This window comes from Numenius arquata, chromosome 12 (genome assembly GCF_964106895.1).
Source record: "Numenius arquata chromosome 12, bNumArq3.hap1.1, whole genome shotgun sequence".
NCBI classification, from domain to species: Eukaryota; Metazoa; Chordata; class Aves; order Charadriiformes; family Scolopacidae; genus Numenius; species Numenius arquata.
Genome location: NC_133587.1, coordinates 38,104,438 through 38,379,404, shown reverse-complemented (window position 1 = coordinate 38,379,404; position 274,967 = coordinate 38,104,438). Strand labels below are relative to the sequence as shown.

General features: G+C 42.8%; 3 protein-coding genes across 6 annotated transcripts; all 3 read right to left on the bottom strand.

The window, feature by feature from the left end:
- Positions 1-12,224: 12,224 nt before the first annotated feature.
- CRYGN (crystallin gamma N) lies at positions 12,225-20,235 on the bottom strand. The gene is made up of 4 exons (XM_074157445.1): positions 20,215-20,235; positions 19,495-19,743; positions 17,757-17,902; positions 12,225-12,360 (listed from the first exon to the last, which is right to left on the bottom strand). The coding sequence occupies exons 1-4, from the start codon at positions 20,233-20,235 to the stop codon at positions 12,225-12,227; spliced, it is 552 nt and encodes a 183-aa protein (XP_074013546.1).
- Positions 20,236-28,511: 8,276 nt separating this feature from the next.
- On the bottom strand, positions 28,512-69,581 carry RHEB (Ras homolog, mTORC1 binding). Its single transcript, XM_074157211.1, has 8 exons — positions 69,200-69,581; positions 50,807-50,878; positions 43,963-44,030; positions 40,742-40,824; positions 36,381-36,437; positions 36,233-36,280; positions 35,623-35,704; positions 28,512-29,420 (listed from the first exon to the last, which is right to left on the bottom strand). Exons 1-8 carry the CDS (start codon positions 69,249-69,251, stop codon positions 29,328-29,330), a joined length of 555 nt encoding a protein of 184 aa, XP_074013312.1. The 5' UTR covers positions 69,252-69,581; the 3' UTR covers positions 28,512-29,327.
- A 5,705-nt stretch (positions 69,582-75,286) lies between these two features.
- Positions 75,287-247,029, bottom strand: PRKAG2 (protein kinase AMP-activated non-catalytic subunit gamma 2). 4 transcript variants are annotated; one of them, XM_074157321.1, is made up of 17 exons: positions 246,949-247,029; positions 246,766-246,822; positions 233,270-233,341; positions 221,414-221,693; positions 149,892-150,106; positions 128,785-128,872; positions 107,711-107,820; positions 91,437-91,518; positions 89,851-89,909; positions 87,195-87,240; positions 86,345-86,399; positions 85,512-85,638; positions 84,602-84,767; positions 84,220-84,257; positions 81,287-81,433; positions 78,795-78,888; positions 75,287-76,421 (listed from the first exon to the last, which is right to left on the bottom strand). In XM_074157321.1, exons 1-17 carry the CDS (start codon positions 247,027-247,029, stop codon positions 76,390-76,392), a joined length of 1,749 nt encoding a protein of 582 aa, XP_074013422.1. In that variant the 3' UTR covers positions 75,287-76,389. The 4 variants fall into 4 exon arrangements, with proteins under 4 accessions (XP_074013422.1, XP_074013423.1, XP_074013424.1 ...); XM_074157322.1 differs by lacking the exons at positions 221,414-221,693; positions 233,270-233,341; positions 246,766-246,822; positions 246,949-247,029 and adding an exon at positions 193,042-193,741; XM_074157323.1 differs by lacking the exons at positions 128,785-128,872; positions 149,892-150,106; positions 221,414-221,693; ... (1 more) ...; positions 246,766-246,822; positions 246,949-247,029 and adding an exon at positions 193,042-193,135 and having other exon boundaries at positions 75,663-76,421.
- Positions 247,030-274,967: the final 27,938 nt, after the last annotated feature.

Sequence of the window (274,967 nt, the reverse complement as noted above, 5' to 3'; positions counted from 1 at the left end):
CTGTAACAAGCATAACCGTCCACAAACCCCACGTGCATCTCTGCTGTCCACTGCTGCTTTACCTAGCCGAATGGACTGCTCCTAATCGGTGTCAGGAGTCTGAAAGCCTGGGATCTGGAAAAATCAAATGGTGTTCAATGACCTAATGATGGTTAGGTGGTGGTAACGTTGGTGGTCAATACAAATGGGGTCTTAGTACTGAACCCCAACGTCAGTCCCTGGTGGCAATGGGAGTTTAGCCATGAACTCGGAGAGGGTGGAGGAGGGATTGCATTATCTTTTTGTTGTGATGAACCTATGGCTTAAAAACCACTGCCGTGAAGGCATCTTATCTCTCTGGCTAAGAAAGCAGATGCAATTTCCTAGAAATTTTTAAGAAGCTACATGCCAGGAAGTGTAAGATCTCATGGCAGCTGTTTCAAAGATTACTGTAAACAGCTTCCCCCTCCAATAGTCTGTAGATGGCAAGTCCCTTCCAGCATGTCACTCTATAGTGGGAACCCTACTGCATAATTCAAAATTACAAATATTTACAAAATTACAAAATAATAGTCAAAAGCTCATTTTACCCTGTTCCCTGCTTCGATGGGAGCCCTGCTGTTTCTTCCAGACGGTAAGTTGGCCTCTTGCCCAGACCATATATCTCTTATGACAGGCTCCTTAAGGACCAAATCTAAATGGAAGCCAAAAGAAATATGTCTTACTAAGTGACACAACGGTAACTTTCTGAGTCTGATTGTGAGCCCACTTTAACCGATTTTGCACTGATACAACTCTGCTGGCTTTAACTGCATTAATCCAGATTTGTACTGATGCAAGCAGAGAGCCCCAGTGCCTTTGACATTGGTACAAAAACAAATTTCTAAAAATGCTGAAGTTGCAGCCGGTGACCTAGGCAGTATTTTAACAATTGCATTCACATCTGGCCTCTGGAAGGTTTCTCGGTTGTTTGTCTGCCTCGTTAGCAGAGCCAAATTGCTGTGCTACCTTAGGTAAGAGGGGGAATGTTCACGATCTCCTACAGCTCGTTGCTGCTAAGAGTTATACGAACAACTGATAAAAAAACCCGCTGACCGAAACAGAAGAATCTTCTTCAGCCTTGACTGAGCTTTGTACCAGGCTTTCAGGGCCGGACTGTCCCTGCTCCTGGCACAGGTACCTCAGGAATTGCAAAGCAGTTCCACGAGGTCTCAGAAGGGCAGGGAAAGGCTTAGGTGGGTGTTGCTGGTGGTAGGAGCAAAATCTACCATCCCAAGGGACGTCAAAGCTTCTGCCCTCTTCTGTGCCTCTGCCAGAGCTTGTTTAGAGCCAATGCTGTTCTTCATAATTTTCTCCACCAAATACCCCAGTGATTGCTGGTAAAGAGGAGACACCAGGGTAAACATTCAGCCTACCATGAGGATTACAAGCACCTCTGAAGCCTGAGCTGCTCAAATGCAGCATCCCAGGTTGGATTCATAGAGAAAATATTCACATGATGCACCTATTCTTTTCTCTTTTTTCAGTACTTTGTTATTTTAAAGGTGCGTTTCTCACGCACCTCACAAGATATGTGGCTTTGCCTTCTCAAATACGCTCACCCTTAGGACTGAATTTTACTTCTGCCTGACCTAACGTAGGTTTCCTCAGGGAAACTGGGCGCTGTAACAACCTCTACTTCTGTTTGCATGAGTCTGGGCTCACCAGTGGCCACCGTTTGTCTCTCTTTCGTGTTTCTGTTGGGCTGAGTAGGGCTGGAATGTGCTGCAGCAGCCTCGTCAGGCCCACAGTGCCATTGCCAAGCAAAATCCTACTGAAATTAGTGTCGCAATGAAAGTGTGAAAGACCCGGTGGTGACTAATGTTCTATTGGGGAGGCACAAAATGGCCAGCTGCGGAGTAGTGTGAGGAAGCCTGACGCCGTGCTCTGCTTCCAGCATTGCAGATAAGGTAAGGGGATGTCGGTCTGCTTTCACTTCCCAAGCATACCCTGCAGCTCGTTTGGTGAATACGTCTTTCCTCATATCCGTTCTCCTTTTTCCCTCCCCCACCAAGTTTGCAGTAGAGTTCATCCCATTCTTGCCTGAGGAAGGCACCCTGACTGGAGTCCTTTTCTGTTGGGAGGAGAGAGTGTAATTTAGCTGGTCTGTAACTGTCTGTTTCCATTCATTCCTGAGGTTTTCCAGCTGCCCACGAAAACAATGCACTGATACACTCTGTGCGGACTTGAGCCACGTCCAGAGCAAAGGGTTAGGTGGGGCCGGGAGACTCGGGGAGTGTTCTTCATCCTGGAGAACGGAGCAGATACCCGCACGACACGGACAGAAGGACGATGGCAGAGGAGCAGTATGCTGATTCCCCAGCCCACACACGGTCCACATGCCAGACTTTGGGGTCAAACATCTAGCTCCTCGCCGGGCAAATGTCAGGAGTACCAAACTCGAGCATCGAAGTGCTGGGAGGAAAAACAAACTGAATTCCAAGGGGGGCTGATACTGTGCTTTTGTGGATATAAAGTAGACAGATTTCATCAGAAAGGATGCAATATTTAGTTAGCAGTTCTGTTAAACTCTCTCTCACTTCTTTTATCTTCCTTCTTTTTCACGGAGAGGCATAAAGTGAGTAATAAAAAATGCTAACAGCACAACTTCTTGATTTATACCACCAGCAGATCCCAGGCAGAACTCCCCGTTGAGTTTGAGGGAACAGCCTGATTAAAAATTGATGCCACAATATGGTCTGTCTTAGCAACAACACTCGCAAGTGAAATTCATCTAGGATATAAATCGTGACATTTAAAATGCCTGTTGGGTGAAACTTGACCAAAAAAAAAAAAGTAATTGGTGTGCACAGCTCTGGGGAATAAAGGCAATTGCCGTGCCACTTTATGGAATATCATGTGTGAATCACTGAAGCTATTAAGTCTTCTGCTGCCTTCTTTCTGGCCTCAAGAGGTTAACTTCTTCCCAGAGCCATTCACTGGGGTGGGAAATAAGAAGCGAGTGCATGTGCCACAGAGCTGTGTCTGGTCTGGGTACGCGGGTGATCTGGATTTCGTGCTGTTTGCCTGGGAGACCCGCTGGAGAGAATAATGAGGGGGTTCAAAAGAAGAGTATTCTTTCTGCCAGAAGTGGTCTTTTAACCAGGCCTTTGCTTATTTGTTGGGGGAGATTACTCACAGGGTCACCTGGCAAAAATGACTGGAAGTTATGAAAGAAAGGGCCTCCTGCCAACTATTTAAGAGAAAGAGGGAGAGAAGTGGAGAAGAAACGGGAGAAAGAGCAATGAGTTGGCTGCAGGGAAAGGGACATTTTGTGATTCAGAGGAGAAGCCAAGAACCAAGGCTGTAAAGGGAGGGAGAGGACCCTGGGCTCCTTGGAAGGCTCGGTGCTATATTCTGGTGGCACTGAAGCATATATTGAAAGCTGAAGCAAAGAAAAAAGGCACAGGCACGCACACACGCCTTGTGGAGCCCTTACGGCAGAGGTGGAGCTCTAGGAAGGGGTGAGCGTAAAGCACCAGAGTGACCTGAGGCTTGGCACTGCTTCTGGGGGTGTAGGGCAGCTGGTCTTCCCCATCTCACTTCCAAAGAGGGGCAAAAAGAGCCCCCTGTGCTACAAAACCAAGACCAGGAGGCTTAGCCGAGTTGCCCACTGGTTGTTAGTTGTTCACTGCACCCAAAGAGGTGCTCTGAGACTGATGAAAGGCAGGGTGCTTCTGAGATACCCCCATAAATCTCAGCCTGGGCTGTTGTCACACCAGCAGGGACCTTCTGGGGCCAAGGCAGGGCGGGCTCCCAGAGAATTTGGCCTTGAGCACGCCAACAGGGAAAGCTGTCGCAAGGCAGCAGCGATGCACCCACTGAGATCCAAGGACAATGAAAATATACAGACCCAGCACAGTTCCTTGCAGCTTACGCCACTTTGACAAAACATCTGCTCACCCAGAAAAAAAAAAAAATCCCTCCCCTATTCGAAGCAGATACAGTTCCCCCTGAAATAGCAAGAGGAGCTGCTGCATCTGCTCACACCGTGGCCAGGCTTCAGCCCCAGGAGGATGAGGCCTTGGCTAAATCAGGCTGAGCTGCCTGCTTTATCTTACACTCTCCTGTGAATAACTTTTCTTATTACACCTCTTTACACCAGCGCCAAACCCCAAGCGGGCAGGAAAGCCGTCCAAAATGCAGAAGAATTATGACAGAGGCTCGAACATCACGGGGTTTTGGAAAGGTTACTCATTTAGTAAAAAAAAAAGGCAAGTGTGCAAATCAAACTCTCTGGCAGCATTTGTGTGATGATAATCATGCTGATTAAGTGTTCGAGCCTCAGGATATGCTGGGAACGGCACTAGGACCTAGAAAATAACCACCCCGTGCTTTTGGAAGACAGCTGCAGGCTCTTCCTGTTCTGCTCTGTAAGTGATCCATCTCCTCTCACAGATCTGTTCATTTTGGATGCAATTGCTCAAAATATGCATTACTTATGGTCATACAGATAAATACAAAGGGGTCTAGCAGTTGTGCTGTTAACCCTTCAGACCCGCATTAGGCCCAGCCATGCAATGAGGAAAGATCAAGATCAAAAGATTCAGATCCCAGTCTTACCTACAACTGACTCTGATAAAGCCAAATCAGTTACATTAGCTAAGGTTATTAACCTTAGGGAATATACTTTTCCTCTCCTCTCTAATTTTGGCTATAGTCCATTTGCTAATGAGAAAGGTGCTCGTTGTCCTGATTTCTGTGTTGGTGAAGGAAAGCAGAAGCTGATCAAACCAACGGCTTTGAGTCACTTCCAGCCTTAAATTTGATAAACCATTTTCATCTAATCGGCACTCTACGACGGTGTTAGTGAATATCTGATATTTAAAGCACAAAGATGGATTCCCAGGGAGTTACAACGGCACAGAAGTGACAGGAGGAAAGAATCAGGACAGAGAAGATGCTATTTACCTTGGTCGGCTGCTTTGGGACTTTCCTCCCCTCTTCCTCAAGCATGAATTTCACAACTAAACCACTGAAATGATAAAAACAATAGCTACTTTGCAGAGACGCTACTGAAATATGCACTCTTGGAGCCCTCCAACAGGAACAGAAATGTGAAGAATGACTTTTAACCATCCAGGAACATATACGTGCTGTGGGCCAGCTATTTGGCTGCAGTAAATTGGTGCAGTCGGGCTAAACAAACTTAATTGGACTACCTGGGTTGCTTGATGAGCTAGTTCTGCACCAGGCTCCTAAGCCAGCCCGTGTCCCTCTGGGACAGGCCGCAGTAGCCAACACAAAGCTCTGGGCCTGCCCTAATTTACGCTAATTGGCACTGCCTGCCTTCGATGCTGGGTAATCACACTTTGCAGCTGGGAAATCAGAGCTTCCCTGTCATTGCTGCACCCAGCAGAAGTCAAGAACAGCAAAGGAACTGAGACTGACATCTCCTGACACAGTTTTGGGTCTTTTCCATACAAGCTGAAGTGCTCTGCTGCTTCTTTCAACTGACGATTTTTACCCAAATGGAAAAAATCACTGATTTTTCTTATTGTTGTTATTACTATTATTCTTACTATTGTTATTCTGTCCCCCTAGGGAGAAGCTGGGGAAGGAATACCTTCTGAATAAGTCAGTGCAAGCTTTGAGAATCCGGGGTAACTTATGCCCTCCTCTGGAGCTTAAGTCATCTTGACGGCAAGTTTGTGCTAGAGTCCAATGCCAATTTAAAAGAAAAAAAGGAAAAAAAAAATATCCCAAGAAGTGGAACAAGGGAAACTCTGTCTGGTACTTCTTTCCAGCCAAAGAACTCTTTAATAGCAAACTATTAGACAAATCCCAGGCCTGGGGGGTTGTTACAGAGGTTTTGGATTCCTACCAGATTTTTTTTTGTGTCTCCAAATCTGTGTTGTCTGAATGCAGCTGAAAAGAAGAATCGTTCAGTGCCATCTGAAGTTTCTCCAGTATTGTGGAAGTCCCTGTTTCTGGTGGGAGGTGTGATCCTTAATTGTAAAAGGACCTGACTGTTAAATATCATTTATTAATTAGTTGTAAGAAGAGAAGCCTGAAACCTTTGAAATGCAGATTGTCAGTTCTCTGGTTGCACCTGAACTAAAATGATAAATTCCAGAAGTCAAAATGGTGTTTGCCTGCTTTTTTTCCTCTCTCTTTTTAAAAGGTAGATGACAAATGAATCTGGCCCCAACCGCCAGTGAAAAAAAAAAAGCAGCTCTATTATTTTCAGAAAAATAATTTCAAAGGGCAAGTCAATAATAGCAGGATACACACAAAATAAAACCTTTGGAATCCTGTTATTATTATTATTATTATTGTAGGTTCAGATGACTCAAATGTTATTATTTTCTTCTTGCATTACCAGCCAAGAAAACCAACGACAACCGCATAAGGCTCTGCAAATCTCAGCAGTTTTGATTCCCACTCACATTACTGGAGCAGCTGTTGCACTCGCGTAGTTCAGCAGGTCAGCGCTGCATGTGGACTGGCCCACACTGTGCTTTGACTTCTTGAAAACTTTAGCTTGATTTAAGAGCAGGATTCATGTACAGCCTACCCTGCAGAACCAAACTAAACTTATGATATTAGGCTCAGTTATGTGCTAGTACCTTACAGCGTGTACAACACATAGGACTGCCTCAGGTACAGGTAAGAGACTTGCTTTGGTGGTGGCTACCTTCAGTAAGGCATGCAGGGAAGAGGTCTGTTCCACAGACACTCATTTGCTCTTGCTCTCTCTAAGTTGTTGGTTTCCAACAGCATAAAAAAACGCAAGGCGAAAGTCAGCTGAAACCACAGAGTCTTGCCCATCTGTGAGTCAGGATCATTAACCCACCTTCCCACCACCATGATCATGGGGAAGCAACGTCAAAGCTTAAAAGCACCTCTTCCAAAACATGAATAAACCTGTGCTGACCATGAGTGGGTTGTCTTGCCTGGTGTGGTGTCTTGTGGGAAAAGAGTTGCGCTGCTCTCTTACCCCATCACAGATGATGAGCAATGCTGGTGACCAACAAGAACCATTCACATGAGAAAACAGCTATCTTAGTTTACATCAGACTAAACAAACCGAGTGGAGGCATCCCAAAACTGCTGCAACGAGCTAAACAAAATTTTTAAAAATGCTTTTTTTCCATGGAGTAGCAGGGAGTGATCCTTCACCATCCCAGACATTGGAATATCCTGGCAGGAGCACATGAAACCGCTCTGACTGAGAGGAAGCGGTCGGTGCATTTTGGACTGTGTGAGTGCAGGTGTGAATGCCTACACAAAGTGCGGATTGACCGCAATCCACTAGAGATCATCATATTTAAAGAAGGAATTTGCATTAACAATTTCAATATGATTTAATGTTTGCTTCACGCACAATTTGACTGAATACACTGGTACATTCCTCCATATGTTAACATGCTTAACCCGGGACAGCTTGACTTGATTACGAACTGACTTATGCCGAACCACATAAAGATGGTCAGCTGTCCATGGAAAATATGGTGCAGCCCTTTGCTCTTTCTTCAGTGTTTCTGCTGCTCCATGGAAAATTCATACACATTTTACTTCTGTCCTTTTCCACTTTCTTCCGTGTGTGTTTTGTTTCCTTCATAGCCACCAGTAAATATGGGAACAGCTCAAATTGTGTGAGGTGGTGTTGCACCTCCTCTGCTGATTGAAACTCTTGGAACAAGAGGACAACAGGCTACATGAGTCCCACACACTGGAGGATGATTTAACCTCTGCAATAAACCAGATGATTTAAAATTTAAAATCCAAACAAATCACCATTCGCAATGCTGAAGTTGCTGATTGCATCAGGCAGATACCATCTGATTCAAGGACTTGTTAGCTATATCGGATTTACTCCTGGACAAGAGTTTTACTATCTCATGGATAGTAAAAATTTCAAAGCCAATTCTGTTTTCACCCAAGTGAACTTCTCCTTGACTTCAATACAACAGGGAAAAGAAAACTAAAAACAAACCAGATGAAGCATAGGAGCCAGGATATTTGTCAGTGCTCCCAGAGTACTAAGACGTGCTCCCTCTACATTTTTACCCTGTCACTGGCTTTAACAGTGACCACGGATCTCCTCCTGGTGCCAACGGTCGGAGATGTCCTTTGAAGCTGTTCATTTCCTTCCTGCAATCAAAGAGGTCACTGTTGGGCAAGACTTTCTACTTAAAGAACTAATAAAACAGCTCTAGCAGACACCAAGGAGTGAATTCATTTTCACCAGGTCCAGAGAGGTGTCTCCGGAGGAGGAGAGAAGAAAGCACAGGAAGGTGTGAGCCTTGGGCATCCTCCATAGCGGGATAACGCCTCTTGAATTCCCCGGGGCAGGGAGGTGGCTGGGCAGCCCTTTCACCTGTGTAAGCAGTTAGTGGAGATTCATCTGAGCTATGGCAACAGCAAACATGCCAACAGTGGATCAGGAGGCAGTTTCCTCCTTACTATCATTATACCTACCTATAGGGGGTAATATAGCAATGCAAAAGTACTGCAGTTGCACAGGTATCTTCCAAGGATTCATTTGGCAGAGACAGTCCATCAAATTCCCACATTATCCAGCTACAGAGAAAGGACGTTCATGTGTGCAGGCATTCTGGCAGGAGCTGTTTGCTTTGGGGCCAGACGTAATTCAAAGTTATTCTGAATATTACACTGCAGCAGCCTGGCCAAGCCCAGTAATGCTGATTATTAGGGCTTTCCTGGTTTTCCAGATGGAGCTGATTTCATTTAGTTCTCTCTCTCTTGTAATTAATAACTTGTCCCTTTTGTTCATTTTGGAATCTTTGTTTTATCTCTAGCATTTTGTAGAATAGTTTCCAATTTACTTAATCCATTGCTTGCCTCCTTGGTGCACGTAGCAGAACTCATTCAGCCATACAGTTTAATGACGTACAGCTCAAATCTCTGCTGCACAATCTCACATCCACTTCACATCAAGCTGGCGTTTTTGCCATTTATATTACATATGCTATAAACTCACAAATCGTACCGGTTCATACTAGAGCAATGTCAATAATCTTTAAAAAAAAAATACCCTAACCACTAGCAAACATATGGGATCTGTACGTTCTGTCCTTTAAACAAGTGCAGATTTAGCAAGGAGGGGGAGGGAAAAGGAAGGGGAGAGCCACATCCCCCCACTGCCAACGCAATGCGTGTTCCTGCAGCATCAGTGCTTGGATTAGGCCCATGGCCACCCCACTTAGGTTTCAAATCAAGAAAAAAATAGATGGAACTCCATTCCCCGCTGCCAGTTTTTAGCAATATTAGGCTTCTGCATAGAGAAGATATTTTTTAAATAGTGTTCACATGAGGCTAGCCGTTTGCGTTGAGAGTGTGTTCATAAGTGGGATATCAGATGTTAACAGATGACGAGTATTTAGTCTGTAGGCATATTACAGACCTGCGTAAAATGTGCTGTATGTGGCTAAATGCTAGCTGGTTACACACAGAGTTCCATGCAACAGCAGGGATGAACCAGGCTGCCTTTTTTGTGCTTTAACTCCTAGCATGCAGCAGGGTTCTTCTGTCCAGGACTGGGGCTCCTAAACACTTCCACAATTTAAATAACAAATATTAATATACTAGAACTTATAAACAAACGATGCGTCCGAAGCGTATAGATGACGTGGGCTTGCACACAGTAGCTGCATGTTGGAGTCAGGCTGTACATCTGTGTGTGTACGTGCACAGTCCCGCGTATCCCCTTAGGGACGGGGAGGGGTGTCCCTGGGTCCCTCCAAGGGCTGGTCTGCAGCGAGGGAGGTTGAACCACTGGACGCTGGAAGCCGTACAGCACAGTATCTGCCGTATCGCAGGGCTGACCCCAACTTCCGTGGGACAGTCACCTCCCCCGGCTGAGTGCAGCAAGTGTCGAGAAACCCAGGTGTGGGGATTTCTGGGCTTAGGCTGTCGTTCTCAGGGGAATGTGGGTGGATGGTTGTTCTTTATTTTCTTTTCTTTTGTCCTCCCAACTGCTTAGAGCATCTGGGATTTCAGTTAGTGTATATTTTAAAGCCTTTGTTTCTTTATCCTTCATGCTGCACCGTGACGTTGAACGTGCTTCAAATGAATGAAAACCCTCCTTTAAAGCTACTTACAATTCAATGCCTGTCTGTCTTTGGGACCACATTTGGGGGGTTTTAGCAGATTAATGGCCAGAAGGTCACAACGGAACGCAATGCATATGACTGAATATTAACTTTTAATAGAGTGCATTGAGCTCAGGAGCTGATTAGAGCCTTCATGAAGCAAGAGCAACGCTAATCCTGGAAGGACTCCTAAAATCTTTCGTAAGCTGCATTTAATTAAAAGAAAATGAAATACGCAAGAGTTGATGCACGAGTTGTACATTTGTGCATCCCACTCAATGAATGAATCATTTCCCTGCCTTCTTCTCCGACACAGAAATACCTTGCAATCCATTAAAGATGCTTAAATATTTTTACAGCCCCAATGGACCACATGTCACCACAGGCCACTCGGGGCACGGCCATCAAAGTCCAGAGCTGATCTGGTGTAACTATAGAGCTTCTGCAATGGTTTGAGTAGAGGATGACATCCAGACCAGGCTGTCCACAAGAGGACATAATTGCTGGTATCACCGCTAAGGGAATCATTAACCAAACTATTGTTAAATTCACAAAGTAGTTTGGGGTTTTTTTTGTATTTCTATACCCTTCCTGTAAGACATATATGGCATATGTGCATCCGGGGCAAATCTCAATTGACGTGACTCTACCAACGGCACCACTTCATCATGGGAACAGCACGTGTCCTTCTCACACAGGCCCAGGCCCAGTTGTTACCCATTGCCCCAGTCCTTTTACTGGTAGAGAGCCAGAGGGAGCCAAGAAGCTCTCACTGGAAAGATGAACTACAAGGCAGATGAGTGTGAATTGATCGAATGGCAGCCGGATCCAGTGTCCAACCGGGATGCGTTGTGGGACCAGCCAGCCCCCTGCCCCAGCACAGAGCATGGACTCCTCCCGGTGGCTCTGCGAAGGGCAGGATCCCATTGCAGTCCCGCAAAGCAAAGCAGCCCTGAAGGCACACACATACCTCATGCTCCAGTGTGCTGGGGACCTGTCAGCCTCGCTCACGTCCCTTCAAAGGGCTGGGGACAGTCGCTGGATCAGCAGCCTTCCCACTGGATTAACACAGAGCTTTGCAGCTCTGCCGGCACCATGCCCATGCTTGTCAGGATCCATCAGACAGCCCAGCCTTAACAGCTAATAGAATAACTGAGTGAAAAGAATAAAATTATCCCTTTCTGAAACAGCCAGAAAGACTCTTAGCTGATACTGAACACAGTTAGGGTTTCACAGAAAGGAGGCGGTCTGCCTTTTGGGCGCTGAATGCAAAGGGAAGCAGCCAGTCTGTGGTGGATGGTCCATAGCTGAATGTGCAGAGCTGTTTCCCATCCCGGCTGCCAAGCGCTGAATGGGGATTGGGGGCACCAAAATGACTGGGATGGACTGGGAGCACCAAAGGGGCAGAAAGATGGGAATAGGGTTGTGCAGAAAGTGACAGTGTCGTGGCTGTTTTTTCTTTGCCGTCACCCCCTCAAAATGTCATCATCGTAAGCTGAAGGGCTTATGAATCACGGAGCTGATTGAAAATTGCTGAGGTTTTGTGCCTTCAGGGATTATTTTTTTTTAATATATTTTTTAATGTGTGCTGAGCTAAGGTCAAAGTAAATCAGGATGAATGATTTCCATCACATTCGCATCAGGACCAGCATGTCGTGCTCAGATAGGCCCTGCAAGTTGGTCAGATCCTGACATGATCCTCACTTGTGTCCTCACATGCCACGAGCAGAACCTCCGACGGTTGTGCACATGCACTCCAAATGCACATGTGCAGCAATGTGACCCCCTCCAGGCATCAGGAGTCAGCTGGGTCCATCGCGTGGTGGCTCTGGATGGGCCAGAGTGAACACGTGTCACACCACAACCACACCGGGTAGCACGTTCCTCGGTCTGCTTGTCACCACCAGTTCTCGACCATCACTCCCCTGTCCTCCTTACAAATCACTGCAGAATAAAAGCAAATTCATAGCACCTAAATGAAGCTTAGAAAGGTTGCAGGTCCGTTCCCTCTTGAGCTCATGCAAGTGATGGGAAAAAAGTACTTAGAGCCAAAAGCTGGTGTTTAACAATTTATTCCACAGGTCAGTGAGTGAGAAGGAGGGTGATGCCCAGTCTCAGCAGGCCATTGTTGGTAGGGTGAAAGCTCAGCTAGAAGTAGTTGATGACTCTTCTGATGGACTGGACATTTGCGCTGCGTGCCTGCCATGCATTGAAGTTGCTGAACTCACCCCGCTCCACCACGTACATACGGCCTCGGTAGTTGGGCTCCTCGTACAGCACCCACCTGAGTAGAAAGGGAGGGTTACTTGGGCTCCAACAATGTGTTCACGCAAGGTGGCCTCATGCCCGGGTTGAGTGGCTGCATTTAGGCACTGCAGTACTGCAAACTATTGCAGCCTGATGGTCCCTCTGCAGTCCTGGTCCCGTCCTGCGCACAGAAGTGTCCCCAAAGGAGTTAACTGCTGGGCTTCCCCCCATTTCCAGAGTAGCCTGGCAATTATCCACAGCCAGACTGGACCTTGCCTTTAGAAGAAGCTGTTTTGGGTTACACCAGGGATGAAGCCTGGGACCAGGGGCTCCCTGCTTCACATTGCTGTAGGAATGGATCTCTCTGAGCTTCACAAGGGCAACAAAAACAATTTGGTAGCATTTGATAGCGCTAAAGAAGGATATGAGTCCCCTCGGCCCCTGGATAAACCCATTTTGGACTGTAAGAAATGTGCAATGCTTGAAGGATGTTTTAACTCTTTGAACTGACTCATTAGCTGTGATGGGAACCATATCTAATATTTTCTCTCTTTGCTAGTAATTCTCAATTTGATGAGCAATTCTAATGGTCGAGGGACAAATTTTGCTGCACTTCTTTCCTTTCATCCCTTTAGTACCCGCTGTGTCATGATCTTAATGTAGCCACGTGTGTCACCTCTTTCCTCTATTTAAATTTCCCTTGCTTTTTAACCAAGCTTTGCCCTTGCTCTGATAGTTTTACAGTCGGGTTTCCACCCCATCATTGCTGAACTGCTCATCTCTAGCTCATTCTTCTCCTCCTAACTTTTTAAAGGCTTTTATAAGGATCTCTGCTTCTTGTCCCATCCTTTCACTCAGCAATGACAACAGATCACAGATGCAACCTTCCAAGTCATTTGGTTTCTGTGGTCTGACTCTTGCCAGGAATTCAGCTGTGGCATCGGGGTTGGGACCTACTTCACGTGGGATTTCCAGGGAGAAACTCCTTTAAGTACTGGATGGCTCAAAGACTGCTGGGCCTCCAGGGTCAGGCAACAGCTGGTGAACTCAGATCAGTCTGACCCAGAGCAAAAAGCTGGAGACTTCGGAAAAAAGTTGTTTGTAAAACCACCCACCCACAGGCATTATTTAAAAAAATAAAATAAAAAGCCAAAGGTTAGGGTATTTAGTTGAGCCACCTTATAGATTCTGTGACATGTTTGGATTTATTTTGTGTTTCTGAAAGGACACCAGGCAGGACTGTGGTGGGCCCCCATCTCCCATCTGCCTGTGTGCTGGTCCCACCGGTATGTGGAGCAGACGCCTGCCCGGTGCCCCTCTGCACCCAGCTGCCTGCCCTTGCACAACCCTTTTCTGCAGCACCGCTGCAAGCTGCTCAGCCAAGATGTTTGGATCCCGAGCGTTTCCTCCAAACAAACAAGTTCATTCTTTGGCGCTTTTTGCAGCCAGTTTGTATCCGAACCGGAATTACAAAGCCATCCTCAGACTTTTCCTTTGAAGCTCGCTGTGCAGCACGGGGCGAAGTCTGCCCGCTGCTCGTGTGAGTGCAATGGCAGGGTGCCCCAAAGCCATGTCCCCCCCCTCACATATTCACTGTCGGAGAGAGTGCTCAGCTCTTCAGCTTAATTAAGAACAGTATATAAAATTATCATCCTCCTCTAGATACACTCCAGGCTTGTTCATAAGGCATGCATGGCTTTTTTCCTTTTCTACCCCATCCCCTCATCTTATACGCACCTTTCCATATTTTTGGATGATCATGGGCCTCTTTCTCCATCAGCTCCCCATCCCTCCCTCAAGCGCTCCTGAAAAGAGCTCCCAATCCTGTTTTCAGCACCTTCCAATCACTCCCTCCTGCTGGGAGTACCTAGCATCATTGAAAATCCTGCATGGTGGTGGGACAGGGATGTTCAAAGGGCATGGGTGGCCCACCACGACATGGTGGTTCTTCCAGCTCTGCTCTGGGGTATCTTTCAACAACTGCTGGACGCTGGGGAATAATGCAGGGGGTAGAGCAGCCCCTCATAGTCACTGTCCTTCCCTAGACCTCTGCATTTCCCTCCACGCTGTTGATGTGTCTGCAGAGTCACGTGGAGGGGATGGGACAGGCCCTGGGGTAGATGGAAGCAGACTGTGTGACCTGGTGTGGTGATAAGAACCCACCGGCTTGTCCCTCTGCTTAGGATAAGGCTGCAAAAAAGAGGAATAAAAGGAACAGCAGTGAAGTGTATTGGCAGTGCAAGGTGATGAGTGAAGGCTTGTATGGCTTACTTAGCTGTTCCTTTATTGCCTAAAATTTACGTTCTCCGAGGCCATCAGCGAGAGAGGAAATCAAGTCAGTCAAGGAGCCCAGAAAACAAAAAACCAGACGATCCTGTCCTCAAGCCCAGCACGGGAGAGCTGATCCCGGCACATAGCACGCAGCCCTCAAACATCTCGGTGCTGTGTTTCATTAGCGCATAAACCCAGAGGACAAGGGAATAAAACTCGCATGGAAGCAGCACGAGCCCTGTAAGCCAAAACTGGCTGCTCGCACTGAAAAAACTAGCGGAGGATTGCTGCAGCTTCAGCCTGAACCAAGCGGGATGCTTCCAGCGGGGTTTGAGGCCACTCATCCTCCACGTAGGACTCGAGCATTGCCATGAGCAGCTATCGCCTCCGCCGAGAAAAAGGTAACGTTTATTGAGCAGCAACCTTTGGGGACCTGTTCTGGTTGATATTTCACAGCCTGACTGCAGAACATCAACCCAACGCTCATAAATGCTTCAGCAGAATAAATGGTTGGTCTCATTCCTTCAAGTTACATCACTGTAACATAGAAAAGCCCTTTTTTTTGGATATTCTCTCCCGGACTGTAAAACAAACTCAGATTTTTGAAGTTGTTATTTCTAAGCAATCCTCTGTGGAGCAGCCGAGGCACAAAGGAGGACAAGAAGCGCACGTCTTCGTCTAACACCAGATGATACCATATGTGATCCTGGAGCTGGCTCTGCTCGTGGGACGGGCAAAGCCGATCGCCGTGCAAACCGCAACAGCTTCCGAGGAGGCGGTAACATCTCGAAACTGCTCCGAAATAGCAATCCCATTTCCAGCATGGTTTCAACAGCTTTACCGTCAGCCTTTCAGCCTGGGGGCGTAGCAGTGGCCAGCCCCAAAAGGACAGCGGGGAAGGTGCAGGACACCCTCAGCCCCACCATGCACCACGCCAAAGACAGATGTTTCTCTCCGTTCCCATGTTTCCAGCTGATCCATCATCACTTCCCGCAGGCACGGCCACCCCCACAAGTGCAGGCTGCAGCTTTTTAACAGCACGTGACATCGTCCACGGATTTTGAAGGGGAAAGCAAATATTTTGGTATCCAACTGATGTCGCGTTGCAGGAATTAAGGGGTAAAAATTGCAGAGCAAGACTTCAGTGGGCAGGGAGCTCAGGAGAACCCTGCTTTACACTTGCTTTCAGCACACATAAGGTAAAACAGACCCACTTTCAGGCTGGGAATGTGCTGGAGAAAACCTGTGGCTGAAACCCCCCTCATCTTCGGTGACCCCATCTCCTCTGCTCCCCAGATGATGGGTCCTTGGAGGGCTTTGCGAGGTTAAGCCCAGCACCAGCTACACCTGCAGCATCTCTGGAGTCACCTGGCCTTATATGGTCCATCTAAAGGAGAAAAGCAGTGCCATAGGGTCCCTTTCTCCTCCCTGGAATCACCTCTCTGCTGCAGCATCTCCTCCTTCCCTCCCTCCTCCTGCAGCCCGGAGCCAGCAGGTCCCTCTGCACCATCCTGCTTTTTAATGGCCTTTACAGATTCTTCCACACACTTGTAACAACCATCTTCCCAGGGTCTGGACGGAATGCTACAAACCTCAGTGAGTTTCTGCACTATGCTCCTCTCAGTATTTTATTTTTTTAATCGCTCCTCGAAGCCTTTGAGAAGTCATGCAATGTTAACATAAACAGTCCAGGCTCCCATGCGAGGGAAAGCAAGCTCTGTGCCCCTTATATATTTTGCAGGGGAGGGGGGAAAAAAAATCAATCTAAAAAATTTAAGTGCTTGAAAGTTTCTGGGCAGCTTCCCAAGTTCTCAAGCTCCAGGCTTTGCTACGGGGACACGTGTGGTAAATAATTGTCCCTAAAGCTCTTGCCAGAGTACTCATAGGCTCTCTCTTGGCTTCACAGTGTTGGTACTCAAATGCCTTTTCCTTCAAATGCTCAACACTAATGGACTCCCTGGTGGGCTCCAGCCATTTCTTCCCATCAGGAGCTGGTAGCTCTGCTCCTTAGTTTTAATGAACTGCCACTGCCTGATTATAAGCCAGCTTTTTTGGAAGAGGAGAGGTCTCGGTTGAATCAGAAAGGGTTCTGCAGGACACTCGCTGTCAGGATGTCTCGAGCTTGGATGGTGACAACCTTTTCCTTATTCTAGGGAAAAATTGCTGTTGAACAGAAGGGTCCAACACCCTGTGCTGGGTGCAGGTGAGATGCACAATGTCCAGTCCAGGACAGGCAGAGAAGAGCCCTTTTGTGCTTCCTCCTCTGCGGGGGCTCCCCTCGCTCCAGCCACCCTCTGCCCAATTAAGGGAGGATGTTATGGCATTCCCCCGCTCCCAGCACACTTGCAGTGAAAGGGGAGACAGTGAGATAACAACCCAGCTCAAAACAAGAGGAAAAAAAAAAAAAAAGGACTGACAGTGTCGAGAAAATGCAGATGGCCACCCAACAGCAAGAAAAAGGCAAAGCTACCGTCCTGCCAAGGCTTGAGGAGCATCTGCACGGGCAGGAGGATGGGGCTGAGCATCAGCAATGCATCCTCAAAGAGGGTTCACGAGGCACCAAGGGTGACCAGAAACCCCCATCAGTGTGTCTATGCCCCTGTCTTTCAGAGGCAGGATTTAATTTTGAGGTGAGATGCTGCTGCCTCATTTTTGCTGTCCAAGGAGGAGGTCTCTGGTGTTGCAGCAAGTCTTGGTGAAGCCATTTGCAAAGCAAAAACCCCGACCTGCGTCACCCAGAGCCATCCATCCATCCATCCATCCATCCATCCATCCATCCATGCTCCCTCAAAGCCTTTGCATGGATTTTAAAGAGGCGTTTGCAATCACGCACAGAAATGTTTAAAAGAAAGCAACAAAGAAAGAAAAAAGCTGGGTTTAGGTTACTTGTTTCATACACCTTAAAAAAGGTGTCTCAGCGCTCTTGTATCTTGTGCTGAGCTGCCACGCTCCAAAAATCATGCCCCTTTGAAGCATTTCTCAATGGGCAGGCACCAAAGTTTACCTATAAACCATAGGCTTAACTCACATTTCCAGGCTTTCTCCAAGTCCCCCCGGCATCAACAGGTTTTTCCATGAGGGGGGTAGTCTCTGCAGGTGCCTCTCCCCCCCTGCGGTGCGGGGTACAAGGGGCGCAGGGCAGGGACGCGTGCGGTTACTTACGCGCCATCGCCGTACACTTTGAGGGCGTTGATGCAGGTCTTGTCCCAGCCTTGTCCCTGCAGGAAGGAGCAATCTTCCGTCAGCTCCAGGCTGGGACCTCTAAAATGGCTCCCCTCAAATATTTCAATCCTGTAATGCTCGCCGTGCTGGGGACAAAGGGATTCGAGTCAACCAAAAAAAAAAAAAAAATCCAGCAAATTATTTCCCTGGCTTTTGGAAGATAGGGAGGAAGATGAAAGGGTGCTTTGGAAGGGGAATGTGAACAATAGGCCAAGACCACCGGTGCCAGCACGCACAGAGCACACACAAACTCATGCCACCTCCCAGCACACCACCCCACCAGAAAAGCAGCCACAAACCCCTCCTCTCTGCGCCTTCCTACAGCTGCTGTCCACGTGGAAACACACCGCCCGTGGGATGCGTTGAGCTCAGGCACACGTAGCCCCTCGCCCACCCGCAGATCCTCCCCACAGGCCCAAATACAGCATCAGCTGCAGCCCCGGCTCCCCCTGCACTCAACAAAAAAAGAGCTATATCCGGAGTGTACAAAGATGTTAGACAATTTCCCTAAAGTAATCTGTATTGCCTCCAGTTCCATGCGTAGGTGCAGGTCCTGATGGGACCTGTTGTGCCTTTCTTTAAGGAAAAAAAATTGAGAGAAAAGAAAAAAAAACCTTCCCAGCATCGCCTTTGCTGAGTGAGCCCTTGAGGGTGACGCGACATAAATCCCTCCAGGGAGATTTCTGCAGCCTGCGGCATAGGTATGCGGGAGAGAGCGAGCTGAAAGGATATTTTTAAGCCAAATTCAAGGAATACCTAAATGCATTTTTCAAATAAACCACGTCAACGCACAAGAAGGCCGGGCTGCGATGCCAAACCCCACGGCAGGCGGCCGCCGGCAGCAGCCGAGCGGATACCGAGCCTGAGCAAACATTCCTCCGGGAATCTGTGCTGCAAAAATGCCTCGAAGCACTCACTGGCATCTCACAGGGAGAATCGTGGGCCAGGGAAGGAGGAGCACGTCCTCACACCGGCCAGGCTCCAGGGCTTTGGGCAGAGCATCCCTCCATGTACGGACCCCGAAAGTGCTTTGGGAAGGACGTTGCAGACCTGAGACAAACCCATTGCCCTGCCAAAAAGCAGCTTCGAGGGCAGCGAGAAACCCCACCACCTACAACTGGGTTCATCGTTGCCCCAGGGGTCACGAGTGATAGAAGAGTCTAAATGGAAAGACCTAACCCAGATTAATTTTTCTTTGCTACTTTTTAATCTTCCCCATTAAACCTTCATCTGGGTGGTGCTTTTAAAAGCTTCGTAAAGGGAGGGCTATCTAGTATGGGGAAAAAAATGCGTTCAGTTTAGGATTACTGGGTTGTGGGGTTTTTTTTAGAATTTGGCTAAAATTTGCTAGGAGCAGCCCACCTGCCCCACGGGGCTGGTTCGGAAAGCCCTGGGGCTGCCCAGGGAGACTGGGCGCCCGTGGCTTAAACTTGCCTTGGGCAACAACCCTCCTTCCTAATTGCCCCGTGAGCAATTTCACAGCAACTCACATTAAAAAGCAAAAACATGTGACACCAGCAGGACCTTGCCACCTCATCTGAAAAACCACAGGAAAATCTCAATGGGAAGCATTACTTCTAAAGAGCATAGATTTTTATGACACTTTTTCATGGAGTTCCTATGACCAGGAGAAACAAAGCCCAATGGCAACTCCGTCCCACCAGTGGCATCCACTCACCATCCCGATGGGCCGGCAGGAGCCCAGGTGGTCACTGCGGCCGTTCCAGCGGTAGAAATTGGGGTACTCGCCGTGCTCCAGGATGTACTGCTGCCCTCGGAAGTCGGGGTGATCGAAGCAGACCCAAGCCCCGCTCTGGACGCAGATGGAGTTGACCCGGTTGAGGAAACCTCGGTCCTGGAAGCTGCTGCAGCTGCCACAGACCTCCAGCTTTCTGCCCGTGAAGCATTTGCCTTCGTAAAACGTGATCTGGGAGAAGGGAGGAGAACGGGCCCATGGTGAGGAGCAGGGGCACAGCCGGACTCCTGTTTGGAGCAGATGGGAATCTCTTGCAGATGCTTCATTTTAGGATGGTTTGGTTTGGGTTGGTTTTTTTTTAGCTGCTTTCCAGAAAGAGGAGCACGGCATCACTGGCATTTTTTCCTAAAAACCATATTTGTTTTTCTGGGAACGCAGCGCATCCCGCACTTACGACACTTCTCGCTGCCTCGTGCTCGCTCACACATATTTCCAGCAGGAATGTTTAAACAGGAAACTCCGCTCCCGAAACGCAGCTCCTTCTGCTGCAACCTCCCTGTCCCCTGCTACCGAGTTTACTCCCGGTATCATCACTCACGTCGCATCCTCCGGGATATTATCCTGACCTACTCCTTCAACCCGGAGGATGCTCGGCCTCTCCGGCCCCAGGCTGAAAGGGAAGCGGTTGGGTTCGTTACTTACTTTTCCTGAGTACTGAGACATTTTCTGCTGGCTGCTCTCCAAGACCGAAAGCGGGAGCCAAACCAAAACCGCGAGGGACAGCAAGGTTGGACACCCCGCTTTATAGCAGCTGGTGGCGGGGGGAGATGGGGCTGGTGTGGCGAGGGCTTTTTAACAAAGCAGCGGGAACGGGGGGCTTTGCGCTTTCCTGCTTCGTAGGCAGAACCACCGGTAACGGGGCCTGCTGAGTCCGGGGTTTTGATTTTGGGCAGATGATCTGACAAAAGATTTGCTTGGCAGGGCTTTGGTCGATTAGCCATGCACATTGACTACTCCTTTTTGAAGGACTCCTCTTTTTTTTCCCCTTTATTTTTTTCCTTTTTTCACCCCCTTTTTCCCTTCCCTTCTTTTTTCCCCCGTTTTTCCCTTTTTTCCCCTTCTCTTTTTTTCCCCTTTTTAATCCTCTTTTTTTTTTTTGATCAGACAAGACGTAAGGAAACAGCAGCATCTCTAAGCATGGCACACAGCTTCTCTGTATTGCGTTCCTTTCTTTTTACTGTTTTTTCCCAGCTTCTCGCCCATTGCAGTGTGGCAGCCAAAAGCGACCGTCCTCAGAAGACTCCTCACCAACAGCACATTGTGCTCCGTCCCTCAAAGTAACGTTCCCTTAGGGCAACGAAGCTGGTGAAGGGCCTGGAGAATAAATCGTACGAAGAACGATTGAGGGAGCTGGGACTGTTTAGTTTGAGGAAGAGAAGACTGAGGGGAGACCTCATCACTCTCTATAACTACTTGAAAGGACACTGTAGAGAGGGTGGTGCTGGTCTCTTCTCACAAGCAAATAGCGATAGAACAAGAGGGAATGGCTTCAAGTTGCAACAGGGTAGGTTTAGACTGGACATTAGGAAGAAGTTCTTCACAGTAAGAGTGGTCAGACACTGGAACAGGCTGCCCAGGGAGGTGGTTGAGTCACCATCCTTGGATGAGTTTAAGAGTCGCTTAGATGTGGTGTTGGGGGATATGGTATAGGGAAGAACTTTGTAGAGTAGGGTAGATGGTTGGACTCGATGACCCCAAGGGTCTTTTCCAACCTAGATGATTCTATGAAAGCAACGGTTTCTTCTTTAATCTTCAAACCTCTTTAAATGGCATCTCCAAAAGCCAAGGACCTAATCCCCTCCAAAGTGCAACGGTTGGGCTCGCATCGATGTTATTCACGAGTGTCATTTTTATGAATGGTTTGATTTTTCAGCATCGAAACACCAAGACTCAGATATAAATCAGGATTAGAGGGATTTTTAAGCCATACCATTGACCATAAAGTAGTATTTCCCACATAGCTGCAATTATGGCTTCAGAGTCTGGCATCTCAAATGCCAGCGCAAGGAAAAGCTGCTTCATATTCCCCTCTTCTGTGTTAAAAGAACATCCAGAGGTTTTAACTGTCCTATTCTCAGGACAAACAGCAAAGGAAAGGCCCAGCTGATAAACCCCGGCAGTTTATAATTAACAAACCAGATTAGGAAGAGGCAAAGGCAAATGCAGGGGGTGGCCAATGGGCCAGTGCACAGAGACGTACCAGGGCACCACGTTAAATGACGATTTGTCTTTTATCCTATTTAATAGCTCTGGAAGAAACCTCACACCCAGCTCCTACTCATCAAATCCTCCTCTTCATCACCTGTGGACTGTCAGGCACACGCTTTGGATCCAAACCCTAAAAACTCATTTCTTGGCAGGTGGCTCCCGTCCGCACGCGTGCCAGCAGCCTCCCTCGGCAACCCCGCTCTGCTGCCTTTGTTCACCGCTGCGTTTCAAGATTAAAGACCGTTTGGGAAGACAGGATGTCATTATGAAGGCTTAAACGTACGCCGCCCTTTCAATTAAGATGTAAAAGTTAATAAGCACGTGTGCGCACACACGTAGGCTGAGCTGGAAGACGTCGCATTGATTGGGATGCGCTGGAGAAGGAAGGAGGGAGGTGGCACATTGCGTTTGGAGAAGAAACGCATCCTTCAGCTGATGCAAGGTAAACCTGCCCCGGCATCGCAGAAACACTGTTTACATTTACATGTTGTGATGGGAGGGACAAAATAATGAAGAAAAGCCATCTGAATTAAAAAAAAAACCTACCCAAACCCTCATTGACATGCTGGTGTTATTTTCTAGGTGCTAAATTAGTCACCAGATGGTGTCAGAAAAGTAACAGCACATGGAAAAGTCCCACTTGGAAGAGCAGCAGCCGGAGTGGGGGGCATTAACAGCATCTCCAAAACCAGTCATTCCCCATGGCCTTGCACTTGGTGCTCTGGGAGGGAAGGAGGAGACATGTCCCTCTCCTGAGTCACGGCTGGGAGCACCAAGGTGGCATTGTTGTTGGTGTTGGGACCCACCACCCCCAGCCACCGGGGTCATAATAGTCCACAAGCTCCATGAGTGCCTGAAGAGGAAGACCTACAGCATCCACGACAAACTGGCCCAAAGTACCCAGTAAAGCAGATGTTACCGCAGGAGGAGATTTTTATGGAACCACAAAAGCCTCGTTTCCTCCAGCTCTGTCTCATGATAGGGTTTACCTGTTTCTCCTAAGCTGTGAGCTTTAATTAAATCTGCAGGAACCTGAAGTATCTGAGACTTGTGCTTGGCTGTTAGATTTGTTAAAAGTCATCCAGCACGTTCAAAAGCTATGTTAGGAGAGATGGAAAGAGGGTGTGATAACTTTACCCTCCTTTCTTCAAGAAACCACATTAAAGATATGAAATGACAAAGGGCCCATCTCTAGAAAAAAGGAAGATGATGGGGAAAAAAAGAATACTGAAGAACTGCAAACCTTAATTCCTGGAAAAAAAAAAACCCACCTTCATTCCTTGCAAAGGATGGAATGGCTGCCCATGGAGGAGGTAAAAGAGCAGCCTGTGGCTACTGTCAACCTTTCAGGCACATGATACTGGGGCAAACCTCAGTGCAGGTTTGCCTCCGACCGTGGTGCCCCAAACCAACAGGCTCGTGGGCAGCCCTCCTTCGCTGCGGCTGTTTAAAGGATGAAGCGTTGGAGACGTGAACTTACAAGTTTGAGTGTTTGGCTTTAACAGAGAAAACCCAAAAGTCTGAGATTTTTTTTGCACATCTTGGTTTAAAGGGAGCGAGAATCAGGCTTGACATCCACACTGGTGGCTCCGGGCTGTGGTGGGTGCTACAGGGCCAAGGAGCAAGGCAGTTGGAGCCATTTTGCTTGAGGTCCAGGCCAGAACCGGGGTGAGAAAACCAAAGACCTCAGCCATGCAAGATGGCCAAGGTTGATTTCAGGTCCATTGTAACCCTGCAGTTACATCCCCAACAACACCAGGTCGGGAAGGACCCAACGCTTCAGGACACTGCTGGTGCCAACACCAATCACAGAGATAGACCCAGCTATGCTAGAAACCAGAACTCACCCATCCAGGACCAAAACACCCTGCCTGGATGAACGTGGTGGCTCCATCCCGCTCTCCTCCCCCCATCCCACCTACGCGCAGGATACAGGCACAGCTCTTGCCCTCTTACAAAGCAATTTCCATTATATGCCAAGGGGGTGCAAGCAAGGTTATGTCAGCATAAATAAGCCCAGCCTGGGTGGCCTTCAAAACACAGCCATGAGATGCCACCACCACTTGTCACAGGGTGTTACACAGGATTTATGGGGGTGATTTTTCCATACGGCTCAGCAGACACTGGCCATCGCACGTATCCAGCACAGTAATTTGCCTCGCAATAATCTGCGGAGGTGGGTGGTGCTGGCAGAAGGATGCTGCCGAACTACCCGAGCTACGGTAGGAAGATGTCAAACTTGCTCCTTCTCTGACGCAGATCTCCTCAAGAGAGCGGGGCGTGACTCCTGGAGGTGAATCTTTGGGAGTGACTTCACTAATGCCAACAGGAATATTTCTTAGCAGAGGCTGAGCAGGATTCACATTCTGCTCGGAGGTACCTGCTGCGGCCAGCACAACCTGCCTGTAATAATTGAGTGAGCAACAGCCAAGGAGTTGCACCGCATCTTCTGGAAGGGCCACGCTCCAGCTTCTGGAGGAGCTTCTGGTATTTGCAAAGCAGCCTAAGAGCCAGCACAGGAACCATCCATCTCTCAGGGCTTTGAAAATGCCACCTTGCTTAAAAAAAAGTCAGATTTCTTCACGTATCACGTATGAGACACTTCTAGCTGGTTAGCTATGGAACAACCATGGGGCTAGCCCCTTCCCATGGAAAATTTTTCAGCTGGCTGCTGAATAGGATGAGCACATCTTGTGGGCCACTTCAGAGAGTGAGAAACCATCCTAAACAATCAAGGGAAAGTTTCTATATTAAATCCACTTTGCTCAATTAAGACCTAGCCCACCTCACACCAGTTGCCAAAGCACTAATTTCCGCTGGTGATTAACTCATTCCCAGTGCCTGGTTACACCACGTGCTGCCTCTGGGGAGGCTGGTGACACTAACTGCAGGACATCTCTGCAAACCATTCAAGCAGAGAAAGGATCTTCCAACCCACACCCTCACTGGAAGAATATATCACCTGTTGCTGAAAATGGGAATCAGCTGCCAGGAGACGGATGGGCTTGGGCTCAACGCATTGTCTTCATCTCAGATGCACCAAGTCTACACAACATCACTACCAAGGGTGGCCATCCCACATCCTGACCCACCACCCGTCCCCTGCCACGCAACACCTTGCATGGCCCCATGTGGAGTACAGACTCCAAAAACACCTTCTCGTGCCTGAGCAAACCCTGCCACAGAATGACGGGTCAGACCTGGCCAGGTTCCTGCTTGGAAAAAGAGCTCCTCACCTTGGAGTTGGGACCTGCTGGTTAGGTTTAGCCAGATATTTATTTGCAGCATTGCAGAGATGGATATTGAAAAAATCTGCAAAAGCTTGCTTTCAGTAATACTGTCCAGGGATCAGTATTAGTGTGGCTCCTCACACAGCATCTGACAGAGATGGGGCTTGGATTTCTCATTTTGGAAAACATCGGAAAGCCCAGGGTTTTGGGTGAAATCCTCTCAGTTTTCATCTTATTTCAAAAAGGAAAGGTTCCAGTAGAGAAACCTAAGAACGCCTAAGAAGAAGCTGGATGCTGAGGACACCTCTCAGACCCAGTTCAGCCACGTTTCTGCCCTGCCTGTAAGGAATTGGAGGCATCTGTGCAAAGGTTCTCACTCCCCCACCCCAGCTGTCAAAGGGGAGTAATTTTGACCTTATTAGATGAGGCTGTGAAGATTAGTCAGTATTAGCGAAACGCTCTGAAGATGAGCAGTACTGATTACAGAGGGACTAATTAGAACCTGTTGATTTCTCCTTCTCGAGAGGCTACAGCAACAGCAGCGCTAATTAGGAGGATAAGCCCAGCACGCCCGGCTGCATCCCCACCGCCTGCACGGCAGCCTGTGACATCTGCACCCAGCAGCACCACACATTCTGTAGCAATGAAGGTGTAAGATGGTATGTATCTTTTAAAGATGGTGAAAACACAAAATACGCACCATGACATAGGCTTCCCTGTTCATTTCGGAAGTGCAAGAGGGGCAGCAGCCCAAGGGAACTGCCGAGAGCTGGGACGGACCCAGCTGGGTGCTTTCCTGTGCCAGAAACAAGGGGAACTGCAAGAGCTCTCCTTGATCCCCTCCAGGGTGCAAGCCCGGATGCAGAAACTTCTCTGTTGAAAGAAGCCAGACAATGGGAAGGCCCACATCTTCACCACTGCCTCCAACGCTGCGAGAACTTCCTCACCGAAGTCCAGTTTCAGCCCACACTTCTCTGCCCTTGGTTGATGAACACCACACGGCTACCCAGTCCAGACATTACCATACAGCTACTGTAGACACAAGGGAGCAGTAAAAACACTTCTCCAGCTTTTTTTTTTTTTCCTTCTCCGGTGTGCATTCACCATCCCTTCGCAGAAGCTGGGAAAAAACGTTAGACAGAAGACTCCACAGACCCAGAGCAGACTGCCTTCAAGGCTTCCCCGATGCGGAGCTCTTCAAGCAGGGATGAACTTTGCTATGCACAGAAACAAGAACAAGAATGATAAGGATCACGCATCCGCTTTCTGCCCGGGGTCCATCCTCCGCTTGGGAGCCGCACCTGCCCCACCGGCCCTCCTGGTCCTCAGCCCTTCCATGCCCAGCAGGTGGGAGAGGAGCTCGATCTCCAGCTCAGGATGCCGAGAGGTTTCTCAGTATTCACACAGCAAAGCCCGGAGCGGGACAGGCGGCACAAGGCAGGAGCCACTTCCAGAAGAGCACATTTTAAATCCACGCAAGTCAATGGGAGTTTAACCTGAGTTACGGTGGTTAAATATCGCTCATTTCCTCAACAGGAAAAGGATCTTCGCACTTTCACTTTGCCAACGATCATCCCTCAAGAATAAGGCTGAGCCCCATTAAGTTCGTATCAAACCTTTTCCAGCCTGGGCCAGAGAACTTATTTCCTTCGTGACTTACCTTTTAATCCGTGCACCATTTATCACAATCCTCCAGAAGCCTCCGAAGGATCAGGGCAGCCGCCAGACAAGGCTGTATAAACTCATCAATTCCAGGCAAGCAGCAGCTTGCAATTTCTTGCTTCTGTACATAATATAGGGCTTCCGAGATCGCCCACCACCCCATTTTAGGGCTCTCGCGGTGAAGAGCCTAAACCTTAAACTCGGTGTAAGGGAGCACGAGGCTGCTCCAGCCTCCACTGGCCTCCAGCTGCCGGGAAGTGCCGTCCCCAGAAGGCAACTAAAATCTCTGGACGGCAAAGGACACGTCGTTCACTGACCACGCTTGACTACACCTCTCATTAAAACTGCAAGACTATCGCACATGGCTGGTCTCTAGATTTCATGAGCAGAGAAAGGCTTGGACGAGTGGAATAATTTGCATTTCTTAACTGTATGAGCCAGTGACAGGAGAAAGGAAACACCACACGGTGAGGAATTCAATGCTTTAGCTATTACAGAAACTGCAAGAGCAGTACACGCTTCCCAGAGCTGGGCACATCAAGTCTTAGAAGTCGGCTTTGCAAATCACCCAGAGAACCCCCGCTTGCCTTTCAGCCCCCCTCCGGGGAAGGCCGGGCCTTGATTATCCCAGGACTATCGAGTTGCACCTTTTCTCATCCGTCCCCTCTGTAAAGCCTTCGCAGCTGGCACACGGAAGCACCAACACAGCAGCTTTACCCCAATCGCCAATACGTGAGGCCACTATTTTACAAGAAAACTGAGTAAATGAGGAGGTTTTTGAGGTTGCTGGTATTCCACAACTTCTAACCTTTTGTGTAGACCAGACGACACTGTGTCCAGGATGCGATGCCAGAGACTCTGGCCACGCACCACCACCTACCACCTCACGATTAGGCAGTGAGGGACACTACCAAACAGATGGGCATTGCCCCAACTTCCACAGATCATTTTCTGAATCATCAGCAATTTCACTATCAGCCAAACCACCCACGTTCCAGGGTTGCAGGTTCTTGTGGAGGAAACCTACTGCACAGCCCGAGGTCAGGCTGGTTCCCAAAGGAAACCATGTGCTGGTTTCCCAGAAGGAGCGCTCCGACTGCGCTGACCTTCAGGGATCTACCCTGTACAACAATCATCCAGCTACTGAAGCTGTATTTGGCACAGGGAACGAAAACTCAAGTAATAGAAATGAGCTTTCAGAAACTTTGGGAAATATCCTAAATGGAAGAAAAGAAGCAACTTTTTTTGCCAAGGCAGCAGTTAATCCCATGGTGACCAAAGGAAATATTTTTTCTACACACATTATTTAAGCCCCTCAATTAACAATCTTCTACATAATATGGGGGAACCACTGTACAAGAAATGCAGAGATGAGAGACGCTCAATTTCTATCTTTTATCACAGCCCAAAACACAAGAGCAAATTCTGGTTGCAAAAACACTGCAAGTTTCCCTTCCATTTTACTCCTGCCAGAAATTAACTTTTCAAATAGACACAAAAACGCATGAGAAACATTTCATTTAATTAACTGTTCCCCAAATCAGCCTCATTTGTTTTCGTCGTTGTTTTGGGTTTGGCTTTTAAATACAAAGTAGGTCAACCACACATTTTTTTAAAATATATAGCTGAAGTAGTTTGTTTCCAGACTTAAGAGATTAAGGCTCCTTAAGCCTTTAGGCCAAAAGCCAAGTAAAAACTCCCAAGTGGCATGGGGAAGGTGCCCAGAGCTGCACTGGGCCCTTGTGAACGGCCAGGTGCCAGGAGACCACTCACCTCCACCAGTGCCGTCCAGATGCAAAACCACAGACCCGCACGATAAACAATCCACAGCAATTTGTTCAGGATGTGCAATTTATTTTAAGTGACATTTTTGTTTTCTTAGCAAGTCTGCGCTTGTGACCTGGATAAATCCACTCCGTCCCGACAGCGTTCCTAGCTACGAGCCCAGGTGAACAGTCCGTAGCGCCGGCCCCTTGCATGGGACAGCTCTGCTTGCCCTTGAGGTGTCACCTGTGCCTTCTTTCCATGAGCTGGCACAAGACACAGTTGAGCTACTCGGAGTTCTACTATCAAAATCAGTTCAGCTCACTCACAAACAACTTCCCAAGCAACAGCCAAACAATCCACTGCCTCCAAAGTTCTCTCGCCTCTTCTGAAGGTCAGCAGGTGAACATTTTTCATCCAAAAAAAAAAAAAAAGGTGATATGGGGCAATCAACAAAAAATTATGAACAGAACACTTAAGGTTTGCAGCTATTTTATTTACAAGTATACATTTAACACAAAGAAACACTGATATCCAAGCCTAGTTAATAGTAGTGTAACAATATGCATCATTTTGATGATTATTCTAACCAACAAACTACACTGAAAAATTAATGCCAGTAAAATTCTTGGTCATAATATTAAGAAATACAATATATAAATTGAAAATATGATTGCTTAAAATTTGAAAATGGAAGTGAAGCCATTTGCACAGGAGTCAGAGTTTAACATAATCTGAAGGGAAAGGCTCCAAACCAACTGTTTATCTTTCAGGTTAACAGAAGAAAAAAAAAATAAAAAAAAAGAAGCATAGTTTATCCTTAAAGATAATGGGCAGTTTTGCTTCTTCAGGTAGAATGTATTCCCAGTGTTTTCAGGTTTTGCAGTGGAATTACATTACTGAGCATGAAGACTTCCCTTGTGAAGCTGCCCCATCGATTTTTTCTGCCTCCAAAATTATCCTCTTAAAAACATCAACGGCAGTCTGCAAAGAGAGCGCACAGTTAGTAGGTAAGAAGAATCTGCCTGCTTATTGGGGAAAAAAAAAAAAGTTAGCAGTTTTACTGGCTACACCAACAGATAAATGCACATCCAACACTTATTCCAAAAATCAAAGAAGGAAAATATGGTAATTTCAGTTTTAAATGCAGCCTTTTGGAAGAAAAGTGTAACCCCCTTCTCCACAGCAATCCTCAACCATTTTCCCTGTCACTGCAGGGGGGGCAAGTTTAAACTGAGCCATACTCACAACAGAGCCAATAACTGTAATTTGGCTTTATTTTAAATAGTAAGCTTGTGCAGAGTGACTGACAGCGCTGAAGATTTTGATGCTGTGCTGCTCCAGAGAATAAACCAATTCACTTCCTCTAAGTAATCTTTAAGATTCTAAGTAATTCCAGAAGGCAGCAGATTGTTCAGCTCTAAACACTGACTTTGCACTGCCCAGTGTGAGGGTTACTTTAACATTCCTGATTTTCTCATCTTACCTATAGGTAAGACCAGTTATTAGAGATGGTACAAGAAAGAACATGTGGGGAAAACACGAGCAAAATGAGCCACTGTCTAATATTAAGCAGTATCCTTTGATAAAGCCCTTCTGAGAGAAAGGGGGTTTGTATTTTAAATAGCTTCAACTACAGGACAGCCATTGCTATCCCGGTGAGGCTCACACAAACATCCTGACCTACTGTAGGGAACATATGGAATTATACAGAGCTCCTCTGCAAAATCATGAGCCACACAAGCACCATGGATCCTTTCACCCCTTCAGAGGAAACGCAGTTAAGTACTCTCAGAGCACTCGAGTGATTCAGCAGATTTTATGGAAGAATTCAATTACACGTAGCTAGGTTTTCGGTGGGGTTTTGTTTGATTTTAGGATACTGAAAGATGGGGAGAGTAAGGTGTCTGGGACATCATCATCAACGCTACTTGTAGTAAATACCTTACACTGTTAATCCGGTTATTTTCAGGATTCGCTCAGTTTTAAGGGTTTCAAAACTGTACACTACCCTCCATCAGAATCTGCAGAAACTACAACACACAGCATCTGAGATTGCCTAGAAATAACTTAAGAATAAACCCATCCATACTACAGTCAAGGACAATTCTAAAGTACTCTTCTTCTCTACAGTATTTTCAAGTTGAAGAGTCACTATATGATCAGTAGTCCAGCATGTTGAATCTTCAACTTGGAAATGGTCTCCTGATCATCTCAGACATGCCATTTTAAGTTTATCTAACTCTAGCCATCCATTTCATGAATTCCAAGCATATGCTCCTGAAGGAGGAAAGTATATTCATTACATAAAAGCAGGCACATTATGAGAGCGGGTATGTTGGTTTTAGTCAGTAGGCTTAAGAGCACCCTGTGATTTATGACCGTGTTCTGACCTAACAGATATTTTTCCATCTCCATGAGGTATAATTCTTCTTAATTGGATCACTTCCAAATTAATCCCATTGACTAAAGTAGTCCTAACAAACTTAAAGCAGTCTTAACAAGATTAGACCAAACGTTAAAATTTCCCATATTTATACCATTTGTGCACAGTACTATCTCTGGAACTATTTAAAATACTTCACCAGCTGGAAATGGAATATTCCTCCACATAATGAAGTTTCCCTGCAATCCCAACCGACTCTGACAGAAGTGGCTCATCTGTCCAGTACTATACAACACATTTCCTGGGCAAATTAGACTCTAGAACCATGATCAGGACTGCAACTGCTATCAAACTGGTGCCACTAATAAAGAGTTTCCCTTAATCAAAACTTGGCGATATACTGATTTACACATAGACTGCACCAATGCTTCCCTACGTAAGAGTTGACATTTTCAATGGTTTCAATTTAATGCAGAAATTCTTTATTCCCCTGCTTCAAAGCATCTATTTAAAAAAAACCTTCACAACTTATTCTGTCAACCAAGCAGCTGTACATTCCGTCAAAGACATGCTGTTTGAAACACCAAGCTGTAGGAGTTCACAGGGCTTGTTAATTCATTTCACAGAAAATATGTATTCACTGCGAAGGTTTAAGGACTGTACTACAGTTAACGCTTAGGAATTTGTAATTCAGGCCAAATACGCTGAAGAATTTTAGAATGAGCTTTTAAACAACGCGGAAAGTTGTGTTTTGTGACAAGGAATAAAGAACGCAGCCAGACTTTCGACGCATCTGTCTCCATATGGTCCCATTACAGAATGTGGGTCACACCTAGCCTACAGAAAGCCATCTGGCTTTCTTCTACCTTTTTTCCCCCGAGGAAACAAAATAGACGTCAGCCTGGGCAACGCAGGCTGCTGAGAGAGCTCAGCACCGTGCGAGAGACACCAGAGGCTCAGCTGCTCCTGCAGAGGTGTCCCTTGGTGCCAGCGGGACCGACAGCTCGGGAGCTGCAGTTCTCCCTGCACGAGCTGGGAGTCGGGGACACGCTGCCGGGAGCCAGCGCAGGAAGGTGCCAACCCCCAAACTCAGCCCACAGCCGCTGGAGTCATCCTTTGGTACAGTGTATTTTCCAACTATGCAGCTGTTTTATTATTTCAAAGAGAAAACTCTCAACTGCTTATACTACTATGGTTTATCTTGGCACGGATCTGGGCAAAGGAACTTGAACAACAGTCAGGTAAAGGAAGAGAGGTTTTTCCCTCCATCCTTTGCCAGTCCAAACACACTCTCCCAGGTAAACACATCAGACCCCTGGAGAGGGGCTGACATCCCCACAACACTCGGAAACCTTTACTGAGCACCGCATCTTCTGAGCTTGACGACGAAGTTGCTCTTGCAAAGGAAGCAATGCCCAAGCAATTGCTTTTCAAGAGAGCTCTGTTTTGGCAAGAAGTAGATTTTTTGCTACCACCTTGCCCCTTCTAAAACAAGTTTATCTGATGAGTTTTGCATAACTAGATGAACACAATTGGGCTGCTCATTACTACCTGAATCCTTCAAGTAAAAGTTGGCTCCCAGCTTCAACTGGGTTTAAGACCAATTTGGATCCTGCTTGTATTTCAAACAGTTACCAATTTATTGTACTGGGATTAAGATGAAGCACTATACTATGGCTTAGGTGAAACAAAGTAGGGAATTCCACAAGAAAGGCTCAAAGCTCCTGAAGGCAGCCAAAGCAGTTCAACGTACTTGGTAATAATTAAGCAGCTTGAGAAGGTATGACAATAATAGCTCAGCAGCAATCTAAAAAAGGTCTTTTCCATTAAGCCTCAGAATTGCCTTCTCAAAGTTCAAAGATTTCCCTAGATGACTGATGTGCTGCTGATATGCAGGCTCCTCCAAAAGTCCTACCGGGTCACCCTGGTCTGGAGGAGCTGCTACAGAGCCTCAAATATATTTGACCTTGAGAACTCTTGCCAGCCACTACCATTTATCGTCACCGCAGCTTTGATCTTTGCCTCTCTCCCTTTCCATCTATTCAAAGTCATGCCAGTTCTGGAATGCGGTACCTTTTGATAACTCCTGGCAGAATAGGTCTAGTTTGCTCAAGATAATCTATAGAACTATTTTAGTTGCCCAATATAGTAGGACTATGCTCCTAGGACTCTCACAGACGCTCCAAAAAGGATGAGACCTGCTCTCCTCCCTGCTGCAAAGAACATCACGTTCCAAACCAATTTCAGGAGAGCGTACTAGAAATTGTCATACTTTTGCTCCACATCCACCAAATACAGACAGTCAGGTTTCAGAGAGAAAGGATTAACAGACTTCACCACAGTCAGGAAGGTTTGAACTCTCCGCTGAAGTTCTTAAGCTCTAAATTCCCAATCCAGGCCAGCTCATCCCTTTAAGTATCAAATTAGCTTTCTGTAAAGCAAACAGAATCTGAAAACAGTTTTAGGAGGAGTTTAGACTTAATCTTGATAGGCGAGTTACATTTGCTGTACCAAGCCGGTACAGGTGGTGATTTGGATGAACCTCCAAGCAAGAAGTGCCGACAGACTTCATTTTCCAGTAACGTTGACTTATATAAGGTGAACATTCAGTACCAGGAGAATGACAACACACCTTGTTACTAAGCTCAAAATAAACCTTTTCCCCTACCTCAAAACCAGAGAGAGTTTCAGAGTATGAGAAGATATCCATTCTTGATAGAGGTCTATATATCAGCTGTTTTGATCCTGTAAAATTAGGATTTAGAGGAAAAAAACCCACACATGAGTTCACAAGTGCTCCTGGTCTAACTCATAGGAAGGGATGGATGCTACAATGCCTGGTGTCTCCTGTTCTCCATAGCGCCTCAGCTCCACACTCCACACTTTGCTCCCAAAGCTCAATCTTGAGGTAATCGTTCCTCTGCAACCGTCCGCAAGAAGGCTAAGGCCAGTTTTGGGCTCCTTCACACTTCCATACATCCCAAGCCTCCAAAGGAAGCATGCCAGAGAGCCTGCAAGATGGTCACATGCTGTGGGCGCCCATCTCAGAAGTGACATATGATCTTCCAAACTTCTGAAGCCAGACAAATTTAAAGTGTATAATGTAAGAGGCATGAAGGGGGAATTGTGTTCAAGCACCTGTTTCTAACCACCTGCATCTAAATCCAGAGGGACAGAATTTACAGTGACCTGTGATCGCTATTCTGAAGGATCCTGCTGAAAGGAAGACTTGGTAAGAACACCTTTGACAGCAAGAATGAACACAACTTCTGATTATTCTATGGGATTTGTACAGGACTGTACAGAATTTTGAATATCTGACATACAATTACCATTCTGATTTCCCTGGAGGCTACGAAGTCTGCTATATGAATTTCAGCTGACAGCACAACTTAATACAAACCGTTTGCGACTAAGGAAAAGACACAAATACATGGCAGTCAATGGGACTTTGTTAGTGCAGCAATTTAATATGCAAGACATGCCAAGCATCATATAAAGCTTGTAGCTTCTTTGCATAAATATACCCAGCTTTTTTTTTTTTTGTCTTGAACCAAGAACAATATAAACTTCAGAAAAGTTACCAGTAAGATATTCTGCTAGATATGAATTGCTACGTTGTTACACATTGTGAACATATGCCAAAAGAAAAAGAGTAGGGGCAATAGCTCTGCCTAATCTAGAAGTATTAAGTCATTTAAAATAAAGGAGGGGGGAATCAGGTGCTTTTAACTGGTTTATTCTTTACACTGTTAATTTAGTTTCCTTGGGTATGCATTCGAAGCTCTCCAGCAGTAAAGAGAAGACATTGAGAAATTTCAGGCTTTCATCATGCCCAATTTTGACAAGGTTAATTCAAATCTTAGCCAGAAACAGAAATACTGATAAACTAACTCCAAGTGTTCCACATCTGGAGGGGAAAAAAAAAAAAAAAAGTTTTTCTTCAAGGGAAAATCCAGCTTTACTCAAGTAACTTGTAGAATTGTTGACAACAGACATCGGACAAAAGCTATTTGGAATGCGGGAAAGGGGAAGAAAGGCTGCTTAAACAGGTCTTGTCCTAGCTATAGGATTGCCCTTTTGATTGTGCTGATGTTATCAAGGAGGCCAAGGATGTGATATGCTGGGTTAAATACGAGACAACGTAAGCGTTTCTTCTGCATAAGGACTCATTTGTTTAAAATTAGCCTGACAATGTCCTTTTGACCTTATCATATGTCTATATTTTCAAAAAGCTAAAGCTTTGACATTGTTGAGACCTACAGGGAAAAAAAAAATAGAAAGGGGAGGAAAGACGACAAAAAGACACCTCCCCCCAGACTGCAGCAGCCTCTGCTGTATCGGAACACTTTTCTGTTTGCCTCCCCCTCATATGGGTCCAGAAAACGATTATTCCCCACATTTGAGAAACCAAGCCTTGCCTGGCTCCTTAAAAACATGAGGTTCATCCCCTTATACCCTCGCTCCTCTGCCACCGCAATGACCTCCTATTTAAGGTAACGGCAGCAGATCACAGGCACTGTTCCACCCACCACGTGGATTTGGGTTTTAGTTTGTCACTAAGTGTTCTGTTATGTTCAGTGAAGCTTAACGTTCAGTTCTTCACTTCCTCCTTCCATTTACAGTTGGATGGAAAAACCTGTATACATAAACCTGAATGCAGACAGCCACTTTGTTTCTAACCATCTACACAAAATATCTGTAGAGTACAAGGGAATATTTTAGCCGCTTTTGTGAAGTGAAACTATGAGTCATTTCACTACGTTGCTATTCGAATAAAGTGAATCTTAAATCCGTTACCTGATTTTCTTTAGCAGAAGATTCCAAGAACGCTGCATTCCAGGATTCTGCTAAAGCTTTCCCTTCTTCATAGCTGATCACCCTGACCAAAGGAAAAAAAAAAAGTATGCTTCTTTATAACTTGTAAGAGAATTGGAATTTGAGATGTCAGGAAAGACCCAAGTACTGAAGCACATAAATGCACGTAATAGGAATGTTTTGTGAAGTTTGAGCCAGAGCATTTGCTTTTGGCTGCTGTGAAATACACTACTGGGCCAGGTAAAACTGCTACACGACCCAGAAGAGCAGTTGTCCCAAAGTATTGCTTTGTTTTCATAATCTGTAATATCATCTGGTATTTTACAGTTGAGAAATTACACTTCTGTTACTTGTTTTGACAAAAAACCCAAAGCGTTAAATGACTGTCCCTGGAACCTTATAGCAAAAGTCAACATTACAACAGAAGTTCATGGCTCCTAGTTCACATTCTGGACACAATTCCTTTGCCAGTACCTTATTTTAACCTACAATTTGATTTTAGTTAGGGAAAGCCAAGAACAAAACCAGCGCGTTGCAGCCACAGGAATGCCGGCTGCTGTCCTGCATTTCACACATACTGGAGTTCACATACCGTTCCATATGCAGGTCTTTTTTATTTCCAACCAGCATAATGGGTATTCTGTGAAAGAAAGTTCAGAACTTCAGAAAAGTTACAGTATACTGAACAAAGCACTAGTAACATGCCTGCAATGAAATGAGATGAAAGTGTCACTACTTACTGGACTTTTCCCACCATATCCAATAACTTGCCATGGATAACTTTTATCACTTCAAAACTGCAAAATAAAGGGATGAAGTCACACATGCACTCCGATGTTTATCCTTAATACCCAATACACAAGCAATTAAATGCATATGTAGGTTGCTGTGTTTAAAACTTACTCTATGTATAGTGGTAGAACTACAGAGATGCTGGAAGTCTTACCGATTTGCGTACAACAGACAAAATGGTCCCAGAAGCAGCAAAGACTGGTCTATGCCTACCATTATAGCCTCCCCAGTTACGGTATTTGCAGAAATAAATTACATTACCCAGGACCGATGCATCTAACAGAATCACTTAAAAGCCCCTCCCCACCTCTCATCTGGTCTGTATCTGCAGTAAGAAATTTATCTGCTTGAGTTCAACAATCCTGGATGAGCATGTCAAATTAAAGCAGTTTCAAAGAAAAAGTATTTAGTTAAGCACATCTTGAAAGAATACATTATTTTTTAGGAACACTTAGTTCATGTAGAATCATTTGGTTTTAACGTGAAAACCAGAAGCAGCCTAAATTCTAATTTTCTATGGAAAGTGAGTAAACTGATCTGCAAGATGGTATCAAAACAGTGGTTATTCAAACGCTTGTTGTCTGTTCACCTACCGTGTACGTGAAGTTTGGGTGATGGGAGATAAGAAGCAGTGCTGTGAAATACCAAGAAGCCAAAAACCTCACTAAGAAAATCCACTGCATTTGACATTTAGGACTTTTGAGAACAAGCTATAAATGGGGTTGAAGAGCAGATGTTGTGCTCCCCTAATCATGTTATGGAAAAAATGCTGGTACATGAAGTGCACAATTCAGATTTGTTTTAAGAGAGAGGGACAGGCTCACAGATGAGACACACAACTAAACAACAAAAAAGTGACCGAAACTTTTCCAACTCCCAAGGTTGTTAGCTACAGGCAGTGTCTTGACTTGCACTGCATTTCAATTAGAATTGAAGCTTAGAAACAGAGCAGCACTCAAACACACTTCCAACTCAGAGCTCTCAAATAGCTGCTGCCCAAAGACCCTATTCAAGCTCTTTGAATCATTAAAACTTCTCACTTCTGGAACAATAAATGCTACCATATTTAAGAAGGATTTTCCATCAAGTAGGTCAATTTGTCTGACTTCAGCAATAATTTTTGGGCCTGAGTAGAACACAATACTTCTCTGTGTTTAGCTAATAGTTTTAATATAGTTTTAATATATCCTACCAAGAAAATCAGTTCTTTGCAATCAAAAGCACAACTTAGTCTGGCGCAACTTACTGTTAGTAACTCAAGTATGATACTACAGATTACATAAAAATGTGGCATCAACGAGAGGACTTTAGGGTTACAAAGAAGTTATGCTGAAAAGGTATTAGTCAAATTCTGGTCTTGAGAACGTCTTTGACTTTCATTCTTATAATTATTTCAAAAATGAGTGTTATACAGAGCTTGGTTGTGACAAAGCTGAGAGGCATTGCTACACACGGAACTCGGTGACCCTGCAAACTGAAAGAATAAAAATACTACAAAAAAACCCCCTCTGCTACAACCACAAAGCTGTTTCTCAGTCTGAAGCGACAGGAAAGATCTAGCGTACTAGCCACAGGATAACTGAATCACTAACATGGTACAATCACTGTTTCCTTGCCACTATCAGGCACATTGTTTCCAGTATAGCCAGAAGAATGCCATGCCACGGAACAAGAACCTGGTGAGTCCTCACCTGAGGTTCCAGTGCACAATGCCACAAAGTGTTCTTATTTGACTTGGGCTCTTCATTTCCCAGTTCTGTGTACCTATCTGCTTGCCTAGGACAGTTCACACACTCCTTTTTTAGTAAAAATACTACAAATATAAACAACTGATCTTTGTTAACAGATCAAGGTGGAAACCAAAAGAAAAGTGCTGTTTAAACTCAAAGACAATTCTGACACAGAAACAAGTTGCTAAGAACTGTCAGGAATTAAATTGGCTTGACCAGATCAATTTAATGTTCTAGAAAGCTTTCCAAATTAATAAGAAGGAGCAGAGACATACTTTAAGACTGATTGACCAATCCAAAAAGAGCATCATCACATGAAGCTGAAAATCAGCAAGAGATTTGGGGAACAGTAAGAGGTCCTTTCCAGTTCTGTCAAGCAAATAGGGTTACAGCAAACAGCTCAATGTGTGAAATACAAAAAAAAAAACCACCAAAAAACTAGCTGTCAGATAAACATGTTACACAAAATCATGGGACCTAGCAAGATACAAAATTGGAATTTAATTAAACTCAATTAGAGCAAAAGCCTTCCAGTAACCTTGCTGCTGAGAGCCTGGGAATATGAAAAATGTAGGGCATTAGCTTTTACTCAAGTCCCATTTAAACTTCCCACTGGAGGCTATCAGGGAAGGTGATAATTTTAAAAGATCATTTCTATTAAGTTTGCTGTCAAACCCCTCACCCCTGCTGGATCAATACTCGGATCAATATACACACTTCAACAGAAGTCATGACAGATGGTACTATAATTTGATTGCCTGGGCAAGTCATCCAAGTATTGTGCAAGATCCTTCCTATTGCCTAAACACTGTCTTGATACAGAACATATGGAATTGAACAAGACAGGATCGACACTTTGAAATTTAAAGGAAGAACCAAAAACCTTGGCATAAACGAATCAAGACTAAAACACTAATGAAAAGACTCCCTACCTACAGTCTTAACGTAAGTTGTTCTGTTAGTATTTTCACCATAATTTGGTTTCTGTTTTAACTGACTGAATGCTACCACAGAAAACAGATTTTTATTTCTTCATCTGTGCTGCTAAGCTCAAGATCTCATGAGGCAACAACTGGAGTAGCTGAAAAAGAACATGTCCTTTAGCTGCCAAGCAGGGAACAGCACGAGCTGCAGAAGCCTCCAAGCGATCTGTGTTGATTTTAGTCAAAGGCATTGTTGTCCTTGCAGTACCACTTACCAACGAACATTTTTCTCTTCACTTCAGGAGTGGAGGATTGCCTAATTAAGGCTGAGAATACTAATTCCTATTTCATACAAGTCACTTAGCACCGACACTGAATGTCTCATTCAAAAAGGAAAAAAAAAGAAAAAAAAAAAAACAAAAAACAAAAGAGGAGTTAGGTAATCTCTAGTCACACATGAAAGGCTAACATCTGTTGCACTTCCTCCAGATCACATGTGCTTGCCCTTCACTACTTCAGAACTAAAGATGGAAATCCAGAATGAAGGACTGCAAAAATCTGTTCAACATCAAGGATGTTGCAAGCAATGGAAGTTTATAACCTGACCAAGCAGCATAGAAAAGCCAACAGGCAAGTTGTTTTACCCGTATTTTATGATGGTCTACTAAAGAGCACTTGAGATGAACAGCTTGCTTTGATTCAGAAGAAAAGAGGTGCAACACTTCAACACTGGTAAAAAGCCAATCAGCTTCCTTGCAAGTAGAAGGGAAGCATCAATTTCTCTTCTACTTGATCAGAGTGAACAGCCCGAGTTCTTAATCATTTGACTCAAAAATTTAAGAAAATAGCATTATTTTGGCTGTCATAACAAAGATGCCGTACAATACTAGAAAATTAAGATGTATTAAAAGCAAGATATATATGTATATTTGTATATACAAAGCAAGATGACCGGAGAAAGGGACAAAATAAGAGAAGATGACAAAGCCTTACAAAGGCTGAGATGCATCTTGCAAGTAAATGACTCCAGCTATGATGGACTCTGTCCTCATGTCAAAATAGACAACTAACAGCAAGGCCAAAATAGATACTCTGGGAAAATTTTCAAATAAGATTATTTGCTGCAGCAGGCCAAGAGTGAGTCTACAGGCCAGAAGTCATATATTGCTATTTATATGAAAATTTCCAATGGCTAACCGGAACAACCCAAGACAAGGAGTCAGAGACATCTCAGTACTGTAACAAGCCACAAGGCTGAGGGACCGATCTAGCAACTAATGGGGTACTTCACATAAACATACAGTGCCCTTTAGGTTCATATTTAAGTCCGCCTTCGTCCCTGATGCTAGAGCAACAAACTCTGAAATGATTTCAGGCATAAGTAATGTACTTTTACTCACACCTCAGAATAATGTAGCTCAGCCCTGTCTCGTTTCTTACATGGTACCTTGCATTTAGTGTGCAATGTGTCTGTGACATTTGGATCTGAGGGGAAATTTCTGAAAAAACATTCATTTTAACTTCCATTATACTTCTAAGGGAAAGATAGATTAAATTAATTAAACACATGTAAAGAAAACATAGCAGAAGCAAGAGCTGAACCCAGAATATATCTGGTTAATATCTGAACTGGAAGAACACAACAGATTTTATTACCTTTTTATTGACGTGACTGAATAAACAAGAATGTAGCCATTGATGTCTATGGAGTACGTCTGAGGAAATATGGAGTATTCATCCTGTAGAAGGAACATTTAAAATTACTTACTGCCACAGTTCAGAACTTGATGCTAGCAGATCACCATCAGATAAGTTGGTCATAGTTGAGGTGCAGGGCCATTTTGTGTAGGTAGTACTTTCAGAATTAAGTTTTTTCATCACGATGACAGATGTGGAATCGTTATTGAGTTAATAGAGTCAGTCTGTATACTCTAAAATTTAATCTACAGCTTTTTTGGTTTATTCCCTTTAAGACTATGGATCAGCTAAAGCTACTCCCCAATCCTCTTATCCCGCTTAATTATCAGTTTGTATTAGTACAAAACATCCACTCTGTCCTACTACTAATTAGCAATTACGCCTCTTATCTTGCTGGTGATACATTTCAAATTCCTAATTCCAACAGCTGACGACAGGATCTAGCAGTTCATAATTTCAAGTGGTGCTGATCACATCTAAATTACCTAAGGGATCTGTTAGGAAGTGAATAACTGTGGCTTACTAACTAACTAATGCTCATCAACTACAGATGCAAGAAATATAGTTATTAGTTGCTTTATGACTAGAAGCTTACATTATAGAAGTGTTTAATTTAAAAACAAACAAAAACCAAAAAAATCCACCAAACAGAACACCAGAAACTTAATCACTGAATTTATGACCCCTGTAGAAAAGGAACTGATCAGGTAGGTAAATGAAACAAACTGACAGATTGCAGGTAATGCAACACAAATACTATGAATCCCACGTTAAAAATTTAAATTGCTCTAATAGATATTTCCAGGAAACATTTCCATTTTGACTAGAGCCATACTTCTTAACATATGAGTTCTCAAACTTTTAAACCTGTGCTTCTTATGATGTTAATTTTAGCTTAAGATCACATAACCTCTCCATATATTGTCATGACTGAACAGATGGAGCAGTGCAATTACGCAGCTTAAATCTAGAGAGCCAAAAGGAATCAAACCTCCTTAACTGGCAAACGAGGAAAAACCCTTTATAAATCAACTTCACAGATTCAGCCAAAAAAGTTTGAAAGAATAACACTTGACAAAAGATGCCCTTATTTGCCTTTTTTGCTACACACTGAGGGCAGCCCTCCCCCATCTTCACTGAAATGCCAAACTGCCACTTCAGTTGGCCCTGTAATCCCAAAGTCAACACAGAAGGGATCTGAGCTAGTTTGCATGTAAAACAGGTGAAAGTGCAACTCTGTGGTTCTTTGACTTTACTCAGAATTTCTCAGGATCGTCCCAGCTGGAATTTGGTGTTAGGTAAGGTTTCCTTTAGTACTCCTCTGATCCTGTTCCAAGACTCCTGTTTAACTGAACTACGCAAATCTGAATAGATAACTGTGAGAGGTAAAGAGGCACGGGACAGAAGAGGAGTACCGAGAAAAATAAATGCTATAACCTCAACTGTTTCTAATTCATTACTTAATTTTTAGCTTGTTAGGAGAAGGAAGAAAAGCTGCAATACTTCCTGGAACTTGTAGGTCAAATTAAGAATTTTGCCAAGTGATTAAACAATGTAGCTATGACTTTTCAAGTCATAGCCAAGTTTTCAAGTATGTAACAAATCTACAATATAGTCCTTGCTATGCTGTATAACACATGAGGACTCCCTACAGATCATTAAGCAAGATAGACTTAAGACAGAAATCTGTCCAAGCCACACCTTCCGTAACCCAACATCATCTCTCCCCTCTAACCCTGTGAGCCAGAACTCAAAGTTCAGGTCATTCATAGGAAAAATCAAATCTGAAAATAACCACAGGCTGGGAAGGAAGTTATTTTGGTTTTATAATACTGTACAACATTAAATCAACCCTAAGATAAACCTCAGCAATAAAGGTATGTTACCAGTGAAGCTACCTGGCCTTTCTACAAGGCTGTTCCTTCCTCAAAGACAAGTTTTACTTTTGTCACTATGGTATAATTGGAGATGTAAGGCAAACACACAAAGCAAAACCTATGGAACTTGCTTCACTGCTCACACTTCTCAGCCTGCCCGTCTCTCAGCTTTCCTCTCTTCTGCAGAATATTCCCATCAAACAATCTTGCCCCAGAACGTGTCACCAGTATTGTGTTTCTGATCACTCCAGACACCTCTGACAGATTATAAGCAGGTATAGTGTTGCTGATTAGCACCACAAGCTAATACCACACAAATTCAGCATGGTTATTCTTGAGTCACTTCAAAGAAAGCGATTAAACATACCTAGAAGGTTACAACCCTTCTGAATAGTCTCCCAGGAATGAGCAGGCGTCCTGTAGCTTTCAAGTCTTAAGTGCTGGCAGTGTATTTTACAACACTAACATTGTTAAACAGTACTCACAGTTTGGAAAAACCCAAAGGTATAGTATCAAAAATCACAGAAGGTAAGAAGATCTAAGCAATAAAAAGTTTAGGATAAAAATATAGGGGTTTAACAGTCCCTATTCTGTTTTATTCCTAATATACAGTCTTTCAAAAGGCAGAGCACTCCTGTGCGTGGAACGTGCAGTGCGAGTTCAGCCAAGCAGCACTATATAATGAACACCTGTACCTCATGGAGCTACTGACCACGCTACAGGACACGCAGTCAGTGTCTCCTGTGCTCCCTGTCATTACGCGAAAGCTCAGGAGCACGCATGAACCATCACCTAAAAATGTCAACAAACTGCAGTAGTTTATTGGTAGCCTGGCAAGGATGACCTATATATGCATTTCTGTCTATTCCCCATGACTATTTCATAGATACAAGTCATGGTGGTGTAGCTGGAGCACACAAATAGGAAAAAGTCATTAAAAATTTTCCCATGGTTTATCGAAGTGATGTTTTCCATCTAAAGCAAGACCGCTTGCTTAGTCTGTAAATGTCAAGCAAGCTACTTAGGAACTTTTGGTACATCAGAGTTAAAGCAGTTCCTTCTTCACTTTTTTAGGCATACATTCAATAGACAGGCAAAAAACCCAACAAACAAAAAATAAAACAAAGCCTTTACATAAACACTACAGAAACATTGCTCCTTAGCGACTAAAGGACAAGGTAGAATCATTTAAGTTAATCTTCACCTTTGAAGATACGGTCGCTACCAACTTAGCTCTACAGGAGGATGAATACTTGTTGTCTTAACTCTGGTGAAAGACTCAAAGAAAGAAAGATGACTTACTTGGCCAGCAGTGTCAACCAGCTGAAGATGATATTCTTGGCCGTTTACTGTGATCAGTTTTGTAAAAGCTAGAACAAACAAATACATAAACATGTCAGAATCATACACAAGGAAGGGATCCGAAGTCACTCATCTATGCCATCATCAGCTGAGACACTAAGAAAAAGAACTTCAGTTATAGGCTTATAAGTAGCAGTAAAAGGCTAGATCAGATGGCTGTACCTTTAATTAGTGTATTGCAGATAATGAAACTCAGAAATCTACTTCAAGATTTCAAATTTCAGAAGATTCTCACATGGGATGCAGTAGCTTCTCCTTTACTTACTTAAAAGGGAAGAGTAAAAAGGGTTCTTACATGTATTTCTAAGAGACTTCCAGGCAAGTGTAATTTGTGGTAACACAAGACACAATTAGCATCAAAGCTAAATTTGAACTTATTATAGGATATTTCCCCAATTTCCAAGCAGTTTAGCATATCAATTTCCTAAATGTAAACACCATGGGGTAAATGATCTGCATCAAAAATAAATAAAAATCTTAAAAGACTAAAACACACAGAGCCTAAATAATACGAATTTAGCTAGAAATTCGCCATGTTGCTCTCGCATTTGCTGTAGCTGCCAGCCCATCTATTCCTCACTCAGGAAGTACATTCAGTCCCTAGAAGCGATGAGAATGGCTTCTCTTCCTCGGATTCATGAAATGCCAACGCACTGTGAGCTGAGGAATCTTACTCAGTGTTTCTATTATGCAACTGCAAAAGCAAACAGTGTCCCGACTCCTGTAGGAATAATGTCCTACTGAGCACTACATACACCAACCAGAGCACTCAAGCCCCACCTTCAGAGCTTCACTCTGACCTTCGTGTTGCACTCAAGACACAATTACTGGACAGCACGGATAAATTGAGTAAAGTTCGTGTTGTCCTCTGGTTGAGGTGGTTTTCTCAAATACTAACAGTCCTATGAAGGTTCATCTTTCCTTGCAGTGATGAGCAGGGAAATAGCTAACACTGCAGTGACCTGTTCAACATACTCTTTAAGTTGTCCTACAGCTTCCTGAAGCTGCCAACTTGAATGTTCTCAGTCCTGTCGTGCAGAATCCTGCCTGCACCTTCCAGGTTTTGTACAGGGTCTCCCAGAAGCTGAAGTTCTCCAACTCTCCTCCTCCCTGCCAATGCTTGTTTCCCTCTGAAGTCTCCACAATGTGAGTATTCTCTTGAGTAAGTGGGCTGAAATATCTGAAACTGGAGGTTTCAACCCACCTAGTAAATCAAAGCACCCTTTTTAAAAAAGGGAACAATTCAAACAGCAAAGCCAAACTAACACAGAGCGTCTAAGTAAAAGCATACCTACAGTAAAAGCCATTGCAATACTGAACAAGTGCAATCCGAAATGGAGCCTCAAAGAGAGATCTCCTACCTTACTCTCTCTATCCCCTAAGAGACCTGCTTTAGCACACGTGCATATGAGCTGCTCTCAAGTCACTGCGGGGACGCTGTTGTCATCGCTGCACAAAATTTCAGGGTTATAAAGCAAGAATCCACAACAGCTCTTTGCCCTGGATGTATATAGTGTGGTGGGGAGAGAAGCAACCGTTTGTTTGAACAGATGTTAACATGCAGCGTTGCTACACACAGTATCACTGCCTCCAGTCAGAGGGAAAACAGACTCATCTGCAGACATACTGCATTAACAGGTATATTAAAAATAACAGTCTCTAGTCTCTTGACACTTCACATACACATCAAAGCACTCTGCAATCAAAGTAGCTTCAAGAGCCTCATGAAGTTAATATTTAAAAAGGGACAGGGACAGATGGCAGCTTTTTCAGACTATTCTAGAAGCCTAGAATAGACCCAGCAAAGACATCATCATCATCGGTACAGGAAGCAGAGTGTGACAGAGCCAGGGGAAGGGAAACAGTGGAGGAGTCACCACAGACTGGGTGAGGAGAACTGTTAGATCAGTGCAGTAGCACTAGCGTCAGCCCACCGCATGAACACAAATCTGCTTTGATGCAGTCATAATTAACGACTCCTGTTTCTTCGCTGAAGCTTTTTAAAAATATTCCTGGTAAGAATTTCATCTTGGGCAAAAACCCGCAGCTGTATTAAACGCAATTAGTGAACCACAGTTCCCCTTGATCCAGAGGAAGCTTTCACTTCCAATTCCATCACCTGCCATCCTGGGACTTACTGCCTTCTGCTGTGCCCACGAGCAAGACAAACAAGCGATAATACCATCACGGCACAGTATGGCTCTTCCTGTACGCCAAGGAGAGATTTCAGCAGACTCGAACAATCTCTGCAGTCCCAGTCATAATGCGAGTATCTGCGAAACGCTGCTCATCAGCCTTAGCATGGGGGAAGCCTGTTTCAGCTCCATGAAGCAGACGGATCTCAGAACAGCACACGATTACACCTTGCAACATGTATCTCGAGTGGCAGCTATATGAAGAAAGCTGCAATCCTCACCTTCACCTACAATTGTTCCTAGTTCTGATGCACTGCTAAAACTTGGAGAATTCAGTACTGTAACGACTAGCACAGCACCAGATATACGCATACAGTTCAGGGTGCAGCAGTCATCAGCTGTGTTGCCACAGAACTAAAGCCACTTTGCCATCAGAAAAGGTTCTGGTAAAATTACATGCAGAGCACAGCCCCGAACGCTGCTACAGCTCAGCAGAAGCGTAACTTTATGCGGCAATTCCATGAGCTGCTGATCATCACTACCCCAAAATCAAGTATATTTCAATTAGAATAACATGAATGAAGTGATTTGCATATGCAACTCAAGTGACAGCTGCTATGAAAACAAGACATTATGATAAAAAAAAAAAATCAGTACCAGGCACATGAGTGCAGGCTTTGAGATCAGTAGTGCTACTGAGTAAAGGTATGAGAGTGGTGTAACATTATTCCCATAGAGCTACGCGGCTGGTACCTAAATACAGCCACCTCGTAAGGGCTCCTCGGTTACTACCTTCTACACCCCTTTCCACTTGTCTTCACTCCAAAGTCAATGCCTGTCACTAATCTGCCAGGGCGTCTTTTACAACACTGAGACGTGTAATGCAACAAAGCTATTTTTCATTTTTCTCAGAAGCCTCATTTCCACCCTTTGAGAAGGCTTCTCATCAGCAACTCCTGGGAAAAAGCATACTTCACCCTTCCAGTACAGCTGCCGTGACATGCATGGAAGAAGTTTAGCCTTAAAGATGCTATCTAAACCTACAGATATCCCCTCCAAAACTAGGGTGCCTCCAGCTCACTCCCCATTTCTAATACGCTTCTACTCACAATTGTATTAAAAAACTTGGATGGTAGGAAGCCCTTGGGGGAAAACTGTTCCTTTCCTCAGGGAGCTACTGAGCCTGTTTAGGGAAGAAAGGAAGACCACAGAGCTGCGGCACAGTGCTAGAAGCCTCTCAGAAAATGCAAAGAAAAGCAGAAAGCAGCCAGACAGGCCTCAGAGGAGCTGGAGAAAACATTTTTTTTGAGACGTGGGCAGTCAAGTCAGCTTTCCTGCAACGCAAAGTCACTGAATTAATGATAACCAAAGACATCCCTGTGAAGATGGGGGTGGGGAGAGTTACATGCACATCTTCATTATCTATTCCTTCTGACCTATTTGCTTTGAGTTCCAATTTAAGATTCTAGTTTTTATTCCAGTACAATTTTAGTTTTGTCTTGTTCTGGTCTTAGCTCATTTGAGCTAACCTGCCTTCAGAGCCCCATCCAGCTCATTCTGCGCACAGATTCCCCCCAGGGATCTTCCTTCTCTTCCCAACACTCCCACAAGCAATCCTTCCATTAGTTTCTCAACCTGGCGCTCTCAAGAATAGCCACCCATGGTTGTGTCACTCTTGTTGGAACATTCAAAAAGGGAAAAATCTATTTTGCTAAGCAATTAACTCTCACCTCCTCTGCAGCCACAAAACACTACAAGTTACTCTTCCTGATACACAAGTTTAGTAGAAGCAACTGAATTAAACATGCTCGTTAACTTAAATAAACTAACTTTTCTGGTTCTCATGTAATATAAGCAAAGGAAAATGCAACAGTGAAGCAGTGCTGACTTTAACAAACATTAAGTGAAACCTGATGCAGCTTATTTTCCCTTTACCACTTCCAAAGAATGTGGGGATTTTCACACTGAAAAAATTAAACTACTAGAATATTAGGTCTTATTCCTATTGTTCAAAGCTTATATGCTATGCGAGTTGTTCCTGTATGAGCTTAATCATAGCTTGCCTTCTATACAATTTAGCTTTACACTCAATTTTTTGTGCAAGTTTTATTATGTGAAGACAAAAATTATAGAGATTAAGCTACCAGCAGTAAGGCAGCTTTCTACCCTTTCATCAGTGCCAGTAGAATACTGCAATGAATTATCAGTAACAGTTTTCTGAAGACAAAACAGAAATCACACAGGCCAGACTATTCTTTAGCCTGTATTTTTTTCATTTCCAAGTTTTCTGACACTAAAGTAGACCCAATGACTGGATGAAACTGAAAAGGTTTTATAACCTGCTATAAAGCACTGGAAAAATACAACCTTCTCCAGCACCACCCCTAGCATAAGAACCCCGACTTCTCAACCCCTTTTGGCAGCACGGTCAACCAGGTTTGAAATTACAAGCTAGGAGAACAATAAAAGACTTGATTACATACTTTGTGTCTTATGACCCTGCACAGAATCAGAAACATAGAGCTGGGAGTGTCAAAAGACTGATTAAAGACTTTAGAAAAAGCGTTTTAAAAAGATGCAGAACCTAAGTCAAAACAGTGATTTTTATACTAATCCCATCAAACTAGTTTCACATATTTATCTTAAGGAAAAGATACCTTCAATATATTATAAATTTTAGTGGTAAATTTAAAAGTGTTATCTCTTCCATTCCACCCAGAAGCATATTTAAAACATTCTGTCAGGCCTTACAGGGCTGAAGGATGGGACAGACCTCCTACTGTTCCGAACTTCAGTGCACATCTTCTACATGTTCAACCCTTACTTTCCCAGCAACATGTTCTGATGCAAGAATGGCCCTTCAATCCTCTACCTTTCAGAAAGGAAGTTCCTCCAGCCATGCTGCAGATCACAAGACTTTCACCAAATGAATAATGCTGTTTGTTTTCCAAACAAATAAGAAATCGAGTGAAAGCTAAGCCTTTTCAAGATGCCCCCTCCCAACAAAGTTTCGTGTCCATTGTCAATGTTTAGAGTTCAGACCAAGCAAGCAGCACAGACTACAAGAGTCAAATAAGCACAGAATTAATCCAGAGTGTATTTTCATACAATTAAGAAATGCTACCAGAGCGAGACATACAACGTACTAACAGCAGTTACAGACAATAGGTTTCTGTGGACGACAAGAGCTTGTAAAGGATGAAACAAGCCAACCTTGTATCAAGGTGGGAAAATTCTAAAGGAAGACACTCAGTATTTTGGAGAGACTCTGACCCCTTGTCTCTCAGGCTTTATTCATTCCCACATACCTGCATAAAACTAAAAGATTACTTGAAATATTTTGCATTTATATAACACAGGCAGTGAAAAACAACCTGTCTCACCCGATATTAAGATTTAAAATACAGAAACTTAATTCCAAATGTTTAGTTAACAACTTTAATTCAAAACAAACCCTGTTTATAATTCTAACAAAGTGAAAAGGGATGACAGAAAGTGTTAATGACATCTGTATAAGGACTAACAGATCATTCAGGTCAAGGGGCAAATTATCCACCCTGAGTCACTAAAGCAAATTTAGAGCTTCTTCAGAAAGTAGCATTTGATTTTTAGTTCTAAGCAATAAAATAATCCTGAGTAAACTATCCTGATAGCTACTGATTTGTAATTATTACCATATATACCCAAAAGAAACCTTATTCAGGTGATTATTTCATTCAAACTTCCAAAGTATCACATAGGCTTAACATCCTACTGCATGAGTTCAAAAGAGCAAAAACGTGCTACCACTGCACTTTACAAGTCACTAAAATACAAAGCCTCCAGGGTTACGATCATGAAATCAAAGTTTTATTTGCCACCTGATTAAAGTGAGCCAATATGATCAAGTTACTCAGCCTAGCACCACAGCTGCTCGAGTACTTTGTGGCCACCACTAGCTCAGACAGAGGTGGTTGGATTGTAACGAACACCGGGTTTAACTCGCTTCTGAAGTGACTTGTTGCCCTTGGCAGCTTTTTTAGTATTAGTATCTTTACTCACCTGCTACGCTAGCTATTCACAAAGGCACTAATATTAAAAAAACTGCCAAGAGAAAAAAAGACACTTGAGAAGTCAGTTACCCAGTATTTGCAGCAAGCTGATAGTTATCAAGCAACTGGAAATAAGTAATTTAAAAGATTATACTTTTATCACGGCCACAGCAAGTCTACCTTCTACGGTAGTCATTTACTGCTGACTGGTATTGCTGGCTTTGTGTTTATCTGGATATACTGATCAAACAAGACATCTGAAACTTTGCAATACTTGTACCTAGTAGCACATTCTCATATAGGTATGATGACATACTTAATTTGAAGTGCCCTTCAAGGCAAGCAGATGTCCAGCAACATAATACAAGAAGATGATGCATTTTAGCCAAATCTATTAGGTTTTCCTTCATTTAGTGTTAAAAGAGAAATATGTGATTTCCATGCTGCAACACTGTAAGCTGGGTAAGCACTGGTTTAAAAGAATAATAAAACTTAACAGTTAATAATGAGCTTTGATGTTAATATGTAAATGCCCACGTAAATAATACATATAATCACAACAGCCTCTGATAAAAGTTAGTTAGGTACAGAAGTGCAGCTTGGCAGTTGTTTACTTACTGTTCTCTATGGTTGGATCATATGAATCAACAAACTGTCCTTCCACAAACTGAATCGTCAGTGAAGATTTTCCTGTAAAGTAAGGAAAAAATAATCTGTATTGAAACAAGTTTTCAGGCTGTTACCACTTTACACTTACTAGTAGATACACTAATGTCTTTATAAGAGCCAATATGAGCTTTGTATGGTTCATTTAAGCTATCTATACATGACAACTGACCTATTTTTAACTTAAGGGCCTATTCCTGATAACTGGGTCTCCTGAATATATCAAAAATAGTGCAAAAGCTACTGGGCATGCGTTCTGCTTTTGTTTTAGCATAGCATAATTTAAGCCCCTCCTCCAGTTTAAAACAAATCTAAAAGTAGCAGTGTCCAATCCTCATAAAATTAAATCTTAACAAACTGCTATATTTCAAAACTTTTTCTGTTGAGAAACAAGGAAAAATAGAAATAATTTTCAGTCACTGCACGGAAAACTAGGAATTTGGTCAGAATTAGCCAAATTTGGTTTGATTAGGAGATTGGACATATTTCCCATGACAAAAGATTGATATACCCTCCTATTAATCCTTTTAGGATTATAACAGACAACAAACTACAACAGACTGGTGGACACTGCATTTTAAGCACAGTGACTGAGGGGACATCATTGGATTTTTTTCTTTTGAAAGTAATTTAACCACTGTCTTTGCAGACAACTTAATGTTCCCAATTTCAGTTATGCTGATCTGATTGTACACCCCCCAATAAAGAATAATGCAAAATGTTTCACTCAGTAGCAGACTGAAAAAATGATAACAAATTTAGACTTGAAAGATTTTACAAGATGGTAAAAGCGCATCGTATTCATTTACTGTATAAAGCACCTTTAAAGCTCTGCAACTCAAGACTTTTCAAAGCATTACTGAAGTCTTAACACAATTTCTATTACAGCTTCTGCATTTGGGAATCTACTAGATCCTATTACATTATGTTTACTGGACAAATACACTCTTACAAAGATTGCCAAGTGCATTAGCTGCTTTTGCACATGAGCATATTCTTCATGTTCCTTTACACTCTTCTCATCGGCAACAAGCATAAACAAAATATGACCTCAAGTTAAAATTTAGACTCCACATCATCCTACTGAGTGGAAGCCTTTCAATGACTTGTAGGTAACCAACATTCCGGTTGAACTATATAGTAAAACTGTTTTCAAGAATTAGTTGCTTTGGATAAAGATTGCCCACTTGCAGTAGTCAGACCATGCTATGTTTATACATTGCTGCGAAAAAAGTTCTTTGCTAAGCATTCCTTCAGAAGACACTGAAAAACAGTTTTCAACTTCAAACACCACCACCCCCCCCCCCGTTGCTTCATCATACACAGCTCCTGACCTGTTCACATTTGACTTTATTATTAACAGCATACTTAGCAAGTCATTTTGTTAAAGACATTCTAAAAAACTGCAAGTCAGACAAAGTACAAGGATCAAAGTGATGCAAAGGAAGTTTGGCTTAATATTTATATTACATGCACAGTCTATTCCTTCATCAACTGCAACACTTCCAGGACTTCTCCACAAGGAAGGAAGAAAATGTTACAGAAGGATCATCATTTGGGGATTTTCCAACAGCCACAAGCTTCACCAACTGACTGCTTCATTTATTTTGACATCATCGCCCAGCTCTGCCACGCTTATCCCTTTGCTGTCTCGGATCAGTCGTGCCAGTTTATTCAAGATACAATGCTAAAAAAAAAACAAACAGACAAACTCCCAAAAGACCAACCACCACAAAACCTTTTAAGAGTTGCTTTTTCTCAAATTGAGCTCTTGGATATCATTTTCTGATACATCTAACAGTGGAACTAAAGGTGTTATTCTCACTGTTCTTAAGTTTATAGAGAACACTGCACTTTAAACTCTTGCTCCAGCAAGGGGCCGGGGGGGAAGCAACCACACACATCTGAAGTCATCCTAATAAGGACAGACTTAGAAATCAGACTATGCATCCCAGCAGCTTTCTGAAACTGTGTATTTTGGACACCACTTGAGAGTGAAATGAACTTTCAAGCTATTTATTCTTCAGAAATAAGCTTAAGAAGTTGCTACCCAGAGTTCATGCTTCCAGGTTCTTTGCCAATACCAGCACATTAAGCACCCCATTTTAAAACGAAGTTAATTTTTCCTGTATTAGGCTGCTATATATCTTCAAGATAAGAAGAGCTAAGTTAAGCACAGATCATCACTGAACATTTTTCCTCCTAAGAAGGATCCTAAACTAACTGTAAGACTTGACTGCTACCGTCTGTCTGCGCTAAGTCTGGAAACGGAATACTAAAAAGAAGTCGGAGCCAACAGAAAATGCTGCATTTAACATCCAGCTGTATTAATCACTGCTTTCCTCCTAACAGTGAAAGAGGAGGAAATAAAACCAGACAAAACCCGTGTTCCAACAATCTCTTCTTGAATTCCTCCAAGCTTTGTACCAAGTCTTCCAGTAATGACGTGTTTGTGATCACGAGAGGATGCCTGCTTTCCTAGATGAGCCACAGGGAAGCTCTCCAGCCTTGGATTCAGCCTCGTACCCTCTCGGGATAAGTGCATGAAACAGTATCCCACTAAACCAAAGGGGACGCAGGAAATTTAAAACTGAAGTCATTAACACCCCACGGCCTCGTCTCAGCCCATGCCCAAGAATCATGAGGACCATGTAAACAACAAGCCCAGCTTGAACTTTGTCCCACAGGTTTTATTCCAGGCCTTTGACCTACGCTCATGGACAGAGAGGAAAATTAAGTTGACAATTTAGCTCCTATCTCCTCTTTCCCCGGAAAGATCAGGCAACATTTTCAGAGAGAATTACAACATAAACATAGTATCTGTGAGGCAGGGGCCAAGGAACTGTACACAACTGTGTTTGCTGGCTCCATCTCGGAGCCCGTCAGGGAGGAGGAGGATGCGGGGAGACAGTGCCGTGGAGATGTGCATACACCACCAGAGCACGCTTCTGCCTAAAAGCACGAGAGCACCCGACACCAGCAGCAAAGACTTAATTGATTACTCAAGGGTGCATACCTCCAAAAAGGCTCTGCTCTAGTATGCCCTCATTTGGAACAAACACCAAATGTTGGGTTTTTTTTTTAGTTTGCTAAATTGTGTCTCGTAGCATCTTCCACGCTGGTACTTTTAGCGTATCCACTATCCTCAAGTTTTAGGAAAATAAACATCTGTTGAGGCCAAAAGGAGAAGCGCCATGAGCACAAGCAAGACAAAGTCTGCTGGAAGTGGCTCACTAAACTGATGGCGACTTGTGACTTTAAGATGAAAAACCATTTGCAAAATCTTACTAGAGAAGATTATGGCTTCCCCTTTTCACTCTGTTCACAATCAGAGAGCTCAAAATGACTACGGAGAAATAAATGAATCAAGTAAGGGCAACAGGGCGACTCTCCCAGCTGTACTTGCTATGGCAACTTAAAAGCACCAGATACTCCGCAGCAGAGGAGTTGTAAGCAAAATACTCCAAGTTTACTAACTCTCCCTCTCCCCGGAGGAAAAGAACAGAAGGTAAAGGCTGGGAGGAATGGGTTTTACAAATGTTTAGAATACAAGTCCAAGGAGGCCTAAACTTAAGTTGTCCAGAACTACCCAAAGGGTATTTGCATACACAATTTGTTATTTATGACACGACGCGGGAGTGGTAAAGAAAAGTTTTTCACTGTCAAAACAGAAAAGGAACAGGTTTTCGGGCAGAAAGCCGTTTCAAAAAATAAAGCTGTAGTATTCCTGCTCATACAATAGACCGCTCACTATGTAAAGCGGAACATCCCATAAACACTCCACGTAGTGCAGTCATAGCACATCAGTTTCAAACGCCATCGCAATTGTCAAGGCAAAACAATTGCCAAATTGAGTTTTTACTCATCCTTTTACTGCTTGGACAAGAGCTGCGGTATTTAATTTAGCCTTAAAATTCAAGCTTTACAACACTAGGCAGTTCACCAAGAAGATGAGTAACGGAGCATGGGTGGGCTCCTGGACAGCTGGCCTCCCGGGGGAGACCATGCCCTCCCGTCGGTGCACCACCACCTGCACACTGTCCCTGTCCCACATCCTCATTCTCCTTGCAACAGGGAAAAGCCCAGATGAAAATTCCCATCTGCAGCCAACTTCCCCCCAAACCCAGGAGATAGAAATGATGCAAGTGGCCAGCGAGCAAGTCAAACAACAGCTCCACAAGCAAGGCATTGTGCAAGCTGGGTTCTGCAGCTGCCCTCGGACGTGGCATCCCCCCGCTGAGAGCCACTGGCAGCACAGAGCACGTTATCTCAACAGGAAGAATTTCTCAATACCCGAAATCATCTGCACAAACTATCAGTAAACAGTCTGATTGGGTCAAGAGCAACAACTTCTGAAGAATTACAGTTCTCCATTCTGTTAGAATTTCAGATGCATACTTTCTTTAACCCATCTTTTTTCATTAAAACATCTGCTTATGTACTTTCCTTAATTATTAAACACTTAACACCTGGCAGCATCTAATCCACTCCTACCACAAGCCTAGCACCTTACCCAAGTTAGTCTCTACGTAGATCTACTTAGTCTTACCTACAGAATAAACTAGTTTAGGTTTTGTCACAAAAGGGTTCAAGAAATTTCATAATGAAATGGTGTCAGTCCTATCAAATTAGATAAGATTTCCTGCGTACCCAACTTCCAATATCTCACACACAGCTATACTCAGCTTACTACGCTTCACAAAAATGAAGTTTTCATACTGAAAGTTAGACTCAATTTAACTTGAACATTGGGATCTTTATCTGCTTTAATTCAGAATACCAAGAGGCACAAAAAGGAGAAAGCAGCATTTCCACGGTGCAGATCAGCTGTTCCATCCTCGGAGCACAGAAAGGGGCAGAACAACTTCTTGGAGCAGAGGGAGGTTTAATTGGGTAGGCAAAGGGAATTATAGCATCACTCTTTGTCAAAAAACTTTTCACAAGATAGCAGATGATCTCAGAACCCATCTCTAGCTCATCATTCATCTCAGGCTTCATCATTAGCAACTTTCTATGGTTAATTAAGATTTCCTCCCCCCCAGGTACTAATTATGGCTACGTAGTTGCTGTTTTGCTGTCCACTGCTATGTGGTTCGGTGAATCGCTCGACTAGAAACAATACATCTGGGTCAATAAAGAATTCTGCTTCCAAACCTCTGGAGACAGTGATACAAAGAGTAATTTGTGTTTTACTCAGACACAACTTAATTCTACCATTAGACTTTTAATCACGAGGAATTATCACTTATAAACATCTACTCAGAGCTGCAGTTTTACCCATTTTGTAGTGATTTCCTTACAACATAAACATTATGATACCGGGATTAAAAAAGGATTTTCTGATGCTTACAGAGAAAAGTCTTGCTGACACCCGGAGCTCAACTGGTGCACTTGCTCATATGATACTCATGCTCGATTTGCAACACAAAGAGTGGAGGCACTCCTCTCTCAACTGAGCTTCCTGAAGGACAGATTAAAGGATCTGCCTTTATAATCCTGTAAAAGTCTGAGGACCTCAATGAGGCATCTTCTGGTAGTGAGGGACCTCCAGAGCAGAGGAGACCTTCACGACAAACCAAACAGCAGATCAGCAATTCAGGACAACACTAGCTCTTTTTCAACTTCTGTGGCACTCTATCCCATTGTTACAACTGTTCCCTGCCTTATCCTGATCTATATTAGGATATAATGAAATGTATTTGACAGTCTAAGGCAAGGTACGGTAGCAAGAACCACTCCTGCAGTAGAAAAGGAGGTACAGATGATGGTCTGTAACACCAAAAACACAAGCCTGCAGGGAGAAAAGGATGCATGCTGGTTTCCCTTCCTTCTGCATTGCACAACCTTCTTGAGGTTTATCAAAGGTATTCCTCTGCAAGCCAGAAGAAATCCGAGAGGCAGTCATTTAGAAAGGAAGTCAGATGGCTTCCTTTATTTTCTTCAGATTTCAAAACAGTCGGTCGAGCTCACAAACACATTTGCAGGCCCCTGCAAGGTTGGCAGCAATCAGCCTTCAAAACACAAACCAAAAAGTCCTAATGATGTTCTCTAGATCATATTTTCTGTAAGGAAAGCAAGAAGAGAGCATGTGCTTTATTCCCTGATACGTACCAGCAAGCTTGCTGCATCCTGCTGCAGTGCTCACCCCTCAATGCTCACTTGTGCTTAGTTGTAACGTATGAGACGTCCAGGCAAGTATGCACAGAAAAATTCTACTGTTTGCTGCAACAGCTTAGTTGCCACTTCCAGGTGTCCATTTTGTCTCCATTTAAGTCAGCAAACTCAGCAAAGGATTGTCAGATGAAATGTTTGAGTTATTTTAGTGCACAGTCCACTCACCACTGCTTGTTACCCTTCCTGGCAGAAAACTGCACGCCGCAGTTTGCCTGGTATTTCCCTTTTAATGAAGTAAACAAATTTTAATTCCATGCGTTTACTACCAGTTGTCTAAGACGGAAAAAGCTGTTACAACGCTTAAAGAAATCCAGAAAAGCTGTTGCATGCACCTCACCTGGCCATGGTATACATGCCTAGGTGGCTGCACCCAGGATGCTTTAAACAGGTCAGGGAAACTGCATCCTGGGCTCTCCTAACTACGAAGGAAATTCAGAGGCAACTTCACTTATCAGGCACATCTGCTGGCCTAATTAGCAAATATATTCCTAAACTAAAAGTCAGGCAGTACTACTTGATATACTGGACTTCTAAAGGGAACCTTATTAAGCTTAAAGATCAGAACCTAATGGTTCGGTTTATGACACACTTAGAGGGAAAGAGCCTGAACTTTGTACTAATTTTCCCCCGAAGAGGCAAAATTCAAGTTGTACTGCTGGGTAATAGCCAAGTCCTCTCTCCCTGTGCACACACTTCAAGCAGCTAATTAGGCATCTGAATAAACTTGACCTTCCTTTGGACCATCGGGTATGTACAACATGAAGTGTCTTTGAAAGATACTTTTAGTAACTATCATTGTTCCATCATTAAATCAGTTTTAAAATGCTATGTCATTAGAAATAAAAATGTGTGTCTCTTGCTTTAATGCATTCCATGCATTCTCCTTTTCCATCTTTAAGGTTTCGGTTTCAACCCAAGGGAATGAACTCCCAACTTCCAGTCAGTTCTTTCTTAACGCTAAAGATCACTGGCGTGTACAACTTTACCTTTCTGCGAGCCAGAAATACCATGACTAGCAGGTTTTAAGCACTTCAAGAAGTGGATCTTTCCAGCTGCAGTTATCAGCACCAGTCCTCCATCCGCTGCACTTGCAGCACAGCTGGATTTAACGGCAGCAGCTGACGAACTCCACTCTATGCACTGCACGTGGGATAAAGCAGCCGGGCAGGTTTACCGGAGTTTACCGGAGTTTTGCAGCCATCATTTTCAGGTTTTTTTTTTTCTACACAACTGGCTGAAGTTAACACCAGCCACATTAAGTTACATGCTACTATCAACCACCTGGTAAAGCAGCGTGCCACTGAACAAGCCAGAGTGCACAGGTCCAAAGTAGAATTTTCAACTTAATATTTCTATAAGAAAACAGGATAAACTCTTCTCTCCTACCCCTTTAGAAGGATCTTTATGAGAACTGGAGCCATAGCATTCACTGTTGCCCACGCTGTGGCCACCATACCTCATTGCTGCTTATAACCACCACAAAGCAGAAGGCTAAGTCTCTAAGAACATCAGTGAAATTTTCCTGACATCACTTTAAAAACGCAAGTCTAGGAGCTTGACCCCGAGCATATTGTAATGCCAAGTAAACTGTCAGAAATGCAGCTGAAAAGGTGAGGAACAGACCCTCTCGGCAGCACTACCGAAATGCATATCATCCAGGGCCTCAAGAATCTTCTTGGAATTGCAAGAACAATGCTAAGAGATGTATTTCTCTCTTGTAGGATGACAGGAGGCAAGTACCTGACAAAATCCTGACAAGACAGTAATGGTAATATCCCCTCTCTTTGTAACATCACCCAAGGAAATAATGCGATATATACCCACCAACTATAGCTAAGAAATTTCAGCCTTATTCTGAGGGGAGGCCCACAGAGCTCTTTGCCAACCTGTAGCAAAACCTGATGATATTACTGATTTGTCCCAACAAAGGCAGGCTACTTTTACAAGATATATATATAAATCTAACTGCATAATAACCACTAGAAGATCTTAGCAACAAAAGGCAGCTTCAGCCTGCAGCAGCATGCACGACTATGAAGTAGGCAGTCAATGTTACAGGCTCTTCATGTCTCCGTTAATGGTCCAAAGTCTGATGAATCCAGTGTCAACAAATGTCAGTAATACACGTGGCAGCCAAAACCTGACTTTCATGGAAAGTGTGGAGCTACTGGCACTCCAGTGCCAGCACCCAGCACTACTTACCTGCTATGACCTACACTGGTGGAAGTTCCCAAAGCTCCATGAAGCATCAGGAACTGAGGTACCAACCCTGACAACACTAACATCTCTTGGCACAAAACAGAGAAAGCAATCTTTAGGGATACTGACAAAGATTAGTACTGACTCCCTCTTCCACCAGTGGAGCAGGACACGTGCAACTCCATCACACCAGATGCATAGGTAGACACTGAGACAGTCTTGATTAATGATCATACAGTTGAGCCTTGAGCACTTGAATTCTCCTGTGCTAGCACAAGGCTGCTGTGGATCTATACATAACCATGCCAACATAAAAACCAGTATGACTGAACTGTACCTTCCTCTACAAAAACTACCTCCATCAGATTCAGATCAACTTTTGATGGGTTGAAGAAAGTCACAATCTGTCAAATGCCATCTTCATACCATGCTTTATACAGCTGGAGTTAGTCATTTAACCCCTCCCCACTAACTCTGATTACAAGTCTTCTTCATTTACACACTTACCCCATCAACATAACAGAACAGCCTCTGAATACAGAGGACAATCTGATAACAGTAAGGAAGGTTCAAAGTAATAACATACCAAAATCACAGCATGACAGACATGGGTAAGACACCAGGAAAAAAGGACTCCAGGGTAATGATAACACCATGCAAAGTACCAGAAGAATCATTAGAGCCCCCAGCCTTGGGAAATTTCAAGAGAATTTAAGCCAAAGATCTGTCAGATATGACATGACATAGTTGATTTTGCCATAGGGCAGAGAAGATAGAATAGGTAACCCTTGTTTGCTATAGCATACTATAAAGTTCTTACCTGTCATGACAGCCAGCTGGCATTCTTACCTTCCTAGCCAGTATGTATCCATCTGCTGGATCACAAGGTACTTCAAATTAAGGGTTTTCGAGTAGGAATCATACTTTTCTGTTTTCAGTTTTTATACTATCTAGTTCAATAGGTCACAATACAGAACTCTGATCTTTGCAAGAACAACAAAAACACAGAACAAATTGGATACCATCACCCTCATCTCCACCCTCCCCAACCACTTGAAAATAGCCAAGGGAGACAACTGAGGATAACACTTGCAACCAGACATTAAGCTATTTTTCCATTTAGACTGTCTTTCACAAGTGAAACCTCTTCCAACCAATCCAGCTCCAGCATCTGAAGAAGCACTTGCCAACAGGAGCCGGATTCTTCCCTTCCCAGCACCCCACTAGCACAACCACACAACTTGGACAAGGAGTTGAGTATCAAGCTACAGTTTAAGGCAACTTAAGTTCAGGCCGACCTTCAAGAGTCGGAACATAAGTGCATTGTACCTGTTCACTATACAAGTCTTTGCATATCAACACAAATTCAATTCTTAAAGTGCAATAATGATTATTATTACTCTTATTAACCAGTTGAATCATAAATTAATCCAGCTAATCTTAAATTCAAGTCTATTTTAAACTGTATCTAAGGAATTAAGCACATCACATCCATTTGGCAGAAATGGATAAAGTGTTAACTATACAGGCAAATAAGTCAAGGGCCAAGATTTTCTATAGAAAGGTACAGCAAAGCCCTTCAGAAGTTGCTTACTTCCTTAGCCTGGCTATTTGGGAAATAATCCATGCTGTCATTTTTGGTTTCCACACTTCCATGCTTTAAGAACCAGAGAGGCATGGCCCAACTTTCCTCACAATAAGCTGCCCTTAAAACTTGGGTCCATACACACCTTCTCATACTGTCCCTTTTTCTCCTTACCAACCTCCACTTCAAACCCTTTCAACCTTTGTGATATACAGCCCATGCCCACGTAAGGAGCTGAAGGCCAAATTAACGGGATGTTCATATGACCATCTTCAGAAAAACTTGAACTACCTTACATTTAAACAGTTTTTAGACTTACGTTTAGCAATCACAAAAGGTTTATTAGTAATTCTGACAATCTTTTTCTCCAAATATGAAAAAGTTAAAACAGCACAACTACAACTAAAACCCTTCTTTTGAATTTATTCAGTGTCAAACCATACAGACGAAGCAGAGCATCTATTAGAAACAGACATTTCCAAGACAGCCATGCAGAAGAAGGTACTGCAAACTAAGAAACATGGTGCTTGTTTATATACACGTTTCAAAGCAAAAAACTTCCAGTTCTAATTAAAAATTCTAATTTTGAAACAGATTTTAGAACACCAAAAATTTGTGATAAATGGAGGACCAAGCCTTAAAGCAAAACACACTTTACTGCATTAATGTCAAATGCTCGATTGTTTTGACAGTTTGTAGGACAGATTTAATGGAGTTTTCCTACACATTATGCACCCCAGCTCTTTGGCATATAGCAAGAGTACCTCTAAAGGAGGTCGTACATATTGAATGAAGTTTTGGCAATACAATCTGACAAGTTGTTGAAGCTAGACAGATGTATCCCACTAGCTCAGGAGACAATGTTGTCAAGAGACACTTTTATATCATAATTTTGTATTACACTTGCACATGTTCACACCCACACACTGAAGACCACTTATTTATTCCCTCTTTTTCCAAATAAAAATTCATTTAACTCAATACTCCACAGAATACAAATAACTAGCTAAGATTTGTCACACATGCTGTTCTGGTTCCTGTAATCTAAATACCTAAGAGTACTGGTAACCATTCCAGAAGTATTAACTCCTCATTCTTTAAGACTTCAGTGTAATACTAAAAGAGAGAGCTGAAAGGAAACTTGATTTCATCCACATTGATCTGCAGTAAATTTCCTCCTCATGTTCTAATTATAAGTTCTCCAATTCACATAATAAGTCCCATCAGAAATTCCAAGTAGCCTTCCCTTTCGTAGGAGCCCCCAAGGCTCACAAGCTATTCTTTGCTTGTCCTATCTTCGTCTTTACTGGTACATCATGCTTGATAACCCAAAATCTGCACTTTGAGAACTTGTACCATCTGTTTGTACCACTACCTTTTTCACCATCTTCTCATCCTGCATCCTTCAAACAACTAGACTTAAAATTTGCATGTACAGTGAATAAAGTGCATGTCGTAAACTGAGGAAGAACCAGTGCATCTAAACAGATTAAGTAGTTGTGAGTCATCTCTGTGCTGCAACCGTGTTGATAAATACTGACAAGTAAAGGAGGAGTCAATCAGTATTTACAGGCAACAGGTATTCTGTAGGACCTCTTAGCAAACATCGCAGATTACTCTGAAAAGCAACAGAGCCTTTAGATTTGTTTCCACTGGTTGTTAAAGTAGGGAGGCAATTAGTGATTCTGAATGCCTTGCACATTGTAGTCTGGACCTTTGGCTTTGCTCCACTGCAGCATCTTTACTACTACTAAGCGTTTCCAGAAACTTCCAGCAGGTCACATCACATGAAGCATCATCTGAATTTGAAGACTTCAGAAAAAGGTTTAGATTTACTGCAGGTCAAACATCTTTCTTTTCCTTGATTCTGCACCAAAGGATTAGATTTGACTACAGGAGGTTATTTAAACAACAATCTTGAAAAACTTGATTTCCTCACGGTTCCCTAATGCACAGTGCACCACCTTTACAAGGCTATCTTTTTCCGCCGAGAGAAAGTTCAAAAGGCCCGCTGCTGAAAGTTTATAAAAAAGCATTCACGCTTATCTGGAGCGGTGGAGGAAAATACTTACAGATGTGGTTTCATAAGAGGTCTGACTGAACCAAAGTCTGCACTGCCACAAAGAGCCTACTCCACCCTCCCCAAACAGCTCACGCTCCGGTTCCTCGGTCAGGGTTGTACTTGCAGAGCCGACCAGCTGAGCGATATGAAAAACTTTTCCTTCTGGTTGCTGCTGCACTTTTGCAAGAAATTCGTTCCCCAAGCTGGTGACCAGGCTCCCAGCGTGGCAGTGCCAGCTCCCGGGTGGAGGCAGGAAGGTACAGCTTCCAGCCGCCGCATGGGATCAGCTCAACTTGTGCCAAGGGAAGCCCCACCCTACACAGTTCATTTGCATCTGCCTTCATTACATGGCAATTAAAAAAGAAAGTGGCAGGGACATCCCCTGAGAAAAGCTGCACCTGAAAGCCTGTTTCAAAAATCTGCCTCAGTTTACCTACTCGTTACAAGTTCAATACAAGCATCTTCCCCCCGCCAAAAAACCAGTTCAGCATCCACCGTACTTCGCGTTTCTCAAGAAGGAAATGAAATCTTTAATGGCCCACATTGATATGTTTTTGGTGAACTTAAATCTGGTTAAGAGGTCTGATAGGCCACACATAACATGGACTTTTTCCACATTCTTCCCTTTCCCTTCCATCCCATATACCCTCATTTGCAGGGTATTTGCCATCAGTGTGCAAGAACCATCCAGGAAAGCAAACTTGCTGACCAGGACTGGAAGAGAGAAATTTTAAGCAACAACCACCCCCCCAATCTCAGGAAGCACATTTTAGTTTCTCACGTTATCAAATTCACAACAAGTTTGCCATTCACCCTCAGATATAGGCTTTGGAAAGTAAAAGGAGACCTATCGAGTCCTTAAGGAGACAGACCCATGACCGACAAGGGCAGCTTCGTGTTTTTCCATGCTGTGCTTCAAGGCTGCAGCTTCCGATTGAGCGTAATTTGGGTTGACACCAAGCAATTTTGACTCACGCAGGATTCGCAGAGCTCGAGTGCATTATGAACATCCCACAGAGAAGCCGTTTCAATTTTGGATTGAACACACAATTAAGTGGAGCAGTTTTTACAATACGCCCTTGAATGTCACCTTCAGGAGAGCGACAGGAAGTTAATCATAATCGGTAGTTTATCACATTTTAGCCTGCTCTTCTAATCCCAAACGCGTGGTTATGCTACGTTTCCGCAGCAGTGTGCACCACAGAGGTGGCTGGTTTACCCAGAACCTACACTTAAGGCAGTGCTGTGTATCTAAATGAAGAGCTTCGACTTTATATAGCTTATAAATTACAGGATCTACATTTCATTTGGTTTCTCCCATGGATGTTAACTCTAAATTGAGTAATCAAATACCAAATCACTCAAATACACGAGCAAAATCTGCAAGCGTTACCATTAAAAGACATAGGAGTAGGCATTTTAAGAGTTAATCCTGGAACAATGTCCTCAAATAACCCTACTGTGGCTTGATATTACAGCTGAACACGCTGCCTCTAGTGCTTCCAGCTACTGCTATCAAATGCGCTGTAGCAACTTTCACTGCTGAACGGCGTAGTCAGCCACACCGAAACGCAATTAAAGCTGGCATTTCCAGCCTCAATTCAGTCCCCCGGTAGCTGCAACCTCCCCCTTTCGCAGCGCTGCTGCACCCCAGCAGAGCCAATGCAGTCCTAACCAGGGAAGCACTATGAAAATAATCTTGATGCTTATTAGGGACTCGGCAAAATTTTAACCTTAGGTATCAGCTGGATCCTGAACCGCTCAATTTTCCTGTTAAATCTCAGGCTTTCCAACACTGCGGACACAATCAATTCTGTAAACCAAATTACAGCTCACAACAACAGTAATTTCTCCGCTCCTTCTCTCTTGACATTTACACGGGCAATTTATTGCCAGCTAAAATTACCACTTCCCTCCGTCCAGTATCAAAGGGATACCTCCTCAGGGCAATATACTACTGCGCGAACAGATGCCATCTTTCAGAAGCAAAAAGCAAAGCCTCGACTCAACTTCATTTTACAATACAAACCTCCTAACAGTCAAATAACTCATGTTTTCAAAACCAGTAACTACGTTTTGTCCTAAGAATTATTCTTACTATTTACAGGGATGTATTAAAGGTACTGCTTTTTCTGCCTTTCTTGCTTTCAGGCAAGGTGGAGGAGGGAGAAGCAATTTTTAGCTTAATACAATCACCTGGAAGCCTTTCCGTATAAATCTAGTCTTGACAGATAATTTTGTTCCATCATAGTTTTGGGGTTTTTTTGCTACCTGCATGCCGCAGTCACAGACCGTGACTACTCCTGCCTGCAGTATGGACTGCTCTCCACCTACGCAAAAAAAGTTGATTGATTTAGCTGGGGAAGAAAATAGGTAAGTCACCACTAACTTAACTGGATTTCCCCCAGGAGAGCGTTTTCAGATCCCCTGCCCAATACGTGTAAAATTCAGAAATAGAATTCCAGCTCCTGCAAGCATATCTGTAAATACCAGAGTTACACAAACAGCAAAAACCAAGTAAGGCTGAGACAGTGACCTACGACTGAAGCAGCTGATCCAACACCACCTCCCTGCTTATCTTAAATCCATCAGTTCAATATAAAACCGAGAACCCCAGTAATAAGCTACTTTACAACATGATCTAAGAAACCTCTTTGTTGATACAGGCACTTGTGGTCTGAATTTACATATCTCTTCTATAAACAAAAAAAGAATCGAACAGCACAAAGCACTTTGGACAACTATAAGCTGCTTTTTAGAGTGGCTGTTACGCTGAAGAGATTCAAAAAAATCTTAGTCTTGCTTGATTTATCTCCATGTAAATCCATTATTTCTAATTATATTTGGGACATATTAAATTGTGACCAAAATACAAGTATGAAGGTTCTTTTTAGCAAAGGCAGTATTTTTTTTAAATTTTATGCTTCATCATGCATAAGACGGATTTTTTCCAGAATCAAATCTCAAGTAGCTGATCCACTCTGGTCATTTATCAAACACCAGTAAACAAAGTCAAGTTCCTCCTGTTGTGAAACTCAGATTTTTGGGACGAAATCCATCTGATTTCTACTCAGAACCTCACCGAGACAAGCACATTTATATAATGGAATCTAACTTTCTTCGACTGATCTAAGCCTGAGCAAAACCCAAAGGAGACATTCTTGTGTGATTTTGTCTAGCATCATGCCACAACCTGTATTCTATATCCACACATAATTGGCCTTCCTCACCAAAAAACAAGTCCCAAAGTTCCTGGCAAATACTCTGTCTGCATCTCAGAAAGTACGTCTGCCTTCACGAGGCTTCCACTGCCATCTCTCCCATCAGCACGGAATACTCACTTCCCATGTGAAAGGGTTGATGGTGGTGTTGAAAGATTGAGGGAGTGTATTCAAACAAGCAGACTCCTGAATTTTCTATTCCGAGAACTATTAGATCAGAAAACCACTCCCAACCTCTCGTCTATCTGACAGCAGCACTGGGATAAGAATAAAATTTAACGTAAGTAAAAGAAACAAGGGCTTAGCGCAGAGCCAGCAGAAGATTCAGACTCCGTTTCACAAATCCCCGTGGAGGATGTGCTTGTCCATTACTATACATGCTCATAACCGGAAAGATCCACAAAATTGTTGAATCATCAGCTGTAGGGAACGGCTCACTGCTTGAAATATGTCATCAAAACCTGGTTATTTCAACACGTAAGTGAAAAAGAGGGGAAAAAATGCTCACCGTTTTCTGATTAGCTTCATCTCAAACACCACACAAATTCCAAGGAGAGCAGGCAACTTGGCAGAGCAGGCCATCTAAGCATTTATGCTAACCTATAAAACTAAACATTTTACAACTTACCAGAGTTACCCTCCCTCATTCCAGGGTCAAGATTATTGTCAATGGCAAAGCAATGTAGCTCCCTGACTATAAACAGAAATTTAGAAAACGTTTCCTTCCAGTGCTTCAGATTTTGGAATTATTCCCCACCTTAAATGAACATTACCTCTATTCAAATATCGCATTTTCCACAGAAGAAAAGCACTTCATTTTCTACCATCCTAAAGCTTGTCCTAAGAAGAGATCAGATCCTTTCTCACCCAGGGTTCAAGTAATATTCACAGAATCACAGAATCTTAGTGGTTGGAAGGGACCTTTGAGATCATCGAGACCAACCACATTAAAAAAAAAAACACAACACACAAAAACAAATCAAGACTTACTCAAAAGCTTCTCTGAAGCCAAACTAAGTCGCTATCCTCCTAGACTTTAGGAGGCATACTTGGATCAGCAGAGGACCCAACCGAAATCTCACAGTTTAGCTTTCTTATTTTTCTAACAGCTTTACAAGATGAAGACAGACCTCAATGACCTGTTTCTACTGCGTGAACTTTTACAGAAGTATTTGCCTAGAAATATAATGCTGCCATATTTAAGAAGAGTAACTTTGCAGTTTTAACGTGGCAAGAATTTTACTTCAGAGGTAACACAGAATTGTCAGGGACAATGAAAGGAGAACTACAGTAAACCAGATTTTCCCCCGCCTTAGTTCTACGTTCATACAACTTGTAGCTGTCCTAATAGAACTGATACTGTCCCATCAACCTCATACCACACTAGTCTTAGGAAATTTTAGTTGAGGTCTCACTAGGCATTAGATAACTTTTTGCCCATCCTTGCCATATGAGTACTATTGCTCCAGATTAACAACACTACACTATTTCTTCTGCTTTTCCTGAACTGAGTATACACCCTACTACCACCTGATTTTTTTGACTGCTGCTTGTCATTGTCAACAGATGAAAACCCACAGCTCAAGAGTGCACCCAGTTCCCATCGCAGACTTCTAAAGGACAGAATGTCTAGCATTCTTCCTTCCCACTTATACTGCCCATCGCTTGTTTTCACCAGTGCTCAAAGAAAACAGAGAAAAGAAAACATAACACACAAGACAGACAATGAAATGGACTGCAACAAGTGATGTCAAATAGACTGTGCAAACTGATCAATCTAATACTCGCCATTCTTTTTAAGGACTAGACAAATTCAGCATCCTTTTTATGTCACTCCATCTCAAAGTCTGGCTGCAGTTACAAAACAATTAAGAAAGGCTCATTTAGCAATTTTTTGATTGGGGGAAAAAAAAAGCTTTGTTTTAAGGGTTCTTTCTGCTGAGTGCATAACAAAAGATAAGATTACTGACTTAGCCACTACTTCAGTGCAAAAACCCCTTTTAGAGCAGCGTAGTATCTCTCCATAGCATTTTTCCTTTTCTTTCCAACTGCACATTATCTTCAACATTGATCTACGCTTTAAAGCTTGATGGATTAGGATAGCTGTACTACGGCTCACTCCCCTCTGCTGTAAGAGCCTGAACGCTGAAACAACCGAAACCGTTTTCCACCGAAGATGGTGAAGGTAGGAGGAAAAAGGGTACAGGTGAGAGCAGCTACAGAACGAGACCCCCATCAGCCTCTGTGGACTTGTGCTGGATGCTTCCAGGCAGTTCCTCCAGGCAGATGAGCCTGTGCTGGCCGGTGCCCGCAGCACCCCGTGAGAGCAACACGGGGGGACACACCAACGGAGCCAACACAACCCCCACAGCCTTAAGGGGCACAACCGGCTTCGCTGCGTTGCTGATACGAAGGGAAGGGAATAAATAAATAAATAAATAAGCCAGAAGTGGGAACAGACCAACCTGGTTTCCCTTCGCTATTTTAAAATCGGGCTGTAAATCCTACGGGGGGGGTGGAGAGGAGAGGGGGGGGGCGTTAGGAGAATCAGGGCGGAGCTCCCCCGAGCCCGGCGGGGCCGCAGCGGCTACCGCTGCCCACCCCGTCCTCCCCGCTCCCTGCCAGCGGCGGCCGCCGGAAGGGGGGGGGTCTGCGGCACCCCGACAGCCCCCGGTGGGGCCGGCACCCCCTCACCCACCCCCGCCCCGCCTTCCCCGGCTCCGCGGGGCCGTTCGGGCGGGGAGCGCGGCGGTGGCGAAGGGGGGACGTGCGTGTGTGAAACTTCCTATTAAGGGCACGGCGGCCCCGCAGCCCCGGGCCCCGCAGCGCTCTGCGGCGCCGCCATGGCGGGGCCCGCCCGCCCGCCGCGGCTGCGCGCTGCCGGCGGCGGGAAGCGGGGCGGCCCTCCCTCCCCTCCCCTGCACCTGCTGCCGCGGGGGAGGGCGATGCGGCGGGGGCCGCCGGGACGGGCCGCGCTTCCCCCCCCCACCCCCCGGCAGTGAGGGCGCTGCGGAGCCCGGGCCGACCCGCCCGCCCCGGGGGAAGGCCCGCCACCCCCCTTTCCCCCCACCTCCCCTCCCCTCCCGGCAGCGCCCCGCGCTCACCCACGCTCCGGTAGCCCAGGATCGCGATCTTGCGGGACTTGGACGGCGGCATCTTCTCCCCCGCCCGGTCCCGAACCACATCAAGGGCGGCGGCGGAGGCAGCGGCAGAGGCGGCGGCGGTGTGTGGGCTGAGGGGGAGCGGGCCGCGCCGCCAGCCGCATGCGGCGGCGGGGGGGGTGTGGGTGGGTTGGGTGGCTGGGGTGGGGGGGGCGCGGCGGAACGGCGAGTCCGAGCGCGCGGGAGCCGCGGCGCCTGGCAGCAGCGGCGGCGCCCGCCCCACGTGACCGCCGGGCTCGCCAGCCCCTCACGTACCTGTGCGTCACCGCGTCACAGGCCGGAGCGGGCGACCTCGCCGCCGCCGCGAGCCGGCGCCAGGCGCCGCGAGGAGGAAGGGGGCGGGGAGGGGGGGGGGGAAAACTCGCTGCGTCATGGCTTCCCCCCCGCACGCCGATTGGGCGGTGCCGCGGCAAGGGCGGGCGGCGATTGGCCGAACGAGCAGCGGCTGCGGTAACGGACGGCGCTCGAAGGAAGGGGCGGGGCCGACCGGCAAGGGCGAGCGGGGACGCGGATTGGGCGGAGGGCGCCCGGCGGCCGCGCGCGCGCGGGGCGGTTGGTGCCGTCCAACGGCCGCCGCGCGCCTGAGGGGATCCTGCGCCGCCCCGGGGGCTCCTCGCCGGGAAAACGGCTGCGCCACGGGCCCGGGAGTCGGATCCGGCGCTGCCCCTCTGTGTGGGGAGCGTCGCTCGGTGAGGCGGAGCGCTGCAGGCGGTTGGCGGCGGGGAGCTGGCGGGCCCCGGGCCGTGCTGGCAGTCGGTAGAGCCGGAGGTTCCAAGGACAGAGCCTGCCGGGCCGGCTGTCCCGAAAAGGGTCGCTCCGCCGGGCCGCGACGCTTATTGAAAACCCTCTCGGTGCCTCTTCAGAGCGTTCCCTGTGCAGGCTGATAAATGTGGTTGCGCTGGGGACACGTTGGGTCTGAACCTCTGTGAGGTGCTGGCGAGGGCACGGCAAGGGAAGGGTGAGGGGTGGAAGAACTGTGTCAGCGATGGGATCCGGGCGGTGGTGAGGTTCAGACTTCGGAAAAAGTGAGGGCTAATGGTGACTTCAGCACCTAATGGGTGCAGAGTTTGAGGAAGGCAGGAAGAACAGGAAACTTACCTTTTTCTGCATTTACTGCTACTTATTTTGCACACATTTTTGGTAACATTTACCCGTTCCACATTTTATTGAAAGATGAACATTATTTAGAAGTAAAAATCGTTTTCTGTGTGTATCTTGTCTTTTTTGTGGGTACACTCATATCTAACATGCAGTTATGCTAGGGTACAATTGACTGTTACAACTATACCAGCCTAAGAGCTTTATGATTTTAAGGGAAACGGGTTTTCTTCTCCCCGGTCTCAACCATTCATTCCCATCTATGAGCATTCATCTAACCTGGTAAGAGGGCAGGGAACTAAAACAAAAGAAAGCTTTTTCTACACCAAAAATGACTTGCTTCTGAAGACGAAGACAAGCTTTAAGCAGGCATCTGCATTGTTTGGCATAATCTGATTGTACCTTTCGTTTTCTGGATGATAGGATCTTGAAGGCTAAGCACTGGTAACTGAAACAGCAGGTACATGCCCTTAGTGAATTGGTACATAGTGAAAAGACAGTTATTTCCTGAGAAAACAGGGGGGGGTTATGTGCTTTGTCAGTGATGGCTGCAGCGGATGTCATTTTGCATGTGCCTTCTCCATGTCCAGCCTCTCTTTTTTCCACTCACTACAGTACAGATTCCCTGTCACAGCTCTAGAGTGCCACACTGCAGGGATTGGTATGATCCTACAACACGGATGGATTTAGGGGGGCTGCAGGGAAGAGCAGCATGTGGAAATCCTGCCTTTGTGAACAGTGATGTTGCTCAAAGCTCTTTAAGAGGTGTGGAGGGACAGTCCTGCCTGATGTAGATCACAGTATTCCTTTTTGCCTTGCATGCTTTAAAAGACTTTAAAAGACACGAGGATTGCACTAGGCGTAATCCTGCAGGACCATCCCTTGAGTAGCTCTACAGCTGTGCTGTCATCTTTGCATCTGCTGCCTCTGGAGCCATGCCGTGGTCCAAAATTTGGGCCGTTTACCAAGCCAGAGGACTGAACTGAGATAGGAGTTACCTGCCAATGACATAGAGGGATTTTGAAACACAGGTGAGGTTGGGAGTTGGACTAGATGATCTATATGGTCCCTTCCAACTCTAAAAAAATTCAGTGAAATTCAGTTTGTGGTAGTTACACTTCCAACTTCCATATCCTTTCAGCTTTTATTACTTGCCTGTCATATTTAGGCACTGTGCTTTTCACTTTGCTGAAACCTAATTTCCATTTTCAGAAAATATATTCATACCCTTCCATGTGCTCACAATGGTAAGCGTCAGTATTTTTTTCATTTGTGAGAGATTCTGTGTTGCTCCCTCCTTGACTCTCCATTTCTCTTGATTAGATCTTCTCCCTTACCCGCTTTTTCTTATCCCACTCACCTTTTGCACCCTTGTCTATTTATCTTGTTTCTGTTAACGTGCACTTGTTCGCTCTCTACTCGTTTAGGAGAGCTCACTAACCGCAGGGTTTGTGTCCCCCCCTTTCAGCTGCTTTATTTATTGCCTCTAATTGCAGTAAGAGTTGTCCCACCTCAGGACACCCTCCACACTTGCTGAGCCTGCGTTGCAGCAGGAAGCCAGAACTCATCCCTCCTGGGCACAGGTGTGTTTTAAACTTGCAGAAAAAGATATGACTTTCTTTTCTTCCACTGGTTCTTTGGAAAGAATTGGCCAACAATCCTTATTCCATCAGGATCACCAAAGTGCTTCGTTCTGTCTTGTCTGGGACACTCAAAATACAGGCAAATAAAGAGCTTTCAGGGAACTCTCGCGTTTCTCCACACTCCAGGACTTGGTGATAGCGCTGGGTGGCCTTTGGGCACACTCTGGGACACCGCTACTCAAGTGGTGGCAGCTTAAGCAGAGAGGAACTAGCTGGATGGTTAATTACGTTAATTTTATTGTAAATGAGTTAACAGCAGACCTGATCAATGAATGCAACACAGTAGGTATGGCCTCGGTTCTGAAAATACCAAAGGGAGAACATAGCGATCATATTTTCCAATATTCAGTTAGAAACACTGGCAAGATGTTAGTAGAAAAGTGTTTAAGGAACTAATTCAAGTTCACAGGGGTATTGCCGTCACCGGCTCCTGCCAGGCAGGGGCTGGTACACAGCTGGCTGGTACACAGCTGGCTGGGACGTGCTCTGTAGATAATTTTTTCCTAAAGGAAGGAGTTTGATGTACGAGTACAGATCACCTCCTGCTCCATCCACTGGAGCGGGAACAGGTCTGACTGCAATCATCATGAAACACACAGCGACTCCGGAAGCGACTTTCAAAACCACATTTAAATTAACACCTGAAGTTAAGAGTAAAGGACAGCGTCTGCAGAACACTCTTTTTGCATAAATGCATTATGTGGGTACAAGGGTAGTATTAAATCATTCGGAATGACATTTTCCTCTGGAAATTACCCCTAATAAGTGTTCAATATGGGAGCAGAAGAGGTGAAAGTTCATAGAAACCTCCGAAGTAAACCGGTTACTTCTGAAACTGACTGGAGAGCTCAGTACGACCAGTTAAACGGCTCAGCGCTGCGTGACAGCACGAAGCACGGGCGGTTTCACTGCTGGTCGGACCCAAACCGAAATACTCCAACTTACCCTCCGCTCTCCAAAGCTGGCAGGGAGCGTTGGCAAAGCAACGCCCAGCCTTGGAACCGCTGCAGGGAGAGTCCTCCCATCTCCCGAGGATGAGAGCTCAGGCTTCGGGAAGTGAGGCGGGTTCTTTCTGCGTTACCCAAACATTCCCAGCACAATAATATTCCGTAGTAAAAGATGATGAATAGGCCTCAGATTCGCAACAATCGCAGTTTAGTTCCTAGTAAACAGCAAAGACTGTCTGGGGGGGCCTCAAGATCTCAGACCTTTTAACTGAAAGGATTCCAGAGGTAAAACAGGAAAATGCTTTTATCAGTCAAGTGTGATTTTCCTAAGTTAGTTCAGTATCTCTAGAGGGCTGAAGTCTACTAAGAAACATTTTCTTACACCTAAACAACTAAAAATATCCAGAGTAGGAAAAACCAAACTCTGCTCCCAACACCAAGGAACCCTTTGGAATAACCATCTTTCACGGACATCTCTTGCTGGTCAAGGAAATGCACAGGAATCAATCACATTTTACAGTCCTGACGGTTAAAACAATCCATTTCCACAGCATCCCACGTCCTCAGGAGGGACCACGGGCTGTGCTGGTGAACAGGCTCTCGGCAGAGTCCCTGGGGACTCCCTGGAGCCTCCTGCCAGCTCCATCTGCAGCACGGTCCTGTCTGAGGAAAGAAAGGGACTCCTGGAGTGGTCTCAGACCTTCAGGTGCTGCTTGCTGCCTGTCCACAGGAAGCAAGTGTGCAAGAACTCCAGTTTAATGACATTTTATTCATTCTTTTCCACGGCTGAGGCCTCTCGGAAGCCACATGAAGAGCCCAAGACCAAAGCTTTAGTTGCACCATCACCTTAATCTGCTACACGCGGCGCTGCTGCCGTCACCCCTCCTTTCTCTACCCTCCTTTTCTTATTCCTGTCCCTCCCTTATGCCGGAAGAAGCATTTCTCTAGCTTTGTAGTAAACTCACCTGTATTAAAAGTGACACGATTTCTTTACTTTTGTTTACCGCATCAGCGCTGGTGCTTGTGCCAGTACAAGCAGAGTGCCTTTTTGACAGCACTGCTCTTTAGTCATGCTCCTGGAGTCACGCTGCCGTTCTGCTTCTCACAAACCCAAAATTCAGAACTGTACTGCAGAAAGCGAGGCTGGAAATTCTCTAAATACAGTTTTGCATCACTGAGAAAGCTGCTTTCCGTAGTTTTGCTAGTCCTGTGTCCACAACACGTCAACAGCACTTGTAATGATGTTAAAATAGGAAACCTGGGCATGGTTGTTCAAAAACTGCAAATTCATTCTGGCTTTCTGCAAACTAATTTATGCAGACAGGCCCGAAGCTGTCTGCATGGACATAAAAATAAAGTGTGTGTATATATATATATATATATTTAAAAAGAAACCCAAAATTGGTTCAACTCTTCATCATCTTCAGAAATACCCCGAATGCAGGGCTGAAGAACATGCTCATGGAGACTGGTGATAGGTACGGAGAGACCTAGCGCTGCATTTCGGCAGCTCCCTGGCATCCCACCTCCCAGCGGAGCTCACCCTGCAGGTGCTGGAGCAACAGCTGGGCTTCCATCAAGCTGCATCTACGGGGCCCGGGTGGCATCAGCAGGTAGCGCTGCTGATCACCCATCCCTAAAACAAAGTTCTCATCTACTACAAATTACCCCCCTCCACAAAGAACGAGAACCACTATTTTTCGTTTCTGTCACTCCATCGCCCCAACAAAGATAAAAAAGAGCTGTGATGACGTCACCTCCGATGGCAGCGACCAGCACCAGACCCCAAGGTCGCTGCCGTTAGGCCACAAGAGCTATTTCGGTTCAATACCATCCGGAATTGCAGGGAACAGTCGATATTCACCTAGTCAGAAGAAGTCCTGGAGAAGACTTGACGACGTTTTTCACAAGAGTAGGAAAGTGAGGTAAAGTTTAAGAGAAAAGTTTCCATTACGTACTAGAGGAACATTTTTATACATGAAAATGCCAGTAAGATGAAAATTTTCACATTTAGTTCAACATTTAAATTCTTTTCAGAACTTTTCCACTTTGTAAAAGTTCCGAAGAAAGGGCTTTTCATTACTACGACAAAATCTCACCTTTTATAGGCAAACAGAAAACTGTTAACCTTTTACTTCAATGTTTATAAATGGAAAAATAACGGATCAATTTACTGCCGTTATTCCAGTTCAGTATTCAGGCTGGAAACACAGGAAGAAGAACCGCCTGCATTATCCCACTGCCTAAGCCGTGTTTAAAGTCAATGCTTCTATACCTGGTTTGCAGTAATCAGAACGCACGTACCTTTATACATGCAAAAGAACTTGGCAAGAACCGCTAAAAACAACTGATGTTGTAGGGTTTAATTTCTTCCATCTACAAGAATCTACAATTATAAAAGTCTCATCTTCAAACTTTACAGTACATTTACATAAGCGAATACCCCACAGCTTCCCTCACTCCTCCAACTGCTGTACAAATCATACACAATAAAAAGGTTCAGTTTTGTTGTACAAACATCATTTTACACTTTAATACAGACGAAAATACCGTTCTCCTCCGGCACCTCATTTCCTCCGTGGTGCCTGTGTGTTACAGTACAGAGCACTTTCCATCCCAGCTTCTGGAACCTTCAGCTCAAGTAATAAGGACCGATCAACAGGCCACAGCTACTGCAGCTCCAAAGGTTTAAATAATGAGAAAATCTGCCACTTTTTTGTATAACAATCAACAGTTTATTAATGGATATGGTGAAATTTTAGCTATCCACCAAAGATGTGTAAAAAATTGTCATGAAAGTAAAAATAAATAAAGCTGTTTTTAAAATCAGTCTTGTTTTACATCTCAGTTCAGAATGCAACATTTAACACAAAACTGTCATTAAAGTTTTAAAGAAGTCTACTGATATTCAAATTACAGCTTTTATGACAAATCTAATGAGAACTGAAACTGATTTGGTTTTAGGTTTAAAGACTTTCACATTCAAATACAGTGTCTCGTTTAGCACAATACTTCCTTTGACAGTGATGGGCAACAGTGATGACATATTGCTGTATTTTGACATAAGGCACTATGATATGAATATGCCATACACTTGCCTTATGTCACATATATCCATTGCTGACCAGTGACTTCTGTCAAATACAAAATGAAGAAGTTTCCGAATACAGTGCATTGTAATGAAGGACATCGTGTGAAGTCTTCCAGCAAATGTTTTGAAGACGTTTTGAAATACAAGCCTACATTTTAACATAAGCTTTTTGTCATGCTGCTTTTTTTTTTTGCGACATCACTGGGGGGAATAGACTCGTCATCCATCACTTAAGTCCCAAAACACATTCTCAACCATCCTGCTCCGTTTCTATTGCAGTCACTGTTCTTGAGACAAACTTGACCCAGAAACTTTGTTCAAGTTCTCCTACAAACGCGTGTACATTCACAGCAGTCATTCACTTTCGTTCTCCTTTTGTTTGGCACCTGTTAACAGGAGAGGAAAGCAAAAGTGTGATTTCCTTACGCGGAGGGCACTTGGCTCCTGGAAGAGCGCGGCTCATTCTGATCGCTGCAACTTTGTCTGACCACGTTTTCAAAGCCCTCGGCACTGGATACCGTTTGTAAAGGAGACGCTGCAGGACTGATAAATGCTAACATGAGCAGCGCGAGGAAGGCCCTGAGACCATTATTGCTTCTAACTTCATTGGCAAAGCAGTCCAAGTAACTCTTCTGGAAAGTGACTAAAAGTGGCTTTGAAGATTCTCCCCAGCACAAAAATTTATTTTAAAAAACACCAACCAAAAAGCCACACCCCAAACCTGTCCATCGGCTTAGAAGCCAAGTGTAATCATCCTAATAGCCTCAAAAAATGAAGTCCTGCTTGAGAACAAACGATATTAGAATGCAGTTTAACTACACCGTGTGGATGGACCCATTTTTCCTGGCTCAGAGGCAGATTTTGCTCACAGTAGGGATCGGAGAGACCTGTTCAGCAGGACTGTAGAGCATCGTGCCTCTTCTCCAAGTACTCGGACGAGCCACATGCTGGGCAACGACTGAACCCTGTGGTGAGTCTGGCTTCAGCATCCAACTCCAGACAGCAAGAATCTCTTGCCAGCAACCTGGAGTTAGTATTTGTAATGTATAACCAAACACTGAAAGATTCATTAAATACATCCAGTTTTCACATCACAACTGACACTTTTTTCCCCTAACATAGGCTGGTCTTAATTCACAGAGTTTTGAATTCTGCTAGTCAATACATTTTCCTTTCTAGTCTGTGAGAAGAAATGGACACTTTTAGGGCATGATTTATCTGGTCATTCTTATGCATCCACTTTAAGAGGTAAATCACACTCCAGACTCTACAAACTAGATCTACATTGCAGACACCCCTCACTTCATGAGACAAATCCCAATCTAAAATGGGGCAGTTACCTGTGGAACTGTGATCTAACGTTTAACTGCTCCTAAAAAACGCCTCCCCTCATCTCATCTCATTTCTTCCAGTGGCATAATCCTGCCCCCTCTCTTGCTCTAACTCCTGTACTCAGTACTAGACTCCCATGAGCCAGTTTCATGTGCCAAACTGGCAAAACTCTGCAGCTTTATCGCTGGCTCAGTCTCCTGTTAGATCAATGAGTTAGAGCAGCTCGGAGGGATCTCATGAGTCTGGGTGCTGCCACACGCTCAACACCAGAAGCACATGGCCCAGAGTACGGGAGCAGGAAATGCCCTTTTTATTACAGAGCACTGTTATTTCATCTCACAGAGTTACAACTTAAGTGTCCATGTAATTCCAGTATAACAAAGCTCTTGGTTTGTCAGTATCCAGATTCATCTTTTCTGTCTAGACTTTGCTTCATTAATAATAAGATCTACCCTCCCTGGATCCTTCTACCCTCCAGTCGTGAGGGAAACTATCTCCTCTGTCTTTACATCTCCCTCTTCAGAGGGACACACCCCTCCATTCTCATTCTAGGACATGAGCCTGTTTGACCCAGGCCTTTGGGCCGATTCCTCATGCTCATCCGCACCTTTCGCAGAAAGCCGGGTTACTTGCTCTTCTGGGTCATTGAAAGGAACTAGATGCACTGACATGATACTTCCGGCAGTATCACTGGTTACTTCTACTCAGAGGAGAAATCTTACTATTTTAAAGAAGCTACATAAACTTTTTTTTCTTAAAAAACCTACAGAAGATAAAGACTTTTACATTATGATGTCATCTACCAGTGCAAGTAAGAGATCCCAGTTAAGCTCTCATTTAGGATTTCTTTTTTGAAGGAGGTATCCAGCTCCGTTTGCTCAGTCTGATATTTTTCTGAGGCAAAATTGTAATCCTCAAGACAATTTATGTCTTCCTCACAAAGCCAAAAGAGGGCTTTGCTTTAGTTGTTGTGACAATGAAGTCATTTATGTGATCAAAGTGAAGTTACAATTAAGAACATAAAGCAGGTTGGTAACTTGGATAAACATTAAAAAAAAAAACCCAAAAAACCAACTCAACCCTCCATTCCCTCCAAACCAGCATAAAAGTAGCAGAAATAACCCTATTGTTGGATACTCTTGTTAAAAAGAACCGGATCACGTGTAGCAATACACTACTGATTTCTCCTGGGATAATTCTGGTGGTCTGGGGTGACGTCTCTGACACAGTTGTGCCAACCAAAACTGACAGTTAATATTTCGCCAGCTTTTTCCTCAAGAGAAAAGAAAAGTGTGTTCAAGAACTATGATCAAACAGTTACGAAAGTTGAAAAATCTAAAGTTTGTCATTGTCAAATAAATGAAACCCAGCAGGGTGTACGTTCTACCAAAGGGCTTATGGCAAAGCTCCGAAGGCCACGTCCATACCTGCTGGCGTGAGTACCAAAGCTTGTAGAATGTCAGAAAGGGAGATGATACCCACGATGCTATCTGCTTCATTCACTACCACCAAACGATGAACCTGCAGGCAGGGAAAACATTTTGAGATATTTGCCTGATTTAAAATAAAAGTTAAAGCACAGAAAAACAAAACCATCTTCAAGTAATGAAGTATGAAGACAAGGAGAGAAAAAAAAAAAAAAAAGAATGGTTCAAAGCGTTACCAATTACCAATCTCACACAGCAGCACAAACACACTTACCCTACTGAAATGAAAACTAGTGCATGTTTAAAAAGCACACAGCTATCTGACATGGCAACAACATCAGATCTGAAGTGACAGCTAAGCCAAGACCTAGGTCTTTAAGATACTTCTGCTCTCAAAAAGTGGCACTCGCATCAAACACTTTTCCCCAACCTACAGCTCTGCCCAACTCAGCCTGTGATCTCAAATAGTAAGATATAGTAAAACGAAGCTTCCTTCTGAAAAATACTTTCTCAACAGAGAGGAACACTAAAACTTGTGCTATCTTGACACGTCCAAGTTGGTTTTAACCTCATTTTTCTCGTAGGGGTATACAATTGAAACTGAGTGCCAGACTGGTGTTTGCATGAAGACAGAAAGAAAGAAAGATTCAACTCATTTGTGCAAACTCACTGTAGAGTTAATAAACATGACACAACTTGGAAGAAAGGTTTATCAACAGTAAGAACGTATTTTTAAATAATGATTTTATCATTACAAATCTATTCTAGGAAACTTATACTACAAAACCTTTGTCCTAACCGTGGATGCTCCCACATCCCGAGGCCCCCTGGCCCGAGCAGGCTCCAGCAGTGCAGGACCACTGCAGAACCAGGAGAGCGCCCTCCTGTCCCTCCTGGCACCAGGCTCCACCGCAAGCGGGCACAGAGTTGTATTACCCAAACATCGCAGCTGAACCAGCTCACAAGTAAGCCATCCTAAAAAAGGGTGTTTGTCGAAAGCTGAGAGCCTGCTACGTGTTTGCATTTTACCTAAGTGAATCCCCTCTCTTCACCATTTGAAGTTCAAATAATCAGATATAAAATGGTGAAGAAAGTGCAAAGAACTTTTCTCATCTTCTCACAGAGGTGATAGCAAAAAAGCCGCATCAGTCTTGATTTAATAGATATGTTAATAAGGTTGAGGTCAACCGCTTCGTTGCTAATCAGATACAACAAAAGAAGAGCTCTAAATTATTTGAGCAGTCATACCCACCTGACGCAGGGAGGAAAGAAAAAGAGGGGGGGAAGGGAGAAAAAACATTGTTGCATTTCCTTTTTGATGAAGCTATGTTGGTGATAATTTAGATGGGGTTATTAGTTTTTGTACATGCACATATTTAATCAACTTATTCTTCTCTCAGTGTAATGCATTCAAGAAAAATGGACAACTCAATTGTTTCATTTCCAGTAAGATCAAGCACTCTTCTGGCAGCTATAAATAGCTTATAGTTTTGACTGACTCATTTTTACATATAATCTCACTATGTTTAGACTGAACCAAAGGGTAGGAGTTGTTCTTAAAACACAAATGTCTAAAGCTTCTTAAGATAGTAATAAAATTATTCAAATTTGAAATGTGTGTATCAGCAATGCTAAAATTATTCAATCCCAGGAAGAAGCTCAAGCAGATGCAGAAAGTTACAAGTAAAAACTGCCTAATGGAGGTTCTAAGGGGATATTAACAAAGTGGCAGTTTTGCTTCTATCAAGTATATGTACAGTTACAGCCCTGAAGATGGAAAAAAAAAAATCTTGTAATTGAAGAAGTTAAACCATCTAAACGGAGCTGATTGCACCTCAGACAACTGAAACTGGTAATACAGGTTTCCTTCTGCGGAGAGGAACAACAGGGGAGGAAGACCTACATACTCGATCATCTCCATGTATGAGAAAAGTTCCCAGTACTAATAAACAAGATAAACAGCACTGAAATAATGGAAAGCTGACAGAGAAGTCATTTACAACAGCAGTTTAGTGAAGCCTTATTCACAAGAATTTATTTTCTGCCCCTGTTTCACAGTATTTGGATGAGAGCAGAGCAGGACTCCATATGCATTAACTAGTTGTACCCGTTAAATTTCCTGAACGATAGGCCAATCAACCTAGCTATAAGTTAGAGTTTAAAGAATTATTTGTCTGCAAAACTTATGGCAGGCTTGAAAGAAACTCGATTCTTTCGAAAAAGCTTTGCATTCAGTTCAGTTAATGTCATAAAACAAATAGAAAAAACTGAATGTTACTACAGATGTACTGTACAGTATTTTGCACATCCCTATAAGCATCTATAAGACAAGTCTATAAAGCAAGCTGATACCTAACACATGCTGTTAAGGAAAAAAAAAAAAATACTTTCAGCAAGTAAACAAAACTGAGAAAGGATAAATTTGAATTATTTCTTAGTTTGGTAATAGAATTTTAACTTACAGTGAAAGGAAAACCAAAAAGGGAACTCACCTCAGCCTTCACTATTCTATCCACAATGGTCTCCAGTGTTTCCAGCATACTACACTTTACAACACCTTCAAAATACTGAGAACGGTGCTGTAGGGCTTGCGTCACCGTGATATCTAGGTTATTATATGTTTTTTCAGCAGCAAGATTCTGAAGGGAAAAAAAAAAAAAAGCCCCAAGGCACATAACACATCTCAGTACTTCCTAATAAAGTCCTCTTTGGCATCAAGTAGCCACACATTTCTGGTGTAAATTGAGTCTGTTCTAAGTCACATCTGAAACAAAGCGGATGCTCTTCAGCTTTTGGGAACAGTCAAGCACGCAATTACGTTAAACACCATATGACAGACTGGGTTAATTGATAAAACTGCTTTGTGATATGCATTAGGCCAATGAAAACCTCCTTCCTTTGCTAGCTGATATTTGGCTTGATGTCACTCATCCTGCTTTTGCTATGAGTAGGAAACGTTAAGATGAAGTTCTACAGACTTTAGAATATACAGAATACACTTCAGGAATATACAGTTTTTTGTTGTTTGTTTTTCATAGGATAAGGGAGGACACCAACTGCTCTGAACACAAGTCATGAAGTAGGTCTTAGTGGAGATAAATAAGTAGAGAGCAAATTAAAGGATTTCTTCACCTTTCTTATTCGTGGGCTGAAACTCCCTCTCCTGGACTGTGCTGGCACTGCCATTTGACAACAAATTTTGTGTGTGTGTCTATATATTTTAATAAGTACTATAAAAACAATATTTAATTAAAAACCATCGCCACCACTAAAAGTAAGAAGATTAAAAGAGTTTGAAAGCTGACATTCTCAACATTCTTTTTAAGAACAGGACCACGCAAGAGGACTTTGTCCTGACCAGCAAAAGCTTGATTTTTAGGTGAGACCATAGCGGTATTTGGAGAGTTGGCACATCCTGGCTGACTGATTTTGTGTACTGAAGCACTGAAGGAAGAATAAAAACAGGCCTTTAAAATGAAAACACTGGACCAAGCAATAAAATGCAATTAAGTTTTGGCTAGAATATACTGTGATTCATCAAGTTTTTGGACTGAATTACACTGAACGTGACAAGAGAGGTTTGAGATGATCATGAAGATACGAGCAGTTTTAGTTAACTCATTTCACTAATTCCTAGTGTAGGACATTAGGAAAATATAAAAAGCCTCTGCAAACTGAAGTCACCTTGCACACAAATAACTAGTGCAATACGAAGCTATTTCTATACCATCACACCATTCCCAGGTTTCTCCCATCAAGAACCTGAAAATGAATTCAGAACTCTATTAAAATGAAAGAAATCTATCAATTTGCCAGCTGTATATACAGGCATAGATTAAAACACTGATTTAACTAAGCATATTAACCACATGGTTTAAAGTTAAAAATCACCAGTTGCATCTTGCAAATTCTGTTTATTGGAAGATCGGATTATACATTTCAGATTCTTTTTTTCCTCTTCTTTTAAAGCTTGAAGATCAGGCTGAAGGAGACTGATTAAAACTGGAAGCCTCAGAGAATAGAATCTTTTTTTTCCCCCGTTTAATAAGCAAACTAGTATATATGAGGAAAATCTCAAACAATTGATAGATGCCCTAACTCTTTCCCATGTTACTAGCTGGAAGCAAACAATTATATCCTAAGGCCTTTGTGGTGGTTTATTTTTCCTGATCCCAATACATCATTTTTCCAAAGAAATCATCCAGCAGCTCTTAAAATCCTGTAACTGTTATTGCTTCATCACTTAAAATGAGAAGAGATGTGAAAAACACATAAGGAACCCTTTTCTTTTTGGTGTCTTTCTGAAAAAGAATGGGAAACAAAGGAAACACGTCCTGCCTCAAACTCTGATGCACTTCCAAAATAAATCGAAACACTGAACACACCGGCTGTGAAATTTCATTGTCTTTGCTGTATTAGATCACTCTTGCTATAGCTACTACCTTCCTTGCCCAGCTTTTATGGCAGAACAGGATCTCACAGAGTAGAGAATCCCAAAGAACAGAAACAAATGCCTAGAAAAGACAGGCAAGAACACTGACATCACAAAATTTTCAGTATTAAGAGCGCTGTTTGCTGCCAGAGATATTTATAAGCTCAAAGTATTTCCATTTGGGACTCTTCTCCATGTCTGAAAGCATTCTATGCAATGTTTCAGACATCTGGATTCTTCATTAGCACTAGCAGGCTGGTGCAATAAGCAACTTGGGCACTTAAATATCTAAAAAATAATATAGCTATCAGAAGTTCCAATTAGAAGGCAGGTGCATACAGCTGGGAGGGGACAGGGCTAAAAACCTCTAAGTAAAGTTTTTCAAGTTTCTGAAGACCACAAGAACAGAACAGCCCTTGCTCTCTCATGAATCTGACTACGCTTTTGCACTCCTGAGACAAAAACCAGAAACAGTGGCCTGAATTAGATCTAAACCAAAAGGAACACAGATGCAATGTTCCGGAGTCAGAGGCTCACACAAAAGAACAGGCCAAGTAGTTTCAATTCACTGAGAAGGTCAAGTCATATAAAGCACTCAGAATGCATGGAGAAATCTGCATTCCCTTTGAAAACAAACTGTGGAATGGCAGCAGCTGGAAAAATAAAATCCTATCTCAAAAATAGAAACAAACATAAAAAGCCTATGCTCTCTTTTTTTTTTTTAAGAGTACAGCCAGATCCAATTTTGGGTAACATCCAGAGCAGTAGATGCCTGTGTACAAGTAGTATTACTAAGGAGAGCTTAAATAAGAAGTTAATAATAATAATAATAAAAAAAAAAAAAATGCTATGCGGGCTGAATTGAATCTGCTTTATTCAGTTTGTTAACTAAAGCCTAAGGAACAAAATACCCCAAATTGACATATTAACAAATGAATTTGCAAATGCTTACTGAATATGAAATATTTAATAGAATTTAAGAGATATACTTACTATTACATCAAATTTGGAATAAATATCTACAACTTTTCCTAAAAAGAAAAACAAAAGTTAATAGACCGCATGAAATACAAAATTTGATTTCTTGCTTCTTGCTTTCATTTGTTATAATTACACAGAAAGAAAACAGACAGGTCAAGAAGGAAATGTGGAAAAAAACAACAACCATCCAACCTACCAAACCACAAAGTTCTTCCAAGCCTATCAACCTACATCTTGCATAAATATGTCTTTATATTCCCTTTCTCCCCCTCCACTTTTTTTTTTTTTTTTTATTCTTTCCCCTCTCCTCCCTCACTCCCCCCCCCCCAATCAATCCAGGGTTCAGCACCATTTTTCTTACCACGCTTTTGTACAGAGAAGAGCCAACACGCACCTGACTCATCCACAACAGGTAATGCCGATATCCTTCTCTCTACAAATATATTCAAGGCTTTAATGATAGGAGTGTCTGGATGTATGAAGGCAATGTTGTGGTAAGTTCCTATTCCAAGTTCATCCAGATTCTTCTTCATAAAGGCAGGCTTTGGCATCTCTGACATCTAGGAAAGGCAGAATGAATGTATTTACAGTGCTGTTTTCTACACCTGCCACGTTTCTATACGACTGGTATATACATTAGGAAATCTGTGTTCACTCATCCATCTACAGACTCCAAACGATTGTTACAGAATCTGCTACTAGATCAATCTTAATCCAAAACAAGCTCAGATCTGGAGGCATTGCTTCTGTCCAAAGAAACTCTAAATTAAGACTATATAACTAAGTTTTTTGCTCTTTTGTTTATCTTTGTAGTAACCCATCACTAAAAGCTTTTGATCCTAACTTAGGTCATTCCCACTGAAACTGGAGAGAGAAGGCAGCAAAACATACTATACTCTGAATGCTTATTTTGTACTCCTGCTGCTTTGTTTGGCCTCCTGTCGCTTCCTGTGACTACATGAACTACAGTGAGTAATGACAATCTCCTCTCTGGGAGACAATTAATTTTCCTATTCATGTAAACAAACTTCTGAAGCTGAGCAGATCTTCCAGGCAGGACAGCAAACTACTTTAAATACCCAGGGCAAGTCCTTGATGTTCAGATTTCTTTAAATGGCTGAAATAAAGTAAAGGTAGTGCACAGGGCCTACATCAAGCTTTAATTTCTCTGTTGTCACAAAAAGATACGCACAGACATAATGAACACGGAAGTTCATCAAGAAGGTCCTGTACTAAGTCTTAAAGATGTCTACTGGGGAAAGAAAAAAACAAAAGTTAAGCAAAGCATAACTTTAAATACTTACAAAAAGCTGGAGGAACTTGAGGATTCTTTTATGGGTAAGTATATAAAGTGCATTTCCACTGACAGGATCAATAACTGGCAATCTGTGGATTTTGTTTTTGATCAATGAATATACAGCATCAAAAAGGCTGAGGAGAAAAACATTTATTTTTTATTTAAAATGAATTCTAACTGACAACGCGTAAAGTCAAGTGATATATACATGTATTTACAAACCCCCATCAAGTACATATCGTGAGTAATTATTTGTAGTATCTTTAATGTTATAAAAAACAGAAGATATTTCAAATAAACTTTCGCAGCTGGTAAAACAGAGGTACAACGATATGATCATGAACATCTAAAACCAGCAAGAAAACGTTATGGAAAGTGACTTTTTGTGGTAGAAAGAACAGCAGCATATTTCTGCACAAGTGTGAATTGTTTTTCCAGCGAGTGCTGTGCTCACAGTTCCCTGCACTCAGAATGGAGATTGCTGTTCAGAGACAAACAGTGGAAAATAGAGTGTTCTTGCCCTTAGTGCATCTCAATCCCAAACTTCTATAGCTTTTTCTAGGAAGAACATTTTTTATGGCTAAGTGCATATATGCAATTAAGTTAAAACAATTATCTTAATTGAATTATCATTGGGGGTCGGCAAAAAGTTATTCTCAGGAGATCTGAAACATTACTACAGACACTACAGACTACAACTTAGCAATGCTCCAACCTACGCAAGTCTGCTCTTCTTGCAAGTAACATTTTTTTTTCTGATTATATACAGAAATCTGAAGTTCAGCGTTGAGATGGACTTAGCTTATTTCAAGTTAAGCAGAATGAAAAGAAAAATCCTACCTTGCATCTGGGGAGATGTTCACTAAAGGTTTAAATGTCTCTTGTAAATAAAGCTCTGTGTATAGAAAATGAATAGACTATTACCAATTTATATGAAAACTTTAGCTGTTTTATGAAAGCATTTTATGAATTCATTTGTACAAAATTAAGTGGAAGAAAGAGAGCAATATATACAGTTGCTTTAGATAGTCTACCACTTATGCACATTCCTCTATACTGACATTAAAGAGACTCAAGTTTTAAAAGCAGGACTAAACTGATTTCCACCAGGGGTCACTGCAGCAACAGCAAATAATTATCAGTTCCTTTTCTGAGATTGTCTAGTGCTTAGAGAACTTTTTATATTCTTTCATGGCATATAGTGTATTTTTGACGTAAAGCTTCCTCCCCACATTCAGCACTTCTGTTCACACCCAGCAAGCTCTATGAATTTCTAGGTGCATCACGCAATCACTCAGGCATGGCTTGGTGCTCATCCATCAGTTCACTCAACATGTAGGGTCATCAATTCATTCTGCATCCTGGCTCAGATACGTTTCCATTCCACATGTACCCATCAACTCCACAGCCATACATACGCCAGTTTCTTTTCTTCTTTCTTAAAGAGCAAGATGGTACTAATTATGAACAAGTGGTGAAGCCCAGATATAGCCCAGATCACTCCAGTCCATGTACTGTTTCAGGTAGAAACATAAGCAGCAGGAGCCAAAAGACATGCTTTTACTATTTCTGCTTTCATTAAAAAAGTATATGGACAGAGAAAAGCTAAATCTATGATTAATTAAAAATCCACTATACTGAAAAACATTAGAATATTTTAAGTTATCAACCAAATAGTAAATATTCTTACCCCTCCAGGTTTCTATCTTGTGCTCCTCCAATTCATAAATCTGAACCTACAATGGGTAGATGGAAAGTTTAGCTTGAAGCATTCATTTTAAACCCAACATCATTAACAGTATTACAAGTATCTGAATAACTTGCTTACGTTTCATTGCAGGCAATCTAACAGAGTAAGAATAGTCCAGAATAACATTTCTTGGCAATAACAAGAAGAAAGGGTGCGATCCTGCTCAGTGCAGAGTACCATACTGGACCTAGCATTTCAGGGGACAGGAAAGATCTTTTACCTGCCAAGGTTTGTAGTCAACATCTCTTATGAGCTCAAAGGCATCTCCTCAGTAATTTATCTCACCTTAAAACAATCATGCCAGAGTAGACCCTCTGATGATTCCTCACACCCCCAAACCAGTAACAAGCTTTACCACCCTGATCACTTCACTTCTTAATGCTAACAGATGAATTTTACTTGATTACAAACAAGTAAGAGCACTTGGGTTTGTGCTCAGTTCAATCAGACAAACTAACACTGCATTTCCCCCTGCCCTCAAGTTTAATCTTTTACTGATATTACGTTCTTCAAATGTTTTCGGACACTGCATCTAAGCCATGCATGCTCTCAGCATTTCTCCTGTGCCAGCAACGTTGCTCATCTGACCAGAGTTCAGCTGGTCCCAGGAACCAAACAGGCAAAAAAAGTTAGAAATTTGTTCTTAATTTTCTGCTGGTTTGGCTTCCTTAACTGGCTCGCAAAAAGTACGGGCAAATGATACTGGACAAAAGATGTGGCAAGTCTGCACCTTCTGGTGGCAGCTTATCAGATCAGCAGTAACATCAAACCACCCTCAAGAGGCCAGTCTTTGAAGTTTAAAACACACCAAAACCAAAAAGACACAGTCTTATCACCAACTTCCTGCTGTTCAGCAGCTATTTCATCAAGTCCATTGTCAAAGGATTGTAAAACCTCCCTACAGTAGCTCCTTCCACCCTGCTGATCTAAAGATGTTTCAGATGTGAAAGCCACCTTCCCCTAAAGGTACCAGGTACTTATAACAGCAATTGCACTCATTATAGCCCAGGCCAAAGGTGCTCATCACCCTCTTCTCTGTCAGGGACCTCTGCAAACACCACTGAAGCTGAAGAGTTTCCAGGTGAAGGGTAGAAGTCTCCACAAAACCTACTGCATTTATCTTTGAGCTTAAGGAGACTACACTTAGATGACTCTCCGGAAGTAGCATCCTTTGAAGAGTATAAGGGATTGTTAAATTTATATACTATAATTGGACTACTAAAATATACCATTATCCAAATATAATAGAAAATGTAAACAAGAGTGACAGCAGTCAGATCTTACGTAAAGTTACATAGAAAACTTGGCAGTATTGAGGTCGAGGGTCATTACAATATGGAAACCATTTTAAGGAAGTTACCAGGGTGCAGTTACTTTTCATTTGCTTCTGCCTCTACCCCTTGTAAATCCCCAGAGGGAAAAAAAAAATTTTAACAAGAAGAAAGGACACCACACCATTGGCATCTCACAAGAATTTCACTATAAGCTTACAAAAAAAAAAAAATAACATGAGCTTTGAGAAGCCTAATACATCAAATGTCTGCTACATCCCACTGTTCTTGATTTTTTAGCTGGTAAAACATAGTACGCGTGTTTTAAATGGTAGACGGGGAATTGTGACTCGACAGGAACAAGAAAGGGATGTAAATGTTTGTATGAACATGCAAGCTAGAGAGTTTCATCAACTGACTGCCAATGGGAATTTTAAATTACAGTTAATTGAAGTCAACAGATCTGCAACTGATTGTGCGACTCAGCCATGTAACTAGAATATTTGCATATATTTAACTAGTTCAAATTGTTTATTCCACACCATCACTCCAAGAACAGAGTAACCTTTTAATGCATCCAAGCTTCTGTAAGCGTTCTGCTTAACTCTGCTCACTCCTTTTGGAATAGCTCTATCACAGTTAGGAGACAAAGGTGATAATATAAACATGTGAACCACACATAGCTACAGACTTGATTTTTAAATACAATGAACTTTTTCATGTAACAAAGACATCCTCCCTAAATGCTTTTTGGTTGATATTCGCCATTCATATAGAGCTGTGATTACTATTGAAGTGTGTGCTTTGAAACAACCTGAACACAAATAAATACAGTGATCACCAATTAAGTGCTTTCCTTCATACTTTTTATATCACATCTAGTTTTTAGTATGTATGTTAAACCAAGTCCTTTATCCCAAACGCATTAGTCACTAGTTGCAACACTAAGTGGAGCCTTGTACCCAGAACGAAGGCTATCGTTATGGTAAGCACCACACAAAACATAATAGATGGTAGTACTCATTAAGGAAATTCCTCATGTTTATACATGTATAACTGAAGCAGCCATATGAGGTTACCTGCCCAAGCTCATATCATCTTCACGGCTGAAGCTGGGAACTGAACCCTGGTATCCACTCCACTACCTTGCTCACAAAGCCATCTTTTCTTTCAAAAAAAACCTCCTGCAGTGAGTATACCCATGACATATCTAAGCTTCCAAAGACTTATATAATAATAAGATTCATCATCAATCTTTCAGTTTGCTATTTCAGTCTCTGTACTGTATGGCAAATGATAGAAGTATAGCAGAACATGATACTTACCATTGGAGACTTATAGTATCTATGCAGTATGTTAATGAAATCTGTAATTGTTAACATTCCTGTAACAAGTGACATATAAAAAAAAAGTTCTTCAGATATATACTTAACGTATGGAACTTCCAGCTATTTTGTCTATTTATATTCACAACATGTAATTTAATAAACGTTAAATCCATGTAACATACTATTTGTACTGGACAGATAACAGTGGCATTCCAAACTATGTATATTCACTTTCACATTGGTACAAGACTTCAGAATAAAAACACACACCTGAATTAATATTCAAAATGATAACCTACGTGTTTCTTCTCTCCTTTCAATCTGACTCAAATAAAACCTTGAACCCAGACTGCATCCACCCCCCTAAAGCATGGAAAGATGTTTAGAACATCTTTAAAGGTTGGGGATCTATCCTTGCCTTTCATTTTCTTTTCAAATAAGACACACTCTCATTATGTACTTGCCAACTCATGTAGACTCTAACTCAAGTGAAGGAACAGTATACTCAATTTTCTTGAATATTACTTATTAAAGAACTTAATTCAATAATTTTTGCAGTAACCCTCAATGCCTTTATTGAAATGCAATTTATTTTTTTAAAAAAGAGACAGCATATCCATAGTACACACATTTTAACCACCAACACCAAAATATGTAATATAATATTGATGATTATTTTAGTTACCTGAAAACATTAACCTTTTTTTGAGCTTTCAAGTTCTAAGTTTGAGAAGATGTAATTGCTCCCACTGTTTACTACTCTTACATCTAAACTAAAGAAACTAACAAACGGGAAGGGACAAATTAATCCAGAGGTCAGCTTTAAATCTCTACAGCTTAGTTACAGACAGAAAATGAAATTGAATATAAAAAGACACACAGCATTCTCATGATGTATTGCGTGAAACTATTGACACCACCCTCCTACCCCCCCGGATTTAAAATATTTTAACAAATGCTTTATAAAGTTTCTAGGTCCAAGAACTAGAACTTGTGACTTCCAGATCACAAGAAGTATATATAATAATATTTTTAACTGCCACTGTAACCCTGTTTTCTAACTGCAACAGAGATCTAATTTTGGAAGATTATTGTTGTGGCAATTAATTACACCACTTCTAAAAAAGCAATAAATAGATCTAATGTTTTTCTCCCAATATGGGACATATCCGTAGCATTCAACATTAGTTCTAGTATTTAAAGATTTCTCAGTGCACCTTACCGAGAATGTGCAGAGAAAGACATGCTTGGATCACATGTATATTAGGATACTGTAACATTAAGTTCTTTTTATAGTTCCTATTTTCAAATTTTCTTTTTTTGACCATTACCTTTATTTATAAATACACAGTGAAATGCCCATATTAGAGACTAAATGTCAGAAGGTCGGGATTTAAAAGAACCATCATGATTGTCAAAGCAGAGTAAAAAGCTGGCAAGATTTTACTCCTCATAAGGAGGAAAAAGAAACCCTCTTTGCCAGAACCTCTCTCAGATGTCAGACCATGGCCCCAGACCACCTTCTGCAACAGTAAAGCTCCCTGGAAATTCAAGTAATCCTGAATAATGTTAGAACTGCTTACCTACAAAACTCTGTTTTTTACTCTCCCACAGCGGAGCTGCTCTCACACCATTTGCCACCAAGGCAAAAAAGGCTTTCTTTACCTGCAAAAAGAATGAACAACTTAACAAATCTTTGCTCTCAATTTAGCATACCAGACACCAACAGAGGGGTTTCCCCAGTTACTAGGAAAAAATGCGGTATAAACAGGTAGCTGGTATTCAAAGCAGAACAAAACCCACACACAGCAATCAAAACCCTTAAGCCTTTTTACTTCTCAATGGTTAAATGGTTTACTTATAATGGTTAAAAAGCTTAGAAAAAAGCTTGGCAAAACCTGATCTGTTTTTGTTTTGTTATGTGAATATTTTATGTGAAAGCCTCTGATGAAGAAGTAAGCTGATAGAGCTGAAAAGGTATGGTTGCCAACCTCAAGTTTATTCCTGTTTTATATTATCCATAAAAGCTACACCCTCCCAAATCATGACATTGAATAAATCTGTAATGAACATAATTATCACAAATGTCCAGTTTATGGATATAGCTTAACATTTGAAGCTTGTGTTAATATTCACTAGAGCAACAGTTGTATCAAAAAAAAAAGACTGAAACAATAAAAGTCTCTTTTCCTCTCCAGCTTTTAGACTCATGATTTATACAAATTAAAAGGGACTGTTTGATTATTTTAAATAGGACTGAAAGTTAAAAGACTAGCCAGCCTGTTTTGCTGCTAAAGAAATGTAACCAAATCCTTTCATTTTTTAATGACTTAGCCCTCCCCAATCTCTGAATCAGAGGTTATACAGTTAGAGTGTCATTCTCAAAAGAAGAGAAAAGAAAAACTTCTTTGTGAACACTAGTTCTGTGAAGCATGAATCGGTCAGGCTCCGGTGCACCTCAAAACCCTGATCTCTCAGCGATATGCTTGAGCGTGTTATCGTTTCTGTCCTGCCCACACCCCTAAATCGCCTTCACATGGAAAACACAGTACAGAAGTGATGGTTCTTGTCCAGGTCTTGACCTGGTACAAAGCTCGGACACAGCCAAGCTGTATCTCTACATCCACAAAACTGGTCCAGGGTCCAAGTAACCCAGAAGTAGCAATTGTTTGATGATTGCAATCTGAACAGACTGCGATTAGGCGGTGGTACCTTACGGGTCTACTTTAAATTGTGTGCCAAGGGGCTCCTCTCCACAACAAGTCAGGAATAAAAGGGCTTCACAGTCAATGGAATCAGCATCCAAAAAAAATAGGGACAAACAAAAATAAAGGTAGAAAAAAAAATTTAAGTCTGCCATTGTTAGCTAAAATCTTCTTGGCAAAGTTTGCAAAGCCATCCATATGACAGCCAGTGTCCTACCATATTTGACAGAAGCTCCATTTAGACTTTACTTAGTGTTATAATATAGCAGTTTAAATTTCTAGAAGTTTGTAAGCCTTCTCCTCTGCAGCAGAACACATCATCTCTGTCTACACTTTCGCGATTCCCAATGAGTGTTTCAGATACCTGGTCTCACCCTACTGTATGTAAATTCCATTCTTTAAAATTAGATTTCTGAAAGCAAATCTGTGCTACTTGTGACCTCTCTGCAGCCCGACTGCTTTCTCTCTGACCATCAGAATCTACTCTCCTGACCTCAGCAGATGACAACTCTCAAAGCTGCCTCCTGACTTCACAGATGCTCCTGCCATATCATCAATGAACAGGAATAATCATAGAATGGTTTGGGTTGGAAGGGACCTTAAAGATCATCTGGTTCCAACTGCCCTGCTGTGGGCAGGGACACCTCCCACTAGACCAGGTTGCTCAAAGCCCCATCCAGCCTGGCTTTGAACACCTCCAGGGATGGGGCATCCACAGCTTCTCTGATCTGCTTAACAATCACCACCCCTAAACTGCGCTAAAACTGAAGCGGCCATACGGGGGAAAAAAAATACCCAGGACCACAAATAAGGCTGTAAGATACAGACCATGTAGTATTTATCTAGAAAATGGTTAAACAGAAAGGTCCCAGAGGTATTCAGCCACTTCACTGACACAGGGAGGAGTCGGGCAAAACAAACATTACCAAATCCACCACAGGGGCACACTAATTCATAAGGAAAACTAAAACTGCAAAGAAACCCTCCAGGCAGACACATGAAGTCTTCCCACATAACAGCATCACACTTAAGGCTAATGCAGCAAAAGCCAACGGCAGGGAGCTATTCGGGGAGCAGATATGAAACAGAAGTGAGTTCACACAGACTAACTCCACCTTGGGGGCAAAGGAAGTAAGTTCTAACCATTCTTCATCAAAATAGAGGAAAGTACAGTCAAATCGCCCAAAACCAAGAGCTTTCAGCTTTGATATCTTTCTGAGAACAGCTATCACAGGAATTAATGGTCGCTGTCAACTTATTCCACAGCAAGTCTTCCACAAGCGTAAGGTGTTCAAGCTGTATCAGAGCACTGAGGTAACAGCTAATCTACTAAAACCAGGGGGAAAATAGCTTTCTTCCAGATAATGATCATGCAACAAAACTCCTCAAGCAAGTTTATAAACCCTATAATTGATAATCTGGAGAAGAAGCGTGTCCACAACAGAAAAGATAGAGAGCCAACTATAGGACTTCAGGCAACCTCCAAATTCTTGCTACTCCTTTCTTAGACACAGTAGCAGCAAAGAACACCGACTAGCACGACGTTCATATGGGCGAGAGGCTAAAATACAGGCATTATTTTAGATTCAGACATGATACTTCATGAAAGACAATTCCAAAGATATACTAGGCAAGAAGCTGAGCTTGTAGACAATCCAGAAGCAAAAGTTTTCTTAAAGAATCAGTTCTTGCCCTGATTCCATTTGATTTATTTGCAAGTTATTTGTCTCCAAGAATCTCAAGAATCTTCAGTTAGATGCCATCTTGTCTAGCTTTAGAAGACAGATTTTGGAAAAAACTGAGGGCTGCTGAACAGATGCAGCTACTGAGATAGCTCAGAGTTAAATCCTCTATAAAAGACAATGAGTTCAGCTTGGGTATTAGGATATTAAACTTGTGATGTAATAAATCACCAGAATTTAGTAAAGAAATACTTAAACTCATCCCTCTGGGCTGTCCTCCTAGACCACAGCTTAAGTGACATTCCTACTGTTTTCTTCAGTTTTATAGTAAAGAGTGTTATACACTTACCTTTTAAATAAAGTAACAATGCCATCTGTTCTTAATGTTAATAATTTTGTCTCTTATTTAAGTAAGGTAATTACAAAGCAAAAAACTAACTTCATTCTTATTTGCTGAAACTGCTTGCAAGCACAAACATACACTCATCCACTCACACCTTCCTTTAGTTTCTGTGGTTTACCAATTTCAGTTGCCCAAAGTACTGCTTGGTGGCCGGCCAAAGCACTGGGGTGTGGAACTGGGCTTCCATCCAGCACATTTAGATGCTTCAGTGATGTTCATGCAGAAAATACCCACAAGGACCTTCCTTTCAGATTATATATAGTTTGTAGCCTTTGAAGATTTCTACCATGTCCCATCTTTGGACCTCCAACAGCGCTGTTAATTCTCAACCCCACCAGCGTTGCTCTTTCTCTGATCTTGAGTGTTGGACTGGCCTGACCTTCACAAAACCATTGTTCCTCAGCCAGATCCCATAGATTGTTGCTGTTCAACACCATGTACAAACATTCTTTAAACAAAGCAGTTCTTATTAACCACGTAGTGGTCCTAACAAACACAATGAACCATTAAGAATGGGATTTATCTACCTAAATTTAGAGGTGGTTCTGACATATATGCTGACTTTGCATATTCACGGCGTCTCTTCAGAGCCACCCAGGGGAAACAGTCATTTCTGTGGCATGACTCACCAGCCTTAGACGGAGATTGAGCTGTATCCCACAGATGCCATTTCCCCTCTCACTGACTATAAGACGTCTAGACATCTACAATTAGATGAGGAATCCTACTTTACGTGACTCCTTGTCTTCCCAACCATTCTGCACCTTAAGTAGGAGGGTCAGATTATAGCAAAGGAACACATTGACTGAAATCCTGGATGCATCATAGATCACCTCAACAATAGATGCTGTTATACCACAGTGAGCAGAACAGGAACAAGCTTTTTGTACTGCAAGAACGCATTACACCAACTGTGAATATGCTGAATAAGAGAACAGACTAATTTAGGTTAGACAGGACTTCTGGAGGTCATCATTTCTGCAGACCATCCAAATACTTCCACTGTAAGTCTTAAGGAGGAAGTAGCCTCTTCCAATGTAACACCCATTACCAAGAAAGGCTGAGTTAGACCCATACACAGGAAGTCCTGTTTATCAGGTAGTAGAATATTTGGAAAACCTTGTCCTTTACAGTTAGTGAGCTCCAAAATAGCTTGACTGCCAGGCAGCGACACCAGAAATGGTGACAGCAGACAGAAAATTTTACCAGATTACAGAAAAAGCTTTTCTTCACTGATGGAAAATGCTGAAAGGGACACTCATAATGATATACCAGACCAGTGATCTCACAAGCCCTTGTGGAAATGCTTTCTCAAGTAAACATCTGTGAATGAGGGAAGCATCTGAAAGGAAAACTGAGGATGAGCTTGTTTCCAAAAATTCACACGCTTTTACCTTGTTTTACCTAACACTATGCTATAAAAACTAACTACATACATAAATGACCAGTGGGTTTCAAACTTGTCTTCCAGGAGTGTCTCACAAGGTAAAGGAGGGCGACTGCTGCTGCTGCAGTCACAGTTCCTGGTGCTCAAGGGTCAGTGCTGAGCAGAGAATGCTGCTGTGCTCGAAGACACACAACTCAGCACTAGTGTCTCAAGGCCAAAGCTAACTTGGAAAAACTGGAGGACAACAGAACTAAGAAACAGTTATGGAACACCTTCAGACGTGCCGGTACCAAGCAAGGGGATGAGGCAAAAGATGAGTAGCGTGGACAGTGTTAAAGGATCTGCCAGAACTTCTGGTGTCATGGCTGCCATCCAAGGGCAAGATGCTAAATGTGTGTCTCTCTTGCCTCATCTTTCACTGTATAAACCAACACCAGGGCATTAGCTTTTACTTGCCTGAAAAGCCCCTAATGTAACCCCAACAAATGTCTATTTTATCAGATCAGAATATAAAGGAAGAAGCACCTTCTTTTACTTTTTGGCACAGAGCTCCCATAAAAGCACTATCAGACCCAGCTGATTGTTGACACTTTTATCAGCTCTGATTCCTGATGGACGGATGCTTAAAGGTGAACATTCATCATCGTTTTCACTGGGTAAGTTGATAAATCCCCAGTCTTGTCTCATGATGATTTTTAAGGGCTACAAAATGTAGAGGAACACATGCCTCAGAAAACTCACATGTGGACCGCAGTATCAAACCCAATTCTTCCAGGCAATCTCTGAGAAACAATAACCCTTCCTAGCATACCAAAATACAAAGTTTGAGACGTAGCTGAAAGAAACTTGCAGGAGGAAGGCATTCAGTCTTAGCAAACTGGGTAAGAACAGCTGAAGAAGTACTGTAGAAGGTTAAACTCATATTCTCACATGCTCTAAGTACGAAACAGCAAGGCATGGAGTGCCTTCTCAATGGGTCCCCTTGTAATTGGGAAAAAGTTTTCCATTTTCAGGGGAAAACAGCATATATATCTTCACAACATGAGCAAGTATGACAAAGTCACTCTAAAATACAGTTTTTGTTCTCACTGTTAGAGTAAGAAGGCACAAGAAAAGTTTACCTCAAGACTTCTCTCTCAGAGGTTAAACACTTGCATTTCAACAGTTCTTACCAAGTAAGAAGACCAAGAGTAGTACAACCGGTCTTTGTTGTAACAGGAAAACCATCAGGCCTCTGCTGTGACCTTTGTACTGCGTGAAAACCGGGCAACCTACACTTTACACCCTTGCTCTAATGCGTTTATAAGCTGACTGATTGTCAAATGCTTTTGATGTGAAAATGTGAGGAACGGGGCAACAGCTTCCAGCCCAACATAAACGGGACTATATTTCTTTAAAATAGCATGGCAAGTTCTCTGGCTGCCCAAACCTTGGCAGATGTCCAAGAGAGGGGAAAAAAAAAAAAATAATAAAAAACGAAGAGTCTCAACTACTGAGTATGAGGGAGAGGCAAGCCTGACAGTCTAGCTGCAGTTAGACAGGTTTATAACATGTCTCCTCTGCTAGTCCCTCACATCACTAGGATTTCAGGTGGTGCTTCTTCTGTATCTGAGGCTGTCAGGCAAGTCTCATACAAGGAATTCATCACTGGGTTTGTGCACTTGCTTGATAACCCAGCCAGTGAAGAGGCAAAACAAGGTAACAAACTACTTAAGTCATACTAACACAGTGCCAAATAGGGTGCAAGCCCACTCTTGGGTCCAGCAAGTTATAATCTCTTCTTATCTGCAAAATACTCCAGCAATGAGTATGGAGGAGGTGCTCACATTGTTCTTCTCCACCCCCCACCCTTATTCACTCTCAGCTTCTACTGAAAGTCCTCAGATCCCAGGTAATGCAATATGGTCCACTGGAGAAGGCTAACCTAAGTTGAAAATACAACTTCACCACAGAAAGCTCTTTGGGCAATCCTCCTCTTCCACACAGTCAGCATGATCTTCAAAGGATTTATTTCTACGACCTGAAGATTTTCGTTAACTAAATTGAAATCAAGGACTCCAGCATTCATCCCCGGATTCCATGATCATCACCTTGGTAATACAAAAGCAGTACAAGCTAAATATTCTCCTAATACGTCACGCAATTCACAGCCAGATGGCAAGGACATTTAAACACCTTCAACTGAGGAGAAGGTAATTCTTCCCAAACGCAAGATCTGAAGTAAAGAAATTTCATGGAAGTGGGCCAATTTTCCAGAGAACCTCCACACCAGCTTGCCAAGCAGTCAAGAGGAAACTGAAAAACACTTCTAACTTGTAATCTAGGGATGACACCTACTACCAAAGATCAGTTAAAGTTCTCATGGGAATTTCTGTCTTTTTTAAGGGATCATCAATTGCTTTGTCCTTACATTTCCCAAAGAGTGTCCAACAAAACACTGGGAAGGATATTAAACATTAACTTGCCATTCCATTTTTTTTTTCCTTCAAATAAAGCTGTAATGTCCAATCCAGACAACTTTTTAAGTTATAAAAAACTACAGTCCTGCAAAGCAGCTATTTTGAAAAGTTAAAAACCTCTTTTGTAGTACATATATACAGCTGAGTGTTTTTATAAATTGGCTTGTCTGGAGGGACTAAACCAGCATGCAAGACCACAACAAATCATCTCAGTGTGATGACTGTTGCATTCACATTTCTTTTCCAATTATTTTCTTCTTTGGCCCATGAATTTGGAATTCGGTAGAAGCATTTCCACCTTGAAGGACCTTCAGGAAAAAAAAAAAAAAAAAAAAGGCTGCTTAAGGACTTAACAATAATGACTTTTGCCTAGGGCAAGGGCCAAGCAAGTCTTGAAGAATTTCCTCCTTTACCTTATCACACCCTCAAGTAAATTACAGAAAAATTGGACAAACCTGTTATTAACTGAGAAGTTACATTTGCTTTAACATCTGAAAAAACACCAACCAACAATCATCCACAAGCAGCTTCCCTAGCTCATGTTGAATTTTGGAAAACTCACATGAAACCAGATCAAAATTCAGTTCTCTTCTCCATTCACAGGAGATGGAAAGGGAATGCTCCTGGTAGATGATGTACTACTAATGGCCATAGAGTACTTCATCAAATTTAAGAGCTGATGGAGTAATGCCCTTCAGATCCAAGACAAACCCCAGGAATAACAGGCAGTATCTTAAGTTTAAGTATGCAGGCACATGTTCTAGATTTCTCCCCAGAGAGCAGGTACTGCGTCCAAATGCAGAAGTCTTCCCCACAGCACATCCACATGAAAAGGTCCCAATCCAACTGAAGACACCAAATTGAGACCTTAACTGATACTCTACATCAATATGCCCATATTGTAGCTGGCAATTAAGGGCTCTCCTTCTAACATCACACGTGCTGATTTAATCAGTACCTCTTCTAGAGAGCTGCTGGTCCACGATTACCATCAACTCTATTATTCCATCTCAATAAGGTACTCTGCTGATACTTACTTTCACCTGCTGTTTGAGGGGAGCCTAAGCATTCTAGAAAAACAAAAACCACAAAACCAAACAAAAACGCACAGGTCTGGGGAAAAAATAAAATAAAAATAAAATAAAAATAAAAATAAAACCCTTCAAGCCAGAATTTCTGCTGCTAGATCTCATGCCGCAACGGGCTACAAGGAAGACATTAGGTAAGCCTCACAGGCAGAGCCACTGGGACCAGCTGCATTGGGAAGGGTACAGAAATTCTTTCACAGATTAAGATCTTAGCAAAAAAGCGGTGGTGGGGCGGGGAAGGCAAGAAGAATGATGCGTGACTTTCACTCAGCCAAGCACAAATACCTTACCTACACCCTGTGTAGACCAAAAAAATTTCTGCTTAATTGGTACAATGAACTGATATTATCTTTCTCCAAAACCCAGGAATTAATGCTTTATATTGGTTTTGAGAGCTGCAGGAATTAGCCTCCTGTGCTTGTTGCGTACAAGCAACAGGAGCAGCTCTGAAAAAACACAAGAGTCTTCCCGTATGATGCTACTGATTCCAGCCTGATCTCAATGAAGGGAGCTTTTATGTGGCCTACTCAAGTGCCTCAGCCCACATGCCAGTTAGAAGCTAAATTACATTATTCTCTCACAGTTCTGTGGGACGGGTAAGCAAGGAGGGGTGTTCACACTCCTCAGAAACGCAGACAGTACATTAGTTTAAATTTAGCAACTTCGAGGAGGAAAAACCTCAAAGCCAATTAAGGAACAGACAGTCAATCCTTTTGTAAAGCTGTGAGAACTCTGTTGCGACAGCAGACCCAGAGTCTGCTGTGTCTTTCTGGAAGCAAAGGATTCTAGAGAATTCTTCCTGGAAGCCCAGTCTATCTCATTACCTTGGAGAGAGGCAACACCCCTGTCAAGAATGACCTGGAGGGAACAAGAATAATAAATCCATTTACTGAATAGAGTCAGCACAAGGAAGAGAAATACAAATCCTCTTCCACTCTTCTAATGTGGAATCCACTGCATGCTCTGCAGAAGTTACATTTTCTTCCAGCTTGTTAAACCACTAAAGAAGTTTCCAGAATATTGTTCCAAATATTTTTTTAGCTATATGGTAGAAAAATAAGTATTTGAGCTCTTACTAGCATATGACAGTTACTGACAAAAGCCTACATTAGTGATAACAACATCTGGTTCATTGCCAATTCAGATATTTCATTAAATAGAAAGGTTAAATAACCTAACCTTCAAGCCCCGCAATTGTCCAAGATTTCTTCAGGATATAAGTCTTTAAGATTCTGAAAGCTTATTTTCACGACTGTTTCCACATAAACATGATTTTTATTAGTTTATGGAGTAGTGCTGGACAAATACTTTAAAAACAGCTTCAAAGCCATGGTGAGGAAATTTAGCCAAAGGTTAGGTAGAGCTTTTCACTCCAGAAGAGCTTATACAAACTTCACAAGACACAGCCACTACATTTGCTAACGTCCCGTTCTCGGGACTGCTGCTTGATAGGGAGCAATGAAGTCTCTGCCTTACACACTTACCTTTTACATTCCTCTTGGAAGGTTAATTGCTCTGTGCTACAAAATAAGCTAATCCTTCTCATCTTTACGTAGGCTGGGCAAAGTCAAAACAAATTAAGTAATAAATTTGTTTGAAGGCCAGACAAAAATCTGGCCTTAAGTAAGCTTACAGAGCTAAGCTTCAGAGACTGCTGTAAGCCAGGTAAGAGCCATTTCCTTTAAAAATTCAAAGAGTTCAGGATGAGAGCTGAGGGGGGGGGGGGGGGGGGGAGGGAATCCATTGGTCTCTAAAGAAAACATCAAAGTCAAACGTATGCAGTAACAAGGACATAAGTGAAATCACATTAGTAGATGGTGTTAGTTAGATAAAAGTAATTCAACTGACAGAATGTGAACAAAGTGCTGTGTTTTGTTGACATTTGAATTTAATACAGGAATTGCCAAAATTTCTATTGTCCTTCAAAGCGTTAATACCAGCTTCAAAGGAAAAGATCAGATACCTGTGTCGCTGTGTGTACCTGCTATAACTTAAACCCAACAAACAGAAAATGAAGGCAGAACTGGATGTCACCTTATTTCCCCAGATCATTGCCACATTAAATGCATTAGCACTTGTAGAGTACCCAAATACTACGCTTAATACACAAACCAGTATCCAGTAAATCCGTATTCAGCTCAGTGTCTTCCTGGAGTCTACTACAAAGATAATCCAGATCAATTTATTAAATAATTAGAATGAGGAAGAACAGTAAGTGAATGCTTGTTCACAAAGTAGCCCTGCAGGGGACAACCCTCCTAACCCCCTCAAAGGGGCTGTGAAGTGCTCATTCTCCTGTTTGCAGCTTGGGAGATGTGCAAGAGATGAGAAAGTCAGTTTCTCCACTGGGAGCTGCACACTGTTGCAACTTGCCCAGTTTCCCCACCATCCACAGAGTCAAATTTCTAAAGTTCACAGGGTAGCTCATAACGTCTAATTGTCTCTTGACTCCCTTCCTGGTTAGATCCGACTTTTAAAGGTTTCTTTAATGCGCGTCAAGCATAGATAGCATCTTCTCTAAGAAAAGCAAAAGGCTGAAGCTTGTCACGAACAAGGAACACTCATGGGTTAGAGGCAAAAAAAAGCTACAGCACTGAAATGGACTTCAATATGATTGTATAAATATTTATGAGAAGAAAATACTTACAGGCTACATCTGTATTAGTAAATTAAAAGGGTGAAAGAACAGTCCACTGTCAGTTTAAATCAAGAGAACCGTGCCAGGTAGCACTCTCCCAGGCAATATCTGTCACTTCTCAGGGTTCAGTACAGGCGAAGGACCATTTCAGGTAGGCAGATGCTCTGTTTTGGGGGAAATATAAGCTAAGCTATGCTATGGCAAACTGAGCTGTGCCAGTTGGCCTCAGGCAGGCAAAGAGACCTTGGCTCGGCATATTTTATTTATTTAGTATAGATGTTGCTCAAGTCTGTGCCAAGTGACATGCTCTCTGGCTGAAGCGCAGCACAGCTCTCCCTTACCGTATGATCTGACGCCTACCGGAAGCCCCTGACATCTACCACTGCTTTCACAGTAGCCAAGTGTAGGTGCCAGTTGCACAGGTGTATCAGACTGGTGTGCTAGCACCACCAGCACGATGTTTGTAGCTGCTGGAATCGAGAGGCCCCCATCTCTTCTGACTGACAAACACACAGGAGACCGAAGAGAGTGTCAGCCCATTCCTGCTCTTTATTACCTGCTATTTCTGCTATTTAAGGCCTTCTTCCTGTTTCCAGTGTAATAACACCTTACAGCCTCCTCTCTTATTCAGGGTTAAAACAAGATTGCTTACAAATCTTTACACTAAATCCCTCAAAGATTTTGAGACTAAACATTTACTTTTATTAACAGATGTTGCTTCAGCGGTATGACTTGTGCCACATTATAGAAGTGAACATCTCCAGTTTTCCCACAGCTAACAACGGTTTTCGAATACTTTCCACAGTATCTCATGAATACTTTTCCAGGGTACAAACATGTCATGTGTGCTGTGACTGCTGACCAGTAGAGGGAGACAGGATACTGTCGTCAAATAAAAATCCAACGGCAGAATCTTTCAAAGGATGCCACTACAACATAATGCAGCTCCGTTTCTTCTTCCATTGGTTGCTACTAATTTATACTAAGGGAGGCAAAAAGCGAGCCCTTAGATATTCTGGTTTAGCTTTAGCATTATTAAAAACTTGAATTCAAATCTTTGCAAAACTTTTTCAAGGAACCGGGCTTTTTGTTCTGTTCTGAATTTGGAAAAACACTGATGTGGGTAGGGGTGAAACATCCACAAAAGACAGGTATCTGCAAAATCCTCTCATTTCAAGAGGATTCATGGACAGTGAATATTTTAAAGCTGTGTACTACCTTTTAAACATAAGAACTGATAGAAATCCCTGAAGTAATTTATATATTAAAATACAAAGAACATCGGTAACAGTCAACATGGCTTCACTAAAGGCAAATCATGTCTGACAAATTTGGTGGCCTTCTACAACGCTCTAACAGCATTAGTAGATAAGGGAGGAGCAACTGACATCATCTGCCTGGACTTGGGCACAGCATTTGACACTGTCCCGCACGACATCCTGGTGTCTAAATTGGAGACATGGATTCGATGGATGGACCACTCGGTGGATAAGGAACTGGCTGGACTCAAAAGGTTGCGGTCAATAGCTTGATGTCTAAGTGGAGACCAGTGATGAGTGCTGTTCCTCAGGGGTCATTACTGGGACCAGTGCTGTTTAACATCTTTGGATGAAGGCCAACAAGGCCAAGTGCAAGGTCCTGCACCTGGGTCACAGTAATCCCAAACACAACTACAGGCTGGGTGGAGAATGGATTGAGAACAGCCCTAAGAAGAACTTGGAGATGTTGGTTGATGAGAAGCTTAACATGAGACATCAATGCATGCTTGCAGCCCAGAAAGCCAACTGCATCCTGGGCTGCATCAAAAGCAGCATGGCCGTCAGGTTGAGGGAGGTGATTCTACCCCTCTACTCCGCGCTGCGGAGACCCAACCTGGAGTACTACATTCAGCTGTGGGACCCCCCAATATAAGACAGACATGGACCTGTTGGAACGAGTCCAGCAGAAGGGCATGAAGATGCTCTGAGGGCTGGAGCACCTCTCCTATGAAGACAGAGAGATGGGATTGTTCAGCCTGGAGAAGAGAAGGCTCCGGGGAGACCTAATAGCAGCCCTCCAGTACCTTAGGGGCTTACAGGAGAGATGGGGAGGGACTCTTTATCAGGGAGTCTAGCAACAGGACAAGGGGTAATGGTTTTAAGCTGAAAGTGGGTAGGTTTAGACTAGATATTAGGTAGAAACTCTTTCCTGTGAGGGTGGTGAGACACTGGAACAGGTTGCCCAGAGAAGATCTGGATGCCCCATCCCTGGAGGTGTTCAAGACCAGGCTGGATGGGGTCTGAGCAACCAAGTCTAGTGGGAGGTGTCCCTGCCCATGGCAGAGGGGTTGGAACTAGATGATCTGAAAGGTCCCTTCCAATCTAGACAATTCTATGATTCCACCATGTACTTACTCTGCTGTTTTAAAAAAAAAAAAAAAAAAACAAAAAACACCAAAACACTAATCTATTTCTATATTCCAGACATACATGTCCATGAGACACACTGATCAACCTGAAGAAGTACATTGTGTTTTGAAGATACTGAAGGTGGAACATTAATACAAGGTGCTAGGTAAAGAACTACAAAGGGAAATACTGAAGAGAAGTATTTAGAAGACCTCCTAGCAGTATAGCCCGGGATGAGCATATTTCATGTTTTCTTAAATAACCCCTTAATTTACTAGTTTTGAGAAACCTGCGAAGTTGGAAGACAGTGTCAATGCTGGAAGAGGACTACTGCTTTACAATAATATTATGACTTTATAAATTAAGACTAATGCAACTGGGATTAAATGTAATGGTGCAAAGTCAGAAAAACTGCAGTTTGGTGGAATAAGAAAATAAAAATAAAGAAAAAAAAAAAATCAACCTCCTCACTAGAAATCCAGGTTCAAGATATGGTCTACATTTCTCATATATCAGAGTCTGTATGAATAACTACAGGCTCCCCTTCCACCACCACTGCTTTCAAATACCCAGAGAAGCAGACTGAGAATATGACCCCATGATCACAGGGCAAGGCATGCCTTGCTCTTCCCTAGTTGGGATCACTAATGATGGTCATCGATTACAAGAAAGACAGGGATCTTGGTGGTGTTGGTGAAAGTTTTTCCATCACCATTAAGTCATCTGTTTTCCTTTATGGTGAATGTTCACAAGGTTCATTCACTCACACTCTGCTTCTCCAAGTGTTACCTCACACAGGCTCACCAGCTGGAGATGAAACTCTAACTTCTTTATGTTAATAGCATTATCTCAAACCAGTTTTCATTGCTGGAGCTGTGATCTGGCATGATTTTATGTAATACATTAAGAGATCTGGGGAATCCAAAAAGAATGGGTGACCTGCCCCAAAGTCTCCAAGATTAACTGGTTCATGGAATAAAGAAAATTCATCTTTCCAATTGCAAAAGTGACTGAGCTCAAGCCTTTGACCCAGGTGGCCACTGACAACTCAATAGGTTGTGTGTCATGCCAACAAGCTGCAGGTACCAACTCCCAACAGATTATCTCACAGTATGAGAACAAATATCCCCTGAAAGCTAATAGTCTTTGAGAAGATTGACAGTAAACACTACCATCCCAAATTTGACCTTTCTGGTCAAAGGAGTCTAAAGCCTTTAGTCCAGAGCTGACAGTCATTCTCTCTTTTGGGCAGAAGAAAGGAAACACTGCAGAACTTTCTCCCTCTGAGCTGGTGAAGAAGTCAAGACAATCAACTTCCCAAAGAAAGAGAGACAGAGAAAGAAACCTCTGCAAAGGCATGTGGCAAAAAGTATTTATTAGTGTTATATCTGTGTGTAACATACTCTTCACTAGAGCTTACGGTGCTTGCACAATCAGAGTACATGTAAATGGTGAAATGCAAGAGCAGATGCAGTTCAAAAAATTTCAAAACAGTTAAGTGGAATATACAAAGAAAATCAACAATGTGAACATTTAAACTCTGAAGGACTAATGTCTGTGTGCTTGAAAGCTCTTCCTCTAAGACTATAGGCTGCCTTTTTCCACCTCTAATCACAGATCAGGTGCCTTTTCACTACAAAATCCAGTGTCCAGTAAAGCACATGGAAGAACTCAAGGGAAATAAAAGTGACTGTTCCATTGATACCAAGGTGCTTCAGGTTAGGAAGTTTACAGTAGAAGTCTGGCCTTCTGGGTGAAGGAGGAAATAATCTGACACGAGACACTGGTGACCAACTGTTACATTCAGTGTTTCCTTCTAACCAGATCAGTTAGCAGCAGGAGGTCCTTTAGCACACAGGCAAAATCTTAACCACAGCCCTGCTCAAGTTTTAACATAATACTAGTACTCGACAGGGTACTTACCTTTAAAGACTCAGCCAAGGTATCAGAGGCAACACATTGAAGCCTCAGTGTGCTCAGAAATTAAATAGAGTCAAGATATGAAAGAAACTCCCTCACTGGGGAGATGCCTAGATAATCAAAAAAGTCGAGTGCTGAAGTTAGAAAGTTGATTTTTTTTTGGTACTGAGCAGTAACTGAAGCTTCAGTGCTTTTAGCTGTGCTGCAGAACCCAAGAAGGACGCTGTTGGTCATTATACGAATAGACTACTATGTGTGGAGTGGTTTTGATCCACGCCATTCCTTTGCCTTGTTGTGCAATGGAGGCTTTCCACCTTTTAGATCACAGCACTCAATCTAGCATTATATACAATTATCTGATACGCGAGACGGTCCTGTGAACATTTTGGGACTACGTATCTATTACATGGTTGCCTCTGACTGTGGAAGCTGAAGTCTAATTGAGCAGTACATTCCAGACCAAAATTACTTAATGGGCTTAGATAAGCCAGAATTGGAGCATCTTTAAAAGGAAAAACACATAGAAACCAACAAAAAACAAAGCAAGCCAAAAAACACCAATTGCAAAATCCAGGGAACAAAAAAGAAAGCCACAGCTTTCTACCACACTGCAGAACAGATTAGTCTGTCTCTACAGCAGGCAGCTAATGCCTTCTTTTGGCAAACGAACTCTTCAGACAGAGCCAAGAGTCTAGCAGATGATTTACTGATTAAAAGCAAAATGAGAAACTGAAAACAAAAATTTTCTGGAGAATGTAATAATTTGCACAGTTAAGCCATCCATTTTAGTCCTAAATTGTCTTGGCAATATAGCGGGAACTGGCTCAAAACACCTGGATACTGTTTGGCTATTGCACAGGGATCTTTACATAAAGGGTCTTTATATAGATTCTGATAGCCAAGAAGAAGCCAATATAAGTTTGGGCTCATCTGAGAGTTTTTTAGATAGTGATTCCAACTGCAAAACAAATTATATCCACTCTTTCTGTTCTGTTAGGAAGTCTTCCCCCAGCTCACCCTCTAGTGTAACATGAAAGATACAGTTGAAACAATATGGTTTTGTACAAAGCACAGCATTATGGGAGAACTTCCCTTCAAGAGATCAAATTTCATTTAACACTCAGGAAACATTCATAAAAAAAAAAAAAAGAATCACAAGCAAAGACAGACTGAAAGGAGAATACTCACTTGTAGCGTAGTGTCGAAAACAACAAGCTTAGAGCTTGTTGGAACAATGTCGTAACACTTGTGTGACCTCATGAATCGCACATAAATGTCACTTTCCGATTCTTCAAGTGCTGTAAGTAAAAACATTATGTTGTTTTATTTAAGTAAACTTAAAAAAAAAAAAAGAAGCAAAAAACATGCCAAATCAACTGAACACCACTGCAGAAGGACAACCCTAAAGGAGAACTCAAATTCACACTTTCCGATCTGGACAGACAGTCACAGTTTTGCACTTTGCATTTCAGACTCATCTTTCCTTTCAAATTAAATGGAACAAAGACAAAACACACTGTTCTTCCTTGATGAGAAAGGACTTCCGTACTGAAGAGTTGTATTTAAAAAAAAAAAAAATCTTTTTTTAACAGCAAACTATTGGAATATGCATCTGAACTCTAGTTACGTACAGAGGAAGCCAGATTGAAACCTGAGTAGTGTCAGGCTTGACTAACTCAAGCTCCTTAAATTAATATTTCTCCAATCTCATCTCTGTCCAGTCCACTTCTCACACAGTAATTCTGTATTTTCTAAAGAGGCAGCATGCAAGTTAGATAATCAGTTCCATTTTCTTCAGGCTACTTCACACACAGCATCATGAACCCAACATTTTATAAATAAAATCAAGATTCCCTTGGCTGGAATGGTTTTAGTGTGGCAAGTCTGTAGTAAGGACGTGCAATTCAGTCCATATTAACTGAAATTTACTTTGCATTTGTCAGAGTTTAGATGAATATGCATAGGTTCCCTCAGACCTGCTCAGATACGTTAACTCTTTTGCTTTTTTTTAAAGCAATTTGGCTCTCCATTCTTTACAGCAGGTACCTAGAACTTGGTCAAGGTTAACCCCTCCATCAGACATGCACCCTTTACACCCTGTAATAATGCACAGAAACTTGGCCAAATGTTAAACTTTCGAAGAGTGGAGAAAAAAAGAAAAACAAAATAACCCTTGAAATATCTACTAATCATTGAAGAACTTCATATAAGGAAACTAAAAACCTCAAAATCCTCGTTTTCTAGGTTTGCTCAAAATCAATCATCTAGCATGGGACAAATTATTTGTCACTTTGACAGAGTAGCTCAACACAGCTTCTTTAGTCCAACGCTACAGAACCAAAGCAGGACCTCCCCTGCAAGTGGGTACTCTAGGACACAGGCAGTCTCTTCTACGTATTAAGCAAGTCCTTCATCTCCAAGTCTCATTACTCTTAAAAGAAAAGAAAGGAAAAAAAAAAAGTCTTTTCCACACTGAAACACAAGCAATGTGAAACAGAAGTTCCATAGGAATACAGAAGAAAGAATCCAACTGGGAGGAAGCAGAAGAAAAAAAAATAGTAATTTGTTGGATTTATATTGCTAAAGGTCAGGTCCAGAAGTGAAAATAGCAGGAGCTGGGAAAGATTGATAAGAGATTAGGAAACCACGTGAGCAAACTGATAGGGAAAGGACTAGGCAGACAGAGTTGGACAATGCTGGTGGGAAACAACTTTATGAGATGATTCCAAAGGGGAACTGGTACTGAATCATCAAGGGCACGTATAGAAGAGGTTAAAAAGAGTAGTTTGGGACAGAGAAACCCTTATATAACTCTGAAATATACTGACATCTTATCATCCTCTAGCTTCTGCAATAGCATAAGCAGCTACTGTCTGTAAGAAATTAATTTAATGACTCTGTGACAGAGTGAGCTGTCAGGAGTTTTTTGTTGGGGTTTTTGGTTTTGTTTTGTTGTTACTTTTTAAATACACAAACTACAAAGTGAGGAGGGGACAAGACACTAAGCATTAAACCCAATATTACAAGAACATTTAGGCATCATGCTAAGAACTCTGGTCTTTAGGAAATTAAGGTTTCTTCTACAACCATAAATGCAGTCCCCCTGTGCAGTGTCGGAGGAATTATTTACTTTAATATGTACTTTTTCCATGGGACACTGCAAAATGAGAACTGCACTTGAAATGGTAAATCAAATCACCAGTAAATAAGACTGGCTACTAACACGATCAGTCACCATTAGAGACACTGTGCTGTCATGTCCTTCCCCAGCACTACAAAAACTACAACAGTCAGTCCCCAGAACAGGACGAAACCAATTTCTTCCAATTTTAGTCCCCTGCCTCTTTCATTAGATACATTCCAATTGCCGCAGCAAGCAAGAGTGGTCCAACGGCTCTGAACCACCAGCAGACCAAGTCTATTCCCTACATTGACTGAAACATGTTCTCCAAAACCTTCACCAAGCACCCAGAAACTACAAGCACATGTACCCAGGGAAGTTACTATTCTAATTCTGTACTTCCTATTGAGACTGTAACCTGAATGTGACTTTACGTACAATTAAGTATACGACAGGTAGAAACAAGCATAGGAATACCTCAAATAGCTGACAAGCTACAGAACAACCAAGTATTTTTAGCTGAAAAACACTGACACTCTTAGCAGAGCACACCATTGATCAATACAGTCTTGCCAACTTACCAACAATTACGCAAATTTAAGGTATCAATCACATCAGCAAGCGCAGTACCTGTGAAGCAGGACATGTTGCCAGATTTAATCAGGTGAGGCTGTTAATGGCAGCCGCAGTTAAGAACTCTGTACTGACCAGCACAGCGACGGTGTGCCTGTAAGTCCTCCTTTCACCATACATTCCCACTCTCCAAACACAATTTCAACTGGACCTCTGCAATCCTCACCCTCTGAGGGTGCATGGGACTGGTTAGGTGCTATCTCACCCTACGCTGTCTTCCAACTTGAGGGAGGCACCACAGAACAACTGCTTCCCAAACGGACACTGGCAAGTTACAATTAAAAATATTCAGAAGCATGAGAGAGCTATCTGTGAGCACTGATTAACACCCATACGAAAAGCTAGGAAACTCTAGCAGCATCTGAACAAGGGATCCAATTGTCCAGCTGGAACTGAGGTTTATTTCTACAGAAGATCCTTACACTGTAAATATAACGCACCGCTTTATTAGTTACTAACTAACCATGCAAATCATAAGCAACACTGATTTAACTCATATGGCCTACATGACTTTATCAAGTGTTTGTTGGAAAGGATATTTAAGACCTTCTAACACCTTTGGCTACTTGGGATGACTGAACAGATGCTGTAGCCTAATGCCTTGTACAGGTATTGTATGTGCATTATGTATATATAGTTGCTCAAAGAAGAAAAGTTCTCTCAAGCTGAAGGCTTAGGACATCTCAGGGGTGCACTCAAGTGGACAGGGTGTAGTCTACAGTTCCTCTCACCTTCCAGAGGACAAACTTACTGCTTTTGGTTGTATCTAACCACCACTGTGTTGTGAATACAAATAATCAAATATAAACACCTTAACTTCTAGGATATTTCTACTTTATTACCTATTTATTTTCTAGTTCCAGTCATCTTTCTTTTTGCAATAAATACTCATCCTTTCTGGCTACTATGAGGCTTCTGCAGCTTTATCCAGTACCTGCAAAGTAGTACTCCCTTTGGATAGACAAAAACAGATGCTTTCAGCTTGACTTAAAATCTCACTCAGTCTCTGCTTGTCACCTCTGATCTGCATAGGAGATCATCTGCCCAACATGCAGGAGCTATGATTAAACACTGGCTGTTCTTTCACCATAAAGTCAGTAACATATTCGGATGCTGGTATGACAATGGTGTACTACATAAACAAGAGGTGACAAAAATCTCTGCTCCTGCTTGAGGAAGTGACTGAGGTATCCAAAATTAGATTGGCATAAGAAGCCTCATTTGCAGAAGTCCCAGTTATACTAAATTAATGCTTAAGATGTCCTTAACTGTGTCACACTGATGGGCCACAGATTAGAAGGACTAACTGCTCAACTTCTTAGATCAGGGACTTCCTAAACAAGTCCTCCCCCTCCTTGGAAGCTGAGCTGGAGTCGCAACTGTGTTAAGCACTGTCTGTCCTTGACACTCCTGTCAATTGTCTTCCTTCTCCCTTAGTCAGGTGCTCCATATATGCCTTTCTCATATTGCTTCTGCACCAGCTCTTGCAAGGAACGGGAAGATGGAAAGGCATTAGATGATTCTGGGCTCCCCAGTTCAAGAAGGACAGGAAACTGCTAGAGGGGGTACAGCAGAGGGCTACAAAGATGATTAGGGGACTAGCACATCTCTCTTACAAGGAAAGGTTGAGAGACTTGGGTCTTAGTCTGGAGAAGAGAAGACTGAGGGGGAGTCAGATCAACGCCTATAAATACTGAAAGGGTGGGTGTCAAGAAGGTGGGGCTAGTCTTTTTTCAGTGGCGCCCAGTGACAGGACAAGAGGTAACAGGCACAAACTTGAACATAGAAAGTTCCATCTAAACATAAGCAGGAACTTTACTTTGAGGGTGGAAGAGCCCTGGAACAGGCTGCCCAGAGAGGTGGTGGAGTCTCCATCTCTGGAGACATTCAAAACCCACCTGGACACATTCCTGTGCAACCTGCTCTGGGTGGACCTACTTTGGCAGGGGTATTGGACTAGATGATCTCCAGAGGTCCCTTGTAACCCCATATCATTCTCTGATTCTGTGATTACAATTGCCCTGGCATGGCAAAAGTAATTGCAGAAAAGCCTTAAGCAGTACCTTTGCCGAACCTTATCTTAGGTCTAGACCAAGACTTAGGACACTGCCTCCAGTCAAACCTCAGCTTTCTATGGCTCACAATCTGGAAGTAGTTGGCTCACAGACAGAGCCGATTCCCAGCAGGAGGCATCTTAATCTAGCACAGGATCAGGGGAAGAGTCCACTAATGAGTGGTTGAATGTATATTTCCATGTTCACTCATAAAAGCTTATTTCTTTAAGATTCATCCAAAAGTTCTTTTGCAAGTAGACATTCTCCATATGCACCCTCTCTCCCCAAATTACAGAATCCCAGGTTGGAATGGACCTCAAGGATCATCTGGTCCAACCTTTCTTGGCAAAAAACAGAAAGGCAAAGGCAAAAAAACCTAACAAAATTCCCAGTGTTGTTTTCTGCAATTTTTAATAGAGCACAAACAGAAGGCACCTGAAAGGTTACAAGATTTTTTGACAGGTCAGTTTAACACCTGGAGCTGAAAGCGTCATCATATAGCCTTTTACAGAGTGAATTCTCTCTCTGCATTGGCATTTTATTTACTCCTACAGGTAGAGATCCTTTACAGAGTGGAAGATCAATCTATTTGTATTCCTGTCACTCTACTCCCAAGTCTTATTCACTTAAGACCAACTGATTTTTACTCCCCTCCTTTCTCCCACATTTCACTGTAACACGAGATAGGCTTTAACTTTTTGTTTCAGGCAGTAAATATTATTCAACAAAAACATCACAGCTTTTTTCTTTTTTTAACAGATTAACTATTCAGCGACACTGACTCAGAGATTGCAGTGGGACTTGGTACTAAGTATAATTGTCTATTTAGAGAGCTCCAAGGTAGAACTATCATCTGAATACTCCTCATAAATGAAAGGGAAACTTCCTCACAGACCCACTGAACAGATACTGTCAGTTCCACTCATACCTTTGCCACCATGCAGGGTGCTTTTCATTTCCCCCTCAAAATTTCAAGGCCTTCAAAAGAAAAAAAAAGAAGAGAGAAAAAAAAAAAAGTGCCTGCAGATGGAGAACAGGAACACGCAGTAACAAATACGGTCAACACATACTGAAAAGCTTCCAAATCCTGTGATAAAAACCTATAGAGAGTTCCACAGAAGTGTTTACTGCAAACCACAGGCTGTGTTTCTGTGCTATATGCATACCAGACTGGCCCAACAAGAAGATCCTGGACCATACATGCTTCCCAATTTCAACAATACAAAATCATGACCTTTCCTATTACATATTATAGCTATATTAGGGTCCTTGTATTTTTGCAATGGTATCCAGTCACATTTCAAGTTTATGTCTGTGGTTCCAGGAGGGTCTGAAAGGAAGACATAGGGTTCCACAGAGACTCCTTTCCCTCTTCTGCTTTAAAGAGTTCATTCCACCACAGACCACAATCATGCCACTGCAGCTCTCTGTAGAGCCCCTGCTCTTCATGGTTAGACTGAGAGCTGGCAGCTCTAGTAATTCTCAGACGATTGAGAAACACAAAAAACTTTTCTTATGGACCTAAACAACTGTTTGTATAACTGACATTTCTAAGTTTACTATGAAATTAACTGCCAAATTTAAAACTGCCCTTTAAAAAGCAGTATGTGAAAGATATACTCAGCTAATATATTCACCTGGCTGTCTACCTAGGTGGACAACTTAGAGGAAGACAGAACACAATTCCACTGTCCTCCCTGATTTTTAATCAGTATCAGTCTGGGATACTGTACAAGCTAAGCGCTCCCAGCACCTAACACTTCAGCATGACTAGTATTAGCCATAACCATCTCCCCTCAGCAGCTCAGATGGTGGATAAAAGGAAATGGGGAAGGGAGTAGAAATGTACTTTTGTGATATTCTCATATGTACTAAATAACCTAGTTCCTGGAAAAAAATAAATCTTTTCAGTTACTGCACACATATATATCTAGTACTCTAGGTTACTCCAAGTCATGCTCCTACTTTAAAAAGTCAAGTAATACATTGAATATCACATTTCAGATGCTAGAGAATTAAAATGTTACAGGTAAGAGACAAAAGATATTTTCTTCATCCCAATGTTTACTACAGAACTGATCCAACAGCAATTCATTAGATGAAATTTATTGGTATAGTTACACTGATAAACTCTACTAAAAAAGATGTTATACCAACAAAGGCACTCTATACTATTCTCTATTATATCACTTAATCAAGTAAAATAATTAAGTCTTTTGTTAACATAGAAATAAAAAAAAATAACAAGCAAATATGTATCACAGTGAAGACATGAATTGGAGAGTTGTTCACTCCAATGGTTGGCTCCAATTCTGGCTTAAGCTGCAATTTAAAAGAGAAAGTTTTCACATTCCTAGCCAACACTCCTTTGCCAACAAATACAGAATAACTTCACCTTTTCAAAGGCCAGGTCTGAAGATGTAGCTCCACAGCAGCATAAGCAGCAGCACAGCAGAAGCTGCTGATCCCTTTGGACAGGCTAGGTGGTTCCATTCCCTCCCGCATGCTACATCTGGATTTATACAAAACTGTTCCACAAGTTGGCTGGAAAAGCTTAATTGGTCAGAAGCTATAGGCTTGCTGATAGTGCCAGTTTTAGGTCTATTCAGCTCCCATATCTAGCCATGTGGCAAGCAGATTATTCCTGCCCTTTGCTCACACTAGAAGCCATACAGCACAAGGACATCATCCTTGCAGTGGCAGCTAGCCACCAGATCAGCTTAGCTATGTCAAACGGTGCCAGAAGACACCAGGGTGACTAACCACTTAAATAAGCCAGCGCAAGTTACCCTCTCTCCCTACTGTTATAGATAACCAGCCTGCATTTTTATCTGAATTTGTCAGCAAAAGTGGTTATAAAGTTTCTGTTCCCCCCAGTCTGAACTTACTGAATGAGTTATTTAATATCCTTGATAACCTCTCCCACAAGGGGCAGGAAACAGTAGTTGTTCTAGTGTGAAGCCATTAACATAACACCTCTCATAAAGCTGAAAAAACATCCAGAATGGATATAGTTAATCCACTCCAAGAGCAACAGCAACACTAAATAGGAAGAACCACAAACTATTCCTCAGATGTCTCTACAAGGTCACCAATAACCCCTGAAACGTGACTTTTAAGGGAAATGGAGGCACCTGAATGAAAAAGTGGGGTTTCAAGAACAACCTTCCAGGAATCAAATGTTTAGGTAGGGTTTTATCAGCATTCCTCAGCTAAGGTACAGACAGGAACAGATTCTGAAAAGGAATCCAGTCCTATGCTGTGTACGGTACGTTGCTGTGATCATGAGCAACAGCTTTACTTCAATCTACCTCCTATAAGAAAAACATGATTCATTTGTTAGATTTTTTAGATAGCTTTGAAAGACACACAGACAAATTAAAATGTACATAGTATATATACCCCTTGAAAAGAATGGGAACTGAGGGACTCGGAGAGACGAACAAGAAACTGCAATTTTGTCACAGAATAGTGCAGTAAAAGGGCATGACTTTTCAGTCTGCTGAGCTGTCTGCTAAAGAGCCAAGAACACTGAAAACATGGGGCAAGAAACAAGACACCAGAAGCTGAATCAATGGCAGACTTGGTAGGAGAAGAATACTAACTCAGTTTAAGAAGGACAAGCACGGAAAAAAGAAGTGATGTTGAACTGTATCACTTGATTTCTGTTTATTCAACAGGACACTTTTCTCAGGGAAAAAAAAGAAACAAACCACCAAAATAACCACCCATGTCATCAGTCACAGGATAAGACTGAGTGATAAAAAAAGGATGGAAAAAATGGGAAGAGGGGGCTACAAGGATGCCTACTCTAGGTGGCAGGAGATAAATCATCACTAAGTTTTTAGAACATGTTCAGCCCAACTTTGTTGCAGAGATGGCAAGCAAGGCTAGCAAAGGACTACTTCCAATTTTAGAGGGGAAAAAAACCCAAACAGGCTTAAAGCCTAATACATAGGCAGTAATATGTGACAGTGACAGAAGCTGACTATTCCATCACAAGCCGAAAGGATTTCAAATGCAAGGAACCAAAAAGAGAGGATGCAGTGACACAGACAAGTTTGGTGTTTGTTTTTTTTCCTTTTGGAAAGCTGCAAAGAGCTTTAAAATATCCTGGCAGACCACACATTAAAGTCACACTGCAATATTATTCATGCAGCCACAGGCTATATAATATGGATGTTGCAGATTGAACATTTCCCACCTCAATCTAAAGGAATGCATGAGCTGGCAGCTAAAGAAGGATCATAGTAAGTTTACAGATGTAAGATACTCTGATACAAAGAAGTGATGTGAAGTGTATCTAGAGATCAGTATCAGAAGACTCTTCAGTGATCCAAGATTAATTCAATTACATATTGCAGCATGAATACATGACACGACAGGAAGAACAGGATTTTAAAAAGAAGCGTGAGCACACAGGGACATGAGAGTAAGTAAGCTCTACCCTGCAAGCTGTACCTCATCCTACAAATAGGAAGAGGGTCTAGAGGTACACAAAATAAGAGAGGACAATAGATATATTAACAGGTAAATAAAAACGAATAGAGAACTAAGTCCACACTGTCTTGTTGCTCAAGTCTTCAGGAAAAGGTTAATAATTTCTAATAATAGTGACAAGCTTAAAGAAACCTAACACATCTTAAAACATTTCAGTTCAAGAATTATGTTCATAACTGCTTAAGACACTGTCAAACATATCATTCAAGATTGCTTGAATTTACACTTTTTTTTTTTTTTTTTTACACGTTTTAGTACGTCTTTTGAATTCTAGAGTTTCTGCAACTGATCAGTCACTTTAGATCATTACGGTAATTGAGATGTTTTCTCCCCTTGTCACAAGGAGTTGCTTCATGCAGAGACAGCAGGTTATTAGATGTGTAAACAGGAGTAAGCCTAGTTAAAAACAACCATTCCTGAACTCCGCAAGTTCATAAAAGGAGAAGATACAGTACGAGTCAAAAGGAGAGACAATCAAATTCAAAATCAGTCAGAATTCTTAGGTATGTATGGAAGCAAGTTATTACAAATACACTGGTTTTAAGCACCAACAAAAGAAGCTCATGAAAAGCAAAGAAGAAAGCCAATATGGTCGTGTCAAGAACAGTTCTGTCTAATCAGTTTTCACTCAGGATAAAATGATCAACTGGATGAAAAAAAGAGGGGGGTCACAAAATAATAATAATAAAAAAATCATAGTACACTTGAGACACTGATTTCAAAGCAAGCTTGGATACTACTACATGCGAACAGATACAGTAGAATCACCACAAAGTAGCTGCTTAACAAGCAATTCCAGCTGCAGCAAAAATAGTAAGATGCCTTTTTTTTTTTTTTAGTAGGTTTGCAAGGCTGGACAACTGTGTTTTTCAGAAGACATGAACTCCAGTTCAAACTCTTCTCAAAGTCAAAACATTTGCACAGTCCATCTTAAGCGGATCAGCTAGTGCAGAATGGCATGCAGGTTCCTGCTACGTGTCTTTTAGTATTCTACAAGTCACTCTGGAAAAGCTTTTATCAATAGCTGATATTTCACAGGGAAAACTTTTCTTAGAGAATTGGGGCTTCATTTTATTCAACATTCTCCTTAGTGATATTCAAAGCAGGAATAGAACACACTTCAAAGAGTTTGCAGTAAGAGTTAGAAATGGTTGCAAGACTTTAAACCTCATGATATCTTCAAAATTAATTCCTGAGTGGTTTGCAGCTAACGTGATCTTTCACAGAATACCAGAATCTGAAAGGAACACCCAATTGGATGAGTGCAAATTAGGGGAGTGACTAAATATCAATACTACTGAAAAAGAACTATCCTATTAGAATTTGATTTGCTATAGCAAATAGAATTTCTTTCCCTATAGAAATAGGGAAGAAAAAGCTTAATTTTGCTTAAACACAGTAACAAGCAAACAAAAAAACCACCCCAGCTCTAAGAGAGCTGGTAATGCTTTCCAGAAGCTGATTAGACAGAACAAAGCAAACTTAGGACACTGTACAGTCTCCTTCCTTAAAGGTCCTAAACATAGAATGAGACAAGTGTCTGCAACTGTATAAGCACATTCTGCTTTAGTGAAGAACAAAAAAAGGTTAGCTCCTGAGTATACTTCAAAAAATCCACTCTGCTGGTTTGAAGGCTTAAATATCTCCACTTCTTCAAACATCAGTAGCAGCTAAGACTTGTAAGAAAACTAATACAAATAGCTGCCTGAAACAATAAAGATTCAGATCTGTTTTTTTTTTTTTTTTTTTCAATCTTCCTTGTATTCATAGCACACTTCAAAATCCTGCACTGAATTTTGTTCCTCATTTTTGGAGTTAGTAAGTCCTGGTAAATGTGCTGAGAAGTTAACACTTCTTTTTTGCTGTAGCTCTCCACTGGCAGCGAGTCTACGCAAAGCGAGATTTGAGGCAGACCAAAAAAAAAAAAAAAAGTGATGAGCAGTTTAAGAAACTTCACATTCCAGAGCTAATCATAGTAAATCTGAAGTTTCTTGTCCAGGCAGGCAGAGAAACTTATTTGTTTACAAGCAAGTTAGGTCCCTTGTTTAGGGACTAACTGGTAAACAGTATCAGAAGTCCAACCCATACTTTTGAAACAGCCCACTATCACTTAAATCAACTGCTGGTCAAAGTTAAAGATTTGTACTTTGAGGAAAGCTACATCACCGCGGTTTCGTTCATAAAGGTAGCAACTTCAGCCTGCAACCTAATAATGCTTCTAAGATTTTCACCACAATAAAGACTAACTTGACCTGAAGAATTTTCTAAAACATGTTCAAGATATTCCCTTGACAACAAGCACTATGATTTTTCCCTAAGCATCCCAAACAAAGATCTAATTTAAGATGTCGCCTGTCTGGAATGCAGACATGTTCTTCAAGATTGTGAGACGCAGGCCACAAAACACGAGAAACTAAAAATGGTTTTAAGCCTCTGAATATTAGTATCAGCATCCATATGCTGGAGAGTTGAATTCAAGGAACATTTAAGGTATGCAATTAATGAAAGAATAAACCAGGCTTGTATCCTTAGTATCTATACTGGAAGACTGGTAAACCATTTGAACTTTTGCTATTTCTTTAAAGCAAGCGTAAGTTCTAAAACGTGTGCAAACTGTGTATGTAATAGAAAAGAGATAGCCACTTAAGTCTCCTAGGAATTAGTTTAAGACCAAACCTAAACTAGCAGCTTAACCACAGTATTATTCACAAGACGAGTCATTTTCAAAATGAGTACACAGCATCTTCACAAGCCGCAATCATACTCTTACTGACCAAGGCAAGCATCTAATCTTTAGGAGATCTTCCACTGAAGACTAACAATCTAAACTCAAAGCATCATTTATATAATGCTTTAAGGAAGAAATACATTTTTAGGCTTAGTCTTAAGGACTTTGGACTACGTTTGCTGGACAAACAGTTTTGTCAGGTCTAATAAACTGTTGGTCTCAAATCCTGAATGACTACTTACAATTCAGTATTTAAATTTTAATTTCTCTCTAGTTTCCTCTTACACATTTCTTCTCCTTCCCTCCCTACGCATGCCAATGTTTTCTCAATAGCTACGATTGCTATTTCTTAGTAGAATATATGAATCTGTATACACACTTCAATAGATTATGAAGTGTTCTGTTTCAATATACCACTTAAGAGATTTACCTAATGACAGGCGTAGCTTGAAGCTATACAGAAGAGGAATTAGCAGTTTCCTAACTAAAGTAGGCGAGATCCAACACACATTCAATACAGTATATGCCATGCAGTTTTCTGGAATCTAGTTTAGAAGTTCTATTGATCCATTCTCTATACCACAGGCAAACCGCAACTTCACCCAAAGGTGATCTTCCTCTGAATTCATATGATGCCCATACAGAGCACTGTTGGGGTTTTTTTTGTTTGAGGTTTTTTAAGGAACTGACTCAAAAATTTACTAGGGAGTTCAAGCAAGACTAAGGCAGGAGAGACACATGCAACTGCTTGTACAGAGCAAAGCATTCACCTCCTGCACTGTGGCATTCAGTCTTCTATGAAAGGCAACCACACAATGCCTTTCACTGAGCGATCCCGCTCCACCCTGAAGTGACTGAAAGCATTAGATGTCTATCCCACAAACTCACGCCTATAGTACCTATGCTGGAAGTGAGAATACTATTTCAAAGCTTATACAGGAAGAGTTCACATCCATTTGTTCTTGTGCCAATGTTGTTCTTCAGTTAATTTTTCTCCTTGGTGTTTACCCCCTTCCCTCCCCTTACAGGATGTTTTCATACATACAGTGTTATCACATCCCTTCTTGGCTTTCCTTTTATTAAGCTAAATGAGCAAAGCCTTTTAGTTTCCTCCTTTAATGCAAGTTCTATATTCCTGGTCTCATGAATGGCCCTTTTCTATACCTATCCCAGTTTGGTTCCTTCTCCAGCATCTCAGATATCTCCTTCCTCTGTGTCTTTGCGTCAGTAGAAATTCATCAAACAAACAAAGCAGCAGAAAAGAACACCACAGTGTAAGGAAATGGTAGAAAAAAAAAGAAAGAAGAAAGTTTGATTCTGTCTCTTAAAATGCCCATTGTCAGAACTAAATACTCAGTCACAACACACAGATAAAAGCAAAATAATCTTGTCAAAAAACCCTTAAAAAAAAACCACCCTAAAAAGCAAAAAAAAAGTTTCCCATCATAAATAAACCCACTTGTCTATAGCATATGAAAACTGCTTTTAGACAAAATGTAGGAGTGCCATTTAACTTCTGCCACAGTCAAAATTTGCAAATTCACCAAACTGGTTCACATAAAACAGCAAAATCTATATAAAATTCAGCAGAGGAGGAAAGAATCTAAAAACAAGTTAGATTTATTCAAATAGTATTTGGAAGCTACCTTGAAGATATCCACATCACATTTAAAAACCTCTTAGATGTGGTTCACTCTTAGAAGGACAGGGTTATTTAAGCTTTCCAAAGCTCTGTCCAGAGGCCAAGCCGGACAGCTAGAAGACAAATTCAACTTTGGTTTAACATAGTTATGCTTGTACTTGCATTGAACTGCTTTGGTTATGTGCTAATCCTAGCCATTGGTGCAACGCTTCCACAGAAGGATTTTCCCCTAAATTCACAGATTTTCCTTTTGTCAGCCTTCTCGACTTGCAGAAGAGCCACAGTAAAGCCCACAACAATGTGCATCCAGAGGCAAACTGTCTCAGTGTGAAAAGCTACATTTTGTTTCAAGATGCAAGAACTGCTATGAAAAACAGTACCATCAACTCCTGTACTTATGTTGGAAATGCTACATTCCTTAAGATGTTTCGGACTTACTTACTTCCCCCAAACCCATGCAATGCTAGTGCAGTTTTAAGTTCTGGAAGTCAAAATATTCAAATCAACAAAGTAACTGCAGACAGCTTAAGTGCTAACCAAAGAGCAAGCTGCTAACAAAAAGCAGTGCTGATATAGATGACCTGACTTAAAGAAAGGCTCCACAAAGCCCTGTGGTCTTCCACCCTCAAGTTATTGAAAAACATAGTACACGTTACAAAAAGTCCTATCTTAAAGACAGTCACATCTGTTGCAGATGATTAGTAAGCAGAAACATTTCTTATGATTGTTTAGCAACAGCTAGATTGAGCCAACTCACACAGATACCCCGCTATCATTCTTGTCACATTGGCGTTACTTCAGTTTAAACCAAGTCACCTTCATTTAGCACTCAGTACCCAAAGCACTAAGTTTTCCAAGCGCACTGCTTGACCACGACAGCCAAATTTAACAGCTGAGGTTATCAAACCACCAAGGCAATAAGATTGTTTCATCTATACTGTCCTCCCCGTATACGCAGGGCATTAGAGAGGTCTATCAGACAGAACATTGCAGACCACCACCTAGGAAGTTTCTTGAGGACACTACAGGCACCCTACTCAATGGTGGTAATGCTCAGCAATCAGCCACAGGCAAGTAACAGCAGCTTCTAGTCATCTATAAGGCAACACTGATATTGTCACATCTTCCATGTTTATTACTCAAGCACATAATGCTGTGTAATTAATTCCTCTAAATCAGGGGGTTCTTGGGACACTTGGAAGTTGAGATGATATTGTCCAAAGCCTTCGGCCTTATATCAAGCAATTTTTCATCAACTGTGATAGCCCACTATCAAACCAAAGAGCTTCTGGATCTTTTTTCAGTGGTGTCCAGTGGCAGGACGAGAGGTAACAGGCACTAACTTGAACATACGAAGTTCCACCTAAACATGAGGAGGAACTTCTTTACTTTGAGGGTGGCTGAACACTGGAACAGGCTGCCCAGAGAGATGGTGGAGTCTCCGTCTCTGGAGACATTCAAAACCTGCCTGGACACGTTCCTGTGCAGCCTGCTCTGGGTGGACCTGCTCTGGCAGGGGAGTTGGACTAGATGATCTCCAGAGATCCCTTCCAACCCCATATCATTCTGTGATTCTGTGGATCAAGGAAGTTATTAGCAGAGCTGACACTGTCCCTCATCTGATGCAGATGAAAGTGATAGCACAAGCAAGAGCGGCCAGTAAAGGTCATTGTAAAAGAGTATTTCACATTGGCCACCAGATACTACCATGTACACATACACATGAAGCAGTAACGCCTTTCAAGTGTAGAAGAATACCAGGTTGTCTTAACATTAGTCATGAAAGCTGCTGGCCAATAGTGGCTTTCACTTGGAAGATAATGTTTGCAAATCATACAGGTGCAACACTACCTGCACACAACCAGCTCCAACACTTCCTGTAAAACTCTTTTCAGTTGCTCGCAGCTTTGCCAAAGCAATTACATGGACTCATTGCCATAGTAAGCATTTTTTCATAGTTTTTGGTTTTTGGTTTTTTTTTCTAGAAGTCTCAGCCAGAATGGTTTCAGTTTCCAAGAACAAATTAGGGAAAATGTTTTGACGACATTAAAATTTTATGATGCTTTTCCATCAAGTAGCTCCTGCATCCCCCAAGACCCAACACAGAGTTTTAGAGCACACCCTGTGTAACAGGGCTGTATCTTTTGCAGTACTAAAACATCACTTCCCAGATTGGCAAGGCTTAAAAAATTTGTTTCCTGAGAAAGCCTGCATGCTTTAGCTGCTATGAACTGGTTATTTCCTAGTCAAGACAGACAGATTTTCCTCATTGTAAGACTAAATACCACAATAAGAATAAGAGAGTCGTATCTTATGTAGGAGTAGGAAAAGAGTTAGGGCTGCCTGGAGATAGCGAACAGTGTGCTGACAAGAAGAACCATGTGCAACACTTGCGCAAGGTAAAGATGCGCGTGTCGACTGCAGGAACAGCCTTCACCTAAGACAACAAAACTCCCAATAGCTTCTTTTGCACTGATCAGTTACTATCATTTTACACATAATTTTCATCTTCCAACTTTGAAGATGGAAATTTCCAGGAGAAAAAAAAAAAAATCTATGATGCTAATACAGCAAACTGGCAGACAAAGGGTGTGAGGTTGCCTATGACAGCGGGGCACTTGATCGTGATTTCTTGCATAAACTTACAGAGCTGAACATTTCAATAGTCCAGATATGTTATTCTTTAACAGTTCTGGAAAGCACATCACAGGAAAACCCACTGTGCCCTTGATATTCTTCCTTGCAAAACGATAGAAGATATAAGTTCAGTGGAATAAGCTGTTGTCTATAGTTTCAGATGCAAGCGTTCAGTATCACCTCAGATCAGACAGCCAAAAGACAAAAAGCACTAAGAATATTATTTTTTTTAGAATCTGCTATTGTGCCTCTTATGTTACACCACAAAGTAACTCCAAAGCAGGAAGAGAAAATAACACAAAACTCTAAAGACTATATGAAGTTTATTAACATCAATTACCATTTCTGCTTAATAAGTTCTTGCTATGTCCACTTATGATTCTAATCTGCTGTGGAAAAGTTCATGTAAAACATCCCCCTATCAGCATCACCATGTATGCTGGTATCTCAAAACACATCTTGTGGGCAAAGTGTCGTTTCTGTACTCCAGAGAGCACCAGCTTTAACAATCACATAATGAATGTTTATTAAAAATGAATTACAGTCACAAAAGAATGTTTTAACTTTACTATCTCCTGATCTGAGCACACGACCCTTAAGTCTTAAGAATTAAGCAAAATCTAGTATGCACATTAATATGCATTTTATTACAAGCTTCTTTTGACTATTTTTAGCCCCGAAGTGACATCAGTTTTCATACCTTGATATTCAGTTGACAGTGGGAGGCTGACAGACAGGAAGAGCTCAATAAGAAACTACTTTTAGTAAGAAACAATAAGAAAATCTGTAGAGCAGGGAAGGAATGACCCCAGACATAACAATTAGTTAAGAGGAGATGCAATTACTGGTGCAAGTCTATTTCAGGAGATGGCCAGAAACAAGCATGTGACAGAAGAGATGGATGATACAGGAAGAGTGAGACGAAGGCCAGGGCATTACTAGGAGAGATTCTACTCTAATGCAAACTGTTTATCAAATAACTGTCTAAATGCTGCTTTGTGCAACAATCCAGAGAAGTAGAGCATTCAAGAGTGAGCGCACCAGTCCCATGACGCTGATGCTACAATTGCTGCATGCACTTCGCAGAATTCTTTTTTCCAGACTAGGAATTGAGCACGGATACAGAAGAACCCTGCAATTAACTTAACTCCGTCTGCAGAAAATACTTTGGAAAAACTCCCCAAGTTAGCAGATGCTACAGAAAAGTAGTTAATTCTGCTTTCAGTAGCTACTACTTTATTACCCAAGCTGAGCAAATGGAAGAGATAAGCATGGATGAGAGCCAACATTGCAACAAAACTAGTTTCCAACATAACATGCTAAAACCATATAAATTAAATCCATACAATCGATAGGCGCATGTGTACTGCTCATTTGCTACTCTAATCCAGTTTCTCCTCTCACAGCACAGGTAGCTGTTGGAACACAACCATTTCTGGAATTCCAACTTAACAAATTAAAGCTACTAACGTAAATCGTTAACTAAAGCCCTTTTTCATATTAGATCTTCAGAATAGTTTCTCCTTGCTCTTTTCCAAGCTCATCATATCCTCCATAAAATAAAACCCAGAACTACTCTTGATCAGACGTAAAGCCAACCTTAATGTAGGAAGATGATTGCATAAACACTAGAGCTGAACAAGCAAACCCACAATACCGGTGAAGACCATCGGTTTTTGATCGTTTATACACATACATGAGAGGTGTCTCAGCACTAAACTATTTCAGGCTACAATGAGAAACCCCACACCCATCAGCAGGTAGCTCTCATACTTTTTGAGGAGACATAGATAGGTGATTCCCAATCAAGGAATACTGAGCAGGATGAGTTCAGAATATTTTATTCTAGAGCATCCCTCAGTTCAGAAGAGACTCTGCGCTTCTCAAATGACAGTTTTTACTTTCCTGCTCTGATTGCTGTTAGGAAAAAGGTCCTTTAGGGAGTCCTGAATAAAACAAACATCCACTGGCTGATCCAGTCCTTCTCCTCTGTGCACATTATCAGCCTTACAGCCCGTCCTATTTCAGCCGTAGTGCAGCTGATGCTGTTTAACAGCATCTCGCTAAGATTTGCTCTTACATATCACAACAGCGGTATTAATAAGCCAATGCTAGACAGAACTAGTGACCCATCAATATGAAGTTGCACTGATCCTAGAGAATCCAGCCAGATATATAAAGCAAAAAGATGAACAGCACTTCTTTCTGTGACAAGAACGTCACGTCTAATAATATCCACACTACTTATGCACAAAATAGTTACACACACTTTGCATATAATGAAAAAAAAATTGCCCTTCAGTTGACAGTACTATTTGATTTAGAAATCACATCACCAGGCTGGACTTGCATATTTCATTACAGTGCTAAGACTATAAATCTTTCTAGTACCATTTTTTCAATTTAACACTCTTAATTAGAATCCAAATTAAATGAATGCCTTCTGTGCTTTCAAATTCTCATTTGTGTAACCTTTGAGGAGAATGACAAACAAAAATCCATTTCAGCAGCATACTGGATGGCATTCAGTGCACACATTGAACCTCGTTTTTCAGCTCTTTTTATTAATGTCTCTGTTTCAAGAAAACTGCAGCTTAATTTGATAGAACAACTGTTGATGGATACGGAAACTGGAAAGCTAACAAGAGCAAATAATCAAAAGTAGAGGCAGTCAGGAAAGCAGTTTCAAAACAAGTTTCAAATTTCTCATTTAACTCACAGTTTTAGGTGTCAGTGGAGAGAACTTCAAGTTTGACAAAAGATCATCAGTTACAATGTGGCTACAGCCACTTAATGAAATCTTATCAAGGTCTCAAAGAAGTTTCTCAGCTCCTGAGCACTTACTACTTGCCATCCAACAAAAAAGTGAACAACATCAGATGTCATTTTAGTCCCCCACCCCCAATATTAGCACAAATACAACTACAGCAACTAGTGCAAAAATTTAGGTCATAAAACACGTACTGCAACTAAGCAGCTGCATTTCCATCCGCATCTCAATTTTCTGTGATTCTCCTTCCAGAGGCCTCCTCATATAGAAGTTTTGGTCTGACATTCACTCCTTAATTTTACTTACATCTTCCCTTCTGAATACAGCACTCTACATTCCTTCCACTTGGCTCTAAAATTAGGCATAAAGCTAGGTTTTCATTAAGTCTGAAAGGCTAGTAAGGGGATGGCTTCGTTTCAAAATTCACATACTACTTTAAACTGGTCACAGGTTTGCTATTAGACATTAGCTTTTGACAGATCCCTGAACTGCTCTCACCCACTCAGCTTGAGTACACACAGACAAAGCCTTAGTTTTAAAGCTAAATGAATCGAGACAAAGTGAAACAGAAGCTTGAAAACTAGGGAAAAAAAGTTTAAAAAATTACCAAATTAAAGAACTCGGGTTATCTTGTTGCAGTGTTTTAAAAGATGTACAGAAGTTCTGCCTAATCAAGGCACTCCAAATAATACTATGTTACACTGTTAAAATTGCAAAAGCGTTTCAAAACTGACTTTTTTTTAACCTAGACATCCTTTTAAGATATCTAAATGTGTAAGATGTTTAAAATACCTTTTAAAATGGCTTAAGTATTAGTGATTCAGCAGGTTTTAGGATCTATCTAGCAGTAACAAGCTCTATGTAAAAAGAAACACATAAGTTGGCAACTTTCTAACTCTTCATAAGCATAAAAATAAAGGCCTAACTAAAAATAGTTAAACAGTGTTAGGGGAAAAAAAAAAAGCTACCAGTTAGCAACAAATCCCTTCCACTAAATAGTCATATTTAATCACGTTCAAGATTCATAAAGGTGCAAGTACTTCATTGCAATTCAAACTCTCTCTGGACTCCTAACAAAAAAAAAAAGCTCAAAGAATTCAATTGTTAAGAGCTTCCTCTTCTCACACACAGAAAGCTTAAAATAAAAGGTGTTACTTCTTCAGACCAGTCCCACCACAGCATGCTAGTAACCATGAAGCTGGCTCACTAGCACATCGGCTTAAATATTTCTTTTCACAGAATGACTCAGCCTACTATTTTCAAAGTTTTCCTTAAATATTTGTCCTACATTTTACAATAGCAGTTACCACCAACTACAGAAAAACACATCCCATTAAGTCTTAGCCACTCCACAACATTGTGCAGAGAGATTAGCGATGCGTCCACACTTGCATCTACTAATCTAATCCTTTCTGAAAATGAAAGCTCAAGATATTAAATTCGGATCTTTCAGAGGTAAGCAAATGCTCTGGGCAAATTCGAGGGAAAAAAAAAAAACATTCCTGCTTCTCCACAGCACGGTTTAGCGCTCGCAAGATAGGAAAACTTGCCCAGGAGTTCCCCTATCAAGAACAGCACATTCTGTTAAAACTGCAGCTCGCAATAGGGCAGCGAAGAACTAGGAGAGCAGCCACATAAGGAAAATGTAGTTTACAGCGGTCCGCTTTAAACAGATGTATGCATCTCCATAAGGAGTTGAAGCTTTAGTTGAAAGAGCTCTCCATCATTGCTCGCACCTCGCTCTCAAAGCCTATATTTGGTATCGCAGACGTATTCGAGGAGAATGAGTGTTTTAGGGGGAGGAGGAGGGGATGCCATGAAGGCTCCTTCCCCCCAGCGCCAGGGACCCCGGCTGACCGAACCGCGGATTAAAAGCGGGCACCGCCGGCCGGGGAGGCGCAGGCATGGGCTCGCCATCGGCTACCGGGCGGCGGGCGAGTGGGGCTGCAGCCCGGGCTGTGGCTGCAGCCACCGGGACAAAGGCACGGCCGAGGGACCGGGCCGGGGCGGGCGGAGGTCGCCACCCGCCCTGCCAGGCGGCGGCACCGCGGAATCCCCTTCCCCAGGCGGGCTCCTCTTCGGCGGACGCCCCGCTCCCTTCCCTCCGCCCAGACCCCGCTGGGTGCCGCGGTGTCCACGGAGCGCCACCACCCACCCCTCCTTCCTTGAATTTTTACCTTCATCTTCGAGCTCTAGTTTCTCCAGCATCCCTTCGGAGGCGGCCGGGAGCTGAGAGGGAGCCGGAGCCGCTGCCGCCGCCGCCGCCTGCGGGAGGGAAGAGAGGAGAAGGAGATGAGCATCCAGGCGCGGACTCACCGGCCCCGCGGCGGCATCGGAGCAGCCCGGCGCGGCGGAGGGGAGCGGCGACGCTGAAGGGGCGGCTGCCCGCGCTTCCCGCCGAGCGCTGAGGAGAGGGAGGGCGGGACGGCGCTGAGGCCGGGCGGCGGCTGCCCCTCGGCCTCCCACACAGGCAGAGGCGCGGCTCGCCCAGCGCTGCCCCTCACACACACACACGCTCACTCACTCACTCACACCGAGGGGGGAGGAACCGGGACTCGCCCTTCCTCCCCCCGCTCCCGGCGGCTGCGCCCAGCCCATTAACCCTGCGGCCCCCGGGCTGCCCGCCGCCGTGCCTCCGGCCGGCGTCGCCTCTCCCCCCCGCACGGAGGGAGCGGCCGCCGGCGGGAGTTGGGAGGACGGGGAGGCCGGGCGCCCGTTCGCAGGACGGCGCTTCCCGCCACACCTCGCCGCCGCCTCTCACCCGTCCCCCCGCTCCCGGCGGAGGGAGTGGTACGTTCCATTTTGCTGCAGTCGAGCCCGTTGGCCGGCAGCGGGAGGGGAAGGTAGCTACCACTTCCCCGCGCAAAAGGGAGGGGGAGGAGGGAGCGGTTCGCTGCCGCGGGAGCTCCGCCGGGCCAACCGCCGCTCGCAGCCCGCTCTGCGGGCTCGGCTCTTCGCCTGGCTGCCTTGCACGGAGCGGTGCAAGAGGAGGCGGAGGGGAGAAAAGCCCTCCGCTCCCCCCCGCCAGGCGGGGTTGGTATGGTCCCGCGCGTTCACCTGCGAGGCAACGGCGGGGAAGCCGACGGTTCCACTGCCCTCCGGGGGGGGGGGGGCTACCCGGGGGTTCCCCCGTGTGTGCCAGGGAGCTCCAGCGCTGGGCCGAGCCGCCATCCCGGGGCACCCGCTCTGGGAACAGACGCGCTCGTTTCCATTTAAAGCGTTCGGGAGATAGCAGTTCACGATTAGCCCGAATGCCGGCGTTTTCCCTCTTAAGTCGCCCGCTTCTCCCTGAGCTGGTGGCCGACCTTCGGAGCGGTCCCCTGAGGAGAAGGGAGGCGGCCTGGCGGCCCAGCGCCCTTCAGCTCTTCAGCTGGGCCAGCAGGGAGAGAGGGCTGGGCCCGGGGATTAGTGAGTGAAATTCTAGTTTACATTGTGCAGCAGATCAGAGTAGATGATCTTATTTTAAAAAACAGTCTTGAAAATAGACTGCCCCACCATGGCTGTCACTACAGAGCGGTGTTTCAGAGCTCTCCTCAGCCGAACAGGGTGTGAAGTGGCTTAAGGCCCGGAATTTGCCCTCAAGCCCCTGAGCCCATACCCCTGACAGCCCAAACCGCTTGCTGCGTCTGAAGGATAGAGTTGACACCATGGGAAGCTTCTGCTCAGCAAGAATGGGATTTATTCCACCTCAGCTTTACAAGCCTGCATCTGAGCTTGTAAGCCACGTTACAGTAGAATCAATGGAAATAAGGAAATATCTGAAATAGAGTCATCATTTAGATCTATTTAGACAGTGAGATGTGGTAAGCTATACCTAGGCTTCCTTAACTGTAATGAATAGGCCCCCACTGACTGTTTAGGAAGCCCAGCAGGGCCTGTTCAGACATGGATGCTGTAGAGGTGGATAAAAAGATTATTTCTTTGGCAATGGCAACAGATCTTGTGGGCAGATGCACATGTATGGTGCTCCAAAAGAGTCACAGGAGCCAACAGAGAACATCTAAAATCTATTGGTCCCTAAGGAGAGGCTCAAGCTTCCAAAGTTCAGCAAGTCCTTCAAGGAGGGAAGGTTGAATAGATCTATGATAGCACAGTAATGTGCATAGAACATAGGAAAGTATGAAGGATAATTAGAATTAAAGCTGTGGTGGGAGGAGAGAGCCAAAAATTATGGGAAAACAGAAAGCTGGCTGTTACTTCTCAAGTCCAGAGAAGTTTCAAGCCAGGAAGCTAACCGTTGATGACAGCTTCTTTTTTCCAAGCTGCCTCTATCTCAGGATACTTTTAAGGATAGACTACGATGTTAACAATATTCAGTTCTTCTTTACTGTAAAGATCCTTTGGAAAGAAAATCCTGAAATATTTCATTCCTAGTTGTATTTTTTTTCTAGGATTTCAATAAATACTCTAACTGACCAGCCATAGAAGATACCAAAGCAGTTCATGTTAATTTATAATATTTTCAATCTACTAATTAAAATGCTTTGGAAGCTTTTAATTATCCCTAGGAGCTATCTTTAAAAGCTCTAAATAATTTACCTTCCCTGTCATGTACCTTGATATTGATAAGAGTTTTTAACCTCTTTTGCTAACCAAAAGAAGAGAAGAATAAGACGACATCTCTGATTGGAAAGAACTGTCCTGATTTTGTTGCTTTTTTTAAAAAAAAAAGCATTTACTCTCCATAATTATCTAATAAGCACCAGCCATGAGGAAATACAGCTCCGAGGTTGTTTGTAGCTGAAGGTGACACTCAGTCTTCAAAGGTGTGCATTGCATTTCACCTGCTACAAAACACGGGTATGTTCATAAGAAGTCAGTTAAGCCTATTTCATGCAATGAGCTACGCTGCGCTGTGAACGTCAGAGCTTACTGCAAGATCAGGGTTTTACAGTGGCAGAATATACATCCAGACCAAGAGTACTATGAGAAACACAAAATAATATAAAGGCAATAATTTAGTATACAACAGAGATTTGTCATGGAAACATTACAGCTATGTTGTAACATCCATACTGTTCAAAAAAAAAAAACCAAAGGAAATTGAGAAATAAATGCTGAAACTCCATCCCTCACTCTGCCTGCAGTCTCACAATTTGCTTAAACTGATTTTGGAACAAGCTGCTGATCATGGTGTTCATTTTGCTCCTCGCTTTGCATTCTAGCTCCTTTTGGCTTGTAGGCAATGCAGTGAGTCAGAACAGGAAACTGATGCAGCTGAAAACCAAACGGACCAAAAGAAAAGGTTGTATTTTGTCCAGATCAGTTCCTGATCCAACTCTCTGCGCAGACGTACCACTAGCCCTGGCACAAGGAGTGCCATGGGCTGGGGTGACAGTGGGACCGCACCTTCTGGAAACAACCCACTCAGGTCTGCTTAAATCAGTGGTGAAAATGCTTTCTTGATCGTTGTGAACTACTACAGCATTAGACAAATTAGCAGATATTTTCAACAGTCTTAGGTATTGCTTCTCTCGACTGACTCTGCCTGCCATTTTACAAAAGGATTACTGGCTAAAAATAGGGAAAATATCTGTCTTTCAAAGGACCTGTAATTCCCCCCAAGATGATATTATATATCGTAACATTTCAATATCTGTGTATTGGGACTATTTGTTCTACTGCCACAGGAGGATTCTGTTAACTATAACCAAGGGATTTTTCTAGATTATGGTTTAAATATTTGCCATCAGAGAGTGTCAGGTAACCCATTTTAACTGTTTGAGATACACCAAGAGAGTATATACTTCATATACTGAATACTGCTAAGTAAAATAAATTATCTATATATAAGTTTAGAAAAGAAATATATGCAAATATATGCAAAACGAAACCTGCCTGAACACATTTCTTCTTTGCCAGGTTTCAACTCAGTTACTTATGCCAAAAACCGTGGACCTACAACGTAACGCAGGTACAGAAGCAGAATACAGCAGAGGCAGCAATCTTCGTAGAGGCAAAGGAAAACAACTCAAGGTTGATACAACAGCAAAAGTCATAAAAAGGTGGATGTAAACAAAAAAGGTTTTAGGACTTCTGGGAAGGCAAGAACGTAAATTTTAATAGGTAACTGCTTACTTTGTCTCTGCCTGTTTGTTTTGGGTTTTTTTTTTAGCTTTCTAGGGTAAAGGGAGTTACTAATACTCTGTAGAAGTAAAATCAGTCCTGTAAATTATATATGCACTTACAATGAATATGTTAAAACCTATTGATAATCTAGGAGTCCTTTTAGTCCTATGTCCTATTTTCATAAGAACACGCTAAGTGTTTAAATTGTAGGGGCGGTCCAGGGATGTGAACAGCAATTAACATCCACAGAAGATTACTTTTTATGTAGTTTCCTGACATCTTGCCTTCCTGAATTAGCAGGAACGCATCCATTGGGATAGGGATCTATCAGTGGCAGTCATCAGACCAGCTACATCAAAATGCTTTGAATGACACCTACTGTGTATAAATTCTTATTTAACAAGGTACCCCACACTGCTGCTTCTGCAGCCAGGAGAGAAACAAACATTTCTAGGATGTTATTGACATGGCCTATTTTACAAATACTTAGGATAAAAATGCTTTGCAGTCACTGCTCTGAGTAGGTCTCTGCATCTCCCTTGGCTCAGGTTCATTCTGCCCAGCGTCGCTGTCTGTAAGAGAAGGTGGGGGAGGGAGCCAAGAAACTGTAAACTACTCAGTGTAACTTTGATTCCAAGAAGGATAAGGGAACAAATACACCCATTTTAAGTAGTTAGAGGAAAGAAAGATCACCAGTAATAGCCAAAGTGTATAAGCAACACCGAGCCGATCTCGGTCACTTTAATAACAGGCTACAAGTCTGGTGGTCAGCAGACGCAGCAGGAGTTAACAGGACTTCTGACACTCTCTTGCATGGCAAAGCAAGAGAGTGTCACAAGCTTGCTCTCACCGAAGCAAGCCAGATAGTCTGGATGAAACAATTGCCAAAGGTCACAACAATATTCACAAGGAAGGTAGTAAGATTTCTTTATCTAACTGGAAGGTTCCACAGAAGGTTCTTTATCTAACTGGAAGGTTCCACAGAAGGCTGTGTTCTATCTAATAACATTCAGTGCTTTCACTGATGACTTGATGAAGGAATAATGAATAACCTGATCATATTTTCAAATGCCTCAATGCTAAGAGACGCTGCTCTTTTAGGGATAGCCTTAGAACTTAAAATAACCTTGAGAATTGCTGTAGTGCTTTGAAAAGCAGGATGCACTTTGATATGGGTAAGTAGAGCATGTTACACAATAATCAAATGCAAAAATAAAATGGGAAAGGATTGGCTTGCAGCAGTCGTGCAAGGAAAAGACCTGAGAAGGAAACTGAATGTCAGACAACAATGTCTGGTTCTTGGAAGAAAATCACACTATCTACAAATGTGTTGTAGGTAAAACACAGAGAATCTGTTCTACACATTTCCTGGTTAGATGCCAGCTGGGATACTGCATTCAGGTTTGGGCATTGAACTGGAGAATGAACAAAGAGAGTCCAAGGAAAAGCAACAGCAATGATCGAGGAGTTCAGGAAACATAACCTGTAAAGAAAGACTTTAAGACCTCCCAGTTTCTTAGTCTAGGAAAAAAAGAGAAAAAAAAAGAGGACCGAAGGAAAATATATTAACAGTCTCCAAATATAATGTGGTTTTGCAAGAAGGAAAGTGATAAACTATCTTATGGGTCCACTGGTTATGGGATAAGAAGTTACCTACTTAGCTTTTAGCAAGGAAGTCTTAGGTTGGACTTTGGGAGGACTTTCTGAACGTAACATCGGCGAAGCACCAGCACACTTTGCTGAAAACAACTGTAAAATCTCTGTCACAGGAGGTTTTTAGCCACACGTTCAAAAAAAAACATTTGTTGGGAATTATTTACATATAGCTGATTGTGCTGTGGGGGAAAATGAATTTTTAATGTCCTTTCCAGACTTACTTTCTTTTGTTTGTATTTTTGTCCAATCTTTAGAAAAATATATTTAGTCTTAGTATGATAATTCAATGAAAAGTCTTCATGTTTTGTACAAAAGCCAGTTGACTAACAATGTAACACAAATGTAAATTTGTTTTGCCCCGGCCCCCCAACAAATAGCCTTAATTCTAAATTAGAAAAATTCTAAAGCAAATATTGTTTTGAGTAATAATAAAGATCGTGTATTAGCCTTTGATGACTGGGTAGGAATAGAAAGAACAATCTAACAAAAGAAACGCTGCTTCAATCCACAAGTCTGCACGTAACAGACCTATTCAAGCATTGCAACAAGAGCGTTACCTGTGCTTTATTTAGAAATAGGCATTTCCAGGTAAATTCCAGGCTGCCTTTCCCAGAGCTTTTCCTGACTTTTCTACTCCTTTCATCCTGATCAATGAATACCAATATTCTGGGGGTGCCGCCTGCACCGCTCACAGCTCAGCAGTAAAACCGAATGCCCTTCCAAGTACTTCAGAAGGAAAAAAAAAAAAAAAAAAAGCTTCTTACCTTTCTTACCTTATAAAACCTAATGGATTGAAGAGCAACAAGAAGGAATTCCCATCTAAATGCAAATCAAGGCAAACCCATTTTGAATGCAAGAGTAAACTACAAACGGTAATTTTCCCACCATTTGTTAGGGCTCCTTACTACAATTACAGTTCTATACAACTCCAGTCCTTAACAGCTCTTCTCCTGATGAGCTGTCAATGAACAACTTAGAATTTTTCCAAATGTATGTCATAGATACGCTTATTCTGTTGCAATCTGTTTGTGCAAAATTAATTTAAAACACTTACTGCTTATTTTTGGTTTCATTTAGTCTGGTTCATGAAGCGGAAAAAGAAGTTATCGGAAAAAAAAAAGGTTTCATCTGCTGGTTAAACTGTAGATTAAACTCCTACTTGTTTTCTGCTGGAGTGTGATAACTGATACCAGTGGTTTACAGCAGCTGCGAACACCGGGATCAGTGAGGCTGAGATTAGGATCCCAGTTTGGATCCCTTCTGTATGTAAAAATGCTGCCTGCATGGTGACAAGGCTGGCGGTGGCAGTGCCTGAGGCTGTGAGGTGGTCAGAGAACAAGGTCAGTCCCAGTGAAGAGCTCTGGGCCTGGTTCTGCTACAAAAGCAACACCTCGAAAAGCTCGGAGAGAACAGAGCAGCTGTGCAGGAACTGTAGTTTCTACTATTTATTCTAAGTAACCCCTGTTCCAGCACCAGACTAGTATAGAAGGGGAGATCTCATACAAAATACCGGACTCAAGTTTTTAGTTCCTGTACCTGGAAGGAACACAATAAAATGTGTTCTAGTCTTAAAAGGCTTGTGAAATATGAAATGCTATAATCATGTCAGTGTGTAGCATGTATTAATGAAGGTGGCGACAACTCGGAGATTACTGTTTGTTTAGAACACAGTGACCAAATCCCATAACAAAACCTGGCACCGAAAACATACTCTATGAGCACTGGATCCCACTGGATCCTTACTGGTGTCAGGTGAGTGCCCTGTCCCTAATCTGCAAAGCCCTCCATGAATTAGAGACACAGCTATCCTGCAGCAGGTATGAAAGTGATGTAGCCAGTGTATATATCCTATATGTATTTCGAATACTGTATGGTGAGGCTGAAGATGGCTCTATGGATTTAAATTTAAATCAGTCGAACAGATTTTGGCATCGGATAAGAACTCTACCCTGAAAGGATTTTTCTGTTTCATCCCAACATCATCAGAATATGACTCGCCCAGTGGTCCTAAGCAGGAGCCTTTTGACATGGAATACATACCAACTATATATTGCTTTTACATTTTATAGCTAGTAACTAGCCTCCCACTGCAGGTATCCTTCCACATAATGATAGCTATAATATTAATTGCTTTACAGAGTTAATTATTAGTGATAAGCAGTCACAGTTGGGGATCTCTAGTAAGTTAAATGGATAGCACAAATGGAACAACAATCAAATTTAGCCAAATCCTAAAACCAAAAAGGAATATGGAAGTGCATTCAGCGCTAGGAAAGGTGATGAAATGGACAACTTGCATTTCCACTAAATCTTCACTGCAGTTACAGTGCTGAGCGGTGAAATCCATTTACCCTGAAGACATGTGAACTGAACGTGCAGAGTGACTTCACATTTTCAGTGGAGAGCCCTTCCTAAATATTTCTGTATGGAAATGAACTCGCAGTTTAATCCCAGAGAGTTCTGCCACTGACTTCATTGAGAAACAGGATAGATTTGCAAAACTCCCTTTGATCCTACACCAGAAACAAAGAACTTCTCTTTTACATGAACAGTGTCCTGCAGCACCTCGCTTTGAGAAAAGACAAATGGTACCAGTGACAGAAGAGTCAAGCACTTCTAAAAACTAAACTTCAGAGGAAGTAAAAGACCAAGGGATGGTCTAGATCCCCAGCTAAATTCTTAGAGAGAAGTCAAGGCAGAAGTGGAGAAGAGGCAGGGTTTGTTTACATAAAGCCTGATCTCTGGCTGTGGGTCTGAGCCTGTATCACTGCAACTCAGATAAGGCAGAGTTTTGAGTCAAGAATATCTGAGGCATTCTCTGTAAAAGCCTTTGCGGCCAACATTCATTCCTCAGATTACTCACATAGAATGTAGGTGGAGTCCGAATCAACATTATCAGCATGGCAAACTATTAATCAAACGGCCCAACAATTTGAATTCTGTCCTTTTGAATGCAAAGTTTAAAAAAGTTAAGTGCTTGCGAGGACCTAACCTGCATTTGTTAAGAATAGCGATGTTACAAGTGTGCTACCTGATTCTGCAAACACAGGGATGCCACTTAATCTGTTCCCGAGTTTTAAAGTGTTCTTGTCTTAAATGTTTGTTATCATATATGCTGGAAAAGATATACTGTAGCTGTTTTCATACGTATGCTTGAGTGCTCCTTAGTCTCTTTGAACTAGGACCTACCTCTTATCGCACTGAGGGGCACGGTTAAGGGCAAAGGGAAATTATTGCCGGAGAGAGCTGCAGTATTCAGGTAATATGCCTGGTGACAGTAGGTATTTTGTTGTGACAAATATACATTTAAAAAAAACAAAACACCAAGGAACAGATTAAGATAGTATTAGTGGTAAAAAACAGGTAAGCATCCACTAATTTAAAGTGAATGGAAAACAATAATAAGCCTGAGCCCATATTTACATGGGTCTTCATTCACTAGCATTGAATACAGGATTATTTGTGTTAGTTAAAGTTAAGCACTTACTTAAGTACTTTAGCTGGATTGAGGCCAGGGTACTGATGAGTAATCTGCAGAACAGAAGCCACTGGGAATAACAAATTTGAAAAAAAAAATACTCAGAGCCAATTCTGATTTAAAAAAACACATTTACGATACACCATTTCACTTTCTTCATCTTAGTGTTATATTTCAAAGCCTCAGTCGTGGATAGTGACTTCACTGGGCAAACACTTATTACACCAGCTTTCAATGATGATATTTTAAAACTCAAAATGAAACACCTTTTCCCTAACAAAGCCTGAAGTTAATTGATACCACATTTCAGGCTTGAGTAAACTATGCAAAATTCTAGTAACCTATTAGTAGCCTACCGTTAAAATGTAATTTTCATGTTCATCAGCGGTTTTGAAAGGCTAGAAGCAGATCTATTGAGCCTAGACGTGAGCACGATGACGCAGGTCAGAGTTACAAGGGTGGTTTACTGAAAAATAGAGACAACCTTCAGCTCAGAGCTGAATCACCCACAATCTCAACAAAACTTTAATAAATTTACACAGTCCTGGCCTGAACACATAATTCACTCCGTGGCAGAAGCTGCATGAAGAAGCAGGTAACTGCAGGCTACACACGGACCAAATGAGCTGCGCTATCAGTGGCCACTTTCCACAGAGTTTATCGTGACTGAGGCTCTCAATACTCAACAGGGCTCCAGAAGGAAAATTTGAAAGCTCTCTCAAAGAGGCAGGCAAAGGTAATGAAGTATTTTTCAGTCCTAACAAGGACTTCCTCCTAGCACTCAGGGTTTGTGCGTTTGCATCAGGTTGCAAGCCTGACAACCTCTAGGCACGAGTGCCATCAGTGGCCCCACTGTTATCTCAAGTTTGTTATCTCAGAGTAGCTACTATTATGCTTAGACAAACCAATATATTAATAAACTTCCTTCACCAGAGAGCCTACAGTTGACATGTAAACTCCAAATAAATTAATTTTTGACAAAAAGCTGGTTTTCAGATGGCACTGAATCTGCATAGCTTGTGGAACCTAACCCTCTTCCTGAATTACTTCCAGATTTACTGCTGATCGCTCCAGGCCTAATTTTTGTGTGCCGCTTCTTTTTTATCATTGCGCACAAAAGAAATCTGCAATGACAGCAACATGCAATGGATATCTTCCCTCTGCCATGTGTGCGTTCCCTTTTGATAGCCTCTTAACTATCTCCCTTCCATCATTTCACTGCAGGTGAAACCAGATCATCCTCTGTACTGGTTCTGTGGTTTGACACCGTCTGGAAGGACCGAAGCAAGGGCTGTGCTAAGCAAGAAGCATATCAAGTGTCTAAGCTAAATGTTTTATGACTACAAACAATATCATAAAGAGACATGGAAATACTGGTAAGGCTTTTCCCTGTATTCCAGGAACCAGAATTGAAAAAAATTCAAATTAGTTCCAGGCTAAGGACCAGGGACACACCTCCCAGCAGGCCTGCCACCAGGCTCATGTCCCTGCGGAGCTTGTGGGGATGCAGATACCAAAGTGTATTCCTGGGCACTGGATGCTTATAGTGTGGATATGGCAAGCACTGGGGTCACAAGCACATATACTTAGATGCAGATTCAGTCTGTGTTAAATGTCTGCAAAGAGCTGAACTTCTTGATGTGCTTCTCTACGGCTTTTTGTTGTAGCTTATCTCAAAATACGGAAATAAAGCATTGCATTCAATATTCAACAGCCTGTCTGTAAACAGACTTCTGTATTAACATAGAGTGGTACCTCCCAGTTAACACTGGTATGAAAATGGACTGTTTAAATTGTCATTACAAGGTAAGGTAGCAGTTGAGTCATAAGAGAATCTAGCCTTTCTGAAGGAAATAGAAAATTTGGCACTGATTTCAGTAGAGTCAGGATTAAATTCTATTTACTGTACATTAAGTTGCGTATAAGCCCTATGGAGATGCCTCTTCGCTTCTGACGCACACTTAAGTAGCAGACTGGCAATTCAGTGTCAGTTTAACTTAAATGAAAAAAAAAAAGCAGTTGAATATTAAATTAAATAATGCAGTCAGTAGTTTGAGATTAAAGTGGTTGTTTCTGCCAAAATGGTCATATATCAAAGTTAATCATCTTTTGAGACAAGTAGCGTCATCTTTTGAGGTTAAGAGTTCTCAGAGCTTTGGACCTTTGTCTCAGGGAGACTTTCTGTGTCCTGTGTCCTCTGCCAGTGAGGCAGCCAGCAAAAGGTCTCTTGGAGGAGCAGTGACAGTGCAGAAGGGAAACTGCTGCTGGCTGGGCAGTCCCACCAGCACTCCCTAACCTTGGCCATTTGGATTAAGTGTTGGCGTTTCAGCTGGGCTGTTCTCAGGGAATGACCAAGTAAGGCCTTGTAAGGGACAGTATGGGACATTCCTGCAAGAAGGGGAGCTGATTTGGCTTTGACATTTCAGGGGTTGTTATATTCATTTTTAGTTTGTTTTGATGATATTTTAAGCTCTTGGGAAAGGCACACCGAGTTCAGAATAGATGCCTGGCTATGGACCTCTAGAAAAACATTAAGTATTTATTTAAGGTCTTTACTAGGCTTGGGTAGACATTACACTGATTCATGGTTTTAAAGTAATTTCATGTCTAATTGTGGTAAAAAATGAAAATGAGCGAGTCTACAATACATAACATCAAATTTTGGGAATGTTTGTATAGATACTAATCTTTATATAATGTGCAGGACAGTGTCCTATGATAATTCTGTGAAAATTATCAGTCCTTCAGAATGCCTGAACTGTTTTAAAGGAAGCTCTAAAATAAACATACAACTCAGAAGAGCAGCCTACTTTACAGTGGTCTTCTGTGTAAATCTTGATGTGCTCTGAAAACGCGATAACTTCCTATGCATCATTACACTCTGCAGTGTAAAAGCCTGTTGCTATAAACTATAAATACAACACGTGCTATTTATGGTTAACTTATCTTAAGCCACTTGCAGCTCCCGTTCTAGAAATATCTCTAGTTCTGTAGAACTTTTTGGGGGATTTATTTATCATCATAACATCTGTTTGACATATAAAAGTGTTACCCCATATTTTTTATAAATGGGAAACTGAGGCACTGGGAGACAGAGCCGCACAAGTGCTCTCTGAAAGGGGGGCTGGTTGCAGCCAGCTCTCTCTGATCTCTAAAGCACACCCTAGCTACTAGCACTGTATTTTTCTCCTTTCTAAACTCTTGTTTTCCTTAATGACTCTGCAACTGAAACGCTCTTTGAATTCCAAGATTTCTTCTCTAAAACGGCAACAGCCAAATGCTTGAGGCCAAGAGGAAAAGAAGGAAGGTTCAGGAAGTCATCCTTTTCTCCAAAATGTAACCTCTGTACCTGTAAAATCTTGGATGATGGAAGAAACTACTTGGCGACCAGCTTGTATTATGTCGTTTTGTACCAAAATGGCGCTCAGTGGCATCTTGCTGTCCCTTTCTGAAGACATAATCCAGGGAAGAAAGTTGTGCACTCCCCGTGGAAACTATTCCCTGCAATGCTCCCTAAGAAATCAGCTTTGGCAGCATCCTGTCCCTGTGCGGAATGGGTCTGTTGGGAGTCATTATCAGCACGCTCAAGGGAGAGGGGCTGGGGAGGAATCTGTCGCCTTCTCTCATAAGCCATTTCTTCATCGATAGCTGTTTCCATTTATGTCAGGAGCTGGATCCTGGGGTAGTACACACCATGAATGTTTCCAAGTAAATACAATCCCAGCACCCAAAGCTTGAAAGGCCAAACACACACCAGCAGGCAGACAGCAATCCTGCAGCTGCTGTTCTCCCTGCCACTCAGTGATCAGCTATTTTCCATTGTCACCGGGAGCTTTCTCTTCTGATTCCCAACCTCTTTCCCTCACTCAGTCTTTTCTGAACCTCTAATGTTTTCCCAACTCTCCATCAGCTTCCTTTCTCATCTTCAGTACCTGTGCTAGTCATTTGTAAGTGCTTTAATAGACAACAAAAGTTGTACAAAGACCCTGATGCAGCAAAGTGACTTGGCATCCTCATAGCTTTAAGTGCTCTAGTACTGTTGACTCCGACAAGACTACCAATATACTTAAAATTAACCACACATTTAAGTGCTTTCCTGGATCAAGGCCATCATCACATTGACATTAACCAAAACAAAACAGCAGCTGAGATTCAGCAACATAAATACATAACAACCTCAACCAAACTCAGGGCTGTAACCTTCAGGTTACCTTTCTTCATTGCCTTCTCTCATTGCTGTGTTATGGCTACACTTAAAATCTCTTCTGCCAGCATATACTGGAAGTGGTGCTTAGGAACAATCCTGTTTAAGCCAATGCTTTCTTACGGTTTTAGGATTTGCCTGGCCTGTTTTGCTAGATCAGGCTCTTGGACAATAAGGTCCTCAGGGCAAGAATCATGTTTATTTTTCTGCCTGAATCGTATGTGCTCATATACCACAAAATAGCCATTAGTAACTTTTTGTTCTGAGGAACAAGGAAGAAGACGACTTTCTACATGCCACAGATGCCCTGGCTTGTGCAGTTGTAAGTGAAAAAGCACGATAGATAAAAATTTCAAAAGTTCAAGGCATTAACCTTATCACTGGGAATTTACTGTAACCCTAAACATGCAAAAAGACTAAATTAACACACACCCCCCGTGGAATTCTGTCCCCTCCCCTTCTTTTGCTGACCTTCTGCCTCCATTACCTTTTCTCTTTTATTCTCTGTCGATCGCTTCACCAGTTTACACTTCAGCTTATAAGCCCCGTATGGCAGGGGCCTTGTCCTTTGTTAATCATAAAATAAAATTATGCGTACCTCGGGCACTGTACAAATCATTATTGTCTTCCTGCAAATGTCTTCCACACCACCCCACCCTCAGTTCCAGCTGAGAATGCTGTTGTGAACAAGCTCAAAGAATAAATATTTTGCATTCATTTCACCAGCACAATGGAAACATTTTTCCAGGCTGCTGCCAAGATGGTATCTAGTCCTCTTCTGAGTCAGCAGCCCATGCAGCTGACTTTCAAATGGCCAAACTTGCTTGATTGTAATCTTAAAAGAAAAAAAAAAACAACACAGACACAAGCTGTATTTTTAAAGAGCTGTGTTGCTCTCCTCATGCACAAGCAGGTAGTGACACTATAAAATATGAAAGCTGGGGAAAGGACACCCTGCAGAGTGAGTGCCGTTTGTGATGTCCCCCTTATTTCTCCCAACTTCAACAGTTTATTTCATCCAGTCAGAGGAAGGGACTGGGGAATGTTGCATGGAATTGAGAAAGGAATAGCACTGCTTGATGTAGTCTGTGTCCTTTTGGTATCAATCAGTTTTTACAGTCTTTAAAGCTCTGTTGGCCATTAAAGACAGTATATCTAAAAACACAATATAGGCAAAACCGGGCAAAGGGAGATGAAGATGGCGAGGGATTTGTGGAGTTCCATCCCATAAGCATGTTTTGCTTATTCTTAGCTGTATTTTCCCTCTAGTCCAATACATAAGCAAGGGATGGTGCAACAGAAGAGGTTCAAAACTTTACATCTCTCCTCCATTCTCATGGAAAGACTTTGGTCTATAATCCCCGCTGCTTTGTGAATAAACAGCCTAGACAGTAGCTAATTTTTGTGTTCCAAAATTACCCAGATTAAGCTAGTAAGAAACTGTAAGTGATCCTACATTAAGATGCAGCATTACATTAAATCAGAGAATACGTATCCGGCTTCTAATCGTTGACAGACCTTACTCTTACTAGAAGTTCCAATCTTCTAGCAAAATAACAAGATGCTTATTAAACTAACAAGTCTAAAATTCAGAAATAAGCTGTACCATGAGAAATCAGTTCAATGGGTAAAAAACCAGGCTGCCAATATTAAAGCACCCTCTTACGTCATCTTACTTACTCAAAAGATATCTATTTATATAGACACGTGAGGCCAGATCCTTAGGTTTAGCCTTTTTATACAACGCATAGTGCAGGATTTAGGCTGATAAAAGTAACTTAGCTTTAAGCCACTAACTCTGTCTTCGGGATGCTGGGGTCATGATTTTCGTACCTATGCGTATCTTAAAAAAGACTCATAGATGCTCTAGTTTTAATTGCCTTAGCTACTTATAGCCTTATGGGAGCTATCAAAGCAGCTGGGGATTGATTGGACTCAGCATTCTGGCTATTCACACTTTCCACCTAGGAAAAGTACTTTCTTCCACCTAGAAAGTACTTTCCACCCCTCCTTTTCATCTAGGACGAGGAGGAACTTTATGCCATTAAAATAAATTCTCCACCGAGTGAATCCACAGATAGCTGATTAAATTATCTCTCTGGCTGCAGAAAAAGCCACAAGCTGACACAGACACACATTTCCTTGGGGCAGAAAAAAATCATCTTTATGCAATACAATTTCTCTGCATCATAAGATTGATTGCCATGAATCTGAGCACTGCAACTGGAATACAAATACATTAGGAAACCAGTGTTTCAGGAGGTTGTGACTGGACATTTCTACTTCTAAACCTAATAAGTAGCTTTAAAAAAAAGCGCAAATTAACCAGTAGAAAATGGATAGCAAGATGTTTATTGCATATTTTAAATACTCAAAAGGGAAGAAGATACCAAATGTGATACGAGAGATATGACTCATAGGAAGAAGGTGAAGTGGGAAAATAGAATATTAATTAAATGGGAGTTGTAATTAAAAAGAAGCGTGGTATAGCTGAAGCTTTCTAATTTTTATACTGTTCAGTTCCAAGTGAGTTTACTGATTCATTTATTCTTTATGTCCCACTGAATCTCACTAGGGACGTTCTAACCATATTAAATAATTCTCTTGAGAGCCTATATTCAACTTAGTGGAGCTACCGTGATGCTCTGTCAAAGGAGACTGAAATCAAATCCGGTGGGCTCAAAACATTTTCCCGTTAATATTGTATATATTTGCTGTATAGTTCATCAAAAAGTTATTCCTTTACGAGGTTTGCAACTAGTTAGTTACATGCCAACTGCTGGACAAATATATACCATTTTTAAATTAAACACACTTTCACATGGACAGCAACAGTTCCAGGAGGGGAAAGGTTTAAACAATGATGGGTTGTTACAGCCTGTAGGATCTGTTAGAGAACAGAATCATCGCCCAAAAGGAGTGCTGGAATTAAGGCATTTAAGACCAGCCTGGACACAACAAGACTGCAAGAGCTTTCTTCACCGGTAAATGACAGCCTTTCTGGCTCTAATTTCTCTGATCGGCTTACTGTGATGTAAATCAAAGCTGAATCACAGTAATGTCTTGGCACTCTAACATATTGCCCTAAACCACATGAATGCTGAAACAGGGAGTTCTTGTACATTTGCAGACTGGATTCCTTTTTTTTTCCCAGCCTGTACTTTTTTTTTTTTTTTAAGACAACATCAGAATCAAACAACGCTTTTCTGTTCGCTGCATCAGATTTTAATCTTTTTCATCAACCAGCTGGATTATGGAGCTCCGATGGGTGGCATGGCTTTTGGAGAGAGCCAAACTGAAGGACCTGCCGCACATACCCTGGTTCCCAGGCTCCGTGCCAGCAGCAGGCTGTGATGCAATAGCCTTTCACACCGAACAAGTTAACAGCCCTGGGTTTGAGTTTACTACATTTTGGCTTAGAAACAGCATGAATAGCCTTGCAGGGAAATGCTACTGTTTAATGAGCAGATAGCTGCAGAAACAAGCTTGTTTCCCTCTCTGTATCTAGGATTGGAAGAGAGAGTCCCAGCTGTACGTTACGTCTCTCCTCTTCCACATGCCGGAGCAGCAAGGACTGCGTAAAATGGATAGAGACCAGACTTTTCCAGTCCTTCCTATGTGCTATATCTGCAGTTTTAACAGGACTTGCTCACACAAGCTTAGAGTAAGCATCAGACTGCCTTCTGGCTGAGACGCCCTCTTTTTAAGAACGTTCTGGGAAATTACTTGGCTCAGAAGTTATTTGGAGAACGGTGGTTAACTACACAATCATATGGAAAGGTCCCTTTGAAAGCATGTTCTGCCTTTGTCGCTCCTTCTGAGCAGAGGAAGCCCCAACCCTGTCTTTCACCAAAAGAGAACTCCACGGCAACTCCTCAGTTGGGAGCTAGCGTCTTCTTTCTCTGGCCTGGACTCCCCTCATGCCAGGAAAGGGGAAACCCACAAAGGCCAGGAAACAACGTACCACAAAAACGCTTGTGTTTGCAGAAGACAGGGAATAGTGCTATTTTCAGTGTCTTATGCATCAGTGGAAGAAGAAAGGATGAACTGAAAAGGATACAACCCCATTTAGCTCAACATACTACATTCCACTTTAAAATAGAGGCAAAGCGGAAACAGAGCTAACATGCTCGTTATTGAATTTGCAACCTCTCTACATTCCTTTCATGATTAGTAATGTCACATTAGAGAAGAGTTATCATTTACCACTTACTGCCTGAAGGTTACACAGTCCAAACAACACAAGGCCAAAGTACAGTCACGAACTGTGCTGTGAAAAATCAGATCGCTCCTTCCCCATTTAATGCAGCGCGCAGTAATCTTTTGGTATAGCTTTGATCTCTTACCAGCTGAATTGCTCCTGACAACCTTCTAACTCAAGCACTAGGAACACCTGCACACCCAGAGGAGAGCCTGCGAGAGCTGCTGCCGTGGTGTGTCACAGCCCCATCACATCTAGCTTTGGGCACCCATCAGAAGTGCCTCGGTTAAGAAATGCAACACCCGGAGTCACTTCCTTTTATAATCGGTGCAAAAGGCTGGTCAGCCCCCGAAGGTCTGATTCATCCCCTGCAAATGCCTCTCTGTGGGATACAGAGACAACTAGAGCTGCTGCACTCCCTGCTTAAGCAGCTCAGATGGGTTGCTAAAGTTAGGTGGGATAAATCCAGACCTTAGTGATTATCACAGACATCCATTTAGCATGAGGTTAATTGCTCAGGTTTGCATACTGTGTTGAGATGACACTCGCTGAAGGAGGATCTCCCTCTGTCAGGAACTGTCTCCCGCTTTTTATTCCTCTCGCCAGAATCTAAGGCTTAAAAATCACATTAAAATAGACGCTGTTCTACGTGCTACTAAAACATGAAAGGTTTTCATTACATCAGCAGCAAAATAAATATTTTTATTCTTTCCTCTATGCCTTCTCTCTTACTGAACAGATTTAACCATTCTGTGCAACAGTCTCAGGCACATAAAAAACAAGTGCACAAACAGCTTGAAATGCAGTTAATTATAAAAATGGGTTAAGATTAGTTCCAAGTCCTGATACTGCACCTTTCTACAGTTATTTGCTTTTCTGTGTTTTTGTGGGGTTTTTTTAATAATACTTCCGGCTTTGGGTCCAAGGGTTCCTCTTTGCTACTGCAATATATATACCAATTATGAATCATTTGTAATAGTTCTGGGATCTCACACATTATCATCACTAGTTAAACAATGTAATAAATAAATGAGACGTAAGTTGACAGAGCCCTGTAGATAAGAGTCAACTTCTCATTTCACATGTCAACACAGAAGCTTCCCTGCCATTAAGCTGATCATCTAACAGCATGGCCACTATGAAACCATTTACCATATAATTTATAGTGTGTTTCTAAGATAATTTGAATTGTTATGCCAAGAAACAGTGATCTAAGTAAACAAGAAATTGAGTTTACCTTTTACAGATTTGTTTATGGTATGTGCATTGCGAAAGCATGTATTTATTAACCCACAGCTCAGAATACATGAAATGTTTGAAATACAGTACTCAAATCAAGGCTGTTGGTCTAGGGCTGTCATATTTGTAAAGGAATGCAAGGTAAATACCTTATACAACAGTCCTGAGCAAACACCCATCAGCTTCAGATTCAAGACCTTTTGCAGAAACTTTGCCTTTCTCTCCTCTCACAGTTTCTCCTACTAGAGGAGCTGGCAAATCCCTGGTTTCCATTGAAAATTAAACATCCAGGGCTTTGTTCCTCACAGATCTGTAGCTGCTGACATTTGTTCCCAAGTAAACCAAAAACCTAATGATTCACTGGCAGCCCTGCACACTCGCTGTTCTCTGATATAAATGAGTACAGAGGGTACAAACCAAAGATAATCAGGTGCTATACATCCTATATATTTTTATATATATATATATATTTCCATATCTTCTGAACAGGAGATAATTGAGTCCAACATATTGAGTTTCCATCCAGACTCTCTCTTGTACATATATACAACCACAACAGTTGATAAATACTTGCAGGGAATTTTGTTTCTTTATTCTGGCATCTTCTACTCAACTTCATATTGTCCAAATCAACAAACAATTAAAACAAACTTTTCAGTCTGTCAGTGGAACGTGCTAAGATTATGTTGTTTCCCCATTTCTGTTCTAACGGGTACAAAATACTCCTCTATAACTACATAACATAAATAAACACATCCATATGCAAATAATATGACTGGTTGACTGAAACCTACCAAAAATATTTTTGTGTTCTACAAGCCTTTGAGTTTCATAATTTATGTTTGCCAAGACTACTACTTACATGGAAAGGCAGTGAGTTGGCTGGAGAAAAGTTACTGCTGGAGTTCCCTAACTATAAATGTAGGATTTATGTTATTTAATACTTTAGTTATTTACTTTTGCATAGCAGCAAAACAGAAAGTTTGTATTTTGTAGGGAGAGTTTGGCTTGCTTAATCTAAAAAAAAAAAAAAAAAGGTTGGCTACAGGTACAACAGGATATAAAAAACAATGAACGAAAGTGGCTATTAATTATAAGAGCAATTGGTCATAACCTGTCCCTGAAAAAAACTAGGCTGAAAATTAGAGAATCAGAGATTTCCTAACCATTACAGAAGGGGTCCCCAGAACAGGGCATGTGTTTTACTGGATGTGTGTGAACAATGACTTGAAAGTCTGTGAATACTGAGCCAGTACCTAGAGACTTTGAGCACAACAAGGGCTGCTGCTGCTGTGGAGGTACCCAACACAAAAGGGCTGGGATTGCTGCCTTAGCGTATCCAGATCCTGGAACAGCTTTCCCATGGGTGAGTGGGAGGAAACTTCCTGCTATTAAATCACTAAGAACTGGAACGAAACAGAGCTCGTAGTCGTTCAACAGGGAAGCAGACCTCATGAACCTTTCTGTCCTTTACAGTTCTAGATTTCTAGATACAGAAAATGTCAAAGATTTTCTATTCTGAGGGAAAAAAAAAAAGAAGAAGAAAAGCTGGGAAAGACAGATGAGACACATGCAGGGTAGTTAACTCTGGTGACAGATCACAGTCTGCAAGTTCCATGACACAGGGGAATGGTGAAGAGAAAGATAAAGTTCCTGCAAAGGAATTAACATGAAAAAGAAAGAAGGAGTGAAAAGGCAGCGGAGCACAAAAAGAGAGAGCAGCGATGCCTCTGAGGCTGAGGCTGGCCAAGGCAGAGGGGAGGAGGCACAACGGCATGCAGTGGGGATGTTGTGGTGGAGAATATCAGAGGCTGGAATTCACGTATTCCCAGGAACCGCTGAGTTCATGCATTCCCAGGAGCTGAAGCAACCACTCTCCTGAAGATACCTCTACTATGTGGGGGGCTGGTAAATACCCTGGTAGTGCTGCCCTTCTTCCTCTGCTCTCTGAGCTGGGGCAGGAGGCGTGATAGCAACTAGTGCCATCAGTCACCAGCTGTCCCAGTCATCTCAGACTCCAGAGGCAGCAGGAACTCAAAAACCCTGCAGCTCATACTGCGAATTTCTCTTTGATATGCTCTCCTTGGCTGCTAGCTCTCTCATTAGCTCTTCCTAGGGGAGATAAAAGACAATCCTAAATAAAATTTACCCTTCTCTAATGTGACATCTCATCAATATACGCTGGGATCTGGAGCCACTGCAAAACTCACTTGAGAATGGTGCAAAAATTGCTATTTTGGTAAATCAGAAGGGGAGTAACCACCTTTGGATTCCTAGTGTCTTGTCACCTGAATACTGGGAGAAGCTGAGACAAGTCTGAAGTAAAAAGCACATGAAACTGTTCTCGTTCTGCTCCACAGTTGGGACACACACGCTCCAGCCCATCGGTTGTAATACAAGAAATGGTTACACACAACCCTGCCCATGCTTTACTTACTGGTTTTGAGGTAGCACAGGGAGCTGGTGTCATGGTAGGAGGCTTGGCTGCACTTTGAGATGGAGGCAAAGAAAATCTCTGCCCTGTGTCCGGAGGTGAAGAACAGTGAATCCGTGTTTCTAGTCTCTCAGGCTCATGCTTATAGGATTCAAGAGGAAACGTGGGCTGCTTGGTCACTTGTGTTGGGGTAGATGGAGAAGAGGAGAGGCCAGAGGCTGTAAAGAAGAATAAGTACCAAGGATCAGTTCAGAAGAAAAGCAGAACAGAAATCTCAGCTTTACAGTCAACCTGTATTTTTTTCATCACATTTCCCCAGACTAGAAGTACGTATCTCACCTCCTCATTTATGAAAGGGAACTGCTCCGCCTTGCCGTTAAACCTCTTTTAATCAGTCAACCGGTTGAACTCCCTGATCCATTTACAGGGAGGCACAGTGGCAAGACGAGAGCGCTGGAGGTTTGTGTTGTATTCACCTCCTGTCCGGTTGCTTATTTCTAAAACGATCCCCAGCAGCGGTATCACTTTATTGTTGTAATTTTAATACTCCTGTGAGTCTCAGGATTACCTCTGTCTCATGGCAAACGGCTTAAGAGCTTTAATGGTTGCTTTTTCTTCTTTTTCATTGTTTTAACAGTATCTTGGCCAGCAGTTCAAATAAAATAAGGAGCAGAGGCAAAAAGAAACGGGGCATATTTCCCGTGAGCCACAGTCTGCTTTCTGTAAGGCTCTTGGCAATGCCTTTATACAAACTAGAATTGTCGTCAGCAGCCTTTGAGGAGAGATTTTATTCATATCTTTTGCTGAAAATCTATATCAGCAGCAGATCATTTCTCTTGTGAGCAGCCTGGTTTTATTTGATACATGTACCTACCCCAGCTGTATTTTAGGTTACATTCTTAGGGCAGTTCTGAATTGTGATCAAACAGACCATTTGAGCTATATTTATTATCCATTTAAGAACCAGCAGACATCCACATCCAATTAGAAAATTCAAGTTATAACATCTGTGTTTCTTGTTATATCTGTATGTACGTCAGCAAACAAAGGATGATTCTTTGATGCCAACATAAATCAGGACAGACTTAAAAGCATAAAAAACTGTGCGGCTGAACAAAGATAGGTATTTTTAAGTGGGCTGCTGGCATCTATATGATCTCTGAATTTGGTTCACTTCTTTGATTTCCAGAGATTTGTGTAGATGATCAGTTAGTCCAGAGGGGACTCAAGTCCATCAAAAGGGAGCAGATAAGATAGCATTTAATAAGCATAAAATCCCAAGCAATTCAAACAAGTGCTTGAGACCGTGATAATGCACCTTCATGGTAAGTCCAGCTCAGCTTTTTGGTGTGAGCTTTCAAGGCTCCACCAGAGATTTTTTTCCCATTCAAAAGCTTTGCACTGCTGTTCACGCAGCCTCCGCTGCTCCTTCCTTTCAACGCGGGGTAAAGTGCATTAGTACAACTCACATTTCATCACCTCTCAGTGTCACGTTTTACCTCACAGACAGCATTTTCAAAGAAAACTTTGTATTGATGGAAAATAAGAATGAAACTCAGTAATAACTAAGAAGTCAGACTCAGAAGACTAGAAATCCAACAACTCAGGGAGGGATCTATTACTTGAAACTATTATTCCTACTTATCTGGGGAAGCGTTACCATATCTTATGATTAAAGGAATTAACAAAGAAATTAGGTAACTGTTCTTTAACTTTCCTTCTTCACTGAAAAAAAGTCTTTCTTGATGGCTTTTACATATGAAGAGACTTAACTTTAAGAGAATAGAATCACTCATCAAGAAACCTGCAAAATAATTAGGCTGTAATGTGTTTTAGTTGTAGTGGTTTTAGTGGTGCAGTGTAACGTATCTATTACTTTCAAAGAAAATCCTCACTCTCACTGAAAAATTTTAGCTTTGCTGGAACCAAAAAGGACCCCCTGCTCAGCCCCTCTCTTCAGTCCTTTTCCAAGATTGGAGCTTCCCTCCAAGGACTTCCATTATTTTCACAGAGAGACCCACGGCTCTGCCAGTTAAGCAGCAATAACCCCAAGGTGCAGTGGAGACCGGGTGTCGTAGGCAGATGTAAATGTTGGCTAACGTGACATGCCACAGGGTGAGGCAAGAAGAATAACCCCCGTATTTTGAATGTCCTCAACTTCTGCTGATTTCTGTGGGACCAGAGAGTGTTCCACATCCTGAAGGATTAAAAGGACACCTCGCTTGCCTGTTCCGTTTTTGCTTAGAGACACATTTAGATAAACAGTTCTGGGGAAGATGCTCTTATCTTCTGGGTTTTTATGGATGTACAGACATTTCCTGAGCGCTCAGATTGGGGCTTGAGCTGGATGGCAGCTGTAATTGATGCAAATGCGAAACCACTAAAAGGGAGAAAAACACCATTAGACCTTAAAGTCTTGCTGCTGGGATGTGTTCATTGTGCACTAATGTATTCAGCAAGTCTACAAAACCCATTTCCAGTATCAACAAGCTCTGCCAAAAAAGCTATTACCAGACATAAGGAAACCACACATTCACCCTCCTAACAAGGCCGGCCTGCCAAGTGTAGAGGACATCTATAGGACACAGGAAGATGTGGATCAAAGGAGACCATGGAAGTAACATCTCTTACATCCTATGAAAACTATTGCCACCTCGTTACCGATGTGTAACGGCACAGCCAGGACAGACAGCGTGGTTCCCATTTTATAAGGACATTCACTGGTGGCGAGTCTCCTTTCGGATGCCAGCCTTGGACACTTGGTGTGAATTTTTATGGATGATGAGCACCTACGAGTCCAGCAACGTTACTGGGAGCACCCTGAGCCTTAGAACTCTCTGTTTCAATGAGGCACTTAAAACACAAAATACTCAACTTGAGGCGCACCCTAATCTCACACATTTGAGATTCAATTTTTCCATGACTCAGTTTCCACACAGAGGTCGAGGGAAAACTACAATTATTTTGCAGGGAATTTGATTAAATTATGTAATTAAGTTTTTAAATCTTTGGTAGTTAAAAGCCTACCTCATAGCATTATTGTGGTATCCCTGTTATTTACATTTGAACAATACTGAGATTGAAGGAATAATCCAATAGGAAATGTTAAATATTGTTATGATTATTAAAACAAAAGACTTTGGGCTGCCGTGATACAGCTCAACTTCCTAAACCCTACAAAGGATTTTATAAAAACCTGCCACATGAAAGAATGAAAATCTGTAATATAGCCCCAAACCAAAACCAGTTCAGGAGTAACAGAATTTTGTATTAACTTTAATCCTATTGGACTGCCATCTAAACAGGCAGCATTGGTGTAAATATATAGTTATATACATGCGCAGTAGCTACCTGTTCTACTCCAAAAAAATTCCATTGAAGAGGCGAGATACAGCTACATCCCAAGGCTGAAAACAGTTCATTTTGGAGAAAGTACACATAAAACAATTAAGCAGTGAAAACTAGCCCCCAATTCTAGAGTCTTCTATAATGAAGCTGCAAAAATTCAGTATGTACGTAGGATTTTGGAGAAAAAAAACCAGTCCTTGTGACTGGCTGCAAACTCTACTGGTTCTGGTAGCAAGATGAACTGATATGGCAATTAATTATCTCCTATGCTAATATTTCTTTCATTAGACAATGAAATGCATCATGAAATGTGATACTTTCATGTTAAGAAACTAGATAGCTCTTCCTTTTCTATAATATAAAACAAGAATTTTTGGCAAAAAAAATTTTTTAAAAAAAGGAAAAAATCTACCAGATTGGTTACTGTGTCACTGGCCAACACAAGGTTTTGTCCTACGTTTTCTACCGATCATCCCCGTCTGGTTTTAAAACAGTCCAAGGGTTTTGCTTTGCTCAGACTCATCCTGACATTTCCTTTCCAGGGGCAAAACAAGAGCAAGAAAAGAAGACAACTTTGTGGTCCCCATACCGACAAATCATAAGTCATAACATTTGCATAATTGAATATGCATATGAATAAAAATATTCATAAGAATATATGACCACGTAGTGAAAAATCGCGTTAATGTAAAGCAGGAACTTTCGTATTACAGTGTTTCTTTACTCAGAATATGTATACGAGATCCTAACTGAACTAAATAGCACCAGTCGTAATTTTGAGCAAAACAGGACTACCTCATTGGCCAATGCGGCCCAAAAAAACAACACTCCAGTTGCCTTCTCCTCGTGCCAGTGCTGTCCCTGATGGCATGCAGTGATAGTTCTGGGCCTGTATCTGAGCAGCTTCAGGTGGGATCCAGCTGCCTATCGCAGGTTGGATGCAAGAGCCCCGAGAAAGCACTGCTGTACAAGCAGAGCCACAGCTTTGACTCAAGTTAGCACACAACACTCGCTGCTATTTAGTTGGTCACGAACAAACAAAAATAACGTTGCTACCTTCGCTCATTTCTCGAGGTGTTTGCAACCATTTCTTTTAAATAAAACCCTTATTTTGCACGGCATTAAGTTCTCCACCCACCAACTTGGCCATTCTGATCCAAACCAGCCCTCTACTGATACATAACAGGAAAGGATAAAGCGCTACACTGTCATTTGTGTACTCCCAAGGGAAGAAGGGTGGCTGCCCTCCTAAATTTCCTACATTCCCCGGGTGACACCCACAATTAGTTCTGTCACCTGCATTTCACGCCTGACCTGGCAGGATGCATCTGGTGGTGTCTGGGAGGAAGGATGCTCACAGTCCAGTGGTTCCTGCTAAAGGCTCCCTTTTATGTATCGGCTCCGCTACATGTCGTTCTGCCCCAAGATCCAATCAACCCCTCTCCAGAAAGGAAACCAGCCCCTGCCCTCATGGCCCTTTGGAGCCACCTGCCCCCAGATGCTGCTGCTGGGGATTTCAGGGATGTGCCAACACTCCTGTACAAAAGGCTGGCCTTGGGTGGCTCGGAATAGTCACACTCCCCTACTGAGGGCCCAAACAATGCAGCCAGCAACTTTATAAACTTTACTTTTGTATTTGTGTGCTTAAGATGAAGTTGCTAAAACCAAAGAGAGTTACTGGCCATGAAAAATAAAGCACTTTTGCAGTTTACCTCTTCCTAGGAGTCACGCTTCAGTATTCTCTCGTCCTGTACCCGACAAGCAGATGATGCCGTTGCTAACGTATACAGCTACTGCTAAAATAGCTTTCCAAGTTTATATATAGGGATATATTCATTTACCATTTAGACTGAAAATTCCCAGAAAAAAAAAAAAAAAAAAACACAAAACAAAACAAAACAAAGGAATTTCCATTTGCTGTGGCTCCATGTGACACTTTTTGTCTGATTCCTGCCCAGGACAATACTGTCCTTTCAGTTCCATTCTTCAGCTGGCAGTGAAACAGAGCAGGCGGCGGGCTGCGGCTGCTGAATTTTAAGTAGTTAGCAGCACAAGTGAGGCTGAGTTGAGCCGGCTGTTCATTAAGCTGATTCACTCTTTAGACACAATACTATGTTAATTTTGACACATAAGCAAATTGACGCAAATTATGTGAAATGATGTTTAATGGCACTTAATGACAGTAAAACTATGAACCCGTAAGCAGGTAAATGGCTACCGGCTGTTTCTATTCAAATAGTTCTGGTGCTGTTGACATTAAATGTTGGGAAATACCTGTTAGTTAAAAAAAAAAAAATTAAGCCTGAAAAATAATCATAGAACCATAGAATGGTTAGAGTTGGAAGAGACCTTAAAAATCATCGAGTTCCAACCCCCCTGCCATGGGCAGGGACACCTCCCACTAGAGCAAGTTGCTCAAAGCCCCATCCAGCCTGGCCTTGAACACTTCCAGGGATGGGGCATCCACAACTTCCCTGGGCAACCTGTTCCAGTGTCTCACCACCCTCACAGGAAAGAATTTCTTCCTACTATCTAATCTAAATCTCCCCTCTTTCAGTTTAAAACCATTACCCCTTATGCTATTGCTCCACTCCCTGATAAAGAGTCCCTCCCCAGCTTTCCTGGAGCCCCTTTAGGTACTGGAAGGGGCTTTAAGGTCTCCCCAGAGCCTTCTCTTCTTCAGGCTGAACAACCCCATCTCTCTCAGCCTGTGTTCATAGGAGAGGTGCTCCAGCCCTCGGAGCATCTTCATGGCCCTCCACTGGACCCATTCCAACAGGTCCATTATTGTACCAAAAAAATGTGGTAGATACTGCCCAGGAAATTTCCTGCCTATCACTTTCATTTACACACCAATTCAGGGTGCCTCCCACCCTACAAGAACTACAGCTTCTACTCTTGAACCATACAGCCTGTATCTGTGACCAGCAGTGCACCACTCGTATAACGGCCAGGCCTTCCAGTCCTTCATCCAAGCTCCCTGGTCCTGGCTGAGCAGCGTCTATCCTACCTGCATTTTCCATCTTATATTATTATTGAAAATCTTATTGTCTGAAAAGTTTCACAGGGAAATGTATATTTTTGCAGTAAAAATCTAGTTTCTTTATATTGGTTCAAACATAGTAAAGGAAACCACTCCTTAAGTGGTCTCAGCCACAGAGATACCTGAACCTGAAAGCTCCAACTTTTGATTTAGAAGCTGTTTCACTTTGTAAAACCAAAGACAAAGCTGTATCAGTTTCCAGGATTCAGCCTGTTCCTCTTCGCTTGTGGTCTATTCATGCGCCTAAACAACACTCCTATCTGTGGAATCTACAATGTCACACCTTTTCCTCATAAAACAGAAAATCAGGAGCTGAAAAATTTAATTAGTGAAGTTTTGAGAATTGTATGATCTCGAGGTCCCTTTATGAGGAAAGGCTGATCAGGAGAAATGCTTTCCCAGTGCTGTATCCTTTAGAGGGTTTCTGCAGATTAGACAGAGGGTCTTCCACCTTGCCCAGAACGGTACGTTGGTTATCTTACATCTGTTAAATGTACTTGACAAACCTGGAAAGGCTTGACACGTTATGTCACCCTGGCTTACAGAACACGACTGAAATAGTATTTCATTTCCTTAGAGCAGCTTTTCAAATACCCACCATCTGGGAACTGCAAGCAGGCTACACCTCCAGCCTCAGACAACGGGGGCTTTGCAGACCTTGGGAGGCTTCAGGTTTGTCTTGTGCTGCCTTTTCAGAAAGCGCTGTGAGGTTCTGGATACATCACCAAAGCAGTGACCACCCCTGCACTATCAGGCCAGATCCGTGTGACAGGCTCCCACCACAGGGCATCCACCCTGCAGAGCCCTGGTCCCACATGCCCTGGGCATGTTTAGTTTGGAGAAGAGGAGGCTGAGGGGGGACCTCATTGCCCTCTACAACTACCTAAAAGGAAGTTGTAGAGAGGTGGGTGTTGGCCTTTTCTCCCAAAGAAATAATGACAGGACCAGAGGAAATGGTCTGAAGTTGCAGCAGGGGAGGATTAGATTGATATTAGGAAGAATTACTTTACTGAGAGAGTGGTCAGGCACTGGCACAGCCTGCCCAGGGAGGTGGTGGAGTTGCCATCCCTGGAGGTATTTAAGAAACGTGTAGACATGGCACTTCAGGGCATGCTCTAGTGCCCGAGATTGTTGGTTTGTGTCTGTTTGTGGGTGGGGTGGGGTGTGGTTGTGGGTGTTTGTTTTGGTTTGGTTTTGGTGTTTGGTGTTCTGGGATTTTGGGGGGGGGTTTTTTGGTGGTGGTGGGTTTTTTTGTTGTTGTTGTTGTTGTTTTTTTGTTGTTGTTGTGGGGTTTTTTTTTTGTTGGTTGGACCCACTGATCTCAAAGGTCCCATCCAACCAAAAATATTCTGTTGGATTGTACCCTCTCCTTCTCCCAAGCTTAGCACCTTTTTGGATGGAAACTTCCACGGCGAGCCTGCATTTTCACACTTAGTTCTTAAAAGTTGTTCTCCACACCTAGATGAGTTTCACCCCTTTGGTTTTGCATTGCCTCTTTTCAAGAGACTTGCCTTTTTCCTTCATTCAGCAGACACGTTTCTGTCAGAGAACATCAGCTTGGCTGCCAGGAAAGAGGTGGCCATCGAGGGCAGCGAACTTGAGCTCTCAGAGCTACAGGCAAGCTGCAGGAAGTAGTATATAGGACCCAGAGATGTATACAATTATGAATTTGTTGCTTTAAAGCAACAAACACGTGGGTTCCAAACTCCGCAGGCAGAGACCAGAAATCCTGGTGTAGAGCATCCCTCTCCATAGGATTTTTCTGGTTCTCGTTGGCAGGACGGTTCCAGCCTGGCTTCTAACTCCCGGTTTTCTGCCACCCCTTCTCCTTTGTCCTGCAAATACTGGAGAGAATTCCATGGGCAAATGATTCATAGCAAAGAAACAGAGATCAGCCAGGAGCTTGATGGCAAAAGTTTTTTGGTTTGGGTTTTTTTTTTTGTTTGTTTGTTTGTTTTGAGACAGCCAAATGCCACTGCTGTTCGAGAGCCTGACAGGTGGTAAACGAAGAGGTAATGGCTGAGTTAGCCACTGAGTAAATGCCTGAGCCAGGCACGAGCAATTAGCTCAGCGTGGTAATTATATTGAGAGATTCAGCACCAAGACTTTACCAGACACCATATGGCTGTGGCCAGCACACCCTGTCACAAACACATGTCCCTTGCCAGCCCGAGTGCCAGTGACAGGAGTAAAGTATGAACAGTGATGCTCAGCGGGTAACAGCACGGTGGGGAAACATCCTGTAGAACCACAAGAAGCAGCAGAAGGAGGAGGTTTGGGAGCACACCTCTAGGAGAAGCAGACGTGAGCAAAGAATGATTTACCCTCTGTGCATCCATCCCCCACAGAGCACCGGGTCAAAAGAAGCTTGCAAATACCAGCTTTTCCCTTTGGAAGCACCTGGCTGACTTTCCAATCCCACCACTGGCAGCAGAGCAGGAGGAATTTAAAAGTGCCACGGCTCCTGATGTACACGAACCCGGCACTGCCGATAATGGGATATGACATTCTGCAACCGCTGCCCGGGGGCAACTACTGGGTTATAACCAAAGCCAACTGTGCACTACTGTGATACCAATCTAAAAAGTCACTAAAATGAAAATCAGTCAGCCCTCTTCATTCAAACTGCACTTGAAAGACACATGACATCTGTGCAAACCCCGGGTTTCTTTTTCTGATCCAAACCAGATGACTAATGAGGGAAAGCCAATCCATGCAAATAAGCCACGTGCAACAGTTGGCCCGTATCAACCTACTGATAACTGCTGAAAGAAAAGTCTCCTCTGACTTCCCAGCCCCGTATGGGCACGTTACCCAGGCACAGCTCTGCATCACATGGCAGAGATTCACATGGTCCCTTGTACTATGTGCTGGTTATAGCCGGCTGCTGTGAGAAACAATGCCTACAGCAGGGCGACTTTATTTACTTAATACACCACCTGGCATTTAAACTTTCACAGAGTACTTTGTGTTCAGAGGCTTTAATGAAATAATTTTTGTTTTCTGTGTTAGCAAAGACATCTGCCTGCTAAGGCTAACATTTAACAACTCTCTCCACATTAACCTCACTTGTCCTGTCAAGGCTTTCTTTGCTGTTTTGAGCCAAGCTGAACTAGATCACAGAATCTTCTTGGTTGGAAGGGACCTTTGAGATGCAAACTGCCCGTCTTTGGTGACACTTGAGTGGCCATCGCTGTCTGTCTCTCCATCACCCCATCTTCTGCCTGGGGCTGCGGTAATTGCTTTCCACCACCCTCTCCCTGCTTTTGCAAGGCAAAGCTTCCAAACCACATCGTCATCGTTCACGTTTTGCTTCTGGTAGCACCCTCTGTGCGCAACGTGCTCCACAAACCTAAAGGATCACACAGGCCCCCACCTGAAGGGTTTGCATTTTGACAGGCAAAGGGAAAGAGGAGTAAAGTTAAGGAGGGGGGAAGGTGGGAGGGAGGAATGTCGTATGCACAACATATAAAGACACGTTTGGAAGTAATTACTTGCTTGTTCTGATGCTTAATTTCACACTTACAGATTTCATACTTAATCACTGCACTAAATGTCAGCTTTTCAAAAGCAACTGCTTGGGGGGGTTGCAGAACGGGGTAAGTTGTTGCTTCTCCTATGGTTTATGATATGGTCATCCAATGTAACTTTAAAAAACAAGGGAATCAAGGCAAAGATTTTCTTAGCTTGCTTGCTCTAAATCAGTGCCTTAAACACGTGCCTTATTTCTGTAACACGCTAAAGCAGAGGAACACCCTGTGGAAACTGAAAAAAAAAAAACCCAAACACTTTACAAATATGTCATTAGAGGCTCAAGTTAATGAAAAGAACATTCTAAATCCGAGCCTGCAGAACCCCACTGAAATCTCTGTGGGTGATTTCATCTGCATAGTACATCCACTCTCTGTGTAACCGGGAGACAGAATATTAATGCACATAAAGACCGCTAGGATATCCATTTACAGCGTACGCATGAGAGCTCCAGGGCTGGCGCCGGGGGAACGCACCCTGGAATGCCGCACACGGCTACCACCCCGCAGCAAGAAGGCAGGCGTTTAGACTGTGCCACGTTCTGAGGTTCGGAATAGCAGGTTATAAGGCTGTCGGAGCAAACTCTTCAGAACTCAGGGTGCTGGGACCTGCTCTGCGATTTATCAGTTTCCATTAGCCTCACTTTCCTACTCTTACAACGAAGAGAACTGCCCTGGAGGTGCCAGTAAAGGCATCAGAGTTACGGCTGGATTGCAAGTCTCGCAGCACAGTTTACTTCTGTTTATTTTCTGCAATGCTTACAAGGGCACTGGGGTGAGAGTAATTAAATATTTGCAAAGTACTCCAAATCCTCAGGAAAGCTGTAGCTAGAGAATGAAGCCGTAATTTGCAATGTCTTTGCTTCTGAAATTCATGTTTCCCAAACCCTCTGTTCTTCTCTTATTGAAAGAACAAAAAAATCTCTCTCATTCCAGCTCTTTTCAAAATTCAGCAGGAATCCAAGCACTGCTTCAGCCCGTGGCATTTGCCTCTCCCCACTGTGCCTGACTCAGACTTCTGTCTCATCATAATTCCTATCTTGCTAACCTGGGAATTAATCTTTTTGTGCACATATGGCACAGCGGAGACGGCACAGTGCTCTCTAGCACACCTACCAAAGCCTTCTGAAGAAATAACTAATGACTTCATGGCTCTTGTTTGATTGAAAATAAATTGCTACGGGCCTGTTCCTGCACCTTATGCCACTTGGTAGCATAATTTCCATTGCTTTCATTGGTACTGGATCATGCTTCTAGTTGAACATTAGTGCAATAAATGACTGCTTTCTCCAGACACCACCCTGCTCAGAGACTAACCCTCTCCTTCCCGTTAAATGATCCACACAACACCAGCTTTCTTCTGCCTCTTGCAATTAGATCTCAAAGTGATGTAGGTTACAACCAACCTCGGATCTCTGTCCTCCTGGTTAGTTCTAATCTGGACTGGTTTCCTGATGCAGTACAAACCCTCGTCCTGGCACAAGCGCGAGGGCGGTGGGAAAGGGGCCAGGAAGAAAGCAGAATCACTTTGTACAGTGGCATTGCTGGTTTATACCACTTGAAGTGTACAGAAAACTACAGCCCAAGTTCTTCTAACAGTTACTATGAATGGAGTTGTCCATCTAGGGTCTGGTTGAGGGCACAAGGGAGAAAAAAGGGAAAAAGGCAGCTGCACAGCCATGTACCAAAGCTACAACTATATCACAAGACTTAAAATATGCCTTGAATTGGGATGTACTTATCTACCACTGGCAAGTCCACGCTTCCCATGTGAGGAATCAGTTACCACCTTATTTTCTTCTCCCAGCACAGAAGCTGGGTAAGCTTAGAATCAAATGAAGCCCTGTCCTCTTGCTGTGATTCTCCACACTCTTACCAATAAAGTGAGTACTGCCATGATACCCAGCAATGAAATGAGGCTGAAGAGCAGCGATATCACATCTGTATGTTAAAACTTCAGGATAGAGTTACCCCAAGAGGCTATCTGAAATATACTAAAAGGTATGTCTACAAAGTTTTTAGATGCTGGTGTTGCCACAACTGTGCAAGTCAAACACACTTGGGAAGCATGCTACATGCTAAAGGAAGCCATGAACACTAGGGTCCATCCTACTTAAAAGAAGAGTTCGGCCAGAAACAAATCCCTACTTTCTTAACATAAGCCTAAAGCGAACTTTAAACACATCCTGGATAAGTAACAGTCACATGGAATGAACAAACCCACACCTTGGGATATTCAATGATCCTGTTATTTTGGAGGTCCCCTTAAGCTCCTTCATCTTATTCTTCTTACTTGCTCATGAGTAAAATTCAAACTTGTGGGAGGGGACTAAACTTTAGTGATGTCCATTGCATTGGATCAACCAACGCCTGGCCTGATTTTATATCTATATTGCCAAGTGTTTATATTGACCCCACACATTTCTGGTATTTCTGTGCCAACTACATGACACAAGGTTGGCCCATGCCTTCACATCCACATATGCCTTCTTGACTCTTGATCTGCCTCCTTCTTCTGCAGACCAAGCATCTCCTCTCCTCTCTATGCTTCATGCTACATCTAACGCTTCACTTCAGGTCCACTAGAGACTGATGCTATTAGAACTAAGTCAGAGAAATTCCTCTCACATTTCCTTTTTTCCTTGTTATTTCACCTTCTGTTTGCAGGCTGATTTAAACCTTCCTCATCCACTTGCCTACTCACCTGCAAGACCAGTTCCCAAAAGCACACCACAGGGTAGCTTCCTTTGCTTGGCTGCACAACAGGTTGCAGCTGGTACCTCCTCTCAACACCCAGATCTCTGGTGCTCCGACCTTCTGGGAGAAAAGAGCCCAAGTGCCCTTCAGCAGAGCATGCTTACATTTTTCCAAAGGGCTGGCCAGGCAATTTTCCTCTCCAGGAAATCCTTCCCCTCCCTTGTCATCCAACCCCAGCTTCACCCCACAGCCTGTCCCAGGTCACTATTACAGCATGCCTCCAGCACATGACAGCAGTCACATTCCTGGCTTGTTGTACTCCTCAGAGCTGTCACTCTGCTATAAAGCACATGAAAACACAGGAGCCAAAAGGACTCAGCATTTTGAGAGTGAGTACCTCAACCACAGACTCTTTGGAGCAGGAAACACCTTCATGCCAGAGATTTCCCCCACTCAATGCAGAAAGCTGATCATTTAAGCAGATCATATTTAAGCATTGATCATATTTAAGCAGATCTACCTTTGCCCTTTCGCTCCACCATTCCCCCCCATCACACCAGTCCTCATCCTTTTGCAGGTGTCTCCCTAAGTCCCCGGAGACTTAGGCAGCTCTCATTCCTGCCAACCAGCATCAGCTGTGGACAGGCAGCTCACACTGGTGCTCCAACTACCCTCGTACTCGAGTTAATACTCTAAAGCAGGACAGGGATTTCACAGCCTCAGACTCAGGAAGACTGAGCCATGTCTATTCACGTACGAGAGAGCAAAGTGACAAACCCAGAGGACTAGCACACTTTAAGCTGCAGAAACTGGGCAAATCCCACAGCCATAAAAATCACGTAAGGTGAACAGAGTGCTTGGAGCTTCTGTTGCATCGGGCAAAAGCTCAGTGCATCTCCAAACAGGTATGTTTGCAGGGCCCCATCCTCCAAGTTTGCTCCCTCGCTGACTGGGACAAGGCAGTATCTGAAAGCTCAGACATCAGAGATGCAGCCAAAGACTGTGATATGAACATTAATGTACTACAAGGGGGAAAAGCAGAAACAACTCCTGGCTAACATGCCAGAGAAGAAAATCATGGACAGGTCTTAAATATCTGATCTCAACATCTCCTTCCCTAGATGGATCAGTAAGAAAGCTACATCCATCATTAAAAGATCTGCCTTAGAGAACAATTTGTGGGCAGTGATCTAACTGTCTGCCCTATTGTTTTCTGTAATTCTACAATGGCCAAGGAAAGGAAATGTACAGAAGACCTCCATGCCCTTTTATTTAAGCTTTTAACCCCTCAGGTATCTGTGCATTCAGGGGCAGAGATGGAGAGAGCTTTCAGAGGAGGCTGCAGGGAGGAAACTTGAGGGCAGGACCAGACCTCCTGGGGAAGAGATGGCTCCACCAGACAGGACCAAACCGAGCAATTGGTGAGGCTGCTGCAACAGCCCTGGCAGAGCCCCTCTAATGCTGCTCTTCACCTCGGAGTAGATGATTACTACAACCTCCACCCCACCGCCCTGTCCACCGACACGGCTGGAAACAGACAGGGTTCAGGGGCTTCAAAGCAGGAAGAAAGTACCTTCCACCTAAAACCTTCTGAAGAGCAGGAGGTGTCTCCACAGGACAAGTGTGATCAGAGGGGCTGCCAACCTGTCCCGGCCCCGGTGCCGGTGGGTGGGACGCACAGGCGGCCGAGCAGGGTGCTGGTTATGCAAGTACTGACTCGGATGTCACGGAGCAAAGCCAACACCGCAAAGGCCGCGGTGAACAACTGTCAAACGAGAAAAGATTTCAGTCACTGCTGACTGAAGCTGGATTTAAACCTAGCAGGGAAAGGCTTTGTATCTCATTACCAACCCGCTGCGCCAGTCACTTCCCTCCCCAGCTGCACTATTTTGACCTCATTTCTGAAAATAAATTATGAGCTGTTTTCTCCTTGTAACAAGTAACTATTGCACGGGAAAGCTGGTTGTTTTCAGTTGCTAAAGCAAGGCAGTGCTGCAACCTGTTCCTCGAAGCACAGGCAGCTCAGGACAAGAGCATCCCTACCCCGATATCCCCTAGGTACTCAGGACTCCCACGCAGAAAGTCATTTAGATTGAATTTGCCTCCACAAACAGACCACAAGTTTTCGGACACTTCTACAAGTAGTAAACCACTATATATTACCCCAGTTTACTGAACGTTGGTGAAACCGTGTTTGATGCTGAGAGTCAACACTCTCAGCTGCTCAGCACAACATGCTGCTCAGCACAAATGAACCAGTCAGATGGTAAAAGACCAGCTGGCTTTAAAGAGCCATCTAGACTTGGGTTCATGCCTGATAGTTCATTAGATGAGCCAGGTCTTGTGAAAACCAGTCTAGAAAGGGGACTGGTGCCTAGTCCTTCCAGTCCAGATTCAGAAGATGTAAGATGAGGAGACTCTACCTGCCAAGAAAACCACATCCCTTGCTTCCCCGAGCCTCTATTTTTTCTGACAGCTGATTATGTTCCTGACACCGCTAGAAAAATAGAAGATGACACTGCAGAGACAGCATGAACATATGATCCTTAACTCCTACCAACCAAGAGCTTGCAGATTGACTGCAAAGAACATCAGGAAGTTCTGCAATGTTCTCCTTTCTAGAGAGGACAGTTTATTATTGAATAACGCTTATGGCTCTCCAAATTTTTCCCTATGATTTATCCTTACAGGCTTTTGTCACATCAGGGAGCTTCAGCAGTTCATTTGCACCACTCGCTAAATCACACTATAAAGCTGTGGCCCCAAGAAGCTTTATTTTTTTTTTTAAACTATTGCATTGATTAAACAGATATAAGCTGCCAAAGTTTCACTACTGTAAGAGCAATTCAATCACTGTTTTGTGGAAGATAGCTGGTATTAAGCAGACACTTTTTTCTTGATGCAGAGTTGAACATGAAGCATCACCCTGAAGTTTGGTGAAACTTGAACGGGATGGGGCTTGGAACAACTCAGGTGTATCGGTGTTGCACCACGGTCAGTATAAGCTGAACACCAGCCCAGGCCAGCTGAGACCTCTGGACCACCACATGGCTGGCCACTAGCCTTGCAGAGCTTACGGCCAAGGTATTCCCACTATGTGGAGCCACATGTGGGATCTCTGACAGAGTTTGCTTTAGCCCTGTCCGTCCCAATGATGCAAAAGAAGCGCTCGGCCCTGTTCCAAGCACAGACTCTGCCGGGTTCTGCCACCCCACAAAGTCCTGGAGCCTGGGTGAAAGCAACTTCCTAGCACAGACTTGAAACTTTACAGGGTTAAGACCAGTAAACACAGGTTTTGGAGAAGGCGCTGACTTCCATTCAGCTGTGGTAGCAGCAAGAGCGGTAGTAGGTCTAAACCAAGATGAGACGGGAGCTGGGTGTGCTGGTGGCACTGGTACCGAGCAGGCAGAAGAGGAAGGTTTGAGAGCTCAGGAGCTGGGGGGGGGGCAGATTCACCAAAATTACAATTTTTTTGTGTTACTCTGTGCTCTGAGTGCATCGCTTCATCTCAGTAAACAAAGCCGCAATGAAATTAAAGGGCTCTGACAGTGAATCAAAACTATTTAGTGTGAAGGAAAATAATCAGACCTGGATAGGGGGCTCGGGCACAGCTGGCCGCAGGAGGAGGGGAGCGCAACAGAAACAAAAACGATATAAACTAGAGCAGGCTTAGCCACTAAAATGGCCAAGGTAAACATGTCCTAGTCCCTTAGCAATATGCAATTAGAAAAAGCATCACATAATTACGTAACTTTGTCATTGCTGAGACATGATGGCGCTACTCGATGACCTTGGTTCCCCATGCCCCGTGTCCTACCAGTGGTGAAGGTGCTCCCGATCACTGCACACCTGCGTACTACGGCAGCGGGCAAGAAATGGGTAGAAATAAATGCACGCAGGAACAACAGAACACATTACTAACTATATTCTATTTCATTCCTTTGATCTGTCACCTGAAATAAATCAAAATCAAAAATAAAATATCCCAAACCTGTGCTTAAAAATATAAATATACCACATTGTTTTCACTCACATTGATAAATCCTTTTCCATTTGTCTCTTGGTGATGTCCAGAGCTGAAGTTTTAATGACATTTTGCTCTGGCTCCGTTTTCAACACCACTGATGATAAATACATGCCAGCAGCCAGCTGAAGCAACAGTTGCTGCAGATCCAGTGTCAGAGTGTGACAGACATGTGGACGGCTGCTGTAGGTGGGGGGACACACAACCGGGGACCCTGTGATTCCCGGTCATGTGCCACAATGTGATTAAGGAAAACTGGCTCTGTCCTTTCCCTCGATCTCCTTCCTCTTCTCCTCCTCCCCCTCCCCAAGGAGCTGTCGGCTTTCTTCTCTTGGAGCCATTTGGTTTAGCTGACACCAGGGATTTACCTCAATTAAATTAAATCAAGGCAGGAGAAATACGTGCTGAATACAAGGAAACTATCTACCAGAAATATGTATGAAGCAAAGGGTGCAGGAAATGCCTCAATGTTCACAGCCATCCATGGCCACTTCATCCCTCCCTTACTCAGCTCCGGGCTCTCCCAAAGACCTCTCCGGCAGATCTAAAATCTTTAGCCGAGGGCTTTCTCTGGCTCCCTAGAAGGCTTTCCTTCCTCTTCACTGAGCAATGATGCTGAAGAGGGTGAGGGTCTCGCTGCTCACAGGCTTTTCTTTACTCTTCCCACCCTCTCCGGAGCAGCACTCTGCTCAGTTCTTCTCTTCCCCCACCCCTCCTCCTCCTCTGCCGATCCCTCCTCCAGCACCCGATGAACAGGACCCAAAGTCAGGGCTAAGTTTGGAAATAATCATGCAATTGCACTGGCACAATACAAATGTCTTTGATGACACCAGTAGCAGAGATGGGGACCTTGCTGGGAGCCAGGTGCTGTCCTTGGGGGGGGATTTCATTCCCTCGTGAAGAAGGATTTGTGCCGATTTGTGCAGAAAATGCTGACTTTGCTATGTCCTCCTATATCCCCGTGGGGATTAGAGGACTCTACTAACAAACCTCCTCCTTCCCCTCCTCTGCTGGGAGTGTCCCCGCACTCATGGTGCTTCTGCTCCCAAGATTTGCCTAGGAGGTGGATGAGGAGCACAGCGTGCTCTCACCATCGCCCTCCCTGCAACTGGTAGCAGCACCCACGCGTGAGGTGGCCTGGCTGAAGCACAGGAAGGTCGGATGGCTCAAAGCACAGAGCTAGATTTCTGCAAATTCCAGGAGAATTGGCATGAAATACAAATATGTCCATTCAGCTCTGCAATATCACTACAGGTCAGCTATGCCATCCCAAACTACTTAGCACTTTGCAGAAAAAAACCAGCCAAAACCTTCAAGAGAGAGCTCTTCTACAGCAGATTCTTAATCACTACATACATCCCTTCCCAGCTGCAGTTTTCTTGTTCTGTGGAAAGTTATTTGCCAATACAATGGCATTAAAACATGTGACAATGCATGTTTTATCACTTAAAAGTGATAATACGTTTGCTCAGAACAACAGGCATTTTTAAAGACCAACATTGGGTGGTGGAGGCTTTGGTAAAGCAACATGGAGTCATGATTCAGCACTTCGAAGTTCTTCCAAGGTAAGTTCTCCGGCCACAGAACTACTTAAAGTCTCAGTTTAATGCAATAAGGTGTTTATACCTGTAGCTCACTGTATATCAATTGATCAAACTGCAACTTCAAAGGGGTCTCAAGTGCTTGGAAGCAGCAGTATGGTTAATTAATAATGTAAAACAAAACCCAACAAAGGCAAGACACCAGCAGTAGAGTATATGGGGCTTGGCAGAAATTAGCTTCCATTAGACTTAATCAGAGCAGCATCTCTCATTCCCCTGAGAACACTGATGCAATTGAGCTACACATTCGCTTTTGGAGTTAGACCCATCGTATCATTTACATCAAATATGTAGAGCATTATCTGCAATAAGATGTAGACCAAAAGACCAACCTACACATCTCGGTTTATTAAACTGTGATTTATACGCTCCCAATGGTTAAAAGTTGCTCTTCAAATAGGGGGCAGAAGCATGAACTATCCATTACCTTCCTTTTCTGAGAGGCCCCAGCAATGCTGCCAGCACATCCCCATTCCTCAGCAGAGACATACATTAATTAATGACTTTTCCTGGGCAGCCAGGGCTGGCCGAGTTCCCACCGTGCCGAGCTGGAATGCGGAGCTGCCCCTTCCTGGCAGGCTGCTGGGGTCAACCTCTGCCATTGACTCAGCTGCTCCCGCTTGCACTTGGGTTGCTAATCGGACCCCTCTAACACCATGGAGATGACTCCTGCTCAAATATTTGGCTTCGCAAGAGGCCAACTTGCAGATAACGTGTAAAACAGAATGTAGCACAGAAATTCATGGGAAAAGCACATGCTTATCATGATGGTAGCACATGGGATGTCTCTAGTCTGTAATCTTTTTTTCCCCCTAAAGACGAGCTTTCTCACTTTAGGGAGCTTTCAAATCTGATCTGCTTTCCATCTTCTACAAATTTCATCCCACATGGATAATGGAACAGATTCTCATTTGATTCCTCCTTACTCCAAGTGGCAGCCTGGCTTCCCGGTTCTCCCACACGAGCGCGAAGCTGCAGTGCACAGGTCGGCACTGCAGACAGAAACAGATGGTCTGATTTTTATTGAGATGTCATGAAACTTTCTTCCTTACATTAGCATCTGTAAAACATACACATTTCAAAAATAAAGCACATAAGCTATTTTCATTTCCCCCTGCTCCAGACCCACCCCCAGGGGATTTTCATGCCTTGCCTCTAACGTAGGCCTTATCCTTTCTGGCTGAGGATGCTGGAGTCCATCTCCACTTCTGTGAGAAGGCCTAAAAATCTCCCCAGCCATTCTGCTCAAGATGAGGGTCGGTTTTCCTCTGATTTCCAAACTGAGCTGCTGCCCTTGTTCAACACTTCTCCAGAAAAATTCACTCTGGGATTCACAGGGGATCATTTACACATTAATAAACCAATGCAAGTCATCCGGGCTTGGATTCTCAGGCTGTGTGCATCTACGCCATGCAGAAGGGAAGCCCATCGTTTCTGAGTACTTCAGCTTCTGCTGGCCATAACGCCAGAGAGTGGCCAGGCTGACCTTGCTCCCAAACACCCTGCTTTGTTTTGGGTATGTTCAGATCCACTGGCACAAACGCCGTATCTTGCGCTCTGAACAAGGTATAGCAACACCAACAAACCGTTCCTCCTCTAGAATGTAAATATAACCCAGCATTTCAATAGCTCTGTTATTATAAGTGGCCCTGATATGGCCACAACAGAGCAACCAAAACACCGGATTAGACGTAGATGTTTTACAAGCCGATCCAATTTTAACTCATTCATTTATTGGCATCACACGCCGTTCAGCTGCCTCGCTTGAACGTTGCACAACCAAGAACAAGAGCCAATATTTTCAAAGTACCGTGCCTAAAGCCATGCATGGGAAATCAATGTAATGCAACCCTGATAACGATGCTAACTTCTGATTTAGACGCTTGATTTTCCATTGATATGTCCCAGGATTAAACGAACAAAATTACACTGTGACTACACAGCTATTTTAATGCATACGGTCCTGCCACAATGAACACAACATTTGTATGTACGTATTGTATTCATCAGGAATACTGGTTCCAAATGCCACGAAAAAAAACCAGCTAAACCCTCAAAGTGTCACGGTTTTTAAACCTATAAAAGTCCTCTCTGCGTTTTCTTTTTTGAGACATTAAGTCTTCCCAATATTTCTCTGCACCCAGAAGGGGCTACAAAATTCCAAGGAAGGGAAAAAAAAAAAAAAAAAAGCTTATCTTTTTTTCTTTCCCTTTTTTTTAAATAAAGAAAACGAAAGCTTTTATAAAGTAACATGATTCCAGAAACCTGAGATGTTAGAGACTACAGGTTCAATAAGTTGCAATAAAATTAGACTTGGCAATTCTGATCCATGAATTGTTTCTGATTTCTTTTCTCACTTATACATGCATATGAAAAAATATCTCAGCTTACTCCTGATTTGTACCTATTTACAAAGCAAGAATCAGACTTACATTGTATGTGACATGATCATAAAACCTGTAAGTATTTATGAGTTATGATCATAAAAATCATTGATCACAAATACCTGTAAATGTTTAATTGAAATATTGGTAGAGGTGATAAAAAGAAGGGAAATTAAAGAGGATACCAGCTCCTCAAGCAAATAAGTTGATTTCTCTGATTTGGCTTCCCTTTCTGTTAGTGCTAGGGCCATTTCTTGCCTACCACACAGCGGTGATTTATGACTTGCTATGCGACACTACGAATGTACATGAAACCTCTTGAATTTTACACAAAAAACATTGGGGAAATGTAAAATAGACGATTACATCATCTTAGCAACACTGAAATATGTGCTCCACGTCTTCAAAATTGATGGAACAAGCAGAATAAGCTAATATCTTTAATCATTGTTGTTCATAAGTGAAGCTGTACTTCAGGAGAGGGGAAATGGTTTGTAATTGATTCCTCCTCTCATTTCACTCACAAGCGAAGGCCTTGATCTAATTCCCAATAAAAATCAATAGAGAGACTTCCAATGAACCTTACCTAGACTCCAAATACGTTACCAACTTATTCTCTGCGTCTGCTCATGCAGCCCCTGCCTCAGAGTAACTTCTAAAGACAGATGTTTGTATCTGACTTGCACGGTCTTTGCCACGTTTACTCTCCAATATTTTAAAATTCAAAAGAACTTAAACTACTGTATTCAGGGTTGAGATTTTTTCCCTGCCTTAAGTAGGGTTGCTCTTTTCCATGCATACATTAGGTTTCTATAGCAATGTGTGTTGTTACCTAGGTTATGGCCAGGGACAATATTTTCATTTGGCTGTGACATTTGATTAATTACTAGACTTACAGGCCAACTTCCAGCTGCCTGTACCTGTGTGTATTTGTACATGCGTACACACAGACATAAGCAAATTAGGGACAAAAATAATCATAACTTGGGTTTTTAGAGCCCAGATTTGCAACCATTACATGTAAAAACCCAGGCTTGACAACTTTCAGATTTCCGATGAGTAGAGCTGCACCGCGTCTCAGAGGAGTTAGTGTTGGGCACTTTAGTATAAAGCCACATCCAAGAAAAAGAAGAAAACAAAGGCATTCTCTCTGGTGTCCTGTAAGGTGTGTTAAAGAAATTGAAGTAGAAAGGCAGATTTAATGCCTATGATATGAAAAAAAAAAAACCCCATCACCATTGGGAAGGGAAGCATTTATACACCAATAATGTGGCAAAGGAGAAGACACAGTCACAGTCCCACCAGCCAGTACAAAGAATATTTTTGTGCGTTAGTAGAAGGACTACAGAATTCAATGCCATAAGAAGTCAGCAGGAGGAATCCTATAAACAATGGAAATACTTTTAAATTCATACAATATTTATCTAATTGATTGCTGCTACATATAACAGCACCGCTCTAAATCCTTACCACCAAATGCATAACAGAATGGGGCTGTGAAGGTGCCTCACTCATTTCACAGCCGCATTGAGATGCCTTTCCATGATTCCTTTATATTTGATTTTACATGCTCACACAGTTCCCAAACTTGTCCCGATGCCATTTAATTAATTGAAATCACTCCTACAGCCTGAGACTGAAAACGGAATGTTGTAATCCCTCTTGTTTAAATCAAGATTATTTCAAATGTGGGCAAAGATGATGCCTGGTAGGTGTGCCTCTATAAATATGTCAAAGAATAATCTGCCTGCGTGTCCGATTGCCAAGCCACGTGGCTTGGCAGCTGTAGTGGGACAAATATTATGCCATTCAATAGCAAAGAGACACCTGGGCTTAGAGCAAGCCGGGGTGAAGCGCCCTAAGGTTAAACCTCTGATTTTTACATTTCTTGCTCTACGCTGAGAGCTTAGCACATATTTTCTTGCCACGGCCAAACCCACCAGACACGGAGATGAAAGGTCTCCATAAAACTGGACAAATGCAGTTTGGGGAGGGCAGGCCACAAAGCGGCTCTGCAAGGGACATCGCTGCCCTCTGCAGCAGCAAGGACAGGGCCAGAGATGAACTAAACCAGCCAAAGCATGGCTGAGGACCAGGGGGATGAGTCCAAATGTTCCCCTTCCCCAGCAAGGGTGCTCACGTTCCTGGGGTGGGGAACAGCTTTGCCTTGGCAAATTGGGTTTTCCTTCCATCAACTTTACAGTTGCCCTGGGTCCATGCTGGTGGGCTACAGATGCTCTCACAAAGGGGTGAAGGCAACCACAGCCACCAAAATTCTCGCCAAGGCCCTGGGTCATCTCTGCTGCTGCTGCTCCACAGCCCACAGAGGAGATTCTCCCCTTTGCTCCCTCCAGATAGCCTGGGTGCGAGCCTGGTTTAAAAGTTATGGGGATCTGGACAGAGACTGATAATGTATTCTTAGATCTAAGTGGCTGCCAAAAAAAACACCCTCATGGAAATCAAGCAAAGCTGCTTGTGAGAACAGTTGAAGACGAGCTGGTGTTTGTCAGACATCTACAGATAACCGCCAGGCTCAAGTACTCCAAACAGTACCAATAATTTAACATTTGGTCATATAAAATGCTGAAACCCAGCCTGCCTGTCTCATAAACCCTGTGTTTTTAACCAGGGTTGAAAAAAAAGGTTAAAGTAACTCTGCTGGTTTTAAACGCAGGAAATGTAGGAGGAAAAGTACAGTTTGATGCTTTGCAAGCAGGGAAGTAAATTCAGCTCCTGTTACATCTTCTGTGGGGAAAAAAAAGTGTAACAGCAATCCCAGGCAAATATGATTCTGGTAAGAAAGAAATAGCCATGCATGTCTGCCCTGAAGTCTCTCTGCCAGTTGCCACCTCTGAGCTCTTCCACCCCCACGCCTGTATTTCAGTATTATCCCCTATAAAAAGTTGAATTCTGTAATGTTAGTAGCACAGATGCTTTGCTCCCTGTCCTGTCTGTATGGCAACGTTTATGCAAAATAAATTAGAAATCCCTAGAGCTGATAGAAGCACTTATTGCTATGAATAGTCCCTCAGTGAGTTATTCACATGAGGAAGCACTTACAGTGTGTGAAAAGCCAAGCCCAGAAATTCTGCTTTGATTTTTAATACAATGAAAACCTACATGTCCTTACAGCATTAATAAAACACAGATGCAGAATAACTCATTGAAAAGCACAACGGGTCATATCATTAGATGGTGTAGACCATCTCCAGTAACTTGTGTATGGCCACATTGCTTTAGGCTAGTGTGTGTTACCAGTTAAAGCACCATTTCTTGAACACTTCTAAGATTATATACCTAATCTTGCAAATTATTTGGTATTTCAAATCATATGAAACCAGGAAGGAGTAGCTGCATGTATTTTATATATAAAATAAAATCATAGGAGCTTAAAAGCCTACAAGTTTGTGATCCATAGCTCATGTATTCCAGTTCCCACCAGTGCTCAAGCATCATATGAGCTTGATCCACATTGTCTCTAGACCCAGATGGTTCCACTGCTTTGGAAGAGTCATGCTCGGCGTGTGCCAGGAGGCAGGACAGGAAACCAACCCAGAGGCCCCACCTGGAAACCTCTTCTATCAGGAGATGAAAGGCTGCAATGAAGGAAGCTGTATGTCAGCTAATGAGCACAGAGAGGACCAGTTAAGATTTTTACAGGTGGATTAGATGGTGAGAACTCACCCATGTACCTTCCACAGCCCATTAAATCATAAGGATGAAATACACAGAAATAGAAAGCAAAAAAACAAATAGAAAGCAAAAAACCTCCAACTTTCAAAGTCTCTGCTCCTTTCTTGCCAGTTCCAGGAGCCTTATGTTTCCTCCTCCTTTTCAGAAAACTCTCAGAAACCTGTTTTCTAGGAGAGAAAACCTTTTCTTGTTCTTTTTTCCTTGTTTGATAACACATTGCATTACTACTTATGCTACCAATACCTCCTTTCTGGTAGTGTCAGCACACCTTTGACATTTGGACTCTAGGCTGTGCTTCCTGCCTCTCCCTCAGTGCCTGCATTGGTAAAATAAAGTCCATGGGCTCCAGAGCAGCTGCCCCCACCTAAGGAAATACCTAAGGCAGAGGACACTGCGTTTCCAGACTCATTCCCAGAACTGCAGGATGATCCAAAACTCACTGGGGACGCAGCAAAGATTTACATGGGAGAGCAAATACTGGCTGCTTTTCTGAAAGCCTGACAATGCATCAACCAGCATTTCATATTCATCGCAGATCAATGAATCTTCAAATCATCATCCTATGTTAATGTGCATCAGATGGTGATAGTTTAGATAAATTAAATTAGGGAAGATTGGTGGTAACGGTGAATATAGTGGGATTCTTGCAAAATGAGACTTTCCCTCCAGATTTAGTGCTCCTAGCAAACGCAGCTGTGCAGTAGGGAGCTCTGACTTCCCTGGGTTTTGCCAGCTGAATAAACAGAGAAACTAAGGGAAGAATTGTAAAATTGGAACCTGACATCCAGATCCATAGAAGTAATTTAAATAATTGCCCCACTGCCTTAGCTAAGGCATTGAGCACCCACTGGATTCACAGGTTGTCGAGGACACCCTGTACCACTGAAAATTGTTCTGGCATCTCCGCAGGGCTTTAGGAAGTGAACTGCCAGCACCTGAATGGGAATGCTTTTATCTGATTTATCCAAGATCACTCAGCAAGCTCTGATCAAGGAACAAAATCTAAAATCTTCATTTCCCCTCTTTCTCCTTGTAAGCATTATACACATCAACACCCCAATCTGATATGAAATTCAGCCGCATACTTTCTTGAGCATCCTTTTAAACTTCATAACAGAAAAAAAATCTGGGCAGACAACATGCTGACTGCAATAAAGAGCATGTCTGTACCACAACCGAGAGATGTGAAACTGCAACCCTACAGCCATCAGGCCTGCCAGCACCTTGGGGTATTTATGCAGGTGGCTGGCTGAAAGCTCCCTGCCACAGGGTTACCTCCTCTACCTAAATGAAAGCCTGCTCTGTACACCTGCGAGGTGGCTGTATGCAATCACACTGTGTCAGAGACAGACACACTCACACAGTCCACCAGATTTCCTCCAAGTGGGCCACCTAAAAGAATTAAAATTGTGCTGGTTTCCTCTCTGTGTGCTCAGAAATATCTGCATCATTGTAAAATTAAGGTTTATTCTATGTATCCATTTGGTTTTCTCAAACACAAAATATAATCTCATATTTAAAGGGATACAGCACCCACAAAATTCCCATTCTGCACAGAAATGAAAAGCTTCATCTAAATTGAACTCTGGATACCCCCAGTGAATTTTCTGGAGCTATAGGACTGTTGGATATATATGTTCGCATGCTCACTAAGGGTGCTGAGCACCCCTGGGACCAGACCAACCACATGAACATAATCCCACTATGGTTAACAGGACCAAATGGGTCAGTGTGTGTGATGTTTTACAAAGCCAAACCCGTACAGTGTTGTTGGGAGATGAAAATAATCTGAACAAAGTAAATTAAATGGAGATACCCTCCATTTAATGCTATAGTTAGTCATTATTTGAAATAATGTCCTTTCCGCAAATGAGTAAATCTAAAGAGATTATTTACAGAAGCACATAGTTATTAATGATTTGGTAAATTAAAAAAACCCCCACCTTCTACTTATCAAAATATTACCACTAGTAACTAAATCACTGTTCAGCAGGAAGTCAGAGTTTGTCCCTTGACCCTTCATAAAACTGTTTCAACTGGAAAAATGAGCAAAGAGCTCTGCAAATGCATCTGCCCACGTGAAACCCATAGCACAAAACACTGTCTTCGGATACACAGACATAAAACTGACACTGACACAGCTGAAGGCATCCTAGAGCAAACCAGCCCCTGGGTTACTTGCTTTGTAACCCAAGCAGGAGATCGTCTGGCCTACCCCCAAAAATCTCCTCAAGCACCAAGTAGGGCAAATGAGTGATAGGATGCAAACAGGCACAAGAGAAAGTGGGAGATCAGCAATGGTAACTTAAATAGGAGCTTAAATTTGTTCCACATAAACTACACTGTCAAAGCTGAGCCAGCCAGTAGAAATGTCCCCTTCATCTGAGCAGAGAAGTGCAATTTGAAATAGCAAATTTAAAATTTCAGTTCTGGTTTTGATACTGAATCCATCCAAGCTGAATCCCTTCATCTCTCTGCGGCTCAGGCTCATCTTCTGTAAAAAGATGGAATGAAGACTGAACGTGCTGTAACTTTCCCAGACCATGGTACCTTATGGCAGATCGAGAAACGGACCACACAGACTCTTTAGAACTGCTACAGTTGAAATATATTAGGCAAAATTTGTTTTGGGTAAGTAACACTATAAATGTTACGTGTAGATCCAATTAGTCTTTTCCCACCTCTCCTATTATTAACGCCAGTCCTGCTCCAGTCCCCCACAACACCCCTTTGTTACCGTCTTACCCTAGTGAAAACGGACTATTTGTGCTCCTTGCCCTCTCTCGCGGAGGCTGTCTTCGCTGCCACCGTTAGCCAGGATTTACTATATGTGATTTCTTCCCTGTGAATGAGAGCAAAAAAACCAACAAAACCAGACCTACTGACTTCAGCAGCAGCACCTTGTGCTTCAGCTGCACCCCCCCTGCCACAGTTTGAATGCCAGCAGCAACCTTCCCGCCCCCCCTGCCCCCCTCCCCAGCCGAGCAAAGCAGCTCAGCTCTAAAGCGTCTCTTAATCTAAGTTAGAAACCCCTGTGTGTGAGGGGGAGTCAGCCGGGGTGACGCTCAAGCTACCAGTGCAGCCAAGACAACTCCCGATTTTCATCCGCAACAGTAATTCCTCTTCTCGTATCAACTCATTTTCCTGAACAGCCTCTCATAAGGGGTTTTAAAATTGCACCAGGCAGTTTTGCTTTTGTCAAGTCTTTTCCCAAGGTTCAAAAGAGGTCTAGGAGACAGAGGGCAAGGAGGGAATCAGTCTGCATCATCAGATGCCAAATATTGCATTTGAATACAATTCTGCTATTTTTTTCTTACGTCCTTCACAATGCCCGAGTGAGCAACACAGGGCTGAGACTCGTTACTTTCCCGTGTATTACTACATATGTCATCTCATATTTCTGTTTAACGAGAAGGCATCTCCTCAGTGCCTTTGATGAAGAATATTATTGCAAAGAACATAATCAGCTTCCCCTGCATCTTGTCCTGAAACGTTCCTTTTGCTTTCGGTCTCTCCTTAATACCTTGATAACTGAGATGCTAATCAGAATATGGGGAGATAAGAGTCAAGGAGGAATTAGACAGAAAACGTTCCATAGATAATGGAATAAATCCAAGATTTCCATGTGAGTTCCTGTTTTCAGTCCATCGGGTAACAGTGTGTTCCCGTGTCTTAACCGTGTGCTCTGCAGACTCTCTCCTAAATTGCAGACGTTGAAGCTCACTTCGTATCTCCTGTTCTCCGAGATGCCAGTTGAGCTGGGATGAGCTCTGACACCCACGTTTAGTGTGGTCTAAGCAACGAGTAGGTTTGGCCTGGGATAACGAGCCTGAATTTTAGAAACCAAAAAAGGGGTACAGACCTGTCCCATATGCCTTTAGACCTGCATAGAGGACATCCCCATCTCTCTCTCTCAAGTTGTCGTCCTGAGAACTTAAGCATCCAGCTTTTCATGGCAGGAGGGCTGGGTCGCGTAACCCCACGCAGGACAGAGCTCTGCTCCATCGCACCTGAGCTGGCACTTAGTCTAACTTGTAGTTATCTGAAACGTTAAAACAGGCAGAACTTTTGCCAGCTCATTTTAGCTGATTAACAGCTTTTGGGAGGAGAATGCTCTTAACGTATAGAATAATATCTTTTTAAAATAAATATAATTATTTTCTAGGAACAGCTTAAAACTATATGCATTAAAGAATAGTTTTGATTAGCTGTGTCTGCCCTAGGGCATATGTCAGGACAGCTTATACCACAAAAGCCTTTAAAGTGAAAAAGGTCTACATTTTAAGTCTCACCTATTTCTGCCTCATTTTCTTGCCACACCAAGAAGGGACACTAGGCACGGGCAGGGGCTGAACATGGGGACTGAACTGCCACACACCAGTGGCTTGCCCAGGCCTTTCTCCTCCGGCGGGCAGGAAAGGCACAGTAGCCGTACAGGGCTGCGATCAAATTTAGGATCAGACTTTGCTGAACTTGTCCTACTCATCACTTCTAACCTTGCTTTTATCTGCTCAGCACTTCACACCTTCCCTCTGCAACGTCAGCCTTTTGCTTTCGGTCTCTCCTTAATACCTTGATAACTGAGATGCTAATCAGAATATGGGGAGATAAGAGTCAAGGAGGAATTAGACAGAAAACCCCGAGGCTGGCCAGAAGAATAACCGGGCGACAGGCAGATTGCTTATTTAAGGAATCGATAACAATTTAGAACATTGAGGCAGTATGAGGACCGCAAAGTGAGGCTCCCTTTGTGGTTATTAGTTACTTTCACAACATCTTGATGAGATGGATCAATATTATCAGAATTGTACAGATGGGAAAATAGGTTTTCTATCCCAATTGTGGTCTCTCCATCATAAAACTGTCCTTTGTTCTGTCTGGGGACTAGGAGGGCCTACCATACATCAGCCATTTTCTCCATGGCATATATGCATCTATATGCCTCTACCTGCCACACCACCTCACATACTAACTGAAGGTACTATAGCTGGCACCACCACCCTGGAACAGGTCTAGCCAGGCATGGAGGCACCCCAGTGTGAACTGGCATGCTGTCAGGGAAGCGCTGCTCCGACAGCAATTTGCCCACGGTTATAACATATCAGAAAGGAAAAAAAAACCCACCCCAACAACTCATTTGCACATATAAGGTTTTTTTCCTCAGCTAGAGGAATGCAAATGCCATGCAGCCTTTACATTGTCTCCAACGGTTTGGCTGATTATCGCATCTCTAATTCCAGTTCACACAATCCACACAGCACTTTCTTATTATGGATGTGCTGCTGACATGCACAAAGACTGATTAGATAGTTAGACACAAGCCAAGGAAATAATAAATATGCAACTCCACTTTTCAGAGAATTATTTTACTATAGGCTCTTGTGTGAACAGTTGAATTTGTCTTCAGAGTTTGATCTCTGCCCTTTCTTAGGAAAAAAAATGTTCCAGCTATTGAGTTAAATCTTCCAGAGACATAAATCACATCATAATATTCTTCAGGTTTATCATTTTCTCATCTGTTAGACAGTGAACTGTTCCTGACTATCCTTATTACAGCTCTTACAAAGCTACCTACCTTCCTAATCCTATCAGTGGGCCAAGAAATGCTTTTCAGCATATATACATGTCCCACCTTGCCAATGTAGCCACTCCTTGTAATCAGTATAGGAGAAAACTCCACCACAAAGGCCAAGCACACTTCTTTTCAGGTAAGGAGCCACTTGGGTGGCCAAGAGAAGCCTTCTGGTGACACGCCAGAGGGGTCTGGCTATGAGTGGACAGTCTACACAGATAAGTGGATGGGTTGCAGAATAAAAGGAGCCTTCTCTTGGAGTGAGCTATACTTGTCAGGCCCCAAGGTGGCATCAGTGGTGGCCTTGTCTTGTCTAACTGGTCACTTATGGACTGTGCTGAAAGGCAGCTTCATAATGCAAAGGTGGAGACGGAGTCGAGGCTCTACACTGCAATAGAAGACCATGGGTTTCTAGTGACTAACCTCAAAGAAGACTATAAAACTAGAAAAGACGCAGAAAAGGCTGATAAGGTTGATTGAAGCTATGGAGCAACTCTTTGGTTTAGGAAACGATGACTGCAGGAAAGGATATGACAGAGGTCTGTAAAATCATGTGTGGGATGGAGATGGGAAACAGGGAAGGGAACATCAGATGAAAGCAGCAGGTGGGAGGCTCAGAACAAATACAAGAAAATACTTCTGATATATTATGTTCTTAAACAGCAGAAGAGGTGCCGTTGTAGGAGCTAGAAGTTTCATTTTGAAAGGTAATTGGACAAGACCATGGAAGAAAAACTAGTCAAGGTCTACCAAACACCAGCTTTAGGATGTGAGCTACAAAGTGCTAGAGGCTGGGAGAGCGTAATGGGAAACATCCTCACATTCTTGTCCTGTTCTTATACTCCTCCCTGTGCCTTTGTTACTGGCTGTTGGCACAAAGAGAGACTGATGTGGATGGATAATTGGCCTGACATGGTACATTTGTTCTTGTGTTCTAACTGAAAAAGAATTTCAAAGCAGTAAAAATAGTAATGTAACTTCACACATAAGCAGTAGGTGCCTTAATTCTAGTGCCATCCACGCTATGATTATGATAAAGCACTTAATTTTCTATATCCTAAACTTACCATTTGTAAAATTCTACTAATGGTGCCCATCTTTTAAAGATACTCCAAGACCTATAACTGAGCAAATAATACAATGACAGGAATTACCCATGTTATTAACAAAAACCTCTCAGCCACCTGAGTGTGTGCTGGTGCTCAAGTCCAAATAGTCAAAGCTCTGTGACCCTTAAAACAAGATGTAAAAAAACATCAGGCATTAAATTTGATTTTCATAAGCACCAACTGTCACTGAGTATTTAATGCCGTTTGAGGTCAAATCCTCCTTTTTGTGTTGATTTTGGAATCTAGAACAGGGGGGCTCGGGGCTGCTGTTTTCAGAAGCGTGAAGAGTCAAGTCCAAAGCTACGTGGCCTGTTTATGGTTACGAGATGTTGCAACATCCGTGACAGGATCAAACCTGGTGGATTCCTAACTCCTATCAGGAAAGAAGGTAGGGAGGAAAACGCAAGCTGGAATTACACTGCCTGCGATGCAGAGAAGGTTTATCCAAGTCACCTTTAAACACAACACTCGGATAAGCCATGTCAGCACAGCTGCAAAACTTGCCTGGGAAGCAAGGTAAATTACAAACTCCATTACAGGGCAGTTAGGAAGCAACTATTCTCCTTTAAATTAGTTATGAGCTAATTTAAACTTGGCTTCTGTGGGGTTATTTTGCAGAGCAGGGGCTGCAGTAGAGGCACACTCATGTCTATGTGGTCACCCAGGGTTGGGGCAGTGCTGTGAAGCTGCCTTGGCAGCTGGTCAGCTGCAATGAGACTCATGCTATTTCCATCCCTGCACAGAGGAAAAAACCCTCTGCTATCATGACTTCTTCAGTCTAATTCTTTTGTGGTTTAAGCTTGCTTTTCCTCCATGTATGTAGCCTCCTAGCTCTAATTTTCAGCTGCGAGCAAGCACCAAGTGTATCATTCAGGGTCCTGACCAGCCACCAGCTCCCCCCACCAGGAGCAGCATCTCTCGATCTCCCAGAGAGTTTTGTAATTAAATTTTAAAGAGTGCTGCCCACTCATGTTTTTTGTTGTAAGCTTTCATTTCAGCTGGTGGCTCACTCCCATGACATAATCATTTCTCCGTGACTCTCCTCAGTTAGGATTAGTTTCGTCAATCTTGAGCTTCACAATTTTTCTGTATTAGGTTCCTACATCTCAAGGTTAGTTTATGCTGTTGGAATTTCTTGTAGGGAACTTGCTGCTTCACTTTGTGCTCTGCATTAGACTGGTGTTTATTTTGGGAAAAATCTGTAATGATTTACAATGACAGCCTTGTTTTACAACCCTTCCGTTTTAAGTTCAAATAGACTTTACGTAGTCGCCAGTTTTCCTATTACCGCTGCCAGGAAGGATCTCCATAAAGGTTGAAAGAAGGACCTGGCTGATAGAAAATAAAACTCTGGTATCCTTTTAGGAAGGAAGAAAATAAACCCAAATCTGACAGCAATAGAAAGTTGTCACCTGCTCTGGGGTAAGAAGGAGATTTTTATTGTAGCTCAGTGGAAGCAGCAGTCTCTCTAGAGAAAGAAGAAGCAGTTCTTTCTTAGCCTTGCCAGCTAAGTGAGGTGAAAAAACAGTTTAGTGTCATGAAAATATTGTAAGGGGAGAACACCGGTACCAGGAATTCTGCTCATTCCTACAGCAAAATTTGTATCCATGCCAAATCTGCTGCCAGGCTGAAGCTGGGAGTAAAAACACTAAAAAGAGCATTTTTTGGCAATAACTCCTGCAATTTGGGGGAACTTTTGCCTTTTGGTGTATATAGCACTATCACCTCCAGTAACGGCAACTAACATCTCCGGGAGACTCAGCCGACTGTGAATGAGCATGTCTTTGGATGAGTATGTACGGTGACCCAGGTTCATTTGCTCTCATCTCCTTCTGATTATCGGCTGTGTGTTAGAGACATTCATCCAAACACGCATGTTCACAAAGCTCTCGCTCCCCAAACAGCAGTGACAGTGGGCCAGATTCATGCCCGGGGTAGGCTTATAGGCTGTGCATCACCGAACCTTTTCAATGAATGATTTTCTTCTGTTTAAAAAAAAACTACATTCCTATTTTCACATCTCCATGCCTCCTGTTTGGGAATGCACTTAGGATTTCTAATTACTTTGCAGTCCAGTTCCTTCATAGCTCCAAAGCCGATTAAAAAGAGCACCCAGTGAAGAGGTGAAGAATATGGGTCAGATCCCCAGGTGGTGTAAAAGCAGTAGATCTCAAGTGAGGCAAAAAAATGTAGAAAAAACTAATTCTCATTTTTTTCCCCTTGTAGTAATATGCCTTAAGCTGGAAAAGAATGGTGGGAGTTGGGGGTCAGCACTGTCTCTCGCCACTCCCCCTTGGCACAGGTATTCTCCTGAGATGGAGCGTGTCTCTATCAGAAGCTGCCTACCTTAGGCCTAAGGAACTAAACGTAAAAAATACAATTCATAATACTAAATAAAAATAAGAATTAGAATATACAGGGCAGGGGCAGTTAAGTGCCTACACACTTAAATACCAGCTATGTCTGCAAATTGTCAGCCCAAAAAGGTCATTAAAATAATCTGGCGTTTTATCAAGAGCAAACTCTTGCTGCCTGATAATGCTGAAAACATGATGCTAATTCCAGCCACCTCTGGAAGCTAATTTAACCCTTTCCTGAGCATCATACATACTGCCTGTGATATATGAGCTATCTTCATGCAAATTCGGTTCTTTTCCCATCAAAGGCATTTTCAGTTAATTCTGTAGCTCTTCAACAAGCTTTTCATCTTGTTGCTATTTTGCCTTCACACCTCCTGCCCTATCTTCACAAGGATTTATTCCATTCCCTTCAGATGTAAGCACTAGCTGGGTTTGGAGGAAAAATAAGATCAAGTATCATTTGCACTTCCCTTACAGAGGACCCTGTCCCTGTCAGGTGCCAAAACACTCAGCTCCCATTAACTACAACGTGAGATAGTGGCAGCTTCACTAAAAGCATTCGGCTTTTTTTCAGGTTTGGGCCCCTTACAGATTTTTGTAGATACCAGTAACAATTTCATTAATGAGTAGCGATTTTGATAACTTCCACAAGAGCATCGAGGGCTATCGGGTCTAATGACAAAGCTGCAGATCTGTTTACTCAGAAGATAAGATCTCTTGCACGTCTTAACCAATCTAAGCAACATCCCACATGGTTTTCAGCCTCCCCTCTGTGCTGGGCGATAACCGCAAACACACCCCTCTGATAAAAAGTAATGCATGCCCTTTGCTAAAGCTTCAAACCCACCGGCACGGTGGGTTTCTGGATTAAAGAAATTCCCTTCAAATATTTGTTTTACATGATAGATTATTTATAAGAGCCTTCAAATGCTGCAGCCTTCAGTAAATAGCTGACTCTACAGCTCTCGCTGTCACTGCCCCTTTTGATTTCCTTTGGTTTTCTTTCCTTGAGATCAAGGTGATCTATTTTTAGTGCAGGGACTGGTTAAGTGAAGAGTTGCTATAGTGACAGATAGCTGATACAAAACCAGTCCCACTGCAATTCCTCCGGCTGGTAAATGAACACTACCCAAAGTGGGGCAGCAGCCGGGGGTGCCCAGACACCACTCAGCTCAGGGCTGTGTTAATTACTGCCCAGGACTCTCAAGGTCAAGCTTAATGTATACGAAATAGCCAGAAGGCAGCCTTTTGTACGAAACACACATCTCGCTGCCTTTGTTGGCCCATTGAACGCTTTGGTGTTGGTCCTGGGCTTTGCAGTGGTCTCCTTCTACTGTTCTGCTGATACCAATCAGCTGTACAAGCAGCCCCAGCTGCCTCTACCTGAGAAGTCGCTCCGGTCTTGAAAACTTACCAGAAAAGAGCAGTTTTATACCAGCGGTGAGAATTGGGTGGGAAAAGATGCACAATCAGGATATTGCAACTTCAGCTTTCCCTGCAACTGAACAGCTGAGCATCACAGAAATGTTGGTTGGAAAGGATGTCTGGAGGCCTCTTCTCAAATCTCACACTCAAAGCAGGTCTGGTATCAACCAAGACCAGGTCAGCCATGGCTTTGGCTAGCTGAGCCCTGAACACCTCCGAGGATGGAGAGGCCACAATCTCTCTAGGCTATCTGTGCCAGTGCTGCACCACCCTCTTGAGGGAGCTTTTGCTAACATCCAGTCTGATCCTCCTCACCAAAACCTCTTATCTTTTACTCCTTTTTCTACCACCTGCCCCTGCTAAGAAGAGTTTGGCTCTATCACCTTTGAAACTGCCCTTCAGGTAGTTTCAGGCTGCCATTAAATTGCCCCTTAGCCTTCTCTCTGCTGGACAAAAAACCCACAGTTTCCTCAACCTCTCCTCACAGATCCCCAAACATCTGCTCTAGGTCTCAAAACATGTTGGTAGTTCTCCAGGGAAACCCTCTCCAGTTCCCCAGCATTTTTCTGATGGGGGACCAGAAATAGGACACCCCATTCCAGGTGCAGCCCCACCAGCCCCAGGTGGAGGGGGATAATAACCTCCATTGACTGGATTGCTCCGTTTCTCCTCATGTAGTTCAGTATGTGGTTCACCCTATTGGTAATCACAGCACATTTTTGGATCATTTTCCAGATGATATCCACCACAACCCCAAGTTCTTCTCACTGGGAGTCAGTCATCAGTGCCCAGTGTGTACTGCTGCATGGGCTCATCTCACCCACCATGTCACTAATGAACATTATTAGTCCCCATACTGATCCCTGGGTGGTGACCACCCCTAAATTCAGGTATGTCCCTTGGGAAATGTCAATGCTATTCCAGCTTCTCTCAAGGAGGCACAATCCTCACCTCTGAACACCCATCCGACTTTTGTTGCCACAAGAACCTGTCTGTTGCAAACTTTTCATCTCACTCATGTCTCCATTTGATTTTCTATCACATTTCTCCCTCACCTATATTTCTTAAATTGATTTTTTGCCCTGTTCTTATTTATTATCTCTAATTATACTATATACGAGCAGCGGAGATGTCACAAATAATCTGTTCCTCTCCAGGAGCATCTCCTGCCAGGAAAGGCAGGATTGTCGCAAGAATCCCATGTATGCTGCCGTAATTCTTGCACTGACTGAAATAAAACCCCGGGGCCAGATGGGCAGGATCTGTTAAACAATCCGGTGACTGTAGCTCCGAGCGTGTCAAAAGGGTCCTTGTTACCCCATGGAGAATACAGCACCGGGAAGGAGCTGTTTTTCCAATGCCTGGAAAAAACTCTGAAGAAACAACAGGATGCTCTTAATTAATGTCAGCTAATCCTATCATCCCTCCTCCAGCTAAATCGCCCCAACTTTATCAAAGGAGGAGCAGAAAAAGGACAGGATGGGAACTCCTTAGTGGAAGCGGGCGATGCGGCACTGGGCTCTGTCCTTACACCAAGTAAGGCTTCGTGACCTTTCCGGCACGGAGATTTCAAGCCTCTAAGCCAAGCCTGCCAGCCGCACAATGATATCTCACAGAGCAGCCCTTCATCTCCCGAGACCTAAGCCTTCGCAGTTCAGTATGACCCTGTAATGACAATAAAATAGTTAAAACAATTTTGAGGCATTAAACCCCACTGCTCCGAGCACTTTTAAGTCTTTGAATTGCTTTTAGGTGCGACAAGAATAAAGGTGAAAGTAGAAAACAGCTGAATCCTGGTAATTCCTGGGATTTGCTGATCCAATAAACCTGACAAACAAACTGCCTTAACGACATCTTTGAAATTGCACTCTTGGGCAATTCACAGAAACTTTGAGCAAGGAGTCAATAGTCCAAAACATTGATTTCTAATTAAACAAAAGTACACACCTACCTAAATGCTACTGTCAAGTGGAATTTTAGGCTGTGAAAACAGTTCTGGGCTTGAAATTTGCCTTTAAAGCCTGGCAACAGCATTTGTAATATAGATGCATGCAAATATAAACAAATTGTGGTCTAGCTTAGCACATTCAAATCAAGCAGAAAGTCAGACAAGGACAACAGCTTCTTATACAGATATTCTTCTGAAAGTCAGAGCCCTTGAAAAGTACAAGCGAAAGAAGGAGGAAAAAACCTGGTGCAATAAGGCTGAGAGTGCAATCTTGATCATACATGGAAATCAGTAATTCTGGTGATTTTTGGCACGTAGGTTGGGAGCCCCCAGCATTCAGCATGAAGATACTCCAGGTTGCATTCTTTGAGATGTCATGTATGGAAGTCTTATCTACATTATTTTCTTTTCACCTCAAAAATGAACCAGGTGATAGTTAATTATATCACAAGGCAACTGAGATAGTTTTCCAGCCTTGTATACACATCAGAAGTGACCTGGTACCTGAAGGTAGCAGAGGTGAAGGATGGAAAAGGGAAATCCTGATAAATACATAAATATTGTCTGCTTTCAGAAACATGCGGTGTCTGCATCCGCTTTTGCTGGCTGAAAGTCAGCAACACTGGAAAGTCAGCGCCCAGCTTCTTTCTGCCTCACTTTCTCCTTTTCCACCTCAACAAACCCCTCCTCATAGTTGCGTTTCATTGCCTAGATGCAATCCCAAGATTTGCTTTAGGTTTCTCTCTTGCAGGAATAATGTTCATCCTGCTGTTCCAAATGACACTATTTGAATAGCAGCAGAATTAAAGATGGCGATTAATTAAATTAAGATGGTGAAAAAACTGAAGCCTCTATGATGCTGCTGGGCCTGGGGGACAAATACCTGTAGCCACAAGCACCAGAAAGGACCGTAACCACGTGGACTCCCCCCCGATGGCAGCTCTCCCTGCCCCAAACCTGTACAGTTTGTAAAATAGCCTGCCAAAAGGGAGACTGGTCCTGCTGGTCTCACCCACCACGTTGTTGACAAAAGCATGTCAATGCTGAGTAATTCAGTCATTTATAGTAATATAGGTATTTTTAATCAAACTTTGCAGTGAGACGCACAGAGCTGCCTGGAGCAGGACTGGGAAGAAGCGTTGGTGGGCAGATTCATTTGCAGCACCAATCTGTAAATTTATGCCTCAAGACAGCATACTGTGTTTTCACGTGTATAACCCGTCCTTCAGACAAAAATAACTTTCTTTGACAATAAATTATTTGGAGAATTTGCATTCTTGGACAACTCATCATTAGGGCAAAGAGTACACATCTTCTTTAAGGCCACAAAGGGCTGCAGAGGAAGGATGCTGCTGGGCTCTGCACCAGGAATGGAGCGAAGGAAGAGTCTGGGGCAAAGCACTCTCCTCAGTATACCTCCATTTCAATTTCCTTCATCACTGGATGTTTTCTGAGGTCTATTACTACCTGAATTTACCGGTACCTGCTTGAAAATACCTTGCTGATTTTATTGCTTCATGGTCACAGTCCTTTTCCCTCCATTCAGAATGCTTCAAAGCTGTGTACAAAGCTGGGATGTCCCAGAAAGCAGCAGCACAGTGAATATAAAGAAGAAGAAAATGGTAAAATAAAAAGTCTCAAACATTTCATCAGGCTCATCACCGGTTTTCCTTCTTCCTCACAACCATCTGTAGAAATTTCACAGCTTCCAGGTCTCAGAGCTCTCTGTAGTACAAGATTAATCGGTACTGATCAGCCAGGGCTGCACATTTTCTAAAATCACTGTCAGCTCAACAGAGCATGAAAACCAGTAGAGAAAATCATTAACAAACCAAAGCGGTCTCAGTTTCTCATGCCTAATCTCTGATGCTGGTGATTTTAAGCTGCTTTTCAGAAGCAACGGGATTTTGTTCTTTCGGTTGGTTTATGGCAGCCATTGGAACATGCAGCGACCTCCTCACTTTCATTTTTTTTCTCCAGAAATTTGCACCATGGTTTCTCCCCCACTGCCTCATAACAGAAACATCCCACCACAATGAAAAAAATAAATATCTCAGCTCTGGTCCTCCCACAAGCAGCAGCATCACCTGCTTTGGGGCAAAGCGCAGGATGAGCTGCAGCTCCCCAGCCTTGAGGAGCGGAAGATCAAGTCCTGTCTCCTTTTGCAATCACTTCATCCTCCTCCCACACATTTTCTGTTCCTCCTTCTCAGTGCAACTATCAGTAACTCTGCTTGTGCCAATAAATGATTATGTGAGCCAGGCTGAAGTATCCCCTGGATTTCCATTTGAACTTGGAGAGGCTGTGAATCACCTGCTCTTTGGTTTGGTGTATGTCCCTGCCATGGACTGCTGCCTGAGCTGGTCACTTCCTATGGCACTTTAACTCATCGTGGTGATCACTGATGCAGTCACCACATCTCCACTGTGGGGAAGGAAGAGTATCATTTCTCTGCTTGATGCACAATCCAAACTTACCCCCAGCTCCAGGGGTCTGGGAAGGATGATGGCAAGCTATGGAAGAAGCCCTTTGAGTTTTTGACTGAGAGGGGAAGACATTTCCCCTGTGGTTGATTACTTAAAGAGACTCTAAAATACGGCACCTCCCAGATCTGCTCTAGACCCTCAGCAGCCCTCCATCCTACAGCAGTTCACAGGGATATGAGATAAAATATGTGCGCTGAGGGTCACCAGCGTGGCTACAGCAAGTAACAAGAGTGACTCCGGGACAAGCCCCTGCCCTGTGCACTGGGACCACCCAATTCATGTATATGGGGGGCACAAAGCATGTTTGCACATGTATGTATTGGCGTCTGAGTCATTCAGCAGGCTTACTCCTAATGTAGTCCCAATTTGCAGCTAATTGTAACAGCCGTCAGGGAAATTGTCCTTGAGAGTGTTATTGCGGTGGGACAGGTCAGGGGCGAGGGGCAGCACTGAGGTTTGCTTGGAGCCCCTTGGACCTGGCTTATCGGGGCTCAGCTTTGGCCCCTGCTGATTAAAATCCACAGCAACAAATCCCAAGAGGAGCAGCACGGGCAAGGAGAAGCTCCTGGGCATTTCCATCTGGCTAGAAGTCCCCAAAATGAGCGGTTCAAGGCTAAATGCCTGGGCACAAGGCAGTGCCGGGGGTCACGGCAGCCACGTGTGCTGCAGAGCAGTTCCTTCGCTGGGCACTCATGGCTCGGGTAGGGAAGAAAAGCTTTTAACTTTATACCTTTTGCATGTGTCATTCAATCCTTCACATTGAATAGATGGTGTCCTTTAAAGGGCAGAGCAATTAGCCTCACTGGGGCCAAAATGTTGTCCCCTTCAGAAATGCCACAGAGCCTATCTATTTACACAGCAAGACCCGGCAGGCGGAGAAGCTGCCAGCAGCCCTCAGGCAAGCAGCAACTGCAACAGGAAGGAGGAAGCTCCATGGTGGTGATCCAGAGGTTGGAGAAACTTTGGATAATCCCAGTCCTCAGCCCTGCCAAAATCATGTTGCATAAATCAGCTTCCCTGCTGTTTGGTGGATAGCTGAAGCTTTGAGGTCTCTCTGTTGGCTGCTCCTCTCCCGGAGCAAAGCTGTGGGCTCTGCCTTCGCCCCACAGCTCTCCCTGCTCTCGTTTGCTCCTGGTGCTCGTTCACGCTTTTCTCCTTCCCCTCTCTGTGTGCTCTCTGCTTCTGTTTGGCCATACTAAGGTCTTCTCTTGCTGTTCACTTGGCATCAAAGGACTGTAAGGCTCCAAAAACAGAGCTACAGGCATGCCCATCCTTGGCAATGCCACCCTCCACTTCTCTACCAGCACGTGAACCTCTTCATCGGTGCAGAGGAAGGATGGGGTTTAGCTCAATCAATACACAGAAGAAAGCACTTCTTGATAACTTTAGTTGCAGTGGCCTGATGCTATCTACCCCCGGGAAGACGAGGAGCTGCACTGCTCAAATCCTATTTACAACAAGAAGAGGACTCTTTCTCAAACAGAATTACAGAGATGGTCAAGAAAAACCAGAAATTCCAGGCTCAACTAGTCCAGGTAACAGAGCACCCCTTTCCAAGGCATCAGGGGATTTTTTCCCTCTCCTTTCCTTTTTCACCCCTGTCTCAATACAATCCAAGCTCATTCAGCAACAGGGGGGCAGCCATGGTAGCACAGCCACCCCGGGAGACCGGGCTGGGAAAGCTCATGCTGGATTGCCTTTATTCATTTCTCACCCCTGATGACAGACGGCAACTAAAGAAGATGCACCAGTGTGTGACCAAACCTGATGAGCCACCAAGTCTGGTTCCTACCAACGCTCCTGCACATCACTAATACTGATCATAAAACCTGCCGAGCGACGGCGGTTCCCTCGAGAGCTGCTCGGAAGGTGGTTAGTAAGGCGTAATAGCTACAAGATACAGATTTAATCTAGCAAATAATGCAAAGCTTTTGTTTTGACATTTCCCTGCAAATAATTAAGGACATTTGGGGAAAAAAAAATAATAAAATCAGCATTTGCAAGTGTTAACCTTTTTCCCAAAAGGAATCCAGACTCCGCTGGGATGGCAGAGGCAACCCCCGCAGCAGCGCATCTAAGGAAAGCTGTTAACACAGACACATCCCGTTTGCTTTTTCCCCGCTCTTGTGACTTAGTAACTCTCCATTCGGGATGAGAATGCGATGCAGGGAGCTGACCAGGTCATGCCCGTACAAGAACGGCATCTGCACGGTCTGTAGAGCAAATACTGTGCAGAAAACTTCTGCTTAATGCTCGCTGTGTACCACTGGAGTGGGCAACAGGGCTGGTAATGGGAATGAGGATAAGAAGGAATACATTTTTTGGCATTTCTGGCATTACACTTTCAACTTTTTTTTTATAACGGTCACAAACATTACACTTCATATAGCTGGTACCCTTGGTGCGGGACGGTAAGGATGGGGTTTAGAGTTAGACACTGAAGAAGACTTGCAACATTACATTTGGTGCATCCAGCAGCGAATCCTTCTGTTGGCTATTCCCACCTCACTGCTGAAACCACAAGGAGAGGGTGAATTAGTGGCTCAAAGTGCCATTATTCACTCAATCAACAAATCACACGTGTTTCTGCCTAGGTGAGAATTTAGGGGTTTTAATTAGAAATTTGGAATAAATTTTACATCTGGGCAATCTGTAAACTAAATTTTCCCCTCTTCTTGCATAAACTCTGTAACCTGTCTTTTTGTGTCTTGCTGACACTGTGAATCTCCAAAGACCTGGGTCATGTCTCATTCACATCACCTTGACCTTACTACCACTGCAGCAGGAACCCTCAGACGGGTTTAGGGGAATGCAGAACGAGGCACAGTACCTTAGATTTAAAAAACACTTAACTGTACAAAACAGGAACAAAAGGAGAAGCATTTGAAAGAAAAGTAAAAACAACACAACCAACCACTAAATAAATTGCAAAACCTTAAATAATAGAAAAACAAGCTTTCTGGGCAGCCACCTATCCATCAATAGCAACTTCGCATCACTAAATCTGTATGTACCTCTCCGCACCATCCATACGGTCCAACACTACTCATACCTTTGTCATTTTGCTGGATTTAACACAGTGACTCCTGACTGATAGAGAGTAAAAAAGGAGCTTTGCCTACTGGTTGTACAAGTCAGCCTCTCTAAACTGTGCCTTATCCGGCTGATTCAGTGTAACATCACTCTTAAACCCCTTAGTCACAGGGCAGAATCTCTCAGCAGCACTCATGGTCTTCGGGGAACCACAGAGTTGTAAAACAGCTACCGTTAGTCCATATAGGAAATGCATTAAACCTTATATTTCTTCACTATTCTTAAGAAATAAGTCCAGATCCTGTTGGAATAATGCTTATCTCCTGGCCAGCTGATCCTTACGTGACACACAGACTCTCTGACACACACAAGTCAGCACCTGGACTGGAGTTGGCACTCAGTGACCAGGAAAAGCTTTTGATTAATGGAGAAAGGTCCTTAATTGCAACTCAAACACAGTTATGACAACTGCAGTATCAGAAAGATATGTTCTTAAATGCATCACTTATCTGACTGATATGCCATTTTTCTCTACTTAACATTCACCTTTCAATATACAGTGGGAGCCCTAATTTAGCATTTAGTTACCATTCTTCAGTTAAAGTAACATTAGTCAATGGCCCTTTTTTAATTTATTTCATAGCATTTACTGTAAACCTTCCCGTAACAGCACTCTTGTCCTAAAGGTTATATCTGACGTGTGCTACGGGTGTCAGCTCAGATGTTCATCTCTGGTGCAAACCAACATAGAAATAACCTCCATGCAAGAAGTGCCCGATTCAGTCAGTGAAACTGGGAAGCACAATATTGTTGTTCGATTATTCGTTATCCCCCACTCACTGCCCTCTCCCAAAGACCGATGTCGCTCCTTTTCGGATGGGTAACGCAGAGGGTCCCTACCGAACAGGCCACGAGGGTCGGACTGGCGTCTCTCCGAGCTTTTGCACTGCTCCTTTCTCTTCTTGCTCCCTCTAAAGCTACCAAAACGCTTCATGAGCTGCAACATGCGCTCGCGCGGCAGCAGCTGTCGGTCATGCCCAGGATTGAAGAAAAAGAGCAGCACGAGGGGCAAGGAAAGGCGTCGCTTACACCAGCCACCCAGGTGCGAGAAAATAAAGCTCCAGGAGGATCGCGTGGCCGTAAGTAAGTCCAGCTCGTCGGCGGTTCAGCTCTGAGGCGCTTGGTTGTGGTCTTTGTGAAGAGCCGCCCCGCAGCAGGCTGCCAAACCTCGCACGCCGGGCGCTTCCAGCCTTGATTCCAGCATACAGTAACTCGCCTGCAAGTATCTGTGGCCACGGGGAGAAGTTCAAAGTCTGCCCAGCTTGCAGCTGCAGAGCTCTTATCCGCCAGCCGTCAGAAGCCTCGGAGACCAAAGAAACGTTTCCCGGCGGATCAGCTCATGCGGAAAAGGTCAGGAACCGCCTGATAAGCTCCCTCGTTTGAAAAATACTAACTATGCAAAGGAGCCACAAGCCCTCTTGAAGGGAATTGTCATGTGTGGCTCAGCATGATGACTCTTTAAAAAGGCTGTAAAAGGAAACCACCCCTGGACAGACAATTCCTGGCAGCGAGTGTCCCGGGCACACTCGCACCGTGACGTGACATCACCCAACTATTTTGATTCATGTGTGCTGGGTCTTCGCAGCGACAGCACAGTCCAGCTGCCTATCGATGAGCTCCAAAACACCCGGCCCTCCGCGACTAATGACTAACGGATTAATGGCAACAAGCCTCTGCCAATTCATAAAAAGAAGGCTGATACTTTCTGGAAACCCTAGCTGGAGTGATGGGCTGGACTTTCTCTAGCGACATGCCCTCCCCTTGCTATGTATATCTATATACTCTGCATAGATTGCTCCATTCAAATTTGCTGTCTGCAAAGCAAAAGGCACCCGGGACAGCTGTTTGTAACACAATTGAGATCCACCTCGTGGTCTTTTCAATGAGACAAACATTCACAGGACTGTTGCTCATCCCAGCCGGCCGGGGTGTATTCTGTTAGGCTCTGAGTCTGTACATTTAGCGCTGTTTATTTTAGGAAAGGGTTGAGCAGTGTGGGCTAGATCTTGAGCGGCTGGAAAGGGGTGCAAGCACGAACCGAGGCATGGTCAAACTATCGTAGTCAACCTTTCTGACATAACAGTGAATGTTCTGTTAAATCAAAAGCTTTTTTTTTTAAAGTCCCAGAGCACCAGCCTTTCCTCTGGACATCACTGGAACTTGAGGCTCAGATCTTTCAAAAATCAAACCCTACAAGAGTAATGAGAGTCTTATCTTTTTAATTCCTAGGAAGAATTAAAGGTCATATCACCTTTTTCCTTTCCAAAGAAGCATGCATTTTCCTTTGTGCCCATGATTTCTCCTGGGACTTAATGTCATTAGAAAGGAAAAGAAAAAACAGCCATGAATAGTGCAGAAAAGACCTTTATCAACATAGATCTCAGGCAAGCTGTGGTCTCTCAGAAAGATAGCTGTGACCAAGGCATCAATGCAAGGATGTCCCAGGACTTCAGGGACCCCAAGTAAAGGTGCCGAGATGACAGCAGTTCCTCTGCCACCCTCAGCTACTGCTATGGAGAGCATGGAATAAGACAGTACAGAGGGCACCTTTGTTCTTCCACTAAGTGACCAAAATAATCAAATTACTAATAAGACACTTAATTACCTCCAGACAAGGCTCTCACTGAGATCCAAGTGAGGAACCACAATGATTCATTTAAGGCTCTTCCCAGCCTTTCTGTCTTGACTTGTCCTCCAACTTTCTTTTACCCCCATCTTTGTGGCCCTGTTTAAGCTCTGCAAGTGAAGATTCCAGTGCTTTTCAACAAATAACAATCTTTGACATCAAACAGCCTGCTAGCACAGTGCTTTTAGAAAGCCCCTTCTCCAGCCCCTCCCTTGAGGTTCACAGTTCACCCAGTGGAGAGGGAAACCTGGTGGAGCAATGAGAAGTGTTGAGATATTAGCAGGGGAAAGTGTCAGTGTTATTTAGATATTTGTTTTAACATAGTTGTAGGAAGTGTCAAGGTGTTCACACCCCATTTGGCCTTGTGTGACCACCAGATTTACCTCCGCAAGCTTCATCTTCACTGTCTCTTTGCTTTATTCTGCCACGCTGGTGCAGCCACGACTGAGACAGTAGTCAGAGTGGGACAAGCTCTGGCTCTCCCCATAAGCACACGGACAAATGTCCCCATGGGCCAGGTCTCAACCTACTTCCATGAGACCCATGACCTCCAAAGTCCTTCCCATCTGAAAAACAGCTCCCCAATAGCACAACTGAATCTTACTTGCTGCAATTTAAGCCTGCTGCTTCTTGTCTTATTCACCATACACAGGGAGAACAAATTGTTCCCTTCTGCTCCGGAGCAGCCCTCGACATATTGGAAGACAGTTATCCAGTTCCCTTTCCAGTCTTTACTTGGCCAAAGACACAAGAAGTGCTGCCTACAACACCAATGCAATCTGGACCTCAAGTTTCCCCTCCTCAGAAAAGCATTCTTCATTCTTCGGTGGCCAAAGGACTGCTGAGAATGACTTAATGTCATCAGAAAGCAAAAAATTTAAATCCCTTTTTAATGAGATAAAAATTGGTATTGCTTCAGCACGGAAATGGCCCCCTTTTTGTTAGAGGCCAAGGATAAATAGTAGCTGATGACCTTTTCAAGCAGGGCCACTGCACCAGGAGGGCTTATTTCCCCTTATTAAGGAAAGCAGCAAGACCCTAGTGTTTCTGCAGAGAGCTACCAGAAAACGAAACAACACTGTTTAACAACCGACTTTCACAGTAATTTGTTAATAAAAGCACTAAGTGCTTTGAGTACGATCATTTTGTCTCCCACAGCTAATAGTCTAACAGATACTAGCACATTTACACCAGATACTACATCTTCTTAATGATTCCAGTGGAAGGATCTTATAAAACTAATAATAAAAAGCTGGGCTTCAAAGAGCTCCTTTGGGGCCATCTATGTTCTGGAGATTGAAAACACAAATCCCTTCCAAACAGCCATGAAATGGACTCCTGTCAAGTTACTTTAAAGTCCCCCAAATTAGTTATAGCATATAATGTTTCTTGAGCTGCATAAGGATAACACCATCCCCTTCCAAAAGCCATACACAGGCTTGCTCTGAGAGGTATCAAGCTTAATAAAATTATTTGGGGGCAAGGAGGAAACAAACACTCGTGCATGTGTGTGAAATACTTCCCTAGTCCTGCCATATCTGCTGTGCTGGCCAGACCTCAGCCATTTCACGGCCTTAGAGCAGCACCTACGCTGACAGCTCGCCAACCTGCCTCCAGCCCCAGCACCCTCTTGCCCCAAGTCATCTGTTTTCTGACAGTTTTACTTTGATGACCTAGGGTCAAGTCCAAAAAAGTGCCTAAAAAGGCTCTAGAGCCAAAACCAAGACCCACATCTCCTGGAAGTCTCCCACCAATTCTTGCCTTTATCCCATCAGCTGCCTGTGTGCCCAGCCTACCCGGCAATGTCCTCTCCTGCTCATCCCAGCCCTTCATCCCCTTAAGTCACCTGTTTGGGTTTTTGGGTTTTTTTGTTTTGTTTTTTCTTTAAAGAGAGGCAGGAGCACAGAAAGTAGAAAAGATAATCCTCCTTCTGCTATATTTTTCACTAATTCATAAGGCCACATAAGGAGAGGAGTCTCATGGCAGGAGTCATCTCCAATCCAACTCGAAAAAGCCCCATCCATGGCTGGGCTCCCTCTTCTCGATGCTTCTTGGTTCTCAGTTCTCCATCTCTCAGGGTAAAAGCACCTTTTGTACCTCTCCCCAGTGATTTAACGTGACTCTTCAGGCACAAACATAACAAAAATCTTCCCTTCTCTGTATGCGATGTCAAGATTTGTTCTACGAGGTAGAACTGGGGGGTGACTGTTCAGATTTGGTCTCCAGATAGGAAATATGGAACATTCCATCACATCAACCAAGCGTAGCCATCACGGCGTATCTGACCCAGCTGTCAGAGTTTGGCAACACAAACTGATTCATCCGTCTCACGGAGGTGTAAATTCTGTGCCGTGGTGAAAACACTTCAAACGCTGCCAGTTTGAACCATTTACTCACTTGCCTTTTTAACAGGAGATTTAACCTGATGTACAAATGCAGCAGCAGAGTGCGGGGCAAGCAACGGTGACCAGTTAGTCCTATGAGGTTTTATTGGTGTGAAAATGGAAAAAACAATACTTTCCTCCTTCAATCTTAAGAGCTTATTTAGCACCAAACAGGAAGGCTAAAAAGAATATGTATCCCCCTAGCAACTATTAACGCTTCAACTGGCTTCAAACTGTAAATCAGCAAAATCAGGTATTTCCTTTTCCTCATTGCTGAGAATTTCCTTCTTCAAAATTCCCTCTGTATTTGCCATTACTCACAGAAGTAAATTTCAGATCCACCCTTAGAAGGGTAAAGCATGAATCATGTTTGCATTTCTACATGGATCATGTTTCTCTGCCTTGTTCTCCTTAAAAATTTTCCTAGATTGGAATTTTTCTAAATTTTCTAAATTTGTCCTCTCAATTTTAAAGATTGATGTCGGCAAAATTAAACATTTTCCATCCTTGTCAGTGGTGCTGGGACATGCTTACAAGCCTCACTACACCAGACTGGTTTTAACTGCAACCGTATTTCATATAAATAGCAAACTTGGAAAATATTTCAGAGTAACACGCAAATAAATATGTAAAAGAGATTGTTGCTCTAAAAAAAACCCCACCCGCTCATGTATTGCAAGTGATGCAATACCCAATAACAAAAAGGCTGTTTTGCCCGAACACCGTTTGCAGGCTGGTTGGGCAGAGCATGGAGCCTGAGTTTTCAAAGGGAAATACAAACTACCACTTTCTCCATCTGGTCCAAGTCCAGCTCACACCCCATAAAAGAATTGCAAGTTTATGACTCCAAGCTGGGCTCAATTACTTCCCATAATCATAACCAAGTGTTTCACTGCAATGAGTTTTTGTCTTTATCCCCCTTTTTTATACTACTTCATGCTGCTTTCATTGTGCATTAAGAAAGATTTCAATCTCTGAAGCTGTCAGGCTGGCACTAAATTGGTTTTGAAAAATCTGAAAGTTTAATTTTGCATCTTTTTAGCAGTCCCAAAGGCGCACACTAAATTCCCCAGAACTCTTGGTAAATTACTTATAAATTACATCCTGGCGTCCTTGTGGTGCTTTTCTATCCTACCTTTCCAGAGCTTATAATATGAACCAGCAGGAATAGGAGTAACAGGAATGGCAGTGTTGGCATATTGGTGATTTCTAGTAAGAAAAACACTATACTTCAGGCTCAGAGCACCTACCCAAAAGACCGATAAGCTGGGACTGATGACTATGATCCTATCCAAATGATAATTTTATCATTTCCCCACATCCTACTAATAAACCGTGGTGCATATGTTTCCAGCACTCACTTCTTTAGAAATTTCAGTTTGTAATGTGAAAAATGGAGCCCTTCTTATATACGCCGCAATCTGGCTGTGCTCAAAACAGCAAAACAGTATTTGATCCAGCAAGTACAGGATGTCTGGTGTGACAACACAACTCCCAAAATTTAATAAGTTCTCAGTTAAGGAAAACATATCAGCAGTAATTTTTACAAAAAAACAGTAGAGGTAATAAAGTTTCTTCTAGAAATACTTCTAAGTATTTTTCCACTTGCACTTTTCTCATCTCTTCTTGCTTCTCTTTCTTCTTGCTTCTACCAAGTCTTTCAACCACATGCATCCACTAAACCTTGACAAGGAGATAGGATTCACTGGAACATCACAAATCTCTTTTTCACCCTCTTCTTGTTCTTCTTTCTTTCCCTCTTCCCACTTCTCATGCAGGATTGGAACAGACTCAATGATGGTAAAGTTGTAATGGGCATTGTAGAGCTGAACAAAATATCCCCTTCAGTTTAAATTAAAGAAAAAGTCTTTCAACCAGCACTGAATAGGTCGCAAACTGAATGACGGCAAATTAATAAAGCCAGAAATTACTCCAAGAAAGTGATACATTAGGGATGGCCAGTACCTGAAGAGTGAAATTTGTATCATTGTCCCATAGTGAACACCCCAAAATACAAGAGACTGGGAATCAAAGTGCCTCGACTCCACAGAAATATAGTCCTCCATCGCTTCTGCCTTAGGAGATTTATTTGGAAAGATAATGAAAACTCACTGCATTAGCAACAGTTTGCACCAATCCTCAGCTGTCCTCAGATATCCATCATACACAAACCCAGGCAGCATCCCTTCATTGCACAGCCATAGCCACCACATTTGCAATTCAGAAGCTGGTAAGAACATTAGCAGCAAATCAGCTTCACACACATTTACTGCAGTTTTAACATTCACACTGGCACAGTTATCATAAAATATAACTTTAGTGATCAACATGCCCATTGGAAGCAATGCACTCATCCCAAAATCTAGATGGGATGATAAGATTTCAAAGTAATTTCAAGTTCTGTATCCCTCTGCTCTCCACAATGAGCAGATTCATCTGACAGCTGAAGCCAAGAAATTTGCTTACACACAAAATAAGACAACAAAGAGACTCTTCTCCTGACTCGGTATTATTATTATCTGCCACTTTTGGTTGCAAATAATCTTAAGTGTTCCCTAACAATAAAAAATTCCGACAGTGGAATTTTGGGCTTGATAATCATCCCACAAATGATTCATTCCTATGCAACAGTGGATATAATAAAGACATATGTGCTATATATATATTATAAACAGAAGATTAGAGACAGTGGTCAGCAGCATCCTATTAGACATGTGAGAGAACGCAGAAATGCTGACTGAAGAGAAAATTGAACAAAGCCTTGAAAAGCTAAATGCTTAGCTAACACTGGAGAAGCCTTTCTCATTCCTGGCTCCAGCAGCTTCACTGATGAAGTTCTTCAGTGATGAAAGAGGGACCTCATTTGGTACAGCTGTAAGAGAGCAGCAACTTCCAGAATAATGAACCATTCCCCATGAACTCCTAACCTCGAGTTTCCCAAAGCTTAAGGACGAAGGAGTTTGCATACGTGTGCTTCTGCTGCTCTTAGCTGCTGTGGTGGTGCAGGAGGGCCTGAGGCCTATGTTCAGGTTACCTGTAGGGTTTTTTAATGCAGACATTTACACAGAATGGACATTTTCCATAAACTATTGCAAACGTTGTTTTGTTGACAGTGAAAGCAGAGTCTTGTAGTGTTCAGCGGGGAGCTGAATTGCCCATTGAACTCAAACTCAAAGCTCACGAAATGCCAATGCCTAGCCAGCGTATCTATAGGAAGGGCTTTAACTACTTATTATATAGCCACCCACCGCGGGTTTACAGGAATGACATCGCACAGGACTGGATCCCAATCCGATGAACTAAACACAGGCGTGATGCCAAGAGGGGAAATTCCTAAAGAGTCACCCAACACTGCATTGTCATTACAAGTGGGATAGCTCCAGCAAGGGGATTATGATAGAAAGGGAGGAATCCACCGTGCGCAGACAGGGGCTGCACTGAAATCCAAGCCCCTGCACAGCCTCTTTGCACTGCAGCCAGCTCCCTCCCTCTCTTTGTTAAAGCCACCCCCAGCAAATACACTAGACCTTCATCTGGTGGTCAAGAAAAAATACAAGGGATTTAAAACAACAAGTGCACACCTCCCCCCTCCCCCCCCCAAGATCTATCTTCATTTTATACCCTTACTTTTCCTATGAATTAATCATGCCGAAGCGTAATTAGTTGTAAGCAAGGGAATAAAGCCAAGTACCTTGCTCACTTTAATATCATAATAATAGCACAACTAGCAAACCGGCTCTGTTAACTTCCCAAGATAAACATCTTGGGAACCACCACCAGCTAGATCTCCTATAGCACCTTTTCATCTTCAGCAGAAGGGAGGTAAGTACCATGGTTTGTAGCTTCTTTGCACAGGGAGAAGTGACTTTCCAAGAGTCCCTGTGCAGCAGGCTGGCACGAGGCCGGCGAGGAACGGAACGAGAGCGAGATCTGTTGGACTCAACAGCTCTGCTCCTTCCTTTGCAAGAACATGACACATTGTTCACACTGCGTTAAACCACTGTGTGCGTGAGGTGGCTGTCTCACATGCCCCAGCTCCAAAGAGATTACCAGAATTAGTCACCCAGATTACGGAAGATCTGCCAGAGCAGATGGGAGTATAGAGGAGGAAACATTCGTTAACACATACATGAGGTCTGGAACAGAAATCATTGAAAATCTTTCTGGTTTCTCTTTCCAGGTTGTTTTCTTGGAGTTGTTGGGTTTGGGGGATTTTTTTGACATTTTTTGCACCCAGATCAAACACAGTAATGTTGTTAGCAAAAGAAACTTCACTGACTCTTTAAGAGAGATGAAAGCACAGTGAGAAAGACAGACCCTGCAGCTTATTGAGATGGTAACACTGGTACCTTAGCAATCTGCCAGGGTACAGAAGGGACAAAGATGGAGACAGTGGACATGTAAGAGGAAGTTATGTCGGGAAATTATGTCCCAGAAGTTATGCAGGGAAAGCCGGCATTGTTTTAGTGTCTACAATGAGCTGGACACCACGCAAGCCCCAATATTTCCCATTTCTTGATGATTCTACCAATTCATGTAACTGGCAGACAGGTAACCTGGAAAAAAGCATCCATCTCATCCATGACATCCAGCTGGGAAGCTGCTGCGACTGCAGGAGCCACAGGCCTATGATGGGAGTGAATCAAGAGACTGCGTGGGACAGCTTGGGTGGTAAAAAGTTCCCTGTTCATTCACTGTGCAAGTGAAAACACCAAACACTGTAAAGTTCAGAGTTGTCATATTTAGGATTGTGTGAAAAATCTCAGTGGGTTGGCTGGAACCGATGCAGACATGAACTAGAGAAAGCTTTTTGAGTCTTTATGCCTAGATGACAGAAGAGCTGGAAATCTGGGAGCTACAAGGCAGTAAGAGAATATTCCTGGAAAAGCCAACCCTGCCAGTCTGCACACACAACACCTGCCAGCAGAAAAAGTAGTCTGAAACCTTTTCACAACAACTAATGATAAAGGAAGAGACTGAAAAGGCTGTCAAGTGTGTCTTTGGGGGGACTGCTTATAAGCCAGAGACAGAATGGGGAAGAGGCAGCATCATGGTAACTCCTTGTGCAACGCTCCCTTGGTTATTTAGGTTTTAGGATGCCCTTGTGAATCAGAACAGATACCAGTAGTGCCAGCTCTAACATCATTAATCAGTTTAAACTCTACATCAAGAATCAAAGCAGAAACTCAGTTTTATGTTTACAGAGCTCTGGATGTATCCGACAGCACAAAGCCCAACTCTTGAATTTCTTAGTCTGCCCCAAGAGCATCCTGCATCCTTAGTCCTTCATTCAGGTGTCTGTGTTTTCAGGGGCACATTTCTAACACAGTCCTATGCGCTTTCCATCATGCAGCCTGGTGCAGTTCTGGCTCTTGGAGTTGAGGTTGCCTGACGCAGCCTGTAAAAACCTCAGTGTTACAGACTGAACGCTTTTGTTAGTATTACATAATATGTATTTTGGGGAAAAAAATCCTCCATCATCACCTTGGCAGCTAGCAATAAGGCCTGGCAAGTCTAAAAGTCATCTTATTTGCAAGAGTGTCACTGCAGCAAAAAATATTAAAACCTCTGTACTAATGCACACGAACAGAAACTATACACTGATAGGGCAGAGGAGGGGAGGAAGGAACGCTGAAATGGGGCTGGGTAAGGGTTCAGAGACTTTGCTTTTATTCTCAGCTCTGTTACCGGGCCACTGCACAACCAGGGGTAACTCCCATCATCTCTGCAAGAGCTTGAAATGAAAAGCCATCTTCAGATGCTGTGTGTTACTGCTCTGCAAGAGTCTCATGCTTAGATCAATCCCTTTTCTGCCTCTATTAACTGGAAAGATAATCAAAAATCTTAAACAAAGACCTACAGCAGACGAAGTAGATACTCACGGTGAACACAGGTTTCTGGCTTTCCTTCCAGTTTATTTGCTGCCTACATCCATTACAAGCTGATGTCTTCAAAGGCAAACAGCAAAATCTTCACGTCTTCAAGAATTGTTCGGAGTGGGGCAATGCAAACTCAGGGCAGAGAGCACCAACCCCCAGCCCGAGAGACCAAATTCCTACTGGCCTCAGTAGGAAAAAACAAGCTCATTGCCAGCAAAACTGAGCAACCCAACAAGTCTTTATATTAATTTCTGAGTAGTTTTTTTTTTTCCTGCACAACACATTAAAAGACACAACATGAGCTCCTGTGTCAAGCGCAGCACTGGCAAGGAAGGTCCTGCTGGTCTTTATTTTGAGTCACAGTCCTCGGCATCACCAGCCTGAATCAGGCCCTTCAAATTCCCCCTGCACCCTCCAGCCCTCCCTATTTACAGTCACCTGCTACAAAATTCACATTCTTTAACTACAGTAATTATCGAAACTTTACCAAAACCTGGAGAAAATCCACTCAGGGTCACGCATGAAGCTCTTTGGGAGCCAGGAGTGGAGGGGGATGTTCCTGCCCCAGCCTTTATCCTCTCTGCCCACACAAACCTGCCACATCACAGCCCACGCAAATGGGGCATGGGAGGGATGGAGCTGGGCACCAGCAGAGTCCGAAAGACTTTCTGCAGCTTAGCAACTCCCCCTGCATCTCCTCCTAATGTGCTTAGCTACTTAGCAAGCAGTGAGCTGAACATCTTCACGTTTAGCAACAAGTTTTACTGGGTTTTTGCTTTACTCGACCTTAATGATCAGGAAGCTCCATGTGTCTTACTGACCTTTTCTTGGTCGCCGTCACAAGGCGCTTCCCAAGGTTTTGCTTTTGCTCCAGAAGCACAAAACATGCAGTAGTGCCTGGGGAGTGCTCAGTGATCCCTGCGTTGGTCCATGATGAAGAGCGAGGCTGGCTCCTCAACATAGTTTTAACTTCTCACCTCCAAGAAAAGGTTCGGCTTCACTGTATTAATGCTTCCAGAGCGAAAATACCTGCATTTCAGTAAGTGGACACAGCAAACTGGTGTCCTTTCTGTCACCCTGTAGCATGGTCCCTACAGCCTCACAGCACTGAGCCCATCGGGCTGTATGGATTCTGAGCCCATCTGTCCCACCTTACCCCTGTAAGACTGCAAATGCAAGGGCTTTTTCCCTTCATATATTAAAATTATTAGCATATTAATTAACTTCCTAACCTCATTTAGCCACTTGGCTTTTGCATCATGCAAAAAAGAACTAGGAAAGAAGAGGTGGAGACTTTCTTAGCACAGCAAAGGGCTCCTCTAATCCTGCAACCTATAGCACAGCAGCAGAAATTGCTTATAAAGAGCTTAATCAAATGTGATCTGCTCCCTAATGCACAGTAAGTAACTGTGTCCAAGGGAGAGGACAAGAAACTTTGGGGGCAACAAAGTGCCAGGTTTAGGGAGAAACAAGGAACCACACACCTTCCCAGCCATGAACTCACCAAAGGTCTTTCCCTCTGAATTTTTGCAAGATGTGCATGTGCCGCGTGTTGCTGAGCCTCGCATCTGCTGGATGGATGAGAAATTAATTTCTAAGAACTTCAGTGATGTCAGGCATTTTTTTTTTTTAATGTGACCATAAAGTGGCAAAAGCTGTCAGCGGCGCTGGCAGTAGCTTAGCAAAAAATGTTGACGTTGCCTGGATACTGAGTCCCGCTCCAGCCTAGGATTTGCCTGTGTGTCTGCATTTGACAGCAGTAACTCCTCGGGATTTTAGTTTTTCTTTAATATTCTGAGAGCCGTGCAAATATCTCTCCTTATTCAGATCCCTCCTCCTCTCCTCCCCCACTTTTCGGCTTTGTAAAATGCAAACTAATTCCTCGACCATAGTAAAGCCATAAATAAGAAGCCGTAAAAATATTTTTCTAGCTTTCTTTTTCCAAGGTTAATCTTTTTTGTTATATAAGCACTTTATAAAATAGCATGGGGAAAGTATATGAGAATCTGTTTATGTGATTAAGACTTGGCTCCTTCTTTACCGTGGCCCAATGACAGTATTTTATGCTTTGTATTTGCCACTGCCGAGGTTCACTCAGCCGTCTCTCCGTGACCTCCAAAGCAGAAGGCAGCAAGATTTAACATTGCTTTTCATGGAGTGCTTAGAGTAAATTATTACTGGTGGGTATCCATGGAGTCCTGGGAAAAAAAGAGCATTATTAAGTACCTGCTAATTTTTTGTTACAGTGGGAGGATTCCAGGTTTTCACTGATGGCAAGAATGCAGCGAATTTTCCCCAGTCTTTCCCCTTATTGCTGTCCTGCTCCCAATCTGACTTGCCCTTTACTGTTTGAAGAAACAGTTCTGGATGCCGGTCAGTGAAGGGCTGTAGTGTTTTATTATCTTTTATGGTAAAGAATTTGGAAGGACTTGAGAGAGAGCTTCAGGCAGAAACAGAAAGAGGACCAAAGTGAATATACAAAATACAGCACAAAACTCCTCTTCCTGGTGGCTAGATGACAGAGAATTGAAAAATCCACTGTGGATCATTTTCCCAGTCTGGTCTTGACATGGTTCCTAAGCGAGGAACGATGCACAGCTATTCCGGTGCTCCGCAGCAGCAGATTTCAGCACCCTGCAGGGTTATTTTCCAAGGGAAATGACGTGCTGTTTGGATACTTTCTTCAGTGCCGCTTGTTTTATTTACTTAATAATGTCGCAGGCTTCGAATATGCAAGCAGCCAGCTCTCTCTTTCAACAACCTCATCCCAAACATCAGTGCCTCATTCTGCAGAGCCCTTCTGCCCTGGGGAATGGCTCCATTTAGCCACCCTGAAACAAAGGGCAAACTCCCCTGCTCCTTGCAATTGCTCTTCCCCCAAAATATCCATGTATCGTTACACTAAGCATGATGACAACATCACTTCAAGAGAGCAAATAAGGCTTGAACACAACAAGAACATGTAACACAACCTCGCAACTCCTTCCAACACAACCTCATAACTCCTTCCAACCACAAAGCAGTCAATATGTGAGGTTCAGCTGTGCAGTGTAATTGTTTCCCCTTTCATCACAGCATTAGCAGACATGAGATTTTGGACACTGTGCTGCTTTTGACAGCTCTGCGGGGAGGAGACACCTTGCTGTTGTAGCACCCCCAATCTTACAACTTAACCCTTGGTAAAAAATGTACATGGAAAAACTATGGATGCTGTCAAAAAAACAGATGGAAAGCTTCAAGCAGAAAAAAGCCTGGATCCGCCTGGATACAGTCCTGAGTAGCATTCTCTAAGCAACCCTGCTTCAGCAGGGGAGTTGGACTAGATGATCTATATGGTCCCTTCCAACTCTAAAAAAAATTCAGTGAAATTCAGTGAAGCCCTTTAAAATACCACATCTCTTCTTTTCAACTTTAAAACTGAAACACACAAAGTGATACACAGTGGAAAGAAAGATGGAGATGACTCAACAAGCTCGTTTTGTGGCGATGCCTTTTGCTGTTGACTTCCCCAAGCCTCTTGTAGCTGGGAACTGTAAGAGCACCTGGATGGTCTGAAGATGCAAAAGCTGGTGCATGGAGGCAGTGCCAGGATGCTCACATTGAACATGCACAAGTGCATGAGAAACTCTCACCTCTTCCCAACTGCATGCCTCTTCTTAAATACAAAATCCAATAAAAGAGTGAAAATGATGGTGTGAATCCTGAGGATTAAGCTCTCCAAGTCATTTTTCCAAGCACAGGCGAGACCCCCAGCCCAGCCCAGCCAGGACCCTCTCTTGGCTCTCTCAGCTAAACTAGAGCCAAGCTATGGCTAAAGGTGTGGCACAGCTGGTGGAGGTCCGTGCTCCGTCGGCATTCCCGCTCCCTCGCTTTGTAGCTGGGCTCCCCAGGGAAGCAGCTGCACGCAGCAGATTTAAGTTTCCCATTCTGCAGCCCAGCTGTCTGCTTTGTAAGATCCTCCACCAACAACGTTCAATCTCTCCATACCCTGTCTTTCCAGAGAGGCTACTGGGGCTTCCTGTGATGGCCACGGGGGCTTCCAGCTACTCTAAGCCACAATCCAGCTACTCTGCCTCAAAGCTCATCCTGAAATGACGGGTCAGTTTAACAGCAGTATGACCTCTGACCAGTGCTCATCAACAGCTTGTTTGACTTTAATGCAACTTAATTGCAGTGACATGCCTTAACAAAACCCATGCCAAGAAACTGCAGTTGGAGAAAGAGCTGATCTAAGGCCATTTTCCCAAGGTTTTTCACTCCCCCCCTCCTCTAATCTATGGCCCCCCAGTGCCACACAAACTCTCCTGGGTCACTGAGGTGGCTGCAGCCACCCAGATCTCCTCCAACCCCTGCCACAGCCACACGTAACGAGGTGCCTTACTCTGAATTTCACCCTCTGTGATGGCCACATGCTCCTCCATCACCATCCTCCAAGACTGGGGACAATCCCAGAGTAGCCACTAGCCTTGAGACCTCACCAGGGCTTACTCTTTAAAAAAACCCTCTGAGATTTCACTTTCCATCATCAACCCTAAACACTGTGGTTAAAGGACAATGCAAAACATGACCTGGGAGCCAGCGACAGAAAGCACCCTGGTGACATCTCCCTTGCACAGAAGCTCCACCCCACCCCAGCCCACCATCACCACCATCACCCCAAATCCAGGGGGATCTTGTCTTTCAGGGTTTATCTGACTACAGGGATAAGTGCTGCTACGTTACATGGAGATGCTCCACAGAACACACAGAAATAAGACAGGGTAATTTTTTTTTGTATTTTAATTTACACAGTCTTTGCCCCAATGGTCTGGATAATATGAGCACATAAATCCACTTCTGTTAAGCAAATTTGAAGGAATTATGGCCCGTCACAAAGGAATACCAAAGTGATAGCTGATAGCTATTAATTAAATACATTAATGCAATTAAGAAAAATGCTAAATCTCAGTTTCTTTCTTGGTCTTTGTTTCTACAACAAAGAAAACTGGGGAAAAATGTTCCTAACTACTGCAATGAAGTCCATATCTGTTATCCCACAGCCATGGCTTTGACCATTTCTCTAAATTCAGAACATCTAACCCTGCCCATCTTCCCTTACCACTAGGTAAGTATTTGCTGATAATCCACATATTTTTCTGCAGACTGGGCTTCTGATTCAACAAAATCTAGACAGCTGTACAAACTGGTTTGCACTAATCCCCACCATTTACTTGAAAGCCTTCCGTGAACGCCAGTGAACATACAAGATGTGAGATTGGTGATAATCCTCATTACTTACTATTTACGTTTTTAAGGAGGGAAGGGTCATAATTAGGCTTTTGTCAATGAGAGTGCCTTTGATTGCATTGGAAGTAAGGGCTTTCCTCTGGCTTTGAAAGACAAAACCCAACACTTAGATTCGCGGGCAGGAAACTATTCCTTAATGATCATCACCTTCATAGGGGTGACCAGGAAATACTGCTGAACTCAGCCAAAATATTTCCTTTTTTCTTCTCTTTTTCTTTTCTTTCTTTTAGTTAAGAAAGTCCTTTCTTTTTTGTTGTTTTTCCCAAGTCAACTGGCTTAGGTGTCTCAGCAAGGAGTTATGCTATTAACTTCAGGCATCCAAGTCTGGAAATTGTTCCACTGTGTTCAGAGCCCAATGGCCAAATCTTCTCCTGTGTCACTATGAGAAAGTTCGTTGTAGTAAATCAGGTGTGTTTAAATACACATAATTTAGCAGAATTTGATCTTTGCATGTGCAGAACCCACATTTTAATTAGCTTTGCTGGAAGGAGCAATACTTTCTTCTAAAAGATGAAAAAATTCAGCTACCCTCTCATCTAAATGTTCACGTCAATTCATTTTTGAGGTTCGCTCTCCTGAACAAGTTTAGGCCAGTGCTGCACTGCAATCGAGCGCTGCTGCTGAAGACGACTCTGCCAAAATCCCATTTTTATTACCTGGCTACGTGTGTTTCAGCTGCTGTTCTTGCTTCTTGTCTTTCAGAAATCCTTTGAGGTGCACCAAACATGGCCAAGTCAACACTTCTCCAGCAAACTCTACTTTCTACAGGTTGCCCAGAGAGGTGGTGGATGCCCCGTCCCTGGAAACATTCAAGGTCTGGTTGGACGGGGCTTTGAGCAACCTGATCTAGTTGAAGACGTCCCAGCTCATTGCTGGGGCGTTGGACTAGATGACCTTTAAAGGTCTCTTCCAACCCAAACTATTCTATGATTCCATGACACACGAAGGAGGCAGGCAGTTAATATAGATGCTAAACACAGAATAAATAACACGGGCACTATTTGCCACACGTAGTTACTCTCATTTCACTATTAAGCATTAGTTCACGTGCAATTCTTTCACTTCCTCTCCAGAAAGTCTTGACCTTCATAGCATTTAGACATGGATTTTTTATTCTGCATGGATTAAAGCCAGTTTTGGCCTCTGGCTGCTTGGCGCTACAAAGGGCACGTCGGCGTGTGAAAGGAATTGGAGCAATCGCATAACTGCAAACAGCATCATCCTGTTGGAGTTACAGCTCAGGCTGCCAAGCGCAGTTCACTCGCCATTAAACAGATCCGTGGAAAGACCGTGAACATGAAGAGCTCTGGAAACCTTATACTGAGGTTAAGCAAACAAATCTGACACCAAACCTCCTGCCCAGCTCAGGCAGGCGATAAAGCAGATACATTCACAGTGACCCTGAAACAAAACGCTCAGGATTCCCAAATAACGGTGTTTGTTGAAGAACATATGCTTAACGGCTAATCTTCACATGCCTTGCCCAGCAGAAATTAATTGTGTGAGGGTCTGTGTATTTGTCAACACAAATAAATGTCTATCACACATTGAGGGCCATATCCTGATCTGAGGGCAATGGCAAACCCTCCCGGCAAACAAGGAGAGAAGCTGGTTTCTTGAACAACTGCTGAAATGATTGTTGTTACCCACGTCGGAGGGAGGGATGCTTTTAGCCCCTGCGGTTTGAATGGGTTTAGAGGCATAGAGAAAAACAAGGCATAATAAAAGGTCCTTAGCATCCTGCTCAAAACCTAAACCAAGGCATCTCCAGGCAGGCAAGGTAATCCCAGGCTCTCCATACAACAAGGAGGAGCAGCGGGATGCCCACAGGAGGGCACCTATGTTTCACAGTGGGATAGGAGCTCCCAGGGAGACACAGTTTGGGTTCACACAGTGCGGCACTGTCTGGCGTAGCTACCCAACTGCACTTGTCACCGCAGTCCTGTGTCACACACCTACGCAGGGCTTTCAAAGCTGCGCTTACATTTCAGGCTCTGAGAGTCACAAGCAGCAGGAGATGCTGCAAGAAGCAAACTACAAAGAAACCCTGTTGGAAACCGCTGCAGTTGCCTACCAATAAAATGTGCTTATAGGAGCCCTGGGGCAAGCTTCAAAATAGTTCCACTAAGAAAATGAGGTGTTTTGATGGTTGATCATCAAAGATGCCAAGTATTTGTTTCACATATCAAGTACACATGGATCAATATTTTTCCATAATCTAAGATAAGAATTTTTTTAAGATGGAGAAGAGTCTTCAAATACTGGGTGAACTGTGACAGAAATGAACATAGCAGAAAACCCATGAAGAAAGAAAATAATTTCTTTTTAAAAAAAACCAACAACGTAACCCCCAAACAATCCACAACTATTTTTTTTTTAAACTAAATTAAGAAAGATCCTATTTGGGTTTCATTAAACAGTGCCTTGTGCCAGAACCAGCCATCCCTGGGGTGGGCGGTTAGTCTATTGATCCATCCTAGAGATCCCAGGCACAGGGACCTTTGTAAGCTCATTGCTGGCTCAATGGTTTTAGGATTGTCATAAATCAGTTAATTCCTGACATTTGAATGTTTCCAGCAATGCTCTGTAAACCAATGTAGATGCACTGTTTTAGCTGTTTAGCTGGATAACAAATTCTGACATCCAGAAAATGGACCAAAGAGAAACAACCTGGGGAGAATTCCAGTTACAGGTTGTTGTTTGTAATATACAGGTGACTCTACAGACTAAAAGCTTCCCTTCGTGAAGGTCGCTATTCAGGACATTACTTTCAAATTTACATTCGCTACCACATTTTTACTTATCACAGCTTCACACTGCACCCACCATGAGTCCTCACCTCTCTGCCCCATCCTTTGCACTTTAATTTGTAGAGCATCCACAGACGCCCACTCTGCAGCACAAACCGCTTCGTGTGCCAGCTGGCAAAGCACAGCCAGAGCTTCCAAGCATTTCACAACCTTCATCCTGCAAGTCGAAAACCAGTGCAAACTTTGGGGAGCATGGACCTCCAGCTAATGTGCATATGTGTGCCTGTGAGTAGTAAAATGCTTTTCTGAACCTGAATTGGGTCCTCTGCATGATTTTGTCCCTTTATTCAGTATATCCCATGTTGTTCCAGAGAAGCTTGCCACAGTTTTGCTGAACTATCAAAGCATCTGCAATAACAGTTACTGGCTCCAAATACTCATTATCCCATTTAGGATACATTATTCAAACATATTTCTGTAAAGGTTCTGATGGTTGGGAACCACTCATACGTCAATGTCCAAAAATTAGACCCAAGACTCATTTTTCTGACATGAGTAGAAGACTTTGCCTGCCCTCTTTTTATTTTAAACTAAGAACATGACTTCTAGCCTCCTCCAGCTGATGTGTTGATTCTTTTAAGCACAATAAAATGCAAATCAATTAACTCACTAGGCTAGAAAATGCTAAACCAATTAATTTTAAAAAGTTGCATCTTTGTTCTCCTTTGCTGTGACAAAGGAAACGTGATCTTACTTTAGTCAGAGAGCAGCATGGAAGGACTTAGCTCCACCACACAGTCAGGAGTATGGGAATTAGCTAGATCAGTGATGTTAATGTAACCTTGGTATTACACAATTTCCTTTCATCTCTGTCAAACTGCAAGTACAAAAGGCTTCTTGCGAGATCTCCTAATCCAGCATGATATTTATCTGACTTATTATGGCAATGGGGAAACCCAAATCCTAAACCCGGTACCACGCACAGCTTTATCCTAGGAGAGATCTTCTGTGCTTTTCCACATCCCCTCTTCCCAGTGAGAACCAACCTGCATTTAAATTTGCTGTATACACCAAATGGGCAATGACAACTCCATAGTGGGATGATTACCACATGAGTTGCTGTCAAGTGCTCCGACAACTGATCAAATTAGAATGGATGCTACAGGCCCTCCTTGCCCGATTCACGGCTCTGCCAGTGACTGCTGGAAATGATTCTGTGCCAAAGCAGATGCTGGAAGATCATGTGATAGTTTATACCAGCTCAGCCGCGAGACTGCAGTTTCTGCCCATGCCTACTTCCCATACAAATGGACTACTAGAAATAGGAGAAACATCTTCCCTGGAAGTCCACAGAGAAAACATAAATGACATTTACTGTAATAAACGTTGGACCAGGTATCCACAGCTCACAGCCTGCTAAGTTGTGCTTCTTTCTGTAGTCATGTTGCCTCTACCATCTTTCCCAAGGGCACGTTACAAAATCACTGATGATTCCTAGCCAATATCAAACATGAAAGGCCCTTGTTGTGCTCCTGGGCTAGTACAGAAGACTACAAGGACCTCTGAAGGCATCACACGCATAAAATTCCTATCTCATCTCCCCAGATTATTCAGTCACTACCAGGTGTGGTGATAATTAGGTGCACATGAGGTCTCACAGAATCACAGAATCACATGGGGTTGGAAGGGACCTCTGGAGATCATTTAGTCCAACCCCCCTGCCAAAGCAGGTCCACCTAGAGCACGTTGCACAGGAACATATCCAGGCGGGTTTTGAATGTCTCCAGAGAAGGAGACTCCACCACCTTCCTGGGAAGCCTGTTCCAGGGCTCTGCCACCCTCAAAGTAAAGAAGTTCCTCCTCATGTTTAGGTGGAACTTCTTATATTCAAGTTTGTGCCCATTTCTTCTTGTCCTGAGGACAAGAAGAAGAGGTCTCCCGGAAGAAGAGGTTGCAGAGCCCTCTGCCTTGCTTGGAGGTGGCCAGTGCTCTGCTCAACCCGCCAAGGAGCCTTGCTGTCTCCTGAGTCCCTCCCCATCCACCCATGGTTCACACCTTGAAGCCCAACAGAGGTCTCAGTTACCTTCAGCTGGCGTTACAGTCAATGGGAAAACAAAATAACAAATGAAAGCAGGGAACAAATCTAGTCCAAGGCAAGTAGCAGAGTCCATGTGAAGTCTTTAAAACCCTCTCAGTCTAATCACCGATATCATCAGGGCTCTCCTTCAAGATGCTTTCACAGCCCCAAAGGTTGCAAAAAGCAAAGGCTCATTCCACAAATTCTGCAAACAGGAGACTTGAGAGTGATCAACACCTCGCCCTATTGACTCTCACATTTCACAGCAATTTGCCATCATTATTATGGTTTTATTTTCTTTTTAAAATCAATGTTTTTATTTGGTCCCAGCTTAGTCAAAACTCAAACCAATCTACCAAGGGCTACAAAAGAACTACAGGCTGCTGGATTGAGCCTGGGATGTAACTATACTTAATATACTACACATACTATATTTCCCAAACTATGTATTTTTTCTGCCTTGTGGTCAGGTTCTTTCATTCCATATTTTTCCAGATCAGAAAACTGATTGACTCAACATTTATCACAATGATTCAGCCCATTTTTGAGGCATTTTCCATGGACTTTATCCAAGAAGCTGAGAACCCATTATATCCGTAGCTTGGATCTCATGCCTTAAGCGATTAATAATACTTCAGACTCTAACTGCATATCAAAAGAGCTCGGATGCACAACGCATTTTCAATGGGATCATGACAAGCATTCACCAAGATTCAGACAAAGCAATGTACTTAACATTAAATGTGTGAACAAACCTACTAAAATCAACAAGATTTCTCCAGCACTTCTAACTTGCTTAGGGACCAAATTCCGAAATTATTGATTTAAATGGAAAATAGACACCTAAACATGCTTGAAAATCTGCTCCTACATGTATTCCTGGATTTTTAAACTACAGCCAGTTTAAAAAAAAATCAACCCACAACCACAAAAAAGTCCCCCACAACTTATTTCCAAATAGTTTCCTGTGATTAGACACCTTGAGACTTCAAAACTCTCTCGTTAGCTTTCTTGTTGCTTACATTACTACCTGTAGGGGAACAAAAGTCACCTGCACATGAGCACTGCTCTGCAGACCTCTCTTATCAAAGGGCACAAAGAAGACAAGCAGTGAAAGGCCACCAGGGTTCATCAACCTTTGGAGATGTCCAAACCGTAGTTTCTATTTCCTCTGCATGGCAGCAGCAGTCTCTAAAAGAGCAAATATAAAACTAAGGTCTTGTCTATACCTCACAAGAAACAATAACTTGGTTGCTATTTAAAAGTCTGATCGTTTATAGCATGTTCCATAGTATAAACCCCAGGAAAGAGATAGAAAATGGGAATTAATCTGGTTGCAGGCGTGTCCCATGCCCTCCAGATGAAAATTAGAGACTGAAAAAATTCCCTTTTTTAATTTTTTTCATCATTGCATCTAAATCATCAGCAATTTGAAGACAGTCTGAAAAATCCTTCCTGCTTAGAAAGAGCGGTGAAGAATATAAAAGCACACTGGATGTACTCTACCTATGCAGATAACACTGATCATGGGAAACCAAGGTGAAATGGGAAGCACATTGAAAGATATCTCCAAATAAACTAAGGCCATTCATCATGGGCACATTTTAACCAGAAAAATCACCTGCTGCTGATAGCAGATGTCAGTAACTGGTAGGAGAAACGGTGCTGAACGTGGCTGGTCTTTGGCCATTCAAAGCTGTGTGTGGCACCAGCTCGGCTGCTGCCGTGCTGACACGTGTTGTCTGCAAAAAGTCATTTTTCTAGTGTAGACGAGATTGAAATGAACAGTGTTGGTCCCCCATCTGCCTCTCCAGGCAAAGCAAGCTTGAAAAATTATGATGAGATGGTTTTGCACAGCAGCACTGGAAAAGAAAGCAAAACAAATGGCTCTGCTCCTTTCCTAGTTTTTGTGGGATTGACCACCCCCTCAAGGTGCAACTGGACCAAGCAGCCCCATCCTTCTACCACCTGCTCCCCTTGTCCTGCGTGGTGAAGGTAGTCACAGCCAGAAATCAAAGCTGCCCCATGGCCTTTCCTTCTGGCATCCCACCCGCCTGCCTGTTCAGAAGGCAGGGGAACTGTGAGCATGGATGAAAAACCGAAGATGGAAGTGGCCTCAGCTATCCGGCATCCCGATGCAGGTTATAACTGATGGTTCACTACAGTTGTAGTCCGAAGGCTGGGAAAGTCCAAGACTGTGGGATGAATGTATGGATTTAGCAAAGGAAAATCCAAACGTAGACTCCAGCAGCTGGCACGAGTGAGGACAGCCCATGGCACAGCACCGCGTGTCACAGGAAGGTATCCCTCAAGAGTAGCGGTGGGAAATAGCTTGAGGCAGTGGTAGATGAAATGCCTGCACCTGGCTGCCGACCCTCCACAACAGCCTGTCTCGGACCAAACCCCACTTCACTACAAGTTGTTACCTAAATGTCACCAGTACGTATTAAAATCTGAGGGGAAATGAAATTCAGTTTAAAGCTTGAAGAAAAGCCTTAGCACTGATCAGCCACAGTCAGGAGGCCTTCACTGAGAGCAGAGTTGAATGTGGCAGCGTGAAACCCTGCAGCGTTTTCCCTGTTTCTTCCCTGAGGTATTGGAAATGAGAGCTACTTGCTCCATCTATGGGTAAAAACTAGTACAGCCATAAGCTTTTTTTATAGAGGGCATAGTCTAAACACAAAATGTTCTCCAAGAAAATAAATTATTAGAATGAATAAAGTATGTGACAACCTTTCTCTAGTGCATCTTACAGTCCTCCAAAAAAATACTATCTGGTTCTCTATTACTGGAGCACCAGGAGTATTTTAGGCACCATAGTTCATAATATTGAATTTCAGAAGCAGAAAAATCACTAAGAGAGGGCAGAAAATTAAAACTTTACATTGAAAAACATCTCCTTCCTCAAATATATTGCAAGTTCACTGGGATTCAAATCTGACCACCAGCTTCAAGGTGTTTGAAAGCTGCCTAATTTTCCATTCAAAGTTCTGTAAACAACCTTTAATTCTGAGCTAAATCTATCTTTTGATCCCATCTACCACAACCCAACGCTTTAGGTCAATGGAAACCTTTTAATTGATTTCCTTTGCTGTTAAAACTGCCAGCACCATCAATGTGTCATGAGTATTGCTGTTACTTGAACTGATGTTTTTGGAAAGGGAAGCAGGACTGGAAAATGCCCTCCTGCCCTTCAAACAGGACATTCAGCTCCATGGAAAAAACTACATTTTAGTGACTTAAATTTCATACAACCATGTACTTTTAATAAAATATTCAGGGTACTTATTTTAGCCTATCTGCAGCGGTAGCTCCCTAATTTCCACTCAGTAAAATAAAGCTCTCCTCATTTATTTGTATATGTACTGGCTCTGAAGGGAGAGCTCTTGCAAGACCATGGAAAAGTGTAATCTGAATTGTGTTTTCCCCCAGTGTAGCCATCCTCCCATGTTTTCTTTGGATCAGTTTAGTTTGCTTCACTGAGAGTAAATTTGTGCCTCTTCTTTCTCTTAGCATTATACCTGCTCATGCAAACTGGCACACAAGAGACAGGCATTCCCATCGCAGCCAAGACTCAATAACGTCTTAGAGCACCAGGTCCCAAGTTGTTCCTCATGAGAGCAGTTCATGTAGCTTTGAGCAAACCCAAGACAAACTGGGAAACAGCTCCACAATGCCAATTTTGAAGTCACTTTTCACAGCACCTCAAACTTCAACTCACACCTATTCACTCATCCTTTGTTCCTGCTGTCCCTGAAAAACACCTAGGAAATCAGTGTCAGCTTTGTAGACGCCTCCTGCTAGCTACAGGTCATTCCAATTTGCTCATTTTTTCATATCCAATCATCTACAAATAATTAAAATGTAATTTCTCAATGTTCCACAGCTGCTTACATGACCATGCTGATGGATAAAACCAGGTACTGAGCTCCACATCTCATAGAGCCAAGTCTCTGCTTGCAGAAGGCACCTGGCTTTGGGAGGTGTAAGGTGGGCAGCGCTGGGTGGGACTGCATCTACCAAGCTTCATAGCGTGGGGGATCAGCATTAGCAAGTCATCTGCATGACCTCAAAGCCAAGCTTAATTCATCCCAAATCCATATTCAGTTTTCAGTTATCCATCTAACAGTGCTGTTGTAAAGAAATTCTCAGACAAAGAACAAATTAAATAGCTGAAAATTACATGTCAAAGCACTTGTGCAGAAACCCAACACACACAGAGCTGTCTTGGACTTTTCTGCAGTGAATTTCCTGAACTGAAGGGGCTGCACTGGTGGCCAAGCACACACCTTGCCCAGAAAAAGTCTCTGTAGAGCCTATGCCAGGAGGGGCCCAAGATGGATGTGTTGCCTTTTCAAAGGAGGGATGCTGGACATGAAGCCCCAGCCAGCAGTTTACTGTTTTGAAGCTGTACTTAGAAAATACCTGCAGTGGCTGGCAGCCAAGCACACGTTGGGGGAAGGTATTTTTCCTTTCAAGGCAAATCTTTTTGTCAGATCAGAACCGTGAGGTTATGACCAGATGCTGAACTGGGGTAACCAAAGGGAAAAGACACAAAGACAAGCATTTGGCTATTGCCAAAACAAGTAATACAATATTAAAGATGAGCAAGAGCTTTCAACTCCCAGCCTGAAGTGGAAAATGTTTTAAGTCTTATGTCTGCAAATCACTTTCTGTTTTAATATCATCCTACCCTAACTGTTAATGCCCTTCCTAAACTGCATATATTCAAAAGGCAAAATAACTGAGCTGGGAAAAGAGCAACTACATGGGAAAGAAAGCGCTGCAAATACCACACATAGCCTTTAAAATGAAAACAAGCTAGGAAGAAGTTGCTTCCAAGAAAAACAAGGAATATGCGGAGTAACAGGTTAGTCTGTGTTTTGAACAATGCGTGGGAGGAGGAAGTGGAGGGAAGACAGGGTATGTTATTTAAAACAAAGACTGCATGTAATTCCCCCACATATTGCTCCACGATGACAGGGAATGAGTGCAGCGCAGACTCATTTCAGGTAACTGGGGGTACAACCCCCCACTCCCCACAAACCCTGTGAACTTTTACCTGACACTTTTTTTTTAATTCAAGATTGCTTGGATAAAATACAGGTTTGCTATAAACTCAAAGGGAAGGCTCCAGTGCAGTTTCCCAGAAGAGCTGAGGCTGGGAGGGACTTCTGGAGGTCTCTGGTTCAAACTCCCCTCGAAGCAGGGTTTCAACTTTAAACTGGGGTGCTCAGAGCTTTGCCCAATTGACTTATCAAAATCTGCCCGGGCAGCAATTTCACAGTCCCTCAGGACCTCTGTTCCGATGCCGTGTCACCCTCTTGCATTTTTCTTGCATCTGCCTGGAGTTTCCCTCACCGCCTCCTGCCCTTTTGCTGGGCATCCCTGAGGTGCCTGGCACTGCCTTCTCCATAACACTATTAGGTAACTGAAGACAGAAAAAAAGGCCTTCTCCTCCTTCTTCTTTCCTCTCCACCAGGTGCCCCAGCCCCTGATCAACATAGCGGCCCTTCTCTGGACCAGTACATCCCTTCTCTCTTGTGCTGGGGAGCCCAGAACTGGACCCAGCACTGAAGATGTGTCTCACAGGTGCTGAGCAGAGTGGGAGGATGACTTCCCTTGACCTGCTGGTGATGATCCTCCTAGTGCAGCCCAGCACACAATTAATTTTCATTTTAATACAATTAACCCAGCACCAGCAGGGCTGTAAAGGCAGGCAAGCATGGCAAGTCCATCTGATTTCAATGCACTCACAGTTTCAGAACTGATAAAGCAACCTACATCCCATGCACTTTTAACACAATTATCCCAAGCTCCTTGAGAAAATGGGATTTTAATCACATAGGTTGTGACAATTTTGAGCAGTGAAGCATTTATGCACCTTCAGCAACGGGGAGCCATGTGCTGGTTTAGCTCTTCTCAGAGCTCTTCAGCACAGCATCTGCACAAAGGTCTGAGATATCTGGTCTGAAGAGCCTCTGAGAAGTCCCGTCACTCAGGATATGCTGTTCAAGCCACAGAGACTTTGTTTTGAGTGGGATGTAACCAATTAACATAGTGTTTTGCAATACATAGGGTTATTCTTTATTTGCAAAGTAGCAGAATGGAAAAGTTTTGCTTGTGAAAAACTACACAATACAAGAGAAATGCTAATCCACACATTTCCTGAAGTCCTGAAAAGGTTTTGTTAAATAAAATTCAATAAAATTTAATTAAATATAGTAAACCCTGAGTGTAACTCATTACTGACCCCCGTTTAGCACATTCTGAATAAAATCAACTTTAACGTGGTAGTGAAGGGTATGTATCTGCATTAATCTCTCTGTAAAAGAGTTGGAAACGATGGAAAAGCACCTGGTAAGAAACTGTCTGTTTTGCAAAAAAGCTGCAGAATGGGAAGAGTTATCAATGGAAACACCAATTTTAATCATCATGTCCTTTCCAAGAGGCTGTCCCTCCTGCCTGAAAAACAAAAGACCACAAACACCCAAGCCCAGAGCAATTCCTGCAGCCCTCTCTGGAGCAGCAGGGTAACAGGTACCTTCTGATGGCTCAAAAATAGCATGGCCCCGTTCCAAGCGTGTTCCTGTGACAGTGATGTGACCTTATCAAAAGGATTTTGCTGACAACTGGAAGATTCCTTTATTTAATATTCAGTTGTACCTAGCGAAGACTTAAACAGTGCTACTTTCATGGATAACTTGCTTAAAAAGTCACAAGGTGGCTTTGCTATGCAGTGTATATTGCTGTTATTCATGCAGCAGTGAGCCTTTCTCTGTGTACTCAATCAGCAGCATATTGCCTGTGCAATATTTAAATCTATGGACCTAAATGGACTTTAATTACTGTGAGGCTTGAAAAAGAGGGGAGCATAAAAAGCATACTTGAACTTTAAGCAGAGAACAAATGTCCTTGAATAGAAATGATGCTTGGAGTCTACTTCGAGTCCTTCAGAAACACTGACTGTCCTATTTTCAATCTCCTGAAGGTGTTTTAGAGAGAGCCAAGGACTGGAAAAGATGCCATTTCAATTAAGCTGCAGCAGAACTTCTGATAAACTTAAAGAAAATCCTATATGGGTTTGTATAGCTGTGTTCTTGTTCACAAAAGTCACTATGAAAGTATTTGTTCTGATTAAAACCAACGTTTTTAAGGGAAATTCTGATGAAGAAAAACAAGAAGGTCTCTCTATACTATTTAAAAGTCACTGAAAGCTATCAGTACATTGCAGGAAACTCATAGCCAAATGTAAGCATATGCATCACTAATCCTGTACCTACGTTGTCACAGAAGATTTGACAACAGTTTGTCATTGAGGTATTTCTTCTGTTCACAGAAGAAAAACTCACTGTGGTCTCACAATCCAGCATTCCCAGTGGCAAGCATTCCCATTCCCAGCATTCCCATTCTTCTCTTTCCCCCATAACTCTGTCCCCTTCCTATAGCCACTAACCACTTGAGCAGACCGGGTTGGGTTTATAGACCAGCACTGGGTACCTTTATTCAGCAAGAACGTTTTAAAATGGAAGCCTTTTCTCAATCCTGCTCATTTCTGTGTCTTAATGGTGTGTTAGCCCATGAGCTGCTGAAGAGGTAAAATTTGTGCTTGATATAAAACAGGCAAGTGCTCTGAACCATGGAGGTCTACGAAGCCTTTCATATTCTGGCAGAGGAGCTCAAACACTTCCTTAGTGGTCATTTGATTGGAAACACATATCATTTACTCCTATCCAGTAAAGGTCTCTTTCCCCTCCTACAACAGGGCAAAGAAATATCAATTAAAAAACCAGCTAAAATTCTCTATGTAGTCTAGCGAGTCTCCCTTAGCTTCTGAGATGATGTCCTTTTTGCGCCCACTTCCACCACAAACCCCACAAACATCTCCAGCTGCTCTCAAGACCCAGCACTGACAGCCAACCAGCCTTGGTGAAACCACCCAGAAACCTCCCACTAATATGGGTGCAGGATTTCTATGCAAAGCTTTGAAGTGTGATTTCCCTCCTCACCCCTGCATAGGTGTCCACGGCCCTGAAGAGGTCATAGCCTAATGGCCAGCATGTCAGAAACCCAAAACACATGGTCAGTGAAAGTGATAACGAACAATTAGCACATGCCTCATCTGCACTTACTTCACCACCGCAGGTAAAGAATGGGCCAAGCCCAGAGGTACCGTGTATCTTCCTGAAATAACATGAGCAATTTCTTACTTTTTCTTGATCTGGAGAAAAACTTGATGCCCCCAGGAGAGGTAGACGGGTTAGAATTGGGGGAGGACTCTTTGGAGGAGGACCTGAAGATCCCACTGAAGCTCATTCGGCGTGGAGAGCGTGGGGGAGACTCCTGGTAGGGGAAGGGGAACACTGTTTTGGGTGAGCCGGGGCTATGTTTGGATCTCACAGGGGCAGAAACGGGGCTGGAAGGTCGGTTCTGGAGCCCTTTTGAGAAAAAGCCTTTTGAAGGGCTGCCGGCAGAGTAGCTTTCTTCCACCTGAGGAGGAGAGAAAAAGGAAGAAAAGAGAAGAATTACTATGAATTCAGTTCAGGCCATCAGGATCTCTTAACTTGTCTCAACACAGTCAACTCCTGTTTATTCGGCTGGTGGATTAGCCAGACCTCACCTTCCCCAGCACCTGCCTACACTGACACGCAGACACGTGTGCCACCTCTCTGGGCTCCGTGCTGCCCCTTGTGCTTAAAGACACCCTGAATTTCACAAAAAAATACAACATGTGTGCATACATTTTATTATTTACACATATAATGCAGAATTTTCTTTACTACTTTTATTTGCCACACATCCATCTTCCCTCCCTGGAGAACTGAAAGATGACTGGCAATGAATTTATTTAAGGCAATGAATGACTGCCATTAAGGAAACACAGCACCCCAAAGTCTTCCTCCCAAATTTAAGCACCCATCTACGGTACTTAAATCTCCATCACATGATGGAGACATCGCATGACAGAACACAGTGCGCAAGTTCCCAAGTGCCTGACGGGTCTCTACATCACCAGACACAGCCACAATTGTGGGATTGCAACTCCAGTCCCAAAATAGAGGGACCATTTTAGAGTGGTGACGTTCCTGCTAATTATCCCAGCCTCAAGCTTGGGTACGACCTTTCTAACAGCTGTACCTCTTTTGGGACCTGTGCTGGCTCCCCAGCTACCGAGAATATCTGTGCACAACACAGCATTGCACTGTGCGGGCTCGCCCAGTGAGGCGAGAAAACAAACAAAAAAAGGAGTAAAGATGAAATTCTTCCCACATAAAATTAAAAGAAGCTGACCCAAAAACTCTGTGGGATTTGCCTGTGCCTGAGTATACGTAGAGTTTATTTCCTTCTGGATGCACAAAGCACTTCTGTGGGTATGAGGCTGCTTTTTTAGCTGGGGGCATTTCTCGTGAATGAAGAGCCTTGTTCCTGGCAAAAAGCAGCGGTGGGTTTTGGGTCTCCAGGGGACACGTAAGCAAAGACCATGGTGTATGAGCCCATGGGCATGGTGTGCTACTGAGTTTCAAGCTCCTTGCACGCCTGCTCCTCTCTTCACAGCTATGCAAAACAAACAGGGACGTATGGAGCAGACAGCAGCTTCTACCTGTGAAGATGCCACATACACCTGATATGTGCCAGTCTGGTTAGGTATGGGTCTCCTGCACATGCACTTTGGACCAGCTCCTCTTTCCACTTGGGATGAGACAGAGCTGGAATGGCTCCTGCTCCGTGGGAACTGCAAAAGGGCCTGCAGAGAGCGTGGTCCCTTGTTTGGGAAGGTTTCTAACCTAAAGGGCACTTGGTCTGGGAAACGGACACAAATAGTGTAGGTCGCTAGGAGGGGCATGGAGCCACCCTGGCGCAGCCCTGGACAGCTGATGAATTCTGCTCTGTGCCCTGCTGTACAGCACAGAGACGTCTGACAAGAGGCACAACTGTTTTGTATACCTGTACACTTATTTTTGACAGCGTGGGCAAAAATACCTGAAAAAATATACCTGTCCTTTTTGCAGATGAATTAGGGGAGCAGTCGCCCTCAAGGGGAAATTTTTGGAAAGGATAAATCAATCCTAACTGAAGCACCGAGTACCAAACACTCTTGACAGTATCCATCAGAGAAGAAAAAAAGTAGTGTTTCATGCTTAATGCAGTGGCTTGAGCCTCAGGTTTACCTCTCAGCTCTGTCACGGATTCTGAATGCACTCTTGGAAACTCATTTCATATTACACATCTATTCTGCCGTATCTCCTTTATTCCCACACTAAGTCCTCTGGCACACCGACCATCTCCCAGTGAGTATTTATGAAGAATAATAAGGCAGAATCCCTCAAATGAGAACTGGAATAATAACCATGCTATAAGTAAATTAATAAACAAATAGCATTTTTGTCATGGGTAAATAGTCCCAAAGTGGCAGCTCTTTCATAAAAGCTCATTAACTTTATTAAAATATCATCTGTAAATCATCTGAGACAACTTATACGTTGTTCTCTTCACAACTATGTAGTCCAGGAAGCAACCGAGTAGCACAACAGCACCTCCTTTGCCATTGCGATTTAAAGAGGTCTGTTGCCAAGTCTACCACCTGCAAGTGGGGAGTAAGAGTATTTTCCATTTCAATTTAATCATAATACAAATCTGCCCCTACTACTGTAATTTAGGACTGTTTCCAGGGTGGTAATTTCATTATAATTTATTCTAAAGTGACAAGCCATGACATTTGTAAAGCTAAGAGAAGGACGTCATTCCGGTGCCACCCTTAATATTTCATGTTATCTTTTCTGCACGCTTGTTTGGTTATAACGACACACCGATTGGATACACTTTTAAAAGACTGTGGTATCCTCATGCACTAAAGCAATTCTAGAAATGTAAAACGTCAAGCAACAATTTGTCAAACAGCGTCAGTTTTCCCTTGTACGCACACATCAGACACGAAAGCAAATTGTTCTCCAATTCTGAGCAGAAGCAGCGGGATGTTTTTTGTTTATTGCAATCATCACAACTGGTTGCTTTCTCTCCATCGTGCCAGGCAGATGAATTAGTTAATTGTCAGAGCACCAGGGGCACACTGCTAAATACACATGTGCATGCTACTAAATTAAAGGAAATTACTACATTGAATTCCTCCTCAGCCGCTCCACATGTTAATTATAAACAGGTTACACCTACCATCGAAGCGGATAAATACCTGTGATTTTGCTCTGGGAATTACAACAGGATTGCTTTCTTAGAATATTATTTGACGCTAATGAATTGCAAATTTTAAAAGATGATTAGGCAGTTCTATGAGTAAAACCATCAGCAGCAACAACTGTTATCACAGTGTATATAAAAGTCACAAGGCGATGTTAATTTTCATGCTTCAGCAGGGAATGCGGAGGAATCTCTGCTGTGGAATAAACTCCACCATCCTATGCAGACTCGGTGTGAGGACTCTGGCAATGGTGCTAGAGGCAGGTTACACAGCTAGATGGATCATCAGCCTGTTCTTCATGCTTTTTGGACTCATTTCCTGAAGCTATGACAGGCAGGTGGGCACAAAACTCCCACATGTGCTTTGGAAAAATAACTATTCCTCCAGCTGAGCTGTAGCAGCAAAAAAAAAAAAAAAAAAAAAAAAAAAGTACTGCACCTTGGTATCTCACATTAATAACCCTTGTACATCAGTTTGTGTTAGTCCAGGAAAAGCAGTGAAGTAAGAATGGGCAGAAATACAAAACACACCTAATAAATGCACATGGTGATATGGCTCATTTGACCCCGACCGGTTAATTGGCCTTTTGGAGATAAGAAGTCTAAACATACAAAGCAAGTACAATACAAATCAATGTACAAATAAGGTCTAATCAAACAAATTAAAAATTTCCTCTAAGTATGATGACTGTTCACTTAATTAAAAAAAAAAATCTACCAACAACAAAACGTTCCCGGGGTTGGCTTTGTGCAGAGCGTATATGGGATCTTTGAGCTCTACACCTAAGCTTGCACTCCCTAAGCCTTACAACTGGTTATGCTGGAGAGAAATCTCAGCTCCTGACCCTATGTCTGCAGAGGAACGCGGCTAAATTAGCAGCTTGGTAATAGTGGCAATGCAACCCTACCCTCAGCCCACGGCAATGTGCTCCCAGCGAGGTTAAGCAACCAAGCAGAGCCCTGTGCTACATCAGACGTGCTGTTTCTAGCGTCTGACTTCACTTCTTCAAGGCTAAACTGGTTACCTTACATAGCACTGGGTAAATATATCCTAAAATGCTGTAAGACGCTATCAGTTTTCATGCTTCAGAGCACAAAAGAATCCTCAGCTGGGGACCAGGTAGAGACTTCGCTCTGTTGTATACACCAAATGATCTTAGGCAGGCTCCTAAAATACATCCAGAACTGGCCACTACTGAAAATAAAGCAACAAAATGAGACATGTCTTAAAATGCTTGGCATCTAGCAGACTTAGTTTCAATTTTTTGAATGAAATGTAAAGTGATATCTTGGCATGCGCCCTAGGCTGGGCAGCTCTAGAAGATTTCAAATCAAAAAATAGCATCCTCAAAGCTTCTCTTGTCATTTCATCTGGACACAGGGATCTTCCTCTCTTCCCGATTTCTTCTTCCTTTCTCCCAGCTACACAAATTAATGGCTCAGAGCCATCCTGTGATGGACCAGCAGACCCACACCTTCATTTTCAGCAGATAAACTCCTAGATGACAAAATCCCAACATAAACCACTGCCAGTGAGTGAAGCAGCTGGACACAGGCTCAAACCATTGAGCAGTGGTCCATACGGCTTCCCTGCTCACTTACCATCTGATGGGGATTCAGTCTGTGCCGTGAGCACTGCCCAGCTGCCACCTGGGCTCGGGGACAGCACAAGCCAAGGACAGTCCCAGGTTGCACGTGGCCACCCTGCTCTAGTATGTGCAAGAGTTTGGCTCTGCAACAGGACTGTGCCCAAGCCCTTCATCTCCAAGATGAAGCATCTCCATGCTGGCCAAGAGAATGGTCCTTGACCTCTTATTTATTGTTCCTATTAACATACCCCAGGTGAGCAACCTTGTACCTTGTGTTGTTAAGAATTAGCTATTTTGAATGTCATCCAGGTCTTCCTGTATAAGGTCCTTTCCTATGATGAAAAAAACCACCTCTCTTTGCATCATCAACAAATTTGGTTCGTATGCTTCTATTTTTCCTCTCAGCCTTACTAGCAGAGATCAGTCCAAGGACTGAGTTTGGGGAAACCCCACCAGTTCTGTCCCCCCACCCAACAGTCATCCTTTCAATATCAGCCTGCCATCTTTCCCTTCAACCGTTGTCTTACCGGACTCGCAATTCTTCATCTTATTTTACCAAAAAAAAAAAAAAAAAAAAGAAAGACAGATTAAAGTGCACTACATTTAATCACTGCCATATGATAATCCCCAACGCAATGTGCTAAGAGATCAAACTACTATTCATCACAAACTAGTCTCTCATCATCCACATATCATCCATCTCCGTCCCACCTCTTCTCACTCACAGGCAGAAATTTTCCCAGTCTTGTCCTTTTCTTTCCCATGTTTTGTATTGAAAATCTGATCCCCTCATTTTACCAAATCAAGTCCTCTCTAAGAAGCCACTTCTGCTCCCAGCCTAGAATTTAAGGACCATTGAACTGCAGGAAAGAGAAATGTCCTGCCAAAGCAACGTGGCCAGAAAAATGAACAAGTTCTGCTGAGAAGATCCTGACCACAAACAGGCAGAGGCTGTATCGGAGGCAGGGACACCCAGGCACTGCCCGTGTCCCTGCCACAGCACCTCTTTGCAGCCACCTCCTCTGCTCCCCTGCCAGGGTGCTCCAGCAACAGGTCCTTCCTTGGGCACACAGCCTTCCCCAGAGGACGCCCTCCCTGAAAAATCTCTGGCTCTGGTTCACTTTCTGGTGAATTTAGATTAATTTTTCAGAACAGTCTGAAAAAATTATCTCTCTAGAATACGAATGGGCTCCAAATAAACACCCTTTCAAAATGCTTCTGAATTTAAGCAAAAGTTATTGAACACTCCTGAGCTCCATTCCTTTTTTCTCCAATTCCAAATATTTAGGACATTTATGGAGCACTTGAGTTCTGTTTGCTTTTACAACAGTGAGTTATTTGACCTTTATTTTGCCTCTTCATTTAAAAAAAGTTTGAAAGGCGAATAACGGAAAAGGAATCACCATCCTTGACAGGGACAGCAAACACAATTAGAGACAATACACTAGATAGACGTCTGCACTTGTTTCCTGCCCTTCCACTGAATCTCAATAAAAAAGCCCTTTGATAAAGTTAATTGGATGATTCTCTCATTCTGCTGGAATAAAAGAGCTCACAGAAACACAAGAGCTGACTTCATTAGGCTGAAAGGTAATGAAGGACTTACTCTCCCAGGCACCATGTGGTCACATTCACCACCACCAGTTCCCTTGGTTATGCATGAGCAGTAACAATTGAGATGACAACATATTTTACAGGATCAGAGATGTCACTTCCCAAAACTAAAGTACAATGACACTTTCCCAAATGAAAATACAATGGGATGTGGCTGGCTGCTCCGGCAGGCTCTGAGAGCCCTGCATTGCTCTACGGAGGGTTGGGGTAAGGTTTCCAGCAGTGAGCAGGGCTGCTCGGAGGCAGAAGCAGGCGTGAGGAAGGGTGAAAGCAGGGCTGGTTCCCAGTCCACTTCCTAACCCTTAACTGCATTTGTTTTACAGCAGCGGATGAGAAGGAGCCACGCACACAGCAGTGCAGCACTTGGCACACGTGTCCTTGCCCTGAGGCTCACGGCATCCACTGCAGGTACCAAGGCTGTGACACCATCCAGGACATGCTCCCCATCCTCCTTGCTGAGGCCAGTTCACTACTCATAAAGAAATGGACAATTAAAAGACTGGGAAAAAAGGAATCAAAAGGAGATTATCCAGTGAAGACGGGGGAAATGGCATATTTTTTTACTTCTCCTCCCTGTTCCAGGGGTTGCTCGTGCAGTTCCCATGAGTCACTGAACAAAACAAAAACAATGCTGGGACCAGAAGCAGGACCTGAAGTCCTCCTATCTTATAAGCTCCCTGAAGTCCTTCAGCATTGCAGTCACTCCTCTGATGTTTTCTGATCCGAGTTCATCAACACTTTCCTGCATTACTGAGAGCAGAACTGTGAGGCAGTGCAAAATGCAGTCATAACAAAACCTCTGCTTTTCACCCAATTCCTTTGTTCGTACATCCAAAAACCAAACTAATCCTTTAACCACTGTGTGACACCCAGAATCCATGTACAGCTTATTATCTACAGCTATTCTCAAAATCTAATCAAGGTGAAGGACTTCCCCAAAATAAAGTCTACATTATTTGCTCCTAGGTATAACCTATCACAATTTGGCCAAACGGAGATGGGCTGGCTGTTTGCAAAATGTGTTTTAAGTGATTCAAGTCATTCTGCACTGGAGACTTTCCTGCTCAGAATTAACCACTCTCTTCCCTCTCATTTTTGTATGAATTACAAATTGTATCAGAATTGAGTCTGTATTTCTTTCAAGTCACTGATAAAGTATGATATAGCATAGCAACAGAATGTTTTGTCTGCCTAGAAACAAAATTTTCCACTGATGAGTCTCAATTTATTTTATCAGACAGGTTTTTATTCATTTAATAGGCTCCGTGTTTATTCAGTATCATTTCAGTTTCTTAAATCAAAATGTCTTGTGCTACTTTTTATATACATGACACCGACATTATGACATAGAATTATAGAACCGTTAGAGTTGGAAGGGACCTTAAAGATCATCGAGCTCCAACCCCCCTGCCATGGACAGGGACACCTCCACTAGAGCAGGTTGCTCAAAGCCCCATCCAGCCTGGCCTTAAACACTTCCAGGGATGGGGCATCCACAACCTCCCTAGGCAACCTGTTCCAGTGCTTCACCACCCTCACAGTAAAGAATTTCTTCCTAATATCTAATCTAAATCTCCCCTCTTCCAATTTAAAACCATTACCCCTTGTCCTGTCACTACACTTCCTGACAAAGAGTCCCTCTCTGGCTCTCCTGTAGTTCCCTTCAGATATTGGAAGGCTGCTATAAGGTCTCCTCAGAGCCTTCTCTTCTCCAGGCTGAACAACCCCAGCTCTCTCAGCCTGTCTTCATAGGGGAGGTGCTCCATTCCTCTGATCATCTTCGTGGCCCTCCACTGCATCTGATCCAACAGGTCCATGTCCTTTCTATGTTGAGGACTTCAAAGCTGGACACAGTACTCCAGGTGGGGTCTTTCCAACCACATTTATAACTCATTTAAACCCCCATATTTGTTCAATGAAAACTGTTTACCATTATTTCCAGTCCAAATGAGTCTATTATAATAGCTTCATTAACTATCCAACATTAGATATTTCATTGTTTTGCCTAGGACTAATGTTAGATTGACAAACCTGTAAATTATCCTAATTGCAAACACTGTAAATATTAACACAGTATTTGCTTTTTTTGCAGTCTTTTGGAACACCATCTCTGCTCCAAGATTTATTCAAAATCAGCGCTAGTCAGAGAAAGCTGTGCCAATTCATTCAAGGGTGTTTTATCAGAGTTGTTGGATTTGATTTTAAAATGCCTAGCTTTAGCATCTTCTGTTTTAAATACGCTTCAGTCGTTAATACGACAGTCACCATTATCATCTAGGATAAACATCTCACCAGCTTTTTCCCCATATAGAGAAAAGAACATTTAATGCACACACTTCTTTTCCAAGCTTTCTTCTAAATTTTTATGACAATTGTATTATTTCCATAAAGGAATGGATCAATATTATTCTTCAAACTTCTCTTCTTCCCCCTCTTCCCTTCTCCATCTGTAATTTGCTCCCTGCCTCCCTGTGGACAATTTTCTTCCTGTGTCATTTTCTTCTCTCTAATCATTCACAAGCCCGGGCTTCCAGCTGAAAGGAATGGCTGTCGATTTCCTATAATTTCCACACCTTATCTTTTAACCTACATTTTAGATGAAGGATCTATAAGCATTCAAGGTGCTAAGACCTCTAAAATTGATAGAGCCATTTGGGTGCAGAGGGGCACTCATCCCTCACTGCTGCCCTGCCACACCGTACCAGAATTTTTTTCTGATTTTCTCCACATCATTCATGATTTTTCAGGTCTCTAAATTGCCCCTCTTCCACTGTCTTTTCCCAGACCGAGAAAATCCAGTAAATCTAACCGCTTCTCAGCTCCCAGTTATCCTTGTCTATACTGCTGTATTTAATGGTCCTCTAAGGTCTCCCTGCAAGAAGGATTCAAGCCATTTCTGGAGAGTCCTAGCTTTGGGCATGGGGCGATCAGCTATACCAGTTGTTTTAGACAAAGCTACCAGTACAAGTATAAAGGCACTTTGTCAGGCAACAAGAATGGGCAGATCATCCATCACATCATGCCAAAAACTTCTACACAAATCTCCAGAATATTATATTCTCCATCTTCAGCAGAGGGAGGTGAAAACTATCCCTCTCCCGTTCCTGCCGTTGGTCATAAAGGAAAGAAGAATACATAATTTATAGCAGTAGTCATTTTAATGAGAAGTGATTAAGGCTAAACTTCAGGAAGTGTGTGTCACATTCTCACCGCTGCCAAAAAATTCCTGTGTGAACCTTAACAAATAATTCTGCACTTGAGTCTCCCAGCTGCGTAATGAGGATTGTTGTCACAGGGTAATGATTGAGAGACACTTGCCTGGTAAAGTGCTGAGGATCTCTGTGAAAAATGTTAATTCAGTTTCTAAAAGCCTTTCACAAAGAACAGGAAAACTAAATTAATAGCAGATTGCAACGATGGGTTGTGAACTACTCTCTTCTACCTTGATCTATAGCCCAGGAGACAGAAGAGTTAAGTGCAGGAAAAGAGAGATCCCTGGTGAATTGCCAGTCTCTAACGCGATGGGTGAATGGAAAAGCCATCCTACTAATGAAATACTGACTTTTAATATACAAAAGTTACACATCCCATTGTGATTTCAAACTTGAACAAAGAAAAACCATCTCACATGAAAGTGAACAGCAACTTAGGAACTTCTTTATGTAGCAACAGCAGGGAATGGCAAACGTTAGAATTATTTAATTCTAGCAGTCTGATGCTGGCCATCATTCAGTAGCAGCAAAGACCACACCCTTCACATTAAGGAAAACAGTATTTAGGGTGAGATGTGTGGCAATGGATTTTACTAGTCGATCTCTTTCTTATCAGAAGTTAGTTTCTTACAACTTTGTTGCACTTGTTGAATCGAGCTCCAAGTATGATGTTAGAAAAAAACCTGGGTTTTATAGACTCTATCAAAAAGGTCAGTTAAAAAAGCAATTTCAGATGTTAAGCCCCAGTTGCGTGATTATTCCAAAGTTAATTGGACTTCCACTTTGACCCAAGTCTGTGGAAAAAAACCCCAGCATTTACTGAGGCTGCAAAAAGGGGCAAGTACTGAAATGTTCTTCCAATTGTCCCTAAGACAAGCACTCATCTAAAGAGAGTCCCAAGACCAGTAAGAGGAAAAACAAAGGCCTCATAAATGGTGAAGTGGAAGTAATTAAATGATATCATGTAATACTACACATGACCGAGATTAACTTTGGTATATTTTTTTCTTCAGGACTGAGATTCATGCAGCTTTCTCGCCTTTCTTTGGGAAAAGGAGGTGATAAATGGAAAAATCAAGTTTTGGCTAAAAACCTCTGCCTTCTTCCAGCACGACTACCCTTTTTAAAACCATCACATTGTTCACTTTATGCAAACCCACCAAACAAGCACCTTTGGGTAACACTGTATATTTTAGCTTCCCTGGCATCTACAAGAGTTCCTCTGCGTCAGTGACTCCTACGTCAGTCTTAAAAGGTCCAACGCAGAAAGGAACAAGGCCAATGTTATAAACATATTCAGTTACTGATGGATTGCTGAATTTTTTTAAACAACTGTCCCTTCTTGCAAGGTGCAAAGGAGTAGAAACTTGTGCTGTCAACAGACCTAAGTTATTCTTGTTCTAGATGCGGATTAGCTTCACTAAGGAGATATTTATTGCTTCACCTGCCTTGAACTATAACTGCAGACTCTTTGACAAATGGTCTGTAGCAGGTTTAATCTTCGCAGAGGTCCATAGCCTTGTAAATACTGTGCCAAGTCAAACTGGTCCGCTGTGTAGCTATAGATCAACTTTGGGGTTATCTACTGTTCGGAGGAGTATCTATCTCTTTTCACCAAGCCCATAACTTGGCTGGTAGGAGGCTTACATTTAGCAGACCAGCTTGTGCTTCAACGCTTTGTGAAAATGATGAGGCCAGGACCTGAAGATGACAGAACCCACCCACAATTTTTATTGTTTTGAAGATTGTGTAGGCACAATCTTGTGCCTACAAGCATCCCTAATGTCATCCATTGAATATGTTCGCCTGATCATTTTAAAGTAAGAAAACTCTGTGAACGCATTAGGCCATCGGAAAAGCAAATCACACCAATGCCTCCAGAAGGATAACCTTGAGTTCATCCCACATGAACATCCTCCAAGGAGGAACTTTCCACCTTGTTTACAGAAATACCCTATTGCTATGGCTTCAGCAAATGAAGGCAGCTCATTTTGCCAGTGCCAAGGACAGACAGATCGATGACACTGAACAGTTAAAACCTCCTTAGCCAGAGAGCAACCACTGGGAGGCAATTCCAGGAAGACATACCAACAGCCACAGAAGCCTATTTGGGCACTGTATTTCTGTAGCAACACCACAAATTTTGTTAGCTAACTGTATTCCTGAATAAAGTTATGCAATATCACTTCATTGAATTACAACAGCGTTAGACACAACATCTGCAGTATTTAAAGCAGTACCACCAAAGGTATGCGTCGTTCACACGTAATGTAAGCACAAGCATCCTTATGGTAAGATCTGCAAAAGTCACGATATTTACCCTAGTCTTTCACTCTCAACGCGTTAATGGCATGGTAGGAAAGACTAAAACCTCAGGCTTTTTTAAGCCTAATAAATTGTGTTTACCACCAAGGGACTCAAACACTACAGCGAAGGTGAAGCTTTGGAAATATCCTACCTTGCGAGAAGCATTTTTGTCTGTGCTCTCCACATCACCGTCCAAGAAGGGCATGGCAAATGAGCTGAGATCCTGCCAGGACAGAGAAGAAAAATTGATGTCCTATGTTAATGCCTTCCTTCTTCCACCAAAGCATCCCATGATTGTAGCCCGTGATTTTATTTCCAAAGTGCCCACTGCTTTACCCATAGCGATTGCTGGTAAGCAGTAATACAGGCTCTGCTCATTCTCCTTAGATATGGAATCAATGGCAGATGTAAATAACAAGTGAATAGGGAGCCCTTAGCAGCACTTGCACTGCATCGCCGTGAAAAAGCACCTGCAGAGCCAAAGTCAAAAGTCCTGTGCTGAAACTTCCAAGGGGAGGTACTCAAATCCCACAGAAAAATTTGTAGGAGATTACACTTTAAATATAGCCACTTGCTCAGCAAATGGTCTATCTTGTCTTCAGCGGGGTGTATAATGTTGTTTTAAAGAGTGTTTATGGCAATAAACAACACCTGAATGAGAATATGTCGATGTTCTGAAAGATAAGCAACATATATAACAAAGAGGGAGAAATAACCAATTCCCTTGCACAGATTGGAGAGGAGCACCCAATTCTGCATGACCAAAGAAAATAAAGGCATAAGAAAAGCACACATGCTCATCTTTAACTAACAAAAACAAACTGCAATTATATTCTACCTCCTGCCGTCTGTTCTGTTTATGCTACTCTGTGTTCCAGCCACGGGGGTTTTAGAGCTCCTTTCTACATGCATAAGAAAATTATGTTAGTGTCAAGTTTAGCATCTGTTTGATCAGAAAAGCAGATAATGAGTAACTCTGTGACCAAAAGCAAGGAGCTGCCTAATGCGGTGTGCTGAAGAACTGAGGCTTGGATCCCAAACCTTGATCTAAATGTCAGGAATACCTGCCCAACGCAGAACCTCCCAGATGCAAGGCATCACCCTTTCCATGTAATGATTCAGTGCTTCTCTACCACCACATCTGCATCCCATTTAAAATAGTTCAAAACATAAATAAATAGCAATTTCACATAAACCTAATTTGAGATTAAATAGAGCTTAATTAAAAATTAGCACCGTCCGGGAAGTCTGCAAGGCTTGCTTGCCTTCAGAATTCAGAGCAGCCACAGGTCTAATCACATCACATTGTGTAATCATACTAAATCCAAAATATGCTCAAAAATGTGTATAACTCAGGCATAATCCTTACAAGTGTTTGAAAATATTCTGGTTACATAACAAACAACAAAAATAAGGAACAAAATATTGAATTACTGGAACTGAAGCACATGGGAGTAATTCATGCCAAGTTGGAAAGGGAAAAAAAAAAAAAGCATCAGCAGCCAGGCTTGGCCAAGCTGGCCCCACATCGTTAGGCCACAAACCAAAGTATTCATGACAAATTAGTATGCTCCCGGCTCTATCTATGCACATTCAATGGGAACTACCTACAAAGGCCCAAACTACAAAGCACCAACCCAACTACATGTCACTCTCTTTGCCATGCTTTGACATCTGTGTTTCAAATGAAAATGTAAGCAAACATCTCAAAACCAAATGAAGAGGCAATTTGTTTGGTTTAGATTTCCACTATTATCAAGATTTGATGGAGGCTGAATCAGGCACCGCAGGACCTTAAAGAAAAGCTGCTGTATTAATTTGCTTATTCTTATAATTAGTTAAGATCAAAATTACTTACATACTCCATATAACAATTATTCATCCATAATTGGCATTTATAAACAGTCAATAAATGGATTATCATTTATTATAATTATTATTATTATTACTCCTACTTTGCATGTTACTGCAGGACTTCAGTGAAGAGCATTTGTGAAGAAGTTTAAGAGGCTAATGGAAAATTACACAAAAACATATCCCCTCATGTTTACTTTAATTTAGCCAAAGGATTTACCAACATTTTCCTCTACCATCTTTGGCAGTGCAGAAGCTGGAATCTGATGTGTGCTAAGTCATTTTCCATGGAATAAATCAAGGAAATAGCCTCTTTTGAGCTCCACATATTAGCATCTCTATATTACTGCTTGTTGTAATCCACGGGAAGAAAACCTGCTGTTTAGGGAGGCTGGAGACTTGATGGAAGAAACTGGGTTTAAGGAGACATCTAGTAACCAGGGTTGAAAAAACTGTTCAGAAAATCTGGAACATCTGAGAATGAAACCATAACTTCTTTTTTTGAGCAGAAACCTTCAAAAATAGGAGGGGGGAAGTAGATACAACTATTTTTCTAGGAGTTAAATTTCAGTTCCCAGTTACAATTTCAAGCTTAAAAACATGTATATATTAAATTCTAAAGTCTAAAAGTATCATGAAACCCAGTTGATGACTCTATTCTAATTTGAGAGGTAACTCTGAGATATCATGGAGGTACACTAACTTCATCTATCTTTACAGGCAGAACAGCAGATCTCCACTTGTAAGCAGAAATAATTGGACAGCACGAGACCTTTCTTTGTTAATACAGTGCTGGAGAGCATTTCAAACAGGATAATAATTGTACTTTTAGTTCTGTGACAAAGTCTGTAATTGCAGCTGCTACCTAACAATTTTTTCATCTTTCACTTCTTCACGGGATTCTATATGTGAAGGCATACATTTACAGAAGGAAAAAATACACATATCAAATACCAGGCTGCAAATACTGCTCTCTCAATTCCAACCTGCTGGTTAAGCAAGGAGATATTTTCTCCTTGCATGTACCTCTGCAGAATACAGACTAGATATCTAATTCTTTCTTGTGTTCCTCTTCATCCAGAAGCATGCGACGATGTAGTTGACGGTACAGTAACTCTTTAAAAAAACAAAACATAACTGCTCCAAAAGTATTGCAAAACACCACAGTGCTCTTGACAGGCCAACCGTGCAGCCCTAACCCTTATCCCATATCTGACTGCTCTGATCTTATGCCAACAGACACACATTGAAGGCTCGCTCTGCTGTTAAACTGGGACTGAAACTGTTCTTAGACAGTTTTCTTGCTCTCCACCTCTGCTTTGCTGCGCTTGGAACAAGTGCCCTGGAAAATCACATGGTTCTGGAGAGACATCTAAAAAACTTCTGCCAGAGGTGTACAGTGACATCTCGGAATGAGCAAGAGCCCTGCTCATTTGAGACAGCACAGCCCCGGCTGAAGAACAAACATGAGCACTCCCTCTATCCATCAGTCGTGCCCTACATCCATGGACAGACAACTTCTGTAGAGACCACAGTCCATGACCTTCGTTGTAAGGAAGAAAGGCCACCAGAGACTGCAGCTCCTAGTGCTGCTGACCTGGAGTTAAGAGCATGCAAAGTCTGTTTTGTAAAATTTTGTCAGCCTTCCTGCTGTGCTCCTCTTCCTCAGTCAATCCTTCACATCGCTCAGTGCCATCTGACAGCCAGACATCACCCCTGTCATCCCCAATTAGAAAAAAATGACCTCTTGAGCAGTTTAGATTTACTTTGCAGCCACAAAGCCGCTTCAGATTTATTTTGTTTTCAATCCACTTTTATTTACAAGAGGTTGTCATGGCAGCTCCTGTTATATTCGCTGAAGGATACGGCCCCAGGGATATCAAAGCTTTTTCCGGAGGACAGCAGAGCTGTGACACAGCAGAGCCACAGCTCGGTGCTCCTGCTACCAGCCAGGCTCCCCCCCGGGGAATGCAATCTCCCACAACACCTACCCAACAGGCAGTTTTCCAGGACTTTTCTTACTGATAGCACAGGGGGTTAACAAAGCTGAAAAAGCAACTAAATTGACTTCTTTGTTTTTACCAGGCTTGTCTGGTAAACCCTGCTTTAGTTTTTGCCAGGAGAATTCTGCCTGCAAGCACACTTACCTTCTCTACCACTTCTTTCCCTATTTCCTCTGGGGGGAAAACAGATATCTGGAAGGTCACAGATTCTTCACACTAATTTCTCCTCCAAAGGCGAGACTAACTCTAAGGTGATTCTCGTCTGGGTTACATCTAGAGGGTGATCCTTCCTAATGCCAGCTCTTTCTCCTTTGACAGCCCTTATATCAGAATAGTTGGGATTATGTGAAAAGGAGGAAGAATAAAATTTTTGTTCTTTGAAATTTTGGGAAAACAAAGAACCTTTTCTCAGAACTGTTTTGGAGAATAGGAAAGAAAACCACATTTCAGGATACAGAAAGCAAATATATTGGCTGGCATAACATTGCCGAATAGCAAAGGGAGCAAGATCTGGTTAGCCAAGCCGTTTTTCACCTTTTCCAGCCAGTTTCACTGTTCCTCTCCTTACTGGGGAGGATTCCTGCCAAAAAGACTTGCCCAGACACGCTGGTCTGGATGCTGCTGTAGTTGGAGACCTTGGTGTCCGAAGAGGGCTTCCAGCAATTCTGCTGTGGAGGCTGCAGGCTTAAATAACAGACCACTAAAGCCTTGAGTCCAGTAAACAACACAGAGTAAAAAGGATTCTTTTTTTATTTTTGTTTTGTTTCAAGGCTACTTTGGCAGCCAGGCTGATAAAGCTTCTCTGCAATGGCTGAAGCCAAGGAGCCAACAAGGCACTCTTGGGGCATGCTGTGATTAACAGGTCAGAAATCGATTTCCAAGATATTTTGGGTGAAGTAGGACCTTTTTATGGCCCTACTCAACAGTGGTCCAAAATTTCAGGGCTGGGTATCAAAAGAATATTTCACAAACAGCTCCCTGCTCCCATCCTTTGCAACTGTCCCTTCACATGCAAGACATGGCCATGAACAACGCAGTTGTATGAAGTCCTGTGCCCATGGTGATGGGATCATGACCCATGAACGTGGTCACAGAATCACAGAATGTTAGGGATTGGAAGAGACCTTCTGAGATCATGTAGACCAACCCCCCTGCCAAAGCAGGGTCACCTAGAACAGATTGGATAGGAACGCATGCAGGTGGATTTTGAATATCTCCAGAGAAGGAGACTCCACAGCCTCTCTTGGCAGCCTGTTCCAGTGCTCTGGCACTCTCAGAATAAAGAGTCTCATCTTTCCTCATCTTCAGACAGAATTTCCTGTGTTCCAGTTTGTGCCTGTTGCTTCTTGTCCTGCTCCACTGAAAAGAGTTTGGCCCCACCCTCTTGACAGCCACCCTTTATATATTGATAAGCATTGATGAGATTCCCTCTGTCTTCTCTTCTCCAGGCTAAAGAGACCCAGGTGTCTCAGCCTTTCATCATCAGAGAGGTGCTCCGGTCCCCTGTTCATCTTCATAGCTTCTGCTGGACTCCCCCCAGTAGTTTCCTGTCTTTCTTGAAGTAGGGAGCCCAGAACTGGACACAGTGCTCCAGATGTGGCCAACTCTTTGGCAGTGTTTCCAAGGTGACTCAGGTCACAGCGACCCCATGGCCCGTCTCTGCTGAGAGGCTGGGTTCCTCAGCTATAGCCAACTTCAGAGACCTAGCGTAGGTAGCATCACGCAGTCCTGACTACTGATGGTGTCACCTATGAGACAGTATTTTTCTGCTTCACTAAGTTCTATATATGTGCTAGGATTGCACCAAATTTAAGGATGTGAAATGCCTGCCAGACATTACAGTTTCTTTTTACAACATAACTCAAGCAGGAGGTGACACTCCTAAGACAGCTTTTCAATATGGGGAGACAGCTCCTTTAATAAAATAAACAAAGAAAACAAGACACAGAGAAATTAAGCTGAGCACTGACAACAGCCCTGAGCTCACAAAAAATTGCTACAAGCTGCACTCCTCAGCATCACACCTTAACAGGGCTCTCAGGGTCTCCTTCTCTAACATTACCGAGCGTTGAGCACTTCAACTATCCTACCAAGGACAAAGAAAGTCAAGATTTTTATTAACATTAGCTGTGCACGGCTTCTTTCAGCTCAGTCTGCACACCAGCGTTTTTTTTTTTAGATCAACCTTGGATTTGTACCTATTACAAGCCTATGTAAAACTCTGACTAGCAAATACGCTACACATGCTAACAGCCTGCAAGGGGAATCCGAAGTTTGAACTCTGCGGAATAGAGGGCATAGCTTGGTAGCTCAGACTGAATAGAAATATTATTTTTTTTTTGGAGAACAATCCTATCTAGAAGCCTTTGAGGACTGATATCAAATCACTCAATTATTGCACAAGGAAAGATTCAAAGCTGACATATACAGGATTTTTGGTCCTTTTGTTTTTGTTGCTTTGATATACTAGTCATAGTATAGTATAATAAGGCTTGCTACATTGCTTTATTCCTTTAGGAGTCGGCTGCTTGTTGCTTTGCTTTTCTCCCTCCCCCATGCCATCCAGACTGCAGCATGTGTTTTGGAGGCAGATATATAAGTCGTACTGTGAGACTGAGGATGCTGGTGACTAAGTCTCGGCATGACTCAATGGGAGTGGGCAGTAACAGATGTACAAAGCTGGTTAGATTTGTGCAAGCCAGCTTTCTACTTCACAAGGCTATTCCAATTTATTTGCTTGCTATTACTTTTAAGGCTATTCCTATTAAAAAAGAACAATTGAGTGGGTCTGGAGAGTATGAGATGGTAGAAATTAGAGACAGAGACTTTATTTTTTCTGCAGCATGAAGATGCCAGAGGCAGCATGGTCCAGGAGTCACCCGGGTGACCATGCAGGACCAGCTGTGTGCACTTCGATGTCAAGGTGGATACAGCATCAGATTTGAAATAACAGGGTAAATCAACTAAACGATGTGCCTGGAAGAAACGGGAAATATTCAGTCCCATGAGGCATAATATAAAAAGTTAGGGAGTTATGGCTGGCTGAAATCTAACCCAGATCTCAGTATGTAAAAATCACCATCCATCTGGTGATTATTCAATGTCCTTTATCCAAAAAAATCACATGTAAAAACTTTGCATAAGAAAATCACCCTACATGTAATTTAAAGGCATTTCTTTCAGCTGCAACAACTAACAAGCAAAGTACTAAAGAGCTTCTGAAGCCACTTCTTTGTTCTCATTCATGTGTCACCTGGCTTGGATTGCCACCACTTGGTCAGATAGAGCTGCTAAAACTGAGAATTTCAAGGGCAGGGGGATAAAGAGAGCCATGAAACCAATAAGTCCGTGATATTTCCCTGGAAACAGCTATCTTACAAGCTGTTCTTCCCAAGTTATCCTGATCATGGGATACTCTCAGCCTGCAGCACACCCTTCTTCATTTCTAAACCTCCTGACTGATCCTGATAGGCATTAATCTCCAGCAGTGTACAGCAAAGTCACCTTTTTTCTTCTGAGGCTGTAGACAAGGTTCATCAACAAAAACTGCCAAAAGACTGTGGATTGTTTTTTTGTTTTGTTCTCAATCTCAGACTTAAATCATTAGAACACATTCCTATGCTATTCATGGAAAAAAATGACATTTTCTTTCAAGTCTCATGCTCTTCTGCCAGAAACCGTATCTTCTTGGTGATTCAGCCTTTGCAGATGAGCTGAGCACAGACAGCCTGGGGTGGGATGCAGTCGGTTCTGCCTGAAGCCCCATAATGTTGATAATGTCCAGAGAGCACAGGGTTGTACGGAAATGCTGTGATGAAGGGTACTGCTCTCCACCTCCCCAGTAAATCCCAGACCATCATTAAGGGCTCTGACAAAGCCTGAATACGATCGCCATGCGCACAACAGCCTGGTTTGTCAGCTCCTTCACGCCACGAACCGCACAGCGCAGTGACTGGCAGCATGTTTATCCCAACGGCAGATGGACAACCTAGCAAACGTGTAAATAACAAAATGTCATTGGGAAAAAAAAGAGAGACAGTGAGAGAACAACAGAGAAAGCAAGTCAGAGAGGAAAACAAAATTCTCAGTATTCCCTGTGACACCACAATCCACACACAAACTCATCTTTAAGTGCTATTCCTGGGTGCTCAGCCGAAGACAACCTCTCTCCAACCAGACAGTTCCTTCAAGAAGCGTCCAAAATTAAGAGACACAAGGTGAAAGCAGAAGATAACATACCTCAAACCTGGAAAATGTGGTCAGATGAGTGATGAGGGATTTAAGAAACAACCAAGAGACATGACTATAGGGAAGGACTACAGGAGGCTCAAAAAGTTACCCTTCAGAAGGCACGTACCCAGTGCCAACAGAATTGCTTTCCAGTAATTATATGGTTGTCTTACATAAACGAGACACAGAATCCCAATGTATTTACAGAGAAAATTTGCTATAAAGCATAACTTCAGCCACAGTGAAATAGCAGAACCGCAGGAAACAAAAGATGATTTTGCCATAATGTAATGAAAACCCTAGAGACGCTGCAGCATGGGGGCAATCTGAAGGGGATTCAAAGCAAGGATCATCATGAGGCTTTCTAAATCATCTCTACACTTCAGCTACTTTAAAAGTCACTGTTTTGCATTTTTTATGTTTTTCCCCACTTTCTACAGGCCAAATGTCTTCAAAAACCATTTCCTCAAGGAAAAATAAAACAAAACAAAATCAGAACTGAAAACCTCCAGCTGATGTCCTCGTCTGAGAAGGACTTGCAGGGTTCTCTCTTGCATATATATCACTAAAAAAGGTGACATTGACACCAGGCAGAAAACCTCTGCCTTAAATACTTGAACTGCAACTATTTTTTTCCAGTTCACTGCATTTAGGAAGACAGCTGCCTGTTGCTACTTCTTTACATTCTTGTCAGTTAATAACCGTGAATAATCTTAACAATTAGAAGAAAGCTTATAACTGGAAAGCCAGGCAAGTGAGGGACTTGCTCTGGTCAACTCAACTCTGGTCTCTCAACTAAAAAAGAAAGAAAAAAAAAAAAAGAAGCAGCAAAGAGGAAATTAGGCAAGGAAAGGAAGAATAGGATGGCTCTGTGCTTGGTGTGCTGAAGACCTGAATGGGAGGTCAAAGGAGACAACACATGGAGCCCAGACAAGGGAATTTTGATATTTCCCTGCCGCATTTTCCTACGTCACTCTGCAGGTGCAGAGAACATTTTCATGTCTACAAAATGTAGTCACTTTGCTATAGCTTTTCTTACAGTTTTAGCACCACATGTAAAAAGAGACCAATATATACAACATGCTTTATTTCATTGGCTGAACTACTTTTTTTTCTTTTCCCAAAAGACTGAATGTCTTTATTCTTCACTTTCTGAACTCCTTATTTAAAGGTGTATTTTGCTGAAGCTGGCAGCATAAAAAACCCTCAAGGACAGAAGAAAGCTCAATTTTTCAGAGATAATCTACAAAACACTATCACATTCATAGCACAGTACTCTGCCCTAAATCCACTTGTATGTCCTTCAGGTCCCACCCTTGGCTTTGAGCTGAGATTTGGTACCATTATAATTTTTTCCAGTTAGCGGTGCCATGCAATACTAATAAATTACATATTACATCTTTCACCCTGTGGGAATCCAAACTGCTTTACAAACTGCATATCCAGTCCAGAATAGATTCACGGATGGACTTAAGTGATGAGACTTGCATTGCCTCCTCTGGCTTTCTGGTTTCCCTCTGGGAAGGCATCAAGGCATCTGTCACCTAACTTCAGCCATCAAAACCACTTTTTGTCCAGCCTAGAGAGCTGGGAAAAGCCAGCATCTCCAAAGGCACTGCGCTCCTGTCCCCCTGGTACAGGAGAGGCTATACAACTTGCTTAAACTTTGCATGATCCAAGATAGGATGAATGAACCCTGCCTCTTGCCTCTTTCCTCTCACTCTTTACTGCCTCTAAAGGGAGTAAAATCACTTTTTTTCCCTTTTTCCCCCTCTATTTAGAAGGCAAGCTGTCCAGACAAGGGATTGCACCTTACTACGGGCACGTCTCCACGGCAATGGCAAGTGTGGTTTACACCAGCTTGCTTTCACCCAGCTCCGCACAGCACTGATAAAAGTGTAGCCATGACAACACGCGGGGTAGCGTAGGCTGCAAAATCCCCGCGGGAGGCTGAGTAAATACTCCGGCAATTTAGCTCACTTCGAGCTCCTCGCTCCCGCCGTTGTACGGCTGTCAGGACTCAGCCGGGCTAATTTAAGCCCAGCTTCAATCACGTCTTTACTTGCAGTCTAGACACCCTATAAGCATCCATACAAAGGGTAGCACAATGAGGTCCTAATCTCTGTTGGCATTTCGAAGTGTTACTAAAATGTACATTTTCTTTACACGGCTTTGGCTGCTGTGTAGAAAACACGGTTAACTCTTTGACGGGGTGAGTGCCCATGGGATTGAAAACGAAGGAGCCACTGTGTCCAATTGAAACAACTAGAATTTAAATATTAAGAAAACAGGCCAGCTATACAACCTCTGAGAAAAGCATGTTGTTAATAGCATTGGCATGATCTTAGAGAAAAGTCCAAGGGATAGTAAATCCGGCACTTCCAGGCCTCCTCACACCAAGCCCTGACCACTCGTCAGTGCTCTCTCAAGGGATGTGTTTCAAAAAGCATCACAGCTCTGCGTTGGAAAAAGGTGTTAGAAGACACCAATGACCATCTCTGGAAGAAAGATGGATAAAATATTTACCCATCTGGAAAATCTTATGAACAATGAGACAAATGGAAGAACACAACAAAGGGATTACTCACTCCCACTTGAAATAGCCATCACTGAAAATAAGTTTTCTCAGTGAGTCCAGTTTGGAAATAATCCTCATATGGGAAGGGAGGGACAGAAATAACACACACTGAGTTTTTTTCTAATTACTGTACATGCAACGCTAAAATTTTAAGGCAGATATTTCCCCAAATAAACTCTAGGCTTCTTTCAAGGGCTATGGCTTTCGTTGGTATCTACTATTTTTTTCCCAGTAATTGTTCTTCATTTAGATCCAGTGTCAGGAAAAAAAGGTGACAAATGACCCATATTCACTTCTGGCTCCTTCAGTAAGAATCTCCCAATTTTAATGACCTTATTGTTCATGTGCCCGTGTCAGCATCATGATTACAATGGACCTATCTGAATATACTGCAGAGAAAAGACAAGCAAACACAGATTCAGGTAAATCCAACTGAAAACTTAAACTTGACATCTACATACACACGTTGCCAAAGGTGATTTCTGCTCTATAACAATGGTTCTGAAACCCAGCAGACACTGATGAGCCGAAACAGGCAAACCCCCATTTGATTTGGCTGGCACTTGGTGCATCAAAATGTGTCGAGAAGGATTTGAGCCTGCTCAGAGAGTGTGGGAAACATTTCCAAATTAGCAGGACACCCTGGACACGGTGACAGATGGGCAGAGTACAAGCCTGGCGCAGGAGAGGCCATTTTATTACTGGCTGTTGCTCCAAGCCGTGTGGCAGACAGTCCAAACCCATTTGTCACAAAAAAATAAAGCTCACACTGGAATCACCAAACCAAGGCTCAGGGAGAGCCTCTTCCTGTGGTTCTCCCCAGTACGGACACCCGCCCTGCCAAGGAGTGTGTGTCACCTAAAACCTCCCACAAAAGAAACAAGCACCCAAGCAGGAAACAAAACTAAGCAAAAGACAACCAAACCAATTCTTTTTTTCTCAAGGTGAATTAAATCCACAAGCAGAAAATTATGATTCAGAATAACATTTTTTAAGTATTGCTTTACTTTCTCTTTTTGTTTTCATAGAAAAATACTGATTTTTCCTCACTATGAAAAATTAAGTTCATGCAAGTAATATGGCCCTAAAAAAATATTGGTTATTTTTGTCTCATCATGAATGTTAATTTCCACCTATATGTATTAAATAGCCGTACAACTATTAGTATGCATTTAATTCAAAGTGTTATTCACACTTTTTTTGAACTCTGTTAGGAATGGATATTGGACATACAATTGCAATCAGGGACTAAAAGTCATTAAATATCTACTAGAAAAGTGTCTTTTACATCAGAGCAAGAGGATAAGTTTATCAAAACATGTATCAGTTCTAAAAGCAAAAGCATTAGCACCTACAGTGAGAAAAAGAAACAGACTGTCACTGGTGATTATGTCCTCCCAGATGTAGACGTGCTAGAGCTCATCTCACAGGGCACAATTATTTTTACATACATATAAAATGTGCTCTCATACAGGACAATATGTGCTAAATGTATATAATCATATACTGTGTGTATACAGACTTGATAAAAAGCTCTTGCAGTTTTTTTAACTGCCATTTCTTCTAAATTTAAGATGATTACATATTTCTTGGCACAGAATCAGCTCATCACTGGATCTAGTTGAGTGGCCAAACATGCTGAAATGACACAGGGATTTTCCTCTTCTGATGGAAAATCAGTGGCTGTTTGCTGCCTGAAGCAAACTCTGGCTACAGGTGATTACCACCAACTCTGTGGTTTGCCTTTAAAGATACAATATTGTTTTTCATTCCCCTAATTTCTTCTTCGTGACTGTAAAACATCCTAGCACAGATTGAAAGGATGGGCTTGGGGGGGGTTGTTTTTTGGTGTCTATTTCAAACTGTGGCATTTTTCAAAATGGTTATATTTTTATTCCACTCCCAGTAATAAAAATGTACTAAATTGAAGCGCAACAGAGTCCTCTTTTGCTGGGTTTCCTGCAGCCCTCCTTTGGATTGAGGGTTGGCCCCATGTCAGCAGGGTCTGTTTCATCCTCCAGCCCAACGTTCCCTCCTCCGACGGTTGATCCTGACCCCTAGTCTCCCAATTTCAGCAACTTCAGGTTTCTCTCACCTCCCAGGGCTGCTCAAGTCAGTGCAGCCTCTGCTTTCCAGCCTCTCTGAGACTCCCGACTCCTCAGCCCTTACGGGAGATATAACTGAGGGTGAAATCTCTTCCCCAAAGGCAGACACCCCAATCTCTCCTGTGGCCTGTAACAGCAGCTAAAACACGCTGAACAACAAGCAAAACACACGAGATGCTGGCAAAACACCCTGTATCTTATACTAGCAGAAATTTCAGTCGCTATTCACCGAACTCCTCCCATCACCCCACTAAAGGAGCACCTTTAAACCCTTCAGGCTTCAGGTCTGATCCCAGGAAAGAGTCAGCCTCATCGTTATCATTATCTCACAGGACCGTTAATTGCAGCACAAACTGCATGTGCTCAGCATTAAGTCTGGTAGCAGAAAGGTAAAAACGAAAGAAGAATGCATGAAGCCTGAAATACGCCTCTTTATCCTGACAAATCTCATCAAATATCAAATTAAAACCAATAAGCAAAAGAGGAGTTACGAAAAACCTGTGGTTAGGGGGTGGCAATGACTAGCCACGGCAATTAGTTGCCCAGCAGTTCGGGCTGCTCTGAGATGAGCAGTATGAGAAACCAGGCATTGCAGGATGCAGAGACCAGATGGTTTTAGGCTGAAATTAAATAAACACCCCCCAAAAGATAATCTCTCTTTCCAAAACAGTAAGGAAAAGTTATGCAAGGGCAAAAAAAACCCTCCAAGCTACATTCTTTAACTAGATAAAGAACATTTTGTTCAGCCTTGGAGTATCTATTGTAATTAAATGCTCTAAAAACAGGACAACAGCCCTGTGCCAGCCATGCATACAAAAGAGACAAAACACGATGAAAAAAATAGAACCAAAATACCCAAGAACCATGCAATTCTTACACAGCCTGAAGAATGCCTGCCTCTCGGCAGAGTCCTGCAGTGCACTCGGGCGTCCACCTAAATGAATGCAAAACCTATTCCCCCTGCTAAGATAAATACATTAAAAATATATATTTAAAAAAAAAAAGAAAAAGAATGAAATCCAACGAAACCCACAGACAATCAAGCCCCGTTCTGACTTACAGCTCTGAAAAATCCTGCAGTCTGGCTGGAAACGTCCATTGAAGAACTGCATTCACAGCCTTTCCCTAAAGGCAAGCGCATTTAAACATCTCGGGCTCTGCTACTGAAGCCGATGCTGCAACAGATGGGGACCGGGGCTGGGTGTGTTCCTCCTTCCCATCGCGGCGCTGCGAGAGGATGGCAGGAGCGGTAGGTAACGCAGGAGAAGGCAGGCGATGGGTTTCTCCCTCGCCGCAGGCTCCCTGCCAAAAATGCTTTAGGCATGGCAAGATTCGATTACACGACTGCAGCAACCTGCCGCACACACTCTGACGGGGACCGGCGACACGCGCGGACGGTACAGGCAGGGAATTAAGCGCCGTCTTGGGTGCATTAGCTAAACGTTGCGGGTACACCGGGGAAGTTGGGGAGTTCAAATAACTGCAGACGTTTTTAATGTGATCAGATGGAAAAAAAGATCCTGTTTTCAACAGCAGAAGTTTCAGATCACTGAGGCTGCGTCTGCATCAGCATCAAATACTTGGAGGAAGGCAACACAGAGCAGCAGATGCATTTTCAACTGCTGGAGTATCTGCTGCACCACAACAGCCCTATTACCCGCTTAACCACAAGTCCACTTTCTTTCCATACAAAAGTCACATTATTTCTCTGGGTTTAAGTTTTCCAATCTGCAGCATGAAGAGAAAGACTTAATTGACTTTGTAATTTGTAAAGACCTCACTGGGAAAACACAGTGTCCGAGCGCAAAGTATAACATCTCCATTAAAAATAAAGATAATAACAGAGATTTTGAAAGGGTATCATGTGAACATTGCAGAGCAATGCAAACTCTCCCAGTAGGAGCTGAGGAATGGTGAGGACGAGTTTTCCTCTTCATCAAGAATTTGATGAATATTTGAAAAATCCCTTTTTATAATCACAGTCAGCTTTGATTATTCCACCAAACAATCTCACAGTGTCCTTTACTGGCAAGAAATAACTCACCAGACCATGGGGCCATATCCTTGGCCAAGATGCTCTCGAAGGCTGCCACAGATGAGGTCACCTCTGGTAGAACAAAGCTAACATGAAGGCAGAAAGATCACCTCCGCAGCTTCCACTATTTTAAACAAAAGGCATCAAAATACTCATGCAACGAACTGACACCTCTCTGGAGAAACAGGTGGCCAGATCCCGAGCCATGAATCATTGCCAGCCCTTTCTTGGCCATTTCGAAATAACATTCGTCATGATGTATTGAAATACTCTTTAACATGGAGGGTTTGCTTTAATTAATGGCTACTGGTCCGTAAATCATTACAGTGAGATGGGCTTGGCTTATGCATCACTCTCAGTCTATTTATCCTATTCATTGCAGGACCCTGCACCCTTTGCAACTCGGTGCAACCAACACTGCCCTTAAATCTGTCTAAATGAAATGATAAATATCACTGAAGTCAGGCAGCACATTTTCTTCAGCAGCAACAAGGGTGAGGTTCAGGTGATGCCCCTTGTGTGCCAAGCAGAGAGCATGTCCCTGGAAATGGCCACTGTCCTCCCTTCCCTCGATGTGCTCAGTGCATCTGACAAAACCAGTCCCTTCGGAGCAAAAAAGCTGAAAATGGTACCTACTGTTCACTCACAAATGGCAGCTATTATTACTTGAACCATTTTAAGACAAGCTCAGCGGCAGCCCTTTTTAACACAGAAATGAACAAATATTTAGCGCTTAGAAGGTTATTCCCCAGATAAAGGAATATTTTATGCATGCAGAATATACAAATAGTTTAGGAAAATAAACAAGCTTCCTCTTAAATTCTGTTTCAGGGGTACCAGAGAAACCAGTCAACCAGCTGGAGCAAGCAAAACATATTTGTGTGTCTCCTACTTGAGCTGCAGGAGAAAGGAAGGCACCTCTGGCTGACCTAGAGAGGGCAAAAGGTAAGACTGGACCCATCTTGGAATAAAAGAGGTTCTCCTACAAGTCAGACTAAAATGCAAGGTTCAGCTCAAATGCTTTCCTGTATAGCTAACTGAAAAGGATTATTCTGATTAGAGATCAGATCAAATAAAAGGGGTATTAACAGCCAGGAAAATGTCCCATATCCCTAAATCATCCCTTTCAAATTACTCACAGGGCTCAGTTTGATGTAGCCAATTTCAAGAATCACCCAGACATATTAAGGTGTTTTTTTAAAATTAATCTTCAAAACCGGTTCTTGTCTCAAAGTCTGATTTGGCACAAATTCTACCTGGAAAACATGCCTTTTCCTCCCCCACCTTTGGATAAGGAGTACGAAGCAGGAGAAACAGATTGCACAACTACATCTCAGATAAGCAGAACAGTTAATGGTTTAGATACCGTTTCATAAATATTTGCTGAACTAGTTTTTGGATTCTGTCCAGTTTCTGACATCCATGAAAAACATCGTTGAATAATTTGCCATTTTCTTTCACCCTTCTGGGTGAATAGCCCAAGCTATTCTCAAATCTACAGGCCTGAGGTGTCCAAATCACATTGATGTAAATATTTATGTATTCTATATTAATTAATTAAAACCTCTCTTATGACTGACATATTCTCAGACCAAATACCTGTGCTCAGATGCGGCTGGCTAGGCAGCTAGTGAAGATCTGAGATAAAAACAAACTGATTTGTGAACAAATACCTTGTTTCAAATTGGGATTTCAAGTGCATGTGCTCTATCGGAGATGCAGAGGCTCTGGACTGAAATGCAGCAGCCTTGGTGACAAAAAGCAGCAGTGAGTTAGTGCACAACACCTTGCACAAGATGGTGCGACGTGAATTCACCCAAATAAAGTTATTAAATTATATTTTCAGCTGTACCTTATTCTGTACTTTATTGACAAGTTCTAGGAGTCTGTATGAAAAAGGATCCAAAATTCTAGCAGTTTCCATATGTATTAAGGACATTTTATACGCCTCCAGAAAATGCTTTCTATAAGCAGCTTTCCGTGCAAATAGCTTTTTCGCATTTCTTACCTTTTTTTTTTCCAATTCTTAAGTATTTGCATTTCAAACTCAGCAGTCATTATTCATTTTATAAATACACATCTTTTAAAAAGATTTCATTTTGGAGCACTTCTAGATTACTCACATATTTGAACTGACCATATGATTTTCACACTTTACCAGTTGGTAACACTGAGGGAGAAAAATCACCAAAACCCACTTGTGCCTTTGACAGTGAATCAAACACTCACTTATGGTCCAAAGACCAAAGTATGAGGAAAACAGAATCATAACTATCACATTTTCACCAGCGTACAGCTACAAAATTACTTGCCCAACTGAAACAGAGTCAGTGTTGTACCAGCTGTACCTTGTTTTTCCATTTGAAGAGTTTAAAGATTCTGGTTTGCAAAAAATCAGAGCCAGACCCTCAATCAGCTTCAGATTTGCTTGCACAAAATTCCTGCACCATTCCCTCGAGCTGTTCCAAAACACCAATTCTATTTCATCTTTTTGGTCCAAGTACAAGCCTAAAGTATCATAAATTTCAAATTGGCAGTACAGCAACCTTCCACAATTTCCCAGGGGAGACTGAAAATGCCTGGCTATTGGTTAGTGTTATTTATATTCTATAATTTTCCACAAAGATCTGGTGGTTGTGTAAGTACTACATAAAATTAGATGAGTTCACGGGGTCTGTTTCCATTATGATTTCTTTGTTCTTACTAAGCAAGCAGCGGCATGAAATCAATGGAGCTACTCTCTGTGAAGATACCACTTCGAAGCACAGCGGCATTTAGCGATTACTGGAGCACACGGTGAGGCAGAGCTCTGTGTGACAGGGCAGAGCTTTTGTTCAGTGGGTAATTAAAAAAGATTTTTCATATTTTGATGAGGAACACAGTCATAATATTCACAGTTGCCCTACCCCCAGTCCTACTGAGCACAGGGAGCAGCATCCAAAAGCGATGCACAATACAGACATGCACCACAGCAACCTGCAGCCAAGAAGACAACGCACTTGGGGGATGCTCGGGTGAGAGAAGTGACTCCTTGAAAGGCAGGAAAAGTGACAGCAGTAATTGGAAGACCAGCAGAGCCCAAGGGAAAGATGAAACGGGGAGAGAAAATTCCTGAACTGCACCATAAACTGCACCAGCTCTTAGTAGGACACCCAAAGGAGTCTCTCAAGAGTTGATGTTTGGCAAAGGACAGCTGTTATCTGTAAGGATTGGAAAAGGGAGTACAAGGAAAAAAAGCATTAAGCCCCAAGAATAAGAGTTAGGGATGAACCGTGGAGTCTATTCCCCTAAATCAGGCAGAATTGGAAATTGGAGTAGCGGAGACAGAAGAAACTGGAAAGAGAGAGGAGCGGAAAGAAATATTCCATGAAAAAAATAATCTACAGTTGATTCCTTCATTCATCTCAAACAGTCACAGCTTTTTCTTTGTAATTTTTCAGCATGATCTCCCAAGAAATTAACTGAGTAGCTAGGATTTCTGACTCACTGTTGACATCCCAGAACGAGAGCATCCATGTGAGAAACACCAAACCCCAGTGTGTAGGTGCCCATGTCTCCTGGAGCAGGGAGCACCCCGCAAGCATCTTCAAGGAAGATGGATCCCACTGCACCAGAGGTGCCTCAGCCAGCCGGATACCAAAAGCAGGATAGCTGTATGATGGAATTAATAGATCTAGTTCTTCAGCAGGACTAACACAGAGTGGTTTTTTTTTCTCTAAAATTTACATACATTCCCAAATGCAAGTGATATTGAAACGATTAGGTGGTCATACAATGACCATCTCCACATATTGGAGGCTTCACAATAGTAGCCTTGTGCCTTCCTCTGCACTAGCCCTTCCCAATGCCTTTCCTACCTTGTCTCCATGTCCAGAGCCACACAGATGGAGGGATGCAGTATCATGGTGGGGAGGAGGAAGTTGGAGACAATCCTGGAGAGGTCTGGGGTCAGCAGAGGTCTCTGAGCAACAGGGGAGAATTATGAGGGTTGGGCTAGTACATGGTGTTCAATAACTCATGGAGCAAAGGACTGATGCTTTGGGCTGTAATCCTCTATGAAGTCCCTCAGAGATGTCCTGATCTCAGGGGACAAATAAATCAGAGAGCAAAATTAATGTTGGCTCTTTCAGCCTTGCCCAAGGCACTCGGAGGGGCTGCGACATTGGTGTCAGTGATGCTCTGGGAGGTTTCACATCAGAATTGCGCAAAAGTCAAGGGTAGCGATCTCAGTATGACCTGAATTACACCCTTTAGGCCAGTACAGAGAGCCCAGCACTTTCCTTCTCTAAGAAAGGCACTGAATTTCAAAAGTCCTGAAAGACAGGAGACGGGTCTTACCCTGCTTCTAGTGTACCCCTTAAGGGCTTGGCTGAGAAACATCCTATGCGGGACAGAAATAGCTCCACAAGAAAACAGAAGGAGGATGATACTAGAACATCCAGAAATGGGAGAAAATCCCATCGGAGTAGGAACCGGTGGGTTAAGAGTAAGAGCTCCAACCACAGGCTTCAGCACAAAATCCTTGTACATCTGTGTGCATACCCAAGACTCTTTATTGGGATCTATGAAACCTTGTACTCTGCAATATGATTTTTCAGCTTCACTGGTCTCAGAGTGGGACCTCTAAGCACTAGCACTTCCATGAGGACTCAGCAATGGCAGCATGGATGAATGGAGATGCCTCAGCTCTGCTGCCATCTCCTTGATCCCTCTGCCTTCAGTCTGCTTTGTGCTGCCTCCCTCGGCAACGTGCACTGCTCTTAGGGGCTGTGGCAGCAACGGGGATGGGGGAGGCAGTGCCAAAAAAGCTGGGGAAATGGGGTGGAATAACGAGGCAGCAAGGAGAAAAAAGTGATGGTAAATAGCTCCACATAAAACCAGCCACACCTGAATTGTCCATAATGTTTTAAACCTGGCTTAGAGTTTCTGGCTGAGTACGTATAGTCCTACAGCACATCGGCAGCTCTCTGGAGAGCACTAATTATTTACCCAAAAGAAAACATCCCACTACAATAACATCACAGCACAGCTATCCAGGAATTAAGATGCTCTTTCACGCTGCACAGCAAACTTTATTTTCTTTGAACCTCATGACTATTTGTCACCCATCTTAGGACTCAGTCATGCTGGACGTTGAGTTATTTCATCTCAGTTGTCCCCGTGACTCCAGGGCACAGGTAAATTACCCACGTACTCACACTGCTGCACAGCTTGGCTGGGGACAGCATGTTCCTCATGTTGGGTTTTCTAAGGCACTATGTGCACGTAGCAACTTTGCTGCATCCAGGTTTAAAGTATGCAATAAATAGTAACCATTAACCCTGAATTAAAGCAAGAGCCCACCTAGAAAAGGATAAAGTGGCTGCCTACATACAGTAATGAGCAGTTAAAATGTCATCAAAGGCTTAGAAGCTGAAGTACAAAGATCTCTGCTGGTATCATCCAGCTGCTGAAAAAAAAAGGAGGTAACAGCACCCCACAGCATTTAAAGTAGGTCAGCATTGCCAGAAAATAAATACTTTAAAATAAATACATTGCGATGCAGAAACCTGACACAGACTCACAAATTCACCACAAAGAATGCAGTAAATGTATTTGTCAGGTTAATGAAGTAAACCATTTTATCTACTCATTTTCATTTACAGAGGTGTGCTGCAGTTTGGGGCTGAATGTCCGAGCAACACGGACATTTGTAGACTGTCATGAATGCTTTAGGAATAGCTACATCCACAATATTACACCAGTTCACATCAGAAAGAGAACTCAGACTTTTAGACTGCAACTACCGATGTTCACAGGGTTTTTTGGAATACAGACGGACCATTTACCTGAAAGCCAGGCTGTTTCACCTGCAGCCACAACCCCTGCAGGTTGCCCAGCTCTCGGGGAAGGGGCTGGGGCTTGGGGACCTCTCATCAGAGCCACGTTCCCTGCCCAAAGGGATGCAAGAGGCTTGGAGGCAAAGCCCCACTGTTTTACTGTGGCATCCGCTAGCACAGTGGAAGCCACATGGTAATGAGCTCTGAGATAGACACCATTTATGATAAAAGTTCAGTGTTTATTTAACAGGCAGAAGCTTGCAAATAGAAATTCTGGGTATAGGACGCATCCTGTGAGAGTGCAGTTATTTTAAGATTAAATGTTTGATTTCTACCACAGGGACTTATTTACAAAAAATAAAACAACCAAAAAACCCCAAATAAGAGCAGACACAGAGTTTAGGTTTTACTTCCTAATTTTACTATGTCAATAATAATTTAAAATAATCTACCCACACCGGAAAGAAAAGTGTGCTCTCTAAGTCTCCGACCACAGGCAACAGCACTTTAAATACATCCTAGAAACAAAATTTGCCTAAAGAAAAGTGAATGCAATTTGATTTTAAATAACAAATAATCAACAAAATTTTGGAAAATCAAATACAAGTACAAATGATCATTGCAGAAGAAAAGCTTAGTCCATTTCTTTAGTATTTTGGTTTTGCTTTGGGTTTTTGTTTGTTTGGGGTTTTTTTAAAGGTAAGACAGCACTGCACACAAAGCAGTCACTAAGGCATACGTGAAAAGGGTTATTTCACGTAAAAGGTTCATGAAATAATTTAAAAGGGGAAGCCTTTTAAAGGCTGTAATCTTTACTCCCTACAAAGAAAAGGGTGTAAACTGTCACTGAATTCATCTTATTCATACCCTGATCCTGATCAATAGGAGTAATAATGCGTGTGAATATATATACACATCTGAAAATACACACGTCTATAAAGAGATACAGATACATATACAAAAGTTAGTGTTGCATGTGAATATTTTTAAGTTTTCCCACCTCCTGTGGTCCATACTCCCTGTTGGATCTATATTTTAAGTGATGAAAGATGGCTTTGTGGTTAAGGCTGGCAGGGTGTCCATGTTTCATTCCCTGCCAGCACTTGGATAAACTCCGGCAAGTCCCAAAGGCTGGAGCCATCAAAAGGTTGATGGTTCTCTTTTCTCAATCAACTCTTGGCTAGGTTTGTTTAGGAAGAGTTCAATTTTATTCTTCTTTTTAACATACTTTGAGCCTTTTTATAGAAATGGAAGAAAATGGAATTATTTTTTTAAAAACTTTGTACATTTGACACAATATTGGCCTAAACCTACAAATAAAATAGCAGCAACAGCTACAACCCACAGATGAAGCAACACTTGTTTGATTCCTCACAGTGAGTCCTCTTCCACAGAGGAAATGCTGCAAAAATACTGAAGGCTGCAATCAGAATACTAAATTATGTCATATCAATTAAAAAGATCAAGCAATTTGATCCAACGTTCCCCAAGTCATAGAATAGCCCAAGTTGGAAGGGACCTCAAAAGATGAGGAAAGATCATGGGAAGGGGAGCCTAGATGAGATTATCTAGCACCAATTGCATTTTAAAAACCTGCTGGCAAGACCATTTCCATACCTCAAAATGTCACTTTGTTTTATCACGTCTGTTTTAATCCCTATGTTACAGTGCTGTGTTGGATAACATAGGTCTAAGAGCTTGCCGAGCTCACAGAAATCACCCTGTGAGTGCCCAACCACTTCCCTCCAGCTGTCAGCACCGGATTAGCTTCTGATCAGGAACAAGTCCTGTACGCAGCAGGATCCTCCGTTTTGAAGGTTGGAGACTGAAATCTTATTTCTTGGGCAATATTCAGTAATTTAAAGCACATTCTTACATTTTTGATAAAATGTCTTTTCCTTCCTTTTCTAGCACTTTTGAGTCTATACAGATTTTCCAACCACAGCAGGCAGCTGGTGGTGGATGCGGGTCCCGGTCCCAATCTCTAAGTTGCCTCTCTGCCTGACCATGGGAAAAAGAGTGCCACAGCCTGGTAGGTCTTATTTGCTTCCACTGATTTATCAGCAAGAATCACTTTTCCACACCAGGCTGTGCAGCCACTTTTGCAAAAGGCAGGAGTATCAATTTAGAACCACAACTACTCTTTATTTGTATTTATCATAAAAAAGGAAAAATCACTGAGGGTTCTTCTCACAACTTTTCTGTATGTGGGATCTTTTTCCTCACCTCTCATTTCTCCCCTCTCGGTTGCTCTTTGCTCCCTCTTTAGGCTATATGCTATTCAGACATACCTCCTTTTCATAGAATGTTATACAGTAACAAGTATTGTTTAGTGTGATTATGATATAAAGATATGCCAATAATATGGCATTAAATAGGCGGCATCAAAAAACCTAAGGAAGCATTTGGCCAGGACACCAGGAGTAAGTGTGACAAACAGCACTGCTGGATCTCAATCAACAAAACAGCTGGTGGTTGAGGGCTACACAAACCACTCCAGAAAGTCTTTCAACCTTGCCCTGGCTGTTGGATACCTCTGCAGTGCTCCTGCCAAAGATAATTCTCCCCTACAGCTCATTAACATATTCTGAAGAGAGAATTTTATTTACTTAAGAATATATTAATTACTATATGTATGTATTATTAGCAGCAATTTTTTCAAGAATGCACAAGGTGTCAGATATTTTAGAAGAAAAAAAAAAAAAAAGGAGGAATCACAGCTACAAAATACATCTGGATTGCCCTTGCCTAGCACTTGAAGGGAAAACGTTATGAGTGTGGCGTAACATACCAGTTATAACGTCCTGCAACAGAATAAACATTTCCATCCACGTACAGCTTGAGATATTTGTTTCTCCAGGACCACTGCCTCTCTTCTTGACTGCAAAGCAGCTTTTGAAAACAAATTTCCCCATCCCTCAGCCTTCCACTCCAATGCTCCTGAAATACCCATGTTTAACAAGTTGCAGGAGGTCCTTGGGGACCTCCTGCTGAAACCCTGACAGCACACAGGCATGTGTAATAAACTGTCTGCCACCTCAGCTAAAGCTTTCTTACGCAAGATTTTTCTCTACAGAATTCATTCCTTGGTGTTAGAGCCTGATTACCTCTCTTAGGACCCTCAGTACAGATTTCCACTGAAATTTTATCAGCAGACGCTATTTCTGGGAAAGGAATAAGAGAAGTATCTCTAACTTGAAGTTTGCAGCATAATCTTTCATTGCTTTTGGAAGCTAGACTGTGAAGTCAGGTTTTTGTGTAAAGCAGTGATAACATCTCAAGCATCAGTAGATCCAGAGCTATTTTGGTTTATTTTCTCTAGGGTGGGAGGAAGGGAAGCAGAAAGAACCAGCGAGAAGACAATTAAACCCCTATAACTGCCTGGAAAACACCATTTCAAATGATAGGTTTCAAGGTCATGGAAGGAAGTGACCACTGACTGGGACTATATTTAAATGTAATTTGAAGCTTAATACTGTGCTTATTTTTAGGCAAGAATAATAACTATTCCCTTTTCTTCTGTACAAACTTGTTCTTAACAGGCATCCTGTCCAAAGAGTGATCCAGGACAACTTCTAACATTGACAGGAGCGCAGTATGGTGCTGTCTACAGGAATATCAAGGTCTGTTATATTTTCCTACCACCACAGAGATATTAGCAGTGCACTTCCAAGGTGGAATTTCCTTCCCCAGGGCCAAGACCAACATCTAATCCAGTCATGATGATTAAGGTATCACGTCAGACTTTAGCCTACATCCCAGCTGAAAGCCAGCCCAGCCAGTATCCCCAAAATCTCCAAGCCTTTACTTATCTGTTTGTGATAACATTAGTTGTGGTCTTCAAAGCCATGGCTTGCCCAGACAAGTGACTCAGAGCCATCCAGGGAAAACTGAACACCAACAACATCCACTAATTTATTACATGGCCAACCTTCTTCCTGGATCCATTTCCCACTTCAATTTTATAAAAATAAATAGGTTCATCTAACTTAGTCCTAGAGTTTGAGGTTCTTGTACTATAAGGACGAACACTACGTTCTTGCATGGACTGAATATTGGATCACTGGGAGAAGAAGAGGTGATTTACACACTCAAGGTTAAAACAAATGGAGGGGTTTGGGACAGGAGGGATTTCCTCTTCTTCCTTCCTTCCTGTCCCAATGTGAAAGTGCTTTGTTCGGTTGGTTTTCATCTTTTTCTATGTGGTCCCTTTTCCAGGGCCACCTGGGAAATTTATCTAACAAATTCTTCCTGCCAGGAAAGTAAATTTCAAAGTAAAAAGCTGGTAACAGTCTTGATTACTCCATCCCCTTTCCTGTAGCACATCATGGTGGTGGCTTTTAGTTTTCATGACAGGACTAAGCCTTGCTATTGGAAGCTGTGAATGTGCTGTGGACTGTTGTGTGTCTCTGTGTACAGGATGTAACAAATGTTCTGTAGATCCTTCTAGCATGAAGCCTTCGGAGATGTCCATAGCAATGCTGACAAATGAGCATGACTCGGAAAGAACTGAAGTAATTTACACTGAACAAAAAGCAAGCACAGCACTTTGGGGATGTAATTTCAAGTTTCCATCTCTCACACACACATACACACCCATAACAATACACTCACTGGCCAAAAGTGCCATTGCACACAGATCTTTTTAAGAAACTCCATTTGTTGTTCTAAGCAACCACCAGATCAGCTTGTTCCTCCAGATGTAACCGCAAACATTCAGCTGCTTAAACTAAGCTCTCAGGCCAAATTAATCTCTCTTTTTCATCGAGGAAATGAGGTAACAGGACAATACAGAGCAGTCCATAGTGATCATACCCCACTACTAAAATTCTTCAGTTTATAAAGATTACTAAGAGGCAGTTCCTGTGTCAGCTACTCAGAAAGCTGCACAGCAAGTCAGCGGCTCTAATATTTTACAAAACTAGTTGTAAAGTCATAACTTTGATATATGGCTCCAGCTACAGCCACATCCTCAAAAGAGGGTTTGCATCTGAATCTACTATTTGGCAATTCCCATTTTAACAACCTGGTTTAAGTTGCCTTTAAGCCTTGCCAAACTGTAATGAGAAAGGGCAGAATTTTTCCAAAGCTGCATCTGCCCCAAACAGGAACTGGCTGGGAAAACTCCAGCCAAAATATTTAAGCCATTTCTAAAAAACATTGCAGAAAATACATAATTTCTTTATAAGAAACAATTTTCTGGTGAATTTTAGAGGGAGTTTTCTAGCTCCTTGGCTTGAGTCAAGGAGTTTTGATTTGGCAGGGCAGACTACATCAGGCAAACATTTCTGTTCTTACAAAAAGGCATCTAAATTCAGCTACTTTATACAGGGACTTTGATGCTTACACTGGACAAGCAAAGGCAGCAGTGGGACTGAAAAACTGACAGCCTCAAAAGACCAAAGAGGAGAAGGAGTATGGAGAGAATTTGTCCAGACTAGCCAGTAAGCAGCTATGGTGTCTGGAACTATCTAAAAGGAGCAAGGGATTGAGAGGCAGAGGACAGAACCTAACACTTACTGGGCAAGGGGACTGAAGTTGAGTTCAGATGCCCACAGAATGGAAACTGTGATTAAGAAGCAATCATGAGGTAGAGACAGGGCAGAGTAGGGGACAGGCCGAAGGAAGAGGATGGGAATGAGACAGCTTTGTTGGGAATGGGCAGAAGAATTGGTTCACTATTGCCCGCCTCCAAAAAATTAAACAGAATCAATTCCTCCTGGGGAAAGTAAAGATACAGGATTGGATCATCTGACATTCTGGGCAGGAGTCAACTAAGATTGAAACACCTAAAATCAAGTGTCTCGCCACAAGAGTCTACATATGACCTAGTGTTTAAACTCACAGGATAGTAAATGGATATGAAGGGTGGCATTCAGTTGCCTAAACAGAAATCCCTATTGCCATCTGAGACAACAGAGAACACATCTGAGACAGGGCTGACATCTGCCACAGCATCTACACATGACCTGTGCTCTATAGGAGAACACTTCACCAATTTGCCCAGCATCCTTTCACAGGAAATATGTTATTCTTCTTTGTGATTGACATAATATCCTCTCAATTGAGTACCTTAACTCAATTCCAATGGCGTAGTACAGGCTTATACATGGGCATCTTAATGCATTTGTAGAAAAGAATTTAAGTTGGACAAGTTACTTGTATCCAAACATTTCCTAGCTTTTGAGGTGCTGACCTTGTAACCTTACCAATATTCTTTCAACACTTCTTGCGTATATGGATATAAAGTCCTTATATACAAATTTGGACCGGTATAGTCAGAAGCATCTAACGAAATCAATACAAATCCTCTTTGATTTGTAATAGTCAATAAAACAGCACCATGCACACATAATGCACAGCATGTTCCCTACCGATAGGTACCTTTGCCAACTAAAGCAATCCCAGAGCAGCTTTTCCCAACCACCAAAGACAAATATGGTCAAACAAGTGGCTTCTGATAGCCAATAGCAAGGCAAGGTTGCCACTGAGAACAAGGCCAGGCTAGCATGAGTTCTCTGCCTCCTCTTTCTCTGTGCTTGAGAAATTCAAACTCACTGAAAACTCTTTATGTAACTTGTGAAGACCAAAGAGGAAGCTCAAAGCACCATGAAAAGGTTAGTGCAGAGAACAACTGGAAACACAGACATGTTTTGCACTATGTTAACCACGAACAATTTTTGTTTGAAATCTCAAACACAAGATCAAGTAATTCGGGCCTCAAACCTGATGCGGATATTTGGCAATCGCCAATCTGTGTGCAAAAGAATAAAGAAAACTCTGCTCTTTGTACTGCTGCTATAGCTGTTTACTTTCTGGCACGAGTTCGCAGTTCCTGAGATCTTATAATACATTCTGTAACCACAGAACTGCAAAGGTTTGAGAACTTTACTAGACCTTGGGCCAACAGTTCAACAAATAACTACAAAAGAAGAGTTCAGATCTTCAAAGAGAAAGAGGAAGGAAATCAACTGTCAGCTAGCTTTTAAAAAAAGAAAAAAGATGTAGATGATTTATCGCTTACCAGTTTACTTTGGCAAAAAAAAAGTAAGAGCCTATGAGACCATTAGTGAAGGGGAACAGAAGCTTAAATTTTCCCCCTGCAAGGGGACACTGTATCTCTTTCAGCAGGGATGGGCCTATGTAGACCTTCATAGAGCCACCAAAGGGCAGTCTGTCCCAATCCCTCTCCTGTTGGGTGACCAACATATAGGCAGCCCCATCATACTAAGCAGCACATATCTGTGTGCTTCTTCACATCAGCAGACATATCATGCTCACACATTGAGCACCAAAACATTCTGGTGACCTGACACAGCCACATCTAGGCTGAAGAAGCCCTTAAGAAAAGCAGCGGGTGAAATGTTCTGTATCCAACTGCTAACTCTGGCCTTAACCGTGGAAAATACTTGAGATGTTTAATGCCGGTGATCTACCCAAAGCTAGAAAAAATCACGCATTTCAGAAAAGGAGAAGCTAAAAATCTTCAATGGGAAAGAACTGTAGCTCACACAACTGTAGCTCACATACTCATTGGAAAACTGCAAGAGAAAAATATCTTAACATTTGTTTTACTCTGCATATCCCAACCTGGGGATACAGAACTCAGCCAGGACTTACCTCTAAACTGCTCTTCGCATCTCTTGTGATAAGGGGAGTGCCAGAAACAGAAATTGAGGTCAAAAAGATCTTTTCTCTATGCTTCCCTTGCTGATCCCAGACAAAGAGGAGGAAGATGAAGCCTGACTGGAAAGCATAGGAGTGAAAAAGAGGCACCGAGATACCGTAAGACTCAAAGAGTAAGGGCAAGAGAAGGGGACAGACAAGCAAACAGCAAAACAGTGTAGAGAGACAGAAGACGGCAGTGGACCACGACTACAGGCAAGAGAACAGGAGAATACAGAGATATAGAAAAACGGCTCTGCAGTTAGGAGAATTCCCACAGAAATGGACAGAAAGCAGAGAAAATATGAGAACAAGATGCAGGGAGAATAAAAGGAGAAGAGTCAGGAACTATCAGGTCTGTCGTATCACAAACAACAGAGTCATAAGTTTCTGTGGTATGTATCATACGTACAGAAAGGTTAAACCAAAGCCATCTCAGCAACCTCAGCTTTTTAGATGCAATTTTGTAACTAACTGTACAAAATTTCAATAAGAAGTTCATAGCTCCACACCAGATCCTCTAAGAAGGAATACACAGATGCTCTTGGAAAAAAATCCACAATATCCCTAGGATAATGCCGGTGTGTCATCTCCAAACTGTCCTAACATTTAATATATTTCAGCCAATTTTGACATTCTGTTGCTATTTCTTCTGATGAAAAGTTTCTGATTTGTTGCTTTCACTGAAGGAACAAGATGAGCTGGAAAAACAGACAACAGCTGTTTTTCATATTTCAGTTGCCTTATAAACCTCTAAATCTCTCATGGTTCTTACAAACCTTTAAAAGGTATTTTACAGAACTTTTTTTTTTTTTTAACATTTCTTGATTATTTAAGAAATTGTATTGTCACTTTGGAAACATGCCTTCTCTTCTAGGTTAATCCATTATCATGCACATGTTTTCTTCCCACAGTGGAAAAGTAGTTGTCTCCAAGAAGCTTCATACAGGATTTTTTTTTTTGTTTAGATATGAAAGGAAGTTATTACATCAGTGATGCCACCCTTGCCTTAACCAATAGTGGGTATATAAACTGGCTTCATCTGGTTATGGTGCACTGCAGTTTACTAAACCATGTAATCTTCGGGAGTATTTAATTTTATTTAGCTAATCTATTGATACACTGCTATCAATTCAGCTTGCTAATTTTGACAATAACACATTTGCCTGTATTTCTCATTATCACTTCTTTTGCTCCCTCTTATTTCTGTCCTTTCATCATTTTGTTCTGCACATATAAAATACAAAGTCTTTAAGTTTCATCCTCATTGAATATCAGTTCTCCATCTCTTAGGTTCTCTAGTTTTACATATAGGATACAATTTCTCCCAAATGCATCCTAAAATACATATATTTCAACACGGTTACATCCTTTCTCAGTTTCAGTGTTGTTCCAGTGGAGAAGTATAAAGTAAATCTTGAATTTTTCCCTTGAGGGGCTGAAAATTGGGATTATCATGCTTAATCTCAGTCTTTCTCATCCTCTGCTTCCACCATCTCTACTAAAAATCTCAGGTTCACACATCTACTTCTAGAAGACTATAAGGGGAGACCACGGTCAGCTGAAATGTGCTGCTCTCCAGACACAGATCTAGCAAAAGAAAAGCTTTGAAGGCAATTGCAACCTGGGCCAAGATACCAATGGGAGCGCACACAGAGGCATTCCCAAACAAGCACATGTCCCCAGTCCATCTCTTAGACTGACCTACAGAAAAGCCAAAAGGACACTGGAACTCTGCACACCAACTGGACCAAAACAAGCTCAGAGAGTCACCAGCTACTTAAGCCAGATTCACGTCCAGTTAGTGCCTGCCAACAGCACAACACCCTCCATGGCTCCCATGAAAGCCATGTGCCAGGCCTTGCCGGTGGCATCCCAAGTGCTTCTGTCCGAGCCTTCTCGGGGACTCCAGGGAGTGCTAGAGCAGTTCTAGGACATGTCCCAGTGATTCTAGGGATTCCTTCTGTAACCTGATGAAAAATGAAGCCAACCAGTTGAATTGGTCCTCATAAAGACATATCCCCATCCACTATTTACTCTGATGTAAACCAACAGCACAAAACCATTCAGAAATGACCACGTTTATCATTTGCTCTAATATGTACGTGCCAATCACTAGTACAGAAATGCTCTCAGAATTTCCCTGCCTCTTGACAGTGCTAAAGCCAAACACCCCACTAAAGTTCTATATGAGAAAAACAAGGCAAAACCCCGATCTTATCATCCACATATACAAAAACAATCCGAGCTGAAACAGTTCAAGCATGCACGTAGTGCTTTATAGGCATCATTAGTGGCCTAATCATTAGAGGATGGCCATCATTAGAGGATGAGCAACTGAAAGTGACTGAAGACATTTCCTGTAAGATCTACAGAAGGAAGTGACAATCTACAATTTACTTTATTTCTCTAAGTAGGAATAGAGCAAGTGTACAGGAAAAGAAAAACGTGATCGACAGTCCATATATAATTCAATATGTTTCACTTAGGAGATCTCAGAGCCTTGTAATTAGTGAAAAACAAAATAAATTTTTTTGCCAAAAAGCTATCACCAACTCAACTCAAAATAACTGTAGTTTCAGTGAAAGAGCGCAGGGTTAGTTTAGAGAATGGAATTTAATGTTATCCCAAATGATAAGGCTCTTAAGCTTTGCTAGTGAAAGAGCCAAACCAGCCCAAAACAACCCACAGCAGACTGATGACTCTCAAGTACTGTTTGTTAACAAATACCATATATTAATACTAATAGCAGTCCAGAATGTGCCTTATATTGCCAACAACAGCAATCTCCACAGGTCATGTTTCCCTATTGATATCTGTGAATATTTTTGACCACAAATACATATTGCATAAAACTTAAGAAATATTTACATCAATGATAGCAACTAAGAACGACTCCAGGAAAAACATCCTACCTTCCTCAGGTACCTCAATACCTTAAACTGGTAATTTGGTTCTCTTTGTTGCCCGTCCTACATGGCTGTAAGGTTTTTGAGCAGTTCCTAAATAATGCCACCTTCAAGCCAAAGAAGTCTATATCTGGCAAGGCAGCCCAGCAGGCAAACCCTCAGGGTGCTGGGAGCAGAAAGAAATTCTGAAGCCAAAATGCTATTCAAAAGTTTGAAAATAAGTTAGGAATTTACCCCAGGAAAGCTCTGCAGCCAGGCCTGGCTGAACTGCTGGCTGCCGGGGAAACGTGAATCTGGATGGCTCTTCAAGGGACAAGGCATTCACCTGCTGCCAAGGAGCGACAGGTCTGCTCCCATTCCTGAGCTGCCAACAGGCTGAAGTAGCTCTTGCAACACACAGCGCAAATTAGCATGAAAAAGAAGTGCAACAAATTAAAAACGCTATGAAGATGAAGGCAGAAAGTGGTCACAAATTAGGATTTTCCAGGCTGTGACTGATTTGTGGGTTGTTCTTCAATTATTCTGGGTTTATAAGATTGTTACTATAAATATACTCATTAAGCCAGTGCAAATATTTGTTGAAGCTGTTCACCTGGTATTCGTTTTTATGGAATCGCATAAGGTATTTGTAGGCCAAAGTTTAACACCAAAGTTCAGAGAAATGCTGATCGTGTTAATAAGGAGTTGAGTTCACAATAACAGGCAAATAAAACTTCTCACGCCTAGACAGTTGTACAAACACATTCTAATTCCTCTTCACAACAGCTCTATCGAGGAGATAAGGACAAACTATACTCCTTTTTAGAAATTAAGGAAAGAAAAACAGAGAAAGCCATTTACCAAGAGTCAATCCGGGAGCGGGCAGGAGCTAACGAGCTTTTGATCGTTAAGTCACGCACTAGTCGGCACATGTCTCGCGTCTACCCGAGCACCATTTCTCACCACAGCTACCGGATCTGAGGCGAATTCCTCATTGCAAGGTCTGTGCCTGTGTCAATACTGACAACCGAAATTCCAACAGAAAGGCATGGGAATACTTTCTAATGAAACAGTTCGGCAGCGAGATGAATTAAGGACCGCTTCTTCTTGCAGACTTGGCACATAACTCTCATTAAAGTTAACAACAGATACAAGACTCATGTGCAAGGGAAAGCGATTAGAGCCTTAAATCCAATCAATGTCAGGTTTACTGCATTGTTCCACTTCAACAACTTCTTTACTGCCTACACTGATGCTGCTTTCCCAAGGAAGTTTATTTGTACTTGCATTCTTCTTTCTGCAATGATTTTTCTTAGAAAAATGCAAATATTCCGTGTTTGGAAGCGCTAGCAGGGCTGCCTCTGTGAGTAAAGATGGTCACACCTGGATAATTGGGAAGGCGAGGATTAGGAACTCTTACAGAATTAAGGACTCCAAACAAAACTATAAGCAAAGCTCATAATTCAGTGAAGGCTGAGAACTGCCCAGAGGGATGAAGATGTACACATCTTAGAGGTATGTTATAGGGATGGTTTTTGTCAGTGTTAGGTTGACAGGTGGACTAGATGATCTGAAAGGTCCCTTCCATCCTGGACAGTTCTATGATTCTGTAATTCTATATACATGCTCCTTATTTCTTTGTTCTGTTGAAAAACGCACCAGGAGATTTTGGGAAATGGCAAGTTTCTTCTTGAGCAGCAGGACTCCTTTTTCAGAGTGAGGAGGGCTCAGCAGTTCATATCTCACACACAAACATATACCATTAAGCTAGTGTTCAAATGAACAACCAAGCATTGTGTTTCAGTTTTTTTACCAAAAAACCATCTAGAATCAACCCAGGGAAGGACTACACCGTGACATTCTGGTTCCACAAACCCCACTTTTCCTACCTGCTTAGCACACGGCTGCTCTCCTCCCCACAGCTCACCACGGCTTCTCACCAGGTTTATTTCCACATCCCAGACCCTCCAGATCCCAAATCAACAGCCAAGACTGTCTTTTCGAGACCCTTCCTCTGCTAACATGGGCCCAGGGAAAGCTTATAAATAGCATGTGCATATTAGACAAGAATTAAAAAATAAAGCTAGTTAAGAAAACATGGTTTACACACAGATAGTGTAAGACATCAGAGCAGACATAAATTAGGGAACATTTCTAGAGATGTATGATGTGTTACATGACAGGACAGTCTTAGATTGGCAATAATACAAAGCTCGGTCATTTTTAAGCACAGACAGAGAAAAAACCATTGTGTATAGAAGCTTCTGAAACATTTCTGTTGCCAAAGGAAATAGCACTCTGCTATCCAACAGCATGAGAAGCACTTTCGACCCACTCAAATAACAGCCATACTGTCACCTATGTGACCACCAAGGTCTGCAGAGGAAATCTTTAACTCTTTTTTCTCAATTTGTATAGAGGCAGTAAACAAAATCATCCAAAAACATGTATTAAAATATAGATATATAAAACAAATATGACTGCATTGGAGTTTTTTTCTCTCTGGCTGGTACTTTTCATTGTTCAAATGAGGGAATTACAGTGCAGGAGGTACAACCCTATTCTATAATTTAAGATTCTTTCGGGGGATCTGCAGCTACCCAGATGAGGATAAGATAAACATCTCACATGGGGAGGTTAAGAATAAATCACAAACTAATCTAATATAATCTGAAGCAGTGAACAGCCTCTGAGTGAAGAAGAAACAGCAGGTATGACATGCCTTGAATTCTGTAAAGCTTCTCACATTGTCTCTCAAAAAGCCCTCAAAAGGGCTTGCCACTAAGGTTGGAAGACTCCTGCAGAACGTTACTGTTGGCCTGGTTGTAGGCAGTGCTTTTATTTATTACCTGGATAAGAGATTAGAGAAGATACTTCATAATAATTATGAAATTATTTCAGTTAGACTGCATGAGGTTTCTGAGCTTTCTTAGGGACAGCAAGAGTAACGCGTATGATCTCACAAACTGAGACATGATTCTCATCCATGAGATGAAATGCTATAAACTACAAAGTGCTAGAGAGAGGAGGAAGGAAATGCCTAAATATAAAGCAGGGAACAGCTGGCTATTAGCTGGGCTACTGAAAGGGATAACTACTTGAGGATGAGTCAGTGACATGGAACTCCTGCAAAAAAGGACAAATGTCAAAATGGGTACACTAGGAGAGCTGTCAAACAGCATTAGAGGCAATTTTTCCTCTTGATAAGATTTTTATGGGTCCCCTTCTATATCTTCTTTGCCAGAGTTTCTTCAAAACACAGTGCTCCAAAATGGAACAGTCCAGAGAACAAGAGGAGGATTATCAAATATGGTCTATATGTTGATAGAACTGGGGTTTCAAGACAGGAAAGAGAAGACAAGAAATAACATGTCAATGGTCAAACAGTGCCATGGTCACTAAGCCGAGTACAAAAATAAATGAACTTAATTTGCAGGAAATAAGATTTAGGTTAGACACTAGGGATAATTTCCTGTCAAGATGATGACATAGTCTAAGAGACTACCAAGGGATGCTGCAGAACTTGGTGCTTTGGAAGGTGGCATATCCTACTAGTAAGAACTTCTATCAAAAAGCAGCTTAGCTAGAGGTGGCCTGATTTTGTTATCTTTGGAGGGTAGATCCGAGTTTTGTAATGTCCCACACATTCCATTTTCATAGAAAACATAGTTTTGGGTGAGGGAGGCTGTAGCATCATCTCCTCCCCCCATCTGGATTCAATAGAGGCAACTCTTCAGCCTATACATCTGTCTGTGTGCAGGACCAGGATGAGAGAGTTGGTTGTGGGAGCACCATGTGCTCCTTAAGCAGGCGGTCCCTCTTTTCATCAGTTCTGCTGGCTCTGTGTGACCTATCGGCTATCCAGGACCTTAATCCAGTCCAGCTACACCCATCCCGCTTTAGTGCAAGAAGCTGGACTGAGTCATCTCCTGAGGTCCAGAATGGAAAGCCAATGCTTCCAGAAGGTGTGTCCCAGAGATGGGGCTTAAGACCTTGGCTTTGATTTCATAAAGGCTGAATCCATTCTAGTTTCAATTGTTTTCTACCACAACAGACAATATAATTATGAGCTGTCTGATGAAGCACAGCAGAAATTAAATATAGTTTTCGTAACATTAGACCTGGCTCCCTTCACCACACATCACAAATGGAAAGAAAAATACATATTTGAATAGTCCCAGTCTTACGTGGCTCTAATAGCCCTCTCGCCTGCTATAGTCTTCAACATATTCTTACAATCACAATATCTGTAATCATTTTTTCCCCTTTCATTCAGTGCTTATGTATTCAAATTATTCATGCTAGTCAACAACTTACACAAACAGGATTCTATGTAAAGTCTACAGTTTTCAACAAATTACTTAATTAACATAGAAAATAACCCCTGAAGCACATGAACAAACATGCAGATACGGATATCCATTCTTGTTTGTTCCTTAACCACATCAACCATTTCCCCTGTGCACTCAGGACTTTAACCGAGGCTGGTGGACAGTGGGGTTTAGCCAGTCCTCTGCTCCCACAGTGAATGGGCAAGGTCCTGTAGATGCCAACTTCTTTGTCTCTCAAGTCCTCTTGTCTGCGCAATCCCCTATTCTTTGGCGCCAGAAACATGACATTATTTTGGCAGAAACTGTCCCTTCCCTTCAGCAAAACCCAGGGATCACTTTTGGGAAAAGAGAGCTCCAGAAAAGGTACAAAGTTTAACTCACAAACAGGCTGAGTAGATTTTCTGATGAGGTCTTTTTTTATTCTATTTTTACATTGCAAAATGCTCCAACCAGGCTAAAATCCCACCCAAGCTGTTCACCAAAGACTTTAGCTACATCTCAGCATTCTTGCAAAACCCACGAGCACCTTCCATTTCGCTTATAGCGAGAACGCAATACAAAGACTGCCCATAAAGTCAATCACAGATTCAAGAGCAAAAAGCGCCTGACTCATTAATGTTCCTTGGCCAACACGCCCTTCTGCAACCAGCTCCATAACCCACGAGAAGATGAAGACTGGAGCTGGGAGAGATGAACCGGTTGTCACTGTACTGCAACAGAGTCACACCATTGTCCTTGTTTGCTTTGCTGCGTATGGATTTTTCTTCATACACTGTCTGGGTAACACTGACGAAAGCAGAAACATTGATGAAAGCCCTGTTCCACCATAGCGGGCTTGCTGTGATAATATTTGTATAATAAATAGGTCTGAGAGTGCAAGGGTGAAATATGACCCTGGCACGGTATGACATTTAATAATTAAGCAAGTTTTGGAGTTTCAAGGTACCGAAACATTGGCCTGATTAGTGTCAAAGCAGTTAAACACTATGTTTGAAAGTGTTTTATTATGAGTGTAGAAGTGAAGAAAGAGAATTTAAAGCAGCCCTGTCATCCCAGGGACCAGGTTGCTCCTGCACCTCTCATGAGCTTTGAGGCTGCATTTCTTCAAGCCACTGCTCTCTGCCCTCCAGGGACCAAGCTCTCTGCCCTCCAGGGACCAAGCTCTCTGCCCTCCAGGGACCACGCTCTGCTCAGCAAATTCAAGGCACGGGGCTGGCTCCTGCTTTTCTCCTGTGACTGCCCTGCACTCCAGCACGGGAGCAAGGCTCCACCATGCAGCTGTAGAAGGCAGACCGATGAGATGAGGCTGATAGAGGATTTACCAAAGCCATGGAGAATGGCATGTGGGGCTGAGAGCAGGAGCATCCTTCTCTCCCTAGAGCTTAAAATTGCATGTCCTTGGCCGTCCATACTGGGTGCCACAACTACTCTTGTTGGTGTTGGCCCAGAACAGCACTATAACTCACAGGCAGCAAGGACATGAAGCCTAGCAGAGGGTGTTGCTGTGGCTGACATAGCAGTGGTCCTCTCACATGCAAAGACAACACCACTGAATACTTCCAGCTTGTTGGAGTGACCAGCGGGGAGAAAGGCTGTGCAAGAGCAAACCAGCCTGGAGTCTACACCTCCACTCAGCAATTTTATGACTGGATCCTGGTACAGATGGGACTGCGCCCAGCAGTAGGGGCTACTCCCAGCATCACAGGAGTGGAGTCATCTTCTCACCACTTCAACCCCCTTTCAGAGGCCAAGGCCAATACCAACACAATCAAGCAGGTTTAGCTCCTGGCCATTTCCACTCCAGAAGCTGCTGGAATTCTTTACACAGCTGCAGGAGCTCTTGCAGGTCCTAAGGGGAAAAAAGGCTTGAGTGCCAGGATGAACAGGATCCAGTATAAGCTGCAGCATTCCACGACCACGTCCTTCTGGGGCACTGCCTGTTGATCCAAAGGCCGCCTCAGTGTCAAAGGACTGCTCTGTCCTGCCCACACTCCTGTGAATACACACAAATGCTGAAGTTGACTTAGTTCTTGAAATAAAATTGCCAATTTTCACAGCCAACCATGCTTCAGCTCAATTCAGTCTCCTGTGCAAGGCAATGACTTCCAAGCCCTGCACTTGCAAAATGAGGCCGCAGGCAGACAAGTAGGGCACAAAGGGAAAGAGTCACTCAAAAGGGCTGAAAGCGTGCCTGGTCAGAGAGGAGGGTGCTCAGAGCCACCATGGGATGGAGAAGACTGGCACATTGAGGCTAGAAAGAGGACAGGAAAAAATGGTGTGACACGCAGACAGCTTTGGGGGTCTGCATTAAGGTACACAAGATGATGATCAGAGCCTGGCGTAAGCCTCAGCCAACTGAACAGACCATGGGAAACTCCCCAGTGTGACAAGAGAAATTGCTGACCACAGCAAACAGAGTGAGGAACTGACAGGAGTTACAGTGCCATAAGGAACACCCAGATTTCACAGGCAGTTAAGGGGGTAGAAGTGAGAGGTGGCCACACTTCACAGATAATTGAAGGAAGAGTTGGGACCATTTTGGGGAGACCCAAAATGGTTTGGGCAGGGACAGCATCCATCTTTAAAAATGTTTTGTTATGAGTGCAGAAGTGAGGAAAGAGAATTTAAAGCAACCAAAAATGTAAAGTTTTCATTTTGACACAGTTCATTATTCCTTTTGTCTTTAGCTGGAGAAATACAGGCACGGTACGATGCCCAACCAGCCATGCAGCAACCTGTCCAATTTAGAGCCGTGCTTGGCAATTTAAGGTTTTCATTCAGGTGCTGACAGTCATGATGCAAAAGAAAAGCCACATGACTAATTACAGCCTGCGCTCTCTCTGGAACACAAAATAAAAGAGGTATAGGGGGAAAAAAAACACCAAACCTTGCTGTTTAGGTGGAGTTCAGGAGCTAGACAAAGAGATTATACTGTTACGTATGTCCATCTTTCCATCCCAGACTGATGAAGATATTCCTCAGGATGATGACAAGGAAGGCTCTGTGTGATGACAGGTCATGCAGGTGGAGGATGGTAGGCTGGCAGTCACAAAAGCAGGACATGCTTCCTTTGGCCCCCAACTCCCCAGATACCAGATGCAGATCGTTAAAATCTCTGGAGACCAATGACAGATGCCCAAAGTGGTAGTGAACAGCATGGTCACCTTCTCATTTAGAAATGGGGGCTTATTCCCACCAAACAAATTTTGATCCACAATTTCTAATTCTAGTCATCTCTTGTTTGGCAATTATTGTCTTAAAGTAGTCCTTGGGGATGTCACCAAGCCCAATTCATTCTTTTGCTCTGAACTATATTGACCTCCACAGAAAAACACACATTACTTCAGAGAAATTAGAGAACAGCCCCTGGGTAAAGCTTTCTGGTTTTTTGTTTTTTGGTTTTTTTTTTCTTGTGAGAACACAAATGAGATTTACAGTCTGAAACTTTCTGTACCAAATACAAAATTTTAAAATATGGGTCAAATTTGTAGTGTAAGGAGCTTAATTACTCTTTTAAAACACAATCTATGTTTTCTCACAGTTGTCCTGTACTGCATTATACAGGTAACCAGCTCAATTGTACAAGGGAGGCTGAGAAAAGAGAACAAACTTTCACCATGGCATTAGAGATGACAACTGCTGGAGGCAGGTTACCAGACTTAACTGACAAATTATTTCACCTGCTATTGCAAATCCTGCATTCCTAAGTATTTTAGACAAACCTCTTCATAAAGCTCTTAATCTGCCACTTGAAACAATTCCCAGGCTGGAACACTCAACTCAAAGTAATAAAAAGTTAACCCTCACCAAAGAAAACTCACAGCTTTAAAAAGATGTGATCTACAGCAACTTTAGCTTGAGTCAGATACTCGCAAGTTCATTCAAACCTGACTGATCTGTAGAGGCAGAGGCTTTTCTTTTAAGATGGGAAGAATTGAAAGGAAATGAAAGGTTAAAATGGATTAAGATAAAAATCATGCAAATGAAGAAGCCACAAAGAAACAGGAACTGCAAGCCAATTATTTTTAACAAAACCCGAAACACAAAGGTATAACAATAAGGCTGAAAAAGGTAACTCATTAAACAGACAATATAAATTAATTAATATAGCCAGAAAGTTTTCCTTAACTGTTTGCAAATGAAAATATAGCTATATAAACCTGTTCAGGTCAACGGCAATTTTACTCCTGAATTAAGATGCTGGTTTTGGGGAGTATAAAATCTTCCCAGATGTAGATTACAATTCCTAAATCCTGAAAGATTGCATTATGAAGTCAACAGGACACTGAATTAAGAGCCTTCCCTGTCGCTGACATACTTTCTGACTTTGAGTAAGTAATTTCTCCTGTGTTTGTTTCTGTTGAAGCCCCTCCTCAGCTTTTACCATAAATAATATAAACTCCTCAATGCAAAATCTTTCTTTCACTGCATGTCTATATAGGGTGTAGCACCAAGAGGAACCAGGATTTCACCTTAATGCAAGCAGCAACAAAGAGAGATTCATAAATCCCTCAAAGGCTGTTCTTCCCACGTAGTTTGATTTCAGCAGAGGCCAAGGAATGTTAAACAGTAATTTCTCCATTAATCCCACGCACTGGTAGTTGACCTGTTGTATCCCTTCCACTGGTGATCTCCAGTTCGGAATATAACTGGCACTGAAGCCTCAAATGCATTAATTACAGGTAGAACATCTGATTAGAAATATAAACGTAAAGCAAAAATCCAGCTTTCAGTTAAAAGCAATCTGCACTAGAAAGATTATCTGATGTACTATCACCTGATAACTTATAGTCCGTGTTTGACAAGGATCTACTAACGCTTATTCAAGGAGATTTGTGCATGAATCAAAGCGGAAGGGACTCCCAAGTCTCGAGTTCCACCTCCTGCTGAAAGCAGGGTTGACATTGTGACAAGTGAACTGAACCAGGTTGCACAGGGCTTTAGTCAGTTTTGTCTTGAAAAGCTCCAAAGATTCATAATCTTTGATGAGCTGAAAGAAATTACCCCTTTCAAAACAACACAAGGGTTCTGGCCTCAAAGTAAAGTTTTTGTGTGATACTCCTCTGACTCACTCTGACACGGAAACATTTTACTATTGTACTGAAGGGGTTTCCATCTCACCACCGTCTTAAAACCCCCAGATGTTGCATTGATGATAGAGTGAAATTCTGGGTCCGTGTAAGCTGGAGATGGAATTTCCTCAGGTTTCAGTAGAGCAAGTCCCTGGCTACAGGGCCCCAAATATGCAGAGATATGAATCTGAACTCAGAAATTCTCACTTGGAATGAGCGTTGATAATTATATTCATTTTAAGGAGACAAACCGCATTTTTAGCAGCCTATCAGATTCTTAACCAGCAGATGAGTCTAAAAGGCATTTCTCTAAGATCCAAAACAGGACCATAAGATCAGAGGATAGCTCAGGTTGGAAGGGATCTACATAAATCCTTATCCCAACCTCAAGGTTAAAGCATGGTCAGCTATAAGATCAGATCAGAGATTTAAAAGAAAAATATGGCCACACTATCAAAGTGACTCTATAAACACTCCATATTTTAAAAAAGGAAAAAGAAAAGTCATATTTTTAATTCAGAATCATCTGAGTTTTTAGAAAACACATTTGGAACATTCAGTTTTGGTTACGCAGGAAAACAGACAATATTGGGTGGACAGTGAATTGTTTTGGTGTTATATAAGACATTGGTTAAAAATCCATGTGACTTCAAAGGGAGATCACACAAGATTATAGACCTGGGATGAAATTCTGGCTCTGATTAAAATCACTGGCAAAAATCCCACAGCCTGACCACTGCCAGGATTTTACCTCTAATCTGAAGTGCCTGTGTTTTACCATGAAAACCCAAGCATGCAAACCCAGATGTATCTCATGAGGGCATCTCTCTGCAACAATAAAGCCTGGACAACTTTTTTCTCATCTCCCCCAGAGCTGTGTGTGGGTTTTGTCTCATTTTTAAGATATTCTCTCTTCCACTGTGGATTTTTCTTTCTATACAAATTAGGAAGACTGTGTATGCAAGCAAAAACAATGGAACTGTCTGGGAAAAAAATCTATAAAATCAGATTTTTCTCTTCTTTCAAGCCATGTCTTTAGGAATAGCAAGGAGCACAGAAGCCTTCCATTACACTGCCTTTCCCCACCTCTGGTAAAGCTGGAGAAACCATGCTCCATCTTCAGTAATGGCCCAAGGGTGTTATCCTGACACACAGTAGCTTGCAGAGCATCCTTTAGAAAAGCACCCTGAGATCAGGGCGGTGCCTGTGAGACCCAGGGAACACTGTTCACATCGGCAATTTCACCTGCACATCCATGTTCTCCTTTTT

Coding starts and splice junctions, on each gene's coding strand:
- RHEB (XM_074157211.1), bottom strand. CDS start 69,251: ATGCCGCCGTCCAAGTCCCGCAAGATCGCGATCCTGGGCTACCGGAGC. Junction 40,825..43,962: donor TGGTTGACACTGCTGGCCAA/GTAAGTCATCTT, acceptor TTCCTTCTACAG/GATGAATACTCCATATTTCC. Junction 36,438..40,741: donor TCAGTCACGTCAATAAAAAG/GTAATAAAATCT, acceptor TTTATTTTGCAG/TTTTGAAGTGATAAAAGTTA.
- PRKAG2 (XM_074157321.1), bottom strand. CDS start 247,029: ATGCGCTTGCCTTTAGGGAAAGGCTGTGAATGCAGTTCTTCAATGGAC. Junction 91,519..107,710: donor TTTTCGACACTACGCTACAA/GTGAGTATTCTC, acceptor TTCTTTTTGCAG/GTAAAGAAAGCCTTTTTTGC. Junction 89,910..91,436: donor TAAAAAACAGAGTTTTGTAG/GTAAGCAGTTCT, acceptor CACTTGTTACAG/GAATGTTAACAATTACAGAT.
- CRYGN (XM_074157445.1), bottom strand. CDS start 20,235: ATGTCTCAGTACTCAGGAAAA. Junction 17,903..19,494: donor CCTGCCGGCCCATCGGGATG/GTGAGTGGATGC, acceptor CTTTGTCCCCAG/CACGGCGAGCATTACAGGAT. Junction 12,361..17,756: donor AAAGTGTACGGCGATGGCGC/GTAAGTAACCGC, acceptor CTTTCTACTCAG/GTGGGTGCTGTACGAGGAGC.